This window comes from Camelus bactrianus, chromosome 32, assembly GCF_048773025.1.
Source record: "Camelus bactrianus isolate YW-2024 breed Bactrian camel chromosome 32, ASM4877302v1, whole genome shotgun sequence".
In the NCBI taxonomy this organism is placed as follows: Eukaryota; Metazoa; Chordata; class Mammalia; order Artiodactyla; family Camelidae; genus Camelus; species Camelus bactrianus.
Genome location: NC_133570.1, coordinates 24,549,853 through 24,838,210, shown reverse-complemented (window position 1 = coordinate 24,838,210; position 288,358 = coordinate 24,549,853). Strand labels below are relative to the sequence as shown.

Genomic DNA, 288,358 nt, shown 5'->3' with positions numbered 1-288,358 from the left:
CCGTTCCATTGGTGCTAATTGAACGAACGTCTCTCTAAAAGCTGAGATCTCAGAGATAAGTGTCTGTGTAAGCCTTTTTTCAACTAGCTTGTTGGGAAAACAAATATTATTTTCAGTTGCCTACTCCACTCAATACATATATATGGGGAGGTACAAGCTCCAAATCGGTTTTACAGTGAAAACTGCAGGAACTTCAAACCGGCACTAGGAAACAGACTGAAAAACCAGAGAAAAAGTTTCTTCTGAATCCGGTTCCCTTGCTGCTAGATGACGGCACGTCTCTCCACGTGCTCAATTCTGAGAGATAAGTGTGTGTGAAAGCCGTCCTTCACCTAGCTTGTTGGGAAAACAATGTTTCTTTTCAGTTGCAAACTCCACTCCATACATATATATCCGGAGGTACAACCTCCAACTCTGTTTTACACAAAAAATGCAGTAAATTCAAAGCGGCACTAGGAAACAGACTGAAAAACCAGAGTAAAAGTTTCTTCTGAATCCGGTTCCCTTGCTGCTAGATGAACGAACGTCTCTCCACATGCTCAGTTCTGAGAGATAAGTGTGTGTGAAATCCGTCCTTCACATACCTTGTTGGGAACACAGTGTTTCTTTTCAGTTGCAAACTCCAGTGCATGCATATATATGGGTAGATACTAGCTCAAACTCGGTTTTAGGGTGAAAACTGCAGGAAATTCAAACCGGCACTAGGAAACAGACTGAGAAACCAGAGTAAAGTTTCTCCTGAATCCCTTTCCCTTGGTGCTATATGAACGAACGTCTCTCCACGTGCTCAGTTCTCAGAGATAATTGTGTCTGAAAGCCGCCTTCACCTAGCTTATTGGGAAAGCATAGTTTCCTTTCAGTTGCAAAACCCACTCCATAAATATATATAGGGAGGTACTAGCTCCAACTCGGATTTACAGTGAAAACTGCAGAAAATACAAACCGGCACAAGGAAACAGACGGAGAAACCAGAGTAAAATTTACCTGAAAACCGTTCCCATGGTGCTAGATGAACGAACGTCTCTCCACATGCTCAGTTCTGAGAGATAAGTATGTGTGAAAGCCGTCCTAAACATACCTTCTTGGGAACACATTGTTTCTTTTCAGTTGCAAACACCACTCCATGCATATATATGGGTACATACTAGCTCAAACTCGGTTTTGGGGTGAAAACTGCAGGAACTTCAAACCGGCACTGGGAAACTGTTTGAGAATCCTGAGTAAAAGTTGCTCCTGCTAACCGTTCCCTTTGTGCTACATGAACGAACGTCTCTCCACATGCTCAGTTCTGAGAGATAATTGTGTGTGAAAGCCGTCCTTCAACTAGCTTGTTGGGAACACAAAGTTTCTTTTCAGTTGCTACCTCAGCTCCATACATATACATATGGGAGGTACGAGCTCCAACTCGGTTTTACAGTGAAAACTGCAGGAAATTCAAACCAGCACCACGAAACAGACTGAGAAACCTGAGTAAAATTTACCTGGAAGCCGTTCCCTTGGTGCTAGATGAACGAACGTCTATCCACATGCTCAGTTCTGAGAGATAAGTGTGTGTGAAAGACGTACTTCAACTAGCTTGTTGGGAACACAAAGTTTCTTTTCAGTTGCCAACTCCACTCAATACATATATATGGGTTGGTTCTAGCTCCAACTCGGTTTTACAGTGAATACTGCAGGAACTTCACACTGGCACTAGGAAACAGACTGAGAAACAAGAGTAAAATTTAACTACAAACTGCTCCCTTGATGCTAGTTGAACGAAGGTCTCTCAACATGCTCAGTTCTGAGAGATATGGGTGTGTGAAAGCCATTCTTCACATAGTTTCTTGGGAACACAAAGTTTCTTTTCAGTTGCCAACACCAATCTATACATATATATTGGGAGGTAATAGCTCCAACTCGGTTTTAGAGAGAAAACTGCAGGAACTTCAAACCGGCACTAGGAAACAGACTGGGAAACCAGAGTAAAAGTTGCTCCTTCAAACCGTTCCCTTTGTACTAGATGAACGAACCTTTCTCCACATGCTCAGTTCTGAGAGATAAGTATGTGTGAAAGTCGTCCTTCACCTAGCTTGTTGGGAACACAAAGTTTCTTTTCAATTGTCAACTCCACTCCATAAATATATTTGGGGAGGTACAAGCTCCAACTCGATTTTACAGTGAAAACTGCAGGAACTTCAAACCGGCACAAGGAAACAGACTGAGAAACCAGAGAAAAACTTTCTTCTGTATCCGGTTCCCTAGCTGCTAGATGAACGAACGTCTCTCAACATGCTCAGTTCTGAGAAATAAGTATGTGTGAAAGCCGTCCTTCACATACCTTGTTGGGAACACATTGTTTCTTTTCACTTGCAAACACCACTCCATGCATATATATGACTATATACTAGCTCAAACTCGGTTTTAGGGTGAAAACTGCAGGAACTTCAAACCGGCACTGGGAAACTGTTTGAGAATCCTGAGTAAAATTTGCTCCTGCTACCCGTTCCCTTTGTGCTAGATGAAAGAACGTCTCTCCACATGCTCAGTTCTGAGAGAAAATTGTGTGTGAAAGCCGTCCTTCAACTAGCTTGTTGGGAACACAAAGTTTCTTTTCAGTTGCTACCTCAGCTCCATACATATATATGGGGAGGTACGAGCTCCAACTCGGTTTTACAGTGAAAACTGCAGGAATTTCAAACCAGCACTACGAAACAGACTGAGAAACCAGAGTAAAAGTTTCTCCTGCAAACCATTCCCTTTGTGCTAGATGAACGAACGTCTCTCAATATGATCAGTTCTGAGAGATATTAGTGTGTGAAAGCCGTCTTTCACCTACCTTGCTGGGAACACAAAGTTTCTCTTCAGATGCCAACTCCACTCAGTAAATATATATGGGGAGGTACTATCTACAACTCGGTTTTACCGTGAAAAATGAAGGAACTTCAAACCGGCACTAGGAAACAGACTGAGAAACCAGAGTAAAAGATTCTCCTGCACGCGTTCGCTTTGTGCGAGATGAACGAAAGTCACTCCACATGCTCAGTTCTGAGAGATAAGTCAGTGTGAAAGCCGTACTTCACCTAGCTTGTTGGGAACACTAAGTTTCTTTTCAGTTGCCAACTCCACTCCATACATATATATCGGTAGGTACAAGCTCCATCTCGGTTTTACATTAAAAACTGCAGGAACTTCAAACTGGCACTAGGATACAGACTGAGAAACCAGAGTAAAATTTACCTGGAAGCCGTTCCCTTGGTGCTAGATGAACGAACGTGTATCCACATGCTCAGTTCTGAGAGATTAGTGTGTGTGAAAGCCGTCCTTCAACTAGCTTCATGGGAACACAAAGTTTCTTTTCAGTTGCCAACACCACTCAACACATATATATGGGGAGGGACTAGCTGCAACACGGTTTTTCAGTGAAAACTGCAGGAACTTCAAACTGGCACTAGGAAACAGACTGAGAACCCAGAGTAAAACTTTCTCCTGCCAACAGTTAACTTTGTTTTAGATGAACGAAAGTCTCTCCACATGCTCAGTTCAGAGAGTTAAGTGTGTGTGAAAACCGTCCTTCAACTAGCTTGTTGGGAACACAAAGTTTCTTTTCAGTTGCCAATTACACTCCATACATATATATGGTTTGGTTCTAGCTCCAACTCGGTTTTACAGTGAAAACTGCAGGAACTTCACACCAGCACTATGAAACAGAATGAGAAACCAGAGTAAAATTTACCTACAACCCGTTCCCTTGATGCTAGATGAACGAAGGTCTCTCCACATGCTCACTTCTGAGAGATATGGGTGTGTGAAAGCCATTCTTCACATAGCTTGTTAGGAACACAAAATTTCTTTTCTGTTGCCAACTCCACTCTATACATATATATTGGGAGGTAATAGCCCCAAACCGGTTTTAGAGAGAAAACTGCAGGAACTTCAAACCGGCACTAGGAAACAGACTGAGAAAACAGAGTAAAAGTTTCTCCTGCCACCCGTTCCCTTTGTGATAGATGAACGATCGTCTTTCCACATGCTCAGTTCTGAGAGATGTGTGTGTGAAAGTAGTCCTTCACGTAGCTTGTTGGGAACACAAAGTTTCTTTTCAGTTGCTACCTCAGCTCCATACATATATATATGGGGAAGTACGAGCTCCAACTCGGTTTTACAGTGAAAACTGCAGGAACTTCAAACCAGCACTACGAAACAGACTGAGAAACCAGAGTAAAAGTTTCTCCTGCCAACCATTCCCTTTGTGCTAGATGAACGAACGTCTCTCCACATGATCAGTTCTGAGAGATATTAGTGTGTGAAAGCCGTCCTTCAACTAGCTTGTTGGAAACACAAAGTTTCTTTTCAGTTGCCAACTCCACTCCATACATATATACGGGGAGGTACTAGCTCCAACTCGGTTTTAAAGTGAAAACTGCAGGAACTTCTAACCGGCAATAGGAAACACACTGAGAAACCAGAGAAAATGTTTCTTCTGAATCCGGTTCCCTAGCTGCTAGATGAACGAACGTCTCTCAACATGCTCAGTTCTGAGAGATAAGTATGTGTGAAAGCCGTCCTAAACATACCTTCTTGGGAACACATTGTTTCTTTTCAGTTGCAAACACCACTCCATGCATATATATGGGTACATACTAGCTCAAACTCGGTTTTGGGGTGAAAACTGCAGGAACTTCAAACCGGCACTGGGAAACTGAGAATCCTGAGTAAAAGTTGCTCCTGCTAACCGTTCCCTTTGTGCTACATGAACGAACGTCTCTCCACATGCTCAGTTCTGAGAGATAATTGTGTGTGAAAGCCGTCCTTCAACTAGCTTGTTGGGAACACAAAGTTTCTTTTCAGTTGCTACCTCAGCTCCATACATATATACGGGGAGGTACTAGCTCCAACTCGGTTTTAAAGTGAAAACTGCAGGAACTTCTAACCGGCAATAGGAAACACACTAAGAAATCAGAGAAAAATTTTTTCCTGCAACCCGTTCCCTTTGTGCTAGATGAAAGAACGTCTCTCCACATGATCAGTTCTGAGAGATATTAGTGTGTGAAAGCCGTCCTTCAACTAGCTTGTTGGGAACACAAAGTTTCTTTTCAGTTGCAAACTCCACTCCATATATATATATGGGGAGGTACTAGCTCCAACTCTGTTTTACAGTAAAAACTGCAGGAACTTCAACCCGGCAATAGGAAACAGACTGAGAAACCAGAGTAAAAGTTTCTCCTGCAACCCGTTCCCTTTGTGCTAGATGAACGAACGTCTCTCCACATGCTCAGTTCTGAGAGAAAATTATGTGTGAAGCCGTTCTTCACCTACCTTGTTGGGAACACAAAGTTTCTTTTCAGTTGCCATTTCCACTCCATACATATATATGGGGAGGTACTAGCTCCAACTCGGTTTTACAGTGAAAACTGCAGGAACTTCAAACCGGCACTAGGAAACAGACTGAGAAAACAGAGTAAAATTTTCTTCTGCCTCCAGTTCCCTTTGTGCTAGATGAACGAACGTCTCTCCACATGCTCAGTTCAGAGAGTTAAGTGTGTGTGAAAGCCGTCCTTCAACTAGCTTGTTGGGAACACAAAGTTTCTTTTCACTTGCCAACTACACTCCATACATATATATGGGTTGGTTCTAGTTCCAACTCGGTTTTACAGTGAAAACTGCAGGAACTTCACACCGGCACTAGGAAACTGAGAAATCAGAGTAAAATTTACCTACAAACCGTTCCCTTGGTGCTAGATGAACGAAGGTCTTTCCACATGTTCAGTTCTGATAGATATGTGTGTGTGAAAGCCATCCTTCAATTAGCTTGTTGGGAATACAAAGTTTCTTTTCAGTTGCCAACTCCACTCTATACATATATATTGGGAGGTAATAACTCCAACTCGGTTTTAGAGAGAAAACTGCAGGAACTTCAAACCGGCACTAGGAAACAGGCTGAGAAACCGGAGTAAAAGTTTCTCCTGCAAACCGTTCCATTTGTGCTAGATGAACGAACGTCTCTCCACATGCTCAGTTCTGAGAGATAAGTGTGTGTTAAAGTAGTCCTTCACGTAGCTTCTTGGGAACACAAAGTTTCTTTTCACTTGCTAACTCAGCTCCATACATATATATATGGGGAGGTACGAGCTCCAACTCGGTTTTACAGTGAAAATTGCAGGAAATTCAAACAAGCACTTGGAAACACTCTGAGATACAAGAGTAAAAGTTTCTCCTGCAAACCATTCCATTTGTGCTAGATGAACGAACGTCTCTCAACATGATCAGTTCTGAGAGATATTAGTGTGTGAAAGCCGTCCTTCAACTAGCTTGTTGGAAACACAAAGTTTATTTTCAGTTGCCAACTCCAATCCATACATATATACGGGGAGGTACTAGCTCCAACTCGGTTTTACAGTGAAAACTGCAGGAACTTAAAACTGGAAATAGGAAACCGACTGAGAAACCAGAGTAAAAGTTTTTTCTGCAGCCCGTTCCCTTTGTGCTAGATGAACGAACCTCTCTCCACATGCTCAGTTCTGAGAGATAAGTTTGTGTGAAAGTCGTCCTTCACCTAGCTTGTTGGGAACACAAAGTTTCTTTTCAGTTGCAAACTCCACTCCATACATATATATGGGGAGGTTCTAGCTCCAACTCGGTTTTAGAGTGAAAACTGCAGAAACTTCAAACCGGCACTAGGAAACAGACTGAGAAACCAGAGTAAAAGTTTCTCCTGCAAACCGTTCCATTTGTGCTAGATGAACGAACTTCTCTCCACATGCTGAGTTCTCAGAGATAAGTGTGTGTGAAATCTGTCCTTCACCTAACTTGTTTGGAACATAAAGTTTCTTTCCAATTCTCAACTCCACTCCATAAATATATTTGGGGAGGTACAAGCTCCAACTCGATTTTACAGTGAAAACTGCAGGAAATTCATACCGGCACTAGGAAACAGACTGAGAAACCAGAGAAAAAGTTTCTTCTATATCCAGTCCCCAGCTGCTAGAGGAACGAACGTCTCTCAACATGCTCAGTTTTGAGAGATAAGTTTGTGTGAAAGCCGTCCTTCAAATACCTTGTTGGAACACATTGTTTCTTTTCAGTTGCAAACACCACTCCATGCATATATATGGGTACATACTAGCTCAAACTCGGTTTTAGGTTGAAAACTGCAGGAACTTCAAACCGGCACTTGGAAACAGACTGAGAAACCAGAGTTAAAATTTCTCTTGCACCCGTTCGCTTTGTGCGAGATGAACGAAAGTCTCTCCACATGCTCAGTTCTGAAAGATAAGTGTGGGTGAAAGCCGTACTTCACCTAGCTTGTTGGGAACACATAGTTTCTTTTCAGTTGCAAACTCAGCTCCATACATATATATATGGGGAGGTACTAGCTCCAACTCGGTTTTACAGTGAAAACTGCAGGGACTTAAAACCGGCACTTGGAAACAGACCGAGAAAGCAGAGTAAAAGTTTCTCCCACAACCGTTCAATTGGTGCTAAATGAACGAACGCCTCTCTACATGCTGAGATCTGAGAGATAAGTGTTTGTGTAAGCCTTCCTTCACCTAGCCTGTTGGGAACACAAACTTTCTTTTCTGTTGCCAACTCCACTCCATACATATATATCGGGAGGTACAAGCTACAACTCGGTTTTACACTAAAACCTGCAGGAACTTCAAACCGGCACTAGGAAACAGACTGAGAAAACTGAGTAAACTTTCTTCTGAATCCCGTTCTCTTGGTGATATATGAACGAAAGTCTCTCCACATGCTCAGTTCTCAGAGATAATTGTGACTGAAAGCCGTCCTTTACCTAGCTTATTAGGAACACAAAGTTTCTTTTCAGTTGCCATCTCCACTCCATACATATATATGGGGAGGTACTAGCTTCAACCCGATTTTACAGTGAAAAATGGAGGAACTGCAAATCGGCACTAGTAAACAGACTGAGAAACCAGAGTAAAAGTTTCTCCTGAATCCCATTCCCTTGGTGCTGGGTGAACGAACGACTCTCCACATGCTCTGATCTCAAAGATAAGTGTGTGTGAAAGCCGTCCATAACCTAGCTTGTTGGGAACACAAAGTTTCTTTTCTGTTTCAAACTGAACTCCATACATATATATTGGGAGGAAGTAGCTTCAACTCGGTTTTACACTGAAAAATTTAAGAACTTCATACTGGCAGTCGGAAAAAGACTGAGAAACCAGAGTAAAAGTTTCTTCTGAATCCGGTTCCCTTGTTGATATATGAACGAACGTCTCTCCACATGTTCAGTTCAGAGAGACAATTTTGTGTGAAAGCCGTTCTTCAACTACCTTGTTGAGAACACCATGATTCTTTTCAGTTGCAAAATCCACTCTATGAATATATATGGGAAGATACTAGCTCAAACTCGGTTTTAGGGTGAAAACTGCAGGAACTTCAAACCGGCACTAGGAAATACACTGAGAAACCAGAGTAAAATGTACATGAAAACCGTTATCTTCGTGCTAGGTGAACGAACGTCTCTTCACAACCTCAGTTCTGAGAGATAAGTGTGTGTGAAAGCCGTAATTCAACTAGCTTGTTTGGAACACAAATTTTCTTTTCAGTTGCTACCTCAGCTCCATAAATATATATATGGGGAGGTATGAGCTCCAACTCGGTTTTACAGTGAAAACTGGAAGAACTTCAAACAAGCACTACGAAACAGACTGAGAAACCAGAGTAAAAGTTTCTCCTGCAAACCATTCCCTTTGTGCTAGATGAACGAACGTCTCTCCACATGATCAGTTCTGAGAGATATTAGTGTGTGAAAGCCGTCCTTCAACTAGCTTGTTGGAAACACAAAGTTTCTTTTCAGTTGCCAACTCCACTCCATACATACATACGGGGAGGTACTAGCTTCAACTCGGTTTTACAGTGAAAACTGCAGGAACCTCATACCGGCAATAGGAAACAGACTGAGAAACCAGAGTAAAAGTTTCCCCTGCAACCCATTCCCTTGGTGCTGGGTGAACGAACGACTCTCCTCATGCTCTGATCTCAAAGATAAGTGTGTGTGAAAGCCGTCCATAATCTAGCTTGTTGGGAACACAAAGTTTCTTTACTGTTTCAAACTCAAATCCATACATATATATTGGGAGGAAGTAGCTTCAACTCGGTTTTACACTGAAGAATGGAAGAACTTCATACCGGCAGTAGGAAACAGAATGAGAAACCAGAGTAAAAGTTTCTTCTGAATCCGGTTCCCTTGTTGATATATGAACGAACGTCTCTCCACATGCTCAGTTCTGAGAGATAAGTATGTGTGAAAGCCGTCCTTCACCTACCTTTTTGAGAACACAATGATTCTTTTCAGTTGCAAAATCCACTCTATGCATATATATGGGAAGATACTAGCTCAAACTCGGTTTTAGGGAGAAAACTGCAGGAACTTCAAACCGGAACTAGGAAACAGACCGAGAAAGCAGAGTAAAATTTACATGAAAACCGTTACCTTGGTGCTAGATGAACGAACGTCTCTCCACATGCTCAGTCCTCAGAGATAAGTGTGTGTGAAAGCCGTCCATAACCTAGCTTGTTGGGAACACAAAGTTTCTTTTGGTTGCAAACTCAACTCCTTACATATATAATGGAAGGACCTATCCCCAACTCGGTTTTACACTGAAAACTGGAAGAACTTCAAACCAGCAGTAGGCAACAGACTGAGAAAGCAGAGTAAAAGTTTCTTCTGAATCCCGTTCCCTTGGTGCTATATGAACGGACGTCTTTCCACGTGCTCAGTTCTCAGAGATAATTGTGTATGAAAGCCGTCCTTTACCTAGCTTGTTGGGATAGCAAAGTTACTTTTCAGTTGCAAACTCCACTCCATACATATATATGGGGAGGTTCTAACTCCAACTCGGTTTTACATTGAAAACTGCAGGAACCTCAAACCGGCACTAGGAAACTGACTGAGAAACCAGACTAAAAGTTTCTCCTGCAACCCGTTCCATTTTTGCTAGATGAGCGAACGTCTCTCCACATGCTCACTTCTGAGAGATAAGTGTGTGTGAAAGCCGTCCTTCACCTAGATTGTTGGGAACACAAAGTTTCTATTCAGTTGCAAACTCAGTTCCATACATATATATATGGGGAGGTATAAGCTCCAACTCGGTTTTACTGTGAATACTGTAGGGACTTAAAAACGGCACTTGGAAACAGACAGAGAAATCAGAGTAAAAGTTGCTCCATCAACCGTTCCCTTAGTGCTAAATGAACGAACGTCTCTCTACATGCTGAGATGTGAGAGATAAGTGTGTGTGAAAGCCTCCCTTCACCTAGCTTGTTGGGAACACAAAGTTTCTATTCAGTTGCAAACTCCACTCCATACATATATATCGGGAGGTACAAGCTCCAACTCGGTTTTACACTAAAAACTGCAGGAACATCAAAATGGCACTAGGAAACAGACTGACAAACCACAGTAAACTTTCTTCTGAATCCCGTTCCCTTGGTGCTATATGAAAGAAAGTCTCTCCACGTGCTCAGTTCTCAGATATAATTGTGTCTGAAAGCCGTCCTTCATCTAGATTGCTGGGTACACAAAGTTTTTTTCAGTTGCCATCTCCACTCCATACATATATATCGGTAGGTACAATCTCCAACTCGGTTTTACATTAAAAACTGCAGGAACTTCATACGGGCACTAGGATACAGACTGAGAAACCAGAGTAAAATTTACCTGGAAGCCGTTCACTTGGTGCTAGATGAACGAACGTCTATCCACATGCTCAGTTCTGAAAGATAAGTGTGTGTGAAAGCCGTCCTTCAACTAGCTTGTTGGGAACACAAAGTTTCTTTTCAGTTGCCAACTCCACTCAATACATATATATGGGGAGGTACAGGCTCCAACTCGGTTTTACAGTGAAAACTGCAGGAACTTCAAACCGGCACTAGGGAAAAGACTGAGAACCCACAGTAAAACTTTCTCCTGCCACCATTCCCTTTGTGCTAGATGAAGGAATGTCTCTCCACATGCTCAGTTCAGAGAGTTAAGTGTGTGTGAAAACCGTTCTTCAACTAGCTTGTTGGGAACACAAAGTTTCTTTTCAGTTGCCAACTCAACTCCATACATATATATGGGGAGGTACTAGCTCCAACACTGTTTTACAGTGAAAAATGCAGGAACTTCAAACCGGCACTAGGAAACAGACTGAGAAACCAGAGTTAAGGTTTCTCCTGCATCCCTTTCCCTTTGTGCTAGATGAACGATAATATCTCCACATGCTCAGTTCTGAGAGATAAGTGTGTGTGAAAGCCATTCTTCAACTAGCTTGTTGGGAACACAAAGTTACTTTTCAGTTGCAAACTCAGTTCCATACATATATATATGGGGAGGTATTAGCTCCAACTCGGATTTACTGTGAATACTGCAGGGACTTAAAACCAGCACTTGGAAACAGACCGAGAAATCAGAGTAAATTTGCTCCAACAACCGTTCCCTTAGTGCTAAATGAACGAAGGTCTCTCTACATGCTGAGATCTGAGAGATAAGTGTGTGTGAAAGCCTCCCTTCACCTAGCTTGTTGGGAACACAAAGTTTCTTTTCAATTGTCAACTCCACTCCATAAATATATTTGGGGAGGTACAAGCTCCAACTCGATTTTACAGTGCAAACTGCAGGAACTTCAACCGGCACTAGGAAACACACTGAGAAACGAGAGAAAAAGTTTCTTCTGAATCCGGTTCCCTAGATGCTAGATGAATGAACGTCTCTCAACATGCTCAGTTCTGAGAGATAAGTATGTGTGAAAGCCGTCCTTCACATTCCTTGTTGGGAACACATTGTTTCTTTGCAGTTGCAAACACAACTCCATGCATATATATGGGTACATACTAGCTCAAACTCGGTTTTAGGGTGAAAACTGCACGAACTTTAAACCGGCACTGGGAAACAGTTTGAGAATCCTGAGTAAAATTTGCTCCTGCTACCCGTTCCCTTTGTGCTAGATGAAAGAATGTCTCTCCAAATGCTCAGTTCTGAGAGATAATTGTGTGTGAAAGCCGTCCTTCAACTAGCTTGTTGGGAACACAAAGTTTCTTTTCAGTTGCTACCTCAGCTCCATACATATATATATGGGGAGGTACGAACTCCAACTCGGTTTTACAGTGAAAATTGCAGGAACTTCAAACCAGCACTACGAAACAGACTGAGAAACCAGAGTAAAAGTTTCTCCTGCAAACCATTCCCTTTGTGCTAGATGAACGAACGTCTCTCCACATGATCAGTTCTGAGAGATATTAGTGTGTGAAAGCCGTCCTTCAACTAGCTTGTTGGAAACACAAAGTTTCTTTTCAGTTGCCAACTCCACTCCATACATATATACGGGGAGGTACTAGCTCCAACTCGGTTTTACACTGAAAACTAGAAGAACTTCATACCGGCAGTAGGAAACAGAATGAGAAACCAGAGTAAAATTTTCTTCTGAATCCTGTTCCCTTGTTGATATATGAACGAACGTCTCTCCACATGCTCAGTACTGAGAGATAAGTATGTTTGAAAGCCGTCCTTCACCTACCTTTTTGAGAACACAATGATTCTTTTCAGTTGCAAAATCCACTCTATGCATATATATGGGAAGATACTAGCTCAAACTCGGTTTTAGGGAGAAAACTGCAGGAACTTCAAACCGGAACTAGGAAACAGACCGAGAAAGCAGAGTAAAATTTACATGAAAACCGTTACCTTGGTGCTAGATGAACGAACGTCTCTCCACATGCTCAGTCCTCAGAGATAAGTGTGTGTGAAAGCCGTCCTTCACCTAGCTTGTTGGGAACACAAACATTCTTATTAGTTGCCAAATCCACTCCATACATATATATGGGGATGTACAAGCACCAACTCGGTTTTACAGTGAAACCTGCAGGAACTTCAAAGCGGCACTAGGAAACAGACTGAGAACCCGGAGTAAAAGTTTCTCCTGCACCCGTTCGCTTTGTGCGAGATGAACGAAAGTCTCCACATGCTCAGTTCTGAGAGATAATTGTGTGTGAAAGCGGTTCTTCACCTAGCTTTTTGGGAACACAAAGTTTCTTTTCAGTTGCAAACTCAGCTTCATACATATATATATGTGGATGTACTAGCTCCAAATCGGTTTTACAGTGAGAACTGCAGGGACTTAAAACCGGCACTTGGAAACACACCGAGAAAGCAGAGTAAAAGTTCCTCCATCAACCGTTCCATTGGTGCTAATTGAACGAACGTCTCTCTAAAAGCTGAGATCTCAGAGATAAGTGTCTGTGTAAGCCTTTTTTCAACTAGCTTGTTGGGAAAACAAATATTATTTTCAGTTGCCTACTCCACTCAATACATATATATGGGGAGGTACAAGCTCCAAATCGGTTTTACAGTGAAAACTGCAGGAACTTCAAACCGGCACTAGGAAACAGACTGAAAAACCAGAGAAAAAGTTTCTTCTGAATCCGGTTCCCTTGCTGCTAGATGACGGCACGTCTCTCCACGTGCTCAATTCTGAGAGATAAGTGTGTGTGAAAGCCGTCCTTCACCTAGCTTGTTGGGAAAACAATGTTTCTTTTCAGTTGCAAACTCCACTCCATACATATATATCCGGAGGTACAACCTCCAACTCTGTTTTACACAAAAAATGCAGTAAATTCAAAGCGGCACTAGGAAACAGACTGAAAAACCAGAGTAAAAGTTTCTTCTGAATCCGGTTCCCTTGCTGCTAGATGAACGAACGTCTCTCCACATGCTCAGTTCTGAGAGATAAGTGTGTGTGAAATCCGTCCTTCACATACCTTGTTGGGAACACAGTGTTTCTTTTCAGTTGCAAACTCCAGTGCATGCATATATATGGGTAGATACTAGCTCAAACTCGGTTTTAGGGTGAAAACTGCAGGAAATTCAAACCGGCACTAGGAAACAGACTGAGAAACCAGAGTAAAGTTTCTCCTGAATCCCTTTCCCTTGGTGCTATATGAACGAACGTCTCTCCACGTGCTCAGTTCTCAGAGATAATTGTGTCTGAAAGCCGCCTTCACCTAGCTTATTGGGAAAGCATAGTTTCCTTTCAGTTGCAAAACCCACTCCATAAATATATATGGGGAGGTACTAGCTCCAACTCGGATTTACAGTGAAAACTGCAGAAAATACAAACCGGCACAAGGAAACAGACGGAGAAACCAGAGTAAAATTTACCTGAAAACCGTTCCCATGGTGCTAGATGAACGAACGTCTCTCCACATGCTCAGTTCTGAGAGATAAGTATGTGTGAAAGCCGTCCTAAACATACCTTCTTGGGAACACATTGTTTCTTTTCAGTTGCAAACACCACTCCATGCATATATATGGGTACATACTAGCTCAAACTCGGTTTTGGGGTGAAAACTGCAGGAACTTCAAACCGGCACTGGGAAACTGTTTGAGAATCCTGAGTAAAAGTTGCTCCTGCTAACCGTTCCCTTTGTGCTACATGAACGAACGTCTCTCCACATGCTCAGTTCTGAGAGATAATTGTGTGTGAAAGCCGTCCTTCAACTAGCTTGTTGGGAACACAAAGTTTCTTTTCAGTTGCTACCTCAGCTCCATACATATACATATGGGAGGTACGAGCTCCAACTCGGTTTTACAGTGAAAACTGCAGGAAATTCAAACCAGCACCACGAAACAGACTGAGAAACCTGAGTAAAATTTACCTGGAAGCCGTTCCCTTGGTGCTAGATGAACGAACGTCTATCCACATGCTCAGTTCTGAGAGATAAGTGTGTGTGAAAGACGTACTTCAACTAGCTTGTTGGGAACACAAAGTTTCTTTTCAGTTGCCAACTCCACTCAATACATATATATGGGTTGGTTCTAGCTCCAACTCGGTTTTACAGTGAATACTGCAGGAACTTCACACTGGCACTAGGAAACAGACTGAGAAACAAGAGTAAAATTTAACTACAAACTGCTCCCTTGATTCTAGTTGAACGAAGGTCTCTCAACATGCTCAGTTCTGAGAGATATGGGTGTGTGAAAGCCATTCTTCACATAGTTTCTTGGGAACACAAAGTTTCTTTTCAGTTGCCAACACCACTCTATACATATATATTGGGAGGTAATAGCTCCAACTCGGTTTTAGAGAGAAAACTGCAGGAACTTCAAACCGGCACTAGGAAACAGACTGGGAAACCAGAGTAAAAGTTGCTCCTTCAAACCGTTCCCTTTGTACTAGATGAACGAACCTTTCTCCACATGCTCAGTTCTGAGAGATAAGTATGTGTGAAAGTCGTCCTTCACCTAGCTTGTTGGGAACACAAAGTTTCTTTTCAATTGTCAACTCCACTCCATAAATATATTTGGGGAGGTACAAGCTCCAACTCGATTTTACAGTGAAAACTGCAGGAACTTCAAACCGGCACAAGGAAACAGACTGAGAAACCAGAGAAAAAGTTTCTTCTGTATCCGGTTCCCTAGCTGCTAGATGAACGAACGTCTCTCAACATGCTCAGTTCTGAGAAATAAGTATGTGTGAAAGCCGTCCTTCACATACCTTGTTGGGAACACATTGTTTCTTTTCACTTGCAAACACCACTCCATGCATATATATGACTATATACTAGCTCAAACTCGGTTTTAGGGTGAAAACTGCAGGAACTTCAAACCGGCACTGGGAAACTGTTTGAGAATCCTGAGTAAAATTTGCTCCTGCTACCCGTTCCCTTTGTGCTAGATGAAAGAACGTCTCTCCACATGCTCAGTTCTGAGAGAAAATTGTGTGTGAAAGCCGTCCTTCAACTAGCTTGTTGGGAACACAAAGTTTCTTTTCAGTTGCTACCTCAGCTCCATACATATATATGGGGAGGTACGAGCTCCAACTCGGTTTTACAGTGAAAACTGCAGGAATTTCAAACCAGCACTACGAAACAGACTGAGAAACCAGAGTAAAAGTTTCTCCTGCAAACCATTCCCTTTGTGCTAGATGAACGAACGTCTCTCAATATGATCAGTTCTGAGAGATATTAGTCTGTGAAAGCCATCTTTCACCTACCTTGCTGGGAACACAAAGTTTCTCTTCAGATGCCAACTCCACTCAGTAAATATATATGGGGAGGTACTATCTACAACTCGGTTTTACCGTGAAAAATGAAGGAACTTCAAACCGGCACTAGGAAACAGACTGAGAAACCAGAGTAAAAGATTCTCCTGCACGCGTTCGCTTTGTGCGAGATGAACGAAAGTCACTCCACATGCTCAGTTCTGAGAGATTAGTGTGTGTGAAAGCCGTCCTTCAACTAGCTTCATGGGAACACAAAGTTTCTTTTCAGTTGCCAACACCACTCAACACATATATATGGGGAGGGACTAGCTGCAACACGGTTTTTCAGTGAAAACTGCAGGAACTTCAAACTGGCACTAGGAAACAGACTGAGAACCCAGAGTAAAACTTTCTCCTGCCAACAGTTAACTTTGTGTTAGATGAACGAAAGTCTCTCCACATGCTCAGTTAAGAGAGTTAAGTGTGTGTGAAAACCGTCCTTCAACTAGCTTGTTGGGAACACAAAGTTTCTTTTCAGTTGCCAATTACACTCCATACATATATATGGTTTGGTTCTAGCTCCAACTCGGTTTTACAGTGAAAACTGCAGGAACTTCAAACCGGCACTAGGAAACAGACTGAGAAACCAGAGTAAAAGTTTCTCCTGCAACCCGTTACCTTTGTGCTAGATGAACGTACGTCTCTCCACATGCTCAGTTCTGAGAGATAAGTGTGTGTGAAAGCCATTCTTCACATAGCTTGTTGGGAACACAAAATTTCTTTCCTGTTGCCAACTCCACTCTATACATATATATTGGGAGGTAATAGCCCCAACCCGGTTTTAGAGAGAAAACTGCAGGTACTTCAAACCGGCACTAGGAAACAGACTGAGAAAACAGAGTAAAAGTTTCTCCTGCCACCCGTTCCCTTTGTGATAGATGAACGATCGTCTTTCCACATGCTCAGTTCTGAGAGATGTGTGTGTGAAAGTAGTCCTTCACGTAGCTTGTTGGGAACACAAAGTTTCTTTTCAGTTGCTACCTCAGCTCCATACATATATATATGGGGAAGTACGAGCTCCAACTCGGTTTTACAGTGAAAACTGCAGGAACTTCAAACCAGCACTACGAAACAGACTGAGAAACCAGAGTAAAAGTTTCTCCTGCCAACCATTCCCTTTGTGCTAGATGAACGAACGTCTCTCCACATGATCAGTTCTGAGAGATATTAGTGTGTGAAAGCCGTCCTTCAACTAGCTTGTTGGAAACACAAAGTTTCTTTTCAGTTGCCAACTCCACTCCATACATATATACGGGGAGGTACTAGCTCCAACTCGGTTTTAAAGTGAAAACTGCAGGAACTTCTAACCGGCAATAGGAAACACACTGAGAAACCAGAGAAAATGTTTCTTCTGAATCCGGTTCCCTAGCTGCTAGATGAACGAAAGTCTCTCAACATGCTCAGTTCTGAGAGATAAGTATGTGTGAAAGCCGTCCTAAACATACCTTCTTGGGAACACATTGTTTCTTTTCAGTTGCAAACACCACTCCATGCATATATATGGGTACATACTAGCTCAAACTCGGTTTTGGGGTGAAAACTGCAGGAACTTCAAACCGGCACTGGGAAACTGTTTGAGAATCCTGAGTAAAAGTTGCTCCTGCTAACCGTTCCCTTTGTGCTACATGAACGAACGTCTCTCCACATGCTCAGTTCTGAGAGATAATTGTGTGTGAAAGCCGTCCTTCAACTAGCTTGTTGGGAACACAAAGTTTCTTTTCAGTTGCTACCTCAGCTCCATACATATATACGGGGAGGTACTAGCTCCAACTCGGTTTTAAAGTGAAAACTGCAGGAACTTCTAACCGGCAATAGGAAACACACTAAGAAATCAGAGAAAAATTTTCTCCTGCAACCCGTTCCCTTTGTGCTAGATGAAAGAACGTCTCTCCACATGATCAGTTCTGAGAGATATTAGTGTGTGAAAGCCGTCCTTCAACTAGCTTGTTGGGAACACAAAGTTTCTTTTCAGTTGCAAACTCCACTCCATATATATATATGGGGAGGTACTAGCTCCAACTCTGTTTTACAGTAAAAACTGCAGGAACTTCAACCCGGCAATAGGAAACAGACTGAGAAACCAGAGTAAAAGTTTCTCCTGCAACCCGTTCCCTTTGTGCTAGATGAACGAACGTCTCTCCACATGCTCAGTTCTGAGAGAAAATTATGTGTGAAGCCGTTCTTCACCTACCTTGTTGGGAACACAAAGTTTCTTTTCAGTTGCCATTTCCACTCCATACATATATATGGGGAGGTACTAGCTCCAACTCGGTTTTACAGTGAAAACTGCAGGAACTTCAAACCGGCACTAGGAAACAGACTGAGAAAACAGAGTAAAATTTTCTTCTGCCTCCAGTTCCCTTTGTGCTAGATGAACGAACGTCTCTCCACATGCTCAGTTCAGAGAGTTAAGTGTGTGTGAAAGCCGTTCTTCAACTAGCTTGTTGGGAACACAAAGTTTCTTTTCACTTGCCAACTACACTCCATACATATATATGGGTTGGTTCTAGCTCCAACTCGGTTTTACAGTGAAAACTGCAGGAACTTCACACCGGCACTAGGAAACTGAGAAATCAGAGTAAAATTTACCTACAAACCGTTCCCTTGGTGCTAGATGAACGAAGGTCTTTCCACATGTTCAGTTCTGATAGATATGTGTGTGTGAAAGCCATCCTTCAATTAGCTTGTTGGGAATACAAAGTTTCTTTTCAGTTGCCAACTCCACTCTATACATATATATTGGGAGGTAATAACTCCAACTCGGTTTTAGAGAGAAAACTGCAGGAACTTCAAACCGGCACTAGGAAACAGGCTGAGAAACCGGAGTAAAAGTTTCTCCTGCAAACCGTTCCATTTGTGCTAGATGAACGAACGTCTCTCCACATGCTCAGTTCTGAGAGATAAGTGTGTGTTAAAGTAGTCCTTCACGTAGCTTCTTGGGAACACAAAGTTTCTTTTCACTTGCTAACTCAGCTCCATACATATATATATGGGGAGGTACGAGCTCCAACTCGGTTTTACAGTGAAAATTGCAGGAAATTCAAACAAGCACTTGGAAACACTCTGAGATACAAGAGTAAAAGTTTCTCCTGCAAACCATTCCCTTTGTGCTAGATGAACGAACGTCTCTCAACATGATCAGTTCTGAGAGATATTAGTGTGTGAAAGCCGTCCTTCAACTAGCTTGTTGGAAACACAAAGTTTATTTTCAGTTGCCAACTCCAATCCATACATATATACGGGGAGGTACTAGCTCCAACTCGGTTTTACAGTGAAAACTGCAGGAACTTAAAACTGGAAATAGGAAACCGACTGAGAAACCAGAGTAAAAGTTTTTTCTGCAGCCCGTTCCCTTTGTGCTAGATGAACGAACCTCTCTCCACATGCTCAGTTCTGAGAGATAAGTTTGTGTGAAAGTCGTCCTTCACCTAGCTTGTTGGGAACACAAAGTTTCTTTTCAGTTGCAAACTCCACTCCATACATATATATGGGGAGGTTCTAGCTCCAACTCGGTTTTAGAGTGAAAACTGCAGAAACTTCAAACCGGCACTAGGAAACAGACTGAGAAACCAGAGTAAAAGTTTCTCCTGCAAACCGTTCCATTTGTGCTAGATGAACGAACTTCTCTCCACATGCTGAGTTCTCAGAGATAAGTGTGTGTGAAATCTGTCCTTCACCTAACTTGTTTGGAACATAAAGTTTCTTTCCAATTCTCACCTCCACTCCATAAATATATTTGGGGAGGTACAAGCTCCAACTCGATTTTACAGTGAAAACTGCAGGAAATTCAAACCGGCACTAGGAAACAGACTGAGAAACCAGAGAAAAAGTTTCTTCTATATCCAGTCCCCAGCTGCTAGAGGAACGAACGTCTCTCAACATGCTCAGTTTTGAGAGATAAGTTTGTGTGAAAGCCGTCCTTCAAATACCTTGTTGGAACACATTGTTTCTTTTCAGTTGCAAACACCACTCCATGCATATATATGGGTACATACTAGCTCAAACTCGGTTTTAGGTTGAAAACTGCAGGAACTTCAAACCGGCACTTGGAAACAGACTGAGAAACCAGAGTTAAAATTTCTCTTGCACCCGTTCGCTTTGTGCGAGATGAACGAAAGTCTCTCCACATGCTCAGTTCTGAAAGATAAGTGTGGGTGAAAGCCGTACTTCACCTAGCTTGTTGGGAACACATAGTTTCTTTTCAGTTGCAAACTCAGCTCCATACATATATATATGGGGAGGTACTAGCTCCAACTCGGTTTTACAGTGAAAACTGCAGGGACTTAAAACCGGCACTTGGAAACAGACCGAGAAAGCAGAGTAAAAGTTTCTCCCACAACCGTTCAATTGGTGCTAAATGAACGAACGCCTCTCTACATGCTGAGATCTGAGAGATAAGTGTTTGTGTAAGCCTTCCTTCACCTAGCCTGTTGGGAACACAAACTTTCTTTTCTGTTGCCAACTCCACTCCATACATATATATCGGGAGGTACAAGCTACAACTCGGTTTTACACTAAAACCTGCAGGAACTTCAAACCGGCACTAGGAAACAGACTGAGAAAACTGAGTAAACTTTCTTCTGAATCCCGTTCTCTTGGTGATATATGAACGAAAGTCTCTCCACATGCTCAGTTCTCAGAGATAATTGTGACTGAAAGCCGTCCTTTACCTAGCTTATTAGGAACACAAAGTTTCTTTTCAGTTGCCATCTCCACTCCATACATATATATGGGGAGGTACTAGCTTCAACCCGATTTTACAGTGAAAAATGGAGGAACTGCAAATCGGCACTAGTAAACAGACTGAGAAACCAGAGTAAAAGTTTCTCCTGAATCCCATTCCCTTGGTGCTGGGTGAACGAACGACTCTCCACATGCTCTGATCTCAAAGATAAGTGTGTGTGAAAGCCGTCCATAACCTAGCTTGTTGGGAACACAAAGTTTCTTTTCTGTTTCAAACTGAACTCCATACATATATATTGGGAGGAAGTAGCTTCAACTCGGTTTTACACTGAAAAATTTAAGAACTTCATACTGGCAGTCGGAAAAAGACTGAGAAACCAGAGTAAAAGTTTCTTCTGAATCCGGTTCCCTTGTTGATATATGAACGAACGTCTCTCCACATGTTCAGTTCAGAGAGACAATTTTGTGTGAAAGCCGTTCTTCAACTACCTTGTTGAGAACACCATGATTCTTTTCAGTTGCAAAATCCACTCTATGAATATATATGGGAAGATACTAGCTCAAACTCGGTTTTAGGGTGAAAACTGCAGGAACTTCAAACCGGCACTAGGAAATACACTGAGAAACCAGAGTAAAATGTACATGAAAACCGTTATCTTCGTGCTAGGTGAACGAAAGTCTCTTCACAACCTCAGTTCTGAGAGATAAGTGTGTGTGAAAGCCGTAATTCAACTAGCTTGTTTGGAACACAAATTTTCTTTTCAGTTGCTACCTCAGCTCCATAAATATATATATGGGGAGGTATGAGCTCCAACTCGGTTTTACAGTGAAAACTGGAAGAAATTCAAACAAGCACTACGAAACAGACTGAGAAACCAGAGTAAAAGTTTCTCCTGCAAACCATTCCCTTTGTGCTAGATGAACGAACGTCTCTCCACATGATCAGTTCTGAGAGATATTAGTGTGTGAAAGCCGTCCTTCAACTAGCTTGTTGGAAACACAAAGTTTCTTTTCAGTTGCCAACTCCACTCCATACATACATACGGGGAGGTACTAGCTTCAACTCGGTTTTACAGTGAAAACTGCAGGAACCTCATACCGGCAATAGGAAACAGACTGAGAAACCAGAGTAAAAGTTTCCCCTGCAAACCATTCCCTTGGTGCTGGGTGAACGAACGACTCTCCTCATGCTCTGATCTCAAAGATAAGTGTGTGTGAAAGCCGTCCATAACCTAGCTTGTTGGGAACACAAAGTTTCTTTACTGTTTCAAACTCAAATCCATACATATATATTGGGAGGAAGTAGCTTCAACTCGGTTTTACACTGAAGAATGGAAGAACTTCATACCGGCAGTAGGAAACAGAATGAGAAACCAGAGTAAAAGTTTCTTCTGAATCCGGTTCCCTTGTTGATATATGAACGAACGTCTCTCCACATGCTCAGTTCTGAGAGATAAGTATGTGTGAAAGCCGTCCTTCACCTACCTTTTGAGAACACAATGATTCTTTTCAGTTGCAAAATCCACTCTATGCATATATATGGGAAGATACTAGCTCAAACTCGGTTTTAGGGAGAAAACTGCAGGAACTTCAAACCGGAACTAGGAAACAGACCGAGAAAGCAGAGTAAAATTTACATGAAAACCGTTACCTTGGTGCTAGATGAACGAACGTCTCTCCACATGCTCAGTCCTCAGAGATAAGTGTGTGTGAAAGCCGTCCATAACCTAGCTTGTTGGGAACACAAAGTTTCTTTTGGTTGCAAACTCAACTCCTTACATATATAATGGAAGGACCTATCCCCAACTCGGTTTTACACTGAAAACTGGAAGAACTTCAAACCAGCAGTAGGCAACAGACTGAGAAAGCAGAGTAAAAGTTTCTTCTGAATCCCGTTCCCTTGGTGCTATATGAACGGACGTCTTTCCACGTGCTCAGTTCTCAGAGATAAATGTGTATGAAAGCCGTCCTTTACCTAGCTTGTTGGGATAGCAAAGTTACTTTTCAGTTGCAAACTCCACTCCATACATATATATGGGGAGGTTCTAACTCCAACTCGGTTTTACATTGAAAACTGCAGGAACCTCAAACCGGCACTAGGAAACTGACTGAGAAACCAGACTAAAAGTTTCTCCTGCAACCCGTTCCATTTTTGCTAGATGAGCGAACGTCTCTCCACATGCTCACTTCTGAGAGATAAGTGTGTGTGAAAGCCGTCCTTCACCTAGATTGTTGGGAACACAAAGTTTCTATTCAGTTGCAAACTCAGTTCCATACATATATATATGGGGAGGTATAAGCTCCAACTCGGTTTTACTGTGAATACTGTAGGGACTTAAAAACGGCACTTGGAAACAGACAGAGAAATCAGAGTAAAAGTTGCTCCATCAACCGTTCCCTTAGTGCTAAATGAACGAACGTCTCTCTACATGCTGAGATGTGAGAGATAAGTGTGTGTGAAAGCCTCCCTTCACCTAGCTTGTTGGGAACACAAAGTTTCTATTCAGTTGCAAACTCCACTCCATACATATATATCGGGAGGTACAAGCTCCAACTCGGTTTTACACTAAAAACTGCAGGAACATCAAAATGGCACTAGGAAACAGACTGACAAACCACAGTAAACTTTCTTCTGAATCCCGTTCCCTTGGTGCTATATGAAAGAAAGTCTCTCCACGTGCTCAGTTCTCAGATATAATTGTGTCTGAAAGCCGTCCTTCATCTAGATTGCTGGGTACACAAAGTTTTTTTCAGTTGCCATCTCCACTCCATACATATATATCGGTAGGTACAATCTCCAACTCGGTTTTACATTAAAAACTGCAGGAACTTCATACGGGCACTAGGATACAGACTGAGAAACCAGAGTAAAATTTACCTGGAAGCCGTTCACTTGGTGCTAGATGAACGAACGTCTATCCACATGCTCAGTTCTGAAAGATAAGTGTGTGTGAAAGCCGTCCTTCAACTAGCTTGTTGGGAACACAAAGTTTCTTTTCAGTTGCCAACTCCACTCAATACATATATATGGGGAGGTACAGGCTCCAACTCGGTTTTACAGTGAAAACTGCAGGAACTTCAAACCGGCACTAGGAAAAAGACTGAGAACCCACAGTAAAACTTTCTCCTGCCAATATTCCCTTTGTGCTAGATGAAGGAATGTCTCTCCACATGCTCAGTTCAGAGAGTTAAGTGTGTGTGAAAACCGTTCTTCAAATAGCTTGTTGGGAACACAAAGTTTCTTTTCAGTTGCCAACTCCACTCCATACATATATATGGGGAGGTACTAGCTCCAACACTGTTTTACAGTGAAAAATGCAGGAACTTCAAACCGGCACTAGGAAACAGACTGAGAAACCAGAGTTAAGGTTTCCCCTGCATCCCTTTCCCTTTGTGCTAGATGAACGATAATATCTCCACATGCTCAGTTCTGAGAGATAAGTGTGTGTGAAAGCCATTCTTCAACTAGCTTGTTGGGAACACAAAGTTACTTTTCAGTTGCAAACTCAGTTCCATACATATATATATGGGGAGGTATTAGCTCCAACTCGGATTTACTGTGAATACTGCAGGGACTTAAAACCAGCACTTGGAAACAGACCGAGAAATCAGAGTAAATTTGCTCCAACAACCGTTCCCTTAGTGCTAAATGAACGAAGGTCTCTCTACATGCTGAGATCTGAGAGATAAGTGTGTGTGAAAGCCTCCCTTCACCTAGCTTGTTGGGAACACAAAGTTTCTTTTCAATTGTCAACTCCACTCCATAAATATATTTGGGGAGGTACAAGCTCCAACTCGATTTTACAGTGCAAACTGCAGGAACTTCAACCGGCACTAGGAAACACACTGAGAAACGAGAGAAAAAGTTTCTTCTGAATCCGGTTCCCTAGATGCTAGATGAACGAACGTCTCTCAACATGCTCAGTTCTGAGAGATAAGTATGTGTGAAAGCCGTCCTTCACATTCCTTGTTGGGAACACATTGTTTCTTTGCAGTTGCAAACACAACTCCATGCATATATATGGGTACATACTAGCTCAAACTCGGTTTTAGGGTGAAAACTGCACGAACTTTAAACCGGCACTGGGAAACAGTTTGAGAATCCTGAGTAAAATTTCCTCCTGCTACCCGTTCCCTTTGTGCTAGATGAAAGAATGTCTCTCCAAATGCTCAGTTCTGAGAGATAATTGTGTGTGAAAGCCGTCCTTCAACTAGCTTGTTGGGAACACAAAGTTTCTTTTCAGTTGCTACCTCAGCTCCATACATATATATATGGGGAGGTACGAGCTCCAACTCGGTTTTACAGTGAAAATTGCAGGAACTTCAAACCAGCACTACGAAACAGACTGAGAAACCAGAGTAAAAGTTTCTCCTGCAAACCATTCCCTTTGTGCTAGATGAACGAACGTCTCTCCACATGATCAGTTCTGAGAGATATTAGTGTGTGAAAGCCGTCCTTCAACTAGCTTGTTGGAAACACAAAGTTTCTTTTCAGTTGCCAACTCCACTCCATACATATATACGGGGAGGTACTAGCTCCAACTCGGTTTTACACTGATAACTGGAAGAACTTCATACCGGCAGTAGGAAACAGAATGAGAAACCAGAGTAAAATTTTCTTCTGAATCCGGTTCCCTTGTTGATATATGAACGAACGTCTCTCCACATGCTCAGTACTGAGAGATAAGTATGTTTGAAAGCCGTCCTTCACCTACCTTTTTGAGAACACAATGATTCTTTTCAGTTGCAAAATCCACTCTATGCATATATATGGGAAGATACTAGCTCAAACTCGGTTTTAGGGAGAAAACTGCAGGAACTTCAAACCGGAACTAGGAAACAGACCGAGAAAGCAGAGTAAAATTTACATGAAAACCGTTACCTTGGTGCTAGATGAACGAACGTCTCTCCACATGCTCAGTCCTCAGAGATAAGTGTGTGTGAAAGCCGTCCTTCACCTAGCTTGTTGTGAACACAAACATTCTTATTAGTTTCCAAATCCACTCCATACATATATCATGGAAGGACCTATCTCCAACTCGGTTTTACACTGAAAACTGGAAGAACTTCAAACCAGCAGTAGGCAACAGACTGAGAAAGCAGAGTAAAAGTTTCTTCTGAATCCCGTTCCCTTGGTGTTATATGAACGAACGTCTTTCCACGTGCTCAGTTCTCAGAGATAATTGTGTATGAAAGCCGTCCTTTACCTAGCTTGTTGGGATAGCAAAGTTACTTTTCAGTTGCAAACTCCACTTCATACATATATATGGGGAGGTTCTAACTCCAACTCGGTTTTACATTGAAAACTGCAGGAACCTCAAACCGGCACTAGGAAACTGACTGAGAAACCAGACTAAAAGTTTCTCCTGCAACCCATTCCATTTTTGCTAGATGAGCGAACGTCTCTCCACATGCTCACTTCTGAGAGATAAGTGTGTGTGAAAGCCGTCCTTCACCTAGATTGTTGGGAACACAAAGTTTCTATTCAGTTGTAAACTCAGTTCCATACATATATATATGGGGAGGTATTAGCTCCAACTCGGTTTTACTGTGAATACTGCAGGGACTTAAAAACGGCACTTAGAAACAGACCGAGAAATCAGAGTAAAAGTTGCTCCAACAACCGATCCCTTAGTGCTAAATGAATGAACGTCTCTCTACATGCTGAGATCTGAGAGATAAGTGTGTGTGAAAGCCTCCCTTCACCTAGCTTGTTGGGAACACAAAGTTTCTATTCAGTTGCAAACTCCACTCCATATATATATATCGGGAGGTACAAGCTCCAACTCGGTTTTACACTAAAAACTGCAGGAACATGAAAACGGCACTAGGAAACAGGCTGACAAACCACAGTAAACTTTCTTCTAAATTCCGTTCCCTTGGTGCTATATGAAAGAAAGTCTCTCCACGTGCTCAGTTCTCAGATATAATTGTGTTGGGAAGCCGTCCTTCACCTAGATTGCTGGGAACACAAAGTTTCTTTTCAGTTGCCATCTCCACTCCATACATATATATGGGGAGGTACTAGCTTCAACCCGGTTTTACAGTGAAAAATGGAGGAACAGCAAACCGGCACTAGGAAACAGACTGAGAAACCAGAGTAAAAGTTTCTCCTGAAAACCATTCCCTTGGTGCAGGATGAACGAACGTCTCTCCACATGCTCAGTTCTCAGAGATAAGTGTGTGTGAAAGCCGTCCATAACCTAGCTTGTTGAGAATACAAAGTTTCTTTTCAGTTGCCAACTCCACTCCATACGTATATATGGGGAAATACAAGCTCCAACTCGGTTTTACAGTGAAAACTGCAGGAACTTCAAACCGGCACTAGGAAACAGACTGAGAAACCAGAGTAAAAGTTTCCCCTGAAACCCATTCCCTTGGTGCTGGGTGAACGAACGACTCTCCACATGCTCTGATCTCAAATATAAGTGTGTGTGAAAGCCGTCCATAACCTAGCTTGTTGGGAACACAAAGTTTCTTTCCTGTTTCAAACTCAACTCCATACATATATATTGGGAGGAAGTAGCTTCATCTCGGTTTTACACTGAAAACTGGAAGAACTTCATACCGGCAGTAGGAAACAGAATGAGAAACCAGAGTAAAAGTTTCTTCTGATTCCGGTTCCCTTGTTGATATATGAACGAACGTCTCTCCACATGCTCAGTTCTGAGAGATAAGTGTGTGTGAAAGCCTCACTTCACCTAGCTTGTTGGGAACACAAAGTTTCTATTCAGTTGCAAACTCCACTCCATACATATATATCGGGAGGTACAAGCTCCAACTCGGTTTTACACTAAAAACTGCAGGAACATCAAAACGGCACTAGGAAACAGACTGACATACCACAGTAAACTTTATTCTGAATCCCGTTCCCTTGGTGCTATATGAAAGAAAGTCTCTCCACGTGCTCAGTTCAGAGAGATAAGTGTGTGTGAAAGCCGTCCTTCACCTAGATTGCTGGGAACACAAAGTTTCTTTTCAGTTGCCATCTCCACTCCATACATATATATGGGGAGGTACTAGCTTCAACCCTGTTTTACAGTGAAAAATGGAGGAACAGCAAACCGGCACTAGGAAACAGACTGAGAAACCAAAGTAAAAGTTTCTCCTGAAAACCATTCCCTTGGTGCAGGAAACGAACGTCTCTCCACATGCTCAGTTCTCAGAGATAAGTGTGTGTGAAAGCCGTCCATAACCTAGCTTGTTGAGAATACAAAGTTCCTTTTCGGTTTCAAACTCAGCTCCATACATATATATATGGGGAGTTATTAGCTTCAACATGGTTTTACAGTGAAAACTGCAGGGACTTAAAACTGGCACTTGGAAACAGACCGAGAAAACAAAGTAAAAGATTGTCCTGCAACCCGTTGCCTTGATGCTATATGAAAGAACGTGTCTCTACATGCTGAGTTCTGAGATATAAGTTTGTGTGAAATCTTTCCTTCACCTTGCTTGTTGAGAACACATAGTTTCTTTTCAGTTGCATTCTCCACTCCATACGTATATATGGGAAAGTACAAGCTCGAACTCTGTTTTACACTAAAAATTGCAGGAACTTCAAACCAGCACTAGGAAACAGAGTGAGTAACCAGAGTAAAAGTTTCTTCTGAATCCGGTTCCCTTGTTGCTATATGAACGAACGTCACTCCAAATACTCAGTTCTGAGAGATAAGTGACTGTGAAAGCAGTCCTTCACCTAGCTTGTTGGGAACACAAAGATCCTTTTCATTTGCAAATTCAGATCCATACATATATATATGGGGAAGTACCAGCTCCAACTTGGTTTAACAGTGAAAAATGCAGGAACTTAAAACAGGCACTTGGAAACAGACCGAGAAATCAGACTAAAAATTTGTCCTGAAACCCGTTCCCTTGGTGCCAAATGAACGAACATCTCTCTACATGCTGAGTTCTGAGATATAAGATTGTGTGAAAGCCTTCCTTCAACTAGCTTGTTGAGAACACAAAGTTTCTTTTCAGTTGCAAACTCCACTTCATACATATATATGAGAAGGTAGAAGCTCCAACTCGGTTTTACACGAAAAACTTCAGGAACTTCAAACCGGCACTAGGAAACAGACTGAGAAACCAGAGTAAAGTTTCTAATGAATCCCGTTCCCTTGATGCTATATGAACGAAATTCTCTCCACTTGCTCAGTTCTCAGAGATAATTGTGTCTGAAAGCCGTCCTTCACCAAGCTTTTTGGGAAACCAAAGTTTCTTTTCACTTGCAAACTCCACTCCATACATATATATGGGGAGGTTCTAGCTCCAACTCGGTTTTACAGTGAAAACTGCAGGAACTTCAAACCGGCACTAGGAAACAGACTGAGAAAACAGAGTAATAGTTTCTCCTGCAAACCTTTCCATTTGTGCTAGATGAACGAACGTCTCTCCACATGCTCAGTTCAGAGAGTAAAGTGTGTGTGAAAGCCGTCCTTCACCTAGCTTGTTGGGAACACAAAGTTCCTTTTCAGTTGCCAGCTCCACTCCATATATATATGGGGAGGTACTAGCTCCAACTCGGTTTTACCGTGAAAACTGCAGGAACTTCAAACCGGCACTAGGAAACAGACTGAAAAACCGGAGTAAAAGTTTCTCCTGCACCCGTTCGTTTTGTGCGAGATGAACGAAAGTCTCCCCACATGCTCAGTTCTGAGAGATAAGTGTGTGTGATAGACGTTCTTCACCTAGATTTTTGGGAACACAAAGTTATTTTTCAGTTGCAAACTCAGCTCCATACATATATATATGGGGAGGTTCTAGCTCCAACTCGGTTTTACAGTGAGAACTGCAGGGATTTAAAACCGGCACTTGGAAACAGACCGAGAAATGAGAGTAAAAGTTTCTCCTGCAACCCGTTCCCTTGTTGCTAAATGAACGAACGTCTCTCTACATGCTGAGTTCTGAGAGATAAGTGTGTTTGAAAGCCGTCCTTCACATACATTGTTGGGAACACAATGTTTCTTTTCATTTGCCAACTACCATCCTTGCATAAGTATGGGTAGATACTAGCTCAAACTCGGTTTTTGGGTTAAAACTGCAGAAACTTCAAACCGGCAATACGAAACAGACTGAGAAACCAGGATAAAGTTTCTCCTGATTCCCGTTCACTTGGTGCTATATGAACGAAAGTCTCTCCACGTGTTCAGTTCTCAGAGATAATTGTGCCTGAAAGCCGCCTTCACCTACCTTGTTGGGAAAGCATAGATTCCTTTCATTTGCAAACTCCACTCCATACATATATATGGGGAGGTGCTAGCTACAAACCGGTTTTACAGTGAAAACTACAGGGACTTCAAACTGGCACTAGGAAACAGAAAGAGAAACCAGAGTAAAATTTACCTGAAAACCGTTCCCTTGGTGCTAGGTGAACGAACGTCTCTACACATGCTCAGTTCTGAGAGATAAGTGTGTGTGAAGCCGTCCTTCACCTACCTTGTTGGGAACACATAGTTTCTTTTCAGTTGCCAACTCCACTCCACATATATTTGGGGAGGTTTTAGCTCCAACTCGGTTTTACCGGGAAAACTGCAGGAACTTCACACCAGCACTAGGAAACAGACCGAGAAACGAGAGTAAAATTTACCTGAAAACAGTTTCCTTGGTGCTAGATGAACGAACGTCTCTCCATATGCTCAGTTCTGAGAGATAAGTGTGTGTGAAGCCGTCTTTCACGTACCTTGTTGGGAACACAAAGTTTCTCTTCAGATGCCAACTCCACTCCGTACATATATATGGGGAGGTACTATCTACAACTCGGTTTTACCGTGAAAAATGAAGGAACTTCAAACCGGCACTAGGAAAAAGACTGAGAAACCAGAGTAAAAGATTCTCCTGCACGCGTTCGCTTTGTGCGTGATGAACGAAAGTCACTCCACATGCTCAGTTCTGAGAGATAAGAGTGTGTGAAAGCCGTACTTAAACAAGCTTCTTGGGAATACAATGTTTCTTTTCTTTTGCAAACTCCACTCCATAAATATATATGGGCAGGTTCTAGCTCCAACTCGGTTTTACAGTGAAAACTGCAGGAACTTCAAACCGGCTTAGGAAACAGATTGAGAAACAAGAGTAAAAGTTGCTCCTGCAAACAGTTCCCTTACTGCTAGATGAACGAAAGTCTCTCCACATGCTCACTTCTGAGAGGTAAGTCTGTGTGAATACCGTACTTCACCTAGCTTGTTGGGATCACAAAGATTCTTTTCAGTTACAAACTCCACTCCATACTTATATAAGGGCAGGTTCTATCTCCAATTCGGTTTTACAGTGAAAAGTGCAGGAATATCGAAACGGCAGTAGCAAACAGACTACGAATCCAGAGTAAACTTTCTACTGCATATCATTCCATTGGTGCTAGATGAACGAACGTCTCTCCACATGCTCAGTTCTCAGAGTTAAGTGGGAGTGAAAGCAGTCCTTCACATAGATTCTTGGTAACACATAGTTTCTTTTCAGTTGCCACCTCCACTCCATACATATATGTGGGGAGGTACTAGCTCCAACTCGGTTTTACAATGAAAACTGCAGGAACTTTTAACCAGCACTAGGAAACAGACTGAGAAACCAGAGTAAAAGTTCTTCCTGCACCCGTTCTCTTTGCGCGATATGAACGAACGTCTCTCCACATGCTCAGTTCTGAGAGATCAGTGTGTTTGAAAGCCGTCCTTCACCTAGCTTGTTGGGAACACAAATTTCTTTTCAGTTGCCAACTCCAATCCATACATATATATGGGGAGGTAATAGCTCCAAATCTGTTCTACAGTGAAAACTGCAGGAACTTCAAACTGGCACTAGGAAACAAACTGAGAAACCAGAGTGAAAGTTTCTACTGCAAACCCGTTCCTTTGGTGCTAGATGAACGAACGTCTCTCCACATGCTCAATTCTGAGAGATAAGTGTATGTGAAAGCCGTCCTTCAACTAGCTTGTTGGGAACAGAAAGTTTCTTTTCAGTTGCAAACTCAGCTCCATAAATATATATGGGAATGTACTAGCTCCAAATCGGTTTTACTGTGACAATTACAGGAAATTCAAACCGGCACTAAGAAACAGACTGTGAACACAGAGGGAAAATTTCCCCTGCAACTCGTTCCCTTGGAGCTAGATGAACGAACGTCTCTCCACATGCTCAGTTCTGAGAGATAAGTGTGTGTGAAAGCCGTCCTTCACCTAGCTTGTAGGGAACACAAAGTTTCCTTTCAGTTGGAAACTTCACTCCATACATATATATGGGAAGGTACTAGCTCCAACTCTGTTTTACAGTGAAAACTGCAGGAACTTCAAACAGGCACTAGGAAATAGACTGAGAAACCAGAGTAAAATTTCTTCTGAATCCCGTTCCCTTGGTGCTATATGAACGAACGTCTCTCCACATGCTCAGTTCTGAGAGACAAGTGTGTGTGAAAGCCGTCCTTCACCTAGCTTGTTGGGAACAGAAAGTTTCTTTTCAGTTGCAAACTCAACTCCATACAAATATATGGGAATGTACTAGCTCCAAATCGGTTTTACTGTGACAAATACAGGACATTCAAACCGGCACTATGAAACAGACTGTGAATCCAGAGAGAAAGTTTCTCCTGCAACTCATTCCCTTGAAGCTAGATGAACGAACGTCTCTCCACATGCTCAGTTCTGAGAGAAAAGTGTGTGTGAAAGCCGTCCTTCACCTAGCTTCTTGGGAACACAAAGATTCTTATCAGTTGCAAAATCCAACCCATACTTATATATGAGGTGGTACTAGCTCAAACACGGTTTTACAGTGAAAACTGAAGGACCTTCAAACTGGCACTAGGAAACAGAATGAGAAACCAGAGTAAAAGGTTCTCCTGCAACCCTTTCCCTTGGTGCTAGATGAACGAACGTCTCTCCACATGCTCAGTTCTGAGAGATTTGTGTGTGTGAAAGCCGTCTTCACCTCGCTTGTTGGTAACACAAAGATTCTTATCAGTTGCAAAATCCACCCCATACATATATATGGGGAGGTACTAGCTGAAACACGGTTTTACAGTGAAAACTGCAGGAACTTCAATCCGGCACTACGAAACAGACTGAGAAACCAGAGTAAAACTTTATCATGCAACCCGTTCCCTTGGTGCTAGATGAACAAACGTCTCTCCTCATGCTCAGTTCTGACAGATAAGTTTGTGTGAAAGCCGTCCTTCACCTAGCTTGTAGGGAACACAAAGGTTCCTTTCAGTTGCAAACCCCACTCCATACATATATATAGGGAGGTACGAGCTCCAACTCGGTTTTACAGTGAAAATTGCAGGAACTTCAAACCGGCACTAGGAAACAGACTGAGAAACCAGAGTAAAATTTATTCTGAATCCCGTTCCCTTGGTGCTATATAAACGAACGTCTCTCCACATGCTCAGTTCTGAGAGATAAGTGTGTGTGAATACCGGACTTCACCTAGCTTGTTGGGATCACAAAGTTACTTTTCAGTTGCAAACTCCACTCATACATATATATGGGGAGGTACTAGCTCCAACTCGGTTTTACAGTGAAAACTTCAGGAATTCCAAACAGGCACTAGGAAACAGACTGAGAAAGCAGAAAAAAGTTCCTCCTAAAACCCATTCCCTTTGTGCTAGATGAACGAACGTCTCTCCACATGCTCAGATCTCAGAGATAAATGTGTGTGAAACCCGTCCTTCACCTAGCTTGTTGGTAACACAAAGTTTCTTTTCAGTTGCAAACTCGATTCCATACATATATGTGGGTCTGTAGTACCTCCAAAACGGTTTTACAGTGAAAACTGCAGGAACTTCAAAATGGCACGAGGAAACAGACTGAGAATCCAGAGTAAATATTTCTCCTGCAGCCCGTTCCCTTGGTGCTATATGAACGAACTTCTCTTCACATGATCAGTTCTGAGAGATAAGTGTGTGTGAAAGCCGTCCTTCACCTAGCTTTATGGGAATACAAAATTTCTTTTCAGTTGAAAACTCCACTCCATACATATATATGGGGAGGTGTTACCTCCAACTCTGTTTTACAGTATACACTGCAGGAACTTCAAACCGGCACTAGGAAACAGACTGAGAAACCAGAGTAACAGTTTCTCCTTGCACCCCGTTCCCTTTGTGCTAGATGAACGGACCTCTCTTTACCTGCTCAGTTCTGAGAGGTAAGTGTTTGTGAAAGCCGTCCTTCACCTTGCTTGTTGCGAATTCAAAGTTTCTTTTCATTGCAAACTCCATTCCATACATATATAAGGGGATGAACTAGCTCCAACTCGGTTTTACACTGAAAACTGCAAGAACTTCAAACCGGCAGTAGGAAATAGACTGAGATTCCAGAGTAATTATTTCTCCTGTAACCCGTTCCCTTGGTGCTTGATGAACGAACGTCTCTCCACATGCTCAGTTCTGAGAGATAAGTGTGTGTGAAAGCCGTCCTTCAACTAGCTTGTTGGGAACACAAAGTTTCTTTTCATTTGCAAACTCCACTCCATACATATATATGGGGAGGTAGTTCCTCCAACTCGATTTTACAGTGAAAACTGCAGGAACTTCAAAACTGCACTAGGAAAATGACTGAGAAACCAGAGTAAAAGTTCCTCCTGCAAAACGTTCCCTTGGTGCTAGATGAACGAAAGTCTCTCCACATGCTCATTTCTCAGACATAAGTGTGTGTGAAAGCCGTCCTTCACCTAGCTTGTTGGGAACACAAAGTTTCTTTTCATTTGCAAACTCCACTCCATACATATATATGGGGAGGTACTAGCTCCAACTCGGTTTTACAGTGAAAACTGCGTGAATTTCCATGCGGCTCTCTGAATCATACTGTGAGTCCAAAGTTAATGTTTCTTTTTCAACCCTTTTTCTTTTTATAGATGAACGAACTTCTCTCCACTTGCACAAGTCTTTGTGTTAAGTGTGTGTGAAAGTATTCAATCAAGTTTCTTGTTGGGAACACACAGTTTCTTATGAGTGGGTAAATTCACTACATTTGTATAAATGTGGAGATACTAGTTACAACTCGTATTTACAATGAAATCTGCATGAACTTCAAACCAGCACTAGGAAGCATAGTGAGAATCCTGTGTAGGTGTTTCTACTGCAAACCATTCCCTTTATGCTAGACAAATGAATGTCTCTCCACATTCTCAATATTCAGAACTGATTGAGTGTTGAAGCCAACCTTCACCTACCTTGTTGAAAACCCAGAGTTTCAGTCCAATGGAGATTACGTTTCTTTCATATATATAGGAACTTTCTAGCACAGACTCGGTTTTATACTTCAAACCACTTTTATTTGAAACCGGCTTTGAGAAACATACTGACAACTCAGAGAATCTGTTTCTGTATATCACTTAACCTTCTATGCTGAATGAAAAATCTGCTTTCCACAGGCTTACTTCTGACATCTGAATTTGTTTTGGAGACCACCTTCACCTAACTTGTTTGAAAACCAGAGGTTCTGTTATAGGGGAACTAAGCTACTTACGTATCTAAGGGAGGCGCTCACTCCAATGTGGTTTTCCACACTAAATCGCTTTTACATTGAAAACGGCGTTAGGAAACATGCTGAAATTTTAGAGAATGTGTGTCTGTAATACCTCTGCATTTTATTCTGCATGAAGGAACTCCTCTCAACATGCTCAATTTTCATAACTCTATGAGTTTGGAAGCTGTAATTCACCTAGCTTGTTGGAAACCCAGAGTTTCAGTCCAAGGTAAACGACGCTGCTTCCATATATATTGGGATTTAATAGTACGAACTCAATTTTAAACTGCAAATCGCCTTTACTTGAAATCGGCTATGAGAAACATGCTGAGAAATCAGAGTAATTGTTTCTGTATGTCCCTTAACCTTCAATGCTGGATGAAGGAACGCCACTCCACAAGCTCACTTCGGATATCTGAATGTGTTTTGGAGTCGTTCTTCAACTAAATTCTTGGAAACGCAGAGTTTCTGGTATAGAGGAGTTAAGCTGTTTACATATCTAAGGGAAGACACTCGCTCCAATGCGGTTTTCCACTGTAAACCGGTTTTACATTGAAAATGGCGGTAGGAATCCTGCTGAGAAATCACAGAGTGTGTGTGAAGAATACCTCTGCATTCTATGCTCTATGAAAGAACTTCTCTCCACATGCTCAATTTTCAGAGCTGTATGATTTTGGAAGCCGTACTTCACCTAGGTTGTTGGAAACCCTGAGTTTCAGTTAAGGTAAACTAAGCTGCTTTCATATATATAGGGACGAACAAGCACAAACTCGGTTTTACACTGCAAACGGCCTTTAGTTGAAACCGGCCTTGAGAAGCATGCTGAGAAATCAGAGTAAATGTTTATGTATGTCACGTAACCTTTAATGCTGGATAAAAGAACGCCTCTTCACAAGCTCACTTCTGACATCTGTATTTGTGTTGGAGCCGTCCTTCACCTGACTAGTTGGAAACCCAAAGTTTCTTGTATAGGGGAACTACGCTTCTTACATATGGAAGGGGAGGCACTCGCTCTAAAGCGGTTTTCCACAGCAAAACACTTTTACATTGAAAATGGTGTTAGGAAACATGGTGATACATCACAGATTGTGTGTGTAGAGTACCTCTGCCTTTTATGCTGCATGAAGGAACTCCTCTCAATATTCTCAATTTTCAGAAATATATGAGTATGGAAGCCGTACTTGACCTAGCTTGTTGGAAACCCAGAGTTTCAGTCCAAGGTAAACTACGCTGCTTTCATATATATGGGGATGTACTGGCACCAACACGGTTTTTTACTGTAAACTACTTTTATTTGAAAATGGCTTTGAGAAACATGCTGAGAAATCAGAGTAATTATTTCTGTATGTCACTTAACCTTCAATGCTGGATGAAAGAACGCCTCTCCACAAGCTCACTTCTGACATCTGAGTTTGTGTTGGAGCCGTCCTTCAGCTAACTTGTTGGAAATCCAGAGTTTCTGGTATAGGGGAACTACGCTACTTACATATGGAAGGGGAGGCACTCGCTCCAATGCGGTTTTCCACAGCAAACTGGTTTTACATTGAAAAAGGCGTTAGGAAACCTGCTTAGAAATCAGAGAATTTGTGTCTAGAATACCTCTGCCTTTTATGCTGCATGAAGGAACGCCTCTCAACATGCTCAATTATCAGATCTGTAAGAGTGTGAAAGCCGTTCTTCACCTAGCTTTTTGGAAACCCAGATTTTCAGTCCAAGGTAAACTTCGCTGCTTTCATATATATTGGGAAGTACTAGCACGAACTCAGTTTTTCACTGCAAACCGCTTTTACTTGAAACCGGGTTTAAGAAACATACTGAGAATTCAGAGAACGTGTTTGTACATTTCACTCTGCCTTTTATGTTTACTGTGAAACGCTGGTTTGAAAGAAAAATCACTTTGCTTTGGTAAACTGCTTTGAATCGAGTTCCTCCGCTTTGATATGTAAATTGGGTAGTTCCCGTTTTCCAGAAGCTCTGGTTTTCCAACATGTTAGGAGAAGGACGTCTCCAACACAAATTCAAATGTCAGAAGTGATCTTGTGGAAAGGCGTTCTTTCATCCAGCATTGAAGGTTAAGTGACATACAGAAATACTTACTCTGAATTCTCAGCATATTTCCTAATGCCAGTTTCTAAGGAAGAGCGGTTTGCTGTGGAAAACTGCTTTGAAGCGAGAGCCTCTGCTTAGATATGTAAGCAGCGTAGTTCCCCTAGACCAGAAACCCTTGTTTTCGAAGAAGTTATGTGAAGAATGGCTCCAACTCACATTTAGATGTCAGAAGTGAGCATGTTGGGAGGCGTTCCTTCTTCCACCATTGAAGGTTAAGTGACATACTGAAACACTCACTGTGATTTCTTAACATGTTTCTGAAATCCGTTTCAAGTAAAAACTTCTTGCAGTGGAAATGAGAGTTGGTACTAGTTCGTTCGCATATATATGAAAGCAGCGTTGTTTCCCTAGTCCAGAATCTGTTGGTTCCCAACGAGCTAGGTGAAGGACGGCTTCCATACATATACAGATTTGAAAATAGAGCATGTGTAGAGGCCTTATTTCACCCAGCATAAAAGGCAGAGTGACATGTAGAAACACATTCTCTGATTTCTCAGCATGTTTACTAACGCCAATTTCAAAGTAAAAGGAGTTAGCTGTGGAAATCCACGTTGAAGCGAGAGCCTCCCCTTAGACATGTTAGTAGCGTAGTTCCCCTAGACCAGAAAAAATGGGTTTACTGCAAGTTAGGTGAAGGACAGTTCCAACACACATTCGGCTGTCAGACGTGAGCATCTGGAGATGCATTCTTTCATCCAGCATTGAAGGTTAAGTGACATACAGAAACATTTACTCTGATTTCTCAGAATGTTTCGCAAAGCCGGTTTCAAGTAAAAGCGGTTTGCATAGGAAAACCGAGTTGGTGCTAGTACGTTGCCATATATATGAAAGCAGCATAGTTTCCCTAGTCCAGAAATTCTGGGTTCCCAACAAGCTTGGTGAAGGATGGCCTCCACACTTATACAGATCTGAAAATAGAGCATGTGGAGTGGCGTTCTTTCATCCAGCATAAAAGGCAGAGTGACATGTAGAAACACATTCTCTGATTTCTCAGCATGTTTACTAATGCCAATGTAAAAGTAAAAGCTGTTTGTGTGGAAAACTGCATTGGAGCGAGTGCCTCCCCTTAGATATGTAAGCAGCGTAGTACCTCTAGACCAGAAACTCTTGTTTTCCAACATTTTAAGTGAACGGCGTCTCCAACACTCATCCAGCTGTCACAAGTGAGCATGTGGAGAGGCGTTCTTTCATCCTGCGTTGAAGGTTAAGTGACATACTGAAACACTATCTATGATTTCTCAGCATGTTTCTCAAAGCCGGTTTCAATAAAGTGGTTTGCAGTGGAAATGCGAGTTGGTGCTAGGACGTCCCCAAATATAAGAAAGCAGCGTAGTTCCCCTAGTCCTGAAACTATGGTTCCCAACAAATAGGTGAAAGATGGCTTCCATACATATACAGATTTGAAAATAGAGCATGTGGAGTGGCGTTCTTTCATCCATCATAAAAGGCAGAGTGACATGTAGAAACACATTCTCTGATTTCTCAGCATGTTTACTAACACTGGTTTCAAAGTAAAAGTGGTTTGCTTAGGAAAACCGAGTTGGAGCGACTGCCTCTGGTTAGATATGTAAGTAACGTAGTTCCCCTAGACCAGAAACTCTGGGTTTCCAACAAGTAAGGTGAAGGACACCTCCAACACACATTCAAATGTCAGAAGTTATCATGTGGAGAGGCGTTCTTTCGTCCAGCATTGACAGTTAAGTGACATACAGAAAACTTACTCTGATTTCTCAGTGTGTTTTTCAGAGCCGGTTGCAAGTAACGTGGTTTGCAGTGAAAAACCATTTTGGTACTAGTGCATCCCCATAGATATGTAGCGTAGTTTCCCTACTCCAGAAACTGTGGGTTCCCAATTAGCTAGTTGAAGGACGGCTTCCAAACTCATACATTATCTAAAAATTGAGCATGTGGTGTGGAGTTCTTTCATACAGCATAAAAGGTGGAGTGACGTATAGAAACACTAACTCTGGTTTCTCAGCATGATTCTGAAAGCCGGTTTCAAGTAAAAGCTCTTTGGAATGGAAAAGCCATCTGGAGCTTGTGCCTCCCCTTATATATGTAAGTACCGTAATTCCCCGAGGCCAGAAGCTCTGGGTTCTCAAAAACCTAGGTGAAGGTTGGCTTCCACTCACATATGTTTCCAAAATGGAACAAGTGTAGAAGAATTCCTTTATCTCACCTAAACAGCAAGGCTAAATCTCAAGCACTTACCATGATTTCTCTGCATGTTTACTTGAGTAGATTTAAAGCTAAAAGCATTTTTCGCTCAGAAACCTAGTTAGAGCTTATTCTTGCTGTTATATAGATATCGGTCGGGCAGTGCCCCAAAACCACAATTCTGTGTTTCCAGCAGTGTTGGTGAAGGATGGCTTCCACACACTTTCGGTTTTCTCTCCTCCACACTCTTCTGCTTAGACATCAATGCAGGTTGTGTATTGTGGAAACCAAGTAAATTTTTTTTCATTTAGGGTCAGCCTTGGAGAAAACTGAGACCTGCTTCTGCTTCTTTTCCCTGCTAGATTTCCTCTTGGTGCATTACCAATCCTCAAGAGAGAGTTCCTTTAACCAAGTAATTATTTCAAAAAATGAGCAGGTTTCCATAGGGCCATTACTTCTTTTATATTCTTGCTTTTTAATACCTCTCTTCCATCTCTTTATCTCCAGGTGTCTTATTTCTATGTCGTTTGGTTTGGGCTGATGGCTAATCAGCATTAGTGTAGAAATTGTTTGCTTGATATTACTGATCTATATTCTTTCCATGGATATTTGATTTATCATTGGATTTTAGGGAAGATAGTTTCTTTAAAAAAATTCTGGTAAGTAACTTGTGGGGGATTCTGATTCTCTTGGCCTAGAATTATAATGCTTAATTTCTGAATAAGTGATACTTTCACAGAGCTCAAAATTCCAAAGGTTTGAGTGCCACCATAGTCCCAAAGACTTTCAAACTTTTCTTTGGGGGCACTCAGAACTGAGTGTGTGTGTGTGTGTGTGTGTCCTTCTGGACTTAGTTTAGCCTGAAATGAGCAAAGGCAAGTACCCCCCATTTTACACAATCAACAGACGACTTTCACAATTTGATACCTTTTAAAAATATATGAACTGTAATGTTGTAGAATTTTACAAGAGGCAGTGACCTTCAGGACTGTCAGCAATGGAGGCAGAACAGTTGGAGGGACAGCAGGTGCTCATGCTCATTGGCTGAAGTCACACAACATCCACAGCCACCTCTGGTTAATCTTATAGAGTGGGTGCTGTCTGCAGGCTTTCAGGGCTGTGCCCCCCTTCCCACCAAACATATATATTAGGAAAAGTGGTGAGCCTCAGTATGAGAAACAATAAAGAATTAGTAGGGTAAATTGAGTTTATTGTTTTTAAAAGAAAAATTAGCATCCAGGTAGTTTAATTTCAGCTCCTAATAGACTGATGTGTTGACATTCACAAGGATGCATAAACACCTGCAAGATCGTGGGGCAGGACTGGAGACTCTGAAGCAGCAATCACCACGCATTACTTCCACTGCTGTCCTTGACAGCCTTATAGAATTACTTGATTAAGAATAGGCCATAGATGTTAAATATCATCATTCTGAGAAACTAGTTCTTTTGAAATCTTATATACTAATGTAACTGAATTGGATAAAGAAATGCTAAATGTGTAATAAAGTATCCAAAGAGGTAATGATTACTGAAAACACCACAAATTGAAGAGGACCACAGCATAATGTGCATATATATTTTAATGATCTGGAAGAATCAGCTCAGCAGTGTATTCGAGACATCTAGAGATGATGTCAAAAGTGGGTGTCCTTGGATAGCTTTTTGTGAATGTTAGAGTGAAGTCAGGGTCAGGTACACAAATTTAGTTTAAAAACAAAAGGTGAAACAGATTTCTTTTCAAAAATCTATTGTGTTTGGTTAGAAATCATCAAATCCAGGTCAAGGGAAGGAAAAAAAAAAACTAGTGACCACGTGACTGTTTCAGGACCTGGTAGTAAAATGACAGTTGACAATTGTGTAAATTAGATATGATCTTGATGTCCAACTGACCCAAAGATTTTTAGTCCATGTGCCAAAAATATATCAAGGAATAAATAGTGATCTATGTTTTATCAGCTCTGTTATCCCCCCTTCAAGCCTGCATTCTGATTGGGAAACTAAGAACTTCTACTGCAGGGAAGGGGATTTTCAAAAATGGAGTGTCCCCCAACCGAGAAAATAAAGAAAATGTAGCCATACACTGTAGAGACACAGGGAGATCTGTTGAGCCAGATGACACTTGCTTTACTGTCAACTAGTAAGAGATGCAGCTTTTTGATGACTTGGGTACCACGTTGCTGCCTTTCTCAAGGTATTGCCCACGGCTCTTGAGAAGCGATGAAGTGGGGCCAAGGAATTAGCCTCCGAATGCCCTTTGCCATGGATGTTGTCTCTATTCTCCACTTTTAAGCTTTAGCTTAGACAAGTTGCAGTGTCTTGCCAAGTGAGCTACAGACAGTAAGTGCGTCTTGAAGCACACGGCTCTTTCCTCCTCACTGCAGCAGAGAACCTCTGCATTGGAGCATCCTGAGATGTCATCGATGGTCATTTTTCATGTTAGGAATCAGTAAGGATGCTATGTCCACATGGATGAGGAGGGTAAGATTTCAGTCTCTGAAGTGATAATGATGGGTTGACCTTTTCACTTAAAGAGTCTCACATCAACAAATGCGTGTCTGTTCTGGACCAAGAAGAAACAAGTGTTTGAAAAAGAATAGCTTGAAAGGTCAGTGGGACATGTCAGGCATCTTCTTCATGTCCTCAAGTTCGGGTATCCAACATGGTTTTCCTATCCTGAGTGATACTGACAATTTGCCGTGCTCTGTGCCTCATGTATACCAAAGGCTTTCCTAAATAAAATACCTAGAAATGGTAACATTCTTGATATGTGTTAAACCGGGGGGGTTGAAGGATTTAAAATTAGTCCCTAATGTGCATTGATTTTTTTAAAGACATCAATTTTATAGAAAATTTTGAAGAATTAAAGTGACAGAAAATTACAAAGCACATTTTCCTTCTGGTAAGAAAGTGTTCTGTATTCCTTTATTGATGAATCTAACATAGAATCAGTACTAATATTGTTTGTATTGTACTTAGTGTTTACAGAGTGATTCACAGCTATTCTCCTATTTCATCTGTGCAATGACCTCTGGAAGATAAGATTTCCTAGTTATGCTTTTTAATGTCTATTTTTAACTCTGTCTAAAAGCAGATTGATTGAGCCCCATTTGCTCAGTTTAGAAGGCTGGACTGATTAATTGTGTCAGAACATTCCAGGAGGCAGAGGAAAGGAAGAGACATGGGTTCTACATGATGGAAGCTGCTCCTGAAATGATTTGACCAGCAGTCTTATCCATTTTTCCCAAGGCTGGAAACAAAACATAACCCAAGACAAGGAAAACCCATGTGACTCCAGCCTTGGCATGTAGAGTCACGGCTGTCCTTCTGTGCCTTGGAGAGGAGGATGTCTTGGGTCTCTGTTCTACAAACTCTGTTTTGCTTTATCTCCACAGTGTTTTGTTCTACTGGCAGATGCTGAAACTTGATTTACATTTCATAGCATTAAAACAAAAATCAAGATCTCTTTATCATTTATTAACTATTTGGTAAATAGTTTTTGGTGAATATTTAACTTTATTATTAGGTCTTACAATGGCAATGTACAACACCTAGTACCCCAGATAACAGCAGTGGCTTAAACATGCTAAAATTGTATTTCCCTCTTACATAAAGAAGTTAAGCAATCGGTAACCCAGGGCTGGTTTGCATGGTGGCCCCTGGGTCAGAGAACAAGATGCCTGTTATCTTCAGCCCATCAACCTGATGGCCCAAAGTGGCTGCCTGAGGGTCAACCATCAGGTCCACATTCCAGGCAGCAGAAAGGAGGGAAGAAAGGTGCTTCAGTTCCCTTTTGGGATGGTTCTGTAAAGTCTCAGGTAGCTTTCTTGCTTTTATCTTGTTTTAGACAGAGGGCTGAGAGACAGCTTGCTATGAGGTAAGCTCAACTCAGCACCAGCCTTCTCCCTCGAGGGGAGGGGAGGGAGTGGGCGGGGAGGAACCGATCATCCTTCACATGGTGTAAGACACCACAATGAGCCGCCGGGGGCCTCTGCAGTCCGCCCATTGCTTCGGGCTGCACTGAGCGGTTGGTAACGGTTGAGATTTTCACATACAGGTGCGTGTATGCTGGAACAATTGCTCGGTTCATTTAAGCTAGTGGCTAACAGAGCACGTTGGAGAACACATTTGTTCTCACCTTCTAGCCAGTGACCCTCCCGCCAGGTTTCTGTCCTGCTGTTCATTTCCACGTTATTTTCCAAGATTTCCAGAGGAAATGTAAGCAGCCTGATGTTCAAATGCTTTTCTGTGTGATTCCCCCCTTGTTCTTTGAAGGAACAATAAATTGCCTAGAGAAGAGTGGACAAAATTCCAACCCTCCATTTCTTTAAAGCGCTGAGATTTGGTGTTAGGAAATAGAAGAAAATTCCAGAAACACCGTTAAGAAACATTATTTCTTTCAAATGTGATTTGGAGCAGCAAAGGACAATATATTTTATAGAACAATTTTTAAGACAACTGAATTGGCAGTAAGTTCACATAATGAAACTTCCAACAAGTCTTTATATTTCTCCTGGAAATTCCTTGGCTCTTGGTGTAAATTATTAATTAATATCAGCTTTCTATTCTTTCTCTTCCTGTAGTTGTAGAGTTAATGTGAAAATAGCTTGTTGTGTCACTGAGAAAGCCTCCTGGTCAGCCTTCTAGTTAAACAGCTTGTGTGCGTTTCGGTGGCAGGTGTGCTAAATAGTAGTTTTCAGGCACTTGAGGGATGCCCATCACACCAGCACTGTGGGAGCCTATTTCTCACCCACGACCAGGTGAGACCCTCCTTTCCTCCGCTGCCTCGCCCAGCCCCCCGCATTCTGGTTCTTTCTCACCACCCATTTTCATCAGGTTCAGCCCTGCACCAGCAGAGCAAGTCTTGGTTTCTCAAAGACCAGGATCTTAGTTCTAGGCTTTCTGTTAAAGGACAGTGTATAAAATCAGGCAAATTTATGTGACTTTTGAGGCCTCAGGATCTCTGCAATTAAAACAAGAACTTGAGTTACAATACTATTCTTTTCCACTTCTGAATTTCTATAACTCCACACAATAGCTTTTTTATTAATTAGCTAAAAATTTTTCCAGAATATATTTTCCTAAGATTGACAAATATCTGTTACTTTATATTTAAAGATGCTATATTTAAGAAATGGAATAATTATTTACTTTTAAAAAGTAATTTAAGTCAAGAAATGTTTGATACTGAATGTTTACTATGAGTTCAAGTATGTAAGCTTAATTTTTGTGGTACTGTCGATAAACCACACAACGTGAGAGTTGTGGGTTAAGTTTTATCTGGGGCAAAATGAGGACCAGAGCCCAGGTGTCAGCATCTCAGAGAGCTCGGAGGAACTGCTCTGAAGTTGAGGGGGAGTTCAGCATTATATGAGATTTCATTGAAGGGGGACGTGCAGTCAAGTATAAGTTAAGTCAGAGGGTGCTGCTAGTCGAGGAACAGGTGTCTCTGTTAATGATTTTAGTGCTTTTCTAGATAGGAGGAGATGCAAGAATTTGGGCTCATAAAATTTCCTGAAAATGTCTAACTATCTGAAGGATTTTCTGCCCATTTTCCCAGAGCACAGAGCACCCCATTCCTGATCTCCACTCTGAACTACTTTCAGAGGGTGTTCAAGGTCAGCAGCTGCAGCGGCTCATGAATTAATCAAATCAGAGGCAGATGACAAGTGCCACTTTTTAGTTGACAATATGTATATATTGTAGGAAAAAATGTTACTTTCCAACCCTACCCCTGTTTTACTTTTAGTTAGAGCTCAACTGACAACTGTTAGATGACTTAATTCAGATGAGGGGTGAAGGAGACGTCTCTTGAGCCAGCCAGTGCTCTATGTCAGCCTCCTTGATCACATTCAATTTTCTTTCTGTTCAAACAGCATGCATCTGATTTTATGAAGTTTGGAGCCTGTCCTGAGCACATGGGGTCTGGAGGTGGCCCTGTTCCTGTGGTCTTTGTTTATTCTGTGAATTATGGTGTGAATCTTTATGTGCCCAAGCTTCATCATAATTTCAGACTTTAAGGATTTAAATATGGGAGATGGATACCAAGTTCTGGGAATAGATTTTCAGGATAACAGCCAGGATTGGTAAAAAGTAGGGAGAATGGATACAGCCTTTAAAAAAGAAATGTTATTTTACAATTTCTGGCAGATAAATTAAAGTCCTTGTTGGGATTCTATCAGGAATGTTTAATTGGGAGACCTACCTCCAATTTTCATGAAATAAAATAATTTTATTATTTGTTTAGTGCCTACTGTCTAACAAATAAGTATCCCCTTTGCATATAGTTTTATCGTTTAATCTCTACAAAGATTCCCTGGAGAACACACGTGTCACAGGTGAGGGAACCAAGATCATCCAGGGTAAGTGGCTGGAAGGCAGATGGGCTGGAGGGCTTACCCTCCTTCAGGCTGAGACAGAGACACCAAGGTTTATTGACAAGCGTGTAGCTGAAGTGGTTTATTTAATACTTTGCTTCCTTGATGAATTGGGTCTCTTGAAATTGTTTGTGTCTGGCTTATCTTCCCCTCTCTCCTCTGCCTCAGGACTTCTCGTAAGTGAATTCAGCCTGAGCTGATTCAGGAAAATCAGAAAATAAAAAATTAGCCCACACAAATGACTGCTTAGTCCTTGTAATTCAGTACTTCCTAAAACTCTCAGAAACGCAAGGAAGTTGTGCTACCTCGGGGACTGAGTGCATTTGAAGAGTGAGAAATGTAAGTGTGATCTGGTAAAGGCACAGGCTCTATAGACAAAGATCCGGGTTTGGATACTGGCTCCATCAAGTACTGGAAACTTGACCACCTACAGCCTCAGTTTCTTCATGTGTTAAATGGGCTGATGGAGCTCACCACCAAGCTGTCAGGTCAAAATGAGATGGTACGAGTGACCCTCAGGCAGAATGCTTGGCAAAGTGCTAGTTGCTCTTGCTGCTTTATAATGTCCTCTTAGGTAATTCCGTTGTCCATTGGCTTGCGAATACCTCCTCATTTGATTTAAGAAAAATAGCATGCCTTAAGAATTTTAAAAATAATGAATGAAGATTTACTGATTAATGTTGGGTGTATTTTTATAGGTCATTTATTAAAAAAATTAGGAGTTCTCTAAAGAGAATTTATTCAGTGTGCCTAGAATATGATTCAGTTAAAAATGATTTTCCTTTAAATACTTTTCAGAAATTTTCTGTGATATTTTTCTTGAAAAGTACTTGAAGATTTCTGAGGAGGTTTTATATTTAGAAAAGTTTATTCTTGTAACAATTGACACATTAAATAAATGATTCATATCCCTGGACAGCACAAAGCCCTGGCTTTTTATTTTTTTAATATATATAATTTTGGTGGTTAGTTCTATGACATTTTATTGGGTAGAAGTATCTCTTCCATTTCCATACAGGCAGAGAAGATGAGTCATACGATACTCACTATACAAGAGCAGCAGAGGCTGATTAATTTGGGCAGAAGAGTAAAAGGGTGTGGAGAAAAAAATCCTTGACTCGCAAACTGGACGCATTCTGCGGTACTGTGCAGCTGAAACGGATTTGATTTTGCTTCTGGGTTGTCCTAGGTTTCGGCGCATGTGCCTGGAAATGTCTCTCAGGCAAAGATGCTTATTTAAGAAGGTTGTCATTGTAAGTGTTCTTAAGAGGATTAAACAAATTCCACAGCAAATAAATGAACATGTTTGGAAGGTTTTCCACCTTCATGTAATTTCAAGAAAACAGACATGATTCACTTGCTAAACCAAACACACAGGTACAATAATGAGCCTGGCTCACATGACTGGACAGCACGGAGGGAGCCTCATCTATTGGCGTGGGTTAAGCTGCAGGAACTGCACCTGAAATTTTAATTAGAATTTATTTCCAACGAGTGCTGCTTCCGCGTTTTTCTCCCCAAAGTAAGGAAATGCCCTCCTTGCCTGGCGATTAGTCTGCAGAGTCCCGCGGCTCACACACTCCCCTGCTCATCAGGAGGCTGGTGGAGCCAGTTTGCTTAGACACACTTAGCTACACTCGCAGCGGGGATCATCAGTCTCTTCTGTGTGTTGACCTCCACGTGCAGGGGAGAAAATCGACTTTTGCTACCAACAAACGCTAAATGTCTACCAGTTGTTTCAGAGGGACTGTGATGTTGAAAACTGGTGTCTCATTCATTTTTATATGTTGGATGCTGACAAATTTCACGGCGAACCCGCACGGTAAGTACACCCACCAGGGAGGGTGTCGGAGTTTGAATTTGTGTGTTTTAGTATTCAGATCCTGGCACTGTTCAGTTTTCAGTGTTCTCGCTGGGTTTGGGAGACTGTTTCTGGAGCAATTTCTTTGGCTTCCAATAAATTTGCAAAGCCGTCTCCTTCAGTCGATTTCTGATGAGTTGAGTTGGGAGGGGCATGTGAAATTGGGGCGGGCAGAGAGGTGCAATGAAAACTAGCCACCATCTGGTTACCTCTCATTTTTTGTGGGCCAAAGATGCTTGTCTTCTTTTCTTTTCCCCTCCATCCACCCCTTCAGGTCAAGGAGTCGTCTTCAAGAATTTCTTCCTAAAATGTAAAGTAATGATGAAGGCAGTGTGTTTCTGTGGTTGATTTCATTTGATTTGCTTTCATTGTTAAAGATTTTCTGGTGAGGTTCCTATGAGCTCTTAAAAGCTGGAAGAGCAGCAATACCAAGGAGAGAAAGTCAGAGAAACGAGTCAGCGGCCCCTGTGAGGTCTGGGGGATGAGGGCAGGAGGTGGGGCAGAGGCAGCACCATGGCCTCCCCTGCAGCCCTGAGGGCAATGTGCACATGTAAAGCCAGCATCTCTTGTCACCATGTGTTCTACCAGGACTCCCACTAAAGGAATGGGAGGAGATTTGGGGAGGCCTTACCTTTTACCCTCTTGTCAAACATCTTTAATGCTGACTGTATTTATTCAAGATGACACAGAGATCACCTGCAGAGCGTGAGGAAGCAGAGCTTGCTTCCTGTCTTGCCCGCCCCAGGCTCACTCATCAGACACCTGATTCTTGCAGGCACTGCAGTGCCCGTGGGGGGAGCTCTGCTCCTCGGGGAGCTGGGCACGGGAGTGCGCACATTGGAGCCGGTCGCACCATCGCTGATCCCACTCCAAATGGTGAGATGAGCCCTTTGTGTAAATAGTAGAGGTGGGATCCAGAGTCTTCCTGTGTCTACGGAGTTCTCCAGCAAAGCCAACTTGAAGGAAAGAAAGAAAATGCCTACTGTTCCATGACTGTGTCCTAAGGGTTTAAAGCTCACTGCAGAGCACACATGAGACCTCATTCAGTAAATACTCTGGGGTCTTGTCTCTGACTTGTCATGAATTTGGCATTCTCATAATGTTATTTCTCTTAAAATATGTCTAAGCAATCATTTTTGTGTGATGGTTATGTGTGCGTAAGTGTCCTGAAGAAACTGTTGTGGATGGAAGTGTGGGCATCAGTAGTACCAGAAGGGCTGGTGGCCCTGGGGGCTGCCCGAGCTCCACACCATTTGTTACCAGCAGTCTTTCAGATTGCATCTTATTCCAGAGTTCACCGGGGCTCCCATCTCTCACTACGTGTCTTGAGAGAATATTTGTTCAGAGGGGAGGGGACAGGGTGCTTCCAAGTTTGGGTTCTGGGGTTCCCTGTCTAAAGGTGGCACTGGCACAAATCCTTTATTCATGGAATAATGAAGCCCCCCAGTCTCGTGGCTAATTGGGCCTCCCTGTCCTTCTTCATGTTAGGAGCCAGAGGGCTTGAGTTAGGCCCCCAAACCTGTTTTTGGTGAGCTTTCAGCCCTATCACACCACCTGGGTTGTCCCGTTTCAGTCACATGACTTTGATTTTTGCAGGTAGGTGTGAATCCTGGACAGTGCCTGGGATTTCCAGGTTTCCCCTACAGTAGGGACACTGAAGAAAGTTCACCCCATAAGGTGTGTTTGGGGGCCTCGAGGACAAGTAGGGACCCACAGACAGATGTCTGGATGGGTGGCTATCAGGCCCGAGTCTTGGAAGAACAGAGATTCCATTACTGTTTTAACAGTGAAATTGAGGGAGTAATTCTGGAAGGTCTGATGCAACTGAGATTAAAATTATTATATGGTTTTTATTGTTAGCAGTAGTGGTTTTTAACCCTTAGAACCAGTCCCCCCTATTTATAATATTTTGTAACCTTTCTTTTCTGGTGCCCAGAAGTGAACGTCATAGAAAATGTAACCTAACTATAAATATGATAAACAAATAGACAGGTAGATGGAAAGATGTGGTGCCTAAATTCTTATATTATGGGGTATTTTATATTCTATGCTAATCAGTGACCTCTCAGGACAAAAGGCACATACAAAGGGAGTCACTTCTAATAAACTATTTTTCCAAGCCTTACCTAACTGGGAAACAAGTGGCTTCAGAATGTTTGAGCACCTCCCAGGTCCCCGGGGAAATCTCCTTGTCAGAGTTACACTTGCTTATGGTGTCCTGTGCCAAGTGCAAGCAGATGCGGTTCGGAAGCTGCCCGGAGGCTGACTCCGGGGATTCCTTCTCCGTCGCAGCTGTGAGGGAGCCTTGTCATTCCTGCCCACAACCACAGAGGCGATTTTGAATCTCTTAAAACTGCCATACCAGTGTATATCACAACCCTCACAAGATACATTGAATAAAGTAGAAAACTTTAAGTGTCTCCTTTAGGATAGAAATAGGGTATAAAAGAAATAAATTAAAAAATCCTAGTGCCCGAATAAGTGCTACATTACACTGGCTGCATCATAAGGTTAGACAACTTCATTACAGCTTTACATACTACATCTTGTAGTTAGATTTTATTTATCTTTTTTTTCCCCTAAAGAAAAAACAATCATTTGATGAGTTCTTGTGTCAGAGTTGACGAGCAGAGAGCAAGTGTAAAACCCGGAATCGTGGTGCTGGTTAGTCTAAGACCATCTCCGTCACTGCACAGATCATCTTTACTCATTTTACTGCACTTTTTGGAATCACCTTCTCACTTGGAAAAACCCCTGTGTCAGTTGGATTTGCTAGTAAAACAATTATTTTTCTTACCTAGAACATCAGTGATGTTTTCAAGGTGATAAAAAAAATTTGCCCATGGCATTTAAACAGTTGCTTGTTCTTGTAACTCATGGCTCACGGTCTCGTATTTGTCACAATTGGAGAACTGTGTTTTCTTTATGCAAATTCTCATTGCTTTGGTGACGCAGGGACACTTGTCCTTATTGGATGGAGTATGATAGTAGTTTTTTGCATTCTCTCCCTAAATCTGGAGTCCTGTGTTATGTTTCCTGTTAACTTAAAAAATAGGAATATTGTTATTTACCTAAATATCTAACCTCACACCAGTGGTGCATATCAAATTGGTCCAAATAGGAATTCCAATATTAAATGAGACAGTAATTTCACAACCCACTTTTCCAAAAATTTGGATTGATGGTTCAATTATACCAGGGACATTAGCTGTTTTAATTGAATCAATCATTGCTTTTTTCAATAAAATTTTCCATTCCATCTGCTCTTTTGGTTTATTGTTCTTCATTGTTTCATTTGCTTTCTTTCCCAAAAATATATGATTTTGGCTTTTGTCATTGAAAATCCTTGCTGGTTTTTCTACATCATGCTGGAGAGGAAGGCTTGTGACTGTTTTATAGTCACTGATTTCATGGTTGTATGAGTGCTTAATGCCACGTTGCAGGGGTGTGGAGACCTAATGAATTGTGTACATAAAAGGCTTAGTCTACACTGAGTGCAGGGTTAGTGTTCGCAGCCCATGTCATCAGTATCATAATTAATCCATTACAATCATCCTCTATTAATCAGTGTTATCCTTCTAACGTCTCCAGGAGAGGAAATGTAGTAGTCTAAATGCAAATCTTTGCCAAACTTTCAGTCAATTCAAAACCTTTAAATCTTTGCTGTCAATAGGACTGTGTGCCTGGTATCCCTACTTCTGCTCCTCCTGACCCAGGACGTGGTCTCCACAGCTGATGATCCATGAGATACTGGATTCTTGATCCCATGGCTCTGTGTGTTCTGAGACATCTGGGGACTTCAGCACTGTTTTAGGGGCATTGGGTCCCACCTCTTCATAGCATTGCTGAGATGAGATCTGTGGGTTCACCCTCATTCTTGAGTGTATTGTGCATTTTTTCTAGAACCAACACACGCCACCGTGGCAGCACTGCTTTGACCACATGCTGGGACAGCGTGTGCTTGTCAGTTCTTGGGTTTAAATTTTCTGTTCTAATTTCTATAATGGGGTATATTGACAGATACACTCCATGTAAACAGAAGCTCTGTGGGGTTTTCAGCAACTTCTAAGAACATAAATATTCCTGAAGCAGCTAACCTTCCTCCCAACAAGTGAGGAGCAAGCCGGCAAGTCCTGGGTGCCTGTGGCGGCCAAGCTGTGCAGCCCAGGCTGCTCACCGAGGAACTAGGAGAAAATCTTAAAAACCTCCTTCCATGCTGTCTTTCACAGAATCTCAGAAATGAAAGTTTTAATATCTAAAGAGGGGTGATTTTTTAAAATAAATTTTTTATTTTTTTCCTTTTTCAGTTTTATTAGGTAGAATTTTTACAGTTCAACTTCACATAAACATATTGCATGTAAATACATGTATAGAGCATACTGCATTTTTTAGTTTACATATATGTACTAATTATTGTTTCTAAGAACAGATTAGAGCTTTAGATTTTTAAAATTAGTTACCAGAGGAATAAGGACATCTACAAAAGAATAAACAGAATATGGTAATCCAATCACAAAGGACAGTCACATGTGCTTGCATATATTCAAGAAATCAAAACAATATTTAGTTAACTTGTGGTCTTATTATTATTGCTATTAATTTTAGATTCCCCATAAATGAAGTCATATGGCATTTTTCTTTCTCTTTCCACCCCACTTCACTTAGAATGACAGTCTTCAGGTCCATCCATGTTGCTGCAAATGGCATCTTTTATGGCTGAGTAGTATTCCATTGTATATATGTATCACCTCATCTTTATCCAGTCATGTGCTGATGGACATTTGTGTTGTTTACATGTTCCTTGTTCTATTTCCCTTCTGGCAACAATTACGGATTTTAAATATTTTCCACCTTAAAATCCTTCCTGAAGGAGATGTGGTAACTGGAATCAAAAACAGTTACAGCACAGGGTTGTGTGTGATGGGCCCTGAGGGCTTGGTAGAAAGGTTGGCAGAAAGGATTTCAGATTCTGATCAAATGAGTCCTCCTCTTGTAGCCCTGCTGACCGCCTCTCTCACGGCCTGCCCTACAAGTCTGACCAGTCCCTTCTGTGAATCCTACTGTATTGTGCACAAATTTTGTCCAATTGGTGTCATCCAGTAGGGACCTTAATTTAGGCACCCAAGCTCCTCTGTTGGTTTCTTCAATCAGCCCTTAACTTCCTTGGGAGCCAGGACTGTCTCATTGCCCCAAGGATCCCTAATGCCTAGTGAGATGCCTGATAAAGCTGGTACTTAACGAGCACATGGGTCAAGTGGAAAAACCTGATCAAAAAAAGGCCCTCATTTTTCAGACATGCCTACTTCGGAGCACATAGGGTAAAATGACATGTCTTCTTGGATTTGCTGTCAAATAATTCAAAAAAGGACAAATAAAAGAACAAAGGTCTGAATAAAGGAAATATGGAAAAGTTTGTGAATTCCTTAATCTGGGTGATGGGCTGATTGTACTATACTTACTGATGTATACTTAAGTTAGTTTATAATTTTACTGTCATTAGCTGAATAGCAAGTATTAATACATATTAATTGAAATCCTTAGAACTGAACAAACTTACCCCACACAAAATCCTTAATATCCTAGTAGTTTGTCTTTCAGAAATCTTTTCCCACAAAGACAGGAAAAAAGGGAAAGGCAGATCCGTGCAGTATTTCCACGTTGTCAAAAGACCAAAGGCCGATACAAAAGAAGAGACTGTAAAAAAGCTAAAGAGGCTGAAATCAATGTCCGGAAAACCTAGCTAACAATCCTAAATGGCCCAAATTAACTAACCTCAGCACTGCCGCATCAAGAATGGGGCAAATAGCACCTAGTGGATTTTTTCTTAATAAATAAATAATAATCCAGTTCCTACCACAGGCAATTATGATAAGACTGAGTATAAGTTCTAACACCAACTAGTGTACAAATCATAATTTCTACTTGATTCAAACTGCTTCTTCTATAAAATTTGAATCTTTTTATTCTTAAGACAGATTTGTGGCCTATGACCTAGTGATAAAATTTTCAACTGGCTTCTATTAAAAAAGTTCACCATAGTGAGAGTTTATTACATCAAGTATTCCTTTTTGGGAAACCCATGTGCCTTGTCACTCTCTTTCATAAGATTTCCTGTGGAAAATTCAATCCTTCATTCAGGAAAAGGCTGAGCAATATATCTCATGGAAAACCTTCATAATTGCAACACAAGAAAATGAAAATGACAGTGAGCAGCCCGTGAAGCCAGCAGACACACAGCGCACGGCTGTGTTCCCGCCTCGACTTTCTGTAACCAGCAGGGAAAATGTGCATTTCAAGAAATAGACATAAACACTTTTCAGGACCTGAGCACACAATTTCCCTTTCAGGGTTTAGTGGGCTTCCATTTAATTCTATGAGAAATGTTTAAAACAACAGAACAACAGCTGAGATAGGGTTTAAAGTAACTTTTATGTCTTAGTGAAAATAAAGCCAACTGATAGTTATCATTTTTACTTTATTTGATCTAACTCTCTTACTTTACCTCCCCAACCTCCTCCACAAAATGATGGTGAACATCCCCTCCTGGGTCAGAAGGCTAAATAGAAAGTACCAATCAAATGGAGGTGTGCTTTGTTGTTTTATTTTTCAAAACAAACAAGTTTCATTCATGTGATTTAATAATTAAGATCAGAAAAAAAGTCTACTCAATAAATGGTAGCCAACAAATGTCGTCATAGCTGCTCATCAGGTTTGGCCCCACGTTACACACTTTTACATGGACATGTGCCATGTGCTGTCATGGGAAACGGTGAGTGGGGACAGGGCCTCTGCTCTCACAGGGCACACAGCCTGGTGGGGGAGGTGGTGTTCAATCATTGCCCTTTTTTTTAATGTACTTACAAATTATGGGAAATGCTATTTAAAAAGAACAAAATGAGTCAATGAAAGTGAAAAATACAAGGACAGTATTTAGGCTGAGGGAAGACAGGGAACCTCTTTGAAGAGCTGACACTCCCCTGAGACCCAAAGGACAACTCCAGTGCTGCAGGTGAAGGGCAGGGACACACTGATAAAGGGCTGATATCCAGAATATACCAAAATTTCTTTAAACTCAACAAGAAGGATGAATAACCTGATTAAAATATGAGCAAAATGCCTGAACACAGACCTCATCAAAGAAGAAATCTAGATGCCAAAGAAGTCTATGGAAAGATGCTCCACAGCATCTGTCATCAAGGGGATGCAGACTGGAACAGCGAGGTACCACTGCACACCTGTCAGAACTGCCAAAACGCAGAACACTGACAGCACCGAATGCTGGTGAGGATGTGGAGCGTCAGGAATTCTCATGCATTGCTGGTGGGAATGTAAAATGGCCCAGATACTTTGGAAGACGGTCTGGCAATTTTTTATAAAACTAAACGTACTCCTAACATATGATCCGGCAATTGTGCTCCTTGGTGTTTACTCGACGAAATGGAAACTTATGTCCACACACAAATTTGCATACAGATGTTAATAGCAGCTTTATTCAAAATCACCAGAACTCAGAAGCAACTAAGCTGTTCTTCAGTAGGTGAATGGATAAAGTGTGGTCCAGCCAGAAAATGGACTATTATTTGGTGCTAAAATGAAATGAGTTATCAAGGCATGGAAAGACATGGAGGAACCTTAAATGCATATTACCAAGTGAAAGAAGCCAATCTGGGAAGGTTCCGCAACTGTCTGATTCCAACTGTATGGTGTTCTGGGAAAGGGAAAACCACAGAGACTAAAAGATCAGTGGCTGTCAGAGGCTAGAGGGGAAGGAGCAATGAATGAGGTGCAGCACGGAGCATTTTAAGGTAACTAAGACAGACTACTCTGTATGATGCTGTGACGGTGGATACATGTCATTGCACATCTGTCCAAACCCACAGAGTGCACACCACCAAGTGTAAATCCTAGTGTCAAGTCTGGGCTCTGGGTGATGATGATGTGTCAGTGCAGGTTCACCCATTGTCGCAAATGCACGCTCTGGTGCAGGCATCAATAGTGAGGAGGCTGTGGGGACAAACTGCAGTTCATACACTGAATCCAGCCCCAGCCACCGCTGTTAATAACGCTCTGTGGGTGTGTGGAATGTCCGGCTGCTCTGGCATCTGAACAGCAGAGCTGAGCAGCTGCACCAGAGATCAGGAGGTTTGCAGACCCTGAAATACTTACTCCCAAGCCCTTGACAGAAAAAGTCTGCTGAGCTCTGTTCTAAACGAATCAGAATTCACCCTGATGAGACAGGACAGCAGGGCCCAAACCAGGCATGGTTAATGGGACTGAAGCAATGTTTTAGTTCCAACACCTTTGCTGAAGTCCTGCAGATCCAGCGACAGACTGTAGCCAGGAAGCATCTGCAGAAGGAGTCGGTAGCAGGCCTTCCTGCCAGGCTCCATGATGCCGGGGGCCGCGCGCTGCACGGGGGCCACCCGCTTGAAGAAGGAGGACTTGCGGTGGAAGCCGATCAACTCATAGAGCTTGGAGAGGATGCTGCACTGCTGAATTCTCTCCTAGGAATGCTGAAGCACAGGGAGAAAAGCAACAAGCATCTGAACGAAACATGTAAGTGAAAAAAGACCCGTAAAAAATTTTCCCTTAAAACAGAGACCCAATGACACAGGAAGGAAGAGGAAGGATGACTTCATGCACTGATGGGACCGGATGCAGAAATGCAGGGAAGCAGCGCTGTGCAGATGCTCCAGACCCCCTCTGGGCCCCACCTCTCCATGTTCCACCTCTCCTTTTACTAGAAAGGCCCGTATTCCCTGAAACAGAGTAATCTGCTACCTAAACATGAGACACAGAGAAGGGAAAGAGGAAAAGGAAGGGAAAGTAAAGGAACAACAGTTCATCTAGACCCTAGGGTTTGGGAGGGACTTTCACCAAACACACAACCTCTCAAAGCACAGAGAACACACTGAGAGGCTGACAGAGTGACTGCGACTTCTGCTCCTTAAACACCAGCTACCTGCCAGCACACGCTGTGCCCGTTACTGAATCATTACAATCATTTCAGAAACTATTACTACCCCGGCTCACAGGCAAGGAAATCTGAAACTCGGGGAGGAATTATTATCATTCTGGACAAATTTCCACGGCCCAGAAGTGTCAGAGCCTCCGGCAGACCCTGGACTAAAATGCTCCTCATCACCATGGGCCCTGAGCCTCAGGCTGAGGCCACGTCAGGTCTGCAAGGGCCCAGAGCATGAGTCTGTGGGACAGGGAGTGGTCCCATTCGAAGTGCCAGGCCAAGGCCCTCAGGAACCTATGTAATGAAACCAAATCCCCAAACTCATTTCCAACGCACTGCCCTGTCCGGGAGGACTGCTCGGCACATCTGGCTTATCACCTGTGCACAGGCTGTGCAAGGGACCCAGACAGTGACGTGACGTCCCCATGGAAGTGGCTCAGAGACCGCTTCATCACAGGACAGACTCTCCCGGCTTCCAACGCTAACTCTCCATTCCATTTCCAACTGGAAAGTAAGTTTAGACTTGTTTTCCTCTCCAGAAACAAAGAGAGTGGTAATATCAGCGGGAAACTCAAGACTGAGGAAGAGTCTCCTGGCCATCTGGAAGGATAGGCTGGGGAGGGAACAGAGACAGGGATCAGAAAGACCCGTGTTCCAGTCCAAAGTCTGCACGTCACTCGCTTTGACAGTTTCCTTATTAATACAGGTGATAAAATCTAATTATGATTGTTGGGAAAACTAAATGAAATAACATATTCCACTAGCATAGGTGTAAAATCCTCCATGAGTGTTCCAGAAATGGACATGACCGTGGTTAGATACTGTCTGCCAAGTCTTGTGTGCTAAGTTCACATCAGCCAGCCAGAGATGTGCCAGAGAATGCCTCAACAGCCAGCAGCCTTCTCCAACTTGGAAACTCACAGTGTCCGAAGAACAGGCAGTGGTGGATGCTTTGGGACACTCTGGAGGTAGCACTCCAGTGATGACTTTAAAAAGCTGGGGAGAATTTAGGGGACCATACAGTTCAAATACAGAAAACTCATTCCATGTCTACAAATATTCATCTCGAGCCATGATGATTCAGAGAGGAAATACATATTGAAATGTACATCATTTTCCCACATAAGTGCATCAAAACAATTTGGAAAGAATGTAACTTTCTTCTCTAGATCACACAGTGGGTATTACAAGGTTTGTACTGAAAGCCCTACGTGTAAATCATCTGCAAACGTAACTGGGTCCATTATCAGTCATCATCATTCGAAGGGAAGGATGGAAAAGAACAAAGCCAAGCTAATACGCTCCGGTATTTTGTTGGGTTACAATGTCACAGAGGAGACGGACAGGTCATCAAGGAAACACTCTGCCGTGATCACGGAGCCGGGGAGCGGGATGGGCGGCAAGATGTATGACGCAGCCACAGCTGTGCCCGCGCTTCTAGGCAGGTACCCAGTCACTTCGACAAGGTGTCAAAAGTGTATGCCCACGTCCTCATCACCTGTCATGTATTAAAGAGAAATGAAAACCTGTCAATGGCCAATAACCTCCGTGGGTACACAGTCCAAAGAGCAAAGTCACAGTTTGACAACTGGCCATCCCGGTTCCTTGGGATTCATTCTTGGAGAACCTTTAACACCACTCCTCTGTCCTCAAGAAGTGCTGCCTACTTGTCCTATCTTTGGCTCAGGGTTGGAGCACGTTCATGTGGACTTTAATGTCTGCACAGATTTGACTGTCTTTCTCCAGGTTCACTTGTCCATTCTGAAGAGGCCTGAGTTAAGTCCAAATTCCATAAGATCAATTCCCTCCAGTGACAACTCAACGAGTCTGCAATTAAAAGCCAACTGAACAGGACTGTCCTCAGCTAAAAATGTCACCCACCCTTCACTGTTTTCTTAATCTCCTCTCCTGGCTAATTGCAACAGACTAACACCACCCTCCACCAAGTTCCCCAACTATGTCAAATAGAAAGTAAGGTCCATAAAAGAGGAGACAACTCCATAGTCACCTCTGAATTCCTAGCATATATTAATGTCAATAAATAGAACTATGATTATGGCTTCTTTCCTTTAAAACTTTAATGGTTATTTAAATGAGACCATGGAAGGGAGGTGTTTGGGTCCAGTATCTTGATCCAGAAGACTCTGGAGACCTTTTTTGGAATGGCTGCCCACTGATTCATTCAAAACACAACTTCTCTTTCCTGGAGGAGCTGTGATTTTCTGCCAGGAGTTTGTTGTCACTCTCATGCCAGAACAGATTTAAACTAAATACTTACATTGGATATGTTATTTTTCCCCACTTCCAAAAAAATTGACTTTCCTTACTTCCTTGCCTTGAGGAATGCTTTTTTACTTTTCTTTCTAATTCACCCTTTTATAAAGCAGGATTCTCAGGATGTGCTTGGCCTTACATAAGAACAGCCATCCAACTCCCAGTGTGAGAGGCCTGGGGCTCACCTCCTGCCCTCCTGTCAAGGCAACTGAAACTCACTTCAGGAGCCAACCAGCCCCCCAGGGCTTCTAAGGCTCGTGTATCTCCCAGAATCCCTGCTTTCTGGTTTGACTTGGCTTCTGAGGATTTCCCCTCACTTTCTTGACAATTAGCTGTGCAGCTTGAAAGATGAGGAAGGAAGGTCTTATTTCTTAATCAGCATTTTAAGGAACTTATGTAATGAAGGTTTTCAAGAGTTTCTAGAATCCTCCATTACCGAGACAGAAAACACACTAGATATTTTCTAAATCTAGCTATCATGTGCATTTTTTCTTTGCTTTTGTTTTCTTAACTGCTAACAGACATTTTTTAATTAAAAAATAAAATAAGGCCCCAAATAGGATAGAACATTGAAGAGGAAACAAAATTAAAGGGCAAAGACAGAAAAATGATAAGTACTCTACAAAGTTAGTAGAAAACATACACTATGGATCAGATCAGCAATTCTCAGTAACAGCTAATTGAAACCTGACCATGATGTAAAATGTCTCTCCTGTCAGAAGACGGCCAACAGAAAACAGAATTAAATCAACAAACTAAAATTCTAAGTCTGGCGAGGTAGAGAAGTCTACCAGCTAAATGTGTTTTCTTCTGGAAAAGAGGGAGACTCACAAGATCATTTCTGTGGAGCCTGAGCCCAGGTGAGGATGGTGAAGTGAGCTCTGTAAGTACCCAATTAGCAAAGTGAGTGATGAATAAAGAGACGTGAGCTTTGATGACAGAGATGATACTACTATTCACTTGTCCTGTAAGTATGTCTTCACGTTCAATGATCAATACCTCGGCGTCCTCAGGGATTGAGATTATAGGAAAATGCACAGCCCGGGCCCAGACCTCCTCTGTGATTGTGGCACTGCACTTAGATGTTTCAAGGGCACCTCCAACTCCACCTGCAAAGGGCTGACTTCATGGTGCTCCTCCCATTGCCGTCCTGCCCAGTACTCCTGGTCGGGGGGGAAGGTCTCTCTGCCTCTCCCAGCTCAGTCCCATCACTCACAGATGTGACTGGACCCCTCCTTCAGGGCCCAATTTCCTCAGTCAAAGAGTCCCATCACCCACACCTCACCTACCAGGTTCTCACTGGCACTCCCTCAGCACTGACTCTGTGCTGGGGACCATGCTGCACACTGTGCACATGTTATCTCACTGGATCTCCACAGCAGTCCTGGGAAGTCGGTATATCACTGCTTCAATTAATAAGATAGTTTCACCTCCTTGAGTGTGTCATCCAAAGTGAAACGGCTACTGAGCCACAAACATGGGACTGAAAATTGCTTGAAAATTGAACACTGCTTCACCTGGCAGCCACCCTACGCTGACTCATCACATCACCTCCTGCCAAGCCTTCTAAACGTTTCTAAGCATTCTGCAAGACAAGTGATCTACGAGAGCACCCCACTCCCCTACTTAAAATCTGACAATGACGTTCCACTTCCCTTAGGAGAAAGCCCCACCGGCCTGAGCACAGCCCAACGGCCCGGCATCCGCCTTCCCTGTGCGGCCGCGCCGCCTCACCCACCATGCAGCCCTACACGTGCCGTGTCCAGGACAGGGATGCTGACTCCGTACAACCCGGGGCTCGTCTCACTCAAACAATGATCACCCTCTTCAGTGCTGACTCTCAAAAAAATGTCTTCTCTGGATGAATCAATATCTTTCTCCTTACAACTTCCCATCATTCATAATGAGCTCCCCCCAAAAGAGAGAAGACCTAATCCTCAGTCTCCTTATCTGTAAAATGTGAATAACAAGGAAATATGAGAGGTTTTAAGCGAAATAATATTTATGTGAAGCTGAGGGACAATTCCCAACATACAGTAAGCACTCAATATGTGCTTATTTAATATTAATAAAATAGATTCCATTCCAGCAACCTTAAATCAATGCTTTATGGCTTTGTCCAAAAGACTACCGACAAACTATTGGACGAACCCCTTTGAGCAGATCCGCCCAAGCGTACTGGGATAGGTAAGCCTTTACTCCAGTTACAGCTGCAGCCAACCAGCACTATGGGGCGGGGGCAGTTTGCTCAAACTCTTACATGTAGTTTGAGCATTTAGTTGTAGTTATTGAATAAAGACAGGTATTATATAGTCAAAGTTCCTGAAACATAAATCTTCAAAGATTGATGCAAATTAGGTTTCAAGTACAACACTCTCACTAGAAATTATTTGAAAATTATAGTCTTAGTTCCTCCACACATCAAAAGGGCATGTTCTTAATGTATCTGACTATATACACTGAAAGGATTGTTTAGAAGAAATTAAGATGAAGCCATACTGAATAAGCTCTCAGTATAATCTGCACAAAGCCCCACCCAAGGGTCTCACTTCTCACTTCCACATAGGTGTTCAGGTAGCTTAACCTGGGTCTTGGTTTCTTATGACACGGGGGTGGGAAGAATTGTGGATAGATTTATGTAGCAAATATAAATCTAGGGTATTTGCTGTGTAGGAATCCTAGAAATAAATAAATTGATATATAGTTCCACCCTTAGGAAGCTCAGCCTTTCCAATTACAACAGCATTAAAAATAAAATGAGAGATACATTTAACAAAATTTTACAAGATTTGCACATTGAACATTTTGAAGTATCACCAAAAAAAAATAAAAGATCTACATATATGGAAGGTATCCCATGTTCATGGAATGGTAGACAATATTGTTAAAAATGTTAAGACTTCCCAAAGTGATCTACAAATTTAATGGAATCCCTATCAAAATTCCAGCTGACTTCTTTGCAAAAATTGAAAAACTGATGCCAAAATTCATATGGAAGTGCAAGGGACCCAGGTCAGCCAAAACAATCTTGAAAAAGAAGAGCAAAGTTGGAGGACTCACTTTAAAGGTTACTACAAATCTATAGTACTCAAGTCATTATGGTACTGGCATAAGTTTGGATGCATAAATCTATGAGACACAATAAAAAATCCAGGGGGGAGACTTACATTTAGAGTCATTTTTCCAGAAATGTGCCAACAACACTCCATTGAAAGACTAGTCTATTCAACAAATGGTACAGAGACACCTGGGTATCTGAAGGCAAAAGAATGAATCAGGAATCTGGACACCCGTATTTTATATAACAAATAAAATATTAATTCAAAATGGATCACAGACAGAAACGTAAAAACTAAATGTATAAACTTTCTAAAAGAAGACATAGTTTAAATCTTTGTGGTCTTAGGATAGGCTATGACTTCCTAGATACAATACCAAGAGCACAAGTGAAAAAAAGAAAGATAAAATGGACTTCATCAAAATTAAAACCATTTGTTACAAAGGACATCAACAAGAAAGTGAAATGAAAGGGGAAGGGGGTAGCTCAAGTGATAAAGTGCATGCTTAGCAAGAAAAATAAAATGAATAAATCTAATTACCTCCCCTAGAAAGAAATTGTTTTAATGTTTAAAAAAAAAGTAAAGTGAAACGACAATCTGCAGAATAGGAGAAAAATTTTGCAAAGCATATATCTAATAAGAGACTAGTATCCAGGATATAAAACAAATGCTTACAACTGACCAATACAAAGAAAATCGACCCAATTTTTAAATATGCCAAGTATTTAAATAGATACACAATTGGCCAATAAGCATATGAAAAGATGCTCAGCATCACTAGCGAAATCAACATCAAAATGAGATCTGATTTTACACTCACTAGGATGGTTATAATCAAAACATGGACAATAACAAGTGTCAGTCAGGAGGCAGAGAAATGGGAACCCTCAATACACAGCCGTTGGAAAGGGGCAATGGTGCAGCTTCTTTGGAAAAGCCTGGTGTTTCCTCAAAAGGTTAGAGTTATATGGCACAGCAATTCCACTCCTACATATAGAGTCATCCCTCAGTATCCTCAGGGGGTTCGTTTCAGGAAACCCCCACCCTGGATACCATAATCCAAGGATGTTCGAGTCCCTTTACAATCAGCCATCTGGATCCATGAAGTGGAAACTACAGATATGGCGGGCCAACTGTACAGCCAACAGAATGAAAATATATTCTCACAAAAACTTGCACATCAATATTCATAGCAGTATCATTCAGAGTAGCCAAAGTTACAAACAATATCAATCCATCAATGAACGGATAAACAAAATTACCAAGAATAGGCCCACAAACTTTTGGTCATTGAATCTTTGACAAAGGAGGTGAGAACATACAATGGAGTAAAGACAGCCTCTTCAGCAAATGGTGTAGGGAAAACTGGACAGCTGCATGTAAATCAATGAAGTTAGACTACTCCCTCACAGCATACACAAAAATAAATTAAAAATGACTTAAAGACTTAAACATGTAGACAAGACACTATAAACCTCTTAGAAGAAAACATAGGCAAAACATCTGACATACATCTCAACAATGTTTTCCTAGAGCAGTCTACTCAAGCAATAGAAATACAAGCAAAATAATACAAGTGGGATCTAATTAAACTTACAAGCTTTTGCACAGAAAAAGAAACAAAAAGCCAAAAAAAAAAAAAGACAATCTATGGAATGGGAGAAAATAGTTGCAATAAATGAAACTGACAAGGGCTTAATTCCCAGAATATGTAAACAGCTTTTACACTTAATAAGAAAGAAAAACAAACAATTCAATTCAAAAATGGGCAGAAGTCCTAAAGAAACATTTCTCCAATGAAGACATACAAATGGCCAATAGGCACATTAAAAAAATGCTCAATATCATTATCAGAGAAATGCAAATCAAAACTGCAATCAAGTCTCACCTCTCACCAGTCAGAAGAGCCATCATTCAGAAGTTCACAGACAGTAAATGCTGGAGAGGCTGCGGAGAATTGGGAACCCTCCTACACTGTGGTGGGAATGCAGTTTGGTGGAGCCATTGTGGAAAACTGTATAGAGGTTCCTCAAAAGACAAAAAATTGACCTCCCATATGACCCAGCAATCCCACTCCTGGACATATATCCAGAAGGAACCCTAATTCAAAAAGAAACTTTCACCCCAATGTTCACAGCATCACTATTTACAATAGCAAGACATGGAAACAACCTAAATGTCCACTGAAAGATGACTGGATAAAGAAACTGTAGTATATTTCTCCAATAGACTACTATTCAGCCATAAAATAATAATAAAGTAATGCCATTTGCAGCAACTCCATGAATGGACCTGGAGAATGTCATTCTAAGAAAAGTAAGCCAGAAAGAGAAAGAAAAATACCATATGAGATCGCTCATATGTGGAATCTAAAAAAAAAAAAAAAAAAAAAATCAAAAAACAAAGACACAAAAAGATAAACTTATCTACAGAACAGAAACAGACACAGAGACATAGAAACCAAACTATGGTTACCAGAGGGGAGAGGGGGTGGGAAGGAATATATTGGGAGTTCAGGATTTGCAGATACTGAGTATGTATAGAATAAACCGCAAGTTTATACTGTATAGCACAGGAGAATATATTTAATATCTTATAGTAACTTATGTTTAAAAAGTATATGAAAATGAATACAGGTATGTTCCTATTTAACTAAATTTTTGTGCTGTACACAAGAAACTGACACAACATTATAAACTGACTAGACTTCAATGAAAATATTTTTAAATAGACCAAAAATGAAAAAAAAGAAAAAGGATATTATGAAACCAAAAGAATAAAGTACTGATTCAGGCTACAATATGGATGAACCTTGAAACTTTATGCTAAAATAAGCCAGACACAAAAGGACAAATAGTGCCCTTTTAGGTGAACTGTATCTAAGCGTTTACTGTACTATTTCTGTAAATTTTCCAGAGTTTTGAAGTCTATCAATATCAAAATAAAATGTATTATTCATTAAAATCATAAAACGCTTCCTCACAGGAGGGCTTTAATTATTAAATGCAGAAATGCATGTAAAGCTCCTGGAAAAACATTTTGCACGTCCACACACAGACACTGCTGTCACTGCCGCTCAGAGGGTGGTGCCAGCGCTGATGAGGGCTGCCTCCACTCGCTGCCCTGCAGACAGGAGTGAGGGCCTGGGCTCTGACAGGCAGGGTGAGCGTGACCCTGGGTCAGACACAGCCATGCCCCAGACTCTGCGTTACCCAACTTTCTTATACAAACTGCAACATGTAATGTAAACACGCTACAGTGATGTATCTTACAACACAGGGAATACAGCCAAGGTTTACAGTAACTATAAATGGAGGATCTATTGTACACCTGAAACATATCATATTTTAAATCAGCTATATCTTTGTAAAAAATTAAAAAATAATTTAAAAATGTTATCACTTTAATATTCAATTCGGTTTTTAAGTAACTACTAAACAGCTTAGAATGTATAAAAGCATTAAGGTGTGCTGTTTGTTTACATATTTATTTACTTTCAGCCTCCTGCTAAAAGAGAAATTAATAATTTTTTTAAACACACATTAACAACCATAACAACAAAAAGGCAAAACTGAGAGTGAAGAGAAATTGGAGATTCAATACTTAAATGAAACCAGGGGGAGGTAAAGTCATAAAACTGGATTCCCTGGAGTCAGGGCAAGTGTTAAAGGCCGACTAAAAATTCAGCTGTAGGATTCTTGGCAGCTAAAGCAAAAAGAAAAGATCATGGGGGGGTGGTAGAGCATGTGCTCAGCGTGCACGGGGTCCCGGGTTCAAGCCCCAGGGTCTCCACTAACAGATAAATACACCTAATTACCTACCCCCCCAAAAGAGCCCCAAAGAAAAAAAAAGAAATTTCTTTCCAAAAAAACCCTGATATTAAATTTGGATTAAATACTTAAAAAAAAAAAAGAAATATAGAAAAGATGAGTGACACTGTGAAGGAAAAGCCCAGCTGGGCTAACGAGCTAAGTCACAAATCTAAGTGTGATAAGTGTCGGTTTACTGATCTAAGTATTGCTGGGCTAACTCGTAAATCTGAAGTTTAGTGTCAGTTTACTGCGCTAATAAGCTAACTCGTAAATCCAAGGTCAACAATTGTCAGTAACGTGATCTGTTCCAAATTCATAAGCTTCAGTGTACTGATTCCTTGCTTTTTGTTGTTTGAGCCTTATTGGCTAATAGCCCCTTACTTGTAATTAACCCTATAGAACCTCATGTGCAGGTCTTGGAGGTGCTCAGAGCTTCGGAACAGAAGCCCCTCTGAGCCCGCCGGCATAATAAATCTCAGTGCTTTTTTCTTGGCTGGCCTGTTGTTTCCGTAACAACACAAGCGATAATGCCCTTGAGATAAATCTGTGATGGCTGCTGGCAGTCCCCATGTCTCACGTGGCAAAATCTGAAACATCCTTCTCACCACTCAGAGTCATCATAAGCCCACCCCACCCCTCCCCCTGTTAAATGCAGGAGCACGGGCAGGGCCTGGCCTTTGCTCTCTCTGTGTCATCACAGTGAGACAGGATGGAAGGGGGCAGAGCACAGCCATTCAAGGAAGGCCACAGCAATTAACATCAAAATGGTGAAGGATTCAACCCCCAGTAGGCCTTGAGGCTCAGGATGAAGAGATTTAACTTCTAGCAGATCTTGAGCTTCATTATACACCCATTGTAATAGTAACATGGTGAATAACATGCCCCAGGCACCATGGCAGCCCCAAAGCTAGCCACAAAAGGTCACAGGGTGGGAAATGGCCAACTCCCTGGGAATCCCAGCCCTTTTCCCTTAGGCTGGTCCTTCTACATATTAGCAAATGAAACCACCAAGCACATGAAAACCAGCAACACAGCGCCTCCTTGAGGTCACCACTCTCTCTCCCTCTTCAGAGAAGGCCCACACTCTGTGGAGTGTGTACCTACTTTTAACCTGAGCATCCAACCCCCGCACCTCATGGCCTTTCTCTTGCTTTTCAATGTATCTCTCTGAATAAATCTACCTTTACTCAACACTGGCTTGCTCTTGAATCCTTTACTGCATGAAGCCAAGGAACAACATCTAGCGGGGCACATCCCAGGGGCTCAACAAAAGCCTGGGACACAGCCCTTCTCATGCCTCACCTTTTTTTTCTTGTATCAACAGGACTGGGTTGTGAATGGAGCTCTGAGGCCCCAGCTAAGGGACAAAAGCAGCCCCCAGGGCTCGAATTGGCGGGCAGCCTCTTCCCCAGCAGGGGCCTTGGGGTCTGCCTGGTTCTCTGTGTTTCTCTGTTGTGCTGACTCCCCAGCCACAGAGCGTTCTCCCTAGGCCTGTCCCCACAAAACCCTTCTCTCCAAAATACAAGCACATCATGTCACAATCCTCTTGTTCAACCAGGAAATGTTCAACCCACTTTTCCCCTCCACAGTAAAGTACCTAACTGTCCTCCCATCCCAACACTTCTTTCTTTGTGAGAACTCTGCACTCCCTACACACCATCCTGAACGCAGGTGCCTTGCTGGCTGGGACCGAGATGTTTCAGTCTTACACAGCCTGCATCCTTTCACTTTCCCCTTGTTACCTTAAAAAAGCCTTTCCTGAGTCACCCACAAATCTGATTCTGAACTTCATAAAGTGCTGAGGTTGCAGTCACTGTGTGCATACCTCCCAGGTTTTGACTAAGTTTCCTTCACAAAATCTTCATTAAGGAGCTGCATCAAGAAGTTGAAAGAGGCTATTCTTACATCTGAGTGGATGAGCCTGCAAAAAATTTAAATGGCTTTGAAGAGAGAGTTAACCAGGGACAGAGAGGTCACAGGTCCAAGTCAACAGTGTCATGAGGCAAAATGTTCTTCTAAGGCTCAGAGTGGCTTCTGAATGCGGAGTTGGCAGGGAGGAGGTGACACGCACTGAGTGGGGTGAGTGACACAGGGTACACTCCCCCACCTGGGGAAGAATTGGATTTTTTTCTAGTTTTCCAAACAATTTCTTACTACCTTTTTCTCCTATTGTCACATACCATTTCCTACGAATTAAGAATATCAATCTCAGTCATTTGGGCCACTTGGGAGAAGCTACAAGATGTCATTCACAGGGCTGGGACATGACAGCCACACCAGTCTAGGTTTAAAGACCAGTGGGGTTATTTCCATGGTGATCACGGGCATGCAGCAAACTCCCCAGCTTCAATGACCTCATCTAAAAGGTGGGGCAATAAAACTACCGAGAAAAGTGTGTGATGATTATGGAAGACATCTGTTTACTAGGTAAGTGCCCGTGACAGCTGCAGCTTAATGGGGGATGAGTATGATTAACAAGGCCCTGTCTACCTGGCCACACGATCCCTGCCTTCCTGCCTTGGTGCAGCAGCAGAGTTTGTTTAGCTGAGATGAACGCCCCCAGAGCAGCCCCGACGGGAAAGCTCGCAGCTCTGCATTGCGAGGAGTGTTCCTTTCCTTCTCAGTGCTGATCAGTTTGCTGTCGTCTGTTTTTATGTTTATCCCTTTTGTAACTTCCTTTCCTCCGGAGTTTTTGCTCAAGCAGCGCAGAGCCAGGTGTGTCTTGCGGCCTGCCTGATATTCTGGGCTGGGAAACAGCCGACCACACATCTGGCTCTGGTGCTGAACGGAGAGGGCAGAAGGCCCTGGGGCCCATGCTGAACCGAGGCCCCTGCACCCAAAATTATGGTCTGACTTTGGGCAAATTACACAGTCTTCTTTACCCTGAGATTCCTCATCTGTCCATGAAAATAACTGCCCATGGCACACAGAGTTACCAAGATTAAAGGAAATCACCAAATTCACAACCTATTCAAGGGGCTACCAGTGCATCCTCAACAGACAAATGCTGCCTTTACGGCTCTGACACATGCCAAGCGGGGCGGCCGAACACAGTGAACACTGCTAAGTGCCAGTGTGTTAAGTGCTTCATGTGTGCTACAATACTCTTTAGAACTTACAACAATCCCAGGAAGAAACGAATATTATCATGCCCATTTCACAGATTTACCAACAGGTTAAGAGAGGTTACATTCTAGTCCAAGGCCGTATGGTGAGGAAATGGCGATTTAAACCGGAATCTGGGCCCAGACTTGGGCTCCATCTCTCTCCCATCCACCTGATCACTTGCCTATGAATTCCACCTGTCCAATACACAAGTTTGCAGCCGGCCAGCTCTTAAATGCAATGTGTGCCACCATTTGTCAATGTTGGTTAATTACCATAAACTGTTCTCAGAAACCACTACAGAAAAGAAAGGTGGACTTAAGGAATTCTGCATTGCGTTCTCCTGTAATGTGCAGAAACCCTTCCCTACACCACCAAATCCAAATGTATGCTTCCTCCATGTTTATGTTTGCACACGGCTTATTAAAGTAGAAGTTACCTGCAGTAATTCCATCTCAGTTGCTTTCCAAGGTTGCAGATTATCCATAATCAGTCCGTGAATGAAAATACTACAATGTGAATGAAAATACTGCAACCATGTCAGTAAACAAAGAATGCTGAAACCAAGTCATTAGCGGCTGCCGCCAACCCCCAGCGAGGACAGGCCTGCAGCCCAGCAGCTGCAGCAACTCACAATGGTGCCCTCTGAGCAGACTCAGAATAAGAAAGGACAGGATACTGACCCTAGGTAGCTAGGTGCTTGTTTAAAGAATGAATTCAGGGAGTCCAAAATGTTTGCTTCCTCCCATACATAGAAAAGCACTAAATTCTTGAACTTGAGATACCTGGCTTTCTTTAGATAACAAGCAATCTTTTACTGTTCCAACAACCTGGTCTTTGTTGTAAAGCTCCTATATATCCTAGCTCCTCCTCAACCTCTTGGGAGCAGTCCCTCAGAGAGATCTGAGAGGCTGTCATCACGGCTCGAGTCGTCCCGCCAAATAAACATAACTCTTAACCTTTAGGCTGCACATGTATTTCAGTCAACAGTTTTGGACACCATGAAGGGACCCAGAGCAGACTTTCTCCACCTGAACTTTCCGAGTATCCGGAGCCTTGGTACCATAAGTGGCCCTTTGTGCCCATCCGCCTCCTCGGGGAGTCCAGATGAATTTGGGTGAGTCTCTCTTGGTTCTCGGAACTCACATATTGGTTGATGTCCTGAGTTTTATTTGGCAGTGTTTCCAGGTAACTGGCCCTCCAGTTGAAAGATACTGGGGTGAATTACCCACCCAGTGGAGATATACTGGGTGGGGCCTGGTTGAAAGATAACGGGAAATACCCACCTTGAGGAGACGTCCAAAGTGGGGCTGGTGGAAACATACCAGGAAAATACTCACCCAGTGGAGACGTCCCGAGTGTGTCCAAGTTGAAAGACACTGGGTTCAGGGCTGACTGGTTAGGTAAGAGGTTGGTCTAATGTTTTCCTCAATTTGGTTACCTCCATTGAATTTTTCAGGATAAAAGTAAAACTCTTATGAGTAACCTTTCAACTCCAAAAATGGGACCCTCCTCCTGGCTGGTAACAGCTTTCTCTGGTGACAGAGAATCTTGCAGGAGTGGTAGAGGCAAAGACTTCATGCCATAGAGTTGTCCCTGAGGGAAATCTTACTAGCAAATTTATTTTGAGAACCCGACCTTACAATGGGAAATAGAACTTTCAAAAAAAATAAAAAAACAGAAAAGAAAAGAAAAAGAAATGACAGATTGCCAGCCTCCAACTATTACCCCAGCCAGGTTTATGTACGTACAAAACTTACAGCATTAATTGGGAATTAGAAAAAAAAAAAAAAACTCACTCTGAAAGTAACTAACCAGGCCTGATAAAAACATTTTTTGGAATTCTAAACTTATAAAAACAAAATCCCTGTTAGGGGGAACTTGGATTTCTCTTCCTGTGTCCTTGAAATGTAAACGTTTTATATTTCTCTGGGTGTTTTAAGTGTGTGTATGTATGTATATATATGTTTATTTTTTTTTAAAGGAAACCTTGGACTCTGCCATACAAAAGGTTCAAGTATTGTGTACATATGGTGGCCACGCAAATAAATTGGGATTCTAAGCAATTCTTTGATTGTACCAATTGTCAGATATTTTGCCATCTTAAACTTTGTTTCATCAGCCTGGACCACAAATGCCTTTAGCTTTTGGAGAGTAAACCTTTGAACTTTATTTAGGCAACACCCCCACTCTCATGTGGAAGAGCCTCTTCATCTTATTGGTTTAAAATCACTATATATATATATTATATATATATATATAAATTGATGGCCATATGATGGATCCTTTAATTTGGAAAAACTTTTAAATTGGTGAAAGTTGAAAGAGATCTCATTATAAACAGCTGTTTTATTGATATCTATTAAAATCAATTTTAAAGGTAGAAAAATATATCTAATGGTTAACCTAAGAACTTAGTGAAAAAAATAAAACTGGTTTGAAAAGCTACATTTGTGTTTTTCCTTTCCGATAAATGGTTCTAGAGATGCTAATAAAAACTTAGAATAATTAATGTTAATTAGGTTGAATAACTGGAAAAAGGATTGTTAAAATGTCGGAAAAAAAAAAGATAAGGGGCTTATCCCAAGTGGGTAAATATTTTTGTATGGTTATTTTGAATGAGATAAATAAAATGGACATTTTTGGATTTAGGTACAAGGTTTTGATACTACACTACATAAAGTAAAAAAAGGGGCCAAAGAGATCACCTACTGCCCCCCAACATTAAAGTTCAAACAAGTCCGTTTTATTTGCCACAGTTTAAAATATATGTATATATAGACTGAAATACTTGATCAATGATTGGGACAACAGACCAATTAATCAAATTAAAAATTGAGAAGGGTCTAAGCTCTTTGGCTGAAACTTGGGCATCCTAGAGACTTTTCTATAAAATTAGATACAATGCCCAAAAAAAAAAAAAAAAAAAAGGTTTCTGGCACTCCTTCTAGAAATAAGAATTATTGATTAAAACATAAATATAAAAATTAAAGGTATAAGATTTAATAAAATTGAGATAAAAGTTTGTAAAATTGGTATATTTAAATGGTCTTTATATAAAACTTTTGCTTCATTATGTTGTGGGATAGATGTGTTTCAATGGAAAAACGCTTCCCCTTCTTGGTATTATAAGGCTGGGCACATATCTGTCCCTCAGAAAATATTAATTGAACAAAGTAAAAGAAACCAATAGAGTTACATGAGCCGTCCAGTATAACATAAAACTAAAAACTAATACTCAGTGGCTAATAAAAAAATATAATAAGAGGTTTACCCTGGGTTTACCTTATAACTCAAGGAAAAGAGACCTTACTAAATGCCTTATGCAAGCTTTGGAAAACATGATAAAGTAAACCTTAAAGTTTTAAAACATGGAATTCTTTGTTTACAGCTCTTCTCACTGATACAAAAAAGCCAAATAAGGACATACAATTGGGCCTGCGTGACAGAGCAGTTCTCTGGGGAACTGGAAGCGTCTGTCTTTGTCTTGCAGATCAGAAATGTAAATACAGCAAACAGTGACCTAGGACTGAGCCTAATTAGCTCAACGAAATAAAGCTTAAGGCCAAGAAATTTTTGGCATTTTAGAACTCAGAACTCTGACGCGTCCTTCAGACAATGTCAAGAAATCTTAAATGTCTGTTTCATAAATAGCAAGCCTTAGTGATTTGAGCAAGCAAATTGACTTTACTCTAACTATTATTATACCTATCTTATAAGTAAGTTTTAAAGTGAATCTATGAGATCTCTAGCTTTTGTCTGTTTATAAGACTGTGTACACATTATAGATGTGAGATATTTCTACAGCTAAAAAAAAAATCAAAGTCAAAGAGATCTGCTTAATTGACGTAAAAAATAAGAGCTTAAAAATTGAGTATTTTTAAAATAAAAACTGAATAAATTGACTTTCAGCGTCATGTGAACTGGAAAATATTCAATATTAAGATAATATTTGATATTATTTAGTTTAAGAATGTTCTAATTAATATAGACATCTTTAAAGTCATCAATATTAAGTATAATACTTTTTCTGTACCTAGGTTTAATGAAAGTCAAATAAGATCCTGTTATATCTGTCGCAGATTTGTCAAGAAAAAAAAAAGTAATGTGGTGTGGTAAAATTTTAAGTAAATTAAATGCAAATGAGATGAGAGCTTTGGGTAAATTTTTAAAATATATTTTTAAAATGTATGCTTAAGATAATCTCTAAATGTTTGGTATCTTTAAATTCTAGAGTTGTGCTAAATTAAGTCAAATGATAGGATTTTATTAAATAGCTATGCCATTTTCAGATAAAATAAGATTGAAATATGAATTACTTAACATGTAACTTCCTCTTACAGAGAAAATAAAGGTGTTTAGAAATACTAATAAATGGATGATGCCACCCTGAAATAGTCTCTATTATTAAGGGAATGATCTCAGTATCCTAGGAAAGTAAGATAAATGTGTAAAGGAAGATATAAGAATGGAATTATATTTTGTTAATGAAAAATAGTGAATTTCTCCTGAAGCTGGTTACATCTGAATGGAAGAGAAAATAAGGGACACACTAATATGAGTATAGAAAGCTATGGAAGGCTTGTGGAAGAGGAACCCTGAGGAAAGAGTTTCATACGTGGTCGGAATTGGCTAAGTTTAGAATCAACTTGAGCAAAGTAAATGAATCTTAGAAGTAAGCAGGTACAAGACTAGATTTGGTTTTCTCGCTGTTAAGAGGAAAAAATTTTCTTAAAATGTTAATCCACCTTCAGTAACAGATTGTAAAACTTCTTATACCACTTAACTGATCTGTTCTGCCATTACCTTTGACGCATTTTCTTGTTAATGAATTAGTACTACGTTACAGTGATCTATATGTTTATCTGACCAAGTGTTCTGAAATCTTTTAACAAGCTCCCCAAATATCAATTTCTAATTAAAGTTCTTTTAATCTCCAGTTAAGTTTGGGATGCTACAGAGGGCCCTTGAAACATCCCAAAGAGAGATTTTAATCTAGTAAATTTCATTTGGCATGTTAAATAACACGGTATTGTCAAATGAATAATAAATCTTCTAAGGTTATATTGTATGAGAAAATATTATTAATATAGATATTGTAGAAATTATATGGACTCCCTAAAATTCTGGTATATCTGAAATGTTACCAGTGATAATTCTGGGTATAGTGACCAGGTTTCTTTATCGATTATAGTGTAACGGTGTTTGACCATGATTTTAAATCTTTTGTCATTTATAGACAGTTAATGGTTGTCTTCTGATGGTTTTGCAAAATGCTTGCTCTTCAAGGAGATTTACTGATTTCTAATAAATTTCAAACTATAGCAGTGAACTAAACTGGGTAAGAAATTTTAAATTTCCAATGAAAGCTGTGATTAAAGGAATTAGTTACATGGGACTGAGTAAACTGGTGAATATGGTTATAATTTTTGATTTTGTTTAAAATAGTACTGGCTTTTAACCTGTTTCCCAGACATAAAGATTCTCTTCTCTTTAAGCTAGTTATGATTCACAGCAATTTGATAAATTATACCTATGTAATCAGACTTGGAACAGTTATCTTTTCTCCCTATCTGATCCCTCAATAGACTAAAAACTCTTAGGTCCCCAGTGGCTATATCAGACAAATTAGGAAGATAATCTCCTAACAGATATAGGAATCTAAAGGTATTTTAAGGATTTTAAAGAGAAAAGAATTTACCTAAATCTGTAAGGCAGAAATCCATGACAAGCCGGGCTTTCCTGGCCTTAGCAAACCTTATTAACATTCTACACTGAGACTCCTAATTAAAAGTTCCAACACAGCCAATTTAAAAAAGCCTATATGATCAAATAATCAGACAACTTGTAAACAAATTAATCTTGACATGGCTTTATTTGAGAAAAATGAGGGTAACTTTAGAGAGAAAAAAGATTATATTTAATGGATATTAAATTCTAGTTTTGTTAATTGACGTCCGTATTTACTAAGACACTTCCCACATCATTCCTTGCTGTTATGTCACATTGCTGTACAGTTTAACTGAATTATTAATAGGATACTCTAGCTTTGTTTCTGAAGCTCAGTAATCTATCCTTGGGTAAAGTTCCAATGCCCCATGTCCTGCAGCCAGGGGATTATACAAACTGGAACAGGCATGACTTAAAGAACTGTCTCCAACCTGAATGGAAGTACCCTTTATCAGGTACTCTTAAATAGACCATACACACCAAAGCTGAAGGAAACGGACTCTTGGGTTCATTTCCTAACAGAAATAGCCCCTGTAATGCACTGGCCTATAGAGCACTGCTCACCTTAAAACAATGCCCAAATGGAGAAAAAGCTACCAGGCCAGGATGAGAAGAAGACGATATCTGAGGTAGACAGCTGACCCAAGACACCGGACCAGGCCTGCATAACAATTACTGTGATAATTTCTCCTACCTTTGATTATGAACTACTCCAATTGTTAAGTTTATGGTAAATTACCTATGTCTAGTACTTCTGTGTTACCTTAGTGGGTTTCCCTACTCCAACTAGATAGCCCTCAGAAACATTATTCTAAAAAGAAATTATAGTTCTGTTTAGGCCACTGTTGATCTTACAAGGTGGGAGACCTCACTTGGCCAATTAATACCTGCTCTGAGCCTGACCATAAATATGAACTTTCTCACAAGATCACTCAAACTCAGTCAGAAACACAAGCAAAATTTTAACCCAAAAATACAACTTCTCGACTATTAAATTCTTACTCGTGACTTTATTAACGTTACTAGCTGTATTACTTATATCCTGTCTATTTTATAAAATTGTCTGTTACATTTCCCAAAGTGTAACTAGGCCTACAAAATTGATGATGGCTAAACATCTTGAAGAAATAGATAAAATATATAACCCTGAATAAAGTAATTGTAATAGTGTGATTCTAGTTATGGGAAAGAGCAATGAAGGGTAAACACTTCCTGGATCATAGCAAACTAGTAAGACAGGTGATCCAGAGAATTTTTAGTATCAACAGGGCCTGATAAAAAAAACTAACACCTTGAATGGCAACTCAGAAGATTCTTCACCTGAACTAGGATTGAGCCATCCTAGCACCATGGGACAAAATTGGTCATGAAATGTCTCTCAAAATATTGGCAGAATTTAGGACCAAGGGGGAGCACTGTGAATTAAAATACTGCAAACATGTCAGTAAACAAAGAATGCTGAAACCAAGTCATCAGCGGCTGCTGCCACCCCCCAGCGAGTGCATGCCTGCAGCCCAGCCTCTCAGCCACTCACAGTGGTGCCCTTTGAGCAGACTCAGAGTAAGAAAGGACAGGATACTGGCCCTAGATAGCTAAGTACTTGCCAAAGGAATGAATTCAATGACCCAAATGTTTGCTTCCTCCCATACATAGAAAAGCACTAAATACTTGATCTTGAGATATCTGGTTTTCTTTAGATAACAAGCAATATTTTATTGTTCCAACTACCTGGTCTTTCTTGTAAAACTTCTATATATCCTAGCTCCTCCCCTACCTCTTGGGAGCAGTCCCTCAGAGTGATCTGAGAGGTTGCCATCCCGGCTCAAGTCCTCCAGCCAAATAAAAAATAACTCAACATTTAGGCTGAACGTTTATTTTAATGAAGTCCCAGAATAGACACAACTCATCAATTCTGTAATGGAACACACTGGATCAGGAAACAAAAGCCTGTTTTAGTCTGGAAAAACTACGGTTTCCTCTTTCTTCCTGTCATTATACAATCCCACCAGAACTCATTAATTTGCTGTCTGCTCATCTGGCAACCAAACTCAGAGAAGAGTCAACTCAGAAGAGTGCTCTACTCGGGAGAACACCCCGCAGCAGCACTGCAGGCTACCTGCCCTCCCGCATGCTCTGCTGACCCTTGGTGTCCTCCGTGACGACCAGGACAACAGAGCTGTTCCCAACAGCTGTGAAGTCCCACACGTTAAATAAATCTTTTTATTTTATATGATATTTTACGTATATACCCATCTCTGAAAACAGCTTTGCCAGAAGCCCAAATCTTCAGCATCAATCTGCAAAGGCAAATCCAGTCCACAAGGGAAAACAAGACTTAAGACGAAGCTAAGGCGTCCAAAGTACTCTCCACGACCTAAGGCCTCCAAAGCCCCCTGAAGGACCGTCAACCAAACTGCCTGCAGGCCTGCAGCTGCAGGCGGCAACATGTCTGCTTTAAAGCAACCCCTTCCTGCCCTTGGGCGCTACGATATCCCTCTACGCCCTCCCATCTCAGGGTAAGAGCAGCCGCTGCAGAACCTCACAGGGCAGCACTGACAGGACTGGACAAAGAGGATCAGAGCTAAACTAAGACTTCTGATGACACGAGCTTGTCACTGTCAGTTTACAGATGAAGATATATATAGAGAGAGGTGGGGTGATCTTGCTCAAAGTCACACAGCTAATAAGTGGCAAAGTCTATAACTCTGCTCCTCCCTCTGGCGTGACGCCCCAGCTGGGACGCCCACAGGGTTCTCTCGTGCCTGCCTGATCAGTCCTTTCCGGTCACTCATAAAACACCACAGGGTCTGACCCTAGCCTAGCTTTTCAGCATCTTTTCCCTGCAGTCTCGCAGGAACAAGGCGGTTCGGGCCACTGTATGACTTCTGGCTCCCAGAAGCCTCTGTGCTTAGGCTGGTCTTGCCTGTGCATCCGGCCCACTGCTCAGAGGCTCTTCCTCCCCTGCAGGAACACGTTCCCACTCTCCGCATGACACCCCCTCAGGGAAGCCCTCTTCTCGTCCTCAGCACGGCAGGTGTCCCAGGCCACATCCCGAGCTGCCTCATTAGGACTTCGGGTGCCCAGGTCTGCTAGTCAGACCAGCAGCCTCAGACCCAGGGATTATGCCCGGGTCACCCTGCAAACCTACTGCCCGCCTCACAGCCCCCAGCCAGCAGGTCACCAGGAAGTTGCAGCAAGTGCCCCACCCAATCCAGAAGTCTCTTCATTTGCCAGCACCGCTGACGGCTGGTTTCCAACCTTTGGTCAGTTTCGCACAAAAAGCAGCTTCAACTGTGAAGCAGGGGGTTTTCTCTTCTGCTCCCCATCCTTACTGGAAACGTCAAGGGAAATGAAAAGGCTGTTTCTCAACACTTTTGTGAGGACACCCTCCCACCCACAATACTCACATGCTCAAGAGCTTTGGGTCCACGTGGTTTTGTTTCCCTTATGCTAAGTGGCTCAAAACACTGCGGGATTCTTTCTCTTTTGAGGGTATTTGTACTCAGTTTATCGGCTTTAATCTGTTTTTGTCTCTCTCTTAAATATCCCTAGAAGTTGCCACTTCTTATTCCCTTCAGCAGCCTCCCTCCCAACATCTAGTCTAGGAAATCAGCTGTGATGAGGGGCCCGGGGGCAGTCACAGAAGATGCAACTAAGGCACAGAGAGGCGACATAATTTGCCCAAGAAGATCAGCTTCAAGCCCCAACACTGTGTGTCACGTCCCCCTGTTTAACTCTTATGCTAAGCAAGCTAACTTTTTGTAGATTATGGTTATAAACAGATGAGGTATCAAAATACATACAAGGACACACATCAACTCTAAGATGTTCATTAACTCCACTATTTTGTTTCTATTTATTTTATTTCTATTAAAAAAATTAAGAACCTCTGCAGTCAATATAGCAAAATGTTACTGGGTTTTAAATCCAGAATATAGAGGTGTTAAGTGTGTCATTGCTCCTACTTATTTGTATGTTCACAAGACAAACTGATTTGAAAGCCACTCTCCCCTCCCCCTACTCACTACTGGCTCTCACCAGAGCTCCCAGTCCACACATCTAACAGCCTTTCACTTTACCAACAGCTGAACTCATCAGTTTTCCCCCAGAACTCCCTCTTCAGCTTTCCCTCCTCAGAGCACAGCAGGACCATCATTTACCTCATTAATCCACCCAGAAACCTGTTCCTTACTCCATCCTACCTTCACAGACAGCATTCATCCTTTCCTTTTTACCATCTAAACATGCCTTCAATCTGTTCGCTTTTACCCCCTGACCATCCCACTGCTCAAGTGGAAGCCACCAACACTGCCCACCTGGACTCACGAGTCTCCCAAGTGGCCCCAAAGCCACTCTCCCCTACTTGAGACAAATGGGATTGTGTCACTCCCATGCTTTTAGGACTGTTTTCAAACCCACTGTTCTTAGAAGAAACTCCAAGTTCTTCACCTGATGAAGGTCTTTGCCATCAAAATGTCAGCTCAGGGAGGGGAGGACACACCCTCTCCCCTAGGACACGCCCTCTGGCAGAGCATCAGCTTGGGAGGACCTGCTGAGCTACACCAGCCTGTATTCTAACCGTGGTCTTGAGTTCTTAGCAAACTGCTTCAATTATCCATACAAATCCAAGGTAGATTAGAAAGATTTTAGATGTTGAGCTAGACTATTGATTGGGGATTTTGCACTAGCAACCTGCAAGTACATGTTCTAATGATTCTGTCTTCTTAAAACCACACCCAGATTTAAGTAGTATTTGTGGAATGTCTTCAGAGTAAAAGGGACTGTACTTTTACAGACTTTATGTTTTATAATATGAACAACCCGGACAGGGTCACAAATGGAACCGCCTTACAAGTGACAGAAGACAGGTGACAGGCATATAGCAACAGGTCACAAAGATGGTAAGAGCAAAGTTGTTTCTCCAACCCCCCAAAAAATTTTTGAAAGAACCAAAAACTCTGAATTTTGAAAGTAAAATACTATCATATAAAGAAATAAAATAATCCTCTTCTTCAGGGTTTCAAGATCTGACTCCAGAGCTTTTAGCAGGCCATACTGAATCCTAGCACAGAAAAATCAGATGGACTAGTGGTGAGTAAGTTCCAGGAAAACGGCAGTAATTCCTCCACTTGTAAAAGGACATAAACTCACCTGTCGAAGGTGAATGTAAACCGCATTCTGCAGAAATTCGGAAGCTCCAAGGCTCTGCTTCTGGATGGCAAGGACACGGACAGCTTCGAAGCATGCTTCTAACTCAGTCACCAGCATTCTTACACTGCAGGGGGAAACGGAGGCCCTCAGTCAAGAGCAGAGGTGTTCCTGTCGTGTCTCACAGGCCGTGCCTCAGGGACTCAGTGCCCTGCAGCAGCCCGGCCCCAGGTGAGGACCCGCAGCATGGCCCACCCAAGCAGGAGGTGCACTGTGCTTGAGGAAGCCCATCCCCGATGGGGGCAAGAGTGGCTGGTGGGTTTGAGTGAACATATAAATGCCCATAGAAATATGCCTGCATTCATTCAAGTGATACAAGCAACAGTAGCAGTCTATTTAACAAAATTTCAACTGTCAGTGGAAATTTACCATTCCTTTCCGCTTGTCCCCTGCACTCTGAGACAGGCTTAGGCTCTTTCACACCGGCAGCTCTGATGCAATAGTTGTGAAGTTGTTTTACTTTGCTGCAAGTGTCCTCGCTCCCCGTGTGGCTGTGACTGTCGTCTCTTAACAGTCAGATGTCTTCCTGGATCTCTCCCTGCTTTCCTTGCTCCTGCTCCTCAGATCCTAAGATAAAGGGCAAGTGAAGACACATGACGAGAAAGGGCACCGTGGACTTGAACGAAGTCCTCAGTGATCCCCTAGGTGAGTGCTGCCCACCCCTTACCTTTGATTCTCAAGGTTCTGCCCAGGGTGACATCCAGACAGGAGAGCGTCCTGGGCCAATTAAAAGCTGTGTGACTTGGGCCCTGGGACAGGTGCAGGAGCTGGTTCCAGAGCCGTGACACTCCCCACCTCTGCTCCCCTCTCTCCCAAAGACCCACTGCCAAGCCCCCAGGTTCCCTGATATTCTGTCCTTCTCTTCTAATCTAATCCAAGCCCTTTTCCTCTTCCTTTATTCCCTAATTATCACCAGCTGAAGTGGTTTTTCAGTCACAGTATCTGAAAAAATTTCCGGCAGCTGTAAAAGAGGTCTCCAGAGTTCAATGCCCATATGCTGGTTCCTGAAGAGAGCCCCTGGTTATGGGGTCCCTCACCAACACCCATGGGGCATCAGACATGTTGCAGAGTCGACCACCCCCAACAAGAGTTTGCTGTGACCCCAATGCCCACACAGCATCCCTGCTCTCATAAATGTATTTGGCCCACTTATCTGTTACTAAGAAGCAAAAGTAAAAAAATTGCTCATGTTTCTTACTAAAATTATTTATGAGGTGGAAAAAGAAATTGTAATAGAAAAGAATAAATTTGACTGCATGTTAGATCTGTTCCTTTGGCTTTAAACCTTTGCCATTTTCTAGGCTCAGACTTGCTAGCTCTGTACCTTTTGTAAAAGAAAGTTGCCTTTAGCCTGAAATATCCAGGAGAGCCTATTCTCCGGGCTCTGATCTTTCACGATGTTAACTCTTCTGCACTTATGTAGAGATGGCAAGTTGCAAAATAGAGAATAAACTTTGTTTTTTTTTTTTTCGAGGTTTTAGAGAGGCATCATGATTTGACCCACGTGGACAGCTGCAAGAACAAAGAATTCCAAGGAGAAACAATTCTTACCGCAAGAAGTTTGCAACAACCAACCACATCCCCGCCCCTTTTTAGTATAAAAGCAGACTGATTTCTGACTTGGAGGAGACGGTTCTCCAGCATGTCATTCTGCCATCTTCTGGGTCTGCCAGCTTTTCAAATAAAGTCACTATTCCTTGCTCCAACACCTCAATCTCCCGATTTATTGGCCTGTCATGCAGCAAGCAGTACGAGTTTCGACTTGGTAACAAGATGACTGCATTGGAGGTAGTATGTCTCCACTCTTTCCTCATTTCCAATATGTAACATGCACATCATTTATGATCTAGTGCAAATAATTCATCAAAGACAACCACAGAAAGAAACTACACTCACCTAGCTATCAACACTGAAGTCACAACCTATCAATTTTATATGCTGTTTAACAACACAACTAAAAAACCTAACATAGGGAATTGATTCCACAGAAATAAAATTATTTCTACTCCTTCAAAACCTTTTTTCTTTTCTATTTTATTTTGTTTTGCATGTTGAAAAGAAAATAAAAGACAAATCATTTTATTTCATGTATTTTGTTATAGCTACATAACTTAAATACTACAAAGAGATTTAAATTGCAATAAAAATTGTTCATATATTGTACAAAGATATATACACAATCAATGTGGATAAGGAAAGGAATGGACATTTACTAAAAATCCACTGCACATCCAGTCTTTTACAAGCATATCCTGGAATATAAGCTCTATGATCCAGGGGTCCCCCACCTGCATTCTCACTGCTGAGTCCCTTAGTAATCTTCTACCAAGGCACCAGCATAGAACCACGCGATCAGTATTTTAGGTATAAATGAGGGAATTAGCTCATTCAATTCTAAAACAAAAACCCTAAAGTAAATACTGAACTTATTTACAGATAAAGAAAATTGGACACAAACAAGTACAGTTTCTTCCCCAAGTTCACAAAGCTAATAACTGGTAAAGGCAAGATTTGAACTCATCTGTCTGATTCTAAAAACTAAGGTGGAAATCCCTTTCGACTGGGGAGGGTCCAGCAGCACAGCCTATCACCCTATCTTTGTTCAGATCTAGCCTTAGACAGCCTGAGACAGCACCCCATTCCTATGGAACTTGAGGGCAATTGATAACAATAAGGATTTTATATCCAGTAGTTTCTTAGGTATCATTTATATAAACTGTCAGCAGGAGAGCAGAAAAACTCTGGGAAATATGATTGGGTCCAGGGCTTTTTTGCTGATTAGAAACTCAGTCTATCAGGACAGAGTGACCTTCCCATGAGAGGCCACACGGACCTAAACTAAAGGCAGCTGAGCAATGAAAACTAGCAAGACCCTGGAACTCAAGCAAGAAGGATCCCTGCCATCTCCCGCCCTGTTGCCTCTTCATCCACGTGGACACGAAGACAGAAGACCTAGGTTCTTGTCCAAGTTACACTATCATGAATTCTCACCCATAAAAAGTTATGACTCTATGCTGTCCTAAGTCCTTTCCAACTCAAATATGTTGACACCAATATCTCAGCAGAATGTCTATGTCTCCACATCCTCTCTTCTATAAGGAGAATAGTTCTATGGCCACAAAGCAGAAATCCAATTAAAAACACCATGCACTAAGCAAGGTGAAAGTCTGCGTAAGAGACTTTGCTCTCACGCTCAGTGAATGAAAACTCAGAAAAATTGGTCCTTCTCCCTCAGCAAGTGGGAGGTAGGCCGATTGTGTGTGTGGGTGGGTGTGCGTGTGTGTGTGTAAATCAAATACAATGATGTCTGGGATCTGTACAGATTTTTTTTAAGTTACTGTCATTTCATGAGGATGAGACACCCTTTAAAGTAATTTGAACCTAGTGTTCTGAGAGAGTCTCAGGATCTTTTGGTGGAGGAGGGGAAAGGGGAAAGGAAAGGAGGAAAGAAGTAAATGAAGCAAAGGAGTAAGAATACTGCAAGGGAAAGGCAAAACATTAATTTTATTCCTACTTGCACCACAAACAAATTACGGACAGGCTTTGTCCCGATGTCCTGTCGAGCACTGAGTTGCAGATGAAGAGGTGACAGCCCATTTCTCACGGAGCTTGTGACTGTACATGGCATCTTATAGAAACAAATCATTTATCCTGATCAAACACTCTAGCAGCAGGCCGTAATTCTCCTCTTTTGAGAGACAAGAAAATAGGAGTTCAAAGAGCGTAGATAACTTGACAAAAGTCAGAGGACCAGTAAACAAGAGAGGATGATTTCAAACTCAGATCTGAATGCAGAGTCTGATCTTCCCACTCCCAGGACTGGAAAATCCTTAACACACAGACTCCCCAGCTCCCCTGCAGTGTTCCTGGCACCAAGCATTTCCCATGACGATGGACTCCAGTTCTCACAGACACAGTGCTCTGTGCAGCCAATGACCTTGATCAGACATTGATCATCTACCTGCCACGCCCACCAGGCTTCACCATATAGGCAGGAAAGCTGGCTTTCAAGTGCATACAAAGCCACCCCTGGTCTAACCTGGGCTCTTCTGTGGCTTCTCCAACCTAAAGGCAGCCATGAATCTGCTCACAGTTTGTACATGAGCCACACTACCTCTCTCCATCTGTCTCCACACCTATACTTCTTAGCTATGACCATTTTGATAATATTGGAAACAAATTTTTAAAAACACAAAAGAAAGGATCGTGGAACAATTACTTAATACTTACAATTTTAAATGATTTGTTACAAAGTGAGTATTTACAAACCGAATCTGCCTTCCTAGGTGTCAGTTTAAACAGTTAAAAAATATAATAGCAAAAAATTCTCACTTACAAAATTAACAAAAACATCAACAATAATCTGGAATAAACTCAAAATTAATGCCCATGTTATACATGGAGAAAACTACAGGAGTGTACTGAGGGGTAAATAAGAGGTGTGAATGTAGAGACATCAACATATTGCATGGAGGAAAACAGTTTTGTAAATATGGAAGTTCTCTTAAAAATAATTCAAAACAATAAAAATCCCATGAATACTCTTATCTGATTTTTTTTTAACTTGAACAAAATATTTTAGAATTCTTCAGGAATAATAAAGTCATAATAATAGCCAAGAAAATTTGGGATGGAAGAAAAGAACAAAAAAAAATCGCACTGTCAGATAATAATTAATTTTTACAATATGTAAGATATAGCACTGGAGTAAGGAAGTAAGATTGACAGAAATAAAGCATGAGCTCAAAAAGAGACTCTAGTGTACATAAGTATTTTGTATAGGTGGGATTTCAAATCAAAGAGCAAATTATGAATTCAATAATTGTCCTGGGACAATCAGAGAATCACCTGGAAAGAACAAATTCTATTCCTGTCATAATGACCACAAAAAAAATTACAGATAGTGATGTAAATATTAAAATATTAATAACAGCAAATACAACTCTTTGCTCACATTAATTCAACTTCCCCTCACTATAACAAGTACTATTATCATCTCCATCTTAGACATTAAATAAACCTACATAAGAGATTTATACCATTATAAGAAAGTATTTCTAAGAATAATACCAAAGATAAAACCCAAAAGGAAGACATTTACTATGTTAAGAATATTTTGAGCCACAACAAAAATAAACCTACTGAACAAAATGAAACGAGAGAAATGACAAGGAAAAACTCTGTGACAGATGTTGATGAAGACAAGGGATTAATGTTCATACCATACAAAGAGCTGTCACAAAGCAAAAAGAAGCTTCCTCACTTAAATTTGTGCAAAGGACAAAATGGATCAGTCACTTTTCAAAAGTCAGATGGCTAATCAGTGAAAAATGCTCAATACATCACTGGTCATCAAATGCAAACTAAAACAGTGAAAAAGCATTTTTGCTCATCTTATTGGTAAGTATTCTTAAAAGATATTCTAGCTAGTGTCCATCTGTGGGAGAACAAACTGTGAGTGAACTTTTTGGAGGATGACATGTCAATGGATATGTAAACTCTGAAAAACGTGTGTACACACTGATTCAACCCCACTTCTAGGAATCGTTTCGTTTAGAAAAAAAATCAGTTCAAATAGATGTACTGTTTACACTGGTGGGAAGAAAAGCTGAAGTAAAATCATATCCAGCGATAGAGAATTGGTTACACAAGTAATTCTACATTTTACATTCCACACTGGAGAAGGAATTTCTAGTCACTTGAAAGTAGCCTGTGATGAACGTAAATGTCACATCCAGGGACTAAATTTCCAGAAGACTTAACTAAAGGCATGCTCATACAAGATCACAGGAAAGTCTGTTAAAGAAAGATGCCAGTCAAACATCCTTTCTGACAGTGGAAAATGGAGAAAACTTAAGTTTCCACTATCAAGACAATGATGCGGTAAATCACAGCGAGCTGTGGGCACTGAGGGGGCCAGCGTTTCCCCGTGGCCCAGGGCCTTGTCCACAGCACTCTCCCACCAAAGGTGTCCTTGCACAAGAGACCACACCTGCAAATCAGGAGACCCCTCCACTCTATCTGAAAGGACCGGGTGAGTCTGGAGTGGGAGGACGTCTATGATATACACCTCAGTGAATAAAGCGAACTGCAGAAAACATATAGTATGGCCTTATTTTTCAAAAAAGCATATATACACACATATACATAGATTTCTCATATGTATGTATGTATGTATGGGTATATATATATATGTCATAGGCATAAAGGTCATGAAATATATACACCACATTGGCAACAGCTTTTACACTCAGGAAATAAGGGGAAGGGAGGTAGGGGCCTTTCGGTACCACCACAGCTCTCTTTTCAGTATTTCAGTTAAGTATACTTGAATTTAAAAGTTTATTTAAGTCCGAAGGAAAATGGACGATGCCTCCACAAGACAGAATGCTATACTGGTCATTAAAAATCATGCCAGGGGAGATAGAATATTGTAGAAAAACATGTAATAAGCCGAATGGAAAATGGAGGTCTCCACACAGTAAACAGGCACAGAGTGCTCACTGGTTTTTATGACAGAGCTGATACACACTGATGAAAAGAACAGAAAGTAGATGTTAAAGTGTTAATTATTATTTCTGAGTAGTGGGACCTGGATAGCCTTTTTTGTCCCTTTTTTCAGACTTATTATATTAAATATACATTATTTTTCATCTGAAAAAAGCATTTTTAGATGTGTAGTACCACACATTGGAGAATAATACACGAGTACTTACAGAAACAAATAACTAGAAGACACAGCAGCAGTGCCACACAATGTAGAACGGGCGATCCTGAATAACACCGTGCAGTTACATAAGGACCCACAAAGTGAGAGCACCTGCTGTAACAGGGCGCGGCCCCCTTCTATTTGTCACTTATGTCTTCAGGGCTGAGGCAGTTCTGAGCATGGCCAGTGTCAGTGTTGGTGTCTGGATGGATGCCACTGGATGTGAGGGCACCTGCAAGCCGAGAGGTATAACAGAAATCATCCTCTGCCTTTTCTGTCTTCTTTCTTTGTTACTTTAAAAGAGAGGCATAAATAAGATAAACTGTGTATCTTCCCTACTGAAATTTCAGTAATGAAACCGTTTTTAAACTCTTCACAGCTCATATTCTGCCTATAACCGTCTTTTCATCAAAGCTTCACATTTATTAAATGTTAATTAACTCAGTTAATTAACTCCCTGTTGAAACCTTCTACTAAAGAACATGAAATGCACTACGTGAAAGGACCACGCCTGCAGTGACTAGCTTGGCTGTCTTGACGGCAGTGCAGTCAGCCCCCAACATCCCGTGGCTCTGAGCTCCTGATGCTGCTAAGAGAGCACGCTGCCGCCTCAGATGGAGAGAAAGTGTGAAAGCATTTCCTGAAATCTACAACACTGACAAAACATAACTGACAAATCCCAGGCTCCTTTGAAGCTGTCATTTTCGGTTTCTGGCCAACCCCTGTCAATGAGCAGAACCACCCCATTCCCGAGCAATGGCACTCACTTGGTAAGGAGTTTTGGAGAAATTTCCAGGTATAGAATGTAACCAACTATACGTAGAACTCTGCCAAAAGAAACAATGCAATACCCTGATTTTGGAAGACACTCAATATATTCTCCTAAGCCTTAGTAGCTGGAAAGGCTGGGCTATTCCTAAGCCACTTATTTATTTCACAGCCAGTGAGCATCTCCCACAAACCCTGTTTCCCTGTGTCTGCTGGGAGCCTCAGGCACACACTTGCTGTTGATCTTATAAGTCACAGGGCAGAGGCGTGTGTCTCACCCTGCAACCCTCACACAGGCTCGCCTCCTAGCCTCACAGTTTGAACTTGGCCCCATTTTCTAACCTGTTTATTTGGTATCTGTTCTTCTGTAAGCTGCCTGAAATGCTTTTTGGAACAAGTCAGAAGAATGAGTGGGTAGATAAATGGACAGATGGACAAGTGAGAGGTGGGCAGACAGACAGAGAGACTCCAAGAAAAGGGGAACAAATAAAATTTCCTGTGCAAAACCCTCTTCTAGTCAGGGAAGAAAACCACCACAGAGAAGAGTGAAGAGGCAGGTAGCTTAGGACGGTTTCCTGGATTCCATGAAATGTCACACCAAGAGATGAGAGGGTAGAACTATAAATAATAAAAGAAAAAAAGCACACATGCATGAAAAATATATCTACAATATGTACTTTCTAAAGAATAGATTCAAATCAGCAGGGCCCAATACCACAATCCTTGGGTATTTACAGAAATGAGAATCCCATCTCCAAACCACAAGGCATCCCTTTGGAGCACTGAGAGTCTACACGGGGCGGTCATAAAGCCATCACCGCAAAATCTATGCTATCCTGCACTTACGAGGAACGAGCAGTTGTGCATGCGTGACAGTTACAAACCACAGCACCTCTACGGGGAAGGGACACCTAGCTAGCCCCGTCTCTGCAGGACAGAAAACCAGTCCTGGAGACCCTAGGCCAACCTACCAGTTCTACATCTCACAGGACTGGTCACTCCAGAGCAGGACTCGAACTCAGACCCACGTCTGTAAGCACGATATTATCATGCTTTGTGTGATTTTTGTGTGTATAATACATTTGTTTCTAGCATGAAAGGATATTTAATAAGTGATCGATTGTCTTGTCTATCTCATTAGCTCACAATCAATCTTTATACTGTTGAATTGTACTCTTTTCCTCTGGAGAATGGAACGGAAAGAGCAGGGGTCAGAATGAGGTGGGGCTCCATTCTTTATCTGGTACCTCATCTCATCCACGTCCCCAACCAGGGAGAAGGAGCAAATGTTCTCTTCATCTTTTAAAGAGAGGGCTCCACTGATGATGACTTACTCAACCCAAAAACCAAGGCTGGGGGAAGGGCACTTGTAGCAACCAGAGCAGTATCAGATGTAGGAAAGTGAAAAGAGCTCACGGGAGGGCTCAGGGGGTCAGCCTGATTTAATTTCAATCGATAAAAAATACCACACTCTAAAAATACTAGCATGCAATGGATTTGCTCTTTCTTGACATCTAGCAAGTTTCCACAGCCCACATGTAACTTTATCATGAACCAGTGAAAGGAAGAGTCTACAGACAGGGAAAATCAATGCCACAGGCAGGCTGAAACCCAGGCTGGAGTTTAGGAAGAGAAAGGGCATAGTTAAGAATTGGGGAAAGGCTGGAGGAAAAAATCATCACAAGGACTCTCAAGCATCATCCTACAATCATATAATCATTCATTCAAGAGAGAGTTACTGAGGTCCTATTTTGTGCAAGATTGTACACAAGGCAAAGCAAGAATGCAGCGACCATGTTGGCAGCAAGGGGTGGGGCTAAAATTCACTTCTGATCCCAGTACCTTGCACACTTGTCCTCAGTATAAAGGCAAAGAAAAAAAGTAAAATAATATTCTGTAAACTCAAAGCATTGCTGAAAAAATTAAAGAAGACCTAAATACCTGGACAGACACGCCACGTACATTCCTGGATCAGAAGACAGTGCTCTTGGAATGGCAGTGCTCCCCAGAGTGATCCGTATATTCTATGTGGTCTCGATCACAATCCCAGTGGGCTCCTCTGCAAAAACTGATTAGTTGCTGTTATAATTCATATGGGAATTCGAGGGTCTCAGTAACCAAAACGATCTTGAAAAAGAAGAACAACATGAGAGGACTTGTAATTCTCAATTTGAAACTTTACAACTGTATCTCCAGGTGAGATTAGAGGCCATTTTTAAGTTATTACTGTGTTTATCCTTATTTTCTAAATTCTCTAGAATGAATATAATTGTTATAATAAGGAAAATAAAAAGTAAGGTATCTTTTAAAACATGCACACCGATTCATTCATTGGAAAAAAAGTATTTTAACTATAAAGAGGTAAACAAATATCTAGTGAAAAAGGACTACTTAAAAACAAGAGTGCATTTACATTTTTAAGAAATTGAAAACTGAAAAGCACAAACACATCAAGTTTCTAGGGAGACAAATACAACATATTAACACTTATTTTCAAAAATTCTAATTGAACAATGAAAACTCAAGAAAGGGAAAATCGCCATTGACAACCAAATGCAAACACATGGAGAGCAAAGGCCTAGAAATCACAGTTCCTTTAACTCTGCTACTACCTCAGTAGGGGAGGAAATTCCTCACTGAGGAGACAGTGGAATCCCATGCATAAGACAGGATACACAGTACAAACTGCGCTAGAATCGGGGGTGATTTCTTAGAAGAATTCTAAAGTTAGAACATTGCTGAAAAACTATAAATACACTGACAGACAGATTAAAACACACAGTCATATATATTATATAGAAACAGATGAAGTCTGCTCCCATGTTACATAGAAATACAAACATATTTGTTCATTTATGGGCACTAATTACTTTTTCCCAGGTAGAATATTTCAACTAAAACAAATAATCAATAATACACCCCTCTTGTCAAATCTAGTTGATAAGTTACTCTGCTATGTAATCATAATGTGCCTAAGATAGATCTAAAATAAGTGAAAAAGATCTTTGTATGGTTTCTTGAACTCTTCTCAACATTCCAAACTTAATTTTAAAATAGATCTGAGCAGTATTTCTATATTATCTTTTCCCTCGTGAAATGACCAATACAGTCTGTTGTCAAAATTCTGTCCTTACAATGATTCACGAGCACCGTATCCTCACAAAACTGCTGGACAGCAAGTCACTATCCAGACACTGTGACCAAACAAATGAAACACAAGGAAGACAGTGACCTTATGCTGGAGGGCTTACCGTCTGTGTCAACACCGGGGTTTTTATTTGATTGGTTTGATTGGGTAGCAAAATAAAATCAATCAATTATTTTCTTCTTTGAGCATTCTCTAAGTCATGACTCTGCTGTTAGTGTCATGAGCAGGAAAGACTTAAGCATGACTTGATTAGGTCAAATAGCAACAATCATCACCGGAGAGTGAGTAATAAAGAAGTTAACTGATAGCAATGCTTCTGCCTACATGAGACCTAAAATAAACCTACACTGATCTCTGCAAGGAAAATGAGGAGATGAGGTTCCCAATGAGAAAACAAACAAACAAGAAACCAAAAAAGGAAAGACTTTTTCATTAACGATTCCAGGCAGTAGTGGAGCATGGTGGTGAAGAGCACAGATGCTGGGGACAATCATGAGGCTCTGAACTCCCAAAGCACTGGGTAGCTTTGACACTGATAAGTCAGTGAAATTTTCTGCATCTCAGCCTCCTAACCATAGACTGGGGACAACAGCACCCGTCTCCTAGAACGGTCCTAAGAATTAAGTTATTTTATACGTAAATTTTAAATAAAATACCTCAGATTTTAAATATTGCCCCAAAAGCACAAGGAACAAAGAAAACAGAGATAAATTTGAGTTCATCAAATTTAAAACTTTGCTTCAAAGGACACCACCCAGAAAGTGAAAAAACAACACTCAGGAGAAAATATTTTCAAATAATTTATCTGATTAGGAATTTGTATCTCCAAATAAAAAAGAGCTCCTACAATTCAACAAAAAAGACAACTAAATTAAAAAATGAATAAAGGATCCGAAACGGTATTTTTCAAGGAAAATATACAAATGGCCAATAAGCACAATTAAACGATGTTCAAAATCATTAGCTGTAAGGGAAATCATGTCAAAGCCACTAGGAGAAACCGCTTCACACTCACTACATTAGGTTATATTTAAAAAAAGAATAACAAGAACTAATGAGGACACACAGAAATCAGAGATAACAGCCCTTGCTGGTGAGGATGTAACGCTGCGAGGCTACTTTGGAAAACAGCCTGGCAGGACCTCAGAGAGTTGAACAGTTGGTTTCTGAATGACCCAGCAATTCTGCTCTGTGGGCACACACGTAAGAGAACTGAAAACAAATGTCCACATAAAAACTCCTACAGGAATGTTCACGGTGCCATTATTCATCCCAGCCAAAAAGAAGAAACAACCAAAATGCCTATCACCTGATGAATGGGTAAACAGAGGGGCCCAGCCATACAGTGGAATATTATTCAGCAATAGCAAGCATGGAGTACTGACCCAGGCAACAATGTGGACAAACATTGAAAACGTTACTCAGTGTGAAAGAAGTCAGTCACAATAGACGGTTCCATTTACATGAATTGACTCGATTTACATGAAATGTCCAGCACAGGCAAATCCACAGAGAGAAGAGTGGCTCCCTGGGGCTGGGGGAGGATGGGGAAGATGGGAATGACTGCTTATGCATACGGGGTTTCCTGTTAGGGGGATGAAAATATTCTAAGATTGACTGGGATGCACAATTCTTGGCATAGAGTAAAAACCGGTGTAAATTTTAATGGGTGAATTGTATTAAAACTGTTAAGAACAAAAGCACCTCGGGCCAGTACCTTCCCACTGTAGATGCAAATTGCTAAATTTTATTACAGGAAGAAGAAACTGCCCTCAGCATGAAAACAGCAGATCAGCAAATGTGAGTTAACCGAAATTGGACAAGAGCAGTTCACTTGAAACAGTTGCTGAATGTATACGAAATATTCAGAATGAAGAAAATCAGTTTGACATCAAGATGAAGCATTCTGCTTCAAATGCAGATCAAGGATTCGGCAAGCCCACCTGCTAGAAATAACCAGAGAAGAAACCTGGTTCTTAAAACAAGCACCACATCCAACAAGGAAATGGTGGTGAGGAAAGCAGTCAGCCAAAAAACTGGAACAGTTTGCTACAAATAATTTCTCCACTGAAATTTCAAAAATAAAATGAAAGTGATGCAATGCTGTGCTGCCCTCACGTGAATGGGCTTCCTCCGGTGCTCAACAGTTCTGTAACCCCGAATGAGAGACTCAGGAGAATCAGCATGGCTCCTGACTGTCCCCAGGTGACTGCCCACCAGCACGCTGACCACCATCACATCTGCCAGGGTTGAATTGCAGAGAAGAGACCAACTTCTGAAAGGCACAGGAAATGTTGGCAAGGGAAAAAATGGCTGCAGTCAGTCCTGGGACAGAGACCCTGACAGCAGAGGCCAGAAGGCTGCAGGTGAACTGGAGTGGCCCTGGGGAAGGAAGGGACCACAAGGGAGCAGATCTCAATTCTCTTCTGTCTCTCCCTTGGGTAGGAGAGATAAAACCTGCATCATTCTCACCTGGAACTGTGGGTTATGGCTGGCAGAAGTCGTACCGACACGGAATGATTATTCAAGACTCTGTGGGAAAAGTCCAGAAAAAGAGAAGGAGTAGGGAGCCAACTCCACGAGCCTCTCAAATGCTCCTATATTTACTGTGTATAATGAAAGGGAAAAGTGCTTAACAGTTGTGTGATAGTAAGTAGGAACTTGAGGAAAGACGGGAGGATACAGAGATTGTAGAATCCACAATGAGTACAAAGGCTTAGTGTACCTTTAGGGAAGTCATGGGGTGAGGAGAATAAGATACATTCTTTAGATATGTGAATTAGAAATCAGACCACGAGACCAGCCAGGTCCTTGTTTTGGGGATAATAGAGTATCTAAAAGCACACAAGACCAGCTTTTATAGCTGAGGGCCTGGGTCCTTGCTTTGCAATGAGCAGAGTGCTATCTAAAGCATCAACTATGCAAGCAAAGCATTGTCTCTGCTTTTTAAGGCAAGGAGACAGGAGTGAGGATGCACAGGCTCCTGCTGGCAAAGCAGTTACTAAGCACACATTTTTCTTCTGAACATTGACAGGCAGCTGGGGTCTGTTACAACTTGTTAACCTAATCTTGGGCTCCCACATGTAACCATTATGGAACCATTATGGAGGACACCCTAGGATAACAAATCCTAGCTCTGGGTCTTTTCCTGCCAGCTTCAGACACTCTAGCAGGATCTAGACACATCCCTGAATAATGATCCCACAGAACCACCCACACTCTTAACTCCTGGTGCTTGAAACTTAATTTTAGCTCTACACAACTTAACAAAGAAAAGTTTCAGAAATAGAAGATATTACATTCTTTTGTATCTCATCATATGAACTAATTTTTCTGATTGCTCTAAGCTGCTTCTAATTGGTAAAGCACCTAATTCTGCAGGTGAATTCAGTACTTTCCATTGGGCATAACTAGCCAGTTTGGGCTCGCTGAATTCTATTGGTCAAATACTGATACACTTAATTGATTTCATTGTTCATCGATTTCAGCCGGGAGGAGAGGGAGTGTCACTCTGTTCCTCAGCCCACCCTCAACTCTTTTCTCATCAGCAACTCAGGCCTGCTGAAAATAAAGCAAAGAATTTGTTTCCCTTCTACGCTTTCCACAAACCCAACAGGAAACATCAGCCTGGAGAAAGAATTCAACACAAATGTTAAAACAAAAATCTATAAAACCTGAAGCAACTCCATCTCCAAATCATGATACACAATGATATGAAAGTAAGTGTGTCAAGCACAAAACATGCGTGAGCCTGACCACCTGATTTCTATTCTTCAAAGGAAGGAAGGTTTTCATATTTTTTATTATCACTCTTTCTCATTGCTTCTGATTAAGCCAAAAATTAGTTTATGAAATAATTAAACACTGCAATAACAGATTTTTGTTGTATCAATTATAGAAGGCATTCAGAGGTGATAGGAAAACCCACCATTGTAAAAAATGTAAAATTTCTTCCCCTGTTAAGAACACGTATACAAAATGCAACAGAGAATTCAAATTCTTGTGGAGAGGAGCAAAAGCCACCGAATCAAAGCAAAGTCATTACTATGAGTCAATTCAAAATTCACTAGACAAGCATGCTCAAAGCATTCAAAGAATTTTAAAGGCACACTGCAAACCATTCACTTAATAATCTGCAGGCTAGAGGAAGAATTTCCCTCTTTAACAGACAACAGAAATCAAAAGGGTGACCCTCCAAACAAAGACAAAAGATCAATCAGGTTTTTAACAGCTCTGATAAATCAGCATGTTCTAAAGAACAAAATTCAGAAATTTTAAACATTCATTCAAACCACAATGAAACAAGCACTTAAAAAAAAAGAAAAAAAACCCCAAAGAAACTAAGCACATTGATCATGCACTTGGATCAATGAGAACGTCTTTTACCCTTCGAAGAAAGAACAGGCTATAGCATTTTACTTGAAAATTAACACTACTTTAAAGATAACTCCTAAAACGGATTTCATCATTCATGTTGCCTTGAAAACCCTGAGGCACTTGTATCTGATCAGAAAAGCAATTCTGAGTAATAGTATGTTACAATTCAGCGCCAGTTTGCTTTAGAAGGAAAAAGAAAAGCTACTGTTCCTCAAATCCTGCACAAAGTGTGAAGTGCCTCCCTGCCCCTTTCCCCTCGTGTTTTCAAACCCGATGCTCCCCAACCCTTCTGAAACAAGTGTGAGAACCTCGTATTCCCACCAATATGTCAAATGACTAAAGAATATCAATTTACTTGTGTAAATATATGCCTACATCTTGAACTGGAGGAGGAAGGTATCAGAGGGCTACATGGAGCTTATTTCTACCTTCCTGAAATCACACACACACACGTTCACACAGACACAAACACATACACACTGACTTACTGAGCACTTCACAAGCTTAGGAATTCCAACTTCTAGAAGATAACTTTGCAGTTATTTTAAAATACAAAACTGTCAAGTTTTGAAAGACTTGATCATCTGCTAAATCATCCAAATATCAACGAGACCCAATTTGCCTTCTCTGTAGAATGTAATTTCCCATGATGTCAAAGCAGACCCTAAGAAGTACTGAATCCAAGACTCGTGTTTATCACTAGCTATGATCGTTTTTAAACAAGTAAACAGATTCAGAAAGGTATGTCCCAACATTTATTCTTATTGAAATAGCATGTGTATTCAATTGTCTATACAGAAAATAGGTCCCATGATGGTGTTTAAGAGCTATTTTGTGTATTGCAATATTTATTTTTAAGTACAGACAAGGAGGGTGGGTATTACTCAGTTGTAGAGCACCTGCTTAGAATGCACAATGTGCTGCTTCAATCCCCAGTAATTCCCCCCCAAAAAAGTGCTTATTTAAAAATAAGAAAAATGTTATAAAAAAATGCAGACTAAAAACCACTGCAATGTAGAAGCCAGAACTATAATAAAAAAAACATGTGTTTCTATCAAATACTGACTATATGTCAAACACAGGGACAACCACAAATCACCCCTGACAACCATCAAATGTGGTTCTCAGCAACCCTTCTAAGTAGACACAGATGAGCAACCCGGCACTGTGGATGAGGAGACGGAGCTCGGAGGAGCCGGGGATGCTGACCGTCCTGCTCCCCATGACACCACGTCAGCCCAGGACAAGCGCTGACAGAGCTGCAGTGAGGGGACATGCAGCTGCGTGGAAACTTCGGGAGCTGGGAGTCCCAGAAAACACGAAAAATTGTTCAGTGAAAAACCAGCTCAAATATATTACACTGTGCCACATTCTTTAAAAAGGGAACATGACTGAGACCTTTTTGATGCCTACGTGTCCTTTATGCCATCATCAGTTATTTGCCCTCTCAACGTGACCAGTGATGATCTGGACCCCTTATGAAGTGCACTCAGATGGCAGAGCTTTTAAAGCTGTTTTATGAAGTTTGTAAGACTCTGTCTATGCCTCACAGGCGGCCATCCATCACTTCTCACCAGTGTGGACGTACCACCTGAAATCACTCCTTTCTGCTTTTTTAAAATCCCTTCATCTAATCCAGAATTTTCAACAGCAAAGAATCAGCTCAACCACAGACAGTGAACAGCTTTTCACCAAATGGACTCAAACAGCCCATCGGACTACCTGGAAGCCCATTCCTTCTATTAAACCCAATTCCAGGTACTTCATCATTTTCTGATTGGTGGACTTGGCCACTGACTGGCCTACTCAGAGAGCTTCCAGCCTCACATCTGGGGGTGGGAGAGGACCCTGCTCTTGGGAGAAATCAGTGAGGAAGTCGGACATCCTCCAGTCAGGACTGCACATGTAGAAGTGCCACAACGTGCTCAGAAATTATACCGTCAGCACCCCTGGGCTCCCATGGACTGGTTTCACTTTAACCAAACTCACGAGACACTGATGCAAGAAAACCGGAAACTTAACTTATTAATGTAACAGAATATGTGAAACTATGAACCAGACTGAAATATCAGAGTTCAACCATGAGTACAGTTTCTCCTCCATGGCCTAATCACGGGCAGGCAGTCACATGGCAAACATGGACAGAAGCAGAGCAGGAAGGGTTTCTAGATTAACTCAATGGACTAAATTTCTGTTATACGAACAGATCTACTGCCTGGAAAACAATTAACGCTAATCACGTTGCAGTCTTTGTGGACAGTGGCTGAGACACGACTGTGAGCACCTGTGTAACTCTCCTTTCCCTGTCCTTATTGGGCAAACTGATGCACAGAGGTACAGAGATCCTGGGATGCAGATACCTCTAAACACCCAAAGCCCATCCCTGGGAGCCTCAAAACCAGACAGCCAGGGTTTAAATACCAGCTCTGCCACTTACTAGCTCTGTGAACTTGGCCAACTTACTTACCCTCTGTGTGGCTCAATTTCCACATTGTAAAACTGGGATAAAAATCAAACATTCCTTACTCGATTGTTGAGAAGATTGAAGGATTCATTTCTGTAAAACTCTCAGAAAACAATATAGCACATTATTGGTGCTCAACAAATGTCAACTTAATATTAAGGTGATTTACAAGTCTCCTTTCTAATCATCTTCTGTGTTTCCTGCTTAGACTAAGTCCCAAAGAAAATCCTTATTTCTCCTTTTATAAACTCTTGGGGAGCACTCTTCTGTTCCATACCACCACCTGCTTATACTGAGGGAGGGGATGCCTCCTCCCCACTCCTCTTGGCCACGGAGAGTGCTTCTCCACACCACAGACCCTTGGCCCACAGCTAGCCTTTATCACACTAACAGAGTGAGGTGTGAGTCCGGAGAGACAAGCAGGGTATGTGAAACCGTTCCTTTCCTTCCAGTGCTGGCCACACTTGGGAAGCACCCGGGATGCTCAGCTCCATGGCAGGACAGCCCTGTGCATGATGGGGCAGATCCTCTCAAGGGAAGGCTCGCTGTGGCCCAGAGTTACCTGGGACAGGGTGAGTCTCTACTTCTGGGACACAGTATAATGACACGCATTTTCCCACAGCCCTGAAGTTCATGGAGAACGTGGCTTCATCAGTAAAAAAAAGAAGACATATATCGCCTGCTTACTCTTTTCTGTCATCTCTCATTTGGCTGCTGGAGACAACATGTGTATAAGTATTGGATCCCCTTAAGCCCCAACATATTTGAAGTAACAAAAAATTCTGTGGCTTAACGTTGGTTCAGGGTGACTGTGTAACAGTTCTGACTTTGCTGATGCTAAATTATGGGTATAGGAACTATGGAACCTCCTCAAATATCTTTCATCATAAACCAGCTTTCCTTATTTTCCTGTTTCTTAGTAATTGCCAAAGACTATCAAATGATGGCTTCTCACAAAACAGTAGCTAAAGTTTATGAGCCCTATTGACATGCCCACTGTGGTAAACAGTTTACATAATTTCTAATTCCCACAATTCTACAAAGCAGATATGAGCATCCCCATCTTACAGACGAGGGAAATCTCAGAACGAACTGACTTAGGCTCACGTGGCTCAGTGGCAGCGCGTGCATGCAAACCCAAGTCAAAAAACTACACCCCTTCCTATATGTACCAAATCTCCTACCACCAATTAACACACAGCGGCGGGGTCAATACTCAGGGAACTCAGTACACTTTTCAGCTTTAAGGTGCTCCAGAGGCCGCTTCTAGCTGTTTTATAAATTCCCGGCTCACTGGTTTCTAGCACTGGAAGAAAAGTCCGATTTTGCCATTGTTTGCACAGCAAGTCTGAAATGTTCACAGCGAGATGGCAAAATAAAACTAAGATATAAGCAGAATAATTTTTCCAGGTAGACAGACATAATAGAGACTGTGCTATTCTGAAGCATTAAGCAAAGAAATCAAAATAAAATAACGTTGTTTAAGCCTTCTTTAACAAACAGGAAAATTAAGACGGTAAGAAGGTGCAACAGCGCCACCTATGGCTAAAAAGACCTTCCAGGTTGCCGGGAAACATGCAACACAAAATTGCCTGTAGGATCAGAAACGAGAATCAGATAACTAAAAGCTTATGTAGCACATACTACACTTTGTTTCGGGGTAAGGGAGGGGTATTCAGTATTTAATCTGATATTGCTAATACTCCTGAATATAAACAAAAGACATAGGCTTATGGAAACTCATCTTAGAGGAGGAAAGAAACCAGTCCATCCTCTTCAGTTTACAGGAGGGGAGACTGAGACCTGGGATCTGTCCTCCTGGCAATTGGCAGCAAAGCTCTCCTAGGCCTCATGTCTTGCACTGTAGCAAAAACCAACAGATCTTTACTAGGCCTATATTCATAAAAGTAACGTCTGTATTTTTCCAACAGTAGGTAATCTAAGTATCTTGCAAAATACTTCTCAAAGAGCCAGGAAATCGTAAAAGTTTGTTGAAATACAAAAACATTTATTGACATATTAAAACAGCATGAGATTTATTCTATTAAAAAAGTTACATGTCAAATCAATATTTTGATATTTTAAACCTGTTAAAAGTGCAGGAAAAAAAATCAAAATTTTCTTTAATCACAGAAGAGAGAAGATTATTCCCTGAAAATGATAAATGTGGATTTTTCTAAACTTAATGGATCTGGTCAGAATCCACGAATTTAAATGTCTGAGTGGATGTTACATGGCAACATGAATTCTGAGTTTTAACAATACACATTCTGTGTAAATAATCTTCAAGGTAGTCTGCTTAAGGCAATTTAATTAGTCCCTGTCTCAATAGAATGATACAGATTTCATTAAAACTTCATAGTGCACTAAAAAAAAAATAAATGAATCCTTGTTACTTTAAGCCATATTCATATATATCATATATATACATATTGAATATGCATCAGAAATAAGCCACCCCCTTTAGTATTCAGAGTTGATCCTTCTAAAATACCTGTCATTGTGACAGCACATTTTTATTAAGCACCTCTTGGGTGCTTTGTATACAAGGCGTCTAACTCTCACAGTTAGACAAGGAAAACGATATTACTCAAATTTCACAAATGAGGAAATGTACTTAAGCCATAAAAACAACTTACCTATTCATCATCAGGAAAGAAAAGAGTAATGATTTTACTTACAATATTCACTGACAATCTTTTCTTCCATACTAAGACTACATAAAACAAATTCAGTCTTTCTAAGTTTTTCTGTCAATAAGGGCCACTAGAGAAAAGCAAGTAACATCACTAGCAATGGTTGGACTTTCAAAGCCCACTTCTCTTTTGCACTATAATTATTTTTAATGTTTTGTTTTTAGTGCTCACAGAGCACTAAAATTTAAAAAAAATTAATTTTTTAAGTCATTACCTGAGAATAAAACTTTTGTAAAAATGTACAATTTTAATTTATGCCACTCTGTCTCACATTCTCACTGGTGTCTCTCCTTTGAAGTCCTCATCAGGCTGAGATCACTAAAATTGGCCATTTATGGAGTCACAGGAGTTCGGGAAACCACTCAACGGGAGGCTGATTAGAGGAGCAATTAAAAATGCACCCTGTGCAGCCAGGGTTCCAGCACCGAGCTAGCCACTGCCAGCTGCGTGTAATTTGGGACAAGCTGCTCCACCTCTCAATCCCTCAGCTGCAAAAAAGGAGACAATAATACCTACCGTCAAACACCTGCTATGAAGTAAAACATGAGGAAAGCATTTTAGCCTTAGGTAGGTGTCCACTCAGAGCGAGTTTGGTCATTATGATGATGAGGATGGGTGTTAATAAATTAAGCTAGACCAGAAAATAGAGATCACCATAAAGGAGAAACATTTAAATCAATGAGTATTTCCTTTTGGATGGATTGCAGAATATTCTATTGATTTTTTTTTAATAAACCAAGATTTGTCCATTAATAATAGATTTACAGGTTCATGGACAAGTCTCCAGAAAAAGAATTAGAGGTCTCTAACCTCTGAATACTAAGAAAGTAAAGTTTAAAAAGAATTATGGGGGAGATTATACCTCATTTGAGAGAGTATGTGCTTAGCATGTATGCGGCCCTCAGTTCAGTCCCCAGTAACTCCATTTAAAAACTTTTTTTTTAAGAAATGGAGAATTAAAGCAAAAAGTTGGAGGAATACAGAATTTTTTTAGAGACTCAACTCAGACTTTTGATGGGGAATAAAACATCCATTTCTCAGAGGAAATCTTGAAAACTATGTAAACTGGATCTGAGATGTCTAGTCTTTTAACATTATTCAAGAATTCATATTACCAAGTCTTAAAACTACCTGATAACCCACAGCGGTGATAGTGATCATAACAGCTGCCAACACGGATCGAGCTCCAGCTAGGAATGCTCTGTTCTGACATCTCTGCCCCTGAGGACTCACCAAGATGAGAGCACTAACTTCGGTCATTCATGAGCATCTCATGTAAGTCCTCAATTTGTGCTTCTCACTCCCCCCTCACCAGGCCCTCTGTGGGAAGTACTGTTATCATCTTCCCCACCTGCAGTTAAGGCCACTAAGGCACAGAGACTAAACCCGATCCAGGTCACACTGGCATTAAAGGACGTCTGTATTTCTGCTGTTTTACTTTTTACAAAGGAATCTGAGATATCAATTCAAGGGAGACTGTTAAATAATAAAGTCTGTCTGGTCCCCACTTCAAAGAGCAGATACTATAAATTCCTGATGTAGGATGAGGCTGCCGCCACAAACTGACTCAGCTTGAAATTAATATCCAAGATGAAGCAGTGAATACACGTAAATATTCACGATTGTCAACTCTGCTCATGGGTCTGGGCCCTTCACTGCCTGAAAGGCGGTGAAATCCCCACCCATGTCAGGGAGGGAAGCGCGGCTCTTCCAGGTCGCACCCAGGCTTCACGGGCTGTTTCCCCCCACAGACTGTCGTCAACGATTAAAAAGCTCTCAAGATTTTTACACCAGGCAAAACTGAAAGACATTTCTGCAGATGGAGCACTTTCTCAGGCTTAAACCTTTTTTGCCTACACTCAGCAAGGGGGAAAAAGAAACATGACTCTGCAAAGTCTCTGAGTCTCACCACTCACACGAGTAGAACGGCCTCAGCACAAGATGACTGTTCACATTGCAGGGTGAGAACAAAATAAAGCCGCCCCAACCACAGACACTCCCAGAGACAGCGCTAAGCAGTCTTCTGCACACTCACGGTTGTGCAGCCCTCACCACCATCTATTTCCAGAACACTCCATCATCCCAGAAGAAACCCCCTGTCACTATCAGTCATTCCCAATCCCCCTCCACCCAGACCCTTGCAACCATCACCTGCTCTCTGCCTCTGCATTTGCCTATTCTGCGCATTTCAGATCACTGAAGTCAACAATATGTGGCCGTTTGTGTCTGGTTCCTTTCACTTAACGTGCTGTTATCAAGGCTTGTCCATGTTGAAGTGGTATCAGCATCTCTCTCTCTTTTTTTTTTTTTTTTTGAAAACGTTAAAGTTTATTAGAAGGTGGTAAGTACTATCAAAAAGAGTAGAGTGGAGCATAAGGGGTGGGGATTCAAAGGGAAAAGGGCAGGTTGAGTAATCAGGGTGGACTTCCCAGAACAGGTGGCCTTTTTCATCTTCCCCTTTATTTTTTATTTTCCTTTTTATTCACCCTTACGTATGAATAATGTTCCACTACATGGAGATACTACATTCAGTTCATCCATTCAGCAGCTATGTATGGACGACGTCCAGAAGAATGAGTGTAAGAGGTGACTAGCAGGGATGGCATTTAAGCAAAGGGCAAGATGTGCTTTAAAAAAAAAAGCCAACAAACAGAGGCACAAGGAAATTCAGTGCGTTTCTGAGCAAAGTGCATGCTTGCTTCGGCAGGACTACCGTGCAGGGCTGGGGAGGATATTGGCAGGAAACACGGGGAGGGAGTCACCTGAGAAGACTCCCCACCGAAATCAGCTCAGCCAATTCTCCTCCCTCATGTTTCTAGGTTTCTCTTATTTCATGTAATAGCACTTTAACTACACATCTGATCATCTGCATCAGACCACCTTAACTCGAAGCCACAGAAAATCATTCACTGACCGGAGCAGCTCCAGGACAAAACTGTGATGGACCAGGGAGTCCTGCAGCATCCCAGCCTGCAGGCACAAACCCCACATGTGCCTTGGTGATGTCCGGAAAATAAAATGCATGGAAATATCTCACTGCTGGTGCACGACATCTGCCCCCAAATTGCCCCAAAATCATGCTGGCAAAGCACTACTCAACCCTCTCACTACAAAAAAAAAAAAAAAAAAGCTAAGAAGGCAAATTTAGGCTCTGCCATTGAAAACCAGCAACCATAACTGCCAGTATCTGAGCTGGAATACTCCTGACTTCAAAAACCACTGAGCGCTTACTTTTCAAATGGGAAAGCATATATGTATTCCATGTAGATGATATTACAGTAGGATTTTTATTTTCGAAATTTCCAGTTCAACATTAGCATAAGAAAGATTATGTTTCAGCTTTTAAAAAACTCCATTATCTTCCACTTTCTTAATTTTGCACCTATTATTATTTTATAAATGGAGCTATGTTACATATTATAAACCAAGTATTTGGCTTCTGCAAATGACCTTTATGACCTCACTATTTCAGAGCAAACTTTAATGATGTTTTGAGAGGTGGGGCCTCAGGCGCTCACTAACAGCTCTTTAAATACTGACAAGGATGTGCTATTAAGTAATGCAAAGGCTCTAAGTCCACATTAACTAGGAAACCAAAGAAACTACACCAAAGCCTTACTTTATCATTTTTAAACATTCCTATTTTTTGAATATTAAAGTTCTTAAAAGATATGATTTTTTTGAGAAAGACAACAGCTATATTAAATTTCCTCTCACCAAGAAAGCAATCTTTATCAAGAGTAAAAACCCCTATGGAAATTCAAAAGACAGGACGTTTCTAGCTAAGTGAACATGCAGATCTGAACACAAATATAAATCCTATCAGATCTCACTCGAACGAGCTCAACAAAGCCCTGGGCTACCTTGGAACTTAGCTCTTCTCTTCCAAATGTTGGCTGAGCAAAGATCATCACACAAGGCAGGGAAGAAGAGAAGAGGAAAGTCCACCTGGTGGCCTCCATCTGTTTTCTTCCAGCCAAAAGTCGCCTCTATGGTCGCTCCGCTAACAAGCCCTCCCCATAAGGAAATCCGGCATCCACACTGCCCCTGCCGTCCCCAAGCAGCCCCAACGCCCCTCTCCCACTTGTGGCCTCCCAGCCTGTGAATGGTCTTCTAATGTCACTCCCCAGTTGGCGGCAACCTCCCCCTCTTCCCTGCTACACACACACACACAGACACACACACACAGACGCGCGGAGCCAAGGCAGCCTTCCCAAAGCACAAATTTGATTACATCACCCCACTTCAAACCCTTCAGAGGCTCCCTGGTAGAGTTCTAGCCCCACCCCAGACCCTGCTCGCCCATCCTCACCTCAGTACCCAGGTCCCCAGTGACCTCAGGGGCCCCCTGACCTGCTCCTACTTCCCACTTGACTCCAGGCTCATTTTGACTGTTTCTCAAGGAAGCCTTCCCTCCCTCCAAACTCTGCAATTTGTTCCTCTGTTCCTAGAACATTCTAGGCTAAGTCAACTTCTGACACTGCTAAGCTCCCAAGGAGCATTTTGCTTACTAATGTGGGTCCAAACTCTCTCCCCTAGACACTCAGAAGTGTGCGTGTTATGAATAAATGAATGATGGGGTGGGTCTCAAAGGGACAGCCAGACCTGCTCTCGCCCGTCCCGACCTTTCTTACTGTAGAATATCAGAAGCAAAACCAGAAGTACCTTTCCTAAGGGTCACTTCCTGCTGACACCCTTCACTGCCTCCTGTGTCAGTTCAAGTAAAACCCAAGCTCTTCGAAAGCCCTCCACCCCAGGCCCTCTCCAGTGTCCTCCCCAGCAGGGGCACCCACCACCCTGGACCACACATAGCACTCTCCCCGAGTCCCCACCACACAAGCCTCCAGGCCTCTACCCGGGCTGCTCCTGCCACATGAGCCACAGTCTTCACGCTTTCTACTGGCTGACCCTTACTCTGTCTTCACAACTGAATATAGAGCCCATTTTCCCAGGAAGCCCTCTCTGATAATATCCTTTAGGTCTTGGCAGGGCTCCCTCTATAGCAGCACTGCATGGTGACCAACTGGGTGTTTGCTTGCTCCTTTGGGACCACGAACTCTTGGGGGCCATGTGGGAAGGAGTGAGAGATTACAAGAGGGGTGGGAGAAGCAAAAAGCAAAAATCACAGCTGAAGTCCCAAATTCAAGGATTCTTTCTCAGAAAAAGAATAAAATATTTCACACGTGTGCAATTTGGCTACTATTTTTGTGGCTTGCGGAAAGCAAGGGCTTGGTGTTCTAGTCCAAAACCCAGGTTACATGCAAAGAAATGTATATATTCATATCCAAAGGAAACCAGAGCTGCTCAACAACAGTTTGCAGTCAGAATTGAAAGGAATTTTGATAAAGGCAATCTCTCTCTCTCTTCTTTCTTTTCTGGCTTCATATAATTTTAGAAGTATTTGCGTGACTAAGAGATGGCTACAGCCCATGATTCTGCACTGGAGAGTTTGGGCTGAGGAAGCCCAGATTACATTCACTGTGTAAATGCAATCACACCAACACACTGACAAGCGCCCTTGTGGAGGAGCTGATGTTCCAAAGCAGGCAAACTTATGCAGTAAGAAAACTCTAAATAAAAAGTAAGAAATTCAATGTTCTGTACTCAATTTCATTAGCTAAATGGGCCATTACCTGATAGTATATCTTCTCTAATGAAACCCAAAAATAAATTGTGAACGTTGATTTCCTTCATCTGACTGTTTTATGCTAAATTTGGATATCAAACCCACAATCCATACAGACAGCTCAGGCCTATGCTGCAGCACAGCTACATCCCGTAGAAGAAAGTCTATCAATGGAGAACTTGGGAGTTTCCCTTCAGAAGCTGCTAAGTCTGGTTTTGCACCTGTACGTCATTTGCAAAAACGTCATCGTCAAAGGAGTAAGACCTTACCTCTGTGGGGCGTAAAGCACTGCGGTGCTTCAGAACAAAGAACACTGAGCTTTGTGAATCAGTCCTGAGGCACTTAAATCGTACTTTTTCTGAAAGGCCCCAAAACTGACCCACTTCACCATTTCACGTACAACAGGGAGGTACCGGAATTAGTAGAGAAAACACGCCCTTGAAGTCTGACAAGACCCTGCTTGAATCCTGCTACAGCATTTACTACCCTCTAAATGGACCAATACCTTAACCCCTCTGAGAAGGCTTCCCAATCTGCAAAAGGGGGCTGCCACCGCCCACCTGCGAGGCATGGATGTGAATGCAACACGCAAGTAGGGCAGCCGACTGGTACCTGACACGGGGCCTGGCTAGTTTCCCTCCGCTGCCCTTCTCCCCCTTTAAACTTGTGCTGTTTCCCCGGTACCAAACACCCGGAATAGACTGCCCGAATATTCTGTGTATCCCTGGATACATGCCTTACCCTTAGGAGGCCAGAAAAACAACTGCCTCCTCCCCAGTCACTATCAATATTCTTAAGAGTCTGCATTTTTTTAACCTCTATTTTGCAGGGAGACTATTCCAGAATTTTTCAAGCACCATTCTCCAGGTTGGCTCCTCTCCCAGCACCCATACCTTCTCACCTCAGATCCTCTGCCTTCTGTTCATTGGAAAGCGAGTCAGGAAGAGCGGGGACTCCCTAGGCCTCCTTCCCTCCCTGACAGGTTAGTGTGACTACCTTCAACCCACGCCCTACTCCAACTCCAGCTTCTGAGGAGTCTACCCTCCCGGACCCTGCAGACTCTGCAACTTCCCAAGACACACACGTGGCCATGACCCTCCCTTCAGATTTCTTCCTGGCTGGCCCTGCACACCCCCCGGCCCCTTAAGGATAAATGACATTGCCCTGAAAATCCCAAACGCCGCTGACTGACACACCAAAGCTGCATAGTCTGGGCTTTCCTCCAACCCACGCACAGCCCTGCCCCGCCTCACCCTCAGTCTGCAGCTCTCAAGATGAGCTAATCCACGTGCACGGCTGTGAACACCAGCTAAGAATGACGACTCCCAATGTGTATCTCTAGTCCGGCTCCTTCAACTCAGCCCCAGGTTCATAGACCAGAGTGCCTCTTTGAAGTCCTAACTTGGATGAAAAATGGCATCTTAAAAATGCCTCATGTCCACCATTTACTCTGGAATTCAATTTCTGGCAGGTACCTCCCATTCTCCCCATTTTTGTAACAGACCCAGAACTCACCTAGGTATCTTCACATTCAATTTCCCCTGTTCCCTCCCTCCAGCCCTGGCCTGGAATATTAGTCCTGTCATTTCCATCGCTAAGCCCATCTCAAGTCTGGTTCTGCAGGGACCACGGCCGGATCCCCACAAACTCACAGCAAGGTGCACTAAGTCACAGTCCTCCGAAGGGTGCTCCCTGGAGGGGGAGGCATCACCTGCCACCGGTCACCTCAGAAGGCACTGGATTCTCACAAAGGAGTCCCAGGAGAAGGGACTCAAGGTTCTCACGTAATCTGAGCTTTGAAGGTCCCGAGGTCTGGGGGAGCTCCTATTAACAAACACACTTGCCAATGAGCAGATGATGATGGAGGATCCCAAGTAAGGCTGTCCTCACTCTGACCCCTGGGCTCTTGGGAGCCACGGGAAAGGCCTGTGTCCAGGGCACAGCCCACCCATCACAGATCCCAGCCTGCATTTGCCAACCCAGCAGCCTAGACTCCTTCTACTTGCGAGACTTACTTCTGTGCTGTTCCCCCCCCGAGACTGTGATGGACTCTTTCAGAAAGTCTGGCCTGTCTCAAGCGAGACCAAGTCAGTGAAAGATGAAGTGTCCACATTTGGACCGGAGCATGAAAGGAGAAACAAGGCCTCATGATCAGCACGATGGTGGTGGCCAGACTCTTCCCCCGGGTGAGATGAACAAGGGTGGGGGTGAGAATCCAAGGTCTTAGATTGGCCAAAGCATCTTCCTTCATGGCTGACTGGGGGTTGGAGTCTCACTACCGCAAACTAAAGACACGGCCGTCAGTGGGGGACGCCAGCTGCAACATGGAGTCAGCTCTTTACTGCCAACATGGGTTGAAAGTAAAGGCCGGTGCAGGGAGGCCTGCATGGCTGCTGAGGCAAACCACAGACCCGGCTCTGAATGCCCACTGGCTGGAGTAGAGAGGAAGCTACGGTCCCTTTAACAGTCCCTGTGTCCACAAGATCCAAGTGAGCCAGCTACTTAGGAGAAGGCCATGTTGTCCTGATACTCAGAAAAACCAGCCTCGTAAAGGGAACAAAAGAGTGGCATGGATTTTAGACCCACTTCTGCCCCTTTATGAAGGCAAAGTAAAGTAAATGGCACGGGGAAGTTGAATGCAAAAAAAAAAAAAATTAAATAACCAAACGGTGACTGATTCCTCCAACAGCGTCCCCTGCAGCTGCTCACCCCCGAGCCTGCCACTTCCTCACCAGTGACCGCCGGTCAGGAAGCGCCGTCACGCACGTCACACAGAGACAGCCAGGAACCGCGTGCTGAGCACGTTTGTGTAAAAGCAGGAATCGAGCAAGATGCTGCAGACTTTGACTTGACAAGTTTAAATACTCCATGAAAAGAATCCCTCAACAGACGCCTAAATCAATTTGCTTCTCACTTCTTCAAAACAATCAAACTAATTGAATAAGGGAGAATTTGTCACCAAATATAAGGAGGACCAAACAGGTTCCTCAAAGCAAAGATTTTAACAGGTATCAAACACCAGTGGGTGATGTGCTAACAAAGCAAATATTCCAAAAAATTAGAAAATAACAAGATGACTAGGATAATGCATGGATCAAGGCAGCTGAAAAGTTTCTGCTTTTTAAAGTGATGGAGACAGCACGGAGGGCGATCTAGCTATTTCCAATGCAGGATATGCACAGCCACCTTTTCAGACGCAACTGGGCAGTACAAGAGAAAAAAGAATAAAGAAAAAGGAAAAGAGGAACAAGAGAAAATTAGAAACACACAAGAACAAAAATGACTTTGACAGCATGTACAAGAATTTACGTGAGCGTGTGAGGCCAGGGACGCGGGGACGGTGAGACCCACCCTCACCTCCTGCTCCAGGGAAGGCAGGGGACTGAGGGGAGCGACGCTGCTTGGGGACCCCAACGTGGTCAGCGCCCCTAACCAAAACTTCACATACATGCGTCTAGGCAGCTTTTGAGCCACAAAATGTGGTCGCATTACAGGCTGGACAGTTTTACTCACTCCCAATGAGAGTAGCAGGAGAGAATTAGTCTCTGCTCCTGCACCAAAGCATTGTTTTAAAAATTAATGACTATGGAATAGTAAAAGCAACAATGGAGTAAAAGTGACTGGAGGAGAACGTACTTGACCCGAGCTCACTGGCCGTGTTATCTCACTGACGTTCAGATGCTGGCTGAGCCCTTATGGTACCAAAACAGACAGATCCACCAGGAGGGAGTTTAATGAGCTGCTGTATTTTGATGCCGAGAGCCATGCCTGGTACACGAGGTTCTGGGTAAACAATGGTGACAGTGTCAACACTGGGCTAAGCACACACCCAGCTACTCCGCCAAATCCCAAGGGCAGACTTCAAAAGGCAAAAACAAGCTGGCATTCTCTGGTGGGTCTGCAGACTCAGAACCAAGCAGTTGCTGAGCAAAAATGTCACCAGTGCCTCCTATGACAAAAGAGGAGGCACTGGCCATGGGGCTCGGGCAGGGCTCCAGGCTTCTACTGCTCACCCACCAGTCTGTCCGGGGGTAGAAAGTGGTCCCTGCTTACGTTGCACCGATGCACCTACCTTGACTAATGCCTGGGGGCTCAGCAGGAGGTGACAGGTGAGGTGAAAGGAGCCAGCCTCGGTGTAGCCCAGTGCTGGCAGCTGTGCCCACAGCAGCGCCCAAGCACCTAAACCTGCAACCTCATCCCCAAGGAGCAGAAGGGGGGTGCGGGCATGTAGATCACAGGGCCCTGTGAGGACAAATACAGATCATGGCCACTACATGTCTCACCCCTTACTAAAGCCATAGAGGTATGTCCAGGAGGAACAGAAAATTCATCCAGAGCCCGCCAGGCACCACACGCAGGTGGGACTCAGGCCCCCTGTGCCTCTCACTCACAGGGCTGGTCTGGACTTTCTTTTTATCAATTCTCTGGCATCTTCTCCTCCAACTTACCGACAACCAGAAAGTAGGATTTGATCTTCGGTAAGTTCAAGAATCACAGAGCACTGCCTCCACAGTGGGCCTGGCAGCACGTGCCAGGTCCTCCGACGGTCACCTGTGGTACCGCCATGAGCACCCTCCAGACTCAAGGCCCGAGGCCGTAGGCCGTGGGGGCACAGCTTCCCTCACTCTCCCCAGCAAAGGGGGACCACCTCTGGGCAAAGGCATCTCACCTCTTCTGCCCGAGGGAAAGCATGATAGATACACGGGGTAACAGAGAAGGTGGGGGTGTAGTAAGCCCAGGAGAGCTTGTCTGCACTTCCAAGGCAAAAGTGGGGCCGTTGACTTAATCACAGGGACAAAGTGAGGATGAATCTTTCCCTGCTCTGTCTCATACTCCGTGATACGCCTTTCCCTGCATAAGGAGTTCATCAGGAATTCCCTGGAGGTGTTTCTGATGTCCTAACTTGGCATGCTGGCTGTCGGGGAGGAAGAGAGGGCCTGAACCCAGCAGGTGCTGGGCCTGGGAGGCAGGAAACACCGGCTCCAGACCCAGCTCAACCAGCGACTCGTTCTGCCTCTCGGGATTCAGCATCTCATCTATAAGCAAAGGGATGAGACTGTCCCAGGACAGGCTGCCCAAAAAAATTGAAATGAGAGCCATGTAAAGAAAGCTTCCCAGTTGCCACATTTAAAACGGTAAACAAAGAAACAATCAAACAAACAAAAAACAGATACTAGAAACTGATTTTAAGAACAGATCTTACTTAATCTGCTGTATGTAAAATACTATCATTTTGACATGTAATCAATATAGAAAGTAACAAGATAGTTTACATACTTTTTACTAGACAAGTCTCAGCGTCTGATGTGCATTTGACCTACAGCACATCTCAGCTCAGACCAGCCTCTTCCCCAGCGCTCATAGCATCAGTGGCTGTGGCTACTCTATTAGACAGCAACTCCAGGGGTCCCACCAGGGGTCCTGGCTGAAAAGCGGGAGGAAGTCTCCACATTAACCCTAAAAGGATCTCTCTGAAACAAAGGCAGATTCACTTTTAAATGTCTGTAAACCGTCGGGCTGCACCTCCCTCCCCCCTTGGCTACAAGACAGCCCTCTTCCTTGCTGATCCCTTCCTGGATGTAGGGAAGGAACCCGGCACACAGTCAGGGTGGCTGGGCCTCCAGGTAGACTTACCTGCTGTCTGTGTCCAGTCCCATGAAGTCCTCCTTCTCAAACAAGGTGCAGAGGAGGGGGATCCTTTCCCCAGACTTGAGCAAGGGGTCCCATCCAGCCACTTGGACTTGAGCAAGATGAAGAGTGACTCAGTGAAGTCCTCGATCCTCTTCTCCACCACCCTGCAGTCCTCATAATTTGAAGGCCACATTGGTGCGCGGCTGCTCGGCTACCTCCCCATACAGCACAAAGACAAAGAGCTGAGAGTCATTAAGAGTGGTGCCATACAGCTCCTCTGCACATGGAGCTTCTCGAAGACCTTGGCCGAGAGGCAGTCGGTAATGGTGACAAGGCCCACGACCGTGCGGTGGGTCTGGAAGTCACTCCACCCATTCTCGAACACATAGTGGTGCCTGTAGTGGATACAGAGTGCCCACTGGAAGCCGCACGGGCTGATCTGGCTCACCAAGGAGATTCGTTTATAGATGCAAAAGAAATTGTCCTCTGAAATGATCCCCACGGGTTGGACGACCACGGGGAGAGTCTCGTATTCCTCAGCACACTGCACGTAGTCAGGGATGCTCATGTTGCAGGCCCTGCCGAGAGGGGAGAGGAGATCGAGGTAAATATTGTGCTGTGGGCTGCGGGCGCCTCTGGGTTGCGGTGACCTGGTGTGTACCAGCCAGAAGGCAAGGGAAGCACAAGCAAAGCCGGGGGTACAGTTTGTCCTCAGAGTCTGTACATGGCTACCGTAGCTCGAATCACATTACCAAGCTTTTGGTCTAGGCTTCCTGCCCCTGCACAGAAGGGTCATTTCTTGTTTTCTGTTTCCAAGCACCTAGCAAGACCCTGATGCAAAGTCAGTGCTCAACACTGCTGAATAAAGAAATGAACAAAGGAACTGCTTTCCCCACCCCCCTTCAGCAGATTATAAAGAAAATAACCTCAGTAGGATCAAAAGATCTGGATTTCAACACCAATTTATTTGAACTCCTAAACTGCAGAATAATGGATAAGAAAACTTGCCTTGGGGAAGAGGGTACAGTTCAGTGGTAGAGCACATACATAGCATGTACGAGGTCCTGGGTTCAATCCCCAGTACCTCACTTTAAAAAATGAAACAAATGAATAAACCTAATTACCCTTCTCAAAAAATATTTTTTAATTCAAAATTCAAAAAACACCTTGCAATTGACACAACATTGTAAACTTGACTATACTTCAATTTAAAAAAACAATCCTTGCCTTACAAGAATATATCTGGATTACGAAGTTTGCAAATGTAAAATGCCTAGGGTACCACCTGCATAAAGAGGGGGGACTGTACAAATTTACTATCCCTCCTTTATGAGCTATATTTCCTTTGGGGGGTGTTATAAACTCTCAGAGCTAATTTTCTCAGATTAAAAAAAAACAAAACAATACTTGATTCTCAGTACTGCTGAAGAATCAGATAAGCCTGTGAAAGCATCTGACCCACAGAGGTTACTCAATAAATGTTTGTTGAATGAATGAATAAACAAGCAAAGTGAATGCTGCTCCCTGCCACAGACCATCATAATGGTACTGCCTGGAAATCCCAAGCCCACGTTACACCCGACTACACACTAAACATGTGGGTGACCTGGGCAGGCCTGTGTGCTTCTCTAAGCCCCAGTTTAATCATAGATAGAAATGAGGGCAATAACACAAACCTCAAAGTGTTAGTGAGTCAGTAATGAATTGTACCCCAACTTTGCAAGATGGAACCATTAAGGAAAATTGAGCAAAGGGTCCATAGGCCCTCCGCATATTATCTCCTACAAGTACAGGGGAACCTACATTACATCTCAAAATAAAAAGTCTAATATTTTAAAGAGGCTATTGAGGTTAAATGAGCTCATTGTCTCAAATAAGGAACACACAGTACAAGTACGACAATGCCTAGCCCATGAGATACACTCAGTTAACATTCCCACTGAACCCACTAATCCCTCCAACTTCAGAGCACGAGGATGGGTCCTCGTGGCCAGAGGCCACTGCACCTGAAGCTAACAAAGCTAATGGTCCCCACTTCCAAGAGCCCCTGTCACCACCCTTGTTCTAATTTTGTATTTGTAATATTTTTTTTATTTAATAGAAACCCCCAATTGCATAGCCTTCAGGTCACCAAAACCTGACCACAGAGATCATGATGGCAGCCCTCCTTGGTGAAACAATAAAATGAAAAGCCATTTCCATAAGACCTCTGTGTAAATCTACTAGGGATCTTCATCCTGGACCGAGGAAGAGGACTGGGGAGGAGGGGGCAATCTGGGGCACAGAGAACTATGGGCCACCTGTCCCACGATGGACTTTAGACTCAACCCTCACCCTCCAGGTAATTCAAAATACACACCGACAGAGTGCTATGGACAAGATTTTTTTTAAAGAAATCCCTGACTCCCTAGCAGGTCTTGTTTCTACCGAGACACAGATGGCTTATGTGTATAATGTTTCACAAAAGCCTTAAAATATTATCACCCCAACTTGACACATTAAGAAACTGAGGTAGAGAAGTTTATCATATTGTACAAGATTAGAGAGAGGACACGTCAGACACTGTATTTAAACCCAAGCCCCTGCTTCAGTGCTCACACTAGAAAGTGTGACATGCTGCCCCTTTCCTGCCCTCTCCCTGCAATAAACTTCTGAAGAGTCTTTTCTGTGCCACCTGGAATCAAAATAACTTCAATTTTCCACAAAGGGCTATGTCACTCCCTGGAGGACATATCAAAATCTAAAGGGTTGGGATGGGAGGAGAGATTTGCATTTTCTGTTTCTCAAAGGAAACATGGCTTTAAAAGAAACTGAAAAGCACTTATCTAGTCTAAGCCCTCATTGTGCAGAGAAAGAAACGGAAGTTCAGAAGAGATGAGGAAAGGGCCTTATTAACAAATATTGCCTCAGCGCAGCACCAAGCCAGCCCTGGGCACTGCTGGGGGAGGATCTGGGAGGCCCAGGAGAATGAGTGTTAGAAAAAGGAAAGAGAAGAAGCATACAAGGCCCTGTCTCTACACCACCATAACATGAAGTTCCACCAAATTACCCAGTATGGGTGCAGCCAATATTAAGGTGGGCTAAACAGGTTATAGAAACCTGGAAGTCTCAACCATAGTGGAAATTCCAACATTTACTCTGCTTTTTTCCCAGTTCAAGCATCAACTCAGTGGGCACTCTGTTCCAGGGACTACATGAGGCCTGGAGTTCTCCCAAGTACAAATCTCTATTATCACGTGTGCAAACCACATAAAGGCCCACCAGAAGAAAAGTGCCCACAGATAAGATGGAATTACTGAAGCTGAAAGCAGTCAACCAGCGTATGTTACTAGGAAAAACGATGCTGCTAGAAATGGACTCATGGACATAGAAAGCAAACTGTGGTTAGCAGGCAGGAAAGGGGGGATTAACAGATACACATTAATAAATATAAAATAAATGACAAGGACCTACTATATAGCACAGGGAACTATATTCAATTTCTTGTAATGAGTTGTGCTAAAAACAATCTAAAACATATGTTATACATATGCATATGTTTATAACTGAATCTCTGCTGTACACCTGAAACTAACATTGTAAATTGACTACACTTCAATAAAAATAATTTTAAAAAGTAAGTATAAATAAAATCAATGCCATTAAGATAAAATAAAAGAACACACTTATCCCCTTAGCTGTAGGTGGTGGAGAATTCTGGTTACAAGCACCAAGTCCACTGGATCACTCCAGCACTGACTGTCACTCTTTCTGACCATCAGACAGTCACTTGGCTTCACTGAGGTTACCTTTCTCTTCTGTGAAAGGCTACAGTGGCAACTAACAATGTATAGAATCTCATCATTCACAAGCCCAACAATTAGTGAGGACTTCCCATGGGCCAGGCTCTGGAGAGATGAAAAGATAGGGTCCCAGATATATTCATGGGTAGAAGAAGTTTATGCCATAAAGACATTTATTCTTCCTGTTTTGATAGACAGATTCAATGCAATTTTGATTAGAATTCCTACCAGACTTTTCATGGAATGTAACAAGTTAATATATGCTCAGGAACAGCCAAGAAACTTCTTTAGAACCACCACTGGGGAGGGGTGGGTAGGTCATTCATTTCCACTGTTCTTTCTGAAGTGATGAAAACGTTCTGGAATAATGATGGTTGCACCACTGTGAATATGCTAAAAGCTGCTGAATTGTACCATTTAAGTGGGTGGATTTCATGGTGTGTGAACAATATCACAATAAAGCTGTTATATGAAAAAATATTTCTTGACAAGTATTTTTCCCTCTATACAACTAGTCTATCCCACAATTTAAGAAAAACAAAAAACCAAAACAAACCAAACTGTGCCAGGAGCTTTTTAGGACTGCAATGTCCCTGGGTCTCCAACTCCTCTGGTGGTGCTGTTCCTGTTAACACACACTAGATGGGCTGGGCTAGTTAGGGACTGTAACTATGTTTTTAAAATCGACGGTCACACATTTCACTCTGGGAGTGGGAAGGAAGGAGGTTGTCACAGCCTCATGCCTTCAGCTATTTTTAACTGAACCAAGCCCTGCTTTCAGCACTGTAATCCCTCTCACTATAAAAACACGTGACATCAACAAGCACCACCATCATAATACCTGAAATTGTTCAAGGTACTTACCTGGGGCAGAAACACTGAGGGGGGAGACGGAAACTCGCTCAGCACTGGTGCTCACACTTCCAGACTCCACCAGGAGAAACTGGGCTTTACAGCCGGAGGCTCTAAGCCCGGGGAGCAGCGCGCATGCCGCTGAGCTGGTCCTCAGGGAGCGGGAAAGGGAGAGGAGGGCAGGCCCATGGTCGCGGGGCAGGGAAAGCGGGGGTGGGGGGGTCGCGGGCTGCAGCCCCGCTCGGAGGCCAGCCCCAGCCCCAGCCGCCCGCCCCCGTCCGGGTCTGCACACCCCGCCCGCCCAGGACACAGCCTTCCCAGGGTCAGGGACGGGCCGGCGGCCGAGGAGAGGAAGCCCAGGAGGAGAGGACTCACTGGCGGGAGAGGGGAAGAGGACGCCAGCCGCGGACTGAGGGGACCCCGGCTGGGGCGAGAGGCGGCAGGTGCACACCTGGACCTGGACAGCTGTGGCCGGGGCGCCGGGGTGGCCTGGCCCGATCAATTCAGCTGGACACACACTGACTCGCGCCCTCGCGGGCTTTGACACGCGGACCGCCCTCCCGCAGCCACCTGACCCCTTTCCAGGGAGCCCCCCACCTTGCACTTCCACAGCCAGAGGCCCCGGCCTCGGGCAGGAGCCAAAGGCCTACCGAGCGACAGAGCTGAGAAGACTTTGGGGCCGATTCCCAGCTCGGAGCTGGAGCTTCCAACCCGCGGTCCAGCTGGCACCGACTGTGCATGCACAGGAGGGCCAGCGATCCTCTCGGTTCTGTGATAGAGGCTGGGGCATCGAGGGAGGGAGAAGATGGGGGGAGGAGGAGAGGAGGGGAAAAGTGGAGGGAGACAGATGGACAGGAGGAGCAGAGAGTAGGTAGGGATCTGGAGAGGGGAGGGGAGTAGCGGAGATGTAGAGAAAAAGCTTTACTTCTAGGGCACCCCGAAGGAGGCGGCAGTCCTGCCTCTGTACCTTTCTCTAACTCTTCAAGGCCCGCAGCTCAAGTTTTACCTCCCTGGTCCAGCCCTCCAGCCGATGCCTCTACAGAACCCCTACGGGGATCACACCCGTTGTCCCCACGTGGAGCTGGGTTTCCTGTTGCTCTGGGAACCAAGCACCCACAGGTGGTGTCTCTCAGAACTACCTTGGGAAGTGTACATATTCCCCTTTTACAGGCTGGGAAACAGGCAGGCATGATCTCTGCCTTAGCTCCACTGTCCCAGGTGTTGGCCTTGCGGGGAGCGGGAGGTACAAGATCAGAGCCAGAGACAGAGCAGACTGCCTGAGTGTTGGTGCATAGTCCCATCCCTCCTGGGTAAAACACACCTAACCCTAGTGGAACCATCAAGGGCTCACAGTAGGTTCCTGGGTGTGGGAGAGCTGTCCTCAGTTCCAGTGCCCAGCTTGCTAGGTAGATAGGAGTGTTACCGAGTCCAAATTCATTCTCCTCAGTGAAGGACAGGCCAATAAGTTGGGAGACCCGCTGCTGGGGCATGGAATAGCAAGTTTCTGTAGAGCTAGATGGCAAACTAATGTCCTGGAAAACCATCTCCCCAAGTCAGAATTCAGGCTCGTTTCCTATGTGCTTGGTTGTTGCAAACTTCTTGGTGTAGGAATTCCTTGTTGTTAGAATCCTTTGTTCTTGCAGCTATCTGCCTGGGTCAAATTTCTGTAAACCTCCAACAAAACAAAAGTTATATTCTATTCTGCAACTTGTTATCATTTTATGAATGAAAAAGTGTTAAATATCCTTAAAGGTCAGAGCCTTCAGAATAGGCTCTTCTGTATATTTCAGGCTCTAGGCAACATTGTTTTACAAGCAAGATGAAGCCTAGGAGACAGAGCAAAAGGTTAAAGTCAAAGGAACAGATCTAATATGGAGTCAGATTTGTTCTTTTCTATTAACGGGGCAGAAGCCACTTGAGGATTTAAATCCCTTAAAGTTAGAAATAACTAGAACTTCAAAGGAATTTACATACATAGGTGGGAATGTGCATAGCATATCTGGAAAAGCACACAAAGGATAGTAAACAGTGGCATCTCCAGGGAGGGCTGGAAGAACAGAGGATGAGGGAAAACTTCTTCCACTTGTGTATTTTTGTGCTGTTTGAATTGTTTTTAACCATATGCATGTATTTCTTTTTCAGTTTAAAAAAAGTGTAATGGAGCAAAAGAGTAACAAGCTCAGCAAATACAGCAGCCATGGAATCACTGAGCCATCACTTTTGATTTCAGCCAGGAAGCATTTATTGACTCTCTCCTATGTGCCCAGTGCTGTTTTAAAACTTCTTTTATTATTATTATTATTATTATTATTATTATTATTATTATTATTATTATTATTATTATTATTATTATTATTATTATTATTATTATTATTTTATAAAATAGTAACATGCTATCCCTCACCCCTGCCCATGGCTGGTGGAAAACCAACTGAGTTTTTATTGAGTTGTTTTCCAAGGAGTAGAGATGAGTTATAAACAGAACACATCTTCAGGGCAAAATAGGCGGAGTGGTTTTCCAGCAGGCCAGAAAGCTATGAAGGGTTTTCAATAGAGGCACCCAGACTCTCAGAGAGAAATCCTCCAGGACCCTACAAAAAGCTGCCCAAACTTCCTTCTCCATGGCACTACTGAAATAGGAAAGAACAAATCTGACTCCATATTAGATCTGTTCCTTTGACTTTAAGAAAGCCAAGTTAAAACGCTCCAGTCTTTTCATGGGTTATGATGTTACAGAGGAGATGGACAGGTTAACAAGGGACGACTCTGCAGTGATCACGGAGCCGGGGAGCGGGATGGGCAGCAAGATGTATGACGCAGCCGCAGCTGTGCCCGTGCTTCTAGGCAGGAACCCAAAGTCACCTCGACAAGGTGTCAAATACGTGTGTCCACGTCCTCATCACCTGACATGTATTAACGAGAAATGGAAACCCATAAAATGCCAATAACCTTGGTGGATACACCGTCCAAAGAGCAAAGTCACAGTTTGACAACTGGCCATCTCGGTTCCCTGGGTTTCATTCTTGGAGAACCTTAAAAACCACTCCTCTGTCCTCAAGAAATGCTTTCTACTTGTCCGATCTTTGGCTCAGGGATACAGCACGTTCAAGTGAACTTCAATGTCTGCACAGATTTGACTGTCTTTATCCAGGTTCGCTTGTCCATTCTAAAGACGCCTGAGCTAAGTCCATCCTCCATAACATCTATTCCCTCCAGTGACTACTCATTGAGCCTGCAATTAAAAGCCAACTGAACAAGACTGTCTGTCCTCAGCTGAAAAGTTCACCCACCCTTCACTGCTTTCTTAATCTCCTCTCCTGGCTAATTGCAACAGACTAACACCTCCCTCTACCAAGCTCCCCGACTATGTCAGTTTGTCTCCCCAAAGAGAAAGTAAGGTCCATAAAATAGGAGAAAACTCCATAGTTGTTGCCAACGAAATGAATCACAGAGCTGCTGTGGTGCAAAATGTCTCCCGAGATTTGGGTTCCTTTATTTTTTATACCATCTACACAAAGGAGTAACTCTTGCCAAGCACAGAGAGTAAACATTTTTTAGGTTGACGCATGCGCACTACATCTAAGGCTTCCTTATCTTAATTACACTCAGACTCTCCTGTTCCCAGGCCTGTTCCTTTTGAGGAACTAATAAACATTCTTGTCTGCAAGCAATGTTTCCCCTGGGAATGGGCAGAGTCCCTTGGCAGGAATTTCTGTTTGCAGACAAGTCCGGCCACTTCTGTGAAATGTCCCGCGTGCAGGCACATCCACAGCTTCTATGCTAAGTTTCCTTCACATAGTTACCTCTGAATTCCTAGCATATATTAATGTCAATAAATAGAAATATGATTGTGGCTTCTTTCCTTTAAAACATTTCTGGTTATTTAAATGACCCTTGGAAGAGAGGTGTTTGCAGTCCAGTATCTTGATCCACAATACTCTGGAGGCCTTTTTCGGAATGGCTGTTCACTGATCCATTCAAAACACAACTTCTCATTCCAGGAATAGCTGTGCTTTTCTGCCAGGAGTTTGTGGTCACTCTCATGCCAGAACAGCTTTAAACTATATCCTTACTTTGGATTTCTTATTTTTCCCCTCTTCCAAAAATATTGACATTCCTTACTTTCTTGCCTTGAGGATTTTTTTTCCTAGTTCACCCTTTAGTAAACCAGGCTTCTCGGGATGGGCTTGGCCTTACATATGATCAGCCATCCAACTCCCAGTGTGAGAGGACTCGGGCTCACCTCCTGCCCTCCTGTCAGGGCAACTAAATCTCAGTTCAGGAGCCAACCGGCACCCCAGGGCTTCTAAGGCTCGCTTATCTCCCAGAATCCCTGCTTTCTGGTTTGTCTTGGCTTCTGAGGATTTCCCCTCACTTTCTTGACAATTAGCTGTGCAGCTTGAAAGATGAGGAAGGAAGGTTTTATTTCTTAATCAGCATTTCAAGGAACTTGTGTAATGAAGGTTTTCACGAGATTCTAGAACACTCCATTGCCGAGAAAGAAAACACACTAGATATTTTCTAAATTTAGGTATCATGTGCATTTTTCTTTGTTTTTATTTTCTTAACTGCTAACAGACATTTTTTAATTAAAAAAATAACGCCCCAAATATGATAGAACATTGAAGAGGCATACAAAATTAAAGGACAAAGACAGAAAAATGATAAATACTGTACAAAATTAATATACTACATACACTATGGATCAGATCAGCAATTCTCAGTAACAGCTAATTGAAACATGATCATGAGGTAAAACGTCTCTCCTGTCAGGAGATGGCCAACAGAAAATAGAATTTATACAACAAACTAAAATTCTAAGTCTGACGAGGTACAGAAAGCTACCAGCTAAATGTGTCTTCTTCTGGAAAAGAGGGAGGCTCACCAGCTCTTTACTGTGGAGCCTGAGCCCAGGTGAGGATGGTGAAGTGAGCTCTGTAAGTACCCAATTAGCAAATTCAGTGATGAATAAAGAGACGTGAGCTTTGATGACAGAGATGATACTACTATTCACTTGTCCTGTAAAGTATGTCTTCACGTTCAGTGATCAAACCTCGGCATCCTCAGGGATTGAGATTATAGGAAAATGCACAGCCCGGGCCCAGACCTCCTCTGTGAGCTCATGACACTGCACTTAGATGTCTCAAGGACACCTCCAACTCCACCTGCAAAGATCTGACTTTACGGTGCTCCTCCCATAGCTGTCCTGCCCAGGGCCCCTGGTCGGGGGACAAGGTCTCCCTCCCTATCCCAGCTCAGGCCCATCACTCACAGATGTGACTGGACCCCTTGTTCAGGGCCCAGATTTCCTCAGTCATGGAGTCCCACCAACCACACCTGTCCTACAAAGTACTCAATGGCACTCACTCAGCACTGACTCTGTGCTGGGGACCACGCTGCACACTGCACACACGTAATCTCACTGGATCTCCACAGCAGTCCTGGGTAGTCGGTACATCACTGCTTTAATTGATTAGATAAATTGTTTCACTTCCTTGAGTGCGTCATCCAAAGTGACACGGCTACTGAGCCACAAACATGGGACTGAAAACTACTTGAAAACTGAACAATGCTACACCTCACAGCCACCCTACTCTGACTCATCACATCACCTCCTGCCGAGCCTTCTAAATGTTCCTAAGCATTCTACAAGACAAAAGTGATCTACGAGAGCACCCCACTCCCCTACTTAAAATCTGTCAATGACGGTCCACTGCCCTTAGGAGAAAGCCCCACCGGCCTAAGCACAGCCCAACAGCCCGGCATCCGCGTTCCCTGCGTGGCCTCACCGCCTCACCCACCATGCAGCTCTACACGTGCCGTGTCCAGGACAGGGATGCTGACTCCGTACAACCCGGGGCTCGTCTCAATCGAACAATGATCACCCTCTTCAGTGGTCACCCTCTTCATTGCTGACTCTCAGAAAAATATTTTCTCAGGATGAATCAATATCTTTTTCCTTGCAACTTCCCGTCATTGATAATGAGCTCCCCCCAAAAGAGAGAAGACCTAATTCTCAGTCTCCTTATCTGTAAAGTGTGAATAACAAGGAAATATGTGAGGTTTTAAGAGAAATAATATTCATGTGAGGCTGAGGGACAATTCCCAACATACAGTAAGCACTCAATATGTGCTTACTTAATATTAATAAGAATATATTGCATTCCAGCAACCTTAAATCAATGTTTTATGGCTTTGTCCAACAGACTGACAAACTGTTGGACGAACCCCTTTGAGCAGATCAGCCCAAGCGTACTGGGAGAGGTAAGTGCTGACTCCAGTTACAGCTGCAGCCAACCAGCACTACGGGGCGGGGGCAGTTTGCTCAAACTCTTACATGTTGTTTGAGCATTTAGTTGTAGTTATTGAATAAAGACAGGTATTATTTAGTCAAAGCTCCTGAAACATAAATTTTCAAAGACTGATGCAAATTAGGTTTCAAGAACAACACTCTCACTCGAAATTATTTGAAAATTATAGTCTTAGCTCCTCTGCACATCAAAAGGCCATGTTCTTAATGTATCTGACTAAATACACCGAAAGGGTTGTTTAAAAGAAATTAAGATGAAGCCATCCTGAATAAGCTCTCAGTATCAACTGCACAAAGCCTCAACCAAGGGTCTCATTTCTCACTTCCAGATAGGTGTTCAGGTAGCTTAACGTGAGTCTTGGTTTCTTATAACATGGGGGTCAGAAGAGTTGTGGATAGATTTATGTAGCAAATATAAATCTAGGGTATTTGCTGTGTGGGAATCCTAGAAATAAACAAATTGATATATAGTCCCACCCTTAAGAAGCTCAGCCTTTCCATTTACAACAGCATTAAAAATAAAATGAGAGATACATTTAACAAAAATTTACAAGATTTGTACATTGAACATTTTGAAGTATCACTGAAATAAAATTTAAAAGATCTACATATATGGAAGACATCTCATGTTCATGGAATGGTAGACAATATTGTTAAAAATGTTAAGACTCCCCAAAGTGATCTACAAATTCTGTGGAATCCCTATGAAAATTCAGGCTGACTTCTTTGGAAAAATTGAAAAACTGATCCCAAAATTCATATGGAAGTGCACGGGGCCCAGGACAGCCAAAACAATCTTGAAAAAGTAGAGCAAAGATGGAGGACTCACTTTAAAGGGTACTAAAAAGCTATAGTACTAAAGTCAGTATGGTACTTGCATAAGTTTGGAATAATAAATCTATGAGACACTATAAAAACCCAGGGGGAAAAAACGTACATTTACATTCAGTTTTCCACACTGGTGCCAAAAACACTTCATTGAAAGTATAGTCTATTCAACAAATGGTGCAGGGACACCTGGGTATCTGCAGGGAAAAGAATGAATCTGGAATCTGGACCCCCATATTTTATATAACAAATAAAGTTAATTCAAAATGGATCACAGACAGAAACGTAAAAACTGAATGTATAAACTTTTTAAAAGAAGACACAGTATAAATCTTTGTGGTCCTAGGATAGGCTTTGGTTTCCTAGATACAATACCAAGAGCACAAGTGATAGAAGAAAAAAGCAGATAAACTGGACTTCATCTAAATTAAACCTTTTTCTTACAAAGGACATCATCAAGAAAGTGAAATGACAGTGTTAGGGGGTATCTCAAGTGATAGAGTACTTGCTTAGCAAGAAAAATAAAATAAATCAATACATCTAATTACCTCCCCTATAAAGAATTTTTTTTTAATGTTTAAAAATCTAAAGTGAAAAGACAATCTGCAGAATAGGAGAAAAATTTTGAAAAGCATGTATCTAATAAGAGAGTTGTATCCAGGATATATAACAAATGCTTACAACTGAACAATACAAGAAAATACACCCAATTTTTAAATTTGCCAAGGATTTAAATAGATATACAAATGGCCAATAAGCATATGAAAAGATGCTCATCATCACTAGCCAAATCAAAATGAAAATGAGATCGCTTTTCACACCCATTAGGATGGTTATAATCAAAACATGGACAATAATAAGTGTCATTCAGGAGGCAGAGAACCTCATATGCAGCCAGTGGAAAGGGACAATGGTGCAGCTTCTTTGGAGAATTATGGTGTTTCCTCAAAAGGTTAGAGTTATATGGTTCAGCAATTCCACTCCTACATATAGATTCAACCCTCAGTATCCTTGGGGGGTTGGTTTCAGGAACCCCCCACCCTGGATAACATAATCCAAGGATGTTCGAGTCCCTTTACAATCAGCCATCTGGATCCATGAAGTGGAAACTACAGATACGGTGGGCCAACTGTGCAGCCAACAGAATGAAAACATATTCTCACAAAAACTTGCACATCAATATTCATGGCAGTATCATCCAGAGTAGCCAAAGTTACAAACAATATCCATCCATCAATGAACTGATAAACAATATTACCAAGAATAGTCCCACAAACTTTTGGTCATTGAATCTTTGACAAAGGAGGTGAGAACATACAATGGAGTAAAGACAGCCTCTTCAGCAAATGGTGTAGGGAAAACTGCACAGCTGCATGTAAATCAATGAAGTTAGACTACTCCCTCACTGCATACACAAAAATAAATTCAAAATGGCTTAAAGACTTAAACATGTCGACAAGATAGTATAAAACCCTTAGAAGAAAACATAGGCAAAACATCTGACATACATCTCAGCAATGTTCTCCTAGAGCAGTCTACTCAAGCAATAGAAATACAAGCAAAAATATACAAGTGGGAAATAATTAAACTTACAAGCTTTTGCACAGCAAAGGAAACAGTAAGCAAAACAAAAAGACAACCTATGAAATGGGAGAATATATTTGCAATAAATGAGACTGACAAGGGCTTAATTCCCAGAATATGTAAACAGATTTACACATAATAAGAAAGAAAAACAAACAATTCAATCCAAAAAAAATGGGCAGAAGACCTAAAGAAACATTTCTCCAATGAAGACATACAAATGGCCAATAGGCACATGAAAAAGTGCTCAATATCATTATCAGAGAAATGCAAATCAAAACTGCAATCAAGTATCACTTCTCACCAGTCCGAATAGCCATCATTCAGAAGTTCACAAACAATAAATGCTGGAGAGTCTGTGGAGAATAGGGAACCCTCCTACACTGTGGTGGGAATGCAGTTTGGTGGAGCCATTGTGGAAAACTGTATAGAGGTTCCTCAAAAGACAAAAAATTGACCTCCCATATGACCCAGCAATCCCACTCCTAGCCACATATCCAGAAGGAACCCTAATTCAAAAAGACACCTACATCCCAATGTTCACAGCATCACTATTTACAATAGCAAGACATGGAAACAACCTAAATGTCCACTGACAGATGAATGGATAAAGAGGTTTTAGTATAATTGTAAAATAGACTACTATTCAGCCATAAAAATATAATAAAATAATGCCATTTGCAGCAACATGAATGGACCTGGAGAATGTCATTCTAAGTGAAGTAAGCCAGAAAGAGAAAGAAAAATATCATATGAGATCGCTCACATGTGGAATCTAAAAAAAACCAAAAAACAAAAAACAAAAAAGAAAGAAACAAAAAGATAAAGTTATCTACAGAACCGAAACAGACACAGAGACATAGAAACCAAACTATGGTTACCAGAGGGGAGAGGGTGTGGGAAGGAATAATTTGGGATTTCAAGATTGGCAGATACTGACTATGTAGAGAATAAACAGCAAGTTTATACTGTATAGCACAGGAAAATATATTTAATATCTTATAGTAACTTATGTTTAAAAAGAATATGAAAATGAATACAGGTATGTTCCTATATAACTGAAGTGTTGTGCTGTACACAAGAAACTGACACATTATAAACTGACTAGACTTCAATGAAAATATTTTTAAATAGACCAATAAGGAAAAAAAAGAAAAAGGATATTATCAAACCAAAAGAATAAAGTACTGATTCAGGCTACAATATGGATGAACCTTGAAACTTTATGCTAAAATAAGCCAGACACAAAAGGACAAATACTGCCCTTTTAGGTGAACTGTATCTAAGCGTTTACTGTACTACTCCTGTAAATTTTCCAGAAGTTTGAAGTCTATCAATATCAAAATAAAATGTATTATTCATTAAAAACATAAAAGGATTCCTCACAGGAGGGCTTTAATTATTAAATGCAGAAGTGCAAGCAAAGCTCCTGGAACAACACTTTGCAAGTCCACAGACAGTCACTGCTTTCACTGCCACTCAGAGGGTGGTGCCAGCGCTGATGAGGGCTGCCTCCACTCGCTCCCCTGCAGAGAGGTGTGAGAGCCCGGGCTCTGACAGGCAGGGTGACCGTGACTCTGGGTCAGACACAGCCATGCCCCAGACTCTGCGATAACCAACTTTCTTATACAAACTGCTCCATGTAACATAAACATGCTACAGGGATGTAACTTACAACACAGGGAATATAGCCAATGTTTTACAATAACTATAAATGGAGCATAACATTAAAAATTATGCATTTATTGTACACCAGAAACTTATATCATATTGTAAATCAGCTATACCTTTATAAAAAAATTAAAATATAATTTAAAAATGTTATCTCTTTAGAAGGCAATTTGGTTTTTAAGTAAATACTAAACAGCTTAGAATGTATAAAAGCATTAAGGTGTGATGTTTGTTTACATATTTATTTACTTTCAGCCTCCTGCTAAAAGAGAAATTAAACAATTTTTTTAAACACAGCTTAAAATCCATAACAACAAATAGACAAAGTGAGAGTGAAGAGAAAATGGAGATTCAATAATTAAATGAAACCAGGGGGAGGTAAAATCATAAAACTGGATGCCATTAAGCCAGGGTAAGTGTTAAAGGCATACTAGAAATTCAGCTGTAAGATTCTTGGCAGCTGATGTGAAGGAAAAGCCCAGCTGGGCTAACGAGCTAAGTCACAAATCTAAGTGTGATAAGTGTCGGTTTAGTGATCTAAGTTCTGCCGGGCTAACTCGTAAATCTGAAGTTTAGTGTTAGTTTACTGGGCTAACAAGCTAACTCGTAAATCCAATCTCAACAAGTGTCAGTAACGTGATCTGTTCCAAATTGATAAGCTCCAGTGTACTGATTCCTTGCTTTTTGTTGTTTGAGCCTTACTGGCTAATAGCCCCATACTTGTAATTAAACCTATAAAACCTCATGTGCACATCTTGGAGGTGCTCAGAGCTTCGGAGCAGAAGCCCCTCTGAGCCCGCCGGCCTAATAAATCCGAGTACTCCAACCCTCCGAGTGGTGCTTATTTCTTGGCTGGCCTGTGGTTTCTCTAACATTAAAGCAAAAAGAAAAAGATGATGGGGCGGGCGGGAGAGCTCAGTGGTAGAGCGTGTTCTTAGTGTGCACGGGGTCCCGGGTTCAAGCCCCAGGGCATCCACTAACAGATAAATATACCTAATTACCTACCCCCCCCAAAAGAGCCCCAAAGAAAAGAAAAAGAGAAATTTCTTTCCTAAAAAAACCTGATATTAAATTTAGATTAAATACTTTAAAGAAAAATAGAAAAAGATGAGTGACACAAGCGATAATGCCCGAGAAATAAATCCGCGGTGGCTGCTGGAAGGTCCCCATATCCCACGTGCAAAAATCTGAAACAACCTTCTCACCACTCAGTCATCCTCAGCCCACCCCACCCCTCCCCCTGTTAAATGCAGGAGCACAGGCAGGGCCCGGCCTTTGGTCTCTCTGTGTCATCACATTGAGACAGGATGGAAGGGGGCAGAGCACAGCCATTCAAGGAAGGCCACAGCAATTAACATCAAAATGGTGAAGGATTCAACCCCCAGTAGGTCTTGAGGCTCAGGATGAAGAGATTTAACTTCTAGCAGAGCTTGAGCTTCATTATACACCCATTGTAATAGTAACATGGTGAATAACATGCCCCAGGCACCATGGCAGTCCCAAGGCTAGCCACAAAAGGTCACAGGGTGGGAAATGGCCAACTCCCTGGGAATCCCAGCCCCTTCCCCTTAGGCTGGTCCTTCTACTTATTAGCATATGAAACCACCAAGCCCAAGAATACAAGCAACACAGCGCCGCCTCGCGGTCAACTCTCTCTCTCCCTCTTCGGAGAAAGCCCACACTCTGTGGAGTGTGTACCTACTTTTAATCTGAGCACCCAACCCCCACACCTCGTGGCGATTCTCTTGCCTTTCAATGTAGCTCTCTGAATAAATCTACCTTTACTCAACAGTTGTTTGCTCTTGAATCGTTTCCTACACGAAGCCAAGGAACAACATCTGGAGGGACAAATTCCAGGGGCTCAACTAACGCGTGGGACACAGCCCTTCTCATGCCCCACATCTGTTTTCTTGTATCAACAGGACTTGGTTGTGAAGGGAGCTCTTAGGCCCCAGCTAAGGGACAGAAGCAGCCCTGGAGTCGGCCCGGTTCTCTGTGGTTCTCTGTTGTGCTGACTCCCCAGCCAGACAGCGTTCTCCCTAGGCCTGTCCCCACAAAACCCTTCTCTCCAAAATACAAGCACATCATATCACAGTCCTCTTGTTCAACCAGGAAATGTTCAGCCCACTTTTTCCTTCCCCAGTAAAAACCTAACTGTTCTCCCTCCCATCCCACCTCTTCTTTATTTGTGAGAACTCTGCTCTCCACACACACCATCCTGAAAGCAGGTGCCTTGCTGGCTGGGACCGAGATGTTTCAGTCTCACACAGCCTGCGTCCTTTCACTTTCCCCTTTCTACCTTAAAAAGCCTTTCCTGTGTCTCCCACCCCTCTGATTCTGAACATCACAAAGTGCTGAGGTTACAGTCACTATGTTCATACCTCCCAGGTTTTAGCTAGTTTTCCTTCGCAAGATCTTCACTAAGGAGCTGCATCAAGAAGTTTAAAGAGGCTATTCTTACATTTGAGCTGAGGAGCCTGCATAAAATTTAAATGGCTTTGTAGAGAGAGTTAACCAGGGACAGAGTTGTCGCAGGTCCTAGTCAACAGTGTCATGAGGCAAAATGTTCTTCAAAGTCTCAGAGTGGCTTCTGAACACGGAGTCGGCAGGGAGGAGGTGACAGGCAGTGAGTGGAGTGAGTGACACTTGGTACACTTCCCCTGCTGGGGAAGAATTGGATTTTGTTCTAGTTTTGCAAACAATTTCTTACTACCATTTTCTCTTATTGTCACATACCATTTCCTACGAATTAAGAAAATCAATGTCAGTCATTTGGGTCACTTGGGAGAAGCTACAAGATGCCATTCACAGGGCTGGGACATGACAGCCACACCAGTCTAGGTTAAAAGACCAGTGGGGGTAATTTCCAAGGTATACAAGGGCATGAAGCAATCTCCCCAGCTTCAATGACCTCATCTCAAAGGTGGGGTCAATAAAACTACCAAGCAATGTGCGTGATGATTATGGCCAACATCTGTCTACAAGGTAAGTGCCCGTGACAGCTGCCGCTTAATGGTGAATGAGTACGATCAGCGAGGCTCAGTCTACCTGGTCACAAGCACCCTGCCTTCCTGCCTTGGTGCAGCAGCAGAGTTTTTTTAGCTGAGATGAATGCCCCCAGAGCAGCACCGACGGGAAAGCTCCCAGCTCTGCACAGCGAGGCGTGTTCCTTTCCTTCTCAGAGCTGATCACAGTTTGCTGTCATCTGTTTTTATGTTTATCCCTTTAGTACCTGCCTCCCCTCCTGGGTTTTGCTCAAGAAGCACAGGGCCAGGTGTGTCTTGCTGCCTGCTGGATATTCTGGGCTGGGAGACAGGCGAGCCCACACCTGCTGAACGGAGAGGCCAGAAGGCCCAGGGGCCCATGCTGAACCGAGGCCCCTGCACCCAAAATTATGGTCTGAGTTTGGGCAAATTACACAGTCTTATTTACCCTGAGATTCCTCATCTGTCCAAGAAAATAACTGCCCATGGCACATACAGTTACAAGGATTAAAGGAAATCACCAAATTCACAACGTATTCAAGGGGCCACCAGTGCGTCCTCAACAGACACGTGCTGCCTTTACAGCTCTGACACACGCTAAGTGGGGCGGACGGACGCAGTTAACACTGCTAAGTGCCAGTGTGTTAAGTGCTTCATGTGTGTTATAATATTGTTTACAACTTGCAACAAACCCAGGAAGAAATGAATGTTAGCATGCCCATTTCACAGATTCACCAACAGGTTAAGGGAAGTTACACTCTAGTCCAAGGCCCTTCGGTGAGGAAATGGCTATTTAAGCCTGAATCTGAGCCCAGGCCTAGGCTACGTCTCTCTCCCATCCACCTGACCACTTGCCTATGAAAGCCACCTGTCCAAAACACAAGTTTGCACAGGCCAGCTCGTAAATGCAATGTGTGCCACCGTTTGTCAATGTTGGTTAATTACCATAAACTGCTCTCAGAAACCGCTACAGAAAAGACAGGTAGACCCACTTCCCTGCCCACAAAGAAGAGGAGTTCTGCCTTGCCTTCTCCTGTAGTGTGCAGAACACCTTCCCTACACCACCAAATCCTTTTATATGCTTCATCCGTGTTTATGTTTGCACACGGCATATTAAACTAGAAGGTAACTGCAGTAATTCAATCTTGGTTGCTTTCCAAGTTTGCAGATTATCCATAATCAGTCCGTGAACGAAAATACTACAATGTGAATGAAAATACTGCAACCATGTCAGTAAACAAAGAATACTGAAACCAAGTCAACAGCGGCTGCCGCCACCCCCCAGCGAGGACAGGCCTGCAGCCCAGCCTCTGCAGCCACTCACAATGGTGCCCTCTGAGGGGACTCAGAATAAGAAAGGATAGGATACTGGCCCTAGATAGCTAGGTGCTTGTCAAATGAATGAATTCAGTGAGCCCAAATGTTTGCTTCCTCCCATAAATATAAAAGCACTAAATTCTTTAACTTGAGATATCTGGTTTTCTTTAGATAACAAGCAATCTTTTATTGTTCCAACTACCTGGTCTTTGTTGTAAAGCTCCTATATATCTTAGCTCCTCCCCTACGTCTTTGGAACAGTCCCTCAGAGCAATCTGAGAGGCTGTCATCCCCGCTGGAGTCCTCTCACCGAATAAAACTTAACTCTTAACTTTTATGCTGCACATTTATTTCAGTCTACACAACTTACAACAAACCCAGGAAGAAGCGAATATTATCATGCCCATTTTACTGATTCACCAACAGGCTAAGTGAGGTTACATTCTATTCCAAATTCCTATGGTGTGGAAATGGCGATTTAAACCTGAAGCTTGGGTGCCCATGCCTGTGCTCCTTCTCTCTCCCATCTACCTCATCACTTCTCTGTGAAATCCACCTGTCCAATACACAAGTTTGCAGCCGGCCAGCTCTTAAATGCAATGTGTGCCACCATTTGTCAATGCTGGTTAATTACCATAAACTGCTCTCAGAAGCCATTACAGAAAAAACAGGTGGACCCAATTCCCTGCCCACAGAGAAGAGGAATTCTGCCTTGCCTTCACCTGTAATGTGCAGAAACCCTTCCCTACACCACTAAATTCAAACGTATGCTTCATCCGTGTTTATGTTTGCACAGGACTCATTAAAGAACAAGGTGTCTGCAATAATTCCATCTCGGTTCCTTTCCAAATATACAGATTAGCCCAAATCAGATCCAGAACAGACACAACTCATCAAATCCGCAATGAAACACACTGGATCAAGAACAAAATGCGTGTCCTAGTCCAGAAAACTACGGGTCCCTCTTTCTTCCTGTCATTATACAATCCCACCAGAACTCATTACTTTTCTGTCTGCTCATCTGGCAACCAAACTCAGAGAAGAGTCAACTCAGCAGAGCGCCCTACTGGGGAGAACAACCCGCAGCAGCACTGCGGGCTTCTTGCCCTCCCGCACGCTCTGCTGACCCTTAGTGTCCTCCGTGACCAGGCCAACAGAGCTGTTCCCAACAGCTGCAAAGTCCCACACATTAAATAAAAGCATTTTATTTTAGACGATATGTTACATGTATACCCATTTCTGAAAACAGCTTTTCCAGAAGCTCAAATCTTCAACATTAACCTGCAAAGGCAAGCTGGGTCCCCAAGGGAAAGCAAGTCTAAAGAAGATGCTAAGGCCTCCAAAGTCCTCTCCAGAACCATCAATCAAACTGCCTGCAGGTCTGCAGCTGCAGGTGGCTACATGTCTGTTTTTAAAGCACCCCCCTCCTGCCCTCGTGTGCTACTATGTCCCTCTATGCCCTCCCATCTCAGGGTAAGAGCAGCCGCTGCAGAACCTTGCAGGGCAGCACTGACAGGACTGGACACAGAGGATCAGAGCTAAACTAAGCCTTCTGATGACACGAGCTTGTCACTCTGTCACTTTACAGATGAAGATATACATAGAGAGGTGGGGTGACCTTGCTCAAAGTCACACAGCTAATAAGTGGCATAGTTATAACTCTGCTCCTCCCTTCAGCGTGACGCCCCATCTGGGACGATCACAGGGTTCTCTCGTGCCTGCCTGACCAGTCCTTTCCGGTCACTGATAACCCACCACAGGTTCTGTCTGCAGGCTGCCTTTTCAACATTTTTCCCTCCAGTTTCTCAGGAAAAAGGCTGCTCCGGCCACTGTATGACTTCCGGCTCACTGAACCCTCCGTGCTCAGGCCAATCATGCCTGTGTATCCAGCCCCCTGCTCAGAGGCTCTTCCGTCCCTGCAGGTGGATTTTTCCACTCTCTGCAGGACAACCCCTCAGGGAAGCCCTCCTCTCGCCCTCAGCATGGCAGGTGTCCCAGGCCACATCCCAAGCTGCCCCATTAAGAATGTTTGTGCCCAGTTCTGCTAGTCAGACCAGCAGCTTCAGAGCCCAGGTTTATGCCCGGGTCACCAGGCAGAACTACTGCCCATCTCCCAGCCCCTACCCAGCAGATCACCAGGAAGTCACAGTAGGTGCCCCACCCAAACCAGAAGGCTGTTCACTTGCCAGCACCGCTGATGACTGGTATCCAACCTTTGGTCAGTTTCACACAAAATAGCAGCTTTCACTTTGACGCGGGGGTTTTCCCTTCTGCTGTCCATCCTTACCGGAAACATCAAGGGAAACCAAATCACCTTTTCTCAAATCTATTCTGATGACACATTTCCACCCACAATACTCACATACTCAAGAAGTTTGGGTCCACGTGATTTTGTTTCTCTTACGCTAAGTGGCTCAAAAGACTGTGGGATTCTTTCTCTTTTGAGGGTATTTGTTTGTACTCAGTTTACCGGCTTTAATCTGTTTTTGTCTCTCTCGTCAGGGTCCGTGGCAGTTGCCACTTCTCTCTCCCTACAGCAGCCTCCCTCCCAACTTCTAATCTAGGAAATCAGCTGTGATGAGGGGCCCGGGGGCAGTCACAGAAGATGGATCTAAGGCACAGAGAGGCGACATAATTTGCCCGAGAAGATCAGCTTCAACCCCCAACAGTATGTGTCACATCCCTCTGTTTAACTCTTATGCTAAACTAGTTAACTTTTAATAGATTATGGTTATAAACAGATGAGGTATCAAAATACATACAAGCACACACAACTCTAAGATTTTCATTAACTCCACTATTTTGCTTCTATTTATTTTATTTGTATTAAAAGAATTAAGAACCTCTGCAGTCAATATAGCAAAATGTTAATGGGTTTTAAATCCAGAATATAGAGGCGTAAGTGTATTACTCACACTTTTTTGTATATTCACAAGAGAAAATGATTTGAAGGTCTGTCTCCCCTGCCCCCTACTCACTACTGGCTCTCGCCTGAACTCCCAGACCACACATCTAACAGCCTTTCATTTTATCCACAGCTGAACTCATCAGTTTTCCCCCAGAACTCCCTCTGCAGCTTCCCCTCCTCAGAGCACAGTAGGACCATCATTTACAGTATTAATCCACCCAAAAACCCTGGCCTTACTCCATCCTACCCTCACAGACATCATTCATCCTTTCATTTTACCATCTAACATGACTTCAATCTGTTCGCTTTTTCCCACTGACCGTCCCACTTCTCAGGTGGAAGCCACAAATACTTCCCACATGGAATCATGAGTCTCCCAGTGGCCCCCCAGCTGCTTTTCCCTACTTGACACAAATGGGATTCTGTCACTCCCATGCTTTTAAGACTCTTTTCAAACCCACTGTTCTTAGAAGAAACTCCAAGTTCTTCACCTGGTGAAGGTCTTTGCCATGAAACTATCAGCTCAGGGAGGGGAGGACCTGCCCTCTCCCCTCAGCCCCGCCCTCTGGCAGAGCATCAGCTCGGGAGGACCTGCTGAGCTACACAAGCCTGTATTCTAACCCTGGTCTTGAGTTCTTAGCAAACTGCTTCACTTATCCATACAAATCCAAGGTAGACTAGAAAGATGTTAGATATTTAGCTAGACTTTTGATTTGGGGATTTTGCACTAGCAACCTGCAAGTACATGTTCTAATAGTTATGTCTTCTTAAAACCACACCCAGATTTCAGTGGTATCTGTGGAATGCTTTCGGAATAAAAGGAACTGTACTTTCACAGACTTTATGTTTTATAATATGAACAACCTGGACAGGGTCACGAATAGAACCTCCTAAAAAGTGACAGAAGACGGGTTAGAGCCATAAAGCAACAGGTCGCAAGGACAGTAAGAGCAAAGTTATTTCTCCAAATCCACCCTAAAAAGTGAAAGAACAGAAAATTCTGAATTTTGAAAGTAAAAGACTATCATATAAAAAATAAAATAATCCTCTTAATCAGGGTTTCAAGATCTGACTGCAGAATTTTCAGCAGGCCATACTGAATCCTAGCACAGAAAAATCAGATGGACTAGTGGTGAGTAAGTTCCAGGAAAATGGCAGTAAAACCTCCACTTGTAAGAGGACACAACCGCTTGTCGAAGGTGATTGTAAACCACATTATGGAGAAATTCAGAAGATTCAGGCTCCGCTTCAAGATGGTGATGACAAGGAAGAACGGCTTGGATGCACGCTTCTAACTGAGTCACCGGCATTCTAACACTGCAGGGGGAAAAGGAGGCCCTCAGTCAAGAGCAGAGGTGTTCCTGTCGTGTCTCGCAGGCCGTGCCTCGGGGACTCAGTGCCCTGTAGCAGTCCAGCCCCAGGCGAGGACCCACAGTGTGGCCCCCCAAAGCAGGAGGGGCACTGTGCTTGAGAAAACCCACCCCTGATGGGGGCAAGAGGGGCTGGTGGGGTTGAGTGAACCTATAAATGCCCACAGAAACACACCTGCATTCATTCAAGTGATACAACCAAAAGTAGCAGGCTATTTTGCAAAATTTCAATTGTCAGTGGAAATTTTACCATTTCTTTCTGCTTGTCCCCTGCACTCTGAGACAGGCTTAGGCTCTCTCACACCTGCAGGTCTGATGCAATAGTTGTGAAGTCATTTTACTTTGCTGCGATAGTCCTCGCTTCCCGTGTCACTCTGTCTGTCCTCTCTTAACACAGTCAGATGTCTCTCCCTGAGTTCCTTGCTCCTGTTCCTCGGATCTTGAGATAAAGGGCAAGTGAAGACACATGACCAGAAAAGGTCACTTGTTCAAGTCCACAGTGACCCCCTAGGTGAGTGCTGCCTACCCGTCAACTTCAGTTCTCAAGGTTCTGCCCAGGGTGACATCCAGCCAGGAGAGTGGCCCAGGCCAATTAAAAGCTGTGTGGCTTGGGCCCTGGGACAGGTGCAGGAGCTGTTTCTGGAGCCGGGCCCCTCCCCACCTCTGTTCCCCTCTCACCCTAGGCCCAGCTGCCAAGCCCCCAGTCTCCCTGATCTTCTGTATTTCTCTTCTACTCTACTCCAAACACTTTTCCTCTTCCTTTTTTCCCAAATTATCCCCAGCTGGAGTGATTTTTCAATCACAGTATCTGAAAAAATTTCCTGCAGCCGAAAAAGAGGTCTCCAGAGGTCAATGCCCATACGCTGTTTCCTGAGTAGAGCCCCAGGCTGGGGGGACCCTCACCAACACTACTGGGGGCATTAGACATGTTGCAGGGTCAACCACCCTCAACAAGAGTTTGCTGAGACCCCAAGGCCCGCACAGCATCCCTGCTCACAAAAATGTAGTCAGCCCACTTATCGGTTATTAAGAAGCAAAAATACAAAATTGTTTATGTTTCTTACTAAAATTATTTAGGAGATGGAAAAAGAAATTGTAATAGGAAAGAAGAAATCTGACTCCGTGTTGGATCTGTTCCTTTGGCTTTAATCCTTTGCCCTGTTTTCTAGGCTCAGACTAGTTAGCTCTACACCTTTTGTGAAAGAAAGTTGACTTTAGCCTGAAATATACAGGAAAGCCTATTCTCCAGGCTCTGATATTTAAGGATGTTAGCTCTTCTGCACTTATGTAGAGAGTTTCAAGTTGCAAAATAAAGAATAACCTTATTTTTGTTGAAGGTTTTACAGGGGCACAATGATTTGACCCAAATGGACAGCTGCAAGGACAAAGGACACCAAGGACAAACAATTCATACAGCAAGAAGTTTGCAACAACCAACCACACCCCCTCCCCTTTGCAGTATAAAAGGAGCCTGAATTCTCACCTGGGGAAGAGGGTTCTCCAGGAAATCAGTCTGACATCTTCTGGGTCTGCCAGCTTTTCAGATAAAGTCACTATTCCTTGCCCCAACACCTCATCTCCCAGTTTATTGGGCTGTCATGCGGCAAGCAGTATGAGTTTGGACTCGGTAACAAAATACATTGGAGATAGTATGTCTCCACTTCTTCCTCATTTCCAATATGTAGCATGCACATCATTTATGATCTAGTGAAAATAATTCATCAAAGACAACAATAACAAGAAACTCACCTAGCTATCAACACTGAAGTCACAACCTATTAATTTTACATACCGTTTAACAACAAAACCAAAAAACTTAATATAGAGGCTTGATTCCATGGAAATAAAATTATTTCTAGTCCTACAAAACTTTCTTTCTTTTCTATTTTCTTTTGTTTTCATTATTGAAAGGAAAATAAAAATCAAATCATTTTATTTCATGTATTTTTGTTATAGCTACATATTTTAAATACTACAAAGAGATATAAATTGCAACAAAAAAGTTCATATATTAGTATAAATATATATATACAATCAATGGGGATTAGGAAAAGAACAGATATTTACTAAAAACCCACTGCACATCCAGTCTTTTACAAGCATATCCTGGAATATAAGCTCTATGATCCAGGGGTCCCCCACCCCCATTCTCATTGCCAACTCCCTTAGTAATCAACTACCAAGGCACCAGCATAGAACCACGCAATCAGTATTTTAGGTATAAATGAGGCAATTAGCTCATTCAATTCTAAAACAAAAACCCTAAAATAAATACTGAACTTATTTACAGATAAAGAAATTTGGACACAAAAAAGTAAACTTTCTTCCTCAACGTCACAAAGCTATTAACTGGTAAAGGCAAGATTTGAACTCGTCTGCCTGATTCTAAAAACTAAGGTGGAAATCCCATTCCACTTGTGATGGTCCAGCAGCACAACCTATCACCCTATCTTTGTTCAGATCAAGCCTTAGACAGCCTGAGACAGCACCCCTTTCCTATGGAATTCGAGGGCAAATGATAAAAATAAGGGTTCTATATCCAGCAGTTTTCTTAGGTCTCATTTACATAAAGTGTCAGCAGGTCAGCAGAAAAACTCTGGGCAATGTGAGTGGGTCCAGAGCTTTTTGCTGATAAGAAACTCAATCTATCACGATAGAGTGACCTTCCCATGAGAGGCCACATGGACATAAACTAAAGGCAGCTGAGCAATGAAAACTAGCAAGACCCTGGAACTCAAGCAAGAAGGATCCCTGCCATCCCACACCCATTTGCCTCTTCATCCACGTGGACACAATGGCAGGAGGCCCAGGTTCTTGTCCAAGTTACACCATCATGGATTCTCACCCATAAAAAGTTATGACTCTATGCTGTCTTAAGTCCTTTCCAACTCAAATATGATGACACCAATATCTAAGCAGAATCTCTATGTCTCCACTTCCTCTCTTCTAGTAGGAGAATAATTCTATGGCCACAGACAAATCCAATAAAAAACCATGCATGAAGCCAGGAGAAAGTCTGCTTAAGAGACTTTGCACTCACGCTCAGTGAATGAAAACTCAGAAAAAATGGTCCTTCTCCCTCAGGAATTGAGAGGTAGCCAGATGTGTGTGTGTGTGTGTGTGTGTAAATCAAATACAGTCAAGTCTGGGATGTGAACAGATTTTTTTATGTCACTGTCATTTCTAGGGGATGAGCCAACTTTTAAAGTAATTTGAATCTAGTGTTCTGAGAGAGTCTCAGGATCTTTTGGTGGAGGAAGGGAAAGGAAAGGAGGAAAGAGGTAAATGAAGCAAAGGAGTAAGTATACTGCTAGGGAAAGGCAAAACCTTAATTTTGTTCCTACTGGCATAACATACAAATTAGGAACTGTCTTTCTCCCGGTGTCTTGTCGAGCACTGAGTTGCAGAAAAATCGACAGCCTATTTCTCACTGAGCTTGTGACTATATGTGGCATCTTATAGACACAGATAATTTACCCTGAACAAATGCTAGCAGCAGGCTGTAATTCTCCTGTTTTGAGAGACAAGAAAACAGGAGTTCAAAGAGGGTATATAACTTGACAAAAGTCAGAGGACCAGTAAACTAGAGAGGATGAATTCAAACTCAGATCTGAATGCAGAGTCTGCTCTTCTCACTCCCAGGACTGGAAAATCCTTAACACACAGGCTCCCCAGCTCCCCTGCAGTGTTCCTGGCGCCAAGCATTTCCCATGGCAGAGGTCTCCAGTTCTCACAAACACAGCACTCTGTGCAGCCGATGACCTTCATCGGACCTTGATCACCTACCTGCTACGCCCACCATGCTTCACCATACAGGCAGGAAAGCTGGCTTTCAAGTGCATACGAAGCCACCCCCGGTCTAACCTGGGCTCTTCTGGGGCTTCTCCAGCCTAAAGGCAGCCATGAAACTGCTCACAGTTTGTACATGAGCCACACTACCTCTCTCCATCTGTCTCCCCACCTATACTACTTAGCTATGACCATTTTGATAATATTGGAAAAAAATTTTTAAAAACAGAATAGAAAGGATTCTGGAACAAGTACTTAATAATTACAATTTTAAATGACAAGTTAAAAAGTGAGTATTTACAAACCGAATCTGCCTTCCTAGGTGTCAGTTTTAAGCAGTCAGAAAATACAATAGCAAACAATTCTCACTTACAAAATTAACGAAAACATCAAGAATAATCTGGAATAAACTCAAAAATTATGCCCATGTTCTAAATGAAGAAAACTACAGGACTGAACTGAAGGGTAAAAGAAGAGGTGTAAATGTAGAGACATCAACATATTACATGGAGGAAAGCAGTTTTGTAAAGATATAAGTTCTCCTAAAGATAATTGAAGACTTACTAAAAAATCCCATGAAAACTCTTATCTGATTTTTTTTAACTTGAGCAAAATATTTTTGGATTCTTCAGGAATAATAAAGTGATAATACTGGCCAAGAAAATTTGGGATGCAAGAAAAGAATAAAAAATAAATCTCATTGTAAAATATTAAATAAATTTTTACAATATGTAAGATATGGTGCTGGAATAAGAGAGGAAAATTGATAGAAAGGAACCATGAGCTCAAAAAGAGACTCTAGTGTACATAAGTATTTTGTATAGGTGGGATTTCAAATCAAAGAGAAAAATATGAATTCAATAATTGTCCTGGGAAGATCAATCACCTGGAAAGAATAAATTATATTCCTGTCATAATGACCACAAGAAAAATTACAGATAGTGATGTAAATATTAAAAAGTAATAATAACAGTAAATACAACAATTTGCTCATATTAACTCAACTTACCCTCACTATAACAAGTACTATTATCATCTCCATCTTAGACATTAAAAAACCTACAGAAGAGATTTATTCCATTATAAGAACGTATTTCTAAGAATAATGCTGAAGATAAAACCCATAAGGAAGACATTTACTATCTTAAGAATATTTTGGGCCACAATGAATATAAAAAACCTACTGAACAAAATGAAAGGCAAGAAATGACAAGAAAAACCTCTGTGACACGTGATGATGAAGACAAGAAGTTAATGTTCATAACATACAAAGAGCTGTCACAAAGCAACAAGAAGCTCCCTCACTTAACTGTGTGCAAAGAACAAAAGGGACCATTCATTTTTAAAAAGCCAAATGGCTAATGAGTGAAAAATGCTCAGTACCTCACTGGTCATCAAATGCAAACTAAAACATTGAAAAAGAACTTTTGCTCATCATATTGGCAAATATTTGTAAAAGGTATTCTAGCTAGTGTCCATCTGTAGGAGAAAAAACTGAGCAAAATTTTTGGAGGATGACATGTCAATGAATATGTAAACTCTAAAAAACGTGCATACACACTGACTTAACTCCACTTCTAGGAATCATTTTGTTTAGAAAAAAAGAAATCAGCTCAAAAAAATGTACTCATCAGGGCATTTACACAGCACTATTTACAATGGTGGGAAGAAAAGCTGAAGTGAAATCATATCCAGTGATAGAGAATTGGTTACATAAGTAATTTTACACCTTTCATTCCCCACTGGAGAAGGAATTTCTAGAGTCACTTGAAAGGAGCCTGTGATGAATGTAAATGTCACATCCAGGGACTAAATTTCCAGAAGACTTAACTAAAGGAATACTCATACAAGATCACAGGAATGTTTGTACAAGAAGGATGCCAGTCAAACATCCTTTCTGACAGTGGAAAGTGGAGAAAACTTAAGTGTCCACCATCAAGACAATGATGCAATAAATCACGGCGAGCTGTGGGCTCTGAGGGGGCCAGCGTTTCGGTGTGGTCCAGGGCCTTGTCCACAGCAATCTCCCACCAAAGTTGTCCTTGCACAAGAGACCACACCTGCAAATCAGGAGACCCCTCCACTCTATCTGAAAGGGCCGGGTGAGCCTGGAGTGGGAGGACGTCTATGATATACCCCTGAGTGAATAAAGCGAGCTGCAGAAAACATATAGTATGGCCTTATTTTTCAATAAAGCATATATACACACACATATAAATAGATTTCTCATATACTTGTATGTATGTACGTATGTATGTGTATATATATATATATATATTTCACAGGCATAAGGGTCATGAAATATATACAGCACATTGTCAACAGCTTTTACACTCAGGAAATAAGGGGAAGGGAGGTAGGGGCCTTTCGGTACCACCACAGCTCTCTTTTCAGTATTTCAGTTAAGTATACTTGCAATTTAAAAGTTTATTTAAGTCCGAAGGAAAATGGACGATGCCTCCACAAGACAGAATGCTATACTGGTCATTAAAAATCATGCCAGGGGAGAGAATGTTGTAGAAAAACATGTAATAAGCTGAATGGAAAATGGAGGTCTCCACACAGTAAACAGGCACAGAGTGCTCGCTGGTTTTTATGACAGAGCTGATACACACTGACGAAAATAACAGAAAATAGATATTAAAATGTTAATTATTATCTCTGAGTAGTGGGACCAGGATGGCTTCTTTTGCCCCTTTTTTCAGACTTATTATATTAAATACACATTATTTTTCATCTGAAAAAAGCATTTTTAGATGTCTAATAACACGCATTGGAAAAAATACACTAGTACTTACAGAAACAAGTAACTAGGATACACGGCAGCAGCGTCACACAATGTAGAACGGGCGATCCTGAATAACACCACACAGTTACATAAGGACCCACAAATTGAGAGCACCTGCTGTAACAGGGCGTGGCCCCCTTCTATTTGTCACTTGTGTCTTCAAGGCTGAGGCAGTTCTGAGCACGGCCAGTGTCAGTGCTGGTGTCTGGATTAATGTCGCTGGAGGTGAGGGCACCTGCAAACAGACAGGAAGAACAGAAAGCATCTTTTGCCTTTTCTGTCTTGTTTCCTTTTTACTGTAAAGAGAGGCACAAATAAGATAAACTGTGTATCCTCCCTACTGAAATTTCAGTAATGAAACCGTTTTTAAATCCTTCACAACTTAAAATGTGCCAATAACGGTTTTTTCAACTAAAGCATCATATTTATAAAATGTTAATTAACTCAGTTACTTAACTTCCTGTTGAAACCTTCTATTAAAGAACATAAAATGCACTACGTGAAAGCACCACGCCTGAAGTGACCAGCTCAGCTGTCTTGACGGCAATGCAGTCACCCCCACCATCCCGTGGCCCTGAGCTCCTGATGCTGCTAAGAGAGCACGCTGCCGCCTCAGATGGAGAGAAACAGTGAAAGCATTTTGTGAAGTCAACAGCACTGACAAAACATGACTGAATAGTCCCAGTCTGTTTTGAGGATGTCATTTTCTGTTTCTGGCCAATACCTGTCAATGAGCAGAACCACCCCAGTCCCGAGCAATGGCACTCACGTGGGAAGGAGTTTTGGAGAAATTTCCAGGTATACAATGTAACCAAATACACGTAGAACTGTGACAAAAGAAACGATGCAATACTCTGATTTTGGAAGACACTCAAAATATTCTCCTAAGCCTTAGTAGCTGGAAAGGCTGGGCTACTCCTAAGCCACTTATTTATTTCACAGCCAGTGAGCATCTCCCACAAACCCTGTTTCCCTGTGTCTGCTGGGAGCGTCAGGCACACACTTGCTGTCGATCTTATAAGTCAGAGGGTAGAGGCGTGTGTCTCACCCTGCAACCCTCACACAGGCTCACCTCCTAGCCTCAAGGTCTGAACTTGGCTCCATTTTCTCACCTGCTTATTTGGTATCTGTTTTTCTGTAAGCTGCCTGAAATGATTGTTGGAACAAGTCAGAAGAATGAGTGGGTAGATAAGTGGACAGATGGACAAGTGAGAGGTGGGCAGACAGACAGAGAGACTCCAAGAAAAGGGAAACAAAGTAAATTTCCCATGCAAAACCCTCTTCCAGTCAGGGAGGAAATCCACCACGGAGAAGTGTGAAGGGGCAGGTGGCTTAGGATTGTTTCCTACTTTCCATGAAAAATCACACAAGAGACAAGAGAGTAGAACTATAAATATTAAAAGAAAAAATCATGCATGCTTGAAAAAAAATCTACAATATATACTTTCTAAAGAATAGATTCAAATCAGCAAGGCCCAATAACACAATCCTTCGGTATTTACAGAAGTGAGAATCCCATCTCCAAACCACAAGGCATCCCTTCGGAGCACTAAGAGTCTACACGGGGCGATCATAAAGCCGTCACCGCAAAAGCTATGCTCTCCTGCACTTACGAGGAACGAGCAGCTGTGCTCGGGCTGCCCACGTGCGTCATTTACACCCCACAGCACCTCTACGGGGGGGGCGCCTAGCCAGCCCCGTCTCTGCAGGACAGAAAACAAGTCCTGGAGAGGCTAACCCGACCTACCAGTTCTCCATCTCACAGGACTGGTCACTCCAGAGCAGGACTCGAACTTGGACTCACAATTGTAACCACAGTACTACCACACTTTATGTGCTTTTTGTGTGTGTATAATACATTTGTTTCTGGCATGAAAGGATATTTAATAAATGATCGATTGTCTTGTCTGTCTCATTAGCTCAAAATCAATCTTTATACTGTTGAATTGTACTCTTTTCCCCTGGAGAGAGGAACGGAACGAGCTGGGGTCAGAATGAGGTGGGGCTCCATTTTTATCTGGTACCTCATCTCATCCAAGTCCCCAACCAGGGAGAAGGAGCAAATGTTCTTTTCATCTTTTAAAGAGAGGGCTCCACTGATGGTGACTTACTCAACTCCAAAACCAAGTCTGGGGGAAGGGCACATGCAGCAACCAGAGCAGTATCACCTGTGAGAAGGCAAAAAGAGCTCACGGGAGGGCCCAAGGGGTCAGCCTGATTTAATTTCAATCGATAAAAGATTACCACACTCTAAAAATACTAGCATGCAATGGATTTGCTCTTTCTTGACATCTAGCAAGTTTCCACAGCCCACATGTAAAATTATCGTGAACCAGTGAAAGGAAGAGTCTACAACAAGAAAAATCAATGCCACAGGCAGTCTGAAACAAAGGCTGGAGTTTAAGAAGGGGAAGGGCATAGTTAAGAAGTGGGGAAAGGCTGGGAAAAAAATCATCACAAGGACTCTCAAGCATCATCCAACAATCATATAATCATTCATTCAAGAGAGAGTTACTGAGGTCCTATTTGTGCAAGATTGTACAGAGGGTGAAGCAAGAGCACAGAGACCATGGTGGCAGCAAGGGGCGGGGCTCAAATACACTTCTGATTCCGGTGCCTTACACACTTGTCCTCAGTATAAAGGCAAAAAAAAAAAAAAAGTAAAATAATACTCTGTAAACTCAAAGCATTGTTGAAAAAATTAAAGTAGACCTAAATACATGGACAGACACACCACGCATATTCCTGGGTCAGAAGACAATGCTCTTGGGATGGCAGTTCACCCCAGAGTGATCCGTGCATTCAATGTGGTCTCGATCACAATCCCAGCGGGCTCCTCTGCAGAAACTGACTAGCTGCTGCTACAAATCATATGGGAATTCGAGGGTCTCAGTAACCAAAGTGATCTTGAAAAAGTAGAACAACGTGAGAGGACTTGTAATTCTCAATTTCAAAACTTACAACTGTATCTCCAGGTGAGTTTACAGGCCTTTTTTAACTTATTTACTGTGTTTTTCCTTATTTTGTAAATTCTCTACGATGAATATAACTTACAATTAGAAAATAAAAAGTAATGTATCTTTTAAAACATGCACATCGATTCATTCATTGGGGAAAATAATTAACTATAAAGAGGTAAATAAATACCTAGTGAAAAAGGACTACTTAAAAACAAGAGTGCATTTACATTTTTCATAAATTGAAAACTGGAAAGCACAAACACATCAAGTATCTAGGGAGACTGCTGCAACATATTAATAGTTATTTTCAAAAATTCTAATTGAACAATGAAAACCCAAGAAATGGAAAATCGTGATTGACACACAACTTCCAACACATGGAGAGCAAAGGCCTAGAAATCCCAGTCTCTGTAGCTCTGCTACTAACTCAGTAGGAGAGGAAATTCCTCACTGAGGGGACAGTGGGATTCCATGCATAAGACAGGATACACAGTACAAACTGCACTAGATACAGGAGTGATTTTCTTAGAAGAATTCTAAAGGTAGAACATTGCTGAAAAACTATAAAAACACTGAAAGACAGTTTAAAACACACACCCATATATATTATATATAAATGTATAAAGTCTGCTCCCATGTTGCATAGAAATACAAAGTTACATTTGTTCATTTATGGGCACTGATTAATTTATCCCAGGTAGAATATTTCAACTAAAACAAATAATCAATAATACACCCCTCTTGTCAAATCTAGTTGATAAGTGAGTCTGCTATGTAACCATAATGTGTCAAAGATAGATCTATAATTAGTGAAAAATATCTTTGTATGGTTCCTCGAACTCTTCTCAAATTTCCAAGCTTAATTTTAAAATAGATCTGAGCAGTATTTTATGTTATCCTTTCCCTTATCAAATGAACAACACAGTCTGCTGTCAATAATTAGGAAAACAACACAGTCTGTCCTTACAATAATTCACGAGCACCGTATCCTAACAATACTGCTGGACAGCAAGGCACTAACCAGACACTGTGACCAAACAAATGAAACACAAGGAAGACAATTGACCCTATTCTGGAGGGCTTATAATCTATGGCAACTCTGGGGTTTTAATTTGATTGGTTAGCAAAATAAAATCAATCAAGTACTTTCTTCTTTGAGCATTCTCTAAGTCATGACTCTGCTGTTAGTGTCATGAGCAGGAAAGACTTAAGCATGACTTGATTAGGTCAATTAGCAACAGCCATCACTGCAGAGTAAGTAATAAAAATGTTACCTGATAGCAATGCTTCTGCCTACATGAGACCTAAAATAAACCTACACTGAGTTCTGCAAGGAAAATGAGAAGATGAGGTCCCCAATGAGAAAAAAACTAACAAGAAATCAAAGAAGGAAATAATTTCATTAACGATTCCAGGAAGGAGTAGAGCATGGTGGTGAATAGCACAGATGCTGGGGACAAACAAGAGGGTCTGAAATCCCACAGCACCACTGGGTAGCTGTGACACTGATATTCAGGGAAATTTTCTGCATCTAAGTCTCCTCATCTATAGACTCGGGACAACAACAGCACCCATCCCTAGAATGGTCCTAAGAATTCAGTTATTTTATATACAAAAGTTTAAATAAAATACCTCATATCTTAAATATGACCCCAAAGCACAAGGAACAAAGAATAAAGAGATAAACTGGAGTTCATCAAAATTTAAAACTTTGCTTCAAAGGACACCATCCAGAAAGTGAAAAAACAACACACAGGAGAAAATTTTGTGAAATCATTTATCTGATAAGGAATTTGTAATTCCAAGATAAAAAAAGCTCCAACAACTCAACAATAAAAAGGCAACTCAATTAAAAAATGAATAAAGGATCTGAAAAGATATTTTTAAGGAAAATGTAAAAATGGCCAATAAGCACAAAGAAAAGATGTTCAATATCATTAGCTGTAAAGGAAACCAAGTCAAAACCACTAATAGAAACTGCTTCACACTCAATACAATAGGTTATAATCAAAAAAAGTTTATGACACAGATGAAGCGGAGCTCACAGCAGTTGCTGGTGAGGATGTAACATAGAGTGGCCACTTTCGAAAACAGCCTGCCAGGTCCTCAGAGAGTTGAACAGTTGGTTTCTGAATGACGCAGCAATTCTGCTTCCTGGGGACACACGTAAGAGAACTGAAAGCAAATGTCCCCATAAAAACTCCTACACTAATGTTTATGACACGATTATTCATCACAGGTAAAAAGCAGAAACAACCCAAATGTCTATCACGTGATGAATGGGTAAACAGAGGGACCCAGCCATACAGTGGAATATTATTCAGCAACAGCAAAGCAAGGAGCACTGAGACAGGCCACAACATGGACAAACGTGGACAAACATTGAAAACGTTACTCAGTGTGAAAGAAGTCAGTCACAATAGACGGTTCCACTTACATGAAGTGACTCGATTTACATGAAATGTCCAGCACAGGCAAATCCACAGAGAGAGAAGAGTTGCTCCCTGGGGATGGGGGAGGATGGGGAAGATGGGAATGACTGCTTATGGGTACGGGGCTTCTTATTGGGGAATGAAAATGTTCTAAGATTGACTGGGTTGCACAATTCTCGGCATAGAGTAAAAATCGCAGTACATTTTAATCGGTGAGTTGTATTAAAACTGTTAAGAACAAAAGCACCTTGGGCCAGTACCTTCCAATAGTAAATGCAAATTGCTAACTTTTATTACAGGAAGAAGAAACTGCCCTCAGCATGAAAGCAGCAGATCAGCAAATGTGAGTTAACCGAAGTTGGACAAGAGCAGTTCACTTGAAACAGTTGCTGAGTGTACACGAAATATTCAGAAATGACAAGGGAAATCAGTTTGACACCACGAAGAAGAATTCTGCTTCAAACGCAGATCAAGGATTCGGCAAGCCCACCTGCTAGAAATGACTAGAGAAGAAACCTGGTTCTTAAAACGAGCACCAGAGCCAACAAGGAGACAGTGGTGAGGAAAGCAGGCCGCCGAAAATCTGGAACAGTTTGCTACAAATAATTTCTCCACTGAAATTTCAAAAATAAAATGAAAGTGATGCAATGCTGTGCTGGCCTCACGTGAATGGGCTTCCTCCGGTGCTCGACAGTTCTGTAACCCCGAATGAGAGACTCAGGAGAATCAGCATGGCTCCTGGGAGTCCCCAGGTGACTGCCCACCAGCACGCTGGCCACCATCACATCTGCCAGGGTTGAATTGCAGAGAAGAGACCAACTTCTGAAAGGCACAGGAAATTTTGACAAGGGAAGAACGGGCTGCAGTCAGTCCTGGGACAGAGGCTCTGTGAGCAGAGGCCAGAAGGCTGCAGGTGAACTGGAGTGGCCCTGGGGCAGGAAGGGACCACAGGGGAGCAAATCTCAATTCTCTCCTCTCTCTCCTTTGGGTAGGAGAGATAAAGCCTGCATCCTTCTCACTTGGAACTGTGGCTACTGGCTGACAGAAGTCTTACCGACACGGAATGAATTACTCAAGACAATGTGGAAAATGTTAACAGAGCGAGAGGGAGTAGGACGCCAACTCCATGAGCCTCTCAAGTGCTCTCATATTTGTTGAGTATAATGAAAGGAAAAAGTCATTAAGAGTTGTGTGATAGTAAGCAGGAACTTGGGGAAAGGCAGACTGAGATAGAGATTGTAGAATCCAAACTGAGTAAAAAGGCTTAGTTTATCTTTAAGGAAGTCATGGGGTGAAGGGAACAAGATACATTCTTTAAATATGTTCATTAGAAAGCAGACCACCAGACCAGCCAGGTCCTTGTTTTGGGGATAATTGAATATCTAACAGCACACAAGCGCAGCGTTTATAGCTGAGGGCCTGGGTCCTTGCTTTGCAATGAACAGCGTGCTATCTAAAACCTCAACTATGCAAGCAAAGAATTGTCTCTTCTTTTTAAGGCAAGGAGAAAGGAATGAGGATGCACAGGCACCTGCTTGCAAAGCAGTTATTATGCACAGTTTTTTCTTCTTAAAGTTGACAGGCGGCTGGGGTCTGTTATAATTTGTTAACCCAATCATGGGCTCCCACATGGAACCATTATGGAGAACACCCTGGGATGACAAATCCTGGGTCTGGGTCTTTTCCTGCCAGCTTCGGCCACTCTAGCAGGGTCTAGGCACATCCCTGAATAACGATCCCACAGAACAACTCACACTCTTAACTCCTGGTGCTTGAAACTTAATTTTATCTCTACACAACTTAACATAGAAAAGTTTCAGAAATAAAAGATATTATATTCTTTTTATATCTCATCATAGGACTGATTTTTCTGATTCCTCTAAGCTGCTTCTACTTGGTAAAGCACCTAATTCTGCAGGTGAATTCAGTACTTTCCATTGGGCATAACTAGCCAGTTTGGGCTCGCTGAAATCTATTGGTCAAATACCGATACACCTAATTGATTTCATTGTTCATCGATTTCAGCCGGGAGGAGAGGGAGTGTCTGTTCCTCAGCCAACCCTCAACTCTTTTCTCATCAGCAACTCAGGCTTCCTGAAAACAAAACAAAGCATTTGCTTCCCTTCTTCTACACTTTCCACAAACCCAACAGGAAACATTAGCCTGGAGAAAGAATTCAACAAAAATGTTCAAACAAAAATCTACAAACCTGAAGCAGCTCCATCTCCGAATCATGATACACAATGACATGAGAGTGTGTCAGGCACAAAGCATGCATGAGCCTGACCACCTGATTTCTATTCTTCAAAGGAAGGAAGGTTTTCATATTTTTTATTATCACTCTTTGTCATTGTTTCTGATTAAGACAAAAAATAGTTTATGAAGTAATTAAGCACTGCAATAACAGATTTTTTGCTGTATTAATTACAGAAGGCATTCAGAGGAGATAGGAAAATTCACCTCTGTAAAAAAAGCAAAATTTCTTCCCCTGTGAAGAACACGTATACAAAATGCAACATAGAATTCAAATTCTTGTGGAGAGGAGGAAAAGCCAAAGAATCAATGCAAAGTCATTACTATGAGTCAATTCAAAATTCACTGGACAAACATGCTCAATGCATTCAAAGAGTTTTAAAGGCACACTGCAAACCATTCACTTAATAATCTGCAGGCTAGAGGAAGAAATTCCCTCTTTAACAGACAACAGAAATCAATAGGGAGCCCCACCAAACAAGGACCAAAGACCAATCAGGTTTTTAACAGTTCTGAAATATCAGCATGTTCTAAAGATCAAAATTCAGAAATTTTAAACATTCATTCAAACCACAATGAAACAAGCACTTAAAAAAAAAAACCCAAAGAAACTAAGCACATAGATTATGTACATAGATCAATGAGAACTTCTTGTACCTCTGGAAGAAGGAACAGGCTGTAGCCTTTTACTTGAAAAATAAAACTACTTCTAAGATAACTGCTAAAACACATTTCATCATTCATGTTGCCTTGAAAAATCTGAGGCACTTGTATCTGATCAGAAAAGCAATTCTGAGTAATAGTAGGTTACAATTCAGTGCCAGTTTGCTTTAGAAGAAAAAAGAAAAGCTACTGTTTCTCATCCTGCACGAAGTGTAAAGAACCTCCCTGCCTCTATCTCCTCCCGTTTTCTAAGCTCATTCTCCCCAACCCTTCTGAAACAAGTATGAGAACCTCGTATTCCCACCAATATGCCAAATAAAAATAGAATATCAGTTTATTTGTGTAAATATATGCCTACAGCTTAAACTGGAGGAGAAACGTATCAGAAGGCTATATGGAACTTATTTCTACCTTCCTGAAATCACACACACACATTCTCTCAGACACTGACACAGACACATACACACTGAATTACTGGGCACTTCACAAGCTTAGGACTTCCAACTTCTTGAAGATAACTTTGCAGTTAGTTTAAAATACAAAACTGTCAGGTTTTGAAAGCCTTGATCATCTGCTAAATCATCCAATTATCAATGAGACCCAATTTGCCTTCTCTGTAGAATGTAATTTCCCATGATGGCAAAGCAGACCCTAAGAAGTACTGGATCCAAGACTCATGTTTATCACTAGCTATGATCGTTTTTAAGCCCATTAACAGATTCAGAAAGGTATGCCCCAACATTTATTCCTATTGAAACAGAATACATGTTCAATTTTCTATACAGAGACAAGGTCCCATGATGGTGTTTAAGAGCTATTTTGTGTATTGCAATGTTTATTTTTAAGTGCAGACAAGGAGGGTGGGAATTACTCAGTTGTAGAGCACCTGCTTAGCATGCACAATGTGCTGGCTTCAATCCCCAGTACATACATAAAAATGAGTGCTTATTTATATATAAGAATAAAGTTATAAAAAATGCAGATTAAAAACCACTGCAATCTAGGAGCCACAAGTATAATAAAAACAAAAAACAAAAACAAGTGTTTCTATCAAATACTGACTATATGTCAAACACAGGGACAACCACAAATCACACCTGACAACCATCACGTGTGATTCTCAGCAACCCTACTAAGTAGACACGGATGAGCAACCCGGCACTGCGGATGAGGAGACGGAGCTCGGAGGAGCCGGGGACACTGACCGTCCTGCTCCCCGTGACACCACTTCAGCCCAGGGCAAGCACTGACAGAGCTGCACTGAGGGGACACTGAGCTGCATGGAACCTTGTGGGACTGGGGAGTCCCAGAAAACACTCAAAACTGTTCAGTGAATAACCAGCTGAAATATATTACACTGTGCCACATCCTTTAAACAGGGAACACGACTGAGACATTTCTGATGCCTCCATGTACTTTCTGCCATCAATTCTTTGCTCTCTCAGCGTGACCAGTGATGAACTAGACCCCAAATGAAGTGCATTCAGATGGCAGAGCTTTTAAAGCTGTTTTATGAAGCTTGTAAGACTCTGTTAATGCCTCACACAGGCGGTCACCCATCACTTCTCACCAGTGTGGATGGACCACCTGAAATCACTCCTTTCTGCTTTTTATAATCCTTTCATCTAATCCAGACTTTTCAACAGCAAAGAGGTAGCTTAACCACAAACAGTGGACAGCTTTTCAACAAACGGCCTCAAAGAGTCCATTGGATGACCTGGAAGCCCTTTTCATCTATTAAACCCACTTCCAGGTACTTCATCATTTTCTGATTTGTAGAGTTTGCCTCTGACTGGCCTACTCAGAGAGCTCCCAGCCTCACGTGCAGGCCTGGGAGAGGATGCTGCTGTCGGGAGAAATCAGTGAGGAAGGGGGACATTCTCCAGCCAGGTCTGCATGGGTAGAAGTGCCACAACGTGCTCAGAAATTATACCATCAGCATCCCTGGGCTCCAATGGACTGGTCTCACATTAACCAAACTGATGCAAGAAAACCAGACGTTTAACTTATTAATGTAACAGGAGACATGAAACTATGAACCAGACTGAAATATCAGAGTTCAACCATCAGTACATTTTCTCCTCAACAGCTCAATCACGGGCAGTTGGTCTTATGGCAAGCATGGACAGAAGCAATGCAGGGAGGGCTTCTAGGTTAACTCAATGTTATACAAACAGACATGCTGCCTGGAAAACAACGTTAATCACGGTGCACTCTCCTGGACAGTGGCTGAGACACAACTGTGAGTCCCTGTGTAACTATACTTCCCCTGTCTTTTCTGGGGTAACTGATGTACAGAGTTACAGAGACCCAGGCATGCAGATACTTCTAAACACTCACAGCCCAACTCTGGGAGCCTGGAAACCAGACAGCCAGGGTTTAAATGCCAGCTCTGCCACTTACTAGCTCTGTGACCTTGGCCAAATTACTTACCTTCTGTGTGACTCAATTTCCACACTGTAAAACTGGGATAACAATCAAACCTTTTTTACTCGCTTGTTTTGAAGATTGAAGGATTCATTTCTATAAAATGCTCAGAAAAGAATGTAGCGTATTTTTGGTGCTCAACAAATGTTAACTTAATATTAAAGTGATTTACAAGTCTTCCTTCTAATCATCGTCAGTGTTTCCCGGCTCGACTAAGTCCCAAAGGAAATCCTTATTTCTCCTTTTATAAACTGTTGGGGAGCACCCTTCTGTTCCATACCACCTCCTGTTTAAACTGAGGGAGGGGATGCCTCCTCCCCACTCCACTGGGCCATGGAGAGTGTTTCTCCCTTCATACCCCTGACCTCTGGCCCACAGCTAGGCTTTGTCACACTAAAAGAGTGAGCTGTGAATCCGGGAGACAAGCAGGGCATGTGAAAACTTTCTTTTCTCTCCTTTGTTGGCCACCCTCGGGAAGCACCCGGGATGCTCAGCTCCAAGGCAGGACAGCCCTGTGCATGATGGGGCAGATCCTCTCAATGGAAGGCTCGCTGTGGCCCAGAGCTACCTGGGACAGGGTGAGTCTCTAGTTCTGGGACACAGTACCATGACACGCATTTTCCCACAGCCCTGAAGTTCATGGAGAACATGGCTTCCTCAGTAATATAGGAGATGTTAATCGCCTGCCTGCTTTTCTGTGTCATCTCTCAGTTGGCTGCTGGAGAAAACATGTGTATAAGTATTGGGTTCCCTTAAGCCCCAATGTATACTAATTAACAAAAAATTCTGTGGCTTAACGTTGGTTCAGGGTGACCGTGTAATGGTCCTGACTCTGCTGATGCTAAATTATGAGTATAGGAACTAAGGAACCTCTTCAAATATCTTTCATCATAAAACCAGCTTTCTTATTTTCCTATTTCTTAGAAATTGCCAAAGACTATAAAATGATGGCTTCATACAAAACAGGAGCTAAAGTTTATGAGCCCTCTTGAGATACCCACTGTGCTAAACTCTTTACATAATTTCTAATTCTCACAATTCTACAAAGCAGATATGAGCGTCCCCATCACACGGACCAGGGAAAAACAGAACGAACTGACTCGGATTCACGTGGCTCAATGGCAGCATGTGCATGCAAACAAAGCTACACCCCTTCCTATATATACCAAATCACCTCCCAATTAACACACAGCGGCGGGGTCAATACTCAGGGAACTCAGCACACTTTTCAGCTTTAAGGTGCCCCAGAGGCCGCTTCTAGCTGTTTAATAAAATCCTGGCTCACTGGTTTCTAACACTGGGAAAAAAAGTCCGATTTTGCCATTGTTTGCACAGCAAGTCTGAAATGTTCACAGTGAGAAGACAGAATAAAAGTAAGATCTAAGTAGAATAATTTTTCCAGGTAGACAGACACAATGGACATTGTGCTATCCTGAAGCATTAAGCAAAGAAATCAAAATAAAATAACGTTGTTTAAGCCTTCTTTTACAAACAGGAAAATTAAGACTGTAAGAAGGTGCAACAGCGCTACCTATGGCTAAAAAGCCTTTCCAGGTTGCCAGGAAAGATGCAACACAAAAATTGCCTGTAGGATCAGAAACGAAAATCAAACTCAAAATGGATTAAAGACTTCAACATAAGAGAAGATACAATAAACCTCGTAGAAGAAAACAAAGGCAAAACATTATCTCACATACATCTCAAAAATGTTCTCCTAGGGCAGTCTACCCAAGCAATAGAAATAAAAGCAAGAATAAACAAATGGGACCTAATTAATTTTACAGAATTTGCACAGCAAAGGATACCTAAGTAAAACAAAATGACAACCTACAGAATGGGAAAAAAATTTTTGCAAAAGATGAAATTGACAAAGGCTTGATCTCCAGAATATACAAGCAGCTCATATGACTTAGTAAGAAAAAAACAACAACCCAATCCAAAAATGGGCAGAAGACCTAAACAAGCAATTCTCCAATGAAGGCATATGAATGATCAATAAGCATAGGAAAAAAATGCTCAGTATAAGTAATTATCAGAGAAATGCAAATCAAAACTACAATGAGGTATCACCTCATACTTGTCAGAATGGGCTTCATTCAAAAGTCCACAAATGGCAAATGCTGGAGAGGCTGTGGAGAAAAGGGTACCTCCCACACTGGGGTGGGAATGCAGTTTGATGCAGCCACTGTGGAAAACAGTATTGAGACTCCTGAAAAGACTAGGAATAGACTTCCTATGACCCAGGAATCCCGGTCCTGGGCATATATCCAGAGGGAATCATACTTCAAAATGACACCTGTACCCCAATGTTCATAGCAGCACTATTTACAATAACCAAGACATGGAAACAGTCTAAATATCCATTGACAGATGACTGGATAAAGAAGAGGTGGTATACAATGGAATACTATTCAGCCATAAAAATGACAACATAACGCCATTTGCAGCAACATGGATGTCCCTGGAGTATGTCATTCTAAGTGAAGTAAGCCAGAAAAAGAAAGAAAAGTATCATATGAGATCACTCATATGTGGAATCTAAAAAACAAAAGAAAGGGACAAATGAACATAAATACAAAACAGAAACAGTCATAGACATAGAATACAAACTTGTTGTTGCCAGGAGGAAGAGGGTGGGAAGGGACAGATGGGGAGTTTGAAATTTGTAGATACTGACAGGTATATATAGAATAGATAAACAAGATTATACTGTATAGCATAGGAAAATATATACAAGATCTTGTGGTAGCTCACAGTGAAGAACAATGTGACAACGAATTTATGCATGCTCATGTATAACTGAAAAATTGTGCTCTACACTGGAAATTGATACAACATTGTAAACTGACTATAACTCAATAAAATAAAATTTAAAAAAGAAATAAAGAATAATCACATTACTGAAAGCTTATCTAGCACTTACTGAATTGTGCTTAGGGGAAGAGAGTGGTATTCCACATTTAATCTGAAATTGATAATACTCCTGAATATAAACAAAAGACAGAGGCATATGGAAACAAATAGAATAAATATAAAATTGTAAAAGGAGACATCTAAATCATTAAGAGTGGGAGAGGGAAGCAGGAGAACATACAGTATTTTGTTTTTCTTTCTTCTTTAAAAAAATATGTGTTCTCGGTAGGATGGGTTTGAGCTAATATTACTATCTGTTTAGTACAAACATTTACAGTAATAGGTTAATAGACTTACAAAAAAGGGTAACCACAAGCTAAAAGCTTACAAGTGAGTCAAACAAACTAAATGAAATCCAAGATAATACACAGGAAACTTACCAAGTCACAAAAGGAAGAATAAAGTAACAAAGAGAAAATGCTAAATCAAATGCAAAAATAAGTTAAAAATGGCAATAAATACTCATCTATCATTAATTATTGTAAATGTTAATGGACTAAATGCTCCAGTCAAATAACGTAGAGTGGGAGACTGGATAATAAAGCAAGAATCTTCAATATGCTGCATATAAGAGACACACTTTTGGGAGAAGGACACATATAGATTGAGAGTGAAAGGATGGAAAGGATATTCCATGCAAATGGAAAAGCCAAAAAAAGCAGGTGTTGCAGTACTGATTTCAGACAAAGTAGACTTTAAAACAAAGGCCATAAAGAAAGATAAAAAGGACATATTATAATGATTAAAGGAGTAATACAAGATGAAGACATTACAATCATTAATATATACGCACCCAACATAGGAGTACCTAAGTACGTAAAACAACTACTAACAGAGATAAAGGAGGAAATTGATGGGAATACAATTATTGTTGGAATATTTTAACACCACATTAACATCACTAGACAGATCTTCCAGACAGAAAATAAAGAAGGCAACAGAGAAATTAAATGATACAATAGAAAAATTAGATTTGTTGGGTATTTTCAGAGTATTGCACTCCTCAAAAATAGGATATACATTCTTTTCAAGTTCACATGGAACATTTTCTAGGATTCATCATGTACTTGGGCACAAAAGAAGCCTCAACGACTTTAAGAAATTATCTCAAGCATCTTTACTGATCACAATGCCATTGAAACTATAAATCAAATACAGAGAAACAAAGAAGAAAAAGAGGAAAGCATGGAAATTAAACAACATGCTATTAAAAAACCAATGGATCACTGAGGAAATCAAAGTTGAAATTAAAAAATACCTTGAGACAAATGAAAATGAAAACACAACCACACAAAACTTATGGGATGCAGCAATGTGAATGCTAAGAGGGAAATTTGCAGCAATACAGGCCTTCCTTAAAAAAGAAGAACAATCTCAAGTAAACAATATAATCCACCAGCTAAAAGGACTAGAAAAAGAAAACCAAAAACACCCAAAAGTCAGCAGAAGGAAGGAAATAATAAAACTCAGGGAGAAAATAAATAAAATAGAGATAAAAAATAGAAAAAAATCAACCAAACCAAAGGCTGGTTTTTTGAAAGAGTAAATAAAATTGACAAACCTCTGGCCAAACTTACAAAGAAGAAAAAAGAGAGCACAAATAAGCAAAATAAGAAAGGAAAATGGAGAAATTACAACCAATAAACATGGAAATACAGAGTATCATACGAGAATATTATGAAAAACTGTATGGAACCAAAATGGATAACCTACAGGAGATGGACAAGTTTCTGGAAACATACAGTCCACCAAGATTGAATCAAAAGAGACTAACCACTTGAACAAACTGATCACTAGAAATGAAATTGAATTAACAATAAAAAACCTCCCTACAAATAAATGTCCAGGACTGGACAGCTTCACAATGGAATTCTACCACACATACAAAGAGGAACTAATACCAGTCCTCCTCAAACTCTTTCAGAAGACTGAACAAGAGGGAGTATTCCCAAACCTATTCTATAAAGCCACCATCACCCTGATACCAAAACCAGCAATGCCACCACCAAAAATAAAATAGAATTACAGACCATTATCACTGATTAACATAGATGCAAAAATCCATACCAAAATACTAGCAAATAGAATCCAACAGCACATTAAAAAGAGTACACATCATGATCAAGTGGGGTTCATCCCAGGGACACAAGGATGGTTCAGCATACACAAATCAATCAATGTAATACTCACATCAAAAAAAGGAAGGAACAAAAATGATCTTCTCAATAGATGCAGAAAAAGCTTTTGATAAAATTCAACACCTATTTATGATAAAAACTCTCACCATTGTGGGTATAGAGAGAACATATCTCAACATAGTAAAAGCTACAGCCACCATAGTACTCAACGGTGAATAGCCCAAAATCTTCCCACTAAAATCTGGGACAAGACAAGGCTGGCCACTATCACCACTCCTATTCAATATAGTCTTGGAAGTCCTAGCCACAGCAATCAGGCAAGAGAGAGAAATAAAAGGGACCCAGATTGGAAAAGAAGAGGTAAAAGTGTCACTATATGCATATGACATGATACCACATATAGAAAACCCTAAAAGGTCCACATAAAATCTACTCGAAATAATCAAAGAATTCAGCAAGGTAGCAGGTTACAAGATTAACATTCAAAAATCAGTTGCATTTCTTTACAGTAATGGTGAATCAACAGAAAAAGAAAATAAAGAAACAATTCCCTTTAAAATGGCAACCAAATTAATAAACTATCAGAAGTAAATCTAACTAAGGAGGTGAAAGACTTATACATGGAAAACTATACAAACACTGATTAACGAAATTAAAGAAGACTTAAAAAAAGTGGAAAAAATATCCCATGCTCGTGGAGTAGAAGAATCAATATTGTTAAAATGGTCACCCTGCTCAAAGCAATCTACAGATTTAATGCAATCCCTATTAAATTACCCAGGACATATTTCACAGAACTACAACAAATCATAATAAAAATTATATGGAAGCACAAAAGACCTAGAATTGACAAATCATTACTGAAGGAAAAGAAAGAAGCTGGAGAAATAACCCTCCCAGATTTCAGACAATACTTTACAGTTACAGTAATCAAAATAGCATGATATTGGTACAAAAACAGACATATGAACCAATGGAACACAATAGAAAGCCCAGAAATGAACCCACAAACTTTTCATTATCTAATCTTTGACAAAGGAGGCAAGAACATATAATGAAACAAAGACAGGCTCTTCAGCAAATGGTGTTGGGAAAACTGGACAGCAGCATGTAAATCACTGAAGCTAGAACACTCCCTTACACCATACACAAAAATAAACTCAAAATGGATCAAAGACTTAAACATAAGACAAGATACAGTAAACCTCCTAGAAGAAAACCTAGGCAAAGCATTCTCTCTCATACATCTCAAAATGTTCTCCTAGGGCAGTCTACCCAAGCAATAGAAATAAAACAAGAATAAACAAATGGGACCTAAGTAAACTTACAAGCTCTTGCACAGCAAGGGAAACCATAAGCAAAACAAAACAACAACCTACAGAATGGGAGAAAAGTTTTGCAAAAGATGAAACTGACAAAGGCTTGATCTCCAGAATATATAAGCAGCTCATACGACTTAATATGAAAAAAAACAAACAATCCCATCCAAAAATGGGCAGAAGACCTAAACAAGCAATTCTCCAAAGAAGAAATACAAATGATCAATAGACACATGAAAAAATGCTCAATATCACTAATTATCAGAGATTTGCAAATCAAAACTGCAGTGAGGTATCACCTCACATCAGTCAGTATGGCTATTATTCAAAAGTCCACAAATGACAAATGCTGGAGAGGCTGTGGAGAAAAAGGAACCCTCTTACACTGCTGGTGGGAATACAGTTTGGTGCAGCCACTGTGGAAAACAGTATGGAGATTTCTCAAAAGACTAGGAACTGACTTAACATATGACCCAGGAATCCCATTCTTGGGTATATATCCAGAAGGAACCTGACATCAAAAAGACACCTGCACCCCAATGTTCACAGCAGCACTCTTTACAATAGCCAAGACATGGAAACAGCATAAATGTCCATAGAAAGATGACTGGACAAAGAAGATGTGATATACCTATTCGATGGTGTACTATTCAGACATGAAAATGGCAATATAATGCCATTTGCAGCAACATGGATGTCCCTGGATAATGTCATTCTAAATGAAGTAAGCCAGAAAGAGAAAGAAAAATACCATATGTTGCTCATATGTGGAATCTTAAAAAAACAAAAAACAAATAAACTTAAACGTAAAACAGAAATAGACTCACAGCCATAGATTACAAACTTGTGATTGCCAGGGGAGAGGAGGGTGGGAAGGGACAGATTGGGAGTTCAAATTTTGTACATACTGACAGGTATATATAGAATAGATAAACAAGTTTATACTGCATACCACATGGAAATATATACAAGTTCTTGTGGTAGCTCATGGTGGAAAAGGATGTGACAATGAATAAGCGTATGATTGAAAAATTGTGCTCTACACTTGAAATTGACACAACATTGTAAACTGAGTATAACTCAATAAAAAAAAATAAAAAGAATTTTTTAAAAAAAAGAAACAGTTGTCCTGGGGTCCCCTACTCCTCCCAATGCCAGAACCCTAGGCTGGGGAACCTGATGCTGGGCTTATAATTCCCACTCCTGTTGGAGGTTCATTGTGACTTATTCTTCACCTTGTGAGTTGCACACAGTGAGGGATATGGGGTCCACCTATATCATAAGAATGCCCCTCCTACCATCCTGCTGTGGTTCCATCTCTGTGTTTCCACTGAAGATCTTCTTTTGCTAGGATCCAGTCTTTTTTTTTTTTTTTTTTTGATGCTTGTTTAGCAGTCAGTTGTGGTTTCACTGTAGTCATGAGGAGAGGCAAATGGTGGAAGCCTATCAGCTGGCTTTCAGCAGAGTCACTGCAGGCCAGAAGGAACAGCCATGATATATTTAAAGTACTCAAAGGAAAAAACCTGGAATCTAGGCCACCTACTCAGCAAAGTTATTAATCAGAATTGAAAGAGAATTAAAAAGCATCTCAGATGAGCAAAAACTAAGAGTTCATCATTCCTAAACTGACGTTACAAGAAGTATTAAAAAGTTTTCATTATGTGAAAAAGAACAAGAAGTAAGAACTTATGTGAAGGGGGAAATCCCACTTTAAAGGCAAAAATGGAGAAATGGCTGTGAATCAAACACTTAAACAAGCTGCTACAAAGACTAAAAGACAAAATTTGTAAAAACTACACTTACAATAAACACTTATAGGATGCATATGAAGATGGAAAAAATACAATCAAAAAAGGAGTGGAGAGGGAGTAAAAGAGCAGATCTTTTTTGAACTTATATAACTTTAAATGACAATCACTTTAAAACAATCAGATATTGTAACCAAGCAACTTATATGAACCTCATGGTGTCCATAAATCAAAAACCTACATTAGATATGCAAAAACAAGTGAGAAGCACAAATGTAACAATAAAGAAAATCAACTACCCATAAGGGAAGAGTATGAAAGAAGGACAGAGAAGAAATACAAAAACATGTAGCAAGGTGGCAGGATACATTAGCATGAACAAATCAGTTGCATTTTTTACACTAACAATGAAATAGTAAGAAAAGAAAGTAAAGAAACAATCCCCTTTAAAATCACAACCAATAAATGATAAAATACTTACGAATAAATCTGACCAAGCAGGTGAAAGACTTATAAATGGAGAACTACAAAATACTGATTAAAGAAATTAAAGATGACTTAAAGAAATGGAAAGAAATACTATGCTCTTGGATTGGAAGAATCAATATTGTTAAAATGGCCATACTGTTCAAGGCAATCAACAGATTTAATGGAATCCCTATCGAGTTACCCAGGACATTTTTCACAGAACTAGAACAAATAATCCTAAAATTCCTATGGACTCATAAAGACCCAAAATTGCCAAATCAATATTGAAGAAAAAGAATAAAGCTGGAGGAATGACCTTCCACAACTCCAGATGAATCTACAGAGATACAATAATCAAAACAGTGTGGTACTGGCATGAAACCAGACATATAGATCAATGGAACAGAACACAGAGCCCAGAAATAAACACAGACCTACAGTAAATTAGTCTTCAGCACAGGAGGCAAGCACACACACTGCAGTAAGGACAGTCTCTTCTGCAAATGGTGCAGGGAAAACTGGACAGCTGCATGCAAATCAATGATGTTAGGACACTCCCCCACACCACACACAAAAACAAATCCAAAATGGCTTAAAGACTTAAATATAAGACAAGATAGTACAAGCCTCTTAGAAGAAAACATAAGCAAACCATTCTCTCACATACTTCTCAGCAATGTTCTCCTAGGGCAGTCTACTCAAGCAATGCAAATAAAAGCAAAAAATAAACAAACGGGACCCAATTGAACTTACAGGCTTTTGCACAGCAAATGAATCCTTAAGCAAACAAAATGGCAACCTACGGGATGGGAGAAAATATCTGCCCATGATGCGACTGACAAAGGCCTAATTTCCTGAGTATATACACAGCTCACACAAGTTCATAACACAAAACAAGCAACCCAATCCAAAAATGGGCAGAAGATATAAACAAGCATTTCTCCAATGAAGACATAAGGCCAATGGGCACATGAAAAAATGCTCAATACTTCTCATTATCAGAGAAATGCAAATCAACACTACAATGAGGTATAACCTCACACCAGTCAGAATGGCCATCATGAATGAGAAATGCTGGAGAGGTTGTGGAGAAAAAGAAAGCCTCCTACACTGTCACTGGGAAATGCAGTTTGGTATAGCCATTATGGTAAACAATATGGAAATGCCTCAAAAAACTAAAAATAGACTTACCGTATGAATCAGCAATCCCACTTCTGGGTATATATCCAGAGGGAACTCCAATTCGAAAAGGGACCTGTACCCTAATATTCACAACACCACTATATACAACAGGCAAGACATAGAAGCATCCTATAATGTAGCAACAGATGACAGGATAAAGAAATTGTGGTATATTTATGCATTGGAATACTACTCTGCCATTAAATAAAGGATGAAATAATGCTATTTGCAGCAAGATGGATGGACCCAGAGAATATCATTCTAAGTGAAGCAAACCAAAAGGGGAAAGAAAAATACCACATGATATCACTCCACATGATATCATGTGGAATCTTAAAGAAAAAGAAGAAAGAAACAAGGTCACTATGAATTCATCTACAATACAGAAACAGACTCGTACACATAGTTAACAATCTCATGGTTACCAGGGAAAGGGGGTGGGAAGGGATAAATTTAGGAGATTGAAACTTACAAATGTTAGCCACTATATATGAAAATAGATTTTTAAAAAAATGTTTCTTCTCTATAGCACAGAAACTTACTTTCAATATCTGGCAATAACCTATACTGGAAAAGCCGCTACTGCCACCACCTGAGGAAGCAAGAGAAGAAAGGAGAGTGAGTTACCCTGGGCTAGAGCCTGGTCCTCCACAAGTCCTTGCCCGCTGTTGACGCTGCCCTAGACAGCACTGCACCCTCCTCCCAGGAGCGGGCTGGCATGAATATGTGTCTCCGAACCCAGGGCAGCAGAGTCCACCCCGGGAACAGGCCCTGGAGGAGATGGGAGCAAGTCCACCTGCTCCCCCTGAGGACAGGCACCCCTCCTCTCAGCGACCGCCAACTGACTGCACCGCACCAGCCTCCAGGGAGCAGGCCACGGTCTGAGGGCCGGTTGGAGATGTTCCGGGGCCACACCCGCTTTCCCAAACCCGGGAATAAGAGTCAGGGCAGACGCGGGGTTCAGGGACTACTAAGGAGAGGGGACAGCACCACGAACCAGGCTGCGGCCTCAGACCCTCCTCAGGGTCCTAATGGGCCTCGTGGCCCGGGACTCAACTAAGCACCCCTACCCATGTGCCTCCCCAGCTGCGCAGCTCAGAACGCACTCGCCGGCTCCGTGCCCCATCCAGCGCCCTTTCACCTCCCAGGCGGCGGCAGCGGAGGAGACTGTAAGCGTCGGCCCAGAATCCAGGCCGCGCTCCTTTTCAGGGAGCTGTCCCAGGAACACCTGGCTCCCACCTGGCTGCCACACACTCTGCGCGGGTTCCGCTGTCCGCCCGTCTGTGCGTTTGCGCATGCGCGCCCTTGCCCACCCCGTCCCGCCGGCATCGGGGACTTTTGGCTGGAGATCCTGCTGTACGGGAAGTGGCGCCTGGGGCCAGGAGGACCTGGGTGGGGCCCTGCGGTGGGGCGGTGGGCTGGGACACCACCCTTCTGCAGGCCCACTCTCCTGTGGGCCTACCCTCCTGCCCGCCACACCGTTGCCCGCCATTCCCCAGATCTCCATCCCCAGTGCCCCCATACCTCCACCAATGGTGTCCTGGCGCTCAAAACCACGACCGCCCTGGGCCGGGCCACAGCCCCAGCCCCACTCCCCTTGCTAGCCTCTCCCTTCCCGATACTATCCTCCCATCCTGGACAGGCCCAGTCTCCCACCAGACCCCGAAGATGGGGCTCCTTCTCCTCACACTGAGGTCCCTGCCACATACTCCATCCTGCTAGGTCCTAACTTATGGCCCCTACACCCCAACTTCACCCCTCATGCCTCACTACAGGACCTCCAACATCCCGAAGTGGTCCCCCTCACCCCTCAATTGGGTCAGTTCCTTCTAAGCAGCCCATCACCTCTCAGCCTGTATCCCCTTCACCGCGGGTTCCCCCCTCACTCCTAGTGCATCCCTACCTGGAGATGACTCTCTCACCACTCACCCCGTAGTTGGGGTTTGGTAGTCCGGATTCCAGTCCCCATGGTGACTGCCACCAGCGAGGGTTCTGGCCTAGTGTGCACCTGCATAGCTAGTGTCTGAGGCTACAGGGTGAGGCGGGCCGAGCTGGAGGCAGATACAATTCCCACCCTGGTGTCCTGAACCCTGCGCACTGTGCCTCATCTGAGTCTGAGTGTCAGGGTGATCTCTGGCTGCCCGCAACTCGCCTGTGGACCTGGGGTGGTTGATGGTCCTGATGGTGATCCAGACCCCTAGGGCAGAAACACTGGGAATGCGGACCTGCAGGGATTGGGGAGTTTGGAGGTTGCAGCTAAGCCAAGAGATGGAGAGCAGGCAGTTGGCTGTGTGCACAGGGCTGTGTGCATGGCGTGGGCTCAGCCCATGTGGGCACAGGGACCTTGTTCATTCACACTTGGCCAAAGGGAAGAGGGATGGGAGCTTTTAAAGTGTTCATGTTAGGAAGCCAAGGCTGGAGAACAAAGCAGGCAGCTTCGATGGCCAGGCCACCATGGAACCCGCCATGTTGCTGGTCCCTTGCATCAGGGGAGACTGACCGTTGACTGGCCTATGAGATGTCTCTTGCCATGGTATGGTTTACAGGCAATTGAAGGGACTTTCACTGCAATTTTAATCACCAATAATTGTTACTTTCTCTGCAGGAGATCAAGTCCACATTCATGGTGAACCTGGAAGGACTCCTGCCTGAACCCCAGCCTGGGGCAGAGGAGGACCCACCTGTAAACATCCTCTTACCTCTCAACAAAAGGCACTGTAATAGAAAAGAACAGATCTGAATCCATATTAGGTCTGTTCCTTTTCCTTTAAACCTGTCTTCTGTTATCTAGGCTTATTCTTGCTTGCTCTGCACCTTTTGTAAAACAATGTTGCCTTTAGCCTGAAATATGCATGAGAGCCTAGTCTCAAGGCTCTGACCTTTAAGGATATTAACACTTTTGCTCTCCTATAAAGATAACAAGTTGCAGGATAGAACATAACCTTTGCTTTCTTCGAGGTTTTACAGGGATACCATGATCCGACCCACGTGGACAGCTGCAAAGGATTCCAAGAACAAAGAAATCCTAAGCCAAGAAGTTTGCAGCAACGTACCACAGCCCCTCCCCTTTTCAATAGAAAAGGAACCTGAAGTCTGAAATGGGGAAGATGGTTCTCCAGGAAGTAGTCTACCATTTTCTTGGTCTATAGTTGTCCACGTGGGTCAGGTCATGCCGCCACTGCAAAACATCTAACAAAACAAGTTATTTTCTATTTGGCAACTTATTGTCTTTATATCAGTGCAAAAGTGTTAATATGCTTAAAGGTCAGAGCCTTGAGAACAATCTCTTTCATTTACCAGAGAGGCTAAAGGCAACATTGTTTTACAAAAGGTGCAGAGCCAGCAAGACTGAGCCTAGAAGACAGGGTACAGGGTTAAAGACAAAAGAACAGATTTAATATGGAGTCAGGTTTGTTCTTTTCTATTAGAGTAACATCTAGTTATATGTTTTAAGTTTACAAGAATAAAGTTTAGCCATTTCCCATTTAAAATTCTGCAATTAAGGAGCATTAAGTGCACTCATAATGCTGTGAGACCAACACCACTGTTTGGTTTCAGACTATTTCCTTCCTCAAAGTAAAAACTTATATTCAAAGCACAGCCCACATCCTCCCTCCCCCAGCACATGAAAAACCCCAATCCCCTTTCTCTTTCTGTGTCTTTACTAGAGGTTCCCTGTTAATGAAACCATATAAAAGGTGAGTTTTTGTGTGTGCCCACATAACTTAAGAGGGGACTGGTGATTTTTTTGTGTGTGTTTACATGAATTAGCATGTTTGTATTTTAAAAGGAAAAATTCAGATGAATTAAAGATGATATCTACAAAATAAAGCCTTTTTAATAACTCTGTGCATTATCTGGGGGTAGGCACTGCTGTTCTAATTATGAAACCAGAGCCAAAAGGGAGATGCTTCGCTCTTCCTGTGGTGAAACAAATCAAACAAAATCAAAAAACAAACAAAGGCCAAGAAAGACAGCTGGAAAGCCAAACCGCAACGTGGAAAAAGCTTTCCTCATGACCCAAGGTCAGAGAAAGATTTCATATCCCTGTGGGCCAAAAACCTCATGAAACCCAGTGTTCTAAAAAGAAAGAGAACTCACACAGGCAGTTCCAATGAGAGGGAGTGCAGGTGGCCAGTGTGCTCGAGATGCTCAACCTCTCAGGTGAGGACACAGGCAGACGGACACACTGTGGAGACAGCACTGGTCACCATCGCACTGGCATGTCTTTAGTCTTGTGACAACGTGAGGAGGCAGAGTCCCCAGCAGGTCCCCTGGAGGGAAGAGCAAACAGATGCTCCTCTTTGGGGGAACAGTGTGCAGGACGCATCAAAGGGCCACAGGTGCATCCCTTCCCCGGCGGTACTGATCCTTAGAGCTGATCCCACCAAAGTGCACAACTTTCAAAGATTTTTTTTTTCTTCAGTAACATGAGTACCACATAATATGTCATCAAGGCATTTTCAGAAGTGATCTGCCCTGGGTCCTAAAAATACACACACATGAATACACACATATACACTTAAACATATGCACACATACATACAGGAAAGAGACAGACAGGATGAAACACAGAGAGGCAGAGAGAGAGAGAGAGAAACAGAGACAATACAGACAGAGAAGCACTGAGAGACAGAGAAAGAATGAACACTGGAGCTGGGAATGTGTGGAAGTCATGCACGTTTTCACAAGTCAGTCTACATGTCAGAACCTGGTCCCAATGTCCATCCACTCTGCAGGGGAGAGTGTGGGGATCACACAAGGACGTGTGACCAGAAGGCAAACAAGCAGGGAGACACTGTGGAGCAGCTCACCCTAGAGGCCCAGATGAGACACTGAGCCTGAATCTAAACATGAAAGAATGACTTAGGAGGTTGTGTGCCAGAGTGGACAATTTCAGAATTGTATTTAATTTCAACGTGGGGACAGGGAGCTGGGAAGCAGGCGGCAAGAAGGGTGACTTTCCCCATTCCTCAGGGCAGACCCCAGCCTGTGTAGGGTGTGCTCTGTGCTCTGCCAGCCCTGTGTGGTGTCCTTCATTTGCTAGGTCTGTGCACAAGCTCCCTGTGATCCCAGCCCATGGGGGTGATATATGCAGTGGACATTTATGTGTCTACAGTCTTATGGCTTACCTAGGAATCAGGGGCCTGAATGATGCCCTCTGCACTGATGGGGGACTGGGGAGACACTGAAAGTCACGTGGCTTGTCCAGGGTGACAGCACTGGTGACGGGGGAGCCGGGTCTGAACCCAGCTGTGTCCTCAGAGGTGTGTCCAGAGCTGGTGTCCTGGCTGCATCCAGGTCTCCCCAGGGCTAAGGGCTTAGCTGAGTTGGTGTCACTGTGTGTGGACATGGCATGGGGTGGGAAGTGAGCCATTGGCAGCCCAGAAATGCCCTTGGGGAGCTTTGTGTCAGGAGGAAGCTTGGGGAAGGGACCCCAGGAAGTGACCTCACAATAGAGCTCAACAGAACTTGGAACCTAGTTCCAAGTTCCAAGACACCGACTTTGTAGAGGAGCCCCCTACTCAGCTCACTTGGTTGGTCAACTCAGCGCAACTCAGAGATGTTCTGCTGCATCTCAACACCCAAGGCGCGGCCTGTGGAATGCTTGCACCAAGGGACTGTATCATCGGTGCTGACACTGGGTGAATCTTCACCCCAGGTGCCTCTGGCCTTTTGGCCAGAGGGACCCAAAGGTAAAACAGGGAGCCCCAGGGCAGGCTTACCAAGGCTGTGCGACCACTCAGATCCCACCTGGGTAGCCCCACAGCCCTTTCCTGGCTGGTGCAGATGGGGCCGTCATGTTGGGGTGGGAGGGTCCTGCCTCAAGCAAGAGCAGGCTGAGGAAGAGTCAGAGGCCTGTGAGGCCGGTCACGTCCACAACTCGGGTCCAAGATGGCTGGCTGGGATGTGGAGAGCCAGGGCAGGGCCCTGATGCCCGAGGTGGAGCCCATGCCCTCTGGGTGTGTCTCTTCCCTCCCGGGTGACTGTCTGAGCTGACCAAGGTCCCAGTCTGATGTGGCAGCAGAGGGTCGAGTGGGCAGAAGCAGGGGTGGTCCTGGCCGAGCAGGGCTCTGAGACCTCTGGGCCAGGATGGCTGCTGGTCACTGTCATTGCAGAGCCAGACACCACAGGAGCTGGTGGACAAGGACACCCATTCCACACCCCCGAGTGAGGGGCTGGTGTGCCACACTTCTGAGGGCCAGCACAGGCTCCAGGTGGATCTGGACATGGAGGTGTCCCCACTACCACGGCCCATAGGTGAACAGGGCAGGCCTCCTGCCCAGACATCACCCAGGCCTCTCACCAGGGTCCTGCCCGGGGCTGACGGGCAGCTCAGCACACCCGGCTCTGACCTGGAGCACCATGCCCTCCTCCCTATGGGTCAGGTGGAGGACCAGGAGCCCACAGAGGCCTAGCCTGAAGGTGAGAAGGGCAGGGCTGGTGCCTGTGTGTAGGTGAGGGAGGGCCAAGGGCTGGGCCACACAGGGAGGCATCCCCAGAGGCTGCTGTTGGGACCAGAGCAAACACTGGCCTCAGACCACCTGTCTGGAAGAATTCAGTCACAGAAGACATCCTGTGGGCACTTCCTGGGTGAGACGTGTCTGAAAAGCTCTAGGAAGATTTCTGTTCTTGAAAAGGCACATGGAAAGGGAGGCACGTGGGTAAATTTGTTTTTCTGTCACAGCTTCAGCATTTCCACAAGACTCAAAGCTCTCTCCAAGTCTAACAGTTGCAGATCCAGAGCAGGCGGGGTAGGGGAAGATGCCAGAGACCAAACAAAGGACGATCTTGGCCCACCAGGAGACCCCAAGCTCCGGCTTGCAGCTCCTACTGCTCCTCCAGAACCTAAACCTGGAATGCTGGGCAACAGAGAACCAGTTCAGACATCACCACCCCCTAGGGCTGAGGCCCCTCAGCCCCCAGCCACACCTTCTTCTCCAAATTCCCACGGTCAATCCCCTCCCCCACCCAAAGTTGACTTCCCTTCCCCTGGAGTTGTTTTCATTTGGTTTTTCTTTAGTTTCCTTTGTTTCTTTCACATCTTCTATGATATCCTTTATTTTTATGTTTTTAGTTTCTTGCAATAAAATGTAGACTTTTCCCTTTTGAATTGTGCAATTCAGGAGGATTAGGTGCATTCACAATGCTGTGCGACCATCACTACTATCTAGTCTCTCACTATTTCTTTCCTCAAAGTAAAACCCTGGATCAAAAGCACACACTCCGCTTCCTTCCTCCCCAGTCCCTGACAACCCCAAGTCCTCTTCCTCTCTGCCTGTTTTTACCTCTCCTGGATATTCCCTATGAATGAAATCATATGAAAGGTGGCTTTTTCCTGCCAGCCCACATGGTTTAAGTGGAGGATAGTGAATTTTTTTTGTTTTCAACTGAAATAGCACTTTTCACTTTGCCTCCCCCCAGGAGCTTCCTAAGAACATACCCGAAACAGGCTTGCACACATATTTTTGTCTGAGGATCTGCTTCCTGAGGAGCTCAGCCTGAGACAATCCCTACAGATCTTATCACAGCACTCACGTTTTAACGCTGGCTTTTTGCTTTCTTCTATATATGTGATCTCATCGATGAATTCACAAGTGATTTCAGGGAAGGAACTACACTTATTGCATCATCACTTTTCCTCAACGTCTCCTGAGCAGCACAGAATTTTATGTAGGACGGGAAGTGTGAGTCAACTTTTCAGTGCCAAAGTTTTTCATTATGTTCCAAGTTTTCATTTCTACCACCTGGAGTTTAGGAAACTCACCAGTTTACTGAAATGCATGTAAAATATGTAAATACTATTCATATAAGGTATGTCATTATTGGAGCCCAAGCTCCTGGTTTTAGATGTACATCATTTTTGTACATATCCACCAAAGGGGAGGTCAGCTGGGAGAAGACAGCCTATACTTTCAGGAGTCAATGACTGAACAAAATGTGCAGGCTTATCCTTTTGAAGTGAAAGATTGAAGGGTATCTGGCTGTTATTTATAGCAGTTCACAATGTCACTGAGTCAGAGGGACCTCGGGACCATCTGGTGTCTGACCTTCTTCTATCCAGTTGGTAATTTGCAAAGAGGTCAATATAGTCTCAACATTTCTAGTAAGAACGTGAAAACACCTTGGTAAACCAGATGAAGAAATAACCAAGTGGAAAATGGTCTCCCATCAGATTCTATGCCCATTTTCCTAGATCCTCTGTGTGTTAAGATCTTTGTGCTTTGGAGATGGATGACCTGGGCCCCACCTCCATCATCGGTAATTAGTATTAGAAAAGTCACTCCTCTTCCAACCTCAGCTTCCCTGTCTGTCAAATAGGGAAACAATAAAGGCACCAACTTCATAAAGGGCTTGTGAGGGTTAAAGTAAATAAAGTAATTACTGAGTACTGTGCCCAGTGTGGTCTTGGGCACCTCCAACCCCCACTGTCATCATTATCACAGCAGGGACTCTCAGTATGTGCATAAGTGGGGTGTGAGCTCGTGGATTGGTTTCCATCTCCCCTGAGGCCTGCCTTGGGGGCAGCATCTGCTTCCCCAGGTTCAAGGGATGCAATTCTCCTGGTTAGATTGCTCCCAGGAGGCTTGTGTGGTGAGGTCAGGGGCCTGAGGGTATGGCAGTGACAGAGGCAGGTGTATGGGACCTGCCCAGTATACTCTGCTCTGGTCATCTTGCTCCCATCTCCCACTCAGACAAGCCTGGAGTCTGCGAACACAATTCTTCAACTTCTTGCTTATGAAAATGCTAAGGAGGACTGCAAAAAGGCTATCAGTCCCTTTAAAGGGAAGGCTCCATTGACTGAATATATGAAATTGTGCCAGAGAGTGAGAACAGAAAGTTTTAAGGCCAATATGATGTTGCAAGCCATGGCAGGATTGAAATTAGGAAAAACTTTTCAAGGCAAATGTTTTAATTGTGGAAAAATTGGTCATACAAAAAAGGAATGAAGAAATACAAAACAAAAGGCTGCACCAGAAAATCTTATGAGAAATAAAAAGGAAAAATCTCCTGGAGTCTGTCCAAGATGTGAAAAAGGAAATCACTGGGCAAATCAATGTAGGTCTCTGTTGCATAAGGATGGGACAATGCTTCAGGAAAGCTTCAAAGGGGCTTGCTCCCAGCCCTGTGACAAAAGGGAGCGTTCCCTGTACATGCCAGCGTGAACAAAGTTTACAGCACAATGTCATGGAATTATCCCCAGCAACAGCAGGGAGTGCCTCCATCGATATCCCCTGTTTAAATTCACTTATTCTTATGCCAGGAGAGGAGCCATCATTAATAGAAACAGAAATGTATGGACCTCTTCCTCCTGGGACAGTGGGCCTGTTGTTAGGAAGATCGAGTTTAACTTCTCAAGGTGTCGGGTTCATACTGGGGTGACAAATAGTGACTATACAGGAGAAATTAAGGTCATGATGTCATCTACAGAGCCATGAAAAGCAGAAAAAGGAAATAAAACTGCTCAGCTGCCGCTGCTGCCACACTACCCTGCAGGAGTCAGCAACAATGTGTGAGGAAATGAAGGGTTTGGAAGGACAGGAAAGGTGGGGGTGTTTTTAACCAAAAAGATTCTGGATTCACATCCTGTCTGTAATGAGAAAATAGAAGAAAAATCTTTCAGAGGCTTTTTGATTCTGGAGCGGACATTTCTATCATTAATTCTACTCACTGCCGAGCCGATGACCAATGCAGCCAGCAAATATTGATGTTGTGGGTCTAGGGAGAACCCAGGGATTAAAATGTAGCAGTCTGATCCTTGATTGTTGAGGCCCTGATGGTCAGAGAGCTAAGATACAACTTTATATTGCTGACTTGCTGATAAATCTATGGGGGAAAGACTTATTAAAACAATGGAAATCTAAAATTTACATTCCTCTCCCAATCTAGTCAAATAAGCCAAGCAATGATGGCACATCAAGGCTACCTGCCTGCTATAGGTTTGGGGAAAAGCAATCAAGGAATGTTAAGCCCAATAGAGGCTAAAATAAATAAAAACAAAAGATATCCCATGTTCCTGGATTGGAAGAATCAATATTGTTAAAATGGTCACACTGCCCAAGGCAATCTACAGATTTAATGTAACCCCTATCAAATTACCCGGGACATATTTCACAGAACCACAGCAAATCATAATAAAATTTATATGGAACCACAAAAGACCTAGAATTGAGAAAGCATCACTGAAGAATAAGAAAGAAGCTGGAGGAACAACCCTCCCAGGCTTCAGACAATACTATAGAGCTACAGTAATCAAAACAGCATAGTATTGGTACAAAAACAGACATATGGACCAGTGGAACAGAATAGAGAGCCCAGAAATGAACCCACACACTTTTTATTAACTAATCTTCGACAACGGAGGCAAGAACGTACAATGGAAAAAAGACAGCCTCTTCAGCAAATGGTGTTGGGAATACTGGACAACAGCATGTAAAGCAATGAAGCTAGAACACTCCCTTACACCATACACAAAAATAATCTCAAAATGGATCAAAGACTTAAACATAAGACAAGATACAATAAACCTCCTAGAAGAAAACCTAGGCAATGCATTGTCTGACATACATCTCAAAAATGTTCTCCTAGGGCAGTCTACCCAAGCAATAGAAATAAAAGCAAGAATAAACAAATGGGACCTAATTAAATGTACAACCTTCTGCACAGCAAAGGAAAGCATAAGCAAAACAAAATGAAAACCTACGGAATGGGAGAAATTTTTGCAATGATGAAACCAACAAAGGCTTGATCTCCAGAATATATAAGCAGGTCATATGGCTTAATATTAAAAAAAAAAAAAAGACAAAACCAAAAATCGGCAGAAGACATAAACAACCAATTCTCCAAGGAAGAAATACAAATGATCAATAGACACATGAAAAAAAGCTCAATTTCACTAATTATCAGAGAAATGCAAATCAAAACTACAATGAGGTATCACCTCACACCAGCCAGAATGGCCATCATTCAAAAGTCCACAAATGACAAATGTTGGAGAGGTTGTGGAGAAAAGGGAATCCTCCTACACTGCTGGTGGGAATACAGATTTGTGCGGCCAGTGTGGAAAACAGTATTGAGATTCCTCAAAAGACTAGGAATCGACTTACCATATGACCCAGGAATCCCACTCCTGGGCATATATCTGGAAGGAACCCTACTTCAAAAAGACACTTGCCCCCCAATGTTCATAGCAGCACTATTTACAATAGCCCAGACAGGGAAACAGTCTAAATGCCCATCAACATATGAGTGGATAAAGAATATGTGGTATATTTATACAATGGAATACTATTCAGCCATAAATATGACAACAGAATGCCATTTGCAGCAATATGGATGTTCCTGGAGAATGTCATTCTAAGCAAAGTAATCCAGAAAAAGACAGAAAAATACCATATGAGATCACTCATATGTGGAATCTAAAAAGAAAAGAAAAGGACAAATGAATGTAAATACAAAACAGAAACAGACTCATAAACAAAGATTGCAAACTTCTGGTTGCCAGGAAGAGGGGCGTGGGAAGGGATAGACGGGGAGTTTGAAATTTGTAGATACTGACAGGTATATATAGGATAGATAAACAAGAACAAACTGTATCACAAAGGGAAATATATACAAGATATTGTAGTAGCTCACAGTGAAAGACAATGTGACAATGAATATATGCATGTTCATGTATAACTGAAAAATTGTGCTCTACACTGGAAATTGACACAACATTGTAAATGACTATAACTCAGTAAAATAAAATTTTTAAAAAAGAAAGAAGAATCAGATAACTAAATGCTTATCTAGCACACACTGAATTCTGCTTCAGGGAAGGGAGTGGTATTCAGCATTTAATCTGAAATTGGTAATACTCCTGAATATAAACAAAAGACATAGGCTCATGGAAACTCAGCTTAGTAGTGGAAAGAATCCAGTTAAGCCTCTTAATTTTACAGGAAGGGAGACTAAGACCCGGCATCTGTCCTTCTGGCAATCAGCAGCAAAGCTCTCCTAGTCCTCATGTCTTTCACTATATCAAAAACCAACAGATCTGTACTAGTCCTATATTCATAAAAGTCACTTCTGTATTTTTCCAACATAGGTAATCTAAGTGTCTTGCAAAATACTTCACAAAGAGTCAGGAAATCACACCAGTTTGCTGAAATACAAAAATATTTAATTACATATTAAAACAGCTTGAACTTTATTCTATTTAAAAAGTGACATGTCAAATCAATGTTTTGATATTTAAAAACCTATTAAGAGTACAGAAAAAAAATCAAGATTTTCTTCAATCACAAAAGAGATAAGGTTATTCCCTGAAAATATTTAATGTTGATTTTTCTAAATTAATGGTTCTGGTCAGATTCCTTCAAATTTAGAAATTCTAGTGGATGGTTACATGGCAATACGAATTCTGAGTTTTAAAAATGCACATTCATGTAAATAATCTTCAAGGTTGTCTGCTTAAGACACTTTAACTAGTCCCTATCTTACTAGAATGACATTAATTTCATGAAAACTTCATACTGCACTAATCAAGTCTGTCTGGTCTTCCTCATAAATTCCTGATGTAGGATGAGGCTGCCGCCACAAACTGCCTCAGCTTGAAATTCACACCTAAGGTGAAGCAGTGGATACACATATGTATTCATGACGTCACCTCCGTTCACTGTTCTGGGCCCTTTACTGCCTGAAGGGGGGTGAAGTCACCACCCGTGGCAGTGAGGGAAGTGCGGCTCTTCCAGGTCTCACCTGGGCTTCACTGACTGTTTCCCCCACAGACTGTCTTCAATGATTAAAAAGATCTCAAGTTTTTTACACCATGCAAAGCTAAATAAGGACATTTCTGCAGACAGAGCCCTTTCTCTAGCTTAAACCTTTTTCACGTACACTCAGCAAGGGGGAAAAAGAAACATGACTGCAAAATCTCTGAGCCTCACTGCTCACATGAGTAGAACGGCCTCAGCACATGAGGACTCTTCACATTGCAGGGTGACAACACAACAAAGCCACCCACAGCAACAGGCACTCCCAGAGAGGGAGCAGAGGACCGGGGGCTTAGAAAGCTGGAACATCCTCCCACAGACAGCAGAGACAACAGCAAGGGATAAACACAGAGGGGGGAACACTGACGGGAGGGACCTCAGGTCAGAATCAAGCCCAGGAAAGGGGGAACAGAGACATCTAGACCTGATCTCCTCTGTCACATCTCAGGCTGCCTCTTCCCTTTCCAGTAGCTGAGACCCCACTGAGACCACTAGAACGGCCTGAGGAAGAATGATGAACTATCTTCAAGAACCATCAGATTCATTGGGTACAAAGAGTGCACCCAGGTTCAGGCCGCGCGGCTTCTGTTCTCTGCACCACTTGTTGGTGGTGGGGGATGGAATAAATCAGGGAGAAGGAAATTTAAGGCATTTCCTCATCTAATACACATCTACTACCAGAGGCTTTCTCCTTGGAGGGAATAATCCATAAAAAAAAAATAAAATAAAATCTCATGGATCAAAAATCACCTGGCAGCTCTGTGTCCCACCTGGATCTCCGCATTCTGTTATTACCTTTGCAACCTGTGCGATATGACAGCTATGTCCTGAAACTTTTAAGGCAATTTCATTCATTAGGGGCCCAAAGGGTCAAAAAGGGTCAAAGTCATTCAGCGATCATTTGCAGGTCATCTCCTGAAAAAAATTCTTTGCTGTCTGCAGCTGCTAATGAACATAACCAAGTCTAACTTCATTCAGTAAGAGAAATTCGTCAACCAGGAAAAAAAGCAGCAGCTCCCAGGCCCTGAATCAGCTGTTAAAACTGACATCTGGGATTAATATCAGCAAATACACAGGATGAAAAGAACCCAGAAGTTCAAGGTCGATCTATCATGAAGTGTTATGTATCTGTTCCAGAAATCAACCAATGACTGTAATCCATTATTATCATTCAATTAGACTCAATAAGATCAATGCATATTCAGTAAAATCAGAAGAATATGTCTCATGTGTAGGATTCCTGACGCAACAGATTTTATACTTTATTTAAACATTAGTCAAGCTTAACTCAGAGGGTAAAATAACAAATTACTCCTGCTTGCTGAAGGACTGCCAACGAGCCCAGGACAGAGGCACGGGCAGAGCTTACCTGGGCGGTGTCTGTTGGCTGCCTCGGCAGGAAGTGAGATTCCCTGGAACCTCTGAGCCCCAGTTTGGCAACCAGTCTCAGCAGGATAGTGACAGATGACAGAGGCCGAACACAGCCCCTCAGGCTCAGCTGGGCATTAAAATGAAAGTACAATGAACAAAATTACGGCCCATCCTCATCTCAGACTGCAGTGACTAAGAATGATTTGGACAGTCTGATTACGTGGAAATGCCAATTTTTCCCCCAAAGATCAAACCCACAGATCTCTGGTTCTGTTACAAACAGGAACACGCCACCTTTTCTGCTCTGCACGCCCGTGTCAAGGCTGGCAACACGGAAGAATCTCACCATGCTCAGGGTTCCACTGAGGGACTGAGCCCACACGTGAAACTGGCCATCCAGTCCTTCATTTAACCAAGAATCTAATGTGCGCTCTGTGGCAGGCTCTGGGCCAGATGCTGCCACTGCAGAGAGATTGATTGAGCAGGAAGGACCCCCGAAATGAAAGTGTTTTAAAATAATACCACCTGAAGCAGGACCAGAATACCTTTCCACTTCCTTCACCCTAAATTCATCTGCCCCACCTGGAATAAATATCTAACTGGCCTGCCTCCTTCTCAAAGGCGGCCACAGTTAGTAGCTACAACCGTTTGCTCTCCTCTCACTGGCAGTTCCACCCTGAGAACCTTAAGCAGCCACACGCCTGACAAGCTGGGCTACAGTCTTAATCTGTATTCTTTAGCTCTGCCGGCCTACAACTTTTTGGTCTTAGATCTCCCTGACACTCTGAAAAATCACTGAGGATCTCAAAGAGTGCTTTTGTGTGTGTGTGCAGGTTACACCTACAGATACTTACCATATTCAAAAGTAAAACTAGGGGAGAGGGATATGGCTCAGGGATAGAGTACATGCTTAGCATGCAAGAGGCCCTGGGTTCAATCCCCAGTACCTCCATTTAAAAAAAGAAGAAAAATAGAGAAGGATTTAAAACTTTATGTATTCTTTCCTATCAAAATAATAAGCACATTAAATGTTAAATTTTTATGAAGGATAACTATTTTCCAAAACAAATTCCAGAAGAGTGGCCTCGTTTTACGGTTCTACAAATTTCCTTACCGTCTGGCTCAACACAAGTGAGCTGGGTCCCCACAAGCTCTTCTGCCCTCCATCTGCTGTGGTGTCGCACGTAGTGGAGCCCCCGGGAAGCTCCACTGTACCTTTCCAATGGACTGAGGGTGAGAGGCCAAGAACCCAGGACCCCGTTCTCTGCAGGAAGCTGACAGCCCGTCACCACCATGTGGGTCAGGGCCCCGGGTGGGTTCTCATCCTGGAGAAGTGCCCAATCTCACAGCTACCCTCCAGCCATCAGTCACGAGGATTTACAGACTTCTCCTTCAATACAACGTACTCAAGCTCCCATCATTTCCTTTTCTCATTCAGCTTAATTATTTTTACATGTTTTCTATTTTCTTTTGCATTGATTTCTTCTTTCTCACTTTTATTTCTCTCTACTCTTTAAGAAGCCATATTAGGAAATGTAAGTCCATTCAAGAATCTCTTCTACTTTGTGTGTACTACAGCTGGTTGTTAAAATTCTATCAGAGAATTTTGTTACTTCACTCTGACCCGTACTTATCCTAAGTGGCTGGCAGGCCCTCTGAGCTGACAGCTTCTTCCAGGAAAGAGCCCCATTTTAGTCCTTACTCCCAGGGCATTTATTAACAAGCATTTAAGGAACATCTACAATGAGCTAGATGATGGAGACACATGGACCTTGCCTCCCGCTCCCACCTCCAGGAGACAGTCCCTGCAGGAGAAAACCATGTCACAAGCATCTCAAGCACAGAGGGAGACTGACAGACCTCACTGCGGGGCAGGCCCAGGAGAGGCTGTCCTTTGAGTGAGTTTTTTTTTCCAGTGTTTTATAATTGAGATATAATTCACATATAATAAAACTCACCCACTTAAAGGGATACGATTCAGCAGCTTTCTGTATATTCACGGTTGTGCAGCCCTTACCATCATCTATTTCCAGAACACTCAACCCCAAAAGAAATCCCCTGTCCATTAGCAGTAACTCCCCATTCCCCTGTCCAGCCAGCACCTCGCTAGTATCATCTGCCCTCTGCCTCTTCATGTGCCTATTCTGGACATTTCAGATCACTGAAATCAACAATATGTGGCCTTTTGTGTCTGGCTCCTTTTACTTAACATGCTGTTATTAACGGTTGTCCATTTCAAAGTGGTATTAGCATCTTATTTTTTTTTAAGGCTATAGTTTATTAGAAGGTGGTAAGTACTATCAAATAGAGAGGAGTATAAGGGGTGGGGTTTCAAAGGGAAAAGGGCGGGTTGAGCCATCAGGGTGGACTTCCCAGAGCAGGTGGCCTTTTTCATCCCCCCCCTTTTTTTCTTTTTTATTCATTCTTATGTCTGAATAATATTCCACTACATGGAGATATTGTATTCTGTTCATCCACTCAGCCGCTACATATGGACAAGGTTTGGAAGAATGAGTGTAAGAGGTTCCTAACAAGAATTCCATTCGAAGCAAAGGGCAAGATGTGCTTTAAAAAAGCCAACACACAGAGGCGCAAGGAAATTCAGCGCATTTCTGAGCAAAGGGCATGCTTGCTTCGGCAAGACTACCGTGCAGGGCTGGGGCGGATATTGGCAGGAATCACGGTGAGGGAGTCACCTGAGAAGACTCCCCACTGCAAGCAGCTCAGACAATTCTCCTCCCTCATCCTGTATTTTTAGAGCTGTGTTTCAAGGTTTTCTCTTATTTCAAGTAACAGCACTTTAACTACACATCTGATCACCTCCATCAGACCACCTTACCTCCAAGCCACAGAAAGTCATTCACTGACCGGAGCAGCTCCAGAACAAATGGTGATGGACCAGGGAGTCCTGAAGCATCCCGGCCTGCAGGCACAAACCCCCTCGTGTTTCCGCATGCGCCCTGGTGATGTCCAGAAAGTAAAATGCACAGAAATGTCTCACTGCTGGTGCACGACGTCTGCCTCAAAATTGCCCCGAAAGCATGCTGGCAAAGCACTACTCAACCCTTTCACTACAAAAACAAAAACAAAAACAAAAAGCAAAGAAGGCAAATTTAGACTCTACAATTAAAAACCAGCAACCATCACTGACAGTATCTGAGCTGGAATGGCCCTGACTTTGAAAAACACTGCGTAGTTATTTTTCAAATGTCATAGACATATAAGTACCTCATGTAGATGACATTACAGAAGGATTTTTTCTTTTCAAAATTTCCAATCACAACATTAGCACAAGAATGTTTATGTTTCAGCTTTAATATCTATCTTCTACTTTCTTAACTTTTAACCTATTATTTTATAAAAAGAGCTATGCTGCATATTATAAACCAACTGTTTAGATTCTGCAAACAAGATCTTTACAAATTCACAATTTCAGAGCAAGCTTTAATGATGCTTTGAGAGCTGGGGCCTGGGGAGCTCACTAACAGCTCTTTAAATACTGACAAGGATGTGCTATTAAGTAATGCAAAGGCTCTAATTCCGTGTCAACTCTGAAACCAAAGAAACTACACCGAAGCCTTACTTTATCATTTCAGAATATTCCTATTCTTTTGAATATTAAATTTCTTTAAAGATAAGATATTTTTGGGAAAAAAAAACAGCAGCTATATTCAATTTCCTTTCACCAAGAAATCAATCTTTATCAAGAATAAATACCTTTATGGAAATGCAAAAGATGGTGAATTTCTAGCTAAATGAACGTGCAAATCTCAACACAAACTTAAATCCTATCAGATCTCACTTGAACGAGCTCAAAAAAGTCCTGGGCTACCCTGGAATTTAGCTCTTCTCTTCCAAATATTGGCTGAGCTAAGACCATCACACAAGGCAAGGAAGGACAGAAGAGGAAAGTCAGGCTGGCAGCCACCATCTGCTTTCTTCCAGCCACAAGACGCTGCGAGGGCGGCCCCGCTAATAAGCCCTCCTCATAAGGATATACTACATCCACCCTTTCCCTGTTGTCCCCACACAGCCCTGACGCCCCTCTCCCACTGGTCGCCTCCCAGCCTGCGAGTGGTCTTCTAATGACCCTCCCACTCAGTGGCACCCACCCCCTTCTCCCCGCTACACACACACAAACACACACACACACACACACACACACACACACACACACACACACACGAAAGAGAGCAAGAGCCAGAGTGAGAGAGCGAGAGAGCGAGAGAGAGCAGAGGCAGCTTTCCCAAAGCACTAATCTGATTACATCACTCCTCCACTGAAACACTTCGGAGGTTCACTGGTACAGTTCTAGCCCCACCCCCGCCCCTGCCTCTCATCACCCAGCCTCACCGCAGTTCCCAGGTCCCCAGTGACCTCAGGAGGCCCCTGACCTGATGCCTAGCTACTTCCCACCTGCCTCCGGGCTCATTCTGATTCTGTTTCTCAAGGAAACCTTCCCTGCCTCCAATCCCCGCACTTTGGTTTAGGTTTCCCTGCTGTGTTCCTAGAACATTCCAAGCTAAATCAACTTCTGACACTGCTAAGCTCGCAAGAAGCAAGTACATTTTGCTTACTACTGTCGGTTCACCCCTCTCCCCTAGACACTTAGAAGTGAGCATGTTATAAATAAATGAATGAAGGGGTGGGTCTCAAACGGACAGACAGTCTTGCTCTCACCCGTCCCGACACCTTTCTGTAGAACATCAGAAGCAAAACCAGGAGTACCTCTCCTGAGGGTCACTTCCTTCTGACAAACTTCATGGTCTCCTCTGTCAATTCTAGTAAAAAGCAAGCTCCCCCAAAGCCCTCCACCCCAGGCCTTCTCCAGTGTCCTCCCCAGCAGGGGCACCCTCCACCCTGGGCCGCACATGGCACTCTCCCCGAGTCCCCACCCACAAGCCTCCAGGCATCTGCCCGGGCTGCTCCTGCCACCTGAGCCACCCTCTTGACCCCTTCTCCTGGCTGATTCTTACTCTGTCCTCACAACTGAATGTAGAGTCCATTTCCTCTAGGAAGTCCTCTCTGATAATGTCCTTTAGCTCTTGGCTGGGCTCCCTCTACAGCAGCATTGCATAATGACCAACTGGGTGTTTGTCCACCTGCTCCTTGGAGAACACGAACTCTTGAAGGCCACGTGGGAAGAAGGAGTGAGGGATGATGAGAGGGGTGGGAGAATCAAAAAGCAAAAATCACAGCCCAAGTCCCAAATTCAAGGAGACTTTCTCAGAAAAAAGAATAAAATATTTCATACGTGTGCAATTTGGCTACTATTTTTGTGGCTTGTGGAAAGCCAGAGCTTGGTGTTCTAGTCCAAAAACCAAGTTACATGCAAAGAAATGTATGCACTCATATCCAAAGGAAACCAGAGCTGCTCAACAAAAGTTTACAGCTACAATCCAAAGGAACTTTGATAAAGGTAATTTCTCTCTGTCTCCTTTTTTTTTTTTTTTTTTTTTTTTTTTTTTTGGCATCATATAGTTTTAGAAGTATTTGCATGACTAAGTGATGGCTATAGCCCTTGATTCTGCACTGGAGTATCTGAGACCAAGGAAGCCCAGATTACATGCACTGTATAAATGCAATCACACCAACACACTGACAGGCGCCCTGGTGGTGGAGCTGATGTTCCAAAGCAGGCAACATTATGCTGTAAGAGAACTCTAAATAGAAAGTAAGAAATGCAATGTTCTCTACTCAATTTCATATGCTATTTGGGCCATTAACTGATAGTGCATCTTGTCTAATGTAACCCAAAAATAAATTGTCAACGTCGATTTTCTCCATCTGATCATTTTATGCTAACATTGGATACCAAATCCTCACTCCATAGAGAAATCTCAGGCCTACGCTGCAGCAGTTACATCACACGGAAGAAAGCCGATAAAGGGAGAACTGGAAAGTTTCTCTTCAGAAGCTGCTAAGTCTGGTTTTGCACCTGTACGTCATTTGCAACCACGTCATCGTCAAAGGAGTAAGACCTTACCTCTGTGGGGCGTAAAACACTGTGGTGCTTCCGAACCATCAAAGATCACTGAGCTTTGTGAAACAGTCCTGAGGCACTTAAATCACACTTTTTCTGAAAGTCTCCAAAACTGACCCACTTCACCATTCCATGTACAACAGGGAGGTACCGGAATTAGTAGAGAAAACATGCCCTTGAAGTCTGACAAGGCCCTGCTTGAATCCTGCTACAGCATTTACTGGCCGCTAAATGGACCAATACCTTAACCCCTCTGAGAAGGCTTCCCAATCTGCAAAAGGGGGCTGCCACCGCCCACCTGCGAGGCATGGGGGTGAATGCAACACGCAAGTAGGGCAGCCGACAGGTACCTGACACAGGGCCTGGCTAGTTTCCCTCTGCTGCCCTTCTCCCCATTTAAACTTGCACTGTTACCACGGTAAGGGTCAAGTCCCCGGGACAGAATGCCCGATTCTTTTGTGTATCCCCGTATACATGCCTTACCCTTAGGAGGCCAGAAAAAGGACTGCCTCCTCCCTAGTCACTATCCGTGTTCTTAAGAGTTTCTTTTTTTTTTTTTAACTCTACTTGGCAGGGAGAATATTCGAGAACTGTCCAGCCACCATTCTCCAGGTTAGGTCCCCTCCCAACCCCCATCCTCTCTCACCTCAGATCCTCTGTATGATTGCGTTTTGTACGTTGAAAGCAGAAAGCGAGTCCGCTGGGGTGGGGGATCCCCACGCCTCCCTCCCTCCCTCACAGATGAGTGTGACTACCTTCTCCCCACTCCCCGCTGCATTTCCAGCTTCTGAGGAGGTGTCCCGCCCAGATCTTGCTGCTTCCGCATCTTCCTGAGATGCACATATGGTCACGACCCTCCCTGCTGATTTCTTCCTGGGAGGCACCGGCCCCCTCCCCGGCCCTTTGAGGATAAATGGCATTGCTCTGAAAATCCCAAACGCTGTTGACTGACACACCAAAGCAGCATGGTCTGGGCTTTCCTCCAGCCCAGGCACAGCACTGCCCTCCTTCAGCCTCAGACTGTACATCTCGACATGAGCTCATCCACATGCAAGGCTGTGAACACCAGCTAAGAATGACGACTCCCAACGACTAACTCTAGTATGGCTCCTTCACCTGAGCCCCAGTCTCATAGACCGGAGTGCCTGTTTGAATTCATAACTCGGATGACAAATGGCATCTTAAATTGCCTCATGTCCACCATTTACTATGGAATTCAACCCCTTGCAAGTAACTCCCGGGTTCCCATTTTAGTAACAGCCCCAGCACCCACATAGGTGTTTGAGGTCACATTCAATTTCCACTGTTCCCTCACCCCAGCCCTGCCCTGGAATCGGTCCTGTCATTTCCGTCGCTAAGCCCATCTCAAGTCTGTTTCTGCAAAGACCGCGACCGGAACCCCACAAGCTCACAGCAAGGTGAACTGAGTCACAGTCCTCTGAAGGGAGCTCCCTGGAGGGGGAGGCATCTCCTGGCACAGGTCACCTCAGAAGGCACTGGATTCTCACAAAGGAGGCCCAGGAGATGGGACTCAAGGTTCTCCTGTGGTCTGAACTTTGAAGGGCATGAGGTCTGGGGGAGCTTCTTGTTAGCATACACACATGCCAGTGAGCAGGTGAGGATGGAGGAACCCAGGCAAGTCTGTTCTCACTCCAACCCCTGGGCTCTAAGGAGCCACGGAAAAGGCCTGTGTCCAGGGCACAGCCCACCAATCACAGATCCCAGGCTGCATTTGCCAACCCGGACAGCCTAGACTCCTTCTACTTGCGAGACTTACTTCTGTGCTGTTCCCCACCCAGAATGTGATGGACTCTTTCAGAAAGCCTGGCCTGTCTCAAGCGAGACCAAGTCAGTGAAGAATGAAGTGTCCACATTTGGACCAGAGCATGAAAGGAGAAACAAGGTCTCATGGCCAGCATGAAGTTGGTGGCCAAACCCTTCCCCCGGGTGAGATGAACCAGCTTAGAGGGGTGAAAATGCAAGGTCCTAGGTCGGTCAAAGCATCTCCCTTCACGGTTGACTTGGGTGTTGGAGTCTCACTACTGCAAACTAATGACACGGCCATCAGTGGTGGACGTCAGCTGCAACAGACAGAGTCAGCTATTTACTGCCAACATGGGTTAAAAGTAAAGGCCGGTGAAGGGAGGCGTGCAAGGCTGCTGAGCCAAACCACAGACCCGGCTCTGAATGCCCACTGGCTGAAGCAGAGAGGAAGCTATGGTCCCCGTTAGCGGTCCCTGTGTCCACCAGATCCAGGTGAGCCAGCTACTTAGGAGAAGGCCATATTGTCCTGATACTCAGAAAAGCCAGCCTTGAAAAGGGAGTAAAAGAGTGACATGGATTTTAGACCCGCTTCTGCCCTTTTATGAGGACAAAGTAAAGTAAATGGCATGGGGAAGGCAAAAGCAAAAGCAAACCCAGTGACTGCTTCCTCCAACAGCGTCCCCTACAGCTGCTCACCCCCGAACCGGCCGCTTCCTCACCAGTGACCGCCAGCGTGGAAGCGCCGTCACGCACGTCACACAGCGACAGCCAGGAACCACGTGCCAAGCACGTTTGTGTAAAAGCCAGAATCAAGCAAGGTGCTGTGGACTTTGACTTCCCAAGTGAAAATACCCATGAAAAACATCCCTCAGAAGCCGCCTAATTCAATTCGCATCTCACCTCAAAACAAACAAACAAAATTAATAAGGGCTCATTTGTCACCAAATGTAAGAAGGACCAATCATGTTTCTCAAAGCAAGGATTCTACCAGGTATCAAACACCAGCAGGTGACATGCTAACAAACAAAAATTCCAAAAAATTAGAAAATAAAAACATAACTGAGATAATACATGAATCAAAGCAACCATTAAGTTTTTGCTTTTTAGGGGGGTAGAAGGTGGGAAGGGATAGACTGGGATTTCAAAATTGTAGAATAGATAAACAAGATTACACTGTATAGCACAGGGAAATATACACAAAATGTTATGATAACTCACAGAGAAAAAAATGTGACGAGTGTGTATATGTCCATGAATGACTGAAAAATTGTGCTGAACACTGGAATTTGACACAACATTGTAAAATGACTATAAATCAATAAAAAATGTTATTAAACAAAAGTTTTTGGTTCTTAAAGCGATGGAGGCAGCACGAAGGGCAATCTCGCTATTTCCAACACAGGGTGTGCACAGTCCACATTTTCAGACCCAACAACACGCTCACAGGGAGGTCCGAGAGAAAATGGAAAGAGAAAGAAAAAGAGGAACAAGCAAAAATTAGAAACCCACAGTGCTCCTAGCCTCAGGGGCTGTGGCTACTCTATTGGACAGCGACTCCAGGGGTCCCACCAGGGGTCCTGGCTGAAAAGGGAGAGTAAGTGTCCACACTAACCCTAAAAGGATCTCTCTGAAACAAAGGCGGATTCACTTTTAAACGTCTGAAAACTGGCGGGCTGCACCTCCCTCCCCCCTTGGCTACAAGACAGCCCTCCTCCTTGCTGATCCCTTTCTGGTTGTAGGAAAGCAACGCGGCACACAGCCAGGGCAGCTGGGCCTCCAGGTAGGCTTATCTGCTGTCTGTGTCCAGTCGCACCAAGTCCTTCTTCTCAAACGGGATGCAGGGGAGGGGGATCTTGTCCCTAGAATTGTCGGGGGCCCCGTGCAGGCTCTTGGACACGAGCACGATGAAGAGTGACTCGATGATGTCCTCGACCCTCTTCTCCACTACTCTGCAGGCCTTGTAGGTTGAAGGCCACATCAGTAGGTGGCTGCTTGACCACCTCTCCATGCAGACCCAAAGGCAAAGAGCTGAGGGTCGTAGAGCGTGGTGCCATACAGCTCCTCTGCACGTGGAGCTTCTAGAAGGTCTTGACCAAGAGGCAGTCGGTAATGGTGACAAGGCCCAAGGCCTTGTGGTGGGTCTGGAAGTCGCTCCACCCATTCTTGGGCCCGTAGTGGTGCCTGTAGTGGATACAGAGTGTGCACTGGGAGCCGCACGGGCTGATCTGGCACACCGAGGAGATTCATTTATAGATGCAAAAGAAATTCTCCTCTGAGACGATCCCCAACAGGTTGGACCACCGCGGGGAGATTCTGGTTGTCCTCAGCACACTGCACATAGTAGGGATGCTCATGTTGCAGGCCCTGCTGAGAGGGGAGAGGAGACTGAGGTACACACTCTACTGTGGGCTGCAGACCCTTCTGGGATGCAGTGACCTGTTGTGTAGCAGCCGTAAGGCAGGGAAGCCCAAGCAAAGCAAGGGGTACAGTTTGTCCTCAGCGTCAGCACATCGCTACCGCAGCTCGGATCACATTACCCATCTTTTGGTCTAGGCTTCCAGCCCCTGCAGTAAAGGGTCATTTCTTGTTTTCAGTTTCCAACACCTAGACAGGCCCTGATGCAAAGTCAGTGCTCAAAAATGCTGAATACAACAATGAACAAAGGAACTGCTTTCCTCACCCCCTTGAGCAGAATATAAAGAAAAGAACCACAGTGGGATCAAAAGATCTGGATTTCAACTCCAATTTACTTGAACTCCTAAGCTGCAGAAAAATGGATAAGAAAACTTTCCTTGGGGAGGAGTGTACAGTTCAGTGGCAGAGCCCATGCTTAGCATGTATGAGGTCCTGGGTTCAATCTCCAGTACCTCCATTAAAAAAAGTGAAACAAATAGATAAACCTAATTACCCCACATCAAATATTAATTTTTTTAATTCAAAATTCAAAAAAAAAGACCTTGCAATTGACACAACATTGTAAACGACTATACTTCAATTAAAAAATAAATCCTTGCCTTACAAGAATATATCTGGATTATGGAAGTTTCAAATGTAAAATGCCTAGGGTACAATCTGCATAAAAATTGGAGGACTGTACACATGTACTATCCCTCCTTTATGAGCTATATTTCCTTTGCGGGGGGTTATAACCTCTCAGAGCTAAATTTCTCCGATTAAAAAAAAAGAAAACATTACCTAATTCTCAGTACTGCTGAAGAATCAGATAACCCTGTGATAGCATCTGACCCACAGAGGTTACTCAATAAATGTTTGTTGAATGAATGAATAAACACGCAAGTGAATGCTGCCCCTGCCACAGACCATCACAATGGTACTGCCTAGAAATCCTTAGCCCACGTTCCACCCGACTCTACACTAACCATGTGGGTGACCTGGGAAGGCCTGTGGGCTTCTCTAAACTCCACTTTAATCACGAATAGAAATGGGAGTAATAACACAAACCTCAAAGGGTTAGTGAGTCAATAATGAATTGTACCCCAACCTTGCAAGATGGAAACATTAAGGAAAATTGGGCAAAGAGTACATAGGCTGTCTCCGTATCAGCTCTTACAACTGCATGGGAATCTTCATTACATCTCAAGATAAAAAGTCTAATTTTTTAAAGAGGCTATTGAGATTAAATGAGCTCACTGTCTTAAATAAGGAACACACAGTACAAATAGGACAATGCACAGCCTATGATATACACTCAGTAAACATTCCCACTGAACCTACTGGTCCCTCCAACTCCAGAGCACAAGGATGGGTCCTCATGGCCAGAGGCCACTGCACCTGAAGCTAACAAAGCTAATCGTCCCCACTTCCAAGAGCCCCTGCCTCCACCCTAGGTCTAATGTTGTATTTGTAACTTTGTTTTCTTTTTCTTAAATACGAACCCCCAATTGCATAGCCTTCAGGTCACCAAAACCTGACCACGGAAATCATGACAGCAGCCCTCCCCAGTGAAACAATAAAATTAAAAGCCATATCCTCAAGAAGTCTGTGTAATTCTAATGGCAGGAACTGCATCCTGGACTGAGGAAGAGGACTGGGGAGGAGGAGGAAACTGAGGTCCCCAGACCCAGGGGCCACCTGTCCCATGATGAAATTTAGTCTCAACCCACACACTCCAGGAAATTCAAATTACACATAAACAGATTGCTATGGACAAGTTTTTTTTTTTTTTTTTTTTTTTTTGAAGAAATCCCTGATTCTCTAGCAGGTCAGATTTCTACTGAGACACAAATGGCTTATGTGTATATTGTTTCACGAAAACCTAAAATAATATCACTCCAACTTGACACATGAAGAAACAGAGGAAAAGAGAGGTTTATCACATTGTGCAAGATTAGAGAGAAGTCACGTCAGAGGCTGTATTTAAATCCCTAGTGTGAGAACTGCAGCCCCTGCTGCAGTTCTCACACTAGAAAGTGTGAAATACTGCCCCCCCACCTGCCCCCTCCCTGCAATAAATCTCTTAAGTCTTTTCTGTGCTGCCTGGAAAGAACCAAAGTCACATTAACTTTCCACAAAGTGCTGTGTCACCCCTTGGAGGATGTATCAAAATCTGAAGAATTAGGTTTGGAGCAGAGATTTGAGTTCTCTGTTTCTCAAAAGGAGACATGGGTTTAAAAGAAACCAAAAAGCCCTTATCTAGTCTAAGCCCTCATTGTGCAGAGAAGGAAACGGAGGCTCAGAAGAGATGAGGAAAGGGCCTTATTTACAAATCTTGCCTCAGCGCAGCACCAAGCCAGCCCTGGGCACTGCTGGGGAAGGATGTGGGAGGCCCAGGAGAATGAGTGTTAGAAAAAGGAAAGAGAAGAAAGATACAAGCCCTCTCTCTACACCGTCGTACCATGCAGTTCCACCAAATTATCCAATATTGGAGCCACCAACATTAAGGTGGGCTAAATAGGTTATAGAAACCTGGAAGTCTCAACCACAGTGGAAATTCCAAATTTTATATGGTTTTTCCCAGTTCAAGCATGAGCTCAGTGGGAGCTCTGTGCCAGGCACTACACGAGGCCTGGAGTTCTCCCAAATACAGATCTCTATGAACACGTGTGCAAACCACATGCAGGCCCACCAGAAGAAAAACGCCCACAGATAAGATGGAATTACTGAAAATGAAGGCAGCTAACCAGCATATATTACTAGCAAAAAGGATGCTGCTAGAAATACTCATGGACATAGCCAACTGTGGTCAGCATGTGGGAAAGGGGGAGGGACAGTTTAGGAGTTTAGTATGATCAGATACACATTACTATATATAAAATAAATAAATGACAAGGACCTACTGTATAGCACAGGAAACTATATTCAATTTCTTGTAATGAGTTGTACAGAAAACAATCTGAAAAATATACATGTACATATGCATATATATAACTGAATCTCTGCTGTACACCTGAAACTAATATTGTAAACTGATTACACTTTACTAAAAAATAAGAAAGAAATAAATAAATAAATAAATAAATAAATAAATAAATAAATAAATAAATAAATAAATAAATAAAAAGAACACTGTAATCCCCTTAGCTGTAGGTGGTGGAGAACACTGGTTGCAAGCACCAAGTCCACTCGATCACTCCAGCAATTGCTGTCACTCTTTCTGACCATTAGGGAGTCAATTGGCTTCACTGAGGTTATTTTCTCTTTCGTGAAAAGCTACAGTTGCAACCAACGGTATATATAATCTCATTATTCACAGACCCAACAAATTAGTGAAGACTTTCCATAGGCCAGCCTCTGGACAGATGAAAAGATAGGGTCCCAGATACATTTTATGTGTAGAAAAAGTTTATGCCATAAAGACATTAATTCTTCCTGTTCTGATATGTAGATTCAACATAATTCTGATTAGAATTCCTACCAGATTTTTTATGGAACGTAACAAGTTAATTTAGGGTCAGGAACAGCCAGGAAACTTCTTTAGAACCACCACTGGGGAGGCGTGGATGGATCATTCATTTCCACTGTTCTTTCTGAAGTGATGAAAACGTTCTGGAATAATAATGGTTGCACCACTGTGAATATACTAAAAGCCGCTGAATTGTACCATTTAAATGGGTGGACTTCACAGTGTGTGAACAATATCGCAATAAAGCTGTTCTACGAAAAAATATTTCTGGACCACTATTTTTCCCTCTATATTACTAGTCTGCCCCACAATTTAAGAAAAACAAAAAAACAAAACCAAACAAAAATTTGCCAGGAGATCTTTAGGACTGCAATGTTCCTGGGTCTCCAAAATGCCTCTGATGGTGCTGCTTTTGTTAACACACACTAGTAGGGCTGGACTAGCTAAGGACTATATCTTTTTAAAATCGACGGTCACATGTTTCACTCTGGGAGATGGGAGGATGGAGAATGTCACAGCCTCATGTCCTCATCCCTTTATTTTGAGAAGAGAAAGTTTTTTACTGCAGGGCCAAACAAGAACAGTGGCTCATGCTCAAAAACCCTGAACTCTCTGATGGTTTTTGAGGTGAATTATTTTCTTTTCTTTTCTTTTCTTTTTTTTTTTTTTTAGGGTAAAGCTTTTAATAGGCAAAATGAGGCTTGAGGGCTTCCAGGTGTGTGACTTTCTTCTGACTAGTTGGTGGTAGGTAATAGGGCCGTGTTCCAGGAATCTCGTGCTCAGCCTGAAGTTACCATCTTCCACCTGGGTGGGGGCCTTAGCTCCTGCAGAACAACTCAAACATATTAAGTATAGCCCTGCCCCTACTCCTCAGCTCACTTTTAAATGAACCAAGCCCTGCTTTCAACACTGTGATCATGCTCACCATAAAAACACGTGACATCAACAAGCACCCCCCATCCTAACACCAGAAAAAGTATTAAGGCTATTTACCTGGGGCAGAAACACTGAGGGAGGGGAAAGAAGCATGCTCAGCGTTGGCGCTCTCTTTTCCCAAGTCTCTGCCAGGAGAAGCTGGGTTTTACTTCCAGAGGATCTCAGCCCTAGGGAACAGCGTCCATGCCACTGAGCTGGACCTCAGGGAAAGGGAAAGGGAGAGGAGTGCAGTCTAGGGGAGGCGGGGCAGGGAAAGCGGCGGGGACGCGGGCTGCAGCCCCGCTCGGAGGCCAGTCCCAGCCACTGCCCCGCCCATGCCCGGTTCCGCAGACCCCGCCGGCCCGGGACAAAGCCCGCCCAGGGGCGGGGCGGGGTCTGCGGAGGAGGAGAGGAAGCCCGGGAGGAGGGGACTCGCGGGCGGGAGAGCGGAAGGGGGCGCCGGCCACGGACTCAGGGGAGCCCGGCTGGGGCGAGAGGTGGCAGGTGCGGGCCGCTGTATGGACGGGGGTGGCCATGTCCCCGGCAGGTGCGTTCCCGGCCCTGGACAGGTGTGGCCTGGGCGCCGGGGCAGGTGGCGCAGGCAGAGGGGGCTGGCGCGAGCCCCTCAGATGGACACGCGCTGACTGGAGCCCTCGCAGGCTGTGACACGGGGACCCCCTTTCCCAGAGCCCCCAACCTTCCACTTACACAGCCGGAGGCCCCGACCCGGGGCAGGAGCCAAAGGCCTACCGGGCGGCAGAGCCGAGCAGCCACAGGGGCTGATCCCTGGCTCGGAGCTGGAGCTTCGGAACCGCGGTCCAGCTGGCATCCAACCATGGGCATGCGCGGGAGGGCCAGCGATCTGCTCTGGGCTCTGGGTTCTGCGAGATACACTGGGGAATCGAGGGAGGGAGAAGATGGGAGGGGGAGAAGATGGGAGGGGGAGAAGATGGGAGGAGTAGGAGAGGAAGAGAAAATTGGAGGGAGAGAGATGGACTGAGGAGGAGCAAGGAGAAGCGAGAGATCTAGAGGGAGAAGGGGGAGGGGAGTAGCCGAGATGAAGAGAGAAACTTTACCTTCAAGGGCACCCCGAATGAGGCGCCAGTCCTGCCTCCATGCTCTTCTCTAGCCCCTCAAGGCCAGAAGCTCAAATTTCACCTCCCTGGTCAAGTCCTCCAGCCAAGGCCCTGCAGAACCCCTACAGGGATCACACCTGTTGCCCCCAAGAGGAGCTGGTCTTCCTGTTGCTCCCGGAACCAAACACCCACAGGCGTTGTCGCAAAGAACTACCTTGGGAAGAGTATAAATTCCCCTTTTACAGGCTGGGAAACTGAGGCAGGCATGATCTTTGCCTTAGCTGCACTGTCCCAGGTTTTGGGCTGGCAGGGAGTGGGAGGTACAAGTTCAGAGACCCAGACAGAGCAGACTGCCCGAGTGTCGGTGCATAGTCCCCATCTCTCCTGGGTAAACCACTTTCCACCCTAGTGGAACAATGAAGGGCTCACAGTAGGTCCCTGGGTGTGGGAGAGCTGTCCTCAGTTCCAGTGCCCAGCTTGCTATGTAGATAGGAGTGTTCTCGAGTCCAAACTCATTCTCCTCAATGCAGGACAGGCCAATAAATCAGGAGACAAGGTGTTGGGGCATGGAATAGCAAGTTTCTCTAGACCTAGATGGCAAACTAATGTCCTGGAAAACCATCTCCCCAAGTCAGAATTCAGGCTCCTTTCCTACTTGCTTGGTTGTTGCAAACATCTTGGTGTAGGAATTTTTTGTTGTTAGAATTCTTTGTTCTTGGAGCTATCCACCTGGGTCAGATCCCTGTAAACCTCCAACAAAACAAATGTTACTTTCTATTCTGTAACTTGTTATCTTTATATGAATGGAAATGTGTTAATGTCCTTAAAGGTCAGAACCTTCAGAATAGGCTCTCCTGTCTATTTCAGGCTCTAGGCAACATTGTTTTACAGAAGGTGCAGAACCAGCAAGACTAAGCCTAGGAAACAGAGCACAGGGTTAAAGTCAAAGGAACAGATCTAATACAGAGTCTGATGTGTTCTTTGCTATTATCGAGGCAGAAGCCACTTGAGGATTTAAATCCTTTTAGGTTAAAAATAAGTAAAACTTTAAAGGAATTTCCATACATAGGTTGAAATATGCATAAAATATTTGGAAAAGCTCACAAAAGATTGTAAACAGTGGCATCTCCAGGGAGGGCTGAGAGAACAAAGGATGAGGGAAACCTTTCCCTTGTGTATTTTTGTGCTGTTTGAATTTTTTTTTACCATATGCATGGGTTTCTTTTTCAGTTAAAAAAAGAGTGTAATGGAGGGAAGGACAAACTAGCTCAGCAAGTACAGCAGCCACGGAAAACTGAGCCGTCACTTTTGCTTTAAGCCAGGAAGCATTTATTGACTCTCTCCTATGTGCCCAGTGCTGTTTTATGACTTCATATATTATGTATATTTTTTATAAAATAATAACATGCTATCACTGACCCCTACCCAGGGGAGCTGGTGGAAAACCAATTGAGATTTAATTGAGTTGTTTTCCAAGGAGTATAAATGAGTTATAAACAGAACACATCTTCAGGGCAAACCAGGTGGAATGGGTTTCCAGCAGGCCAGACAGCTAGGAAGGGTTTTCAACAGAGATGCCCAGAGGCAGAGAGAGAAAGCCTCCATGGCCCCACAAAAAGCTGCCCAAAGTGGTTTCTCCATGGCACTATTGAAATAGGAAAGAACAAATCTGACTCCATATTACATCTTTTTCTTTGACTTTAACCCTGTGCTCTGTTTCCGAGGCTTAGTCTTGTTGGTTCTGCACCTTTATAAAACAATGTTGCCTAGAGCCTGAAATACACAGGAGAACCTATTCTCAAGGCTTTGACCTTTAAGGATATTAACACTTTTCCATTCTTATAAAGATAACATGTTGCAGAACAGAAAATAACATTTGTTTTGTTGGAGGTTTACAGGGATCTGACCCAGGTGGACAGCTGCAACAACAAAGGATTCTAACAACAAAGGATTCCTACACCAAGATGTTTGCAACAACCAAGAACACCCCTTTCCCATTTTTAATATAAAAGAAGCCTGATTTGTGACTAGGGGAAGATGGTTCTCCAGGACAATTACTCTGCCATCTCCTCAGTCAGCTGGCTTTCCAATTAAAGATGCTATTTCTTGCCACAGAACGTGGTCTTCCAATTTATTGGCCTGTCCTGCAGTGAGCAGAATGAGTTTGGACTCAGTAACACAACCAAACATTGAAAGTATTCATTTGGTATATTAAATGACTTGCTTCTGCTGGTCTTTCTTCCTGACTTTTTCTTTTCTTGACCACTCCTGCTATGTTTATGAAAAATCTGTCAGTCTGCTCTTGTGGACACATTTACATCTCTAGCCACTACCCTTCCAGATAAGAACTGATGTCACCAAAGTTTCTAAGAGATATTACATGGTCAGAAAAGAGCAGAAGTGTGTACCGGCTGATGTTCAGGAGCAGGCTGGAACACCTGACAAGATGTCATAAGCATGGATAGACAGCTAGGCACCAAAGGAGAAGCTTCTAAGCCTCCATGAAGGACTTGCTGGATAAGAAGGAAAAGTCCCAGATTGTAGATCTGATTCCACCATGAGCTTCCTGGGTGAGGCTCGGCAAGTCATTTAAGTTCTCTAGGCCCGTGCTGTCCAACATGTGAGCCACCAGCCACATGCAGAAATATGAAGTTATTCTGTAGCCAGGCAGAATTATAAATAAACATTTTACAGCAAAGGCTCAGCACATATGATGTTTAGAAATATTAGTGGTTTTCTTGCCCTAACAGGTTATTTTTGTATGTCTAGCTTTCTGTGGTTTGTAATGCCCGTGACTAATGATTCCCTTATAGTGAGATATTTTGAAGTTATAAGTTACTGGACATAGTACCGTCATATCACAGTTGAAAAAAAAAGATCCACATAAGCCAGGCCATTTGATTTAGTAGTTATGAGCAGGGTCTCCGGGGCCAGCCTGCCTGAGTATAAATTCTCACTCTGCCTCTGGGGGGTTCTGTGTGAATCTTGGAGAAATTTTTATTATTATTGTTGTTGTTGTTGTTGTTGTTATTTTACTTATTTGTGCCTCTTTTTCCTAACCTTTAAATGGTGAGGAATATGTAGGCTCTATCTCCTACTGTGCTGGCAGGATTAAGTGATTTAACGTCTGTGCTGCCCACTTCCCTGGGTTTCAGCATTCTCCAGGCAATCAGTTTCACACCCGGAGGCATTCTCCACTGTCTTAGTCAGTCTGGGATGCTGTAAAAAATTACCATGGGTCAGGTGGCTTAAACAACCAGCATATTCCTCAAGTTTTGGAGGCTGAGACATTCAAGATCAAGGTATCTGGGAGAGGATTGCCTTCATGGCTTGAAGATGGCTGTCTTCCCACTATCTTCATGGGGTGGAGAGCAGAGAGAAGCAAGCACTCTGGGGCCCCTTATAAGTGCCCTAATTCCATTCATGAGGGCTCTATTCTCTTGACCTCATTTTATCCTACTAATCACCTCCCAAAGGCCCCGCCTCCCAATACCATAACCCTGGGAGATGGGGTTTCGACATATGGATTTTGAGGGGATGCAAACATTCAGTCCACACATCGCCTAACTCTACCCAACATGCAGTCATCAAACCTGTAGCTAATTTCAAAGTAATGTTTATATCTCTCTGCCCATTTCCATTCCTACATCCACTAACACTGAAGCCCTGTTAGATTTTATTCCTTATTTTTCTGGTAGAGATTTAATTGATTCCTCTACTCCAATGCTCTCCTCACTCCAAACAGTCTGCTCAACAGCCCTGCCAGGTTGGTCTTCCTTAAAACACCTTCCCACTTCACCTGGTTGTTTTTTAGGTGTAAATGTCAGAATCCTCTCCACACCCCATCCTAGACCTTTAATCCCTTACAATACCGCTCACTATGTTATTATTCTATTACCACTGTAACAAATTTCCATAAGCTTAATAGCTTAAACCAGCACAGATTTATCAGCTTATGGCTGTGGAGGCCAGAGATCCAACACAGTTCTCATTGGGCTAAATTCAAGGTACCAGCAGGGTGCCTTCCTTCTAAAGGGTCTAGAAGAAAATGTTTCCTTGTTTGCTTTTTTCCAGTTTCCAGTGGTCACCCACCTTCCTTAGCTTGTGCCCCACAACTTCCTTCATCTTCATGGCCAGCAGCCTTTCTGAACATCGCTCCATGGCTGCACCTCCCTCTGATCCTAAACTCAGATGGGAAATGTCCTATGCTTGTAAAGACCCCTGTGATTACACTGGGCCCACCTGGAAAATCCAGGCTACTCTCCCTATCACCTCATCTCAGGATCCCCTTGTCCCATCCCACTCAGGCATTATGTATGTGGCTGTGACACTCACCGTGGGTAACATTTCTTCTCGTGAGCAATTAAAGGTTCAAGACACTTGTGAACGGCTTTTTGATTTTCTTCCTTAGTCTTTCCACATTCAGTACGTCTGGTGAGATTATACAAATCCTGTTTATTTGTAACCTGGCACTAATCTTTAACAACGTATTATGGTTTAAAAGGCTAATAGCCAATTTAGAAGGAAAATCCTCTAAGATTTTTTAAGATTTTTGTCCTAAAATGCCTGTCATCCCTTTACTGTCTACAGTAACATGTCACAGGTGACTTCCCTGTGGGGGTGGGGGACACATTGTTCTGCCACCACAGTCCCTTCATTCACACCAACGTGCTGGTCTCTAACAGAGGATCTATGCTCCCAGCTTTGCTCAATTCCTTCTCCTTTCAATTGACCATCCTGTTCCCACTGCTTCCTTCATTCACCACATCAGGATTTCATGACCACATTCTTCTCTAAATGGAATGGATATTGTGCATCTAACGTCTAATAATTCTTCTCAGTGTAAACACACACACTCACCTACGTGTCTCCCCATCCATCTCTTTATTTTCCTAGAATCTTCCAGAGGAATCCGTTCCATGATGATGATGATGATGATGATACTGACAGTGATGACAGGGGCCTCTCAAGGACTCTGACAAAGAGAGAATCAATGAAGAGAGGGAATCATTGCAAAATTGCCCCAGAAACAGATTAAAGGTAAATAAATGTTATAGTGTTTAATGAAATTGACTAAAATTTAACTATTTTTAAAACTTTATATCACTGTATTTTAAATTTTAAGGGGAATTTTCATTTACCACTAACCAAGATTTGAATTTAGGACCAAAATCTAAAAGGACTTCTATCTTCTAACAAATTGTCCACTAGCCTTTTAAACACGCGATTCTTAAAAAAAAAAAAAAAAAAAAAAAAAAAAAACAAGGTTAGTGCTGGGCTGCAAATAAGTAGGATTCATATAATTTCACCAGGCACACTGAATGTGGAAAGACTAAGGAAGAAAAAAAAAAGCCATTCATAATGTCTTCAAACTTACGTTGCACACAGGAGGACATGTTAGCCAAGGTGAGTGTAACACCAACATGATGCCTGAGTGGGACGGGGAAGCTGATCTTCCTCATCAGACATTTATGCTGATTTGTTAGATGCCAACACAGTTTCCTCATTGGATTTGCTTCTAATAATTATGGAACAGTTTAGGCTCTACCAAAAGCAGACTAAACATTTTCCCCTGCCGCCAAATCTCTGGACTGAACGTCCCCACAAGAGGGACATGATTATATTTCACAGGAAACTCTTCCTGAGAAACAACAGGCTTTTTGAGGGTAGAACTACTGGTCCCCCAGGGAGGGCTGGAGGAGGGATCGAGGGGACACTAGAAATACAGGAGGAGTCAGTTCAGATAGTGCTGCTCAAGTAGCCAAAGACATCCTACCAAAAGTTTCATGAGTGAAGGAGCCTATGAACACTGAGCAGGTTGTTAAGACACAGCAGTACATAACTAGCAACACAAGTCAATTGTAGCAAGTTTTGATATTTGGAAAATAATTAGCCCATTGCTCTTTGAAAATGCAGCAGTAGCAATAGAAGTAATAAACACTGAGCTGTTTTGGAGATAACAAATAATAAACAATTCTAAATCTGCAGGATTCCTTGACAATATGCAAGCGATGAGCTAGATGTGTGCTGCAGATGCCTCTGACTGCAGGGCTCACTCCTGCAAAGCACAGAACTAGTTTTCTCAGCAGACAGAGGGAACAAAGTCAAGATTTCTAATCTTGAGAGCTTTACTATATGGCAGGAAAGATCAGACAAATAAATACAGCTAAATATGAATAAATGCAATCAAATATTATGAAGTGTGTATGGAGCACAGAAGAAGAAAAATTCCTTTCACCTGGGATCCAGAGAAACTTCTTCAGAAAATGTAGCTTTGAAGATGGCCAAAGACATGGGTGGAAATTTGACAGAACAGGACGTAAGGAATTTTAAAAGTAATTCTAAAATTCATATAAAAATGCAAAACATCGCAAATATCCAAAACAACTTTGAACAAGAAAAATTTCGAAGACTTACACTATCTGATTTTCAGACTTTTTAAAATAAAGCTACAGTAATCAGAAAGTAGGGTATTGTTGTAAAACAGGAAAATAGAATAATGGAACAGAATAGAATATTCTGAACTAAATCAACACTTAGATGGACAATTGAATCTCAGTAAGGATGCAGTTGAGAAAGGATCTTTTCAGCAAGTCGTGCTGGAACAATTAGATATCCATATGCAAAAAGAGAAAAATGAACTTTGACCCATACCTCACAAAATACAGAAAAATTAATTCAAAATGGATCATAGATCTTAATAGGAAATCCAAAACTATAAAACAGCTAGGAGGAAAAGAATAGGCTTAAGCAATATGACCTTGGGTTTGGCAAACATTTCTTTGCTATGACACCAAAAGTATAATCTATTCTAAAAAGTAACTGATAGAGTGAACTTTATCAAAATGAAGACTATTCAAAGCTCTTCAAAACACTGCTAAGCAAATGAAAAGACAAGCCATAGAGAGAAACTATTTGCGCCAGCTTACCCACCCCCTGACAGCACCGCGCCCGCCCCCCAGCAGCAAGCTCACCTGGAGCCGGCGTCTGGCTTCTCGGGCAGCAGAGGCCGCCCCCAGGCCACGCCGCGGGGAGGAGGGGAGCAAACTGCCGGCTCCCGGGACGGCGGGCCCCCTACCCACGTCGCCCCCGCACCCTAATTGCTCTGTCCCGCTCCCCTCCTCAGCAAGCTGAGTGGGACAGGTGTGTCAGGCGACCTGGGGCAGCAGAGGCCGCTCCCAGGCCCTGCCTCCGGGGAGACGGGAGCTAATCCACCAGCTCGCCAGAGGCAGTGCCGCTCCCCTCCGCTGCCGCTGCCTCTGCCGCCGCCTCTGCCGCCGCCTCTGCCGCCGCCTCTGCCGCCGCCTCTGCCGCTGCGGCCGCCCCTGACTGAACCGCCCCGCCTCCCAGGAGCAAGCTCACCTGGAGTCCGACTTCCGTGGAATCTCCTGCGTCCAAGGCCGCCTCCAGGCCAGGCTGCGGGGACGAGAAGGAAACAACCGGCTTGCCTGGGCAGCCCCCTCCCGCCGCCGCCACCCCAAACGCACCACAATTGCCTCCAGGGGTCAGGCTGACTGCGAGCATGTGCACCTGCCTTCTGATTCTGGCCACGAGCCTAAGCACCTCCCTGCACCCCTGCACCCCTACACCCCTGCAACCCCTGCAGCCCCTGCATCCCCTGCACTGCATGCACTCTTGAACCTCTGCAATCCCTGCACTCCTGCACCCCTGCACTCCCTGTGCCCCTGAACTGCCTGCACCCTCCACAGCCCATGCACCCCTGGCACAACTTTCACCTTGCACTACCTACACACCTGCACCACTGCATGTCCCACACACCACCTCTTGGGCCTGTGGCAGAGCCTCTGTTGTTGCACCAGCGTGCAGGGACTCATATCCTTGCCAGCACATGATGCATCAGTGGACCTCTGGGGTTGCCTGCCAGAAAGTATATGTTCCCTGCCACTAGGCTGGGCCACTTGGGTGATCTCTGTGACGTCAACCAGGACGGGCTCACAAATACTGTTTTCCAGGAAGAGAGGAGTTGAAACCGCTCTTGAGGGCAGAGCTGTGCTTCCAAGGCCGTCCACACTTCATGTTTTACACAGGACTTCACGGAAGTGAAATGGACCCTGCCAAGTAAGACCTGCTGTGCGCCCACCTCAGTCCTGGGCTCTGAGGCTGACAGACTGGCTCCCACCCTCAGGGCCCAGTTTGGACAACTGAATGGTCCCTTGGAGGCATCCCATCAGTTCTCAGGAAGAAGTCTGGATGCTTCCACCCCATGGCCCTCCTTCCCACTGTGCTGGCCTCAGGAAGTTTCCATATTTGGGGAAGAAGGCAGCCCAGCCCCTACCCCACCCCTCACCATGCTCTCACCAGGCTGCTGCTCTCTCTGCCCGTCAGAGTCTGGAAAGCCATCCCTCTTCAGTTATGTCCCTTCTGAGATGGACTTGCTTCCATTAAATACTAGGCGAGCATGCAACGTGGGATGCCCTGGGTAAGAGAACCAAAATAGATAGTTTCTTCTGTGAGATTTTGTATTTATCTGCTGGGACTGGGTTGTGTGTAATTTGCTACAGCTATTGGTGTGAGAGGCTAAAACAGGCTAGGTGTCCTTGTTTTCATCTCCCCGCTGTCTTTGGGTTTTCCCTAGGCACTCTTGAGACATTTACTTCTTTCAGTTTTATTCCTGTTATTACACAGGGGCCCTACTGACATGGAGGTAAGGCGATGGGGTGGTGGGACAGAGGGGAGCATCTGTAGTCCTGTGATTAGTTCTCATTGAGCCTGTGCCCTGAGCTGTGACCTCCACAAGTGTGTCTCTTTCCCCCCACCCCAATTTGGGTGACACAGAAGGTATTTCCCTTCCCCCAGGTTGGTTAGGCTCTGGTAAAATAATTTCTCATTAAAAAAACAAACAAACAAACAAAAACTTCCCCCAATGAAACAGAATGTTCTGGGCATATTTCAATAGAGTTATTTTCTCCTTTCCAGGCAGGAAGCATGAGGGGTTTTTCTCTGACCATCATTCTGAGAACAGGGCATGGTCCTGGAGGAGAAATGCATGAAAAAGAGCAGGGGGCCCCTCTGACTGGCCCCCTGGAGTTGTCACACTCAGACTTCCCATGCTGAGCCTCCCGCTGGCCTCAGGGACCTTTTAAATCTGCCTGCCCCCGGGGTTCTAACAAAAGCGGGTTCTGCCCTGGGAGCTGTGACTCTCCAAGCCTGCCCGGCTGCCTCTCTGTGTTGGGAGCAGATTTTCCCCTCAGTTTTCTGGGATCTAAGAAGAGCAGTGGGTTTGCAGCTCCCTCAGCCCTGGTGTTGTTTTCAGGACAGAAGGAGCAACTTCTGAGCTCCACACAAGCTGGACCAGAGGCTGGAAGCCTCCCCTCCTCTGCCTCCATGCAGACAATAAGTGGCTGTGGTTCTAGCTGAGTTTCTGAAGATGTGGATTTAAACACACACATCCCAGCCCCTACAGGAGCACAGAGTCCCATAAATCCCCCCAGTTTCCACTGGTAAGTACGGAGCCGATGGGGACACGGGTTTCGGGACCACAGAAGCCTGACTGCACGACTTGCTCCGTGGCCTATTAACGTGGTTGCTCTGGGCCTTGTCTGAAGTGGCTTGGTTACCGCACCTGGTATGTGGGAAACACAAAATAAGTACTAGAACCTTCACTTATTCTCCCTCCAGGGCCTTCAAACATAGAAAGTATTAAGTGAACTCAGACTGCCTAGTCACCACAATGAGGTCCGACCAGCCCGGCTCTCCTGAGTGATGGGCAATGACTTGCACCTTAACTCGGAGCAGTAGGGGAACCGCCTTCCTCTAACTGGGCATCTCCCCACACCGGGCACGCCCTCAGCTGAGACGGGGCCAACTCCCCCATTGAGGTGTGTGCTGGTGGATTCAATGTGACCTGGCCCTGCAGGGACGTGAAACTGCAGTGAGTGAGGTGGAGGGTCAGGTGGAGAGGGGTCCCTTCTGGGGTGGCAGGGGGCCTGGTAGCACCCAGCCCGGCCTGGTGCCTGGGGCTCCCTAACACCCCCTACAGCTCCTGGGTTGGCTTCGGTCCTGGCCACTCCACACACCCTCCCAGTATCTTCTCATTAAGTCCCTTTTTTGCTTTTATCAGCGAGAAGTGGCTTCTGTTGCTTGTTCAGTGAAACAGTGCATCGGGAAACCAGACTATTTCTAACATCAGTAAAATACCAACCTCGGTCAGCTCGCCGGGCAGGCCGCGCAGCACAAAGGCCTGCAAAGGGCTGAGCGAACGGCTTACGTGAAGGGTCTCCATCATCTGTCTTCAGAGATACAGAAGCTGGTGGTTCAGGTAAATCCTCAGGGAGGGATTGAGGAATACAAAGCTGGTTGATTTCAAAGGCTAACTGGTCAGACAAGACCCCCGAGCTGTGGTCAGAAGCCTAGCTCAACATCACGCAGACTCAGCACCCTAAGTGCCAGGTGGGGCCGGTGGTGTTCCCTTTGCAGGCTCTCATTGGGGATTCACTGTAGCCTCTTACATGCAGCAGAGATTCCAGCCCCCTTAGCCCCCACCCTGAGTGTTCCATGACACAAATCCCGGGAGTGTTTAATTTTCATCTTTGTTTAGGAGGATGAAGGTGGGGCAAGAGGAGACATAAATTCATACTGACTGACACAAGGTCACAGCCAGTACCTCCTCCTCGGAGAGCTATGTGCTCCCACAGTGGTGGCTGGGGGGCTGGGCAGAGACACTCCACTGGTCCCAGAGGGTCTCGCTCCTCTGGCCACAACTGATGGGTTGGACAACATATCCAGAGGGAGACAGAGCATCTTTCCTAAGAATTTGGAACTGACACACAGAAATCAAGTTCACTCATCTAGCGATTGGCGAGGGGGAGGGGCGGTGGTTGGAAATCAAATGAAACCAGAGCATGAGAGAAAGTTAGAAGTGAAAGAGAGAGAGACAGAGAGACTGAGCTTGTGAGAGCAAATAGTCAGAAAGAAGGAAAACAATCAGGGGACAGAGGAATTCCAGCTCCTGACTGTCTAGTCTGTCCCAGCCCATCAACCACCCCGCGGGATGGTTAATATCATTCCAGTTTTGCAGACTAGGAAACAGGCTGAAAAAGGTGGGGGCTGGGTTTGGGTGCACAGTTAATTTAAGTGCCGCTGGATCCCTCACTTCCCATTGCCTGAAGCCACCTTAATCCTCACTGGGAGCCCTGTGGTCCCCTGACAGCCCAGCTCCCTGATCAAAGGGCCCTTGTGGGAGTGGGAACCCCTCTGAGTGTGGAGAGTTCCCTGCACCGAGAAGCCATGCATCACCAGGCTCCCGCTCACCCCAGGTTAACATCTCCCCAGCTGTGCAGTCCCCCGACCCGCTTCCCTCCCTGCCAGGCACCCCCGTCCTTACCACCAAGTGTACTGCAGGAATTCAGGCACAGGGATGCCCTAAGCAACATGAGCCCACTGGCTATACAAACAGCAGACTCCCAGCCCCACCTGGGTTCCGAGGGGACAGTAGGCGTCCTCACCTTTCATGTGTCTAAGACAATCTTCTTCTTCAGCTGGAGGTTATAGAGGAAAATAAAATGCCAAAACATAGTTCGGTGAGGAATTCCTCCAAGGACCTTACTCCAGAGTCTACAACCAGGTGTACCTACCCCCCGGACTTGGGGTAAAGGTGGATTATTGATCAGCACAACCCCCAGTGGCCCAGCTCCTCGGCTTGGCTGCCCAGAGTGGGCTGGGGGAATGGGTAAAGCCAGGGCACTCAGGAAGAGCACAGAGGACCTGATCTCCCCTCTCCGCACTTGAAAACCCTTCCCCAAATCTCAAGGCATCGGACAGAAAGCAGCCACCACAATAAGGATATGCTCCCATCTCTTCACTCAATCCTGTCGATTCACTTACATGCTGAGCATCCACTGGGTCCCAGGACATGACACACAGGATGGCCGATGAGACAGGCTTGGTACTTCGCCCTGGACCCTGTTCAATCTGATGGAAGAATGATCACTCATAAGGAGTTTCTCAAAATTACACAGAGACTAAAGACAAACTGCAGAGTGAACCAAATTTAAAAATATATATGAAGATCCCCCAGTCTCCCCGCCTAAGGTTAACAACATAAAGCAAAAGATCTTGCCTTTGATCACCAAGGAAGTTGTCACACCCTCTCAGGTGGAAAGGAAAGTTATTGTTTGAGCAGGACACAGAAGTGCTCCATCGGATTGGACCAGGGCATCTACATTCATGCAGCAAATGTGTATAATCTCCTACTACGTACGGGAATCTCCTAACTAGACCCGTTCCCAAGGCTCTCGGGCTTTATCAGTCAACAAAATAGACATGACTCCCCATCACTGGGGGCTCAGAGTTTTAGCAGAGGAAACAGGCAGCCTGTTGAGGGTAGCAAGAGCTTGGAAAGATTAAAAAAAAATAAGAGTGATATGAGCAAATTCGGGTGATGGCGGTGGGGTGGGAGGCAAGCAAGAGTGAATAAGGCAATCCTGGCTGATCTCACAGAGTAATGAACTTGAAGCAGAATAGATCCAGAAGAAGAAGGAAGAGCCGGAGCCAGAGGCCCCCAGAGTGAGGGGGAGAGTGTGGGCGGAGAGGCAGAGCACGCCAGGTCCTGAGGCCTTTGTGACGGCTTTGGCTCCTAATGGAATGGTGACCCGTTTAATGAATTTTGAGGGGAGGGGTGATGTAGCCCAACTTATGCTTTTGTGTTTGTGTTTTTTGTGGGAGGTAATTTATTTATTTTAATGAAGGTGCTGGGGATTGAACCCAGGATCTCATGCATGCTAAGCATACGCCCTACCACTGAGCTACACCCACCCCCTCAATGTATGCTTTTACAGGCTCCCTCTGACTCTGTGTGGATGAGAGATTGTAGGAAAGTAAAGATGGAAACAGGAGGCTATTGGTGTCCAGGAAGGGCTGAAGGTGGCTCTTAGGAGGGTGGGGAGCAGGGAGCTGGTGGTTAATGAAGACAGAGTATCCAGAATTTTCTAACAAGCTGGATTTTCTGTCTGTGTGTGTAAGAGAAAGAGAGAGAAAGGACATGGTTCCAACATCTGGACCTGGACAATGGGAGGGATGTCCTCTCCATCCACAGGGTATGGGACAAGGTGGGGCTGAGCAGGTGGAAAGGGGCTGGTATCAGCTCAGTTCTTCAATGTCATGGTTAAGGGGTGTATTACATATTGCCACAGAAATGCCTAATAGGTAGAGGAGTCTGTTTTCTTTTTATTTTTAACATTTAAAAAATATAAATTAAATGTATTAATTGCATTATGTGAATGATTTGGGAATTTTGTTTCATGCCAAGGTATATGTTATATATAGCCAAATGGAAAATATATCAGAAAAGGGGAGAAATGAGGGCTTTCACATAAACTGTCTGTCTATAAGGTAGGTAAAATTTCAATAAAACCAGTCTTCAGTGCAAAAACCTCATCTCGGTGTTACATAAAAATAAATGAAAAAGGACTATGTTGATGTATTATTATTTCATGTTACATAACAGCCCTAAACAAACACACTGTTTAACTATGAGGCTTGTAGAAATACTATTTGCTTTATTCACATAAATACAGAAATGAAGAAAGTTTCTAAGGTAGAATAAGCATCTTAGTGGAAATAATACAGATTTGAGTATTTTACATGATATATATGTACTGATTCAAAATTTGTCAAAGGAATTACATAGTAGAACATATGTATGAATGTGAAAGCAAGATGAATGAAACAAAAAGAATGTGAGTCTCAGGGATAAAGGTCCAGATGGAGAGGGCAAATCGGGGAGTTTTCGAGAAATCGAGAAATTGATGGCATGCCAATTTCCAAGGCTGGGTTGTTTCCACCAAAGGAATAGCAGAGAGAGAGAGGATAGGCCCAGGAACCAACCCTGGGGCACACCCACAGTATATGTTTGGAAAAAAGAGGAGACACTGGCAAAGGACAAGCTAGTAGACCAAAAGCAGAAAGCAGACAGAGGGATGGATGGAGGTTGAGTGAAGCAGGAACACGGGGGAGAAGGGATGGAAGAGCTGGGTCAAATGGTGCCGAGGGGCTACGCATGATGAGGACTGAAAATTAACCACTATATTTAGCAACGTGGGGTCACTGATGGCCTTGACAGGGCAGTTTCCGTAGAGCAAGGGATCAGGGGAAAAGCCAGACTGGGTGTAAAAGGAGAAGGCTCAAGAGAAGATGCAGACAGTGAGTTTAAACATCTCCTTAAAGATTTGCTGCAAAGACACAGGGTGGCAGTTGGTGGGGGTGAATTAGGTTCAAGGAGTGCTGTTTGTTCCTTTTAAGATGATGGACGTTTGTATACTGATAGGAGCCAACTAGCAGGAGAACAAAATAGATGAGGTTGTGAGACAGAGGATGGTTTTGGGAGTGATAACCCAGAGAAGATGGGAGGGATGGGGCCCCGGGGACTTTTGGAGTATCTGGCTTTCGATGTCACTTGTAATAAGAGGTGGGGCAGCGAGAGTGAGGTCACAGACATCAGAAGGCGAGCGGATGTGCTGGGAGTTGCTTGTAAAATTTCTCTTCTGTTGGCTTGTTTGCTTGTTCAAAGTAGAAAAGTAACCTTACCAGCTGAGGGACGAAGAGGAAGAAAGAGTTACTGAAGCCATGAGCAGAAGATAAGAAAGAGACTTCCAGGGAGAATGGGACAGTGAAAAGAGCAGGGGGAGACAGGTGGGTGTGCGCCCAGAAAGTTACACTTTCTCTTTGACGTCCCCAAATGTGTGATGTGTGATTACCCTTCCTGCTGTCTATGAAATAATAATTAAGTATGGTTTAGAGGAAATGCTATTTCATTCTAAGAGGCTGCTTGTTTCCCAGGAATGATCATCTTAAACTGCAAACATTACAAAAAATGTTGAAAAGATGAACCTGTGTACCTAAAATCTACTATTTTCTATTAATCTGGTTACTACTTAGTTTCCCTATTAATAACAGATAACCAATACTGCCATGATGGAGGTACATCGATGCTTAAAAGGAAATGAGATCTGTATCATTTTCCTAAATTCCATGACTTCCTTAATATGCAGTTCCCCTTGGAATTTAGGCATGTCTGGTATAAGAAATGAGAAACAGTTTGAGAAAATCCCGGCTCAGAATTACACAGCACAACTGCATCTCAGACGTATATACAGCCATAAAAAATTTTAGAAGCAAAACTCCGTAACTACTCTTAAAGACTTTTGCAAACCTGGGCCTGCCCAGATGTTTCCAAACTGGAAAGGGACTCCAATCACTTGCCTGGTACCAGACCAGAGGCTGGCCAGCCTTTTCTGTAAAAGCGAGAGAGTAAATATTTTCAGTTTTGCAGATCATTTTGTTGTAACCATGCAGGTCTGCAATAAGAAAACTAAGAGCACTGGGAGACAGGAAACAAATGGGCATGCCCACACCCTCCCTTCCACTCAGGGCAGCTTCTCTGTGGTGGGGAGATTTGCCACAATCACTTGCTTCTTTGTTTCCATTGGTTTCTTTGTTTCCACCTTACTGCTCAAGCTCAGAAGTTCAGGTGGGCCTGGTCCTTCAGCATCCATGCAGAGAGAAGTCTGAGCAGGTGTGGGAACCCCACCTGATGGAGAAGAGAGATTGTTGGGAGGGACACTGCGGTGGCCACCATGACACGAGACAATCACATCTTCCGTGGTGAAAGGGAATGAAGACAAGGGAGGGACACAGCAGTGGGACCCCTAGGTTGCCTGCCAGGCTTGCTCTCCCTCCACGGCCACCCTGGGGGCCTGGGGGGTGTTGGGCTTCAGCTAAGGTGATTAGGCTGGAGGGACTCAAGATAAAGGACCCTCCACCTCCTCACTAGATTCCAAACGCAGACCCTCTAAGTCCACCCTCTGAGTTTCTGGAACTCAGCTGGAAGAATACATGATCAGGCCAGACCCAGAGCCCAAGCCAAATACGACAGGGGTCACGTGGTGTTGTAACCCCGTGCTCAGTGGTCGGGGACTCCTTGCAAATCTGCAGAAATCCCTGTTCTGCCTCATTCCTGGGAGAAACCCCAGATCTCCTCCTGCTCTGTCTGTTCTTCTCTTGAGGCTATTGTCCTAGAGGGATGCAGAGTCCTTGAACCTGGCCCTCCAAACGTACATAAGCAGCCTGCTCAATAAAACAAATTATGCACTTCTTCACATTTCCCAGTATTTTGATTCCAGAAAGGCTGTGGGACTCATTCTCATAGTCTCCTGTGCCCCCACCACTTGGTGGCCCTCTGCTCATGGAAACACGATTTCCCCCAACTGCACCCTGCCTCCCAGCTGGTCAGAGGGGAGTGTCCCACAAAGACACAGATGTTTGTGAAGATCCTGTCCCCCAGCAGAAAGACTACTCCTGGAGCGATGGACAGGGATCTGGCCTCCTGAGCCACTGAGCTCTAATTCAAAGCCTAAACTGGGGACCCCGAACATTGCTGAATGACTTTCTGAGTCACCTGGACTGGAGGGGCCTGATTTTTCTTTCCAGGAATGGAGGTAGCGCAGCCTCCATTTTCAGGGCTGACATTGATGATGGATCTAGTTCCCCCACTGCACCGCAGGAAGGAGGGGCCCTTCCATCCCACAGCTTGGAAACCCAGCCCAAGGGAGTTCTGAAGCAGTGCATCGCTGCCAGGTCCAGCATCCCTGCAGAGTGGCCTCTGTCCCTGAATGAGCCCCTTCCCTGGGCCTTTCCTGCCCTGACACAACCACACCCCAGGCTGTGCCAGAGATCTGGGGCTCTGTGTGTCCAGGGCACACAGATGGGACCTGAGCCAGGTGTCCCCTGGGCCTCAAGGGGGAGAGGTCTGCCTCTGCATCAGGGGAAGGTGACCCCACATGGCTGGCAGGACACTCTCAATATGGACCTCCAGGAGCCCTGGGAGCAGTTTCCCTGCAGGTATTAGGAGCCATCATAAGGAGGGCAGACCCCTCTTTGTGCAGGCCATCCCGCAGTGCTGGGCCCACGTGCTGACCACAGAAACCTACATGCCCCCAGGTTACCCCAGGCAACCTCACAACTTCGTCACTTGGTGACCTGGGTACCACGGGTTCCTTGGCCATCCCATGAGGGTGGTCCTTGCAGGCATGGTTTCCAGGTGCTCCCGTTAAGAAAGGCCCCTGGGTTTCTGTGGTCACAGAGCCCACACCAGAAGATTCTAGTCCTGCAGTGACCCCCACAGCAGTCAGCTCCCCTGTGCATGTCCAGGGACAAATGACAGCAATTTATTGCCAGGAACCTTGATGAAAAAGGGGGTGGGATTCCATACTAAGTTCAGGATCCTGGTAACTCACTCTGCACCCCAAAAAGCATCCATGAGAAATGTGTGTATTGGGATGTCTGTGCCCCTAGAAGAGCTGTTCCTGAGGGCTCCTGGGACCCTCCAGCCCCTCTCAAGGTTCTCAGAGCCTGGGTCTAAATTTCTGTCTCCCTCCTTTGGTGTACGGCCGCCTGTGTCTCGTGGTCACGGGTCACTTTATTGCACGACTTGGCATGTTCTTAGTGCTCGTCCTCCACCCCTGCACTGGACCCCCAAAATTTTCCCACTGACCCTTGGCTCCCTGTGTGGGTCGGAGGGCCCTAAGTCTGCACCCTTCACTCTCTTCCTCTTCCCCCACCCCTGGGGCCACCCCTAGGTGGACTGGGAGGTGTTTGTAAATGAGTCTTACACAAGGACATGACTGGACAAAGCAGGACCCCACCCCCGGAAAGCACACCTGCTCCCTTCTCTGAAGAGGACCCCACAGCCCCACATTGCCTCCAGGGGTTTACTCAGGACACAGTCCCCCAGTTCTGGGCAAGGCGTCTCCCTGGAATCCTTGCTTCCAGGAAGAGTCTCTCTGTCCTTTTTCAGAGTTTAGAGTTGTTCCCATGTCCCTGACCACCAAGGTGCCCAGCACAGACCCTTCAGTGACCTGGAGAGACAAGGAAGGTATGTGGCCACAGGTCTCACAGGACACATCTGATGGGACCCCAGGCCAAAGGGCCGTCCTTCTGCCTTCTCAGGTGTGGATCCCGTGGTACCTTTTGCAGGGGGCCCAAATGGGGAGTGGGGCCCAAAACAGTTCATGGGGCTCTCTGAGCAGGGAAGACTTGGGCCAGGCAGCCTTGCCTGGTTTCCCTGCTGGGCCACTCTGAAAACCCCTGCTCCTCTGGCTGTGGCTGGAGGCCCCAAAAACCTCAGGGCAGGGCCCTTTCTATCAGCCTCCACTGCCTCCAAAGCCACGCTGGCGCTGGCGTGGGGAAAGAGCTTTCTTGCCCTCTTGTGGCCAAGTTGCCACAGGTGGATGCTGCGGGGAGCTGGAGAGAGAGGTAGCACTTGCTCAGATGTGAGTGGTTAGGCAATTTGTCACCCTGTCAACTAGCCTTAAACATTGGAAAGAGGGCTTTCCCGGGAAAGCTGGAAGTTACTTTCAGTAATTTGTCTAAAGATTTCTTTTTTTTTTTTCCTTAAAGACTCATAAAACCTCTCCCAGGTCATTCCTGGTATGGACCATTATCCAGGGATCAATCAGGAAATGTAGGAGGAGAGGGGTGGTGGTGGGGGAGAGGGGAGGAGAGATCAGAGCCCACGGAGAGGAGATGCCCCTCCCAGGAGCCACACACTGGGCAGTGGCTGCTGGCATCCAGCTCTCCTATTCTCAGGCCCATTTCATCTGTGGGGTGTTTCCAAAAGAAACAATGGTGGAAGGGCCATGGAGGACACCTAGACCTCCCAGAATAGACAGGGGGAGCAGAGTCACCATGCTGGCCCAGAGCTTGGAGACAGACCTGCAGTGGAGACCACAGGTCTTCTGAGAAGCCAGTTTCGAAATAAAGGCAGTATGCGCTGGAATACCCAGTTCGAGCGAGTGCTTCATCACAGACATGTAATTTACATAGTCCTTCTCACCACGAAACTGTTCCCAACACGCTACATGAATGACGGCTTCAACACACATTCATTTCTGAGATGTGAACAGGTGTAGAGCCGCTCTTTCAGCCAGCATAATGGGCATGGTCACACCTAGGAACGCTTACCAAGATTTCTCAGCAACAGCCAATTTCGAAGTAAAGGCAGTGTGCGCAGGAAAAGCCCGTTGGAGTGAGGGCTTCCCCATACACATGTAAGTTATATAGTTACCCTCACCATGAAACGCTGTTCCCAACACGCTACATGCATGAAGGGTTAGACACACATTCAGTTCTAAGATGTTAGCATGTGGAGAGCCGCTCTTTCATTCAGCATAAACGGCATGGTTACACCCGGGGAGATTTACCCAGGTTTCTCAGCTGGTTCCTTCACCGAGATTCAAAATAAAGGCAGTTTGTGCTGGAAAAGCCTGTTGGAGCGTGTTCAGAGCTGTTTCGGTCTCTGTCACAGCTGGAGGGTGCAAACCCCAACCTCCAGAAAGAGGGGCCAGGCCCCCCACCCGCCAGGTGGTGTTGCCTTTGTTGGGGAACAGTGATCTTTGGGTTAGATATTTTGCGGCTCTCTCTAAAAACTGCTTTGACTTAAGTTTGCATCCTAGTCACCAGTTCCATGGCAGCAGAAAAAGCATACCCTACATCCTTTTGCACTCAAACCTTCCCAAAATAGCAAATATTTGCCCATGAAAATACCAGCTGCTCTTCGAAGGCCCCCTAAATTCCCAGCAGTGTGGGCGGTGCACTCTTGATCAGGGACAGGAGGAGAGGGACCAGCGGCCCTCTGGCAGGTTTGGCCCGGTGCGGCAGCTGCACTGTGGGTGCGTGGTCGGGAGGGCCATGCAGGGAATGCTGTTTGAGGGGCCTCTGTGCACGCCTGCATTATGGTCTGAGGTTTCATACAAAGGCTCCAGGAGTCCTAACTGGTCAGATACAGCCCCCACCCTCGGGCTGGAACAACCAGGACCTCAGTACCTGTAACAGGGACAGTGCCCGGTGTGGGGAGAGGTCATGGGACACTCCGGAGGGCAGGGGCGGTGGTGCTGGGGAAGGCAGGGGATGCAGTGAAGGGTGGAGGGAGCAGCGTCCCTTGCTTGGGGGTGAGAGTCTTGGGGAGACCACAGAGCATGGCACACACTATCCCCACCCCATACCCCAAATTCCTAGCCCCGCCAACACAGGGGCTGCTCTGCACCCTCTCACCGTGGCTCTCCTGTAAGACCGCACCCAACCCGGCATCTGGCACGCCTGCCCTACCTCCCCTCTTGGGACAGATCCCGTCTTCTTGGAAACTGCCCAGCAGCGTGAATTCAAGGCCGGCAGCGGGCCTGGCGGATCTGCACTTCAGGCGCCCTACCTGGCCAGCCGTGCGTGCCTGGGCTCAGTCCTCTATCTTGCCCACCGGCAGCCTGGGTCCACGTCCGGTGCAAGCGGAGGCCACGGAGCCCAGGCTGAGCCCCGCACACGGACAGGTAAGGGTGCCCCCGCCCCGCTGCCCCGCTGCCCCGCTGCCCCGCCCACTGGTGTCAGCACCGCCCCAGCCTCTGGCCGGCACCACCTGCAGGTGAGGACGTCCGCGCGGCCCCGCCCTCCCCGGCCCCGCCCAGGTGCCCCATAAGCCTCCCCCCACCCCCGTCCTGGCCGAGCCCTGGCTCCCATTGGCTCCGCAAGTTCTGCCCTCGCACGTCTAGCCTCGGGAGGACTCAGACGCAAGCGCTAGGGGAGGGCCCCGCGGCGTTGCCATGGCTACAGGCGCCGCGCTCCGCACGGGCCGGCCTGCGCTTCTGGGGAGGGCAGCGGGCTCCGGAATTGTGCAGCTGCCCGGGACCATGGCGGTGCTTGCTGCTGGGGATGGCAGCTTGCTCGGCCGGGCGACTAGTTCTGGCCTGGTCAGTCGGCGGCCGACATCCTGTCTGGGGCGGCGTCCCACAGACGGTAAACGTACGGCCGCGCCGTTGGCTGGGCCAGTGGACATGGACCGGAGTGAGATCCGGGTTGGTGTGGCTGCCGGGGAGGGGCTGTGGTGCCGGGGAGCGGGTTGGGGCGGGGGGACAGGGCTGGGGCACAGCCTCGGGCTTTCCTCCCCCTCGGGCGCTGGGGCTAGGACCGCGAGTCCGAGTAGCCCTGCGTGGCCGCGGCCTCCCAGAACCCTCGGGAAGGGCAGGCGGAGGACCCTTCTTTTATGAAGCGGGGCCTTATCCGGGTTTTGAAGATCCCCAGAATCAGATGTTGGAATGGGGTGGTTTATCAGCCTTGTTTATCTGCAGGGAAATTTCAGTTCCATCCAGATGTTGGCTCAGGAATAAGCCTCAGGAATAAGACAAGGGTCATTTCCAATTAGCAGTTATCTAGGGCTTGAACCAAAATAGACTGTGCGGGCTGTAGGGATGGTAGATGGGCCCTCCCTCTCAAGGTTGGCAGTCTTCTGGGATTAGAGGCCCCAGTTGAGGATTACATCCTCATCTGCAGTAATGGAGGTTGTGGGAAACATTAACACAGAGAAGGGAGGGGTGTGGCTGCGGTAACTCATTAAAGCCAGGACCCTTGCCTGGCTCTTGTGTAGGAGAGTCTCGCCTAGGGTAGGGCAGCAGTTATCAAAGTGTGTCCGAGGCCCCTGAGATGCAAGACTATTTTCGTAGAAACGCCGGTATGTCACCTGCCTTTTGCACACTCTTGCACTCCCGAGTTTCCTGTGGGGTTTTCCAGGGAAAACCTGGTCTGTGATATCACAAAACAGGGAATGTAGAGGCAGATAGAATTCAGCTCTCACCAGTCCAAAAGAGACTTGCAGAAATTTAAATCACTGCTATTCTTCTCATTAATGATTTTTGTTTAGAAAAATATACTTATTTTTTCTTAAGAGTATTAATGGTAACATGTAGTAGGTTGTTATTATTTTTAAGTGAACTCATAAGCATTTTTTAAAGTTCTTATTTAACTTCTAACACAGGAACTATTGATAGATTTAACCCACATAAACAGCAGCCTTTTGGAGTCCTCAGTAATTAAGAGTGTACAGGGGTCTGTAGGCCAAGAAGCTTGAGAGCCCCTGGAGAACGGGTGCTCAGGTACTAGTCAGGTGCTTAGCGTTGTTAGACAGATGCCAAGATGTCTTCTGCATGTGCTCCCGGACTCGAAGTAATTGGCCACATGGAGACGGTTGGGCAGTGCCTCCACTATACAAACCAGAAGCTGCTGAACGTGTCTTGAGTCTAGGCCATGGGCTGTGCAGGGATTCCCATTGTATCTGTTCTATCTAAGCCGGGATTCCTGTGCAGAGGCCTGGCCCTGAAGACCCGCTCTCCTTTGCTCCCTGCCAGGTACCTTCTGTGTGACGTCAACCATCCAGAGGGCTTCAGCCTCCGTAGGGGCGTCTGTATCCACATCGCCTTCCTCCTGAAGACCCTGCTGAAAATGGAGGAATCGGTGCTGGTTCTACCCCCTTGGGGCCGCCTCTACCATTGGCAGAGCCTTGACATCCACCAGGTCCGGATTCCCTGGTCTGACTTTTTTGATCTCTCAAGTCTCAACAGAAACATCCCTGACACTGAGTACGAACAGTTCATTGCAGGTGAGATGATGATCGTTTAACTGGGGCCAGACGGTTGTTGTTCTGGTTCCGATGTGAACATCGGGCCGTCTTGCTTCGGGCTTGTCCGTCTGCTTAGGGGCCCTGCTCATGTTTCCCTCACTGCAGGTGAATTTGGTCTTTCCATAGTTTTTCTCAGGAAATAGATCTGAAGTATATGAGCTCTGTGTTCCCTCCCCTCTGAAAACCCTGGCCTCCTGGTGAGATGGAGCGGTGACAAGAAGGCCACTGCCACAGAGGCCTTGTCCCAGCAAGACTCGCTCCCTGGGCAGTAAGGGCCATTCTTACCTGAAGGAAAACACGATGTGTGTGTAGCATGGGCCACGTGCTGGAGAAGGTATGTAACCTCTCATTCAGTGTAATTTGGTCCTGCTCAAGCTTCCCATTTTACTTTCTGTAAGAGGTAAGTGTTGAAGATTTTCTTTGAATAAAGGTATTTAGAGCTTACCTTTTTTTTAATTGAAATGTGGTTGATTTACAATGTTTTGTTAGTTTCAGATATACAGCTGTTTTGTTAGTTTCAGGTATACAGCATAGTGATTCAGTTGTACATATACATAGCCTATTCTTTTTCAGGTTTTTTTCCATTATAGGTTGCAAGATACTAAATATTTTCCCCCGTGTTCTGCAGTGAATCCTTGTTGTTTATCTATTTTACATATAGTAGTTTGTAATTATTAATCCCAAACTCCTAAGTTAGTTTTCTAAGTCTGTGAGTCTTTTTGTTTTGTAAATAAGTTCATTTGTATTTTTAAAAATTCCACATATAAGTGATATCATATGATACTTGTCTACCTCTGTCTGAGTTATTTCACTTTAGTGTGATAATCTCCAGGTCCATCCATGTTGCTGTAAATGGCATTATTTCCTTCTTTGTTATGACTGAGTAATATTCTTTTATATCTAAATACTACATCTTTATCCAGTCATCTGTCAGTGGGCGTTTAGTTTGCTTCTATGTCTTGGCCATTGTAAACAATGCTGCTGTGAACATTGGGGTGCAGGTATCTTTTGGAATTAAGGTTCCCTCTGGATATATGCCCAGGAGTGGGATTGCTGCATCAAATGATAAGTCTTTTTTTAGTCTTTTGAGGAATCTCCATTCTGTTTTCCACAGTGGCTGCACCAAACTACATTCCCACCAAAAATGTAGGAGGGTTCCCTTTTCTCCATATCCTCTCCAGCATTTGTGGTTTGTGGATGTTTGAATGGTGGCCACTCTGATGAGTGTGAGATGATAACTTATTGTAGTTTTGATTTGCATTTCTATGATAATTAGCAATATTGAAACTTTTTTTCATATTCCTATTGGCCATTTGTATATCTTCATTGGAGAATTGCTTGGTTAGTTGTTCTGCCCATTTTTGGATTAGGTTGTTTATTTTTTTTCTTATTAAGTTGTATGAACTATTTATATAGTCTAGAAGTTAAGCCACGTTCAGTCTCATCTTTTGCAAATATTTTCTCCCATTCCATAGGTTGTCTTTTTGTTTTGCTTATGGTTTCTATTGCTGTGAAAAAGCTGATAGGTGTAATTAGGTCCCATTTGTTTATTTTGTATTTTATTTCTGTTGCTTGGGTGGATTGCCCTAGGAAAACATTGCTGAGATGTATGTCAAATAATGTTTTGCCTATGTTTTCTTCTGAGAGGTTTATAGCGTCTTGTCTAATGTTTAAGTCTTTAAGCCATTTTGAGTTTGTTTCTTTTGGTGGGTTTTTTTTTTTTTGTGTGTGTGTGTGACTCTATTGTATGCTTTCCATTTGTGGTTACCTTTTTTTCAAGTATACCAACCCATTACTATATCTATTTCCTTTAGACTGATAATCATGTAGACTCCAACACATCCTAAGAAAAATGAGAAGAAAAAAAAAAAGAAAGAGAAAAAATCTATCTTTTCTTGCTACCTTCTCCCATTCCCACCTTTTTGTATTTTGATGTACTTTTTCTTTCTTACATCTTCATGTTTATTGCCTTGTAACTCTTATTGCATTTCCAACTATAGTTTCCCACTTCTATAGCATCCTGCTTCCTTTCTGTTTAGAGTAGAACCTTTTAATGTCTCTGTTTCAATAATGCTGAATTATCTCCCCACCCCCTCCCCCCTGTGCCTCTGAATCCTCAGTCCAGGGAAGCCAAACCATCCTTGCCTTCATTGGTTCTGGGAAAGCAATCTTCAGAGTGGGAAAGAAAACGTTGAAAAATAATATTCTGTGTGTTGCTTTCTACCCTTGCCTAGAGAGTGAGAATAACCTCTGAAGGCGGAGGAAGAAAGTTGGAGGTGAGGGGCACAAAGTCTTTTCTCCTTTTGCTACTGAAAAAATGATTGCTTTTGTAATTAGTGATGATGCCCTTTAAATTGGTGAGATCGAGATTCCACAGCTTCAGCGCCTGTGAATAACCAGCCGGGAGAAAGCTGTCCAGGGCCCCTGCAGTGGGAAAGGCAGCCCCTCTGAGCACCTGTTCTGTATACTTCCTGCCTCCACACGGGTTCGCTAGGCACTGTGCAGGATGATGCAGTTACCCGAGGTGGAGGACGGGGAGACCCCTGCTGGGTGGCGAGCCACAGGAGCCCACACTTGAAGGACAAAGTGAAGAGTAGTGTGGTGGGTGTAGGAACAGAGGATGGTTGAGACCCAGGATGGTGTCCTGGAGTCCAGCAGGAGAGGCTGGCGGGACAGATGGGGCCCTGTGGCATGGGCAGTCCTTGAGGGATCTGAAGCAAGGATATGAACCAAGAGACTGGATTCATGTCAGGGTACAGCGCCCCCTGGAGGCCGCGGGGCAGTGCAGCGAGCCCAGGAGGAGTGGGCACTTCCCCAAAGTTGGGTTGACAGGTCACAACCAATTCACTGGGGACTGAGAGGTACTGAGATGTTGTTAACTTTTTGTCCCTCTTCCTGGAAAAAAAGCTGCTTCCTGTTGAATAGCCTATGTCGTTAGTGAGAATTAAAGACATGAAGCAACATTCCCTCAAAAGTCATCCATTGTGTAGTTGTTAATAAGGGTCAAATGCAGACTTCAATAGACTAAATCAAACGTTCATCATCAGATTTTAAAATCCTTTAAAATAAAAATACTTGCTGTCTTTGTTCTTCATTTCAGGGTTCACTTGGTGGTAATAATAGTAACCAAAGCAACAGCAAACCCTTACAGAACTCTGTCCTGCTGTTCCAGGAACTCTGTGTTCACGACAACCCAATGAGGTGGCACTTTACAGGAAGGACAGTCATTAATCACACAGCTAGTAAATGGCAGAGCTGGGACTTGAACCCAAGCTGTCTGGCCCCAGAGCCCCCTCTCAGCCCCTTCACTGCAGCTCATCACTTGGCATGCCCGACACAGGCCAGCATTAAGGAGCAGCGTGACCTTGGCCAAGGCTGCTTCACCGCTTGGTCTCTGTTTCCTCATCTGTAGAATGGGGGTGTGGGCAGTGAACTCTGTGAGCTCAGTGGTCACTTCCTCCAGCCCTGCTATTCTACTGCTTTGAGTTAATTTAGTAAGTATCCAAGCCTCTGAATGGCCCACCCATAGGCTGGCGCTTTGCTAGGCCCTGGGTTACGGAGAAAAGTAAGATCAGCCTGCTTCTCCAAGGATCCTGTGTCCCTCCACGGGAAGCAGCTGCGAGGCCCAGGCTCCCTCACTGGCGGTCGGGGGCTGGGCAGGGAAGTATGATAGAAGATGGAGGCAGAGCCCCTCCTGGAACAGTGGTGGCCACACAGCTCTCAGGAGCAGGAGCGTCTGTCCAGGCTGCTGAGAGGGGAGTCCTCATGAGGCCAGTATCCCCCCAAACTAAGCCCTCAGGGCAAAGATCCAGCCATCTCTGCAGTGTCACCATCGAGCCAGTCCATCCTCATCACTGTGCCCCTGTGCTCCTTTGTCCTGTGGCCTCTCTTCCCCCTACACCCAGAAGACTCTTCTCCTTCTCTTCTCTGAGTGTCCCCTCACTTCACCCGTGGTCCCTGCTTCCTGGGCCACCATCTCTGGAGTTGACGTTTTGCCCCCTCACAACCCCCGTTTGATCAGGAGCCTGGGTTGGCCTCCTTGTGCTCACTTTCCCCCTTCAGATGATTGCTCCTCCCCTCATGGGAGCACCTGGAAAACCCAGATCCATTCCTAGCAGTGACTGCACCCCTGGCCTCCCTGCTCTTCTGCCTCAGTCAGGAGCACCTGGACCACCAGCTCTGTATTGCCTCGCCTCCTACCATCAAGACGTCAAAGTTCATTCTCCCTCCTCCACCCACTATGGTCATTCTAGGTTCTTCTTCTCCGTCAGCCTGAGCCAGCCACCCCCCATCCACCCTACCCCTGGGCTCATACCCGGGCGTGTCTCCACCCCAGGTCCAGCCTCTCTCTTTTAAGTGCCCACCTCTAGCCGTCCAGCTGCTTCTCAACCAGCCTCCTTGGTCCTCCTTCACCCTCACTGGGGCATCAAGTGCTGACTCCTCTGCTTTCCTGCCTGTCCACGTTCCTCTTACTTCCACTTCCCCACCTTCCATCTCTGCATCCACAGTCTATGACAAACAAAACCCCCTTGACCCTTGACCTTTCCAGTTCCTCACCAGGCCGACTTCCATCTCGGTTCACCCAGCTCTACTTGTTCTGAGCCTGCAGGAAGCAGGCTCTCCCAGCACAGGTTTCTAAGACTACAAATCAATGCCCACCGTGTTGCCACTGCCAGGCAATCTTCCAGGGTTTCTCTAGTGAGCACATTTCCCCACTTATCACTCAGTGGTGTCAACATTCTCTGCTCTCTGCACACCTCTAAGCTTCCCTCTGACTCTTCCCTGACTCCCAGCAGATGGCCTTGCCTCCTGCTTCAGAGAGAATGGCATGTTACTGGAAAGGAACTCACTCACCTGCAGCAAACCTGCTCACCTCACCTTTTATCTGTCCCTCTCCCACCTGGACTCTAGCTGTAGTTGTTCTTAATTCAGTGAGTTTAGTTGACATATATATACACAGTTAAAAGCACAGCACACTATCGGCTACCTTCTAGGGCTTACTTTTTAATTTAACATAGAGTGTGTGATTCATCCACTTCGTTGCATGTACCTGCAGTTCACTTGTTTTAACTGATCTTAAATGTTGTGTGTGTGAAAGTAACACAAGGCAAGGGTAAGCCAGGACTCAGGATGCTGGTTACTTCCTGTGAGAAGAGGCCAAGAGCAGGCTAGGACACAGTATGTTACTGTCAATAGTCCTGTTCTGCTGCTGGGTGAAAGGTTCACAACTGTTTCTTAAAATATTAATTTTAATACATAAATACTTCTGACAGGCACCTAAGGTGAGAATGTGTCATGAACCAAGACATACAATGGGTAATATTACATCATTATTGTTATGTAATCTTGTTATAAAATATATTAATCATAATCCTACACTGTTATGTGTTATATATTTTATAGATGCATGAATTATATATTATGTATATAAAAACCTACATATGTATTATATACTATCTGATAATAAATAAACAGAACATAATATGGTAGTATATCTACTATTATGTATTATTTAATAAATAACAACATACTATATCCTGTTATATGACATGGCACCTAATCTTTAATCAAATAAAAATATGTCACTATATGTAATGGTAATTAATAAAATTAAATGAAAAAGCCCGCAGCTTTTAACGCCGACACCGCTCCAGCTGTCACTGTGATTTCTCTTCCCTTTCATGGCCGAGGTCCTCACAGTGCTATCCGTTCCCCCTTTCATCTCCTTATCCTGAAGCTTCCTCCTCCTCCTCCCATCCCATGCTGCCTTCTGCCCCGTGGCCCCTCTAGTCACCAGCGGCCTCTGGGGCACTGATCTGCGGGCACGGTCTCAGGCCCCAGCTCACCTGCCTGTCCGCCGCCTCTGCCACCGCTGGTGGGGGCGGGGCAGGGGTCAGAGTGCACCCCTTGTCCTGGAAGAGAACACAGCACAGACTGTGACCAGCAGCAGGTGTGGCCGGGACCTGCAGTACTGGGGGGAGAGCCAGACTGTCTGCATCCAGATCGGGGGCACTTGGAGTGTGAAGAAGCCCCGTCCTCACTGCCCCTGAAGTGGGGAAAACACCCTCAGGTGAGTTAAAGTGCTTATGACCTAGGTCTGTTGGCTGGAAAGGACAAACGGGCCCCTAAGGGGAGGGTAGTTGATGTTCCAGGCCCCACCAAAGCCCTAAGAGCTGGCAGGGAACCAGGCTGGACGCTCCACTGGACCCAGTGCCCCCTCAGGGGTGGGGCCTTCGGGAACAAGCAGAAAGCCCTCTGTCTCTGGGGGGGAACGGGGCAGTGTGGGAGCATCCCTGCAGCGAGTCAAGTGAAGTCAGGGCCCGTGGGATCCATTTGTATGGCCACATTGAGCCTCAGCAGAAGCCACAGCAGGAGTGGATTCCTGTCTCTCCAGCTGTCATCCTCGTGTCTGAGTGCCAGGCTTCTGACCCGATCCCCTGGGGCACTAGACAGTTATACACAGAGGCGGCTCGTGGAGGCCTCAAGAGGGCTGTACTGGCCTTCCTGCCGACACGATTACACGAAGAACAAACAATCCATTGAGGGAAGAAAATAAGATCCATGGTCACATCTGGACCCCAAGGCTAGACGTGGTGTATGGGTGATATTTATCGACAATCCAGCGAGGTTCTGGCCAGAGCTAGAGGCCAGGGCAGCAAGACAGGAGTGGCACTAAGGAGCATCGTGGTGTAGAGGCTGGACTGGGGGTCTGCAGGCTCCTCCCAAGAGGACCCTTAGTGTTTGGGAGGTGGCTAACGTGCCTGCTTCGTGTCACCAGCAAGTTTTTCCACCTGCGGAAAATCAGCTATAATCCTGAGCCGGGTCAGCCCTGGGTGATGTGATAAAGGCTCCTACAAGAGGGAGCACCAGGCGGATAGTGAACCAACCAACAGGCTGATGAGTTTCTGGCCTGTGTTTATTGTGCTTTCCTAGCCAAGAATGAGGAGAGAGTTGAATGGCTCACCATGAAGATTTTAACAACTTAAAAGGGTTCCATGTCTCACTGCATTTCAGTGTAACCCGGAGGAATTCAGGAGGTGTTTAGACCCAGTGGAGACTAACGGCCTCTTGGTTCCTCATCAACCTGGCAAACCCACCAGGCCTCTATGGCCAGACCTTGGCAAGTGCCTTCCCTTGTTCTAACAAAACCCTTCCCACCCACGCCTGTGGTATGCTTTTATTTTTTTTTTTAATTAATGGGAATGAAGATACCTTACAGCCTCCTCAGAACTTTTCTTAGGGCTTCTGCCCTTAGACTCCGGCAAGGGGGCCCGCTACCCTGGGTCCTGCACTACAGAGGGTCCCTCTGGCCCTGATGCTTCCTCTGGCCACAGCCTCCATGGGGTGGTGTCAGCAGGGCCAAGGGGACACGGTCATTGGCTCCGCCCCATGCTCTAGAAACCCAGGACCCCAAATGCCCTGTCTCAGCAGGCCCTGACCCATTTCTAGTGCCTGCACCATCTCTCCCTGGAGTTCAGATTTCTAGAACTCACAGAGAGGCCAAAGGGCAATTGTTTGCATGGAGGGTATGAGCAGATCCCAGACGTGAGGTTGAGTGTCCCACTGTGCACATCCGAGGCCCCTTGTGGCATGGGATTGACCCAGCATTGGGAAGAAAATGGTCTGGCTAGTGATCAGAGACTGGGAATCAGCTCTCCCCACAGGCTCACTTTCTTTGCCAGACTCCCCTGTGTCTGGGAATTCTAAATTTGAACCTGGCTTTCCCCGTTATAATGAATGTATATTTGTAAAGGCAGGAATTTAGAACCTACTGCACTTAACATGTTTACATATATAGGATGTGAGCTCCCAGGTATGCTCTGGAACTGCACTTCCAAAGGTCCAGAGCAGTTATGTTGGCTCTACTGAGACTGTAAGTGGTAAAGACCATCTCCAGAGAGGAGGGGCTCCTGCTTCACGCTCCAAAGTCAGGATCTTCTAAGTGGATAAAACAATGGACGCTGTGACCCTCAATTGTAAATTGATTTAGAATAATGCCAAAGTGTGTAAGACGTGTGTGTGTGCACGTGTGCACCTGGGGACATGTGTGGTACATGACTGTGTGTGTGTGTGTGTGTGTGTGTGTGTGTGCGCGCACGCATGCCTGGGATTGTATGTGGTTCTGTATGTTATGTGTGTGTGTGTGTGCGCCTGAGGATGTGTGTGGTTGTGTGTATGTTATGAGTGTGTGTGTGTTACATGACTCCATGTGTGTGTGCGCTTGGGGATGTATGTGGAGCAGAGCCAGTGTGTCTGCACGTGTATTTGTGTGTACCTGCATGCATTAGTTTTAATAGTAGAAGCTGTCTTTAGAATTATGAAGTAGTAAAAATTGTATGATGTTCTTTGCTGTATAATTCAAAATTAAAATAATCTTCAATCACCAGAAATTTAGTCCCCCTCAGATTCTGATTTTTTTCCATATTGATTGTGTCTTCATTTTACTGGTGAGGAAACTGTAGCTTCGAGATGTTAACTGACTCAACCAAGGGCATGAAGCTCGCTAGCCCAGGGCCAGGACGCAGTCCAAGCCACGCTGCTCCAGAGGCCTGGAGCCCTGCTCACGATCACGTGGGGCCTCTTGGCGGGGGAACAGATTCTGATGGGCTGTGGCCAGCGTGCAGGCTGCCCAAGCTGGGGACTCGGGAAGCCAGGCAGAGAGTACCAGACAGCAGACAAGAGAGAAGGGCAGCTCAGAAGTCAGATAGGTTCCTATGTCTTGGATGAGGAAGGAGGCTTACTGCTCATCCTTGAATCCTTTGCTGGTGGCTAAAAGGGACCAAGGCCCATGAGAGCACTTCTGGGAGCTGCCTGCCAAAACCTGGAAAAGGACTGCTCAGGACTGGCTCTGCAGTAGGAGCAGGCGAAGGAAATGTCACCTCCTGGTGGACATCCCTGGTAGTGTCAGTAGGAGGCCTAGCAGCCTTGGTATAGAGGTGTCAGGACAAGGTCCTAGAGGATGATCGTTTTCACGTGTCTTAAAAATCATTGCTTCATGTATTTTATCCATTTTGTGGTTTATTGTAGGGTGGTAAATATGGTCAGTGTTACTCCATATTATCTGGATTAATTAATTTTTTTATTGTTAATTTTCTCTTCAGTGATTTGGAGGCTATATTGCCTCTTAATGAAAATTCTCTCTAAATTTTTATAAATCATCTCTAAGTTCATAACTTTATATGCAATTGGACCAGTATTCCTATAAGAGTCTCAAAAATGAAATAATATATTAGATCCTGTTCCTCAATAATGAAAAATTTAGCATATTTTACCTCTCTGCTGTTCCAAATTGTGTGTGTGTGTGTGTGTTTGTGTGTGTGCTCCAGTTACTACTTTTTAGACAGTTGCTTTAAGTTTGTTACATTAACAAAGAAAATATAGGTATAAACATCTTGGATTTCATTGCTCACTACCACTATTTAATCCCATGTCTTTCCCACTTTTGAGTTATTTACTTATCGGGATTTCCCAATCAACTGGACACATGATTGACTAATTTTTTTCTAGCGGTGGACTTGGAACACTTACATATCTATATGCAGATTTATGTTCTCCTCATCAACAACTCTCAGCGTGTTGTTGATGGCCCAAGCCTTGTTTTAAATTAAGGCATTGTTTTTCATCACCAAAAAAAAATATTCTTAATTTAAGGTGCTGTCTTTTTATGGCTGGCTAGTCTTCTGTGGTGAATGGATATTAATAGAGATTTCCTTAACCTTCCTCCTTCTTTTTGCCATAACTCGAATTCATTGAGAAGCATGTTTTTACCATTTCACAGATGGGCTTCCACTTTGACTTCTGCTTTAAACCATCACCCCACTCTTTTTCTCCATGCTTATTCCTGAAAAAGTGAGCTCTTTATTGGATTAAAGGTGGTTCCCGTCAAAGATGTGTGACTCCCTGTCCAAAGGTCCAAAGGAAGAGAAAAGGAAAGATTCCTGTTTCTGGTGGTTACATTTTGTCAGGTTAGAGATCTAGTTATCCATGTGGCTGCGATGGAATCTGCAATATCTTGGCTCAGAGTTTCCTTTTTCTGGCTTACTAGGGGAGCCGCGTTAGCTGGGGTCACGGCGCTGTGGCTGTTGTCAGGATCCCGGGTCTGAGGCAGACTCTCTCCCTCCTTGTTATTTTGATTTTTCAAACTGGTTCCCAGCTATGTGAACCCTGCACCTGGCGGCCAGGATCGCCCCCTACGTGACGTGTCCCCAGTTCCTCGGCGTCCCTCACTGCTATCAGCTAGTTCCAGTAAGAGTACGAGACGGCTTCCACTGCGGTCCTTCCTCCTTCCTCTCCAGGAAGGCCCTCCTTTCCCACTAGTTGGCCCTAAGCCTTCTCTCCTGTGCTACATACGCTGACGGAATTCCTCAGGGTTTCCAGCAGGTAGATGGGGATCTTCTATGTTTGGACCCCTTCAGTGCTTGCAGTGGAAATTTAGGAGGTGGGAAGGAGGAGCTTGGGGGTTCTCCGTATCTAGGGGCTCCCTATCCAGCAGATTCAACTAACTGTGGATTGAAAATATTCGGGAAAAAACAGAAAGTTTCAAAAAGCAACACTTGAATTTGCCATACACTGGCAACTACTTACATAGCATTCATGTTGTATTAGATACCATGAGTAATCTAGAGATAATTTAAAGTACACAGGAGGACACAGTGAAAGAGAAAGTGACAGCAAATATATGTGTATATTCATGTATAACTGAAAACTTGTGCTGTATGCTGGAATTTGATACAATGTTGTAAAATGACTATATCTCAATTTAAAAAAGTTTGTATATATAAAAAAAAAGTAGAAAGGAGGATGTACATGAGTTCTATGCAAGTCCTATGTCATTTTATACAAGAGGTGTCAACATCCATGGATGTTGATGTCTGTGGGGAGTCCTGGAACCAGTGCCCCATGGTTACCAAGGGATGACTGGACGTCCAGGCTCATTATCCCAGCCTGTCAGGTCCCCACGTTGTCTGAATCCTACCTGTACCACACTTCCCTTGTCACTCTCCTCCAGCCCTGGCAGACTGCCCTCTGATTCTTGAACAGGCCACACCCACTGCGTTTCTTGTCCGGCCCCTAGAAATACCCGTTACTTTCTGAGCATGGCTCTGCTTTCACAAAATGGGCTGCATCACTAGAGAAGACAGTGTGGAGGTTCCTTTAAAAACTGAAAATGGACTTAACTCATGATCCAGCCTTCCCACTCCTGGGCATATGTCAGAAGAAAATTCTAATTCAAAAAGTCACATGCACCTCAATGCTCACAGCAGCACTATTTGTAATAGCCAGGACATGGCAACAACCCAAATGTCCATCGACAGCTGACTGGATAAAGAAGTAGTAGTATATTTATACAATGGAATACTACTCAGCCATGAATAAAAACAAAATAATGTCATTTGCAGCAACATAGATGGATGTAGAGATAGTCATTCTAAGTGAAGTAAGCCAGAAAAAGAGAAAAATGCCATATGATATCACTTCTATGTGGAATCTAAAAAAAGACACAGATGAACTTAACTACAAAACAGAAAGAGACCCACAGACATAGAAAAACAAACTTACGGTTCCCAGGGAGAGAAGGGGATGGGAAGGGATAAATTTGGGGATTCGAAAAGTGTCCCTCTTGGGGAGTGATGGAAATGTTAGCTATCTTGATCGTGGTAATGGTTTTCTGGGTGTAGACATTTATCAAATTCATCAAAGAGTACATGTGAAATATGTGTAATTTACTGCACAGGAATCATACCAAAATAAAGGTGCCTGTAAAAAAACAAGAAAAGATTGGCGGCATTTTGTCCTACGTTTTTATGTGTCTTCAGTGAGTGGGTCTTCAAGTGTCTGGTCTGCCATATTTTCTGAACTAGAAGTGCCCTTCTTCCCTTTTCTTTGGTAAACTGTCAGTGGGTGGCATTTATTCCCATGACTTCAACTGCTTTCTGTCCACTGATTAGCTGTCAAATCTTTTCCAGCATGGACATCTCAGCTCAGTCCCAGAAATATACTTATAATTGACAAGTAGACATTCCCACTTGATTAGCCCATAAAAATCTCCAGCTCTGTATGTTTGAATTTACACTCGCTCAGAACTAGGTTTGCTTCTTCAAACAATGGCATTACTAACCTATCTGTTTTCCATACCATACATCTGGGAGTTTTTCTTTACTTTTCCACTCCTTCACCCCTGTCAGTACTACAATTCTGTTCCTAAATGTATCCCAACTAAGTCCCTGCTCCTCGCTCCCAACTGCATTAATTCACGCCCCTTGCTAGTCTCCCCAGTGCTGTTCTTTAGAGTGAACAATCCACTTTGCTCAATTTTAATGACTAATCTGTGTCACTCTCCTCCTTTAAACCCCAAAGAATATCCCGCTGCGTTATGTGAGGAAGTCCATGCTCCCTGATTTAACGTCACACCTTCTCATCACTTAGATGCTGCTTTTTTCAGCCTCAGCTTCCATTAGTTCCCCACAGCTTCTAGCCTCACTGACCTTCCTTCCCTAAGTGCAAAGTGCTCTTAGACACGAGCACACCTCTGCATGAGACACGCAAGCTGCCGAGAATCCCGTCCCCACCACGCACTCTCCTGGTCTAGAGATTTGATGAAATACTTCAGAAGTCACTGCAGAAAGCATTTCCTCTCTGACACCTTCCCTACCTCCTAGAACCCTGCCCCAGGCAGTGCAAGAGCCCCTCTGAACATACAGTATACATGATGCCAAGTGACTCTTACCACATTTTTTGAAAACCTATTTAAATTTGTCTCTTCCACGACACACTGTGATCTCCTTGAGGGATGGGGGGCTGTGTGGTATTTGTTTAGACAGCTAATGTCTGGCACAGACCCCGGGCCATCGGAAACAGTCTGCTGACTCACAAGAAGAATTGTCATCTTTGCGACGTAAGAAAGACTACATGATCTCTGATCTTACACTATCCGGCAAGGGTCAAAATAATTTCACATAGAGCTACACAGGCAAAATATGTGTATTATTTTCCTCTTTGTGAGCCCGAGATCATAGGGATCCTGGAACGGAGGTGTCACTATAAGCTGTCTGTCCCCTAGGCTGGCACATCCAGGTTCAACATATTTTTTAGAAGTTGTAGGGATACGTGTACATCACCCCGTATTACAGCAAACGGTGCTCCAGCCTGACCAAGTTTAATGTTCATATAAAAATCAGAAAACTTCCAAACTGAAGCCTGAACAAACATTTCCCATCTCTCCTTCCAGTCTGTCTTCCATCTGCATCCCACATCCCCACTGCTCATCTGCGTCAGGCCACATTCTGCGTAGAAACATTGTCGGTGGGACACTTGGATGAGAACTAATTACAGCAGTCATGAAAATGGTCCCATGAACGTAGGCTCTGCACAACAAGGATGCTTTGACCGGAGGCCTCAGCCGTGGCCTGCAGGGTCTCTTCACGTGTTCTGCCTGGCTTTCCTGCAGATGTTCCGCAGAAAACCAAGCCTGCAGTTAAAGTCATAGAAGGCCCAAGAAATCCAGAAAAATAGAGTGAGATTCCTCTCCTTGGGAATATTTTCAAAAACCACCCACTAATGGGAAGAAGAGATTTAAGAGGTTCATTTCAGAACAGATGATGTCCAACTGCAGGTGGGTCACTTTTGTCATTGTTGCCCACTAGTTGGCTTTCTGCTGCTTCTAACATGCCTCCGTTTAGAGAAGTGGCCTGAGTCGGCCCTCAGAGCAGAAAGGTGAGCTGGGCCTGGTGACAGCCAAGCTCCTCTGCTGTGTCGTGAACCGCTGAGAAGGAAGGGATGGCCCAGGGTTTCCTCTCATTCTCCATCCATCACTTATAAACTCTCTGAAGGGAAAATGGAATAAAAAATCTTAATTCAATATGGTATTGTCAAAGTATAAAAATAATTGTCTTTGGAAGGGAGGGTATAGTTCAAGGGGTACAGTATGTTTTGGGTTCAGTTTCCGGTACCTCAATGTAAAAAAATAGTAAGAAAAATTCTTTTTAAAAAAGAAAAAGAACAAAGAAGAACAGAGATCTCAAACAATCCAACTTTAAAGAGAAAAAAATTTTTTAAAAAAAGAAATCAGCTTGGTCATTTGCTAGATTAGGAGTTTGGGATTAACAGATAAACACTACTATGTATAAAATAAATAACCAACTCCCAGGTCCTTAATAACCTAGTTCAACCTGAATCCTTTCTCTTTTTTCCCCTAAGCAGTCCATGGAAGCATCTGAAATTCTCATCTTATAAAAGAATTCATTTAAAGGTGGTTTGAAAGTTAGTGGTTAAAACAGTTATTTGTGGTTCCATGAATACAGGTCTAGTAAAAAAGACAGACAATAAACCAGTAAGCAAATAAATATATGACGTACTGTCAGGTGCTAATAATTGCCACAAAGAAACATAAAGCATATTAGGAGAGAAAATGATTGAATAGGAAATATGTGTGTGCTATTTTAAATAATGTGGTCAGTTAAGTCTTCTCTGAGGGTGAAATAATTTGAACAAACTCCTGAATGAAGCAAAATAAGCCACGTAGGTAACAGACAAGGAAAGCCTCCCAGGCCGGGAGAAGTGTAAGTACGAGACTTGGAGTTACAAACACCGCTGTCCCAGTGGGGACCATCTGGGCGGTGAAGATGGGCTGGAGCAGAACAGTGAGAACTGAGGCTGCAGAGACGGGTGAGGGGCCAGATCACACAGTCCCTACCAGATCCTGGTAGGGACTCTGGATATCCTTCTGAATACAATGGAAAATCATGAGAGTATTTTGTACAGGGGAACATCTTGATCTGATTCATATTTTAATAAGAACGTTGTGGGTAACATATGGGGAATAAGCAATGGAAGCAGGGCAAGGTAAGCTGATGGGAATCCAGTGGGAAGAGTGCTGCTGACCTGGAGAGAGACACCGAGGTTGGGCTGGGATGATGGCGGGAGATGGGCTGAAAGGGGGACACGATTTGACAGTAACGGTCTCAGGCCTTAATGCTCGAGTTGGACACAGACAGAGTGGTTCAGGTTGACAGGTATGTGATATTTGGGACTGAGTCACAGTTTTTGTGCAGGGACCTCAGAGGACAATAAAGTGGGGACGTTGATGTTGGTAAGTAGGGTTGGTAGGTGTTGAATTCCCCCCAGAGACACGTCTCTGTTTCTCTGTAGATGAGGTCAGCAGAGCAGGGATGGGTGTTCCTACTTCTGCAGAGAATTCCGTGTCCTCCTCATCGACAAATTCGAGAGGACGACCTGCCTATCCAATTGCAACATCTTGAATCTGCTTCTTTCTATCCAGGAGGAGATTTCCAACTAAGATGCCAATCAAAAATTCCCGTGTCCAGAGTTAGAGCTGTGTGCCTTTGGGATGATCTCAGAGATGCCTCACAAAGGCTCGGTGTGCTCCCTCTCCCTCAGAACACACAGTTCCCTTCAGCCCGGTGGGTCTCAGCGGAGAAGGCCACACAAATAGCTCCTCCCAGGCCCTGGGGACCATCCTCCCACTTGGCCAAGCTCTGAAAATGAGAACGAGGTCGGAGCAAAGGGCTTTATCCAGGGCGCCATCTGGCAGATTACATGAGGGCAGTCTACAAAAGACTGGGAGGGTTGATGGTATAAATGGATTTTAATTTTCCTCTGAATCTGATTCTGTCCTTCCGTTTTGTTAAGGAAGTTTGCTTAGGCCAGACATGATTCTCCTTTTTTCTTTCTATTTGATCATCCAAGAGGTTTAGATAGGATATTTGTTTTAGGGTAAGAATCTTTAAAAAAAAAAAAAATCCTTGCAAATAACGTCTTGTTAGGTATTTGGCCAAGACAACCAATAAATTCTCCCAGCAGTATTGAACTCCCTTGTTCCTCCAGGGGGTCTCCAAAGGTATACATGTTCCAAATCTGACCCAAAAGCAATGGGCCTTTTTTTTTTTTAATCACTTCACCATGGACAAAAGATGTCACTAAAGAAGGCGAGAAAAGAGCAGGTCCCCAGCATCCAGAGTCCCTCCCAAAGAGCCCACAGAAGTAAAGAGGAGACGAATGAGAGAAACGGTTTATTTATACACACGCAGGAGCCAACCAGAAAAGTAACTACCATGTTAAATGGTGAAAGTTAAAGGCTTTTTTATCAACCTAACTTAATAGGGCAAAGGGGGAGGAGAGAATTGGCTTCCATGACAGGTTTTCTTCTACATCTATTGAATCTCAGGTGTCTTCAGCTTAAAGTGCTTTTGTATTAACCATGGGTTCCATCTGGCTTTCCATTCCTTGAACTTTGTTCTTCTTTTTCAAGATTCACTCATGTATTCTGAGCCCCTGGATTTTCCACGTGAATTTTAGATTGATTGTCAATTCCTGCAAAACACCACCTGGGATTTGGATAGGCATTCTTTGAATCCTTAGATCTATTCATGGACAGTTGTCATCTTAGTAGAATGAAGCCTTCTGCTCCATGAATATGGGATTATTTTCTATGAATGTAGGTCTTAATTTCTCTCAAGAGAACCTCTCATCCATTGTAGTCTTCAGTGTCCAAGTCTGGGACTTCTTCCTCACCTCTTTTGGATGCTGATTCAGAAGAGACACAACCTCCTGGAGAACCTCTGCTGCCGCGGAGCTGACATGGAACTGAGTCCTGAGAAGGCTTTAAATTCTTTAAACAATAGGATTAATGTACTTCAATTACTCCATAGATAAGTAATGAATGGTTCACATTAACATAGGATTTTAATCCTTTTATAATTAGTAGAGCAATAAAGAAACGTTACAAAAAATTGAAATATTGCCTAAAAGAGAAGAGATTGGTAAACCCCACCCACAGAGGTAACTGTCATGAATGATTTGGTGCTTATGTCTCAGTCCCTGTGTCTCTCAGTATGTCTCTCTCCATCTCTGTCTCTCACACACTCACAATCAGATTCATTTCCATCTATGTTGATTTCACACATATGTGGTCGTGCAGATGGGACCCTGGGTGCAGACAGTGGGTCTGCATACTTCCACCCTGAGGCCTCCCTTGACATTGGGTTGAGACCTGGCACCTACTTTTCCAACTGCACAGCATTCATTCATCCACATGAACAACAACAAATGGACAGCATCCCCTCTCCATCAACATTAGTGTTGCTTTAATTCTCACTGTTTCAACCACTGCTGTGATGAACACCCTTGAAAAGGCATCTTTGAATAGGTGTGTAAGGACTTTAGTGGGATGAACTCTAAGGATCAGCACTGCTGGGGAAGAGATGCACTTGTGGCCCTTGGATGTGTGCTGCACCCTGTTCTCCTGGAGAGGAGCGTTCCTTCACTCTTCCCTCCAGGGGATCTGCTGGAGCCTCTGCCTGCTTACATTGTCACCAGGGCTGGTTGTCACCTGACTAAAGACCCGCCAGTGTGATGGTGACCGGTGTTGTCTCTGCAGTCTGTCCGTCTTCCTGTGTCCTCACCTGAGAGGTCAAGCATCTCTAACACACACTGGCCACCTGCACTGCCTCTCATTGGAACTGCCCATGTCTCTTCTCGTTCTGTTTAGAACACTGGGTTTTGAGAGGTTTTTCGACTAAAGGGATGGGAATACTTTCTCCAACCTTGGCTTATGAGGAACACTTTTTCCAGGTTGTGGTTTGTCTTTCCAGCTGTTTTTCTGGGCTTTCGTTTGGTTTTCGTTTTTGCCACAGGAAGAGCTAAGCATCTCCCTTCTGTCTTCTGGCTGTGGTGTCACAGGGGGAACAGCAGTGTCTACCCTGAGATTATGCACAGTTGCTAAAAGGGCTTCATTTTGTACATCACATCTTTAATCCCCCGGGATTTCCCTTTCAAATAATACAAATGCTATTTCAAGTGAAAACAACAACAACAACAAATCACCAGCCCCAGCTTAAAACATGTGGGCAGGCACAAAAAACCAACTTTTGTAAAGTTCAATTGACAGGGAACACCCAGGAGAGGTAAAGACACCCAGAGAGAAAGAGGACTCGGGGTTTTCAGGGGCTGGGGGAGGAGGGAGGGGAGTGCACGCTCTGGATCCAGGGTTTTACTTTGAGGAAAGAAATAGTGTGAAACTAGATGGTAGTGATGGTCGCACAACATTGTGAATGCCCCTAATGCTCCTGAATTGCACAATTCAAAAGGGGAAAAGTCTATATTTTATTATAGGAAACTTTAAAAAGAAAAATAAAGGATGCCATAAATGATGTGAAACAAACAAAGAAAACTAAAGAAAACCAAACAAAAACATCTCCAGTGGAAGGGACGTCAAGTTTGGGTGGGGGTGCGGACTGATCGTAGGATTTTGGAAAAGAAGTTGTGGGTGGGAACAGAGGGGGCTCAGCCCTAGTGTTTGCTGACTCCTGAACTGGTTCTCCATTGCCCAGCAGTCCAGGTGCAGGATTTCAGGTTCAGCAGGAGCTGCTTGAGCTGCAGGAGGGAGCTCAGGGTCTCCTGCTGGATCCAGATCATCCTTTTTTTTGGTCTCTGACATCTTCCCCTGCCCTCACCTGCTCTGGATCTGTAGCTGTTGGAAGTGGAGAGAGCTTTAAGTCTTGCAGAACTGCTCATGCTGTGAGAGAGGAAACATTTACCCATCTGCCTCCGTTTTCATGTGCCTTTTCAAGTACAGAAATCTTCCCAGAGCTTTCCAGAGAGCTCCCACCCAGAAAGTCCCCAAAGGATGTTCTCTGTGACTGAATTTTTTCAGACAGGTGGTCCTAGGCCAGTCTTTGCTCTGGTCCCAACAGCAGCCTCTGGGGACGCCTCCCTGTGTGGCCCAGCCCTCACCCCTCCCTCACCTATGCACGTGCACCAGCCCTGCCCTTCTCACCTTCAGGCTCTGCTTTGGGGGCTCCTGGTCCTGACATGCAGCGAGGCGGGCACGGTGCTCCAGGTCGGAGCCGGGTGTGCTGAGCAACCCGTCAGCCTTGGGCAGGTCCCTGGGAGAGGCCTGGGTGGTGTCTGGGCCGGACATCTGCCCGATTCATTTCTGGGCCATGGTAGTGGGGACTCCTCCATATCCAGACTCACTTGGAGACTGCACTGGCCCTCATAAGTGTGGCACACCAGACCCTCACTCGGGGAGGTGGTGTGGGTGTCCTTGTCCAACAGCTCCTACGGTATCTGGCTCTGCAATGACAATGACCAGCAAGCAGCCTGGGCCAGAGGTCTCAGAGCCCTTCCCAGCTAGGATAAACCCTGCTTCTGAACACTCAACCTTCTGCTGCCAGATCAGACTGGGACATTGTTCCGCTTATCACCCGGGAGGGAAGAGACATAACCAGAGAGCATGGGCTCCACCTCGGGCAGCAGAACCCTTCCCCGGCTCTCCAAATCCCAGACATCCAGCTTTGACCTGGGCTATGGAAGTGACCGGCCCCCCAGGCCTCTGACCTGCTCTTGCTTGAGGCAGAAACCCATCCCCAACATGACTGCTCCACCTTCACCAGCCGGGATGGGGCCGTGGGGCTACCTGGGTGGGATCTGAGTGGTGGCCCGGCCTGGGCGGGACTGTCCTGGGTCACCCAGTGTTACCTTTGGGTCTCTCTGGCCAAAAGGCCAGAGGCGCCTTTGGTGAGACCTGACCCAGCGCCGGCAGCGTTGGTACAGCCCCTCGCTGCGGGCTTTATGGGGTCTGCGGCCTCGGGATATTGGGATGCAGCAGAACATGACTCTGTCTCCAACCATGTGAGCTGAGTAGGGACTTCTCTACAGAGGGTGCCTGGTGACCTCGGTTCCAAGTTGTTGTGCTCTATTGCCAGGGAAGTGAGGTCACTTCCTGGGGTCCACTTACCCAAGCTTTCTCCTGACACAAAGCTCCCCAAGGGACTTTCTGGGCTGCTGATCTCTCATTTCCCACCCCATGCCATGTCCACACACAGAGACACCAACTCAGCCCCCCCATATCCCTGGGGAGGCCTGGATGCAGCCAGTGGTGCAGCTCTGAGGACACAGTTGGGTTCACACCTGGCTCACCCCACTCAGCTGTGCTGTCACCCTGGACAAGCCACATGCCTCTCAGGGTCTCCCCAATCCCCCATTGGCACAATGGGGATCATTCTGGCCCATGCTTCCTAGAGAAGCCATCCTGTCTCTAGACAAAGAAACACCTACCGCAACTGTCAACCCGACGGGCTGGCATCACAGGGAGCTTGTGTGCAGACTCAGCAAAGGAAGGGCCCCACAGAGGGCTGGCGGAGCCCAGAGCACATGCCACACAGGCCGGTGTCTGCCCTGGGCTCTGGGGAAAGTCACCCTCCTTGCTGCTGCTTCCCAGCTCCTGGTCGGGGCATTGAAATTAAATACAACTCTGACATCGCCCGCTCTGGCATACAACCTCCTAGGTCATTCTGTCATGTTGACATACAGGCCCCGTGTCCCATCTCGGCCTCTGGGGTGGGTTGCCCCAAAATGGCTCCCTGTTTTTTTGCCTTCTGCTCCCATGCCCTTGTTTGATCCCCACTCACTCCAGGGTGGATGGAAATAGGGACCAGGTTCTGACATGTAGACTGACTTGTGAAAATGTGCGCGACTTCTGCTCCTTCCCAGCTCCAGTGTTCCTTCTCTCTGTCCATCTCTTAGTGCCTCTCTCTCTGTCTTGTCTCTCTCTCTCTGTTTCTCTGTCTCCCCCCGCTTCTTTGTGTTTCAGCCTGTCTGTCTCTTTTCCCGGATGTATGAGTGTATATATTTATGTGTATATGTGTGTATTTCTCTGTGTGTATTGTTAGGGCCTAGGGCAGGTCACTTCTGAAAATGCCTTGATGACATATTGATTATTTTGAATTCATGTTACTGAAGAAAAATTATCTTTGAAAATTGTGCAAGAACGTTGGTGGGATCAGCCCTAAGGATCAGCACTGCTAGGGAAGGGATGCACTTGTGGTAATTTGATGCGTCCTGCAACCTGTTCTGCCGGAGAGGAGCGTCCATTTTCTCTTCCCTCCAGGGGAACTGCTGGGGCCTCTGCCTGCTCACGTTGTCACCAGGGCTGGTTGTCACCGGGCTAAAGACCTGCCAGTGTGATGGTGGCCAATGCTGTCTCTGCAGTCTCCGTCTGCCTGTGTCCTCACCTGAGAGGTCGAGCATCTCTAGCACACACCGGTCACCTGCACTGCCTCTCGTTGGAACTGCCTGTGTGTGTTTTGTTTCTTTCCAGAACACTGGGCTTCAAGAGGTTTTTGGACCACAGGGATGTGAAGCTTATCTCAGACCTTGGGTCATGAGGAACGCTTTTTCCAGGTTGTGGTTTGCATTTGCAGCTGTCTTTCTTGGCCTTTGTTTTCTGGTTTTGTTTGGTTTTATTTTGCCACAGGAAGAGCTAAGCATCTTACTTCTAGCTCTGGTTTCACACTTAGAACACCAGTGCCTACCTCAAGATTATGCACATAGTTACTAAAAGGACTTCATTTGGCACGTCTCATCTTTAATCCATCTGGATTTTCCTCTCAAGATACAAAAGTGCTAATTCATGAAAAAACAAACAAAAAAATTCACCCTTCCCAGCTTAAGATATGTGGGTAGACAACAACAACAACAAACATCCACCATTTATATGATTTCATTGATAGGGAACGTCCAGGATAGGTAAAGACACAGAGAGAGAAAGGGGAAGAGGGCTTGTCATGGGCTACGGGAGGGAGGACGTGGGGTGTGCTTTGGATACAAGCTTTTACTTTGTGGAAGGCAATAGACTGAAACCAGTGGTGTTGGTCTCACAGCATTGTGAATGCACCTAATGCTCCTTAATTGCACAATTTAAAATGGGAAAAGGCTAAACTTTATTCTTATAAACTTAAAGCATAAAAATAGAATACAATGTAATAGAAAAGATCAAATCTGACTCCATATAAGAGCTGTTTTGGCTTTAACCCTGTGCCCCCTTTTCTAGGCTTAGTCTTACTAGCTCTGCACCTTTTGTAAAACAATGTTGCCTTTACCTGAAATACACAGGAGAGCCTATTTTCAAAGCTCTGATCTTTAAATGATATTAACACTTCTGCACTTATATAAAGACAACAAGATGCAGAATAGAAAATAACTTTTGTTAGAGATTTTACAGAGGCACTATGACCTGGTCTACGTAGACAGCTTCAGACCAAGATAATGGCAGACTAATATCTTGGAGAACCATCTTCCCCAAATCAGACTTCAGGCTCCTTTTCTACTAAAAAGGGGAGGGGCTGTGGTTGTTTGTTGCAAACTTCTTGGTGTAGGATTTCTTTGTTCTTGGAACCCTTTGCAGCTCTCCACGTGGGTCAGATCATGGTGTTCCTGTAAAACCTGCAACAAAACAAACTTTTTCTATACTGCAACTTGTTATCTTTATAGGGGCACAAAGGTGTTAATATCCTTAAAGTTAAGAGCTTTGAGAATAGGCTCTCCTGTTTATTTCAGGCTAAAGGCAACATTGTTTTACAAAAGGTGCACAGCTAGCAAGACTAAGCCTAGAAATCAGGGCAGAGGGTTAAAGGAAAAGGCACAGATCTAATATGGAGTCAGGTTTGTTCTTTTCTATTAGAGTGCTTTATGGTGAGAGCTAAGAGGATGATTCCTGGGTGGGTCCTCCACTGTCCCGGGCTGGAGTTCAGGCAGGAGCCCTGCCAGATTCACCATGAATTTGGACCTGATCTCCCACAGAGAAAGTGACAATTATTGGATTAAAATTACCTGTCAAAGTCCCTTCAATTGCCTGTAAACTATACCATGGCAGGGAATGTCCCATTGGCCAGTCAACTGCCAGTCTCCCCTGATGCAAGGGACCAGCGTCGCGGCGGGCTCCATGGTGGCCTGGCCAGCGCACCTGCCTACTTTGCTCTCCAGCCTTGGATTCCCAACGTTGACACTTTCAAAGCTTCCGTCCCTCTTCCCTCTGGCCTGGTGTGAATGAACAAGGTCCCTGCACCCACCTGGGCTGAGGCCAGGCCACGCACACAGCCCCATGCACACAGCCCACCCTCTGCTGTCTACCCCTGGGCTCAACTGCACCCTCTGAACTCCCCCACCCCAAAGGTCCGCGTGCCCAGTGCCTCCGCCCTAGGGGTCCAGATCACCATCAGGACCATCAACCACCCAAGGCCCACAGGCCAGTGGCTGGCAGCCTGGTATCACCCTGACCCATCGGGTCAGTTGAGGCACAGGTTGCGGGGATCAGGGTGCCAGGGCGGGAATTGGAACCGCCTTCAGCCCAGCCTGCCTCACCCTGTGGCCTCAGACATTAACTATGAAGGTGCAGACTACGCTGGATCCCCCACTGGTGGCAGTAGTCATCATTACTGGAGCCTGGATTTCCCCACCCCAACCACAGGGTGAGGGAATCAGCTCAGGGTAGGGGTGCACTCAGAGTGAAGGGGATCCCATGGTGATGGGGTACAGGTTGAGGGGTGTGGGGCCCGCTCAGAGTGGAACTGACCTGGCTGAGAGGTGAGGGGGACAATTTCAGGATGTTGGGGGTCCTGAGGTGAGGCATGAGGGGTAAGCTGGGGGTGTAGGGGCCATAGGTTAGGACCTAGAAGGATGGAGTGTCAGGGCAGGGACCTCAGTGTGAGGAGAAGGAGCCCTGTTTTCAAGGTCTGGTGGGAGACTGGGCCTGGCCAGGGGTGGGAGGGTAGTAACAAGGAGGGGAAGGTGAGCAGGGGAAGTGGGGCTGGCGGGGTGTGGCCCGGCCCAGGGCAGTCGTGGTTCTAGTTCAGTGCCAGGACCCAGACGGTGGCGGGGTGAAGGCTCTGTGGATGGAGACCTGGCGGGACGAGCAGGAGGGGCCCCACCTGGCCCCTGTGGCCAGGGCCGGTAAAGCAGGAGACCCACCCGGGCAGTTTGCGCTGCAGGCGGGAGGAGGAGGGGCGAGCACGCGCAGACGGACAGAAGTGCGGACTCAGGAACCCGCCCAGAACGCGTGGAAGCTGGCGGGAGCCGGTTGCTCCTGGACCAGCTCCTGGAAGAGGAACACGGCCTGGGGTCTGGGCCGCCACTTGCCCTAGGTTCGGCTGCAGCTGCCGGGCAGTTAAGGGGGCGCTGGTGGGGGCGTGCTTCTCGGGGAGCCGGCGGGTGACTCCTGGGCTTTGCGGCTGGGGAGGCGCAAAGGGAGGGGTGCGGAGGTGAGGTCCCGGCCGCGCGTCCCGTTAGGACCCTGAGGCGGGTCCCAGCTGCCGCTGTGGTTCGTGGTAACCCCGCTATTAGTAGTTCCTGAACCCCGCGTTTTTGCCGCCGCTTATACCCGGGTTTAGGAGAGCAGGCACAGCCCCGGGAAGCGGGAGGGCACCGGACGGCTCCGGAGCATCTCCGACTGCCCCTCAGACCATGGCCTGCTCCAGGGAGCCGGGTGCGGTGCGGTCGCTGGGCCTCGGATGGAATGGGGGCTGCCCCATTAGAGCCCCTGGATTTGCTCCCATCTTCCCCGCGGCCTGACCTTGGGGACGGCCTCTAAAACCCCAGGTTCTTGTGACTCAGGTTACAGGTCAGGCTGCTCCTGGGAGGTGGGCGCAGTGAGATCAGTGTGCTGGGATGGCTGCAGCAGCAGCGGGAAATGGTTGCAACCCCTGCGCTCTCACAAGGCAGCCCCAATCCCGCCATCGCAGCCGCCGCCATTCCCTGACAGCACAGCACCCGCCTTCCAGGAGCAGGTTGACCTGTAATCTGAGTTCCACGAACCCGGGGCAGCAGAGGCCAAGCTCAGGCCATGCACTGGGGAGTTTGAAGCAAATCCATGGGCTCCTATGTGCAGACCCCATAACCCGCCACTGCATTTGACCACACCGTGCCCTCCTCTCAGGAGCAGGCTGACCTGGGGACCATGCCTGGAGCATCAGAGGCCGAGCCCTGGACAGGCCGTGGGGGAGATGGGGGCAAATCGACCAGCTTGCCAGGTCGCTGCCCATCTCCCTGCCACTGCCCCAGGTTCGTGGATCACTTGTTTTCAAGTCAGTGGGTACCTGAGAGGCAGGCGCGGTGAAGTCAGGAGGTGGGGGCTGCGTGGAGGGGTGCTGCCCCAGGGGGAGCAGGTGGACTTGCTCCCATCTCCCCCAGGGCCAGACCTGGGGATGGCCTCTGCTGCCCCAGGTTTGCAGGACACATGTCATGTCAGCCTGTCCCTGGGAGGAGGGCTCAGTGTACTCGGGGCAGCCTCAGTGGCTGACAAAGATTTTAGAAGTGGGCTCTAGCCCAGCATAACTAACTCTCCTTTCTTCTCTTGCTTCCTCAGTTGGTGGCTGTATCGGCTTTTACATTATAAGTTATTGCTGGATAATGAACATCGGGTTCTGTGCTATAGAGAGGAAACTTTATTTAAAATCTATTTTTATATATAGTGGCTAATATTTGTAAATCTCAAACTCCCAAATTTATCCCTTCCCATCTCCTTTCCCTGGTAACCTTAAGATTGTTTACTAAGTCTGCAAGTCTGTTTGTGTTTTGTAGATGAGTTCACAGTGTCTTTTTCTCTCTTTTTTCAGATTGCACATATGAGTGGTATGATTTGGTATTTTTCTGTTTCTGGCTGCTTTCACTTAGAATGACGATCTCTAGCTCCATCCGTGTTGCCGCAAATGGTTTTATTTTGTCCTTTTCATGGTAGAGTAGTATTCCAGTGTATAAATATACCACAACTTCTTTATCCAGTCATCTGTTGCTACATTTAGCTTGCCTCCATGTCTCGGCTATTGTATACAGTGGTGCTATGAATACTGGGGTGCAGGTATCTTTTCACATTGGAGTTCCTTCCAGTAATAAACCCAGAAGTGGGATTGCTGGGTCATAGGGTAAGTCTACTTTTAGTTTTTTGAGGGATTTCCATGCTTTCCATAATGACTACACCAAACTGGATTCCCACCAGCAGTGTAAGAGGGTTCCCTTCCATCTACAGCCTCTCTAGCATTTATCATTAATAAAATTCTGAGTGATGGGCATTCTGACTGGTGTGAGCTGATAGCTCATTGTAGTTTTGATTTGCATTTATCTGTTTATTAGTGATATTGAGCATTTTTTCGTGTGCCTATTGACCATTTGTGTCTTCATTGGAGAAATGCTTGTTTAGGTCTTCTGCCTATTTTTGGATTGAGTTGTTTGTTTTTTTTGTTATTAAGTTGTATGAGCTGTCTATATATTCTGAAAATTAAGCCTTTGTTAGTCGTATCATTTGCAAATATTTTCTCCCATTTGTAGGTTGTTGTTTTGTTTTACTTATGGTTGCCTTTGCTGTGAAGAAACTTAGGAGTTTAATTACGTCCCATTTGTTAATTTTTTTCTCTTATTTCCATTGCCTGGGTAGATTGCCCTAGGACAACATTGCTAAGATTTATGTCAGATGATGTTTTGACTATGTTTTCTTTTAGGAGATTTATCATGTCTTGTCCATCTGCAGCTTAAGCCTGTAATCTAGATCTGTGCTTCAGTTTTGAATTTTGAGCTTCTTAGAGAACACCTACTCTTAGCTCATATGTCAGATTCAACACGTCTAAAGCTGATTTCATAATCTGTTTTCTTGCAGCGTCTCCACTTATTCAGTGGGATAATCATTCTTCCGGTCTTGAATACCCAAAGGCTTGGAATGGTCTTTGATTCATTTTTCTCTCACCACCCTCCACATTTTGTCAGCTTCTGGAACTGTATGTTTTTGGATTCAAGTGTCTATTCTGATACTCTGATGAAGAGCTTTCATCCCTGATACGTGAATTTTTCCTTCTGTTGAATTCTTGGATATTCTCCCCCCCGTTTCAGTCAACCTACACTTTTGACCCTCCAACATCTAGAGTCAAATCAAAGACTTACCACAACCAGATCTCAGCCAGGTAGTCTCGACCCTCCATCACTTTGGCCTTACCTTATGTGTTCCAATCATTATGTGACTTAGCCTCCTAGGGTAACCTGTGCCTTATTAAAACAGGAGTCACCAGCATTTTCCTATCCAGTCCTCAGTTAAAACAGCTTAGAATTGCCCTGAGAACTAGTTGGAGCCCCATCCCCTTCATAGAGTCTTCCCTATTTACTCCAACTCCTTCTATCTCCTCTTTGTGTTCCTGCAGTGTTTATGATCGATAGCCTGTTATCTTGGCTTTGAGTGCTGACTTGTTATCATTCCCGGGTGGTTTCCAATGCGTCTCCTCACTGAGCTGGTAACTGGAGAAGACTCCCTTGTTCAGCCTTCTTTATACCCCTCACCCTGCTTAGAATGGGGCAATAGCAGGCATCCAGGCAGTGCTTACCTACTTTATTTATTCGCAGGGGTGGTGGTGTGGAGTGTAGCTAGGATCTATTAATTCAATGTTGCAATTAAAAAAGAAAGCCAAGAAAATCCATAAAACTTTATCTCTATGTTCAGTGTAGTGCTTTATCTCAACAGTTTTCTTAACTCTGTGTTTGCATTCACATAGTGTTCAGTGCTTGTACGTTTCCCTGAGGCAAGCAGGTGAGATGTCATTATGTTTGACTTTCATGTTACATTTCATATTGGATATATTTGTGGAATGACAAAACCTTCTTTTAGAAGAAAACAGCTGGAAGCCCAGAGAGACTAAAATAGCCTAACCCAGGGTCACCTGGTTAGTGTTTGGCACAGGCTAGGACCGCGGTTCACATCTTCCAGCTGATCAACTTCCAGTGCCTTTTCATTCCAGTGCTGGGAAATGTAGCCCCATCAGCAAAACGGCCAAGTCACATTGCTGCCCCTTTACCTGCCAGTGATGGCAGTGCTACGAAAAGTGGCAAAAGAAAGGTCTGAAATAAGAGTGATAAAAGACATGGAAGTGCTGGAAATGGATCCTCAGCCTCCTCCTCCCTAGTTGAGCGCCTCACAAGTGTCCCACTCTGACAGTGCTGTTCATTGTTTATAACAAAGTCTTTAAAATCAGAGTGATCTTTCATAGGACATGCTTTTACCCTGGTCCCTTTCCTGCTAGTAGTCACTGTCAGGGACAGAAGGTGCCTGACTGTGCTCCGTTTGTCACGTAGATGGGAGGGAAATTGGGAGAGGTAGCGGTTTGCACTGAAGCCGGGCTTTTTACAGCTCTGTTGTTCTAGGACCAGAGCAGTCCCACTCCTGCTTTCATCACCTCTCCACCTCCGAGTCCCAGCCACCAACTCTTGCCTGCTTCCCCACACGCCACGTCCTGGGGGAGGACAGGGTTTTGGGCAATGCCCCCTCCGCCCTCCGCTCTGGGAGGTGCAGGAGTCTGCTTCAACTTTTGAGCTGTTTTGGTAATTGGCCTTTTCCAGCTTTTCTAGACATCTGCTTTCCAGCTCTGAGACATTGGAGATGTAACTTAACCATACATGGACTATACTAATGTATTCAGTGGCATTAACGTGATTTTGCCTTTAAGGTGTTCTGTGACTGGATAGGAGGTTTTTTTATCTCACAGGGTGCTTCACATCCAATTGTAAAGGCCTACAGGCTGCAGGTGTAACTCAAGTTCTTACATGTCTGTAAGGCAGACATGGACATTATTTCGTAATAAGACCATACGTTCATAGATTACAGTTAGTCCACCAGCTCTGTATCTAATGAAAGTTTAAATTCCAAACACTTGAATAAAATTTGCAGAACATGTCTTTTTGCCTGTAACTAGTTGCAAAAACTGAAATCAAAGCTCTACCACAAGGCACAGTGTTTCCAGTGGAGAAAGCCGTCTACTTGTACAACCTCTAAGTAATGCAGTGGTTCTTTGGGTGAGATGAGGGATGCCAGAGTATTTTGTTGGGAAACTAGAGTGGCATGGCAAATATTCTGGGACTGGTTACAGTTGAATCTCTACTTCCTATATCCCAGACTCATTACAGAGGCAATGTTAGTGCGGTAACCAGCTTCTGAATGCAAGTGTAGCTAGGAAGACAACAGAGAAAATAGAAGGGATGTAAAGTAATGGAGGGACTTCAGAGCAGTACAGATGGCGACTTTGACACCACCAGCTGCTGACGTGAACTTGGCAGGAATTTGTGAGAAGTAGTGGGTGTCATTGCAAGCAGGGGAGTCCTGCAGCTTTTGGGGTGAACAGGCAAATGGGAGAGCAGATATGGTGGCCACCCAGGGGCTGAGTATTTGTGTCCTGAATGTGAAAATGTCTGGTACCCTGTTAAATTTTGCAGCCACAACTCCACATGACTCAGGGCATTAGTTCCACCAGAAAACCATAGAAACATAACCTTTGTTTCCTGAAGTGTTTGTTCTCGATCTAAGATGATTGTCCTGTGGTGGGAGGTAAGTGGGCGATGGGGCCTATTACATCACCCCCTTTCACTAAAAGTCTACCTCGCTGCTTTTCACCCTACTGCTAGAGGTGCTGTCATTCTGTTACACCTAGACCTGTAAGACGGGCTTGCCTGAATCCTCACGTGAAGAGGGACGGTTATGTGCAATTTTAAAAAATTGCTTGGGTCATGGGGTTCTTTGTTCCCTCCACTGGAAATCACTATTCCAGGGCAAATAGTATGCATCTATAGAAACTATGTTATTTCTAAGATGTCTTCAGAAGTTTTGCAGTAGGTTTAAATCTTTGCTTGGTGATAGCATCTTGATTGTTTGAAGGAGGCAGCCCTCATTAGGGGCTTTATTTGCTTCCTGTCTGAGAGTTACTTTACTGGCAGTAGAGTGTTCGTAGGCAGAGTTAGAAAGTTACCTGGTCTGAGAAGCTGACCTTGCCTGCAGCTGGGAATTGGCAGAAGAGTCAGCTATGGTAGGAAGGCTTTAGGATTATCTGGTAGCAGAGTTCTGGGATCCCAACCCTGGGAAACCTCAGCTCTAGTAGAGTATGTTCTGTAACAATTGGGTATTGGATAAATTTAATACTGGCTATGGGATGTAGAGTTGGGAAAGACTTAAAAGTAAAAGAACCTTAAAAAAGAATCTCCTGGGGAGGGTGTAGTTCAAGTGGTAGAGCTCATGCTTAGCATGCATAAGGTCCTGGGTTCAATCCCCAGTGCCCCCTCCAAAAATAAATAAACTTAATTACCTATGCCCTGCCAAAATAAAAATGATTAAATAATACAATAATAAATTAAAAATATTAAAAAGAATCTCCAAATATTTTAAAGAAGACAGTTCTCAGAATGAGAGCTTTTCTGCATAAGACTAACTCTTCACAGGAGAAGAAGGGAGAATGTATAACTTCACTTACAGTAACTTAAAAGGTAAACCTTACTCTCTCACTTAGCTGTTTTCTGGTGTACGTTCATCCTCCACATCTGTAGTTTTAGACATGATGTGTCATTTTCTGGTACTGCATTCTGCTTCTGAGTGAGAGACTGACACACAGTCACATAGCAATTGAAAAATTGTACAAAGAACTTTATTGTTAAGAATGTAGACCTGTGGCAGGGTGCTGCATTTGCAAGTGACTCTCAGTACAGAGAACACTTAAAAGAATGCAGTGTTGTTTCTTCTGTAATCCTTTAAGCCTTTGAATAGAAGCTTTGCTTTGCAGAGTTTCCGTACTACATCAGAAAAAGCAGGAACTAAAAATAGCTTTACGAAAGCACTAGCATAGTCGTTGCTTACTGACTTAAAGTTAATTCTTTAAAGCAGGAAGTTGTAACTCTCAATTTCTTAACCAAATATAAACATTCTTGACTCTTAATGACATTCTTTGTGGGGTGAAGCTGCTTTTGCTTCCATTCTGAGCATTGTAAGGCCTTCTATGATAGTTCTACCTGTCCTCAATATTTTATTTTCTGTCTGTTGTGAACCTAAATTATTAAACTTGAAGCAGATATAAATATCATTAACTTGCTACATATGTAGATACTCAGTGTTTCATGGTCAGAAAGACTTTTTCTCTCCAACTCTGGACTCTTACAATCTTCTGCTGATTTGACATATTCACTTGGAACTCTGATATCTTAAAACCAACATGTGTAAAAACTGAGCTCTTGGCCCTCCTACCCCCCAAACTGGTTCTTTCTGCAGCCTCCTCCATTCAGTTAGTGGAAACTTAATCCTTCCAGCTGCTTGGGTCAAAAAACTTGGAGTTATTCTGACTCTCACTGACATACCACATGCATTCTTTGAACAGATCTGGTTTAACACTGACTTTAAAACATATCCAGAGCCCAGCCACTTCTCACCATGGCTCCCGCCTCCACTGCTGCTTCCCTGCCCTGAGCCACTGTCCTCTCCTCCTGCACAGCCCTTCTCGGTGGCTTCCCTCCCTTCATCTCTGACCCGTATAGACTATTCTCACCTGGCAGTCAAGTGAGCCTTGAAAACCTAAGTTAGATTGTGTCGTCCTTCTGCAGTGCCTCCCCATTTCACTCCGGGTAAAAGCCATAGTCCTTACAACATCCTCCAAGGCCATACAGGATCTTCACAGCCCCCTTCCTGCAGCCCCAGACCTTCCTGCCATCCTGGAACATGCGAGGGTTGTGCTGGAATTGGTGATGGTTATTCCATCTGCCGGGCCTTCTCACCTCCTAGTCCTAGTTCTAACCTCAGTCCTCAGTGTGGCATGTTCTGCTTTTTAATACAACATCACCCTCATCCCATACCCTCAACTCTCTTCACCTTGCCCATTTTCCTTTTTTCCATGGTTCCTCTTTCCTAACATGCCACCTCCTCTGCTGCTCTGTTGTGTGAATTGTCATCTCCACCCCCCGCCCCAGCTGGACTCCAACCAATCTCCAGAAGGACAGGACTTCTGTTTTGTTTATTGATCTATTCCAAGTGCCTAGACTAGTCCTGGGTACATAGTAGGCAGTCAAAAATTATTTGCTGAAAAAATTAAAAGACAATTTTAAAAATGAATCATCCTTTCAGGAACGGGTGAGGAAAGGAAGCTGCATGAAGGGAAATTGTGCAGTAAATAATGATATTTGCCTGTTGTTCTTTGTGTGATTGATATATATATCACATATTTAAGGCTTAATTTGGTATCCCAGTTTCTTAATTTAATAGCTGTATTAAGGTATAATTTACAGGCCATAAAATTCACACATTATAATTGTACAAGTCAGTCATTTTAGCTACTTCTAGAGTTGTGCAACTCTGTCCTCAAAAAGTCCCCATGTGTCCATCCATATGCAGTTAGCCCTCCCCCCAGTGGCACTCTGAGTTTATTTGTTTTTTTTTTTTTTTGGCAACCACATCTCAAAAGAATGCTTTACACAGCCGTACTAATATAGCTTTGCACTTTTAGAAATGACACACTTAAATATGAAATCAAATGTCATTGCTGAATGTTGGTAGCAGTATTAGACATTGGTGAGAAGAATGGACTTGAGTGTCAGACTGGCTGCAGTCTTACCCAGCTCCACCATTTACCAAGTTACCCAAATTATTTTCCGCCTCAAGCTCTTTATCTGTTATATGGGGGTAATAATAGCAGCTTACAGAGTTGTTGTGAGGATTAAGCAAACAGGGAAATGAAATTTAGTATAGTGGCCAGCTTATAGTTATTACATGAAAAATAGCCTTGCCCGCAGAGAGCAAAATTCAAATCAGTTTCTAAGTTTCTAAAGTATGTGTAAAATATGATCCAGTTCCTGCCTGGTGTGTAAACACGTATGCCTACTGCAGAAGGTAAAAGCAGGCTAATTTCCAACAGAGAAGATCATTTCTCAACATTTCTTTTGAAAGCAGTTGTGAAAACATTTTTACTAAATTTTCTGTGCCCATCTCTGACAGAGCTTTGATACCAGGGAGGTAATTATCTACTTTTTTGTTAAACTCATGCTGACCATCACAAACTGTTCTGAGTTATATTTTAGCCTTTATGTTGGGAAATACTGTGAGACTTCCTCTAAATGAGTAGGGGGAGGGGCATTCATTATAGCTCTTGTAGCCCGATAAGCCTGCACTAAATTATCTTTTTTTTAACTTTTAATTAAAGTAATTAATTAATTTTTTGCAAGGGGGTGGTAATTAGGTTTTTATTTATTTATTTTATTTTTAGAAGAAGTACTGGGGATTGAACCCAGGCCCTTGTGTGCGCTAAGAATATGATCTTTCACTTGAGCTATACCCACCCCCCTAAATTATCTTTAATAAGGTCTTTTTCTCTGTTTTCTTATTTTCTTTTATGTACAGATGCACAAAGCTGGGTCTTCAGAAGCCTCTCAGTTCCAAAGATGATAATACTGAAAAACACTATCCAGTGACAGTGAATCCTTGCATATGAAGAAAGATTGTAAAGTCCTGAATGAATTAAGAAGGTATTGTTACATTAACACACATGTAACCATGGCTCTCTTACCTTTATTTTTCACTTTATAATGAAGATATTCCCCACCTGTCAAGGTTGCTTTGTTTGAGATAGGGAATATCTAAAGCCTTTTCTGCAAGTTTTTTAAGTAAGTAAGAGAGCAGGTAATTTATCATAAGTGTGAATGGTGTAATCTGCTCTGTCTAGTATGGTAGCCACCAGCCACATGTGTCTAATGTGAATTGAGATGTTCTATAAGTGGAAAATACATAATGGATTTTCAAGACTTAGTACAACAAAAAGAATGTAAAATATTTATTAATAAGTTTTAAAAGTGTTAATCACACTTTTGAAATGATAGTATATTGGATATTTTGGGATAAATATAATTATTACTGAAATTAAATTCACTTGTTCCTATTTATTTTCTAAATGGAATTACTGGAAAATCGTGACCTGCATTATGTTTCTATTGGACACTGCTGGCTTCTAACTTATTGCAAATAATATGAAAAGAAACTTTGATTAAAAATTTTGTAATGGAGTAGTTCATTTACATCATAGTAGTTTCAGGTGTACAACACAGAGGCTCAACATTTTTATAGATTATATTCCATTTAAAGTCATCGTAAAACAATGGCTATATATCACTGTGCTGTACAATACAGCCGTGTAACCTATCCATTTTATATGTAGTACTTCGTACCTCTCAAGCCCTTAACCCCAGCCTGCCTCCCCTCTCCTCCTTCTCCCAGCTGGTAACCACCATTCTGTTCTGTGTACCTGTGAGTTTATTTCTGTTTTGTTATAGTCATTAATTTGTTTTATTTTTTAGATATACATATAAGTTTATACGTAGAACATTTGTTTTTCTTTCTTTGACTTACTTCACTTAGTATAATACCCCGTAGGTCCATCCATGTTATTGCAAATGGCATTATTTTATTTTTTATGGCTGAGCAGTATTCCATTGTGTGTGTGTGCATGTGTATATATGTGTGTGTGTATATATATATGTATATAATATACCACACCTTCTTTATACAGTCATCTGTCAGTGAACTTTTGGGTTGTTTCCATGTCTTGGCTATTGTAAATAGTGCTGCTGTGAACATTGGTGTGCATGTGTCTTTTTGAATTATATTTTTCTCCAGACATATGCCCATGAGTGGGATTGCTGGATCACACAGAAGTCTATTTTTAGTTTTTTAAGGAACCTCTATACTGTCCTTCATAGTGGCTGCACCAATTTACCTTCCCACCAACCAAGTAGGAGGGTTCCTTTTCTCTTAAAAGGTCAAAAAGTCTCTACATTCATATACTTTCCTTACAGTTTAGGACACAATTTGGCAAAAGCCAGATAGAATTTAATAGCAGTAAATACAGTATTTTTTTTTAATGGCCATGCAATATGGACAGATATGTTATTGATGAGTTGGTTCCCTAATTTTGTAGATGTAGAAGTTTTTATAGCTTCACAGACAATTCAGTCTTGCAGAGAGAAAAATTTCTTTGTATTTTGCTGAACTTGTCTGGGTGGTGTAATCGACTTTGGTCCAGGCCTGCAGAGGTGAATACACATCCAAACCTGAACCATTTGAATGTCTGCAAGATTTTAAAAGTCTAGAATGTCAGATCTGGACTATAATTCTGGTAAATGACATCAGTGAGTGGGACTCAAAAAAACTCCATTTGAGTGCAAAACATTTCATAAGCCAAAAAAGGCTTTGAAATTGTGGCAAAGCCAGAGACTTTTGTGCACCACAAATGGCCACAAACCCATGGGGACAACCACAGGCCTTCTGGAGTGCCAAGGGAATTCCATGTGAGGAGTCCAGCACTCACAGGAATCCAACAAGTCCCTGCCAGCCAGAGCACCTTCATTGCTAATGTGCTGTTTTGGGCAAATGTCTTTTCCTCAGGTTCAAATTGGTTTCTTGTTATTTTTTTGGATAAAAAAAATCAAACAACTTCTTGTTCCCTTGGTGAAAGTAAAAGCCTAACATTTTCTGATTTCTTTTGACAGAGAAAAACATGAGCCTATGAATCTAACCTCATCTGTGATTGTCTGCTGCTGGGAGCAACCAGATCAGTGTCAGTCCCTTTGCAGCCATTGGCTGGGAGCCTGCATGTTACCTGGAATGATATTTGAAACATGTCACCCTAGCCGTGCCTTTGCTGTGGGCTGGGAGGCGAGTCAGTCAGAATCTGCACTATGGAATGTATGTTTCAGATCCGAAGCTAGGAGATATTTTTTAATAGTCAGAGAATGTACTCATAAATATATCTAGTAATGTATTTATGCAAGAACATTTTAAAAGATTTTTTTATTATAAAAATTTACCCCCCAAAATTTAAAATGTAAAAATAGTGGAATTAAACATCATTTATAACTTAATTATCCAAAAAGAATCTTAAAATCCTTCTGAACATTATTTGTTTTGCTCAAATGTAGATATTTTTCCCTTCCAAAAAGGAAAATTATTTCATTTTTTTGCTTTTTCCTTTTATTATATATTCCATATCAATAAATATAATTCTTTTAAATCCTTTTTAATGGCTGTTTAACACTATATTGAACAGATGTGGAAATAGTCCTAGGTTTCAGAAATTTAAAAAATTGTCATTACAATACCACTGAAAAGAATATTTTGGTGTTTTTATTTTTAGTTACTAATTTGGACTAAAAATTAACAAGTTTAGATTTCTTCATCTAAAACATTGGTAATTTTATGAATGAACTGTAAGGATTTTAAATAACTTTCAGTAATTTCAACAAAGAAATTATCTTTAAGGTAAAAATGTATGATGGCTTGCAAATCTATTTTTATTATATCTTCACTTTTACCAGTGTCATATGTGTGTGTGTTTGCACATGTGCTTTAACTACCAGCAATGTAAGAAAAATCTGTGTACTAAAAATGTGAAAATAGTTTCCTGGTTTGTGTTTTCATTCTCCCAATATAGGTTTTGGATGACAAGCTTCTATTTGCAAAAGTACACAGCCTGTGGGAGGTGCTCTGTACGTATGCTGAGATACTGCACATCAAATTACCTCTGAAGCCCAATGATCTGAAAACCCGGTCCTCAGACTTCGATAATTTCAGCTGTTTTATGAAAGTCCTCCAAGTGGATGAAAGTATCATCAAGCCAGAGCAAGAGTTTTTTACCACCCTATTTGAGAAGAGCTGCGTGAATGACTTTTATATGCAGGATAGAGATACGTTCTTCCATCCAGCCACCAGAAGCCGCATTGTAAGTCTAAACCGAGTTTGGCTGTTTTGGGGGTGATTTAGAACCTGCTTTGAATTATCAGTGATTTGGTTTGGTTGGTTTGGTTTGGTTTTTAAAAGATGCCCATAAAAAGGTAAAAAGAGAAAGAAAAGAAGTATGCCTACAGATTCCTGTTAGGATAGTAAACAGTGGCTGGTTAGTTACCCTGTATAAACCATACAGTCTCTTTTAGAATCTTTTTAGGTTTACTTCATCCTTTCTCAGATCAAGTATCAAGTAAGGGACAATATTAAAAAATTCAGGATTAACAGGCTTGTGAGCTCCGGGATTTGCAAGGCAGCTTTCCCTCCCCATGGTGTAAGTCAAATGGCAAAGATGAAATAAAGCACCTCATGTCTCCTCTGGTGTTAACAGGAAAGGGCTAATGTTCTTGACCTTGTTTTTTCCTGGGTAAAATGAAGATAATATGTCAGGAGGCGACAAGCTCATTTAAGGCAGGAACCATGTTGTCTTGTTCACTGCTGAATCCCAGACACCGGGAAGGCTGAGTTTGAATGTGAGTGAATGAATGAACTGTAGTTTCCCCAGAGTTACCATGTGGGGTGGTGCGGATTAGCAGCTAAGAGCGTAGACTCGAGAGGGGAGGGTACAGCTCAAGTGATGGGGTGCATGCTTAGCACACATAAGGTCCTGGGTTTAGCCCCAACACCTCCTCTAAAATAGACAAATAACCCTAATTACCTCCCCACCCCCCACCAGAATTACCTTGTTATCTCCCCACCACTTAAAAAAAAACAAAAAGAAAAAAATAGTAGTGGCTAAGAACATACTCAGGCTGGAACACCTGTGCTGGTTTCTCAGTGTCAATCTTGTAAAAGTCATTTAGCCTCTGTGTTTCTCAAGTTCCTCAGCAATAAAATGAGAATAATAATAGTACCCACCTCGTAGAGTTGCTATGGGGATTAATAAATCTGTGTCAATGTTAGAACAGCCCTGGCTAATAGTAAGTACTATGCATCAGTCAGCTCTTTTCATAATTACTGACAGATGTTATTATCAACCAAAGAAGTATTAGTTCTTTGTAAGGGAAATGCATGTTAGACCATTTCATTTACCATTTTCTGTAATTCAGGCTTTTCCCTCTGAAATACCATTTTCTGTCTGTGCACTAGAATGTCACTTGGCTTTCCAAAGTTCATCTGTCTGGGTTCTTGTCATGATGGCAATACTGCAGAGTGTTGACAATTTTTAGGGACTCCGTCTGAGATGACAGCAACCCCTCAAATTCAGGAGCACTTCTCTAGCTGATAACATCTCTCATGAAATGAAGGTTTTAAAATGTGACTGCATCAGATGCTTAATGATGCCATAAATGCAAGGATGTTATATCTAAGCTCTTTAAATAAATCCTGTCATTGAAATAAAGGAAATGCTATATTATAGTGCTCTATGACTTTGTTATCTTCGCTATCCATTTATCTGACTCTCTAAGACCAAAGAAAGCAAAGACAGACATTGATCATTACTACTGTGTGGTACGCGCATTTGTGGATGAAGACAATACTGAAATGCACTGTTTAAGATATTAAAATGGACACTAAACAGCTGCTTGATGCACATGCATGAACAGAACAGGGAGCTGGGTGCAGGGAGCAGACACTGAGCTTCCTGGATCAGAGACCAAGCATAGCAGTCCAGCCCAGGAGTCCACATGTTTTATATTTTTGTCCCAGCAAAATTAGCAGTGAGAGTCTGAAATGAACTTTGGGGACACTTGCAAACAGCTGTCATGATTACTAATGTGGGACACCAGGATTCTACAGTGTTTAGTTGGCATCTGCACACAACCAGTTCTTTTCCACTAAAGCCTCTTGTAATTGCTGGTCCCACATCCAGGCTGAGGAATCATCTCATGTGGTGTTTGGGAGGGAGGTAATTGGAGTCAGGACCCATGTTAAGGCTGGGTGGGTAATAATCTTGTTCTAGTACAGGAGAAAGGAATGTAGGTCAGGTGGGAAGGGGAATGACTGGATTTAAATTTTGTTTCTTGGGTAAGATAAATATATAACATCAGGTTAAGATTCTTTGTTGTTTATATTCCATGTGCTGTCACAGAATAACTACTGAATTGTGGGGACAAAAAAGCCTGGGTTTTAGAATTGACCCTGCCCCTAACCTGCCAGAGTCCAGGTTCCTCTGGGTGTCCAAGGAGGGGGCTGGACCATCATGTTTCCCTCCACTGCAGCAGTTTGGTCACTTGGGTGGCCTAGTTTTTTGCTGTGGAAGACTGGCCCGGTTGTAGGACATTAAGCATCTGCAAGGCCCTCACAAGGTACCCACGGTGGTCCCAGGACTGTAACATCCAAGCGTTCCTTTCCACCCACGTTTGCAAATGACCCTCAAGGGGTTAGTATTAATACTGGGTGAGAATTATGAAAAATTCTATGGTACCTCCATCCCTCCTGGCAAGTGAGGGCCCCTTATTTACAAAAGACCACGAAGTATTAGCACCACATTTTATCAACAGAACATATGAACACGTGGTTACAGTGACCCTCACCTGTTTGCTTCTGCTTCCCAGTGCAACTTCAGCCTCCATCAGAGGACCTAAGCTGCCCCAGTGAACAGGGTCTTCTGTACAGGGAATGGGCTCCTCCTCGAAGCATAGATAAGAAGCAGCCCTTAGATCTCGTCAGGTGAGCTGCTGTGGAGAGCACTCCAGTGGGTAGGGCTCAGGGTTGCCCTCATGGCATCTGAGTGTGACAGTCCACCAAGAGTGTTACCAACCAGGAAGCTCACAGGAGCTCTGAGCTTTGTTGCCCCAAGTTTTTACTGGAGGCTTTATTACAAAGGCATGATTGATTGAGTCACTACTGACATGGCTAACCCAAACCCTAACTGTAAGTCAAACCTTTCCTTAGCCCTAAACTTTGAGTCCCTTCCTCTCCCGGTGGTCACTCACATCTCACAAAGCTCAAAGCCCCTCTCCTCTAATCACATGGTTGGTGTCTCTGGGTGGCCAGTCCCCATCCTGAGTCATCTCATGAGCACAAGGCATCCAAGGGTCCACCATGAACAGCAAAGACACTCCTATCTTGGGAAATGTCAAATCTTTAGGGGTTGCCGTCCAGGAACTGGGAACAAAGACCTCCTAAATTCTTCATTAAACATTAGATTTCACTTAAATTATAAAATAAGAGAGAAATTCTCACTGCTTTGCTGTATCTTCTGTCTGACACCGTCCCGCTACACCACGTGACTGTAACGTCTCGCTCAGCGTGGCTCTTTTCAGAGCATCAACGTCGGCTGCTCCCCGGAGCTTATGCTGTTTGGGAAAGGTGGCTGGGGAGAGGGAGACCAAGAACAACTGAGCAAACAAACATAATTGGGCAAATAAGGAAACAAAACATCTGATTGAAATGAAGGAAATAACAGAGTGTTGAGATGGGAAGACATGGGGGGAAGTGAGTCAAGAAAGCTATCTTTGAGTAGGTGACATGTTAGCTGAGATGTGGATGGTGATAAGGAGGCTGGACTTTGAGGATCTGGGAAAAGTCACCCCAGGGATAGAGGCAGCTTGTCCATTGGCCCCGAGGCACAAATGTGCTCAGCAGGTTTGAGGAGATACTGGAGCCAGCGCTGCTGAGAATGATGAGACACGAGGTTTAGAAGGGCATCAGGAGCGCGGAAAGGAGTGTAGACTCTAAATGCAGTGAGAAACGGTTATGATAGTTTAAGCACTAAGGTAATTTTCTCTCACTCACATTTTGCCAAGATAATGTAGAGAATGAATTGCAGGGACCCAGGAAGCAGGGAGGCCTGGTCGGAGGCTCTTGGAGTGTGCCAGATGAGAGATGGTGGGAGCCAGGGAGAATGCGTTTGGGGAGTCGGGCTGACAGGATGCAGTTATGGGCTGGCTGTGGATGGTGAGGAGAAGAGGAGGGTCAAGGTAGCCCCAGGTCGGCCTGGAGCCAGGTGCCTGTTCTTTCTAATCTCAGCGCCCCGTGCAGGTGCCCACCTACTTGGGCAAACCTCTTAACCTTCAAAGCGAGGGTTTTAAAACACTGTGAAGTGTTTTTGCTTGTTTCACATTTTATGGAAAATTTCAAACATGTACAGAAGTAGAGAGAACAGCACAGCCAGCCTGCCTGTATCAGTCACCCAGCTCCAGAACTGTAAACTCAGAGTCACTGTTCTTGCATCTTTCTTCCCCACCTCCTTCCCTCCCCCACTACGGGATCATTTTGAAGGCAATCCTACATAGCTTAACCTCTCACTAGTGAAATGACAAGGTCTCTTTTAAATAAAATTGGAATATTCCCTTTTTTTAGGGTTACAAAATAATTCCCTGATTGTCACAAAAATATATGTTTAAGTAGTTTTTGGATTGTAATCAGGATCCAGACTAGGTTCAGACATTGCAGCTAACTTATCTCTCAAGTGGGTTCTGATCTATAAATTTCCCTTTTCTCATTTCCCTTGAAATTGCTGAGGGGTTTCTCTATTTCCTGTTTGACTGATTTCATTTTCCCCTGTGGTGTTAGACTTGTTTCTCCATCCTATGTATTTGCTTTAGCTAAGTGATTTGATCCTCCCCTAAAAGCTTGATCTGATTGAGGTTCAACTTTGTGCAAGAATACTTGTTATGTGAAGTTTTGTACTCCTGTCATAAGGTAAATAATGCCCAGTTGACTCTCTTTTTTTGATGACAGCAGCCAGTAATGATTGTCACCTGGGATCATTATTTCATAAGGGATTTTATTTCATGTGGTCATACTCTAATTTCCTCCCTCAATTATCAGCAGGATCACAGTCATGATGAGGCACTTTCTAATTAACCCGGGTTATCCTGTAGAACACGGTTTTAAGAGGATGTTTGTACATATGTAAATATTTAAAGTTGATACTTTTATCTTTTCTTTTTAAATATTTTTTTCTAATGAAGGTACTAGAGATTGAATCCAGGACCATGCATGCTGAGCACACACTGACAGTGTGTGTACCCCATCCCCCTTGAGATTCATATTTATATGATGTTTTCCTTCTGCTATTTTTGTTTTATGTAATACAGTATTTGATGGCAGGGTGATGGGTTTGATGGCTCTTTAATCATCCTTTATGGGCTTTTGGGGTTTGTGTGTGTGTTTGTGTTTGTAAAGAAAACAATTGCCCCCCTATTTCAAGTATATTTTGCTAAGGAAAGTATGTTGATCTTTTCCCTGCTCCTGGCCCACGTCTTCCCTTTGTTGCTTCCCACTAGTGGCCCCTTGAGCTCTGTGACAAGACTAGCATGTCGTTAATCCAGGTTGAAGGAGATCTGAAGAGATTTATTCAAGGAGATGAAATTTGTAGACAGTGTATTGGAAAGTATTGAGAAAGTTATTCATTAGGAGAAGGTCTGGGGTTGAATTGTTAAGTGCACAAAAAACTAAGCTATGAACCACCAAGACAATTATTAACTCCAGGAAAAAAAAGTAGGGAAAAAAAAGTAAGTCTAGCAGACAACTTGTTACAGCTGTGAATAGTCTGTACAGAGTTCTAATAATGTAAACAAGGATACTGAGCTGATCAAAATTATATTGTAATTGTATCAAAAGGTTGGAAGAATGAAGGTTTGGGTGTGTAGATGAGATGGGGTTTGAAAGAGAGCTTAATCCTCATTTTCCAAAATAGAAATTTAAATAGGTGATACATAAAGCTGAAAAAGTCAGTAGGCTGTGTTACAAGGATGTTAGTCAGAGAAAGGGAGTAATTATTCCAAGAGTCAGCAGTAGGAGCTGAACGTGGTTGCTTCTGACCAGGAAGTGGGGCGGTTGTTGGGAACTGCTGTTTTTTACAATCGGTGTTCGAGAACTCTTTGACTCTTTAATGAATGTATGGTATAAGTTTGATAAAAAGAAATCAAAGCTGAATTTTGAAAAATTGATGTTAAGAATTGGGGTGTTTTTGACAGAGAGAGATAACAATCAGACAAAACTACATTTGAAAGGATCCTCATTATTCCTAGCCTTTCAGTAAGGACTAGGAGGCAGACATCTGTTTAAGGTTCAAAAATTCTTTCTGACCTTCTTGCCGACATGTAACCTTTGGAAGTAATGAACACCCCATCACTGTAAATATGCAGGCAGAGGCTGCCTGCCCAGCTCTCTAACTGTAGCAGGGTGTGTTTACCACTGGCCAGTTGGAGCAGGCAACTTCTAACATTCTTTCAGTTTTGAATGTGGCGTTTCCAGGGCAGATAGTTGATAAGAATGTATTACAAAAAGCTTAACAAGAAAGAGTCCAAGACATCTCAAACCCATTGCCAGGGTTTTCTCTGCCAGACACCATCCTGAGCCTGCCATCCGTGAGCCAGGCCACAAAGCCCAGTCACATGAGATTGAAAACACTTTGTCCCTCCTATCTGATTTGGCACCGGGCTCAGCCCTTTCCCCCATGGAATGGTCCACGCCCAGGTCTCTGACGATGGAGCTGGTCTCACAGCAGCCCTGTGAGCGCTGGTCCAGCCCTAGGGGTTCCTGCGTAAAGTTTCTCAGGACTCCAGGCTGTTCACAGAGCTGAGTCCCCCCTAGGCTAAGCCCACGGAGCTCATCTCAGCTCCAGACTGAGCCGGAAGCCTCCAAGAGAAATCAGAGCTGAGGAAAGCCACAGGTTTTACCCAGCACTGCCGAGTCAGCGGTGCGCCAGCTGAGGGAAGTATCAGCAGCAGCAAGACACACCTGAGCCGCCGCCTCATTGTTCCGCCTCATCCCGTAAACCCTCTGTGTCTGCCTGTCTGTGTCTGTCTCACTTTCAGGACCAGCCTGGCACCGCTTCGTGCCCTGCCTCCTTTCTTCTCATCTTGCCTCCCTGGCCTATTCCATCTACTCCAGATTAACTGAGTAACATTGAAGAGTTTTTAAAACCTAGGAACAACAGATGTGCTAGATACAAAGAATACAGGGCAGTACCTTCCTCAGTCACACACCTCCTGCCCTCTCCCATTCCCACAATGAGTTTTATAAAAATTTTTTCAGAGAGACATTGCACTCCCAGTTGTTATCATTATCAGCCTTTTCCTTATTATCTGTGGTTTATGATGCATTTGCTCCAGGGATGTTCCCGAGATAAGGCAGGAGCAGATGACTGAGCCAGTTGTTGAAGTCCACTTGTGTCAAGCCTGTTAAGAATGATCTTTGGGGGGATTTATTGAATGTGCCAGACTGTCCAGTGAGTGGTGATGATTCCCTGCATCTGTTCCGGAGTTGGCCTCATCCACTCCTTTGCTCTGTTCTCCTTTATCTCTCTTCAGCAGGTGAACCAGTGATCTGTACTTCTATGATACCTAAAATACTTCTTATTTCAAGGTAGAATTTGGGGACTGCTATGAAAACGCATATGTTTTGAGTATGAATTGAGTCAGAGGTTTAAACTTAAGCCGCCTTGATTTAGAATCAGAAATTAATATGATGGAGGGAGGGTATAGCTAAGTGGTAGAGTGCATGCCTAGCATGCATGAGGTCCTGGGTTCAATCCCCAATGCCTCCATTTAAAAAACAAATAAATAAACCTAATTATGCCCCCCAAAACAAAGAAAAAAGAAATTAACATGAGGATGAAGCTACAGTGATTATGTGTGTCTTCTGAAACTACCTTCTGTTTTTCTGCAGGAAATTCTATGGGGAGGATGTCGGAATCTACTTTGCTTGGCTGGGCTATTACACTCAGATGCTCCTCCTGGCAGCAGTCATGGGGGTGACTTGCTTTCTGTATGGATATTTTAATCAAAATAACTGTACCTGGGGGTAACTTCTCTTTATTCCTTGTTACCGTGCTTACTTACTTAGAATGACATTCTCCAGGAGCATCCATGTTGCTGCAAATGGCCCTATATTGTCAGTTTTTATGGCCGAGTAGTATTCCATTGGATAAATATACCACTTCTTTAGCCAGTCATCCGTTGATGGACATTTAGGCTGTCTCCATGTCTTGGCTATTGTAAATAGTGCTGCTATGAACATTGGGGTGCAGGTGTTATCCTGAAGTAGGGTTCCTTCAGGATATATGCCCAGGAGCAGGATTCCTGGGTCATATGGGAAGTCTATTCCTAGTCTTTTGAGGAAACTCAATACTGTTTCCACAGTGGCTGCACCAAACTGCATTCCCACCAGAAGTGTAGGAGGTTACCCTTTCTCCACAGCCTCTCTAGCATTTGTCATTTGTGGATTTTTGAATGATGGCCATTCTGACTGGTTTGAGGTGATACCTCATTGTAGTTTTGATTTGCATTTCTCTGATAATTAGTGATATTGAGCATTTTTTCATGTGCCCATTGATCATTTGTATGTCTTCCTTGGAGAATTGCTTGTTTAGGTCTTCTGCCCATTTTTGGATTGGGTTATTTGGTTGTTTATTATTAAGTCATATGAGCTGCTTATATATCTGGAGATCAAGCCTTTGTCAGTTTCATTTGCAAAAATGTTCTCCCATTCTTTATTTTTTTTTTTTGTTTTACTTATGGTGTCCTTTGCTGTGCAGAAGCTTGTAAGTTTCATTATGTCCTATTTGTTTCTTCTTGCTTTTATTTCTATTGCTTGTGTAGACTGCCCTAGGGGAAGATTTCTGAGATGTATGTCAGATATTTTGCCTGTATTTTCTTCTAGGAGGTTTGCTGTATCTTGTCTTAAGTTTATCTTGCTGAAGAGACTGTCTTTATTCCATTGTATATTCTTGCCTACTTTGTTGAAGATTAGTTGGCCAAAAGTTTGTGGGTTCATTTCTGGGCTCTCTATTCTGTTTCATTGGTCTATTTGTCTGTTTTTGTACCAATACCATGCTGTCTTGATGACTGTAACTCTGTAGTATTGTCTGAAGTCTGGGAGATTTATTCCTCCAGCCTCTTTCTGTTGTTTCTTCAGTAATGCCCTGGAAATTCTATGTCTTTGATGGTTCCATATAAATTTTATTGTGATTTGTTCTAGTTCTATGAAATATGTCCTGGATAATTTGATAGGAATTGCATTAAATCTGTAGATTGCCTTGGGCAGTGTGACCATTTTAACAATATTGATAGTTGCAATCCAAGTGCATGGGATACCTTTCCATTTTTTAAAGTCTTCTTTAATTTCCTTCACCAATGGTTTATAGTTTTCTCTGTATAATTCTCTTACCTCTGTGGTTAGATTTATTCCTAGATATTTTATTACTTTGGGTGCTATTTTAAAGGGGATTGTTTCTTTACTTTCTTTTTCTGTTGATTCATCATCAGTGTAAAGAAATGCAACTGATTTTTGAACATTAATATTGTAACCTGCTACCTTGCTAAATACTTCGATCAGCTCTAGTAGTTTTTGTGTGGACCTTTTAGGGTTTTCTATATATAGTATTGTGTCATCTGCATATAGTGACAATTTTACCTCTTCTTTTCCAATTTAGACCCCTTTTACTTCTCTTACTTGCCTGATTGCTGTGGCCAGGACTTCCAAGACTATGTTGAATAGGAGTGGTGATACTGGGCATCCTTGTTTTGTCCCAGTTTTAGTGGGAAGCTTTTGAGGTTTTCACCATTGAGTGCTATGCGGGCTGTAGGTTTGTCTTATATAGCTGTTATGATGTTGAGATATGTTCCCTCAATGCCCGCTTTGGTGAGAATTTTTATTATAGATGGGTGTTGAATTTTATCAAAAGCATTTATGCATCTATTCAGATGATCATGTGGTTTCAGTACTTTCCCTTGTTGATGTGAAGTATTACATTGATTCATTTGCATATGTTGAACCACCCTTGTGTCCCTGAGATGAACCCCATTTGAGCATGATGTATAATCTTTTTTAAGTGCTGTTGCATTCTATTTGCTAGTATTTTGGTAAGGATTTTCTGCATCTGTGTTCATCAGTGATATTGGTCTGTAATTCTCTTTTATGGTGGTGTCTTTGCCTGGTTTTGGTATCAGGGTGATGGTGGCTTCATAGAATGAGTTTGGGAATATTACTTCTTTTCAAACTTCTGGAAGAGTTTGAGAAGGACTGGTATGAGTTCCTTGTATGTGTGGTAGAATTCCCTGGTGAAGCTGTCCAGTCCAGGACTTGTATTTGTAGGGAGGTTTTTTTTTTTTTTTAATTCAATTTCATTCCTAGTGATCAGTTTGTTCAAGTGGTCAGTTTCTTCTTGATTCAGTCTTAGTGGACTGTATGTTTCCAGAAACTTGTCCATCTCCTCTAGGATATCCATGTTTTTTCCATGTAGTTTTTCATGATATTCTCATATGATATTCTGAATTTCTATGTTATTTGTTGTAATTTCTCCATTTTCCTTTCTTATTTTGCAAATTTGTGCTCTCTCCTTTTTCTTCTTTGTGAGTTTTCCCAGAGGTTTGTCGATTTTATTTACTCTTTCAAAAAAATTGCTTTTGGTTTGATTGATTATTTTCTCTATTTCTTTTTAATCTTTATTTTATTTATTTCCTCCCTGATCTTTATTATTTTCTTCCTTCTGCCGACTTTTGGGTGTTTTTGCTCTTCTGTTTCTAGTTCTTTTAACTGGTGGGTTAGATTGTTTATTTGATATTGTTCTTCTTTTTTGAGGAAGGCCTGTATCGCCCTAAATTTTCCTCTTAGCACTGCTTTTCCTGTGTCCCATAAGTTTTGTGTGGTTGTGTTTTCATTTTCATTTGTCTCAAGGTATTCCTTAATTTCAACTTTGATTTCATCATTGACCCATAGTTTTTTTAATAGCATGTTGTTTAGTCTCTATGCTTTCCTTTTTTTCTCCTTTGTTTCTCTGTAGTTGATTTCTAGTTTCAATGGCATTGTGGTCAGTAAAGATGCTTGAGATAATGTCTATCTTCTTAAAATTGTTGAGGCTTCTTTTGTGACCAAGTACATGATCAATCCTAGAAAATGTCCCACGTGTATTTGAAAAGAATGTATATCCTATTTTGGGGGGTTGTAATGCTCTGAAAATATCCAGTAAATCTAATTTTTCTATTGTATCATTTAATTTCTCTGTTGCCTTATTTATTTTCTGTCTGGAAGATCTGTGTAGTGATGTTAATGTGGTGTTGAAATTTCTGGCAATGATTGTATTCCCATCAATTTCCCCCTTTATCTCTGTTAGTACTTGTTTTATGTACTTAGGTGCTCATGTTGGGTGCATATATATTAATGATTGTAATATCTTAGTACTTGTTTTATGTACTTAGGTGCTCATGTTGGGTGCATATATATTAATGATTGTAATATCCTCATCTTGTATTGCTCCTTTAATCATTATAAAATGTCTTTATTTATCTTTCTTTATGGCCCTTGTTTTAAAGTGTATTTTGTCTGAAATCAGTACTGCTACACCACTTTTTTGGCATTTCCATTTGCATGCAATATCATTTTCCATTCATTCACTCTCAATCTATATGTGTCCTCCCTAAAGTGTGTCTCTTGTATGCAGTGTATTGAAGGTTCTTGGTTTATTGTCCAGTCTGCCAATCTGTCTTTTGACAGGAGCACTTAGTCCATTATCATTTAGAGTAATTAATGATAGATGAGTGTTTATTGCTATTTTGAACTTATTTTTGCAGTTGACTTGGTATTTCTTCTTTGTTCCTTTCTTCTTCCTTTTGTGGTATGGTAATTTTCCTTTGTGTTATCTTGGATTGTATTTAGTTTTGTGACTCACTTGTAAGTTTTTGGCTTGTGGTTACACTTTTTTGTAAGTCTGTTAACCAATTACTGTAACTGTGTGTACTAAACAGATAGTAATGTAATCTCAAACCCATCCTACCGAGAACAAAAAATTTGAAAAAAAAGAAGAAAGAAAAAAATACTCTATATTTTCTTGCTTCCCTCTCCCACTCAATGATTTAGATGTCTTCCTTTACAATTTCATGTTCATTCTATTTGTATTTCATGGTAGTTATCACCTTTCCAGTTATGAGTTCTCATTTCTGTAGCATCCTGCTTCTTTTCTATTTAGAGTAGACCTTTCAATATTTCTTTTAGCATGGGTTTAGTGTTGCTAAAGTGTTTTAGTTTTTGCTTCTCTGTGAAATTCTTTATCTCTCCTTCTATTTTAAAGGATAGCCTTGCTGGAGAAAGTATCCTAGGCGGCATATTTTTTTTTCATTCAGAACTTTGAATATATCTTGCCACTCCCTTCTGGCCTGTACTGTTTCTGTAGAGAAATCATCTGAGAGCCTTCTCTTGTAACTCACTGTTTGTTTTTCTCTTGCTGCCTTTAGGATCATTTCTTTATCTTTCAGTCTGGCCATCTTGATTATGATATGTCCTGGTGTGGGTCTCTTTGGGCTCTGCCTGTTTGGGAATCTCTGAGCCTCCTGTACTTGGGTGTCTGATTCCTTCTTTAGGTTTGGGAAGTTTTCAGTCATGACTTCTTTAAATACCATTTCCATCCCCTTTGTTCTTTCTTCCCCTTCTGGAACCGCTATTATTGCATAGATTGGCATGCTTTATATTATCCCATAGGTTCCTTATATTGTTTTCATTGTTTTTTATTTGTTTTCCTCTCAGCTGTTCTGATTGGGTGCTTTCCGTTGTCTTGTCTTCTAGGTCAGTTATTCGCTCTCTGCATTATCTAGCCTGCTTTGTACAGCATTTAGTTCTGACCTCATTTCAGCCAATGAATTTACCAATTCTACTTGGCTCTTCTTTACAGCTTCTAAAGAAGAAGACATATTTTATGTCTCTAAACACTATCTCTTTTAGTTCCTTCAGTAATTTGATCACTTCTTTTTTGAAATCTTGATCTAATAGACCATCAATGTCTATTTCATTGATCATTCTTTCAGGGGATTTCTCTTACTCTTTTAATTGGGACTACTTCCTCTGCTTCTTCATACTGCTCATATCTCTCTGGCACTGTGGCTTAAGGAGTATCAGTTATCTATTGTGGTCCTTAAAGGAGTTTATTTATCTATTTAAAGGAATAAAACTTAAAAAAGAGAGAGAGAGAATTTTAAAAGAATGGAGGAAAAGAAGGTTTGAAAACAGTGTATAATCAAAAATAGAAGAGCAAGTTGAAGCAGATTAGGAATCGAGTTCATATGTCTTTTAAAAACCTTAATAAAAAGAAAAAAATCAAAACACAATATTTGAAACCTGTGAATAATCAATAACAGATCAAACCTAAGAGAATTAAAAATGAAATGAGAATTGTAAACATATAGAATTGTTTAAAAATTAAAGATTAAAAAGATAATAGAAAATAAAACAGATACAAAAAGATTTAAAAAACAAAGATGTTCTCCTCGAGACTGTGCGCTTTTAATGGTTTTATTGAGAGGTCTTTGTGTCTTCGCCCTGTTTCACGAACTCAGCTTGCTCTGTTGGCTCCCTCGTCTGTGCTGCTCACAGTGTCTGTCGGCAAGAAGATCGCACCCCTCCAACACTGGGTCAGGTGCTGCTCTCCTTCGCGGTGGGTGGGTTGGTCCCTCCCCTTCTGGATGCCGCAGTCTGTGCTGTGCCAGTTGCTCCATTGGTGGGCTCAGCTTCAAGAATAACAGCTTTATGGAGATATAATTCACATGCCATAATATGCAGCCTTTGAAAATGTGCATTAGGGTTTTAAGTACATTTCAGAGTTGTGTAGCCATCACCCACAAAATGAACCAGTACCCTTTAGTAAGTCACTCCCTAACCTTCCTTTCCCTTAGCCACCACTCTACTTTCTGCCCCTATGGATTTGCCTGTTCTGGGCATTTCATATAAGTAGAACCATACAGTATGCTTCCTTTTTTGATTGTCGTCTTTCATTTAGTGTGACGTTGTCAAGGCTCATCCATGGTGTAGCATATATCAGTACCCAAATTCCTTTTTGTGTTCAAATAATATGCCATTGTTATAAATACACCACATTGCTTATCCATCCATCACTTGATGATGAATACTTCTGCTGTAAATGCTCATGGACAAGTTTTTGTGTGAACACTTATTTTCAGTTCTCTTGAGGATATATAAAAAAATGGAATTGCTGGGATGTATTCTACTTTTAACATTTTGAGGAATTGCTAACGTAGCTTTTAAAGTGGCTGCACCATTTTATATTTCCAGTAGTAATGTATGAGGAGTCCAGTTTCTCCACATCCTCATCAACACTTTTTATCACTGGGTTTATAGATAAATATTTATATATCATATATCATATATATTTGTCATCCTAGCTGGTATGAAGTGGCATGTCATTGTGCTTTTGATTTCTGTTTCCGTAATGCCTACTGACGTTGAACATCTTTTTATGTGCTTATTTCCCATTCATATGTCTTCTTTGGAGAAACATCTATTCAAATTCTTTGCCCATTTTAATTCTATTTGTCTTTGTATTGTCATGTTTTAAGTCTTCTTTGTCTATTCTGGATAAAAGTCCCTTATCAGGGAAAATATTGGAAATATTTTCACCCATTCTGTGGATTGTCTTCTTACTTTCTTGATGAAGTCCTTTGAAGCACAGAAGTTTTTAATTTTACTGAAGTCCAGTTTACTTGATTTGTTTCTTTTGTTGTTTGTGATTTTGGTGTCATATTTTAGACGTATTTGTATTCCAAAGTCCTGAAGATTTTCTCATTATTCATTTTCTAAAAGGTTTAGTTTCAGGTCTGTGATTTATCTTGAGTTAATTTTCATAAATGGTGTTAAGATAAAAGTTCAGTTTTCTTTCTTTCCAGGTGTATGTTCAGGTGTCCCAGCATCATTTTTGTAAAGATTATTTTTTCCCCATTGGATTGTCATGGCACCTTTGTCAAAAATTAACTGGCTACATGTAAGAATTTATTTATAGACTCTCAGTTCTTTTCTCTCAATCTATTTGTCTGTCCTTTATGCAACTACCACACTGTATGGATTACAGTTTTGTTAGTGAGTTTTGAATTTGGAAAATTCAAAACTTTGTTTTTTTTTTTTTTTAAGATTGTTTTGACTATTCTGGGTATCTTGCATTTCCATATTAGTTTTAGGATCAGCTTGTTCATTTCTGCCAAAAAGCCAGAGTTGCATTGAATCTATAGGTCATTTTGAGGACAATTGCCATCCTAACAATAATAAGGCTTCTGATCCATGAACACAGAAGAGCTTTCCATTTATTTTAGGTCATTTTTAACTTCTATCAGTAGTATTTTAGCTTTCAATATACAAGTTTCAGACATTTTTCTCAGTATTTCACATATTTTTCTTAATATTCCTAAGTATTTTATTCTTTTTGATGCTATTGTAAATGAAAATGTTTCCTTCATTTTATTTTTAGATTATTCACTGCTGTTGTATAGAAATATAATTACTTTTTTATATATTGATTTGTGTCTTACAATTTTGATCAGACTTGGTTATTAATTCTAATAGGTTTTTTTTTTTTTTCAATTTCTCTCTCTCTTTTTTTTTCTTTGTGGATTCCTTGTGATTTCAATATATAATATCATGTCATCTGGAATCAAAATAGTTTTATTTCTTTCTTTCTAATCTAGAGGCTTTATTTTCTTTGTCTGGTTGCTTTGACTAGAACCTCTAGTACAATGTTACTTTTGGGAGGAAATAATTCATTCTTTCACCATTATGTATGATCTTTTCTCCAGGTTTTTCATAGATGTTCTCTGTCAAGTTGAGGAAGTTCTCTTCTATTCCTAGTTTTTATTCATTATTCTATTAATATGGCATATTACATGGATTGACTTTTGTATTTTGAACTGCCTTTGCATCCCTGGATACATCCCACTTAATTGTGGTCTATTTTGTATGTTACTGGATTGGATTTGCTTGTATTCTGTTGAGGATTTTTGCATTTATATTCATAAGAGATAGTCTTTAGTTTTCTTGCGATGCCTTTGTCTCATGTTGGTTTCAGTGTGATACTAGTCTAATTGAATGAATTGGGAAGTGTGCCCACCTCTTTATTTTTAGACGAGTTTGTGACGCATTGTTTTTTTTTGTTTTGTTTTGTTTTGTTTTGTTTTTTCTTTAAGTAGTTGATGGAATTCACCAGCAAAGCCATACGGGCCTAGCATTTCCTTGTGGGAAAGTTTTGGATTACTATTTTGGTCACTGCTTATTGTAGGATTATTTGAGTTTTCTATTTCTCCTTGAATTAGCTTCAGTCATTTATGTCCTTCTAGGAATTTATCCATTTCATCTAGATTATCTCATTTAGTGACTATATAATTATTCATGGTATTCCCTTATATTCCTTGTTATTTTTGTAAGGGCAGTAGTGACATCCTTCCTTTTATTTCTCATTTTAGTAATTTGAATCTTCTCTCTTTTTTTCTTCAGTACTAGCTAAAAATTTGTCAATTTTGTTGATGTTTTCAAAGAACCAACTTTTCTTTTTGTTGATTATTCTCTGTTGTTCATCTATTCTCTATTCCATTTATTTCTGCCTTTAGTATTTTGATTAGAATGTTTAATTCATTTACATTTATGTAATTTCTTATCAGGTTGAAGTTACATCTGCTATCTGTTTTCTATATGTCTTTTTTCCCCCATTCCTCTATTACTGCACTTTTCAGTACAAAGTAGGCATTTTCAAGTGTGTCATTTTAATTTGTTATTTTATCGTTTTTTCTCCTCCTCCTCTTCCTCCTCCTCCTTCTCCTCCTTTGCCCTGGAAATTATAATTAACATCTTGTTTTAAAGCACTCTAGTTCACATGAATGCCAACTTAATTTCAATAGTACACAAAAACTTTGCTTTGGTATCAATATTTTCCCTCCCCCTCCTCATGCTGTCACTGTCATACAAGTTACACCTTTATGCATTTATAAGTGCTTCTACACAGTTGCATCAGTATTGTTTTATGCAGTTGTCTTTTACATCAAGTAGAATAAAACACTTACATGTAATACTCTATTTATACTGTTTTATTTTTTTACTCATGTAGTTACCTCTACTAGTTCTCTTTATTTTTCAGGTGAGTGTCCTTTCATTTACACCTGCTGGACTATCCTTAGTATTTCTTGTAGGGCTGACCTACTAACAATGGATTCTTTCAGATTTTGTTTTTGTAGGAGTGTCTTAATTTCTCCTTTAATTTTTTTGAAGAATCATTTTGCTGGCTGTAAAATACTTGGTGACAGTCTTTTCCTTTTATCACTTTGACGATACCATTCCCACTGCCTTCTGGTCTCCATGGTTTTTGATGAGAAATCAACTGTCTTCTGAGGAGCCATTGTATATGTTGAGCCACTTTTCTCTTTCTGCTGTCAAGATTCTTTGTTCTTGTCTTTTGACACACTGAGTCTGATGTGCCTATTTTAGATGTCTCTGTTTATACCACGTGGAGCTTGTTGAGCTACTGGGATGTACAAATTAATGTTTTCATCAAATTTGGGAAGTTTTCAGCCATTATTCCTTTATATATTCTTTCTACCCCTTTTATCTCTTCTTCCTTCTGGCGCTCCCATTATGTGTGTATTGGTATTGTTGATGGTGTCCCACCTATCTCCTACACAGTGTTCATTTTTTTTTCATTCCTTTTTCTTTCTGTTCCACAGACTGGATAATCTCAGTAGTTTTAAGTTAACTGACTTTTTCTTCAACCAGTTCATATCTACAGAGAAACCTCTTATTGAATTTTTCATTTTAGTCATTATATTTGTATCTCTAGAATTTCTAGTTGGTTTTTAATATAAATTTTATCTATTGATATTCTCTGTACAATGAGATGTTCACATAATTTAATTCTTTAGGCATGGTTTCTGTTAGTTCTTTGAACATATGTGTAATTGCTTATTTATGTCTTTGTGTAGTAAGTCCAGTGTCTGGGCTTCCTCAGGTAGTTTCTATTGACTAAATTTTCCTCTGCGTTATGGCCAAACTTTTCTGTTTCTTTGTACATCTTGTAATTTTCTGTTGAAAAGTGGACATTTAAAATATTACAATGTGGCAGATCTGAAAGCCAGATTTTCCTCATCTCCAGGGTTTATCGTTGCTTCCATTGTCATTGCTGCTGCAGCTATTTATTTAGTTACTTTCCTGAACAAATTCTGTAAAGTCTGTATTCTTTATCATGCATGGCCATGAGATCAGTGTGTGTGCAGAAAGCCTAGTTGTCGTCACTGTAATAATGATTGGACAGTGATTTCTTTCAATGCCTGGAGCCAATCGTTTGTGCTGTTTCCAGGTGGTTGTGTGTGTGTGTGCTGAGGCACGCCCTCGGCACTGGCAGGCAGTCTGCAGCTCTTCTGTAGCCTTTAGTATTTGCTTATGCAGAACCTCAAGTTCAGCCAGAGTTGAAGGCTTAAGATTTTCTCAGAACTTTCCTTGCCATGTGCCACACATGAGTACAGCCTTCTAAAATTCTTAGAATTTTTTGGAGCTTTTTAACCCTACCTTCACACCCAGAAAGTCTCATTACTCAATTTTGCCTTCTAAGTTTCCTAGTCAGCATCTAGTTAGCCTCTACTGGTACCACTGCCTCAGGCAGTTGTAATGTTAAATACTCAATGCTGATTGTTTTTCACAAACTCTCTGGGGACAGGCTGTTTGCACAACAAGAGTTTGAGATAGGTGAAATAGTGACAGCTGTCTGCGGGCGGATTTTTTGGGTAACTTCAATTCACTTCTGCCCCTACCTTGACTGTGAGACTGTTGCTTTTAAAGGCCACCATTTAGGTGAGGATACAGGGATTGGGATAGATCAAGTTACAATGCCACAAAACTCACTATCTTTATGGAGATTTAGCTTTTTTTTTTTCTCAAATAAACATGCCCTGGATTGCTGGAAGCCTTTGTTTAATTTCCAGAGTTCTGCAGAGGTTAATTTTGACAAATTTTGCCATTGTCACTGCTTCGTAGAGCCGTAAGATTTCCAAGATTTTTACTTAGATATTCTAGAAGTGTACCCATTTGCATTTGTTTTTAAGTGAGTTACTTTCAAGGCTAATTCCACAGCTCCAGCCCCATTCACATAAGAGTCCATCTGCATGGCTTCTCCTACAGGGAGCACTGTGCAACCTGTTTTCAGTTTGTTGTTTTTCTAATTAAGGTGTAGGAGTTTTTAAAAATATGCTCATGAATAGCCCTTTGCCATTTTTACATGTTACAAAACTGCCACTAGTCTGTGGCTATTTTTTCACTTCTCTTTTCCTTGCTTTAATGAAGTTTTCACTTTTAAGGATTTTCAGTATAGCAATATGTGGATGCTGATCACATGGGTGAGGCATTTAACTACTGTCTAAACCTCAGTCTTTGCTCTGATTCACTGTCAAGAACATCTGAACACATCTACTGAACCCCGTATACCAATGGATGCTGAAAGCCCTAATTTAAAAAATGCCTTTTAAGTAAAGCAAAAAATATTAACTTTGACACTGGAAAAGACAAATCTCAAATTTCTTAGCTGATCTTGCTTTCTGTGATCATGAGCTACATCATGTTTGTAGAGCCGACAGGCATATTGAGCTACTGATTTTATTTCATCGGATTTTAGAATGCAGAACACATTTCAGGCCCCCTTATAGCACCATATGTGTATCTTTAAGGATATGTACATATGATGATGTCTTTATTTTAAGTACCTTATTTTATTTTAAGTACCTACTGCTGTGAACCTCATTAAGGAAACTTTGGAACAGCAGAACTGAAATTTTCTTACCACCATCATCCCGTAGCACCTCTTTTGCACTTAGATGTTGTGTGGCAGAGTATTTACCTGCTCCCTAGAAATGATCAATGTTGAAGGGGAAAAAAATACCCTCCTCTAATAAATATAGTCCAAATCACACACTTATCTGAACAATGGCCACCATTTTAGTCCGCACCAATCCATCCACTCACACTGACTCAGAGTCCTCAACACAGACAATCCACCACTGAAGTCAGGGTCCTCAGCACACGTTCTATCCCCTATCCATTCCTTGTTGTTTCTGACCTACTTTTGTCCAACGCGTCCTGCCAGCCTTTCCGCTGCCTGACTGCAGTTTTTAATTTTTACCTTTGAGTTCCAGGCTGTGCCTAGTGATTTCCAGAGAAACGCCAGACACCTGGCTCATCAGGGTGGGTGGGGAGGATTTCAGAAAGCTGTTACCCTAACTCATTTGTAGATCAGTGAGTCGCTGTTGTGAGCATTCCTTCTAGATCTCTGCCTTGCCGGCTGCATCCACCCCAGCAAAATAACGTAGCCCCTCCAACCACCTCTGCCGCCATTCATGTGGGTTTCTGCTTTCAGTGACACTCAGATACTGCTGATTGGCATTATGTATATATATATATTTTTTAATTGAAGTATAGTCAGTTACAATGTGTCAATTTCTGATGTACAGCACAATTTTCCAGTCATTCATATACACGTATATATGTATGAATTCCTTTTCATATTCTTTTTCATTAAAGGTTATTACAAGAGATTAAATATAGTTCCCTGTGTTATACAGAAAAAATTTATTTTTTTTAGCTATTTTTATATATAGTAGTTAATATTTGCAAATCTCAATCTGTGATGGTCAGTTTTAAAGCCACTTCTGGAACCTTTGCTGCAGAAAAGTCTGAGAAATATATTTTCAACCTCATAGCCTTTTGGTTAGGAAGTTGGAATAAAGGCTGAGCTGGCTCACCTACCTTGTCTGCCTTTGTGAGTAAAGAGGTCTGGAGTTTCAAGGCCCAATGAAATGTCCCAGCCCTTCAGTAGCAAACTTAAAGCAACCAAAATGCACCCATCTACCAGAGCATGACTTGTCCTTAGACACTGCTGGCCATAACCACCAACGCTGTCTAAGGCATCGTCTTCATCTGGTGCACACTTTCTTTAGATGTCTAATATCCTGATTAACAGGACAAGCTGGTTTGGATTCCCAAGGTCGCAGGCAGCCTTCTGCCTGACTTTGGTGTATATATGTTCATTGAAGAGTCCTCTCTCAGATCAGCTAGAGCTGCCTGGTGTGTAGTTTGCCAGAGAATGTGGGTGCAGTGCTCCCCACCAGAGTCCTACCAGTTGTTTTATTGCAGGAAGAAAGAGAGCAAAAGAGACAGAACAGGAAGTTCTTGTCCAGCCTCAAACACAGTCACCCCCGCCCAGGGCTGTTGCTCTGGGACACACATAAATACAGGTCAGCATCGATGTGGCCCCGGTGTACTCCAAAACATGGTGTTGTTTTACTGGGCTATCTGTGTCTTTCATGGACCATGCAAAGGTCTCAGCTTTGTGAAATGGGGAACTAAGGAACTCCCACCCTTGACCGTAGCTCCCAGGGTTTGCACCCTTATGGGTTTTGAGGATTTGCTGGCAACTCATCCTTTTTCACCAGGTCATTTCTCAGTTACACGGCAGTCCTGTGACTTCCTTATCAGAACTGCTCCTTAAGTTCGGGATTTAGTGAAAGATTCCATTTTAGCCTGTAAGTTCATGTTCAGGGAGGAAGAGGAAGACAGCACAGACCAGAATTGCTGTTTTGCTTTTTTTTGTTGTTGTTTTCATAAGCCGTCTCCTGTTGTCGATTAGACACTGTGCAAATGAATGACTGTTACACTCCCATTTGAAGGATGAGGAAAATGACACTCAGGAAGAGGAGGCAAATTTCCTGAGGTTCCAAAGACAAAAAGGGATGAGCACAGAATAAGATCCCTGCAAAGTTCTTGGCAGTCATCAGCCTTTAAGTCACTGACAGAGTGCCGTGTGTAGTAATAAAGTTGTAGGGTGCTTTTAGGAGGGTGCAGATGTTCTTGTTTTTGTTGATACAATCACACTGTCTTCTCTGGGACTCTGAAAAAGAGAAGTGGGTTAGAAAATGTTGGTTTCTCATCCCTGGTCCTTCCTCCCCCTCACAGATATGGACCCTTCCATCTGTAGCAGGAATAAGACAGCCCCAGCCTTCCCGCCTCATGAGATCAGTACTCATTCATTTCATCCCTGCCCACCTGTAGGTGATAAAGCACAGCATGATTTTCATGTCCTGCTTCACTGATTCTTGTGAAATTAGGTGTTTGAAGATAGAAACTCATGAAAGGAAGCTGATTTTTTTTTATATATAATGTGCAGTACTTTTCTTAGCAGAGAAGGAAATTGAGGATTTTCTTCATTGAAAATCAATAGAGATTTCAAGAGTATCTGTATTTCTGATGCATAGATTAAAATGACAATATCTAGAGGGATTATAGAAACACAAGGAAGACACCAAAAGTGTCTTTAAAGAGCTTTTCTAAGACTGGGCTTGTAAAGAGACTGTTAGTTGACAGAGACCCTCTTCTCACCCATAGTCCCTCTCCTTAGGTTGCAAAGGGCCAGCGTTTCCCCTGTGTGCAGTCCTGGTGCTTCAAGTGAGTTGTGGGGTAGGGCGGTGCACATGGTGCTGCCTTCAGTTTGTCCATCCTAATTAACCCCTGGCAGTCAGAGGGCGAGTGTTTTTCAACTTCATGAAGCAGCCTCCATGCTCTCCGGGGTGTGTGCTCATCTCAGCTCATCCCAGCTCAGGTGATGGCAGAGCAGAGAGTGGTGGAAAGGTCAGCCATGAGTAGCCGGGAGCACCTGGAGTCAGCTGGGACCCAAGAGGCTAGGAGTTCCAGGTGGAATTCCCAGGAGTTCCCACAGCTCATTCATTCGGCTAATACTTCTCCAGCACCTGTGATGTGCTGGTGCTTCCGTTGTGAACAGACCAAATCCCTGTCCTCATGAAGGTGATGTTCTCGTGGACATGAGAAGTGATACACGCAGAAGCAGATCCAGGTCAGGACACTTGAGTGCTGTCAATTTTGGAGTGCAGGAGGTGAGATCATTTGGGAAGGAATGTATGACACAGGAAAATGTAGGGGAGAGGATGGCCATATCCCAGGTCTTATTTGGGTCCCTGGGAGGCACCTTGCCAAGTGTGGGTCCTTGGTTTGCACAGGAACGAATTCAAGAGAGAGCCACAGTTCAGTAAAGGTAGATTTATTCAGAGAGATATATACTCCATACACAGAGTGGGCTGTTTCAGAAGGCAACAGAAAGGCCATGAGGCATGGGGGTTGGGTGCTCCACTTTAAAGTAAAAGTAGATACACACTCCACAGGCAGAGTGTGGGCTGTCTCCCTCAGCAGAGAGAGCAGCCACGAGGTGTGGGGTTAGATTTTATGCACTCAGTATCTTCATATGCTAATAAGTGGGAGGAATATTCCAACCGCTTTGTAGAAGGTGTTGGGATTCCCAGAAATTGGGCCACCACTCTCCCTTTGACCTGTTATGGTAAGCCTTGAACCTGTCCTGGCACCTGTAGGAGTGCCATTTAGCATCCTGCTATATTTCGGTGAGTGTGTATTGACGATCAAGATCTACTGGCAGTTGACTTTTCCACCGTCCTGGTGCTAATGGCTGTGCCATTCCTTTAATGGCTGTGCCCGGCCCCCTTCCCTCCTGTCTCATGAAGGAGCTCTGGACTGATTGCACATCTGCTGACCAGGGAACAGAGTGGAAAGAACTTCATAAGTGGAAGGTGGAAGGCAGTTTTGGCAGTAGAATTCTCAAGCCAATTATAAAGTAAGTGTCTTCTGTTTGCTGGGGATACCTGGTGTCACATTAGGGAGCTGTGAGCCTTGGGGACATCAGTGAGTGGGTGGCTCACTGTGTATACAGTGTTGCTTCTTAGGCAGCCCGAGGACAGTTGGCTTATAGGTGACCCATTCACTCAAGCAGGGGTCTCTTTGGGGATTCTCTGCACGTGAGACTAACATGGGTCACATGGGGAGCAGGACCAGCCAGTCACAGCTTGGTCCACAGTCACCTAGTGCCCTCAAGGCTTTCATCCCATGGATGCATCACCTCCCCCTGGATCGGGACAAGGGCACAATTGGTGGGGCAGCTGCTCAGTGGTGGAGGCATTGCTCTCCCGACCCAACACTCAACAGTGTGGACCCCTGGTGTTGGCCACAGTCTAGGCTAGATGAGGCTGTTTGGTAGCTGAGCTCAAGAGACGTGGGTGCCATGCTTCCATCCTCACCAAGAGCTCTACTTTTGAAGGTTCTGGTCAGACAGCCACAAATACTCCCAGGCCCATAAACAAAGAACAGTCTCTTTCACTCGGGGAAGGGCACACAGAAGGAGAACGGGTCATCCCGAGAGCAGGAGAGGCCAAATCCGTCCTGCCATCAGGGGTCTGACAGATGAGCCAGCTCAGTTCTTCTTACTAGTTGTTTACTTGGAGGATCTGGGGTATTTGGGTGACCTGCAAGTGTCAGGAAATAGTACATGAGGGCTTTGTAGATTTTCTGGTCCGGTGTTAACTCACCCCATTGTAGCTGTCGTGCAAGGAGATGAAACTTGGTGGACAACAGGCCATGGCCTCTGCTCCCTGATGGAGCCAGAAGGTTACAATGATAAGTACGACTGCGGGGGCATCATTTCTATGTTGAGAGGCCAGATGGCCTTACATATCTCTCATGCTGGATGTCTAAGTTGCAGAGGGAAACTGGATTCCATCCAGCTCTCCAGCCAAGTAGGAGACCAGAAGTGGCCTCCCCCAACAACTGTGAGGTCTTTGCCTCCACTGACAGCAGCATCTATAGCAAAATGCTGGGCTGCCACCTGCGTTTCCGTGTAAACATCCGAGTACCCACAGCAATGGCCTCGTGAGGGTTGGTGTGCCCAAGGAAGAGGTGTGTCGGATGGAGGGAGGAGAGCCGAGGTCAGACATCGTGCGGGCAGGCAGGCAGTGACGACATCTGTGCAGCGCAGGCGTTATGGAACTGAGCCAAAAGGAGGCGGGTTTTGAAATAGGGAGACTGGGCAGTGCCGTGTTGCTCGTAAGAAGATCCTGGGCTCTGGATCCACGAAGTCAATGGCTTGATTTCTGACCCCAACCCTCATCTTGGGCAAATGTTTGAAGCTTTCTGTGCCTCTGTTTCTTGGAGTCCCAAATGAGGACAATAGTAGCAATTACGTCTGAGAATCAGGAGGGCCTTCATAGATGTCATTTCATTATGCTCAGAGCAGCCCACGAGCACGGTTCTAGATCCCACATTTTACACGTGGCAGACGGGTAACCTTTTAATCAGTAATCACGCAGCTAAGAATGGTGAGAACCAGCATTTGAATTTGATCCCTATGTCCAGATTATTTCTATCCTCATTCAGTATTACTGGAAAGCTAGTAAAGTCAGAACAAACACTGCAGGGAAGTGGGTGCTTGAAACATGTTTGTCGTCTTCGCCATTGGGGAGTGTTGAGTTCACGTTCCTCACAGCCCATCCAAGGCTCCCTGCATCTCCGGCTGCCCCTGGTGGGGTCTGCAGGGCTCAGGGCAGCTTCTCCTTGATCTCTACCCCCAAGGCTCTCTGCTCTCTACAGGTTGATTCTCAACCCTGACTGCTCAGTAGAGCTAATGTCTAAAAACAAAAAAAGGTGGGGAGGGTATGGCTAAGTAGTAGAACACGTGCTTAGCATGCAAGAGGTCCTGGGTTCAATTCCCAGTACCTCCATTAAAATAAATAAAGCTAACTACACACCCAAGAAAGGAAAGAAGTATTTAAAAACAATAAACAGTACAAAGTCCCCACTCCAGGCTGGGGTGCACTATTTTTTAAAGGCTCCCAGATGCTTCCCATGTGCTGGAGGGTGAGAGCTACCCCTCTACACCTCTTCTCTTGAGCTTGTCCACTCACACCCATTAGCCTCTTGCAGCAGGGAAACTACTTGTCTCAGCCTAGAACTTTATCCCGATTTCTACTTTTATTTGCCTACTGGATATCTCTCCTGGAGCCCACAGGCACCCAGCTAGAACTGAATCAGTTGTCTCCTCTCTTGACATGCTCCTCTTCCTGCCCGTTTTATTTCAGGGAACGGCACTGTAATTTAGGACACTGCCAAAGCCAGAAAGCTGGCCGGCATCTTTGACCTCTTCCTGCCCTTCCATCACACCTGTGGCCAATCCGTCCACCTGCTGAAATGTTTTCCTCTCTCTCCTCCTGGCGGGGCCTCAGCAGGCCTTCACATGAACCTGCCAATAGGTCTCCCTGCCTGTATCTTGTCCCTTCCTAGATCACTTTGCATGTCTCCTTTACCTTGGAGGCACACAAAGCCCTGTGTGATGTGCACCTGTGATCTCTCCACCTGGTTGCCTCACCTGCCTCCCACACCCTGTGCTCACTTCTACACTCTTTGCAGTTCCTGGAAGTGACCTGGCTCTCTTTGGCCTCCCTCCTTTGCATGTGCAGCTCCCCAGGGAGAAAGGGCCTTAACATTATACCTTCACCTGATCACCTCTAGGGCATCTCAGAACTCACCACGGTGGTTCCCTCCTCTGGGAGAGCCTTGGCTACAGTTCCGGCTCTCTGCCCCGAGCACCCTCTGCTGACTGTTATCCAAGCCCTCTTAACACACCTCCTCAGCCATCATTTCACGATGACTCATGTGCACCTAGGAGCTCCCAGAAGCAGGGACTGTGCCTATTTTCTCTTTATTCTCAGAGCATGGTAGAGACTCAGGTATAATGGTGGAGGGAACAGTGGTTATTCTGGAATTTCTCTAGAGTTGGGGCCTAGGGGTAACAGTCTGGTTGGAAGAAGGGCTTAGGGGATTTACCCTGAAGCCACATTTTCAATTAACATTTCATGTTGTTTTTGTCTACTATTTGAAATTACGAGTCTTATAACAGAATGACGATTTCTAAAAATTACTTTACTGAAGATTGAGGAAAATGGCTGTTTTTCATATTTAAGAATATTATTTTAATTTTGTGTGACTGGGGTGGTTGAAAATAGAAATGCAGGGGCTACTAAAGCATTCTCATCCCCTTCCCCACCCTCAGGTCCTTCGGACAGAAGAGACAGAGGGATGTGAGGAGAAGGCTTGGAGGGTGGACCGTGCACTGCTTTTAAATCATGACAGTTACTTGTGCTTTTTTTTAACTTTCTTTTTTAATGGAGGTAATGCGGCTTGAACCCAGGACCTTGTACATGCTAAACACGTGCTCTACCACTGAGCTATACCCACCCTTCCGCCCGATATTTGTGTTTTTAGTGGGCATAATGTGCTGGTAGCACGTACTTTAGCATCATACACAGTCACCTGCCTCTGACCATCACGTTAATACCTTTCCCCTGAGCTAGAGAGCTAGATAGTCTGTTTTCAGAAGTTCAATAAATTATTTACATTTTATTTTTTCTTAAAAAAAGGCATTAACTCATGTTTCTCTTTAGTATCGCCTATAAATAAAATGTGATTTTATTAACCATTTACCAAAGAGTTAAGGGTAATAAATATTAAGTACAGATTTCTGAAGCATCAGTCATCACTGAAGATCCACATTCTGCTGTTCTCTCTGTCTCTGTTAGTCACGTTACTTCTGGAGCTCTGGAAGCGGCGCCAGGCAGAACTTTAGTATAAATGGGACACGGTTGAGCGGGAAGAACAAGTCCGGCCAGAATAGGAGGCACGGTGTCCCCACGTGGAGATAGATGAGATTACCCAGGAAAAGCGGGCGCTGTTTAGATGCACTTTAGTCTGTTAACTTCTGGACTTGTCAGCCTTGGCTGCATGTTGGAATCATCAGGGGACCTTAAAAAATGTTGGTGCCTGGATTCCATCACTGCAAACTCTGATGGTACTTAGTGGCCTGTGGTGCATTCTGGCATAGGGAAGTTTTTAACGTTCCTCTGGTTATTCTAATGTGCAGCCAAGGTGAAGGAGCACTGCCTGGAATGGTGGACACAGAAGAGAAGTGTGGTCCTTCATTCATAGTAACAGTAAAAAGGGGGAAAAAAAAGTCTGGTATAACTGTATAAGAGGCATTGATTTGTAACCTTTTATAACACCAATAAAAATGCAAAATATAAATTAGCTGCTATGACATGTATGTAGAAGGAAAGACACATTGGTTTTTATAGTTGACTCCCATTTTTTCACATGTGCCTTCATTATTGCGGCCTCCTTTTCATTGTAGACTAGGTGCCCCTTTGTCTTGAACTAAGTCCCGGTCACTGCTCCCCCTTCCGTTTGGGATGTGAACAAAGCAGCATGGCTCTCATCCTAAAGTCAGAGAAAGGGGAGAAGAAGCAGGGAATTCTTTGTTGAGGTGCCATCAGTATTTGAGCAGTGTTTGAACTAGGCATTTTATATAATTGGAAATGTAAATTTATTGCTGCCACTCCTGCTGCAAAATTAAAAAAATAAAACCATATATCTTTGTATCAACACTCCAGAGCTATGAAAATATGATTTTTGAGTCATCTGTGTTATTGCTTCTTTCCATCAGCTGAGTTAATTTAGAGCTGATGGTACTTGCAGTCAGCAGCAGCAGGACAGTAGGTTGTGAGCATGAATAACTCTTGGAAAGAAAATGCTTTTACTAGGAGCATCTGAAAATGTCTCCAACTATAGATTTAATAAATTGAATCACAGATCTACAGAATGTTGGCACTGAAATGGTCTGGAGGGAGCAGGTCAAACTCCTCTTTTTATAAATGGGAAAAAATGAGGTTCAGCTACCAATAGAAAGTGACATTTGTCTTTTACAATGTAATAAGCTTCTAATAATCCCCATTATGAATAGTTCCCATTGTTTACAACTGAAGATGGGGGTCAAAGCTTATGTTGGTGAAAGACTGTACATTCAGACATGAAAGCTGAAACTTAGACAAGATTAGATGTTCATAATGTTTTTGAGTGCTGATATGTATTATATTGGCAGCATAGAAAAAATACTGAAGAAAAGTTTTTTGGTCATTTAAACTGAGAATTTTAAATTTAAAATTGCCAACTAATAAGTTTAAATTTTCATTGGAAAATGCTTGTTGAAAAATTGAAGATGGAGATTCATTTAACTTTATCATTCTTCCTTATTCAAAAAATTGTTTATTTATTTTTTTTTTTTTTTAGTTTTTAATTGAAGCATTTTACTTTAATTGTGAATGCATGCTCAATTGTTTAGAGAGGCCAGCGTTGTGGTAGTGAGACCTTGTGAATGAAGTTGCCTAAATTCATATTTGAACACAGCAGCTTGCTTCCTGAGTGATCTTGGACAACTTAGCTTCTCTGTGCCATAGTTTCCTATAAAATAAGAATAAGAGAGTTGCTTCTTCATGACTGTGGTAAGGATGGGTCGAATTAATGTACAGAATCTACTTGGAAGACTTCCTGGCACAGAGGAAGGGCCATGTACTTAGTTACAGCTTTTATTATACTATATCTGCTTTTATAATCCAGGTAAATCTTGAGTCTTACTGATTTCATCTGTAAAAAAAACCTAAATATAAACTCTAAAATGGAAACTCTAAAACTTCACAGTTGTAGCTAATTAACACATAAAGCTCAACCAAGGAAGTACACAATGGAGACCAGTTAGCTGCAGATAACTGTGAAACTTTCTGTCCTGCACGGACACTAAACTGTCACTAGTGTCACTTCTGAAATCTAAGGCAAGCTCAGGAATAGAGCTTTAAAGCTTGGCCTCGTCAGGTACCCAGACCCCTACGCTCAGACAATGGCAGGGAAAGAGTTTACTGCTCACATGTGCATTTTCAAAAAATAGTATTAAAATGAACACTGTACATATTTTGTTGTGTGTTTGACATCGTTAACAGAAAAGAAAAGAAAAAAAGGAAAAAAAAAACAATGCAGTTACAAATAAGGAGGCTATATCTGAAAATTATTATTTTTTTAAATTATGTTTAGGATTTAGTGACCAGTTAGGAGAAAAATCATTTCATTGATGTAATCCCTTGATTGACTAAACTTGTTTTTTTAATTAGGTAGAAGAGCGTGTTCCACTTACCACCTGGGGAAAGTGTATACATATAACCCTTTGTGCAAGTGCTCTTTTTCTGGGTAAGAACCTGCCACAGACTTTTTAAAATCTAATGTGAAATGTTGAGAAAACTGAAAGTCAAGCTGGGAACTATGTAGTCTCATAGAGAAAACTTTTTCCAGAGAACATCTGAGCCAACACAGGGCACCACTCTGGAGGTTCCACAGTCTCTTCTGCTCACAGTGCTTCCCCCAATTCTTTTCACCTCATTTGTTCAAATCAGATCAGTGGTTTAGGATTCCAGGGTCTGATTAAGGGACCAGATGGAGGCATTGAGACTTCTAAAATTTTCCAAGAGTAACAACCAAGGTAAAATGTCTAAGAGTAGCCTAACAAAAGGATAGTAGGAACTATCAAAAAAAAAAAAAACCTACTGAAAGATATAAAAGATGCTTTAATCACATGAGTCTAGATTAAAAGATCATATCTCCAAAATATCAGAAGTTATAAAATTGATTTGGGGTTTATTGTGAATAAAATCATATTAGTAATATAATAATTAATAAGATAATGAGAGTTTTACTAGTTCAAGAATAGCCAGATTAGAAAATAGGACAGAAAGTCCAGATATGGGCTCTGATATTGATAATAAATTAATATAAGAGATGGAAGGCATTACAAATCAGGGAGATAAATAAAGGTTATTCAGTAAATGGAACTCTTGTTAGCTACTTGGGGGGAAAAGAACAGTTTGAAATCATACAGTGAACCATATATTGTGATAAATTCCAGAAACATTTAAAAAATTAACACAATTAGAAAAAAACTAGAAATAAATATGGATGAATATACAACCTCTAGATGAGCAGTAAGTTTCAGAGTAAAATATATAAAGATTTCCATGCATCAGAAGCATCCTATTTTTAAACAAAACACCAGAGTACGTTATTTGTTTACAAATGCAACAAGCGGCTAATTCCTTCAATACATAGAGAGTTCAGATCACTTCAAAGGTAACATAAAAAACTCTCAGGAGCGTAGAAGTCAGAGAAAATGAACACACCTTCACAAAGGAAAAAATAGACGTCACACTCCAATGGTAATTCAGTCAGTTCACATCAGAATGAAATAGTTTTCCACCTCTCAAGTGTCACAGCTCTGTTTATGAGGATGAAGTGCCAGTGATCACCAATCCCAAGCCTAGGTTACTAGACATTTTTTTGTGAAGTATGGTTGATTTATGATGCTGTGTCAATTTCTGGTGTACTCCTCCAGCCTTCTTAGAAACCAGTCTGGCAGTTCATATCAAGAGTCAAAAATATTCATATGCTTTAATCCACTAATTCAGCTTTGAAAAACTTTTAAACAGGAAATATTTCAAAATGGAAGGGAAAAGTCAGTATGGATGCAAGTCACAGACATACTTTTATACGTATATATATATATATATAAAATCTCAGCCAAAATATTTTTCCAACCCTTCACATAGTAGAATATTATGCAGCCATGAAAAAAGTGTGTCCATGAAAATATTTTAAGACAAGTCAAATTGTTATGATTATGATAAGCTTGAGAATAAAATTAAAATATAAAATGATTTGTAATACACAAAAAATGCAACATTCTGAAGGAATTATGTCTATAGGTAGAAGCATTTTTCTTATTTTATTTTTTATTCATTTTCAGAGTTGGAGTCTTTTGATTTTAGGTGACAAAATCAATCTCCAATGTGCTTAAATGACAACCAAAAAATGGGGATGCATGGGATTTACTGGTTCCTGTAATTGAAAACCTCAGGTCTGAGGTCTGGCTTCAGTCAAGGAGAGATACTGTAGCCCAGATGATGTCAAGGGCTGCTTTTGTCCTGTCTTCATTCTATGTCCAAGGATGTCTCAGCATGCTGCTTCTAGGCACTCAGCATCCCAGATCATCCATCCAAACCAAGAGAGGTCTCTTTTGGCAGCTTCCTCTCTTGATAGGGGAAGCTTATCGTTCACATGGGCACCATCATGTATCTCCTCACATAATAGTGGCTCTTCCTGGGTTATTTGCCAATTCTCAAATCATGTGCGAGGCCAATAGAATGAGGGGTATTATTTGTCTTAAGCCAACTGAGAGCTACCTATGGTGCTTCAGAAAGAGTGGGTCAATCGAGCTTAATTCACAGGACTGAAAACAGAAGGGAGGTTATTTATACTAAAGCAAAATCTGGGTCCTCTTCTAAGACTGGGGACAGATCCAGGACAGCAGTTCTGTCCACTACTGAGTACTTTCAAATTTTCTTTAATGAGCAAATATTGAAGTTATGATCAGAAAAGATGATAAGTAAGAAGAAACTTGAGGAAGGAGAATGGAAAGCTTTCCTGTTTCTTAAGGAATATTGAACCCATTAAGTGCTTGGAAGAAAAATGGAAATGTGTCAAGTTTGTAAAAGTTCTGCAATGAATTAGAATTGATTTCACAGACCATGTAGGAGGCAGTGCTCTACAGTTAGTGTGTCTTTGGGCTCTTTGAGTATTTCAGTTCTTTCACTTAATAGTTGCTTCATTTGGGACAAATTGCATCATCTCCACGTGGCTCTATTTCCTCATCTTTAAAACAGATATAATATTCCTTTCCACACAGTGTGATTGTGAGGATTTAGAAAAATTGATGTGTGCTGAAGCAATAGAAAGCATTTAAAGAATCTTAACTGTTATGATTATTTAATACATAATTAAAAAATTATTATGCAGACTTTTAAAAAATGCATACTGTTTAAATGGCCTATATGTTCTGTACAAGAGAGGGAGGCTTACTATACTTTCTATAATACATTTTTCTCAGCCTTAATTAATTTTCACATTTAATCACACACTCACCAAATAGTTTTTCCTTTCACAAGCATGAAGCCTTAACTGTGAAGAAAAGGATGATGAAAGACGGTAGAGGAGGAAATAAAATTCTTTCTCTACAAACTGATGGCTTAAAAACTAAGAAAAACACCTTTTTAAGAATTTGGTCACCATATTCATAGCTAATACTTAGGTAGAGTTTTTCACATGCCTGTGGATAATGTTCCAGTTACTAATTTTCACAATTAGTAAATCATTGTCTCATCACAATAGTCCTATAAATTGCTACTATTATTCCCCCATTATATGGGTGAGGAGATTGAAGCCCCTAGAGGTTAAGAAATTTGCACAAGGCCCCACAGCTAGCATCAGAGCTGGGATCCAGATGCAGGAGTGTGGCTCCAGGAGGGGCTTGTAAACACTCCCTCTGCTCTCCCCTGCAGGTGAAAGCCAGCCACACGCTGTTACTGTAAATAACGTGATGTGGTTCACTTAGTCTTGAAATTCACGTTCTTTGTAGCTTTCTCTTCGGGGCAGCCATCAGGAGCAGCCAGGGACACTGAGTACATGCTTCTGGACTATGACCAAGAACGTAGATGGAAGGAAAACAGTTTAAAAATGGGAACTTTAATGTGCATTCTTCAGTGGGCAGAAAAATACCTGCCTTGTGAGGAGCTGAAACCCTATCAGCCACGTGCAAATTATGCTTCAGACACCCCCGTTGCCCTTGGGTCCACACAGTCAGAACTACAATGGATCAGGGACATGAATCTTGTGCAAATGCAGGGAGTATGAATACCTGCCATTTTAAGATCTCAAGGAGTATGAAAAGCATGTGAAGCTTTCATCAGCAGAGACCTGCTGTCACTTCCACTATTTCCCTCAGGGCATGTCCACAGCTTCACTGGTCCTATTCAGAATGAAGATGACAGCTAGCACCTGCTGACCCCTGAATCAGTGAGGTTCTCCCTTGAAAGGAAGCATATCCCCTTCATGGGTTACAACTAGTTCATAGCCTAAGTAATTCTATAGATGTAGAAGGGATATTTTCATTGGTTCTGCTATCACAGACTTGTCTCCAAAAGAACATGCCACCAGTTACTCCATTTTCAGCCATTTAAAGATATACTTAACAGGCATCCTTCTTTAGTGCAGTTTTAGGTTTACAGAAAAATTCACAGAACGTGGAATTCCAATCGATTCCCTATGCCCTGCACGCAGCTGCTCCTGCTGTCAGCATGTTACATTAGTGGATGCACTCATTCTTTTTGACATCCTTCATTCCTCCTCCCCTAAAGTTTAACATGCCGGATATTCACGTCTCTTGTGGCATTTATGTGAGATTTACATCACTTCTCACGTTTATGTGAGGTTTACAGCACATTCATGTTCTCTGTTTAAGTGTGGGTTGTGGGCAAGATTTCTGTGTAAAAATACGGTCATTAGTGATTCTCATGCTGCTGGGTTTTTGCGTTGTCAGGTCCTGTTGACCATTGCTTGAGTCATTGGGATCACTGTCTGCGGACTTTCAGTGTTCATTGTATTTTCTGCAAAACTTCCCAAGAACCTGAATGGAAGAGACCCAATCCGGAAGTACTTGACTGTGCAGGTGGGCCATTCCCATCACTGCTTCCCTCATCAGTTTTATCATCATCGTGACCCTGAACGCCATATATGAGAAAGTGGCAATCATGATGACTGACTCTGGTAAGCTCCTCCTGCAGCTGAGGTCTTTTCTACACCAGTTTTAGAACCAGGTCAAAACAGAGACTGTATCTTTTAGGCCCTTCAAGTCCAGTAAATTAGAGTCTTTAGAAAAGTTCAAGTGTAAACATATTTTCTCTAGCCTATGTGAGAATTGAATTAGCTCCAGCTTTGCATTAGTAAAAGAGACAAAGGAAGCATTAGAAAGTCCAAGCTCTGTGTAAACAGGTCAGTGCTTAATAATAATTTCAATTACATTAGATCATATACCCTATAGTTGAAAGTAAATAGTCTCTTGCAAACAAGTGGAAGAGGGTTGTGGTTCCAGTGGCAGATTTGCTTGTGCGTTACGGAGAGGACAAGTAATCACAGTGTTATGTGTCTTCCCCCCATGCTGATCCTGTTAGTGTAGCTCCATTCTCATCAACTGTGGCTTCTATAACAAATGTTTCTTCTCTCTGGCTTGTATCCCAGCCAGCGGCTTAGCGGCCCAAGTTAAGTGCTTCCGACCCGCTGCATGTGGCTGGGTCGTTCTCCCAGTGGTCTGCTCAGTGGTCATCTTCTGAAAACACTAAGACCAATTAAAATTCTGAACTAGGAGGATGACCCGTTTTATGTTCCCCAAATGCTTCTAGCAAGTTGCCCAGTGTTTTGTAAATTTTCTTCAACAGACCTACCTTCCTGCCGTTCAGGGAGACAAGAGAATATCATTTAGCAGGATGCTTAAAAGTAGCTTTCTGTACACTTACACCTGACAGAGGACAGTTCTTGCCCATTGGATACTGCTGTGCTTATAAATTTAAGGAATGGCTGACTTTTTTTATTTTATTTTTGCTTTGTGGGATATTCCGTTCATAGTGGGAGAAACTCTTACAACAGTGTGTACACTTGGAATTAACATAGTAGCTATGTTAAGGAATTCAAAACAGCTTAAGTGAAAACAGTGTGAATTGTGTATATAAATATATATATATACATATATATATATATACACACACACATATTTACCGTGTTAACTCATGTGTCCGTGGCTTTGATTAGGGTCTCAAAGCCGCTCACAGTTTTGCAGACTTAACTTTTCTTTATTCTAGCTGCAGAGCTCCCAAGGACCAGACTGTCTATGACAACACCCTAGCCATGAAGTTGATCTTGTTCTAGTTTGTCAACTACTACTCCTCGTGTTTCTACATCACATTCTTTAAGGGCAGATTTGTGACTTATCTGGGAGATCCGGTGTATTGGCTGTGAAAATACAGAAATGAAGAGGTGAGAATACAGCTTTGTGTTCTGACAGTCTAACATATTTCATGTTTTCACTTAGTTGCCCAAAGAGGAGTGTCTTCAATCTCGGTTCCTTAGATTTTTTTAGGCATAAATTAATGACTTTATTTCATGTAAGAGCTATCTAAAATTTAAATGAGATTTTCTTTCTAATATTCCAGTGTGACCCAGGAGGCTGTCTCCTTGAACTGATGACACAGCTGACAATAATCATGGGAGGACAGTCCATCTGGAATAACATACAAGAGGTGTTACTTCCGTGAGAACTAAGTCACGTGATCTTGGGGTGAGAATGGCCCACCCATCCAAGTCATTTTCCTGTGTGCCCATCTCAAAAACAGGGGAGACTCTCTGCTTATTAAAGCTCTCCAGATAAGATGATCCAGCCAACAGTGTAAACGTACCTGCTGTTTAATAATTATGCTTAAATGCCTTCCTTTTTATGTTTAACTTAAATCCCCAAGTGCTACAGTTTCTGCTTATTAGCCCATCACTGGGGACAGACTGATCAGAGTCCTTTGAGAGATGGCCCTTTTTGGGGCCGTGAACTAAGTTTTCCCACAAGTTCCCACAACTTTCTCTTCCTTTTATACATGCATTTAAAATTCCATAACAGGAATTTGTTGAGTGCCTAGTATGTGCTAGTCACTGTATTAAATGTTGTACATATATGTGTGTGTGCGTGTGTGTATGTGTGTGTACAGTTTAATCACCCAAGCAATCCTTATTCTTATCTTCCTTTTGCAAATGAAGATCCTGTGGCTTAAAGAGGGTAAGTGATTTGCCTAAGCTCTCATTGCCGATAAGAGACCACTGTGGGACTCAGATGTAAGACCCTATCTCTCTGAATCCATGTTCTTCTAACAACAGACACTCTCTTGGGGTCTTAAGGCACAGGGTTACATAATGTTTTCAGAGTCACTTGTCTAAAATAATAACTACAGATTTTTTGACTTACTGTTCTCTTCCTAAAAATGAGAAAAGCAGATGTTAGCAAAGGTCACACTGTCCTTTTGATTTTCACATAAGCCCAATCCCACATCAAAGTGGACAGTCCAGAGTTATCTGCAATTTTTGAACATTTCGAGGAGCTTACTGTATTCGCTTACTGTTGCCGTTGTAACAAGTATCCCCAAACGTCACGGTAGTAGGAAGAAAAAAGAAAAAGTCTCCACTAAACAACACAAATTTAACCTTGTAGGGTTCTTGAACGCAGAAGCCTGCTGAAGTCAAAGTATTGGCAGGGCTGTTTCTGAAGGCCTCAGGGGAACCTGTATCTTTGACTTTTCTGGCTTCCAGAACCCACCTGCATCTCTTGGCCTGTGACATCTTTTCTCCCTCTAAATGTCAGCGTGGTTGTGTGTCTCTGACTCTGATTCTGTGATCACATCTCCTCTCCTCTCTCCCCTCTTCTGCCTCCCTCTTCCTCCTTTAACGACCCTGGTGATTACAATGGGCCAACCTCTATAATCCAGCTCATCTGTCTTAGAGTCGGCTGGTTAGCAACCTAAACCACATCTGCAACCATAGGCCCCCTTTGCCAGGGAAACTGACCTCTTCATATATTCTGGGGATTAGGACATAGATATATTGGGGGGGATTATTTTTCTGCCTACCACACTAAATTTTTAAGATAATTTCTGGCTTTGAGTTTCTGTTCTCATGAAACTGTTGATCTCTCTTCTGTCTTGCCTTCCACACGAGCATTCTGTTCCTGGCATACCTAATGGCAGAGCTCACCCCTCTCTGTGGTGTCCCCCAAAACCACTTACACAAGCAGGCTTTACTGTTCTTTGGAGCATGGAGGAGAAACTCAAACAACTTGAATTTTGAAATAAAAAACCTACATCATTTTAAAATCTCCCATGCCACTAAAACAAATTAATTTTTTTAACTTTGTTTTTTAATTTTTAAACTATTTTAAACTTTGTTACTTTTTTTAAACTTTACTTTTTTTCTTATCATCCTTCATTGTAGGCTCCAGAAACCTGCTATTCTGCCCACCATATCCTAGTTCCCTTTCATTGTTTCTCCTCCTTTCCCTAACCATCATTCTCTCTCCCTTATTACCAAGTTTCTGTCTATTCTCTTTATAGGGCAGTTAAATTATTTTTTCTTTCTTTCTCTCTGTTTTTGCCGAGTGAACATCTTTCGGTGTCAGTGTGTCCTTCCACATTTCTTCACAAGGGCTTCATCTTTCAGCTTCAGTATGGATTACTGGGGTCTGTCTCTAAACAAAGGCATTTCTCTTGTCCCCCAGCTCAACACGCCCCTCAAAAAAAAAATTCTGATCTTCGCTGTGAAATGAATCTTTTTTTTCCCTACTGTGTAGTAGACAACCCTCACCCTGAGCTCACAGTCAGATTTTTCCAGAGGAGTAAAAGTAGCTCATGTGCAAATAATACTATTTTTCTCAGTGAAAAGTAGGAGATCAGATAGAGGAATTACTTAACTCAGATTACTCAAAAGCATTTCCTGAAGCAAATAAGTTAATT

The 288,358-nt window shown here is 43.2% G+C and overlaps 1 long non-coding RNA gene across 1 annotated transcript; it reads right to left on the bottom strand.

Annotated features, from left to right (window-relative positions):
- Positions 1-51,896: 51,896 nt before the first annotated feature.
- On the bottom strand, positions 51,897-179,116 carry LOC105065919 (uncharacterized). The gene is made up of 10 exons (XR_012503637.1): positions 178,891-179,116; positions 176,050-176,178; positions 141,430-141,654; positions 111,240-111,814; positions 89,236-89,421; positions 86,534-86,758; positions 81,142-81,329; positions 80,187-80,384; positions 79,761-79,884; positions 51,897-56,177 (listed from the first exon to the last, which is right to left on the bottom strand). It is a non-coding gene; the product is annotated as an uncharacterized LOC105065919 (long non-coding RNA).
- Positions 179,117-288,358: the final 109,242 nt, after the last annotated feature.